This window comes from Giraffa tippelskirchi, chromosome 4, assembly GCF_054371585.1.
Source record: "Giraffa tippelskirchi isolate mGirTip1 chromosome 4, T2T-mGirTip1v1.2.pri, whole genome shotgun sequence".
Classification (NCBI taxonomy): Eukaryota; Metazoa; Chordata; class Mammalia; order Artiodactyla; family Giraffidae; genus Giraffa; species Giraffa tippelskirchi.
This window is the reverse complement of record NC_137278.1, coordinates 182,694,743-182,983,100: the sequence shown is the minus strand read 5'-3', so window position 1 is coordinate 182,983,100 and position 288,358 is coordinate 182,694,743. Positions and strand designations below refer to the sequence as shown.

Sequence of the window (288,358 nt, the reverse complement as noted above, 5' to 3'; positions counted from 1 at the left end):
CCTAGTAATTCTTTCAAATCTACTGACAGAAACAGAAGCAGTCCTATATCATGAGAAGGATAAAAAAAAAAAGCCTATTCCAGTGTCTCCCAAACTTCAATGCACATACAGTTCACCTGGGGGTCTTGTGCAGATTCAGATTTGTAAGGTTTGGAGTCAGGGCTTGCTATTCTGTGTGGTCGGCAATGATCCTTAACTTGTCAAAATCTAACTAACATGTGCCACAGGGAATATAAATATGTTTTTAATTAATGGCACCATGGTGTAATGGAACCAAAATAAAAAAAGAACCTACTTTCTGGTGATATCTTGCCACAGCTTAGACTGGCTTCAGTTTTTCTGCAAATGCCTCCTCCGAGCCTGAGCCTCCATTGTATCTTCTGGCACTGCCTTTTCAAGTATATCAGATTCTGTTGTAAGCAACATGCCAAGGCTCATGCCTTCCCCCGAGATGTTATCAAACCTGGCCCTCCATCAGATTAGAAATAAGGAAAGTCCATTCTCCTATTGCTTCATCATCTTTCCAGACCCAATGCCAAGGCTGTAGCTATCTCACTAGTTGTCATTTGCCAGCTTAACAGATCTTTTCTTTCACGATGGCACCCCCTATCTCCACTTGTCTTCATGTACAAAGTCCAACACCCCAAATCCACAAGTCCCTCTTAGTAGATTGTGGCCAGTATTGATTAAGGCACAACAGATGTTTCCTACCGTATATTTGTGGTTTGAGTGACATTCAGAAGTTGTGTTCATTGAGTCTATGAAACTCCTAGATACAGTTCATTTTGAGTAAACTGTAAAACTCCCCATAATTTTTCTTTTTGAAGTTCCAGGCATAAATTACCAATGATATATGATAATCATATCAAACCAGTATTCTCCCTCTGGAGGATCATCCTGATTCCATCAAGACAGGCTTGTAAAGCACTCTATCTGCATTCACATATGGTATTGTTGAAAGAGCAAAGTAGATCCTGATATCTAAGGCAGGCAGCAAATCATCTCCCATCATCTCCCATCATATCCAGTTGCTTCAGCGGGGTGTCATCTTGGTTCACAGCAAGCCATGGTATCAGTTATAGATGCTAAACCTGTGATACCTCCTCCAGTTGAAAGATAGGTTTCTTTAAAAACCACAAAAGATTCAATACAATAAACACAATCAATAGAATATTACCCAAATGGCACTTGCAACCTGTTCTCATTCAAGTGAATCATCATAAGATGCTGTTGATTAAGCTTTTCTCCAAGTTTCCCAAGTACATTCTTCAGATGAATCTTATAGTATGGCTTCAGTCCAGTTCTCCTTCTCAGGGGAAAACAAATCTGGGGGCTTTGCCTAGCCTTGGCCATGACTCAACAGTACATCTGAAACAGCTACAAGTATTGATTCTCTTGTTCTGAGATTGTTCTCCCAGGAAAAATGTGATGATGCCTATTTCTAGCATCATCACCCAGCTACCTAACTCCTTTCCATCCCCCACAGTTTCCATTTGCTTCCATTTATTACCTTTATTCAGCCTTCCTGGCTGAGAGTCCCTGCCTAGCCATAGAGCAGGCTGCAGGCACAGCCTTTCCAGAGTTTCCTCTTCTGTCCTTGCTGAGGACACAGGACTAAAATTAGAAAGAGTAAGGGTGATGAGCCTGTTTCCACCACTAGGCAGTGAGACAGCCTGGTTTAAGCACATTACGTGCCACCCAAACTCACTGTTCCCTTAAGAAACAGTTCAGTTCAGTCACTCAGTCGTGTCCGACTCTTTGCCACCCTATGAATTGCAGCACGCCAGGCCTCCCTGTCCATCACCAACTCCCGGAGTCTACCCAAACCCATGTCCATCGTGTCGGTGATGCCATCCAACCATCTCACCCTCTGTCATCCCCTTCTCCTCCTGCCCCCAATCCTACCCAGCATTAGGGTCTTTTCCAATGAGTCAACCCTTCGCATGAGGTGGCCAAAGTATTGGAGTTTCAGCTTCAACATCAGTCCTTCCAATGAACACCCAGGATTGATCTCCTTTAGGATGGATTGATTGGATCTCCTTGCAGTCCAAGGGACTCTCAAGAGTCTTCTCCAACACCACAATTCAAAAGCATCAATTCTGTGGCGCTCAGCTTTCTTCACCATCCAACTCTCACATCCATACATGACCACTGGAAAAACCATAGCCTTGACTAGAGGGACTTTTGTTGGCAAAGTAATGTCTCTGCTTTTAAATATGCCAGCTAGGTTGGCCATAACCTTCCTTCCAAGGAGTAAGCGTCTTTTAATTTCATGGTTGCCATCACCATCAGCAGTGATTTTGGAGCCCCAAAAAATAAAGTCTGACACTGTTTCTACTGTTTCCCCATCTATATGCCATGAAGTGATGGGACCAGATGCCATGATCTTAGTTTTCTGAACGTTGAGCTTTAAGCCAACTTTTTTACTCTCCTCTTTCACTTTCATCTAGAGGCTCTTTAGTTCTTCCTCACTTTCTGCCATAAGGGTGGTGTCATCTGCATATCTGAGGTTATTGATATTTCTCCCGGCAATCTTGATTCCAGCTTGTGTTTCTTCCAGCCCAGCGTTTCTCATGATGTACTCTGCATAGAAGTTAAATAAGCAGGGTGACAATATACAGCTTTGACGTACTCCTTTTCCTATTTGGAACCAGTCTGTTGTTCCATGTCCAGTTCTAACTGTTGCTTCCTGACCTGCATACAGGTTTCTCAAGAGACAGGTCAGATGGTCTGGTATTCCCATCTCTTTCAGAATTTTCCACAGTTTATGGTGATCCACACAGTCAAAGGCTTTGGCATAGTCAATAAAGCAGAAATAAATGTTTTTCTGGAACTCTCTTGCTTTTTCGATGATCCAGCGGATACTGGCAATTTGATCTCTGGTTCCTCTGCCTTTTCTAAAACCAGCTTGAACAGCTGGAAATTCACAGTTCACATATTGCTGAAGCCTGGCTTGGAGAATTTTGAGCATTACTTTACTAGCATGTGAGATGAGTGCAATTGTGTGGTAGTTTGAGCATTCTTTGGCATTGCCTTTCTTTGGGATTGGAACAAAAACGGACCTTTTCCAGTCCTGTGGCCACTGTTGAGTTTTCCAAATTTGCTGGCATATCGAGTGCAGCACTTTCACAGCATCACCTTTGAGGATTTGAAATAGCTCAACTGGAATTCCATCACCTCCACTAGCTTTGTTTGTAGTGATGCTTTCTAAGGCCCACTTGACTTCACATTCCAGGATGTCTGGCTCTAGGTGAGTGATAACACCATCGTGATTATCTGGGTCGTGAAGATCTTTTTTGTACAGTTCTTCTGTGTATTCTTGCCACCTCTTCTTAATATCTTCTGCTTCTGTTAGGTCCATACCATTTCTGTCCTTTATAGAGCCTATCTTTGCATGAAATGTTCCTGTGGTATCTCTAATTTTCTTGAAGAGATCTCTAGTTTTTCCCAATCTGTTGTTTTCCTCTATTTCTTTGCACTGATCGCTGAGGAAGGCTTTCTTATCTCTCCTTGCGATTCTTTGGAACTCTGCATTCAGATGGGAATATCTTTCCTTTTCTCCTTTGCTTTTCGCTTCTCTTCTCTTCCCAGCTATCTGTAAGGCCTCCTCAGACAGCCATTTTCCTTTTTTCATTTCTTTTCCATGGGGATTGTCTTGATCCCTGTCTGCTGTACAATGTCACGAACCTCTGTCCATAGTTCATCAGGCACTCTGTCTATCAGATCTAGTCCCTTAAATCTATTTGTCACTTCTACTGTATACTCATAAGGGATTTGATCTAGGTCATACCTGAATGGACTAGTGGTTTTCCCTACCTTCTTCAATTTAAGTCTGAATTTGGTAATAAGCAGTTCATGATCTGAGCCACAGTCTGCTCCCGGTCTTGTTTTTGCTGATTGTATAGAGCTTCTCCATCTTTGGCTGCAAAGAATATAATCAATCTGATTTCGGTGTTGACCATCTGGTGATGTCCACGTGTAGAGTCTTCTCTTGTGTTGTTGGAATAGGGTGTTTGCTATTACCAGTGCGTTCTCTCGGCAAAACTCTATTAGCCTTTGCCCTGCTTCATTCTGTACTCCAAGGCCAAATTTGCCTGTTACGCCAGGTGTTTCTTGACTTCCTACTTTTGCATTCCAGTCCCCTATAATGAAAAGGACATCTTTTTTGGGTGTTAGTTCTAGAAGGCCTTGTAGGTCTTCATAGAACCATTCAACTTCAGCTTCTTTGGCGTTACTGGTCGGGGCATAGTCTTGGATTATTGTGATATTGAATGGTTTGCCTTGGAAACGAACAGAGACCATTCTATCGTTTTTGAGATTGCATCCAAGTACTGCATTTCGGACTCTTCTGTTAACCATGATGGCTACTCCATTTCTTCTAAGGGATTCTTGCCCACAGTAGTAGATATAATGGTCATCTGAGTTAAATTCACCCGTTCCAGTCCATCTTAGTTCGCTGATTCCTAGAATGTCCCTTAAGAATACACCGAGTCAAATTGAAAGCAATTAAAACAGTGTTCTGGGACTTCCCTGGTGGTGCGGTGGTTACAAATCAGCATGCCAGGGCAGGAGGCACACGTTTGATCCCTGGTCCAGGAAGATCCCACATGTTGCGGGACAACAAACTGCATGTGCCACAACTACTGAGCCTGAGCTCCAGAGCCTGGGAGTCACAACTACTGAAGCCCACGTGCCTCAAGCCTGTGCTCTGCAGCAAGAGAAGCCACCGCAACAAGAAGCCCATGCACCACAACTAGAGAGTATCCCCCACTTGCTCCAACTAGAGAAAGTCCACACAGAGCAGTGAAGATCTAGTGCAGCCAATAGTAAATAGGTAAGCAATTTTTAAAAACATTTCTTTTTTAAAAAATGGTGTTCTGAATACTATTTTCCTTTTCCAGACCCACAAGAGCAGTCTCAGAACAAGTCCATTTGAATGAGGGAAAACAAGGAAAAAAATGTTGTGAGACAGGAAGAAAGCAGAATTGCTGTGAGTGCATCAAACTCTACTCCTTTCTTCCCAATCCGCATTCCAGAAACCTGTCCAAAGGTGTCTCCCCTTTACTACCCACATAGTCAGATGAAACGCATTCATCCATATGAGTCAGCCATCTTTTCTTGCCTTATCACCCCCAGGTTAGTTATTAGGTGCTTTAATTGCTCATTCTAGCTCTCAACCAAACTTCTACTCTGCATGTGGTCAGGGACATCTGTCCACGTGTTGTTACTTTCTTTAGTCCAGTTCTGTACATAACCAGCAACTAAATGCATACTTTGGTCCAATGGACTCTGGTCCGGGGGACCAGCTAATGCATAACTGGTATCCCATACCTTAAATGAGCTTCTCAGCCATTGCTGAGGTCACTGGGGAAGCACAGACCAAAGAAAATTACATTCTACTCCAGGGAGGACCCACTGGAAGCCAGCTAGGGCTACTCATGAGAGTCCTACTATCCACTTGTCAGCTAAATGCTGGCTCTTGAACTCGGAGACTCTTATGCAAAGCCATCTTCAGCCATCTTTTCTTCTTGACGTTTTCTACAATCTTTTATTTCATTAGCAGCTTCAGCAGGAGGCAAAGGAATTTGTCCTGTTTTCACAGACATTTCATGATTTGAGCATCTTCATGCAGCTCAGTTCATGTATCTGGGTAGCTATTTCCAGGGGCTGGACAACGACAGTCCTACATTCCAGTCCCCTTCTGAGGCACCCACTGGGCTTCCCTCACCGGCATCTACATAGGCCACTTCAATTCATCCTTGAAATTCCTATAGGAATTTTCATAATTACTTTCTCCACAAAGCATTGCCTGACTATGCATTAAGATCTTAGTAAGACCAAGATCTTGCTGTACCACAGATATATTGCCCTCAATTTCGACCACTGTTCAAACTCACCCTTGCTTTTGAAGCCCAGGTTTTCTGACCCACTGATCAAATGGGGCAAATTTCTATACTGCAAAGCTGTCTCCAGTTTGGGAACTTCTATCAGTAAATCAGGAAACTGACATTGCTTTAACAAGAAGAGAAACCGATGATTCAAACCACTTAGCACTAAGAGCTGCCAGTTTGGGAGGCTCCTGTGGTTGGCTCTAAGGGCAGGGTGGTGATATAATTATGGAATAAATATATTAATACTTCCCCAGGGCCATAGCCTGTGGGATATTCCTATATATATCATTTCCATTTTAACACTGAGCTCTTCTGAGTTGCTTCTTCCTGAACGGCATGATTCTGACATTGCCCAAGACATGAAGGTATTTCGGATCTCAGAATTATTTTAAATCCCTGAGTGGTGGGAATATCCATTAATGCCCAGTAAAAGGCCAATAATTATCTCTCAAGAGTCGTATCTCTTTTCAGCATCAGGGAACCTTGAATCCAACATTTCAGCAACTACCACTTGGGCAGGGAAGAGTAGTGTTAAAGACTTCTGCAAGAGACTAGTCTCTGTGTATTTAGATAGTAAAAACCTCCACAATAATTTGTGCATTAGGCTAACCCAAATGGTACTATTTGAGGCTACAGCCCTCCTCTGCAAGTTTCTCAAAGCCTGATTTTGCTTTGGATCTCATTCAGATTTCTTTCTTGTCATTTAATTTCTTTCTTGTCTTTCTTGTCACTAATATATTAGTGCTTGCAAGATGCTCAGGAACAGTCAGTGGTGTCCCCCCAAACCCAAAGTGCCCCACAAGTTCTGTATCTTATAAGCTCCTCTGTCCATGAGATTCTCCAGGCAAGAATACTGGAGTAGGTTGCTGTTTCCTCCTCCAGGAGATCTTCCCAACCCAGGGATTGAACCTGTGTCTTTTACGTCTAACCTGCAATGCGGGTGGGTTCTTTACCACTAGCGCCACCCGGGAAGACTATCTTATTAGCACGGCTTGGCAAATATATCAGTTTATTCCCTGCCTTGGGTGGCCTCTCATGGTCTCCAACCCAAGGAATTCCCAAGCATTTAGGTGATGAACTCAGCTCTGTGTCATTTAGCTGACGAGCTCAGCTCTGTGTCTTAGCCACACATATTAACCATCTTCAACTAGTCATATGTAACCAGTGCTGTTTTCAAATCCTGGGGTCTTCCTTCTCTGAGAGGGAAACCTTTACACGATCATTGATACACATATTCACTTAGCCTTTGACTGTGGTTGGGCTAAACCTCCTCAGGTTGTCAAAAGATGCTGGAAAATTCAACAACCCTTGGGAGAGGATGGTGAATGTATATCAGTGATTTCTATGAAAAAGGAGAACTTTGCGTGACTTGCTTCTAAGACTGGGACAGTAAAGAAAGTATTAGCCAAGACTATAACAGCATCCCAGTCAGCTTACTGCATTTTCTGAGCAGCTTTCCACATGTGTGACACAGCAGGAGTGATCAGTGGAAGTACTTGCTTTAACCACAATAAACAGCACTTCATCTCCATGAATCACCTATTTTTTTTTCTCACAGACCGGAGAGGATGGTTGCAGAGCAAGTATTTAAATTAAATTTTAAAACATTTAAAATTAAAACTGAAATTTCTTGCTATTTTCTTAGGTCTTGGTACTGTTTAGTATTTAGTAGGGAGGAGGGTGTAGGCAATTCTAAAAATCCATAATTAATATGACCAATTAAAATCAAGCAACAGATATTGCACACAATGGCAAAGCCCTTCATTCACAAGCATATTTATTCCAACTACACAAGCAGGTACATAGGTAATGCCACTATAGGTTTTTGCATTTAGGAGGTTTTGTTGTTGTTGTTGTTGTTTTTTATGGTTCTTTTTTTTCTCCCTTTCCAAATAATGGTTTTGCCATAATGCTAGTTCTTCACATTGTAAATCACCATATCCCTAAAGATTTGCTTTTGGCCTCCTGATTTTTCCTAGCTCTTTAGAATAAGTGTTGCAGTACATTGTTCACCAGTATGCTATAACCATATCACCCAAGGCTATTTAGTTTAGCCATATCATATAGCCTTGGACCCCTCCCATAGGACTCACGTCAATCATCTTTTCTTTCACCACTTAACAGGTGGAGCAAACTCAGCACCCTCCTTCTTCCACATCCTTCTTCCACTCCCCATCAGTACTACTGAATTTAAATTCATCCAAGCTGGAAAAAATAGAGTGAATTTGAAAAGACCCTTTAGGCAAGCTGGTTACCTGTATGGAAGGACTTTTTCTTTTCCCAGCTAGCAATAATGTGCAATCTGGTAATGTGCAGAATCAGTACATTTTCCTTTTGTTTCTAAAGAACTACTTTATGTTGCCTGACATTGTTTTTCTTTTCCCTTAGCCCTATCAGGGATTTAATTTTCATGAAAGCAGTTTGCTGTAACCAGAGGACTGTATTTCTAGCCACTTATTCCACATTTTGCCTCTCCTTCTCAATGCATTTTACCAATTCCTCAAAAGTAAAAATTTAGATTCCACATATAGATGATCTTTTTTGCAAAACAGACGTAGACCAAAAAAAGGTCAAAATTTTAGAGTCCAAATTCCATAGATAAGATTTGCCCCAGGTAGTTTGTCACAGATCTTTCACAACTTCAAACCTAGGGCAGGTTGACTAACACCTTAGCTTCAAAATGTGTTTAGATTTCCACTCTGGCCAGGATGGTGTCCATCTGCTGCTGCTGCTGCTGCTAACTCGCTTCAGTCATGTCCAACTCTGTGCGACCCCATGGACTGCAGCCCACCAGGCCCCTCCATCCATGGGATTTTCCAGGCGAGAGTACTGGAGTGGGTTGCCATTTCCTTCTCTGGTGTCCATCCACTATAGCCCAATTACAACTCTGGACAAGACACAAAGGCACTCACCTGAGAGCTTTGAAAATTAAAAAGTAGCAGGGAGATTGGGAAGCGGAATCAAAGAATTAGTATGATATTGAATTTTTAAATTTTTTCCTCCCCTTATCACCCTACTTTGACCCAAGGGCCCACTGCACAGCAAATAAGATAACAAAAACTCAAAGAGAAACCTTTTTCCTGCCAGAGGACCAAAAAATAGCAACCCACTTCAGTATTCTTGCCTGGAGAATTACCAGGACAGAGGAGTCTAGTAGCTACAGGGGTGGCAAAGAGTTGGACACAACTGAACGACTAACACACACACACAGACACACACACACACAATTATATATTATGATTTTACTGATTCTTAGGATGAGTGATTCTGATAGTATTCTGGACATTTTGAGTATTGTCATGAGACTCATTTAAACCTCTGATTTATTCTGGGTTTTAATGGGTTGCATTAGGATACTTAGTGTCTAAAAGATTTCTTTCTTGCTCATCTTCCACCTTCCTGGTCCTTTGGCTAGAGTCAGTTTTTCTTGAAACGTTTTTTGCTGTACACATTGGTGTTTCAGTGGCACTAGTGGTAAAGTAAGGGCTTCCCTGGTTGCTCAGATGATAAAGAATCTGCCTACAGTGCAGGAGACCCAAGTTCGATCCCTGGGTTGGGAAGATCCCCTGGAGAAGGGAATGGTTACCCACTCCAGTATTCCTGCCTGGATAATCCCGTGGACAGAGGAGCCTGGCAGGTTACAGTTCATGGAGTCACAAAGAGTCGGACATGATTGAGCAACTAATCATCATTACATTGGTGTTTCCACGTTTTCTTCTGTAGCACCTAGGCCAGGGGGTATTAATCAACAAGAGCAACAACAGTAACAGAAAGGAACTCTGCCAGTGACTCTGCCAAGTCCCTAGTCTTTCTTCTTTCTCTCTATCTTTCAAAGTCTTCTCTGTTTGCTTTAGATATGCTGTCCAGGACTTTTAGCTGTACTTATTGGGACGTCTAGGGAAAAGTCAATAATAGAAAGATATATGGTAAATTCCCTCCTAGAGTTGAAAATTAAAAAACTTGCTCCTAAATGCCATAAGGGTTAAACAAGTCGTGTAAAAGTTTAAAAGTCATTTAAACTGGATAAAAATGAACATGCAACATATCAAAATTTGTAGTGGGCTACTAAATCAGGAATTAGAAGGCTACATATTATACATATATATATGTATATATATATATATAAAATGTACTTAGACTATTTACATTTGATATAAATATAATTAATTAGAAGTTTGTACTAGAAACAATGTCTCAAATTAGTCATTTAAGATTTCACTTAAAGAAACTAAAAAAAGAAGACCAAATTGGATTCAAAACAAAGAAAATAACAGCAACAACAAAAAAAGCAGAAATCAATGGCTTAGAATTTTTAGGAGAAAATAAATAAAACTAAAAGCAAATTACTTGAATCAAATAATAAAAATGATAGGCCTCTCAGGAAAAAAACAGAGAAGATACACATCGCTAATGACAGGAAAGAAAGAAGAAATGTTACTACAAACCATGTAGACACTAAAAAGATAAAGAGAAAACACTACCAATTTCTCTATCTCCATAATATGAAATGTGGATAAAATAAAATAATCCCTTAAATGAAATTTTAAAGTTCTTTGAAGGACTACTAAAACTCACTTAAAAAGAAACAACTAAAACAAAAATTCCATATCCAGAGTGTTTGACTGTGAAATAATACCAGTTCTATATAATCTTCTCAAGAAAAAAGAAAAGGAAGAAATACATCTCCACTTACGTTACAACATCAGCACTACCTAATACCAAGACCACACATAGACATTTCAAGAAATAAAAACTAGACAAAATTACCCATCAAGAATAATTAAAAATAAATTAAAAAACGAATACAACCACAAAACTTTTCAACAAGATATTAGCAAATAGAATCCTACAATGTGTTAGAAGGATAATACATCATGACCAAGTGGCCATTTCCTAAGAATTCAAGGATAATGATCAATGTATTTCATAGTTTTAAAAGAAAAACTACAAAGTTATCTCAATAGATACAAAATGTGAGCAATTTACAAAATTCAACATCCATTCATGATATAAACCTTTAACACACTAGGAATACATACTTCATTAACCTAATAAAATACATCTACAAAAAACCTATATTCTGCCTCCCACTTAAACGATGAATGATTGAATGCTTTGCCCCTGATAATGAACATCAACAAAAATACTCAGAAAACCCTACATTCTGCATAACATTTATTGGTAAGACTAAAAATTTTGCTGCTAAGATCAATAATGAAGTAAGGATACCTACTTCCACCCTTCCTATTCAGTATTATACTGAAGTTCTAACCAGTGCAATACAACAGTAAAAGAATAAATAGCTTGCAGGTGAGAAAGGAACAAATAAAATTTTCTCTACTTTTAGATTACATGACTGTCTACACAGAAATGCCAAAGAAAGCTACAAAAAAAGCACCTAGAACTAATAAATGAGTAGCAATGTTGCAAGATACTAGATCAATATTAAAAAGTTAATTATATCTCTATATACTAGGAATAACTAGTAATCAAAATTAAGAGGAAAAAATACCATTGAAAAATAGCACCAAAAATAAATGAGATACATATAAATCTAATAAGATATGTGTAGGATCAGTATGCTGAAAAATATTAAATACTGAGGAAAGAAATTTTTAAAAAGACCTAATAAATAGAAAGATATACTTTATCCATAGATTATAAATTGAAATACTAACTCTCCCAAAATTTATCTATAGATTTAAAGCAATCCCAAACAAAATTCCACTAATATTTGATATAAATATAGACAAACTAACTCTAAAATTTATATGAAAAGGCAGAGGAACAAGAATAGTCAAACAGTTTTGAAAAAAACAAACTTGGAGATTCATACTACCTGATTTTAAGACCTAATGTAAAGTTACAGTCATTCAAAATTGTGTGGTATTTGTGAAAAGATAGATACGTATGTTGGGGGCTTCCCAGGTAGCTCATTGCTAAAGAATCCTACTAGTGCAGGGGAACTGGGTTCCTCCCTGGGACAGGAAGATCCCCTGGAGGAGGAAATGGCAACCCATTCCAGTATTCTTGTCTGAAAAATTCTATGGACAGAGGAACCTGGTGGGCTACAGTCACAGTGGCAGACAGAACTGAGCAATTGAGCACGCACATATACACACAGATGCATATATTAATGGAAGAAATAGGCAGTCCATAAACAGACCCACAAAACTATAGACAATTATTTTTTTTATACAGATACAGCAGAAATCTAATGGAGCAAAAGCAGTTGTTTTAACAAAAAATACTGGAACAATTGGACATCTATATGCAAAAAGATGAACCTCAACACATTTTATTCTTCATAAGAAATTAGGCTTAAATATGAAACATAAAAGTATGAAACTTTTAGAATAAAATAAAGAAAAAATTTTTGTGATCTTGAGTTAGGTTAAGATTTCATAGAAATGAAAAAAAAAAAGATTTCATAGAAATGAAATCAAAACTACAGCCATTTTTTTAAAAAGTTGATAAAGTGTATTTCATCGAATTTATAGTATTTCTATCTCTGACAGACACTATAAAGAGAATGAAATGAAAATCCACAGAATTTGAGAAAATATTTATAAGTCACATTACTGACAAAAACTGGTATCTAGAATAAAGAGCTCTCAAAACTTAGGAATAAGAAAACAAACATTTCAGTTTTTCAAAAAGGACAAAATATATCAATAGACACTTTAACAAAATAGATATACAAATGGAAAATCAACACATAGATGTTTGTCATCATTATTCATTATGAATAATGAATACTTATTTAAAACTATAGTATCGCCACACATCTATTAAATAGCTTAATTGATTAATTATATAAATTTAATTAAAAGCCATTACCAATACTAAATGCTGGTGAGTATGCAAAGCAATTAAAAGTTTTACATGTGATTGATGGGAATGCAAAATGGTACTGGCACTTGGGAAAAGAGTTTGCATTTTCTTATAATGCTAAGTAGACACTTCAGACTTCCTTGGTCCCTTCTGCAGTGCAGAAGACTTGGATTTGATCCCTGGGTCAGGAAGATCCCCTGGAGAAGGAAATGGCAACCCACTTCAGTATTCTTGCCTGGGAAATCCTATGGACAGAGGCACCTTGTGAGTTACAGTCCATTCGGCCTTAAGAGTTGGACACTTAGCCACTAAACCACCACCACCAGGTATACACTTACTGTGTGATTCAGCAATCCCATTCCTAGATATTTATCCAAGAAAAATACAAGCTTGTGTTCACTCGAAATCTGTACAAGGATGTGCATAATAGTTTAATTTATAACTGTCAAAAAATTGGAAACAACCCAAATGTCTTCTGGTGAGTGGTAAACTCTATTACATCCATAAAAAGGAATATTACTCGGCAATATTTTAAAAAGAGCTATTGATACCACAAAAACAAGAGTAAATCTCAATGTATCATGCTAGATTTAAAAAGCCATACTCAAGAGGCTGCATACTGTACAATTCCAAATATATAATATGTGGCAAAGGCAGAATCATAGCAGCAGAGGACAGATCAGTGGTTGTGGGTTTGCGTTCTGGATGGTACTTGGTTACAAAGAAGTAGCATGAGAAACCTTTTCTTAGGTGATGAAACTATTATGTTTCCTGATTGTGATGGCAGTGACTGTTTAGTCGCTAAGTCATGTCCAACTCTTTTGTGACTCTATGGACACACCAGGTTCACCAGGCTCCTCTGTCCATGGGATTTCTGAGGCAAGAATCCTTGAGTGGGTTGCCATTTCCTTTTTCAGGGGATCTTCCCGACCCAGGGATCGAACCCGTATTTTCTGCATTGGCAGGCGAGTTCGTTACCACTGACCCACCATGGAAGCCAGTGGTGGTGATTATATGACTTTATTCATCTTTCACAACACATAGAACTGTACACCAAAAAGTGCACATTTTACTGTATGTAAAGTCAACATATTACAATAAAGTATTAAGTAAAACCTTGTTAGATATCATCTCCATGTACATTTTATTGCACCTGGGCATTTATTTCTAGCAATAATTACTGCAAGGGGAGAACAGACTTCTGTGGACAATCTGTAGTGTCCACCGTAGAAAGTTTAATTCTGTAAATGATTATTCACTAGCGAAAAACCTTTTGGAAAGGCCCATAAAGATAAATGGTAAGAGGATTAAAAATCTGCAGTCAGTAGAATTAAATAATTATAGCAATTCTCATTCATATGTAAACTCGGTAAAGCCATTGCAGGCTGTTCAGTAGACTGTTAAGAGATGAAGAAACTAAGCCAAAGGGAAAAAACAGAAAGGAACAGAAATAATATTTAAAATGGATAACCAACAAGGACCTACTGTATAGCACAAGGGACTCCGTTCAGTGTTATATGGCGGCATGGATGGGAGGGGAGTTTGGGGGTGAATGTGTGCTAAGTTGCTTTAGTCGTGTCTGACTTTTTGCAACCCTAGGGATTGTAGCCTGCCAGGCTTCTCTATCCACAGGATTGTCCAGGCAAGAATGCTGGAGTGGGTTGCCATTCCTTTCTCCAGGAGATCTTCCTGGCGCAGGGATCAAACCCATGTCTCCTGCATTGCAGGCAGATCTTTACTGTCTGAGCCACCAGGAAAGCCCAAGAATACTGGAGTGGCTTGCCATGCCCTCCTCCAGGGACTCTTCCCACGACCTAGGGATAAAACCCACGTCTCCTGTGGCTCCTGCATTGTAGGTGGCTTAGAACAGAGCCACCAGGGAACTGATACATGTAGATGTACAGCTGGCTCACTCTGCTGTGCACCTGAAACTATCACTAAACATTGTTAATTGGCTATATGCCAATGTGAAATAAAAAGTTTTTTTAAAAAAGGAAAGAGATAGAAAGGAAAGGAAAAGTACAAATCAGGGAAAAAGGAGAATGCAGTGTAAAAAGGGGAGAAGAGGTAGAGTTGGAACGGGAAGACAAGATAAGTGGGGAAAATAAAGTTGAAGAAATAGGGTGTATGAGATCTTTCTTTCTTATGCAGAATACATTTCCCATAATATAGAATCAAAAGCAAAAACATCAGTTGGGTACAAAGTATTACTGCTTTTTGGATTTGAGTTAAGTTTCTCACACACTAAAGCAAATTGCTAAAAGTCTTCTTCTGTGCAAAAATATTCTCAATTATTTTGCCTTAGAGCTGGCATATAAAAGATTGCTGTGTTTCTCAGAAAATGAAATTGTCTAAGTGTTCTCCTATGAGTATCTTTGATGCCAGTTCTCATATTCTTTAAGCATGGGGAAACTGCTTTCTCCATAGATGTTAAGTTGAAAACAATGTTAAACTCAACTTATAACTCAACTGATAACCAAAGTTATCAATAAAATATGAAATGTTAACATTTACAGTAGTGCAGTATGGCATGGATATATTCATGGCATAAGAAAGTAACCTCTTCTGTTAAAATAAAACACCAAATCCTTTCAATCAAATTGTGTTAATTAAAATGCCAATGAAAATATATACAGAGAGGCTGCCATGAGCACTATAAATTAAAGCTAAGAGAAGATGATATATCAAATTCTGAGACGTTCTACTAAATGCATTGTCTATTGAGAAGAATTGTTAAGAACATTCTTGAACTGTGGACCAAAACACATCAGAACATTCTTCCTAGAATTTCCAATGAGCACATTTAGAATGGTCAACTTAGTTTTCCATCTTCCCTGTCTCTAATTCTTTTTCTTCAAGTCCTAGCATAAGGAAAGTCAAACATCCTTTAATGTCTGTCCATGTTAAGGCTTCCTTGGTGGCTCAGTGGTAAAGAATCTGCCTGCCAGTGCAGGAGACAGGAGTTCAATCCTTGACAAGGGAAGATCCCGCATGCTGTGGAGCAACAAAGCCCATGCACCACAACTACCAAGCCTGTGTTCTAGTACCCAGGGAACCACAACTACAGAACCAACTTGCCACAACTACTGAAGCCCAAGCGCCCTAGAGCCCGTGCTCTGCAAAAACAGAAACCACTGCAATGAGAAGCTTGTGCACCAAAATTGGAGAGTAGCCCCCACTCCCTGAAACCAAGAGAAAAGCCTAAAACTTAAAGAATCCATCACTAGCAGATGCACCTTACAAGAAGTATTAATTTTACTGAAGCTACAGTTGATCATTGAGTACAGGCTCATCACTTTTATATAAGTTTTTATTGAAGATTCTAGGGAAAAATTTTATTCCTAAAAGGAAAACATTTATTCATGAAAATAAAACATTCAGAAAGTACAAATTTTTTAAGGTGTACTTTCCTGTTTATACCACAAAATATAGAGAGTAAGATTTTACATAACTATAAGGGAAAGTTAATACTTGCACAATCAGAACGGAAAATTTTTAACACCTCTTCCTTCGGTAGATTAGAATTCAGATCAAAAAAAAAAAAAGCTATAAAATGTTTGAATAGCACACCCTACAAACCTGACCTGATGAACAGCAGTGCTTGTGGAACATATGCACAAACTCTACAAATCACATTCTTTCAAATACACAGGAATCATTTACAAAAAGATTTGAAGTCACATAAATGATATACTATGACCTTAATTCAACCTAGAAGTCAGTAACAAAAATATAATGGAAAAAAACTTCCAAGTTTGGAAATAAAGAAATATGTTTTGACTGAGTCATGGTCCAGTTAATGAATTATAATGGAAGCAGATGACAAGGAAAGTAAAACAGTCTTCTGAAAATGAAATGGACTATATAGTAACATAATAAAAGAGGAAGAAAAGAAGGGAATGATGGCTTGAAAATATAAAAAGGAGTTAGGAAACAAGATAGTAGGTGGGGGAAACCACTAATATCTTTAGAAACAATAGAAGCAAACAAAATAATAGGAACAGAATTTTCAGAAAGTAAGGTGGAATGGACAGAATTTACATCTAATCTTGACATGTAAAATTCAATAAAATAGGAGCATCTGAATATGTCCTGTACACATTCACCACACACACATTTCAACCACCTAGTCTGACTGACTTACTATCAGGACAGAAACAGCAGAAGAATAAAATCAAAAGAAAGGAAAAAAAGTTGATTACACAGAAGGAAAAAAAGATATTTTCTTAGGAAGTGGGATTGAGGGCCTACTAGAGAAACATGAAAGGAAAATGAGGTTTTAGAGACTAGCAAAAATACACCTAAAATGGAGAAAAAGATCTATCCAGCTATTGGAAAAGAGAGATGTACAAGTTGTATAACAGAAAGGGCGACTGGAGCCCCAACAAATCTGACAAAGGAAGAGAGGTAAGGTCTCAGACAGTCATCAGGAAGGGCCAGCCTTTGACCCCCAACAGGAGACAGGATCAAAGGTGCAGAGAGACCACAGCACAATTAACTGGGAGAATTACCCTTGAAGATTGGGAAAGGTATGCAAAACTGCTAAATAAAATTTGGACAGATTTGATGGGGGAAACCAAGAATAGAGTAAATTATTCAAAGAATTATTGGATGAGTTTCAAAGCAACACAAAGTTTACTCTAAGTAGACAATGCAAGCATTAGCCAGGCCCTGTAGAGACATGCCAAGAAATGTATGGAATTTGGGACTCTTAAGGAAAGACCCAACCAAGATGAGCCAAGATAAAAGGGAGCCAGGTAGGACAACAATAGATCAAAAATAGGCCTGCGGTAGATGTTCACAGAATACAAAAATACCTCCTCTGTCAGATTAGCCAGTTCAAAAAGGTGAAGATGAATGAGGTTTGTTTCCACAGTTGATGCTTTTAGTAGATCCATAATTTAAATGACTCATCTATCTTACTATGGGAGACACCACAAAGCATACTCTAATTGAACAAATGAGAAAATAAACATATGGGCTGGGAAGAAAGAATTAAAAACAAAAATACATTCAATTTGGGGTTTTTCTACCGTAGAGAAATAAAGGGTACAATTTTAAAAGCAGCTTAAATGCAAGGATCTCAGCCAAACCTTTCTGAAAGGGGTCAAGAAAGAGCAGAGGGGAAACAAAATATTTATGATATACCCTGCAATTGACAAAATAAAGATATAGGAGTAAGAAGTGCTACTTAAGACATGAAACAAAGGCTGACAGAACTTGTCTTGAGGAGCAGGTGGCAGAAGCACCAATCCACCTTATGCCCCTGGTGGCACACTTTTGAGACCCTCAGTTCAGGAACTGGCTGAGGCAGATTCTGTAGTTGAAACCTAAGGGAGACTAGGTAAAAATATTCCAGAAGAAGTAGATTTCACACAGACTTCATCAATGAGAGGAAGTCAAAGTAGCCCCTGTGTCATGAACTGAACTTGGCTCACAAAAGTATAACCATGCCCAAATTCAAAGGATCAATGGAAATAAAGAGATTTTGTACATTCTTGTTGAGGTAAAAATAGAGACCCACAAAAGACCTGAGAACTGGGATTGCCACCGTTGAAATGCCTCAATTCTTGAGAAAGACTATAAGGTACACAGGTTGGGACATTCCTCCTCTTCATGGATCACAGCCTTGTCATGGCGAAGAGGCTTGTGTAACTCAGTGAAGCTATGAGACTTGTCATGCAGAGCCACCCAAGGCAGGCAGGTCGTAGTGAAGAGTTCTGACAAAATGTGGTCCACTGGAGGAGGAAATGGCAGTCCACTCCACTATTCTTGCCTGGAGAACCCCATGGACAATAGGAAAAGGCAAAAGATATGACACCAGAAGATGAGCTCCCCCAGGTCGAAAGGGGTCCAATATGCCATTGGGGAAGTGGTGGTGGTTTAGTCACTAAGTCGTGTCCAACTCTTGTGAACCTATGGACTGTAGCCTGCTAGGCTCCTTTGCCCATGGGATTCTCCTGGCAAGAATACTGGAATGGGTTGCCATTTCCTTCTCCAGGGGATCTTCCTGACCTAGGAATCAAACCCAGGTCTCCTGCGTTGCAGGCAGATTCTTTATCGACTGAGCTATGCGGGAAGAGCAGAAGACAACTATTAATAGCTCCAGAAACAATGAAGCGATTGGGCCAAAGTGGAAACAATGCTCAGTTGTGGATGCATCTGGTGGTGAAAGTCAAGTCCAATGCTGTAAAGAATAATTATTATATAAGAACCTGGAATATTAGGTCCATGAATCAAAGTAAATTGGATGTGCTCAAGCAGGAGATGGCAAGATTGAACATTCACATCTGAGGAATCAGTGAAATAAAATGATGGAAGTGGGAGAATTTAATTCCGATGACCATTATATCTACTATTGTGGGCAATAATCCCTTAGAAGAAATGGAGTAGACCTCATAGTCAACAAAAGAGTCCAAAACACAGTACTTGTTGCAATCTTAAAAATGCTGATATGATCTCAGTTAATTCCTAAAACAAGCCATTCAATATCACAGTAATCAAAGTCTACACCCCAATCACTATATCAAAGAAACTGAAGTTCACCTGTTCTATGAAGAACTACAACACTTTCTAGAACTAACACCAAAAAAAAAAAAAAAAAAGATGTCCTTTTCATCATAGGGGACTGGAATGAAAGGGTAGAAAGTCAAGAGAGATGCAGAATAACAAGTAAGTTTTGTCTTAGAGTACAAAGTGAAGCAGGGCTAAAAGAGTTTTGTCAAGAGAACATAGTGGTCATAGCAAACATCCTTTTCCAACAACACAAGACATGACTCTACACATGGAAATCACCAAAATGGTCAATACCGAAATCAGATTAGTTATATTTTTTGTAGCCAAAGATGGAAAAGCTCTATACAGTCAGCAAAAACAAAGCCTGGAGCTAGCTGTGGTTCAGATCATCACCTCCTTATTGCAAAATTCAGGCTTAAATTGAAGAAAGTAGGGAAAACCACTAGGCCATTCAGGTATTACCTAAATCAAATCTATAATGATTATACAATGGAGGTGATGAATAGATTCAAGAGATTAGATCTAGTAGGGAGAGCGATTGAAGAACTATGGACAGGGGTTCATAACATTGTACAAGAGGCAGTGACCAAAACCACTCCAAAGAAAAAGAAATGCTAGAAGGCAAACTGGTTGTCTGAGGAGGCTGTACAAATAGCTGAGGAAAGAAAAGAAGTGAAAGGCAGGAGAGAAAGGGAAAGATGTATCCAACTGAACGCAGTGTTCCAGAAAACAGCAAGGAGAGATAAGAAGGCCTTCTTAAATGAACAATGCAAAGATATAGAGGAAAACAGTAGAATGGGAAAGACTAGAGATCTCTTCAAGAAAATTGGAGATATCAAGGGAACATTTCATGCAAGGATGGGCACAATAAAGGACAGAAGTGGTATGGATCTAACAGAAGCAGAAGAGTTTAAGAAGAAGTAGCAAGAACACACAGAAGAACTATATAAGAAAGGTTTTAATGACCCGAATAACCATGATGGTGTAGTCACTCATCTAGAGCTGGACATCTTGGATTGTGAAGTCAAGTGAGCCTTCAGAGGCATTACTGCAAACAAAGCTAGCTGACATGACAGAATTCCAGCTGAGCTATTTAAAGTCCTAAAAGATGATGGTGTTAAAGTGCTGCACTCAATATGTCAGCAAATTTGAAAACTCAGCAGTGGCCATAGGGGTAGAAAAACTGTTTTGATTCCAATCCCATAGAAAGACAATGCCAAAGAATGTTCAAATTACTGCCCAATTGCACTCATTTCACATGCTAGCAAGGTAATACTCAAAATCCTTCAAGTTAGGTTTCAGCAGTAAATGAATTAAGAACTTCAGGATGTACAAACAGGATTTAGAAAAGACAGAGGAACCAGAGATCAAATTGCCAACATAAGTTGGATTGTAGAAAAAGCAAGAGAATTCCAGAAAAATATCTACTTCTGCTTCATAGACTACATTAAAGCCTTTGACTGTGTGGATCACAACAAACTGTGGAAAATTCTGAAAGAGATGGGAGTACCAGATCACCTTACTTGTCTCTTAAGAAATCTCTATACAGGTCAAGAAGCAACAGTTAGAACTGGCATGGAACAAAGGATTGGTTCAAAATTGGGAAAGAAGTATGTCAAGGCTGTATATTGTTACCCTGCTTATTTAACTTATATGCAGAGTACATCATGTGAAATGTGGGACTGGATGAAGCACAAGCTGGAATCAAGATTGCTGAGAGAAACATCAACCACCTCAGATATGCAGATGACATGACTCTAATGGCAGAAAGTGAAGAGGAACTAAAGAGCCTCTTGATGAAAGTGAAAGAAGAGTGAAAAGATTGGCTTAAAACACAACATTCAAAAAACTAAGATGATGGCATCCAGTCCCATCACTTCATGGCAAATAGAAGGGAGAAGAGTGGAAACAGTGAAGATTTCATTTTTTTGGGCTCCAAAATAACTGTGGATGGTGACTACAGCCATGAAATTAAAAGACACTTGCTCCTTGAAAGAAAAGCTATGACTAATCTAGACAACTTATTAAAAAGCAGAGACATCACTTTGCCAACAAAGATCTGTATAGTCAAAGCTATATCCAGTAGTCATGTACAGATGTGAGAGTTGGACCATGAAGAAGGCTGAGAACTGAAGAATTGATGCTTTTGAACTGTGGTGCTAGAGAAGATACTTAAGAGTCCCTTGGACTTCAAGGAGATCAAACCAGTCAGTTGTAAAGGAAATCAACCCTGAACATTCATTGAAGGACTGATGCTAAAGCTAAAACCCTAATACTCTGGCCTTCCCTGGTGGCTTAGACAGTAAAGCATCTGCCTACAATGCAGGAGACCTGGGTTCGATCCCTGGGTGGAGAAGATCCTTTGGAGAAGGAAATGGCAACCCACTCCAGTACTCTTGCCTGGAAAATCCCATGGGAGGAGCCTGGTAGGCTACAGTCCATGGGGTCACAAAGAGTCGGACACAACTGAGTGACTTCACTTCACTTCACTTCACTTCACTTCACTTCACATGATGTGAAGAGCCAACTCATTGGAAAAGACCCTGATGCTGGGAAAGATTGAAGGGTGAAATGGTTAGACAGCATCACTGCCCAAATGGATATGAAACTGAGCAAACTCTGGGAGAGAGTGAAGGTCAGGGAAGCCTGGTGTGCTATAGTCCTTGGGGTCGCAAAGAGTTGGACATGACTGAGCAACTGAACAACAACCACAGGGACTTCCCTGGCTGTCCAGTGGCAAGACTTTGCCTTTCAATGCACAGGGTATGGTTTAAATCCTAGTGTGGGAGCTAGGATCCCATGAGTTTTGAGACCAAAAAATACCAAGACATAAAACAGAGGCAATACTGTAACAAATTCAATAAAGATTTTGGTCCCCATTTTTAAAAAAACTTTAGAAAACTATTTTAAAATATAGACAGGTGGATATTCTAACAAATGCACAGTAGTGTAATTGCCTCAGGAAACCCCATGGCTCAGATGGTAAAGAGTCTGCCTACAATACAAGTGACCTGGGTTCAATCCTTCAGTTGGGAAGATCCCTTGGAAAAGGAAATAGCACACAGCAGTATTCTTGCCTGGAGAATTCCATGGACAGAGGAGCCTGACAGTCTACAGTCCATGGGGTCTCAAAGAGTCAGACACAACTGAGCAACTACACACACACACACACACACACACACACACACACATATAATTACCTCTGGTGAATTAACGTTGACAAACCATGGAATCCAAACAATTCGCTTAGATGGACTGGCATCCTGGTGAACCTGAAATTATTCATGGTTCTCTCTTCTCCATCAGTCTCCTTCATTCACTTACAGAGTTCCCATCTTTGGAGTTTACCAAGTTCTAGGTTCTAAGAACATCGTTTTGCTTGGTATAGGTCTTCTCGCCGCGGAGGTATTATTTTTTTTTTTTAGTCTTGCGGTGGGGTAGGTGTGGGGCCCTGAAGCTGATTATCCTGTGTAGCCTGTCATTCAAAGATGAAAAGTGAAAGTGAAAGTTGCTCAGTCGTGTCTGACTCTTTGTGACCCCATGGACTATACAGTCCATGGAATTCTCCAGGCCAGAATACTCGAGTTGGTAGCCTTTCCCTTCTCCAGGGGATCTTCCCAACACAGGGGATCGAAACCAGGTCTCCCACATTGCAGGCAGATTCGTTACCAGCTGAGCCAAAAGAGAAGCCCAAGAATACTGGAGTGGGTAGCGTATCCCTTCTCCAGGCGATCTTCCCAACCCAGGAATCGAACCGGGGTCTTCTGCATCGCAGGCGGATTCTTCACCAACTCAGTAATGAGGGATTAAGATGAGTCATATTTAACTTTCTGAGATCCCCAAAGAACCACACCCACATCGGTTAAAGACAGTACCTGCTGAAGATTTTCAAACAGTGGTTCTCAGCCTTGACTGACATTAAAATCAACTCAGAGCTTTTAGAAAACTGCCAGTTCCACAGTGTGGTGAGTGTCGGGGTTTGGTCCCCAGACTGCTACCAGAACCACCAATAGCACCTGGGAACTGTTCAGAAATGCAAATCAGGGACTTCCCAGTAGTCCAGCAGATGGGACTCTGTGCTTCCACTGTAAGGGGGCACCTCTTGATCCCTGGTCGGAAAACTAAGATCCCACAGTCCACATGTTCAACCAAAAAGAAAAGAAAAAAAAAAGCACAAACCAGGGTATAGGGTCCAGCAACCTGTGTTTTATTAAGCCTTCCAGGGGATTCTAAGATACCTAAAAGTTTGAGAACTACTTCTCTAGTTCATCTCAAGCAAAGGAAATGAGAATTTCTGGAGGAGAAGCCTAAACATAAGGACCACTGTATTTCAAAAAAAAAAAAAGCAAACACTAAATCTATTCAAGCAGTTGGAATGAGATTCACCTGGCTGAGATTAAGCAGCAAAAAAGATTGGGAAATTGGGGTAGGGGGTTAATTTAAGAAAGTTAGATTATAATTTCTTTGGACTTTCAAAGATCAAGAAAATTTGATTAGGAGTTACATTTTTTGGATTTATAACTCACAAAACTAAAATAATTTGATTTCAGATTTTAAATCTTCTGTTTTTCAGTAGCTCAATCATGTCTGACTCTTTGCAACCTCACAGACTGCAGCACACTAGGCTTCCCTGTCCTTCACCATCTCCCAGAGACCACTCAAACTTTAAAAGAAAAATCTATTAAGATGAAAGTTGTCAAGCATACAGAAACGTACAATTTATAGTATAAGTGAACTGCATATTTCTCAGATTAAATTATTATTAATATTAACATTTTAAAAATACTCTTTTCAACTACTTTTTTCCCCTTTTTCTTTTCTTCATTTTTGTTTTGTTATGTTTTCTTTTCTAGGGGTATGTGTTGGAGGTTGGAGGGTGGAGCTGGTGCTATAGTATTTTCAGGAAAACTCTTGGTATTATCATATTTAAAATCACAAGGACTTTCATAGATGTCACTGAAATTAGGAGCATTATTCATGTAATAACAATCTTATTTTCTTTTGTAACAGAATTAACAATAATTCTTTGATATTATCTAATAACTTGTTTGTAATAGTATTTCCTCAATTGTATCAAAAATATCTTTTGCAGATTTCTCTGAAACAGAAAAAAAACAAAGTTCATACATGGCATGTGATGGTTATATTTCTTAGTTGTCTGCTAGTTTGGGCTTCCCAGGTGGTGCTAGTGGTAAAGAACCCTCCTGCCAATGCAGGTACACGTAAGAGATGTGGTTCAATCCCTGGGTTGGAAAGATCCCTTGGAGGAGGGCATGGCAACCCACTCCTTATTCTTGCCTGGAGAATCCCATGGACAGAAGAGCCTGGTGGGCTACAGTCCAGGGGGTCACCAAGAGTCCGACATGACTGAAGCCACTTGGCATGCACTGTTAGTTTAGAACAGTCACCCTCCCTTTTGTATTCATGTCATTGACTTATGGGTGAAATAAGATGGTTCTTCTGTAGAATATCCTCCTTCAGAATTTGTCTATTTGCTTCCCCCGGTGCTATTTAACTTTCCCCCTACCCCTCTTCTCTCATTAAACCAGAAGTTAAATTGATAATCTCACTTAGAGTCAAGTCCAAGATTTTTTGCAAGAAATATTAACATGTTTACATTTACTAACAAGTAAATTCAAGAGTGCCTGTCTGATCTTTCTATTATAGCCATGAACTTTCCTCTTGATGTTTTGACATCCATTAATGATTATTGCTTGAAACAATTATTACTGTAGAAGTCGTAAAATGGTACATTTATAACACTATCACCCTTCCTACATTTTCATCTGGAATTCTTCTATAAAACCAACTACTCTTATAACTGAATACAGGCTCATACTGCTCACCACACAACAGGCCAGTAAATTGAGTGATGAGTTGTTGGGACAAGAAACAGTGATTTTATTTGGAACTCCAGCAAACCGAGAAGATAATGGACTAGCATCCCCCAAAAAATCTTACCCGAGTTAGAATGCAGGCTTCTTTATACTAAAGGGGGAGGGGGTGCGGCTGTTTGTTGCAAACATATTGGCACCGGAATCCTTTGTTCTTGGGGCTGTCTGGAAGGTCAGGTCATATTGTTCCTGCAAACCTCCAACAAGATAATTGTTATTTTACAACAATTTTAAACTCTATTAAGGACTTTGAAAACAAACTCAATAAATGGAGAGATAATCATGTTCATGGTTGAAAAACCTGAGATTGTAGAGATATTTTTCCTTACACACAAACACATAAAGAAAAATAATCCTGAAATTCTTCATGGTCCCAATCAAAACACAGGTGGACTTTGAGAAAAGTATGACAAACAAATTCTCAAATTTAAAAGAAGGAATGAATGTTTAAGGATAATTGACACAACTTTGAAAAAAAGAAGGTTAAAGTGACTATAACTGATATTGTTTGCTGCCTACACAGCAACCATTTCCCCATTCTTTCTCATTAGCAGAGCTCCAATTGTGTTCACCTTCTTCTTTGCTGCAGAAGGAATGCCCCTTTCCCACTTCATTCCTAGGGCTCATCGTAGCTGGTCTCATCGTAACTGGTCTTAGACAATCATGTCTCATCCTCTTTGCTTCGATGTGGATGCTTGGTGATCTGCCCAAATGATGTGTAAGGGGGAAAGTTTTCTTCAATCTTAATTTTTTTAAATTGAAGTACAGTTAATTTCTTCACTCTTAAAGAGACAGGAAAAGACAGTCCCTTTTTCAAAACAATGCTTTGGCATATGTCAAATACACTTCCTGCTACTAAGACTGCCATTGTGTAACCAGGAAGAGAAAGCCAACTTGCTAGTGACAACTGAGGAAAGCCTTGGTGATTTCTTATCTCAGGACTTCTGGTTTATAGAACATAATTAATGACCCTCCTTATATAAAAATTGGGTGATATATATGCATTCAAAAAGATAAAACATATTTTAAGTAGAAAAATAATTCAAAATAGTATGTATAGTATGATTCCATTTATGCAAAACAAAATATATATGTATTATTTATGTCATACTCATAGAAAATTCATCCAAGGAAACCAAGCAACCTATTAACAATGTTTACTTCTTTTGCATAATATTAGGCTTTTACTTTATAATATTTAAAATTTTTTAAATTTTATTTTCTGTTTATTTTATTATTTTTGGCTGTGCTGGGTCTTCATTGATGCATGCAGGCTTTTTCTCTAGTTGCAGCAAGTAGGGGCTACTCTCTAGCTGCAGGCTTTTCATTGCGGTGGCTACTCTTGTTTCAGAGCACAAGTTCTAGAGCACATGCGCTTCACTAGTTGTGGCTCGTGGGCTCAGTAGCTGTGGTGCACAGGCTTAGCTGCCCAACAGCATGTAGAATCTTTCCCGATGAGAGGTTGAATTTATGTCCCCTGTGTTGGCAAGTGGATTATTAACCACTGAAACCACCAGGGATGTTCTATAATGCTTTTTAATATTTGAATGGTTTTATAATGATCATACATTATTTCTGGGAAAAAAATGAGATAGAATAAAATGGCAATTTGTCAGGTCAGGGATGAGATAAAGAATAGAGCACAGAGTAATGTACAGAGTTGTGAATAAAGAACAAGAAAACAAAGGTACTAGCAAATAATAAAGAAGTCTGATGTCAAAACCTCTGGATGATGATATAGGTTGGACTAGGCTGTCAGTGTAGTAAAGTGAAGCTTCAGTTTCAGTCATAGTCAAAATCTAGCTGCTGCCCCATGTTCTGGGATTCTGGAACAATGAATGAGGAAGGAGAATAAATTCCAGGTGGGCTCTTTGTATATCTGCTCCCAGCTGGCTGAGGAAACGTTTATGTTCAAAACCTTGGCCCATCTCATGGAATGCCCACCTGCATTGTCTGCCAAGCAATGAATTTTGGGCTACAAGAGGCAAGTTTCACAAGTCATTAATTATACCAGATGGTGGTGGAAGATTTAATAGACAACATAAATCTTCTGGGGGAAACAAACATCAACCAATCAGTTCAGAAAATAGCATCCATCCATATATCAGTATAGACAATCACTAGTCTTGGCACAGCAGGTATCCATCATGGAAGTTGGTGAGGTAGTTGTAAATTACATCACCCAGATACGAAACATAAAATCCCAGAATGATCAATTCTAGGAGAAAAAAATATATATTTTATGCTTCTCTGTTTGAACAGAAATATAACTCAATGTGATAGAGACACAGTACAGCCTGCATGGGACCCTGTGAAAATAGAAAATTGATTAAGAACACACATTTTACAGTGGCAGAGATCTTGAATCTGTGACAGGGTTGCTCTTTTGAGTAGAAAATGGTGCTAATGTATCAGCAACCAAGTCAAAGTTGTGTGTTCAGTTCCCGAGGTAGGCAAATTTTCTGTGTTCAGGCTACAAGGTGCAATTTGCCCTTAAATAGGGCAAAAAAAGGAGGGCATTGGGAATGTATGGATCTATCTCTATTACTGGAAAGCCATTCAAATAGCTTATTCTGCCAGTGACAGGTCAGCAGTTTCACCTTTAAAACAAGAGGGAACCAATCATTATGAACACAGTAGACACTTGTAATTCATATCAGTGGTGGAAACGTTAAATAATATTATTGGGTGCGTGCTAAGTTGCTTCAGTCATGTCTGTCTCTTTGCAACCCTTTAGACTGTCTCCCACAAGGCTCCTCTGTCCATGGGATGCTCCAGGCAAGAATACTGGAGTGGGTTGCCATGCCCTCTTCCAAATATTATTACTATTAGATGTCAAATATTATTTCCAGAAATATGACTTTTACTTTTGACATAAAGTAAAATGTGTCCCAGTTTTCTGGGACACCAAAAACTGTATCTTCCTTGCAATTTTCCTAGTTCAGCATTAAACATCAAAAGAACTCACCATAGTAACTCATGGAGAAGGAACATATTCTAATGATCTTGCCCCTGATATTGCAAAATGTCATTCTGTTAGTTCTTTTCCATGACACTTGTCATTACAATACTTTTAGCACTTCACTTTTCCTTTGTGAGTTAAAGAAATAGCTATTAAAAACTTAATAATAACACTAATCAGGCAAATACTATTACCACTAGTATATAAATACTAGTATAATAAAAGTAATAGTATTTATTTATTATGTTTAGAAATGACTCATTAGTTGGGACACCTTGAAAATCTTTGCCAATTTGTCCAAACTGCTACTAATCAAATATTTCAAGTGTAGATGTTTAAATAAAAAAAAATTAACACTGAATTTAATTAAACCGCAACCTTGATAATTGAATTCTAGTCATAATTTTTGAAGATAAAGTAACCTTAGAAAGAAATGGATAGCTTCTTTAGTCTACAAATATAGCCCCTGGCTGCTTATCAGCTGCAGATGAAGAAAATAAAATCTATGGAATGAGGCAGGAGAGGAAAAATTACTGCTAAATTTCTGGGATGAGCAAGGGAAGTTCTTTCTAGGTAAATCCATGTGTCAGGTAGGACTGGCAAATACTACAGCAACCCAGGAGCTCAATGGCTTAACCTTATAGAAGTTTGTTTCCTATCCAGTCCTGCCTGGACTCTGAGCATCGTTGCAAATATCAGTTAGACCTTTACCATTCTTTACCAGGACTGTTCTCAGGGTTATAGTTACTGTGTCAGCCTTGAAAGACGAGGTAATGTCTTCTCCACAGACAAGGGCAGGCTCGATTCTGCTCACAATAAAAGTGGTGAACTCCCCAAACTCAGTGTTCCTTTCCCATAAAGTAGCTCACTGCATGTGGAGACATCTCTCTCATGTCCTGTGTTGCCTGAATAGAACTTGGGAGACAAGAAAAAATAGATACAAACCAACATGAAGCTCTGGCTACCGATTTTGCCAGGAATAGTAAAGATTTTTGTTTCTGACTCAGGAGTTTTATGTCTTCTTCCAAGATCCACGAAACAGTAGCAGATACACCAGTTATCTTGTGAGTATTGTAAAATCCCAGATCCTTCATAATTCTTGACAGGTGGAGGTTGGGGCTCTGCTCCAAACACAATTGTTCAGGGTTCAAGGCATATATTAGCTTTTCCAACCAATGAGTCCTCACCTACATCTTCTGCAGACAAATGACAGGTGAGGGAAGTAACAACAGGGAATGTATAGGAGGTTCTAGGGGCCAGGTCTGTAAGCAAAATAAATCACTTCCATCCATTTACAATAGATAGGACATGGAAACAACCTAAATATCCATCAAGAGATGAATGGATAAAGAAGGTATGGTACATATATAAAATGGAATATTACTCAGCCTTAAAAAAGGAATAAAATTGGGTCATTCGTAGAGATGTGGATGAACCTAGAGTCATATGGAGTGAAGTATATCACAAAGAGAAAAACAAATATTGTATATTAACACATGTATGTGGAATCTAGAAAGATGGCACAGATGAACCTATTTCCAGGGCTGGGATAGAGATGCAGACATAGAGAGTGGACATATGGACAGAGAGGGAAAGGGAGGGTGGGATGAACTGAGAGATTGTTTGACATAAATACAAACAGCTAGTGGGAAGCTAGCTGTAAAACAGACAGCTAGTGGGAAGCTGTTATATAGAACAAGAAGCTCAGCTCGGTGCTCTGTGATGACTGAGATGGGTGATAAGAGGGGTGGAGTGGGAGGGAGATCCAAGATGGTAGGCATGTATGTATAATACATAGCTGATTCACTATGTCATACAGCAGGAGCTAGCACAACATTGTAAAGCAATTATATTTCAATAAAAAATAAATCACTTCCACATTCCATTGACTGGAATGTAGCCATATGATCCCAACTTATTAATGGGAAGCTGAGATATAATCTGTGTGGTCAGGAAGATCCCCTGGAGAAGGAAATGGCTATCCACTCCAGTATTCTTGCCTGGAGAACTCCATGTGCAGAGGAGCCTCCCTGATGGATTATAGTCCATAAGGTCACAGAGAGTCAGCCACAACTGAGCAACTAACACTTTCACTTTCAGGAGTAAAAAAGAAATAGGTCTTGAAAAGCATATAGGGATCTCCTTGCTACAGTCCAACAAGGTGGTTTGATCATGGAAAACATAAAATCAAGTTTGGAATTTTAGAATTTACTCAATAGATGTTAGTGCCTGGACCAAATAAAGTTAACCAGTACATCTATAGTTTTGTTTTCTGTGGAGGAATCAGCATTTCTACAATACTTTCAGATGAGGGAAAAAAAAGAAAAAAGGCATAGCATTCTCTGTTTTCCTAGAGAATGAAGAAAGCTTTCCCATCTTGACCTGTAAAGGTTTGAAGCAAAAAGTGAAATTAAATTTGCCAATTAAATATTACTTGGCCACCGTTATTGTTTAAAATTCTTCTTGGGTTTAAATTCTTTTATTTCAGGTGATTGCTCAGGTGTTCAGAGTGTTTCCTCTATCAGAGAACGTGTGGAGGCGGAGATGAGGAGGAAAGGATCCTGAGGTCTGGGGCTCTGACCCTATTTGACTTCTCTGAGGCTGTTTCTGATCTTCCTTGGACACTGGGCATTTTTCTCTTCATTTGTTGTTGTTGTTTAGGCGCTAAGTCATGTTCAACTCTTTGTGACCCCATGGATTGAAGCCCACCAGGCTCCTAGGTCTCAGCCCATCTGCTCCCTCTTCTTGCAATCCCTAGTGAAAGCTTAAGTTCAGACCACCTATCTTTAAGGATTTTGAAAATGTAGAAAGCCTTTCTCTCTCATCAAACCTTGCCTTCCAGGAGGCTACTTTTTGCAAGAGTCCTATAAATATCCAAGCAATTAAGTAGTGTGTCCTAGCCTTCTGCTGAGGGCCTTCCCAGATGGTGCTAGTGGTAAAGAACCTACCTGCCAGTGCTGGGGACATGAGAGACTTGGGTTCAGTCCCTAGATTGGGAAGATACCCTGGAGGAGGGCATAGCAACCCACTCTAGTATTCTTGCCTGGGAAATCCCATGGACAGAGGAACCTGGCAGGCTACAGAGTTGCACAGAGTTTGTCACAACTGAAGCAACTTAGCACAACATACATATCCTTCTTCTGAAGCACTGAAACCCACTGGTTCATTAAGTGGAAAGTCTCAGGACACCACATTTTAAAGGGAAGAAAAATATATCACTGTTTGAAGTAGGTATCTGTTACACTCTCACTCTTGAAGGAAAACAACTAAAAATATGGATAATGTTTTCTTCCCATACATATTCTTCCAGCACCACTTGTAACAAATATTACCTTGTGGTATTTGGGGCTATCATAACTTTGCCTTCCAGGACAAAACACATCTTGGATGACTTTCAAATCCAGTGTTACACAATCTACTTCCAGTTGTTACTTCTTTGGCTCTTTTTTCCACGTGAGTGTTGAGTAGTATCCATTGTCTTAGAACCACACTGGGAGCCAGAGTATGGCTATTTTATTTTTTAAAAGACCGCTCTTGTCTCATTTGAGTTTTCAGTGTTCATATCACTATTATAATTAAAAGGGAAAGTTTTCTTGTTTACCAGTACAGTTTTTCAATGTGATTTCGAAATAAGGCTGGTCTTTGTGCCAGAGGCCTGGCTCCTCAGGTCAGAAAAATTAAAAACTGTCTCAAGTATAAAATCAGGGAATAGACAGAACTTCCCTGGTGGTCCAGTGGCTAAGACTCCACACTCTTAATGCCTGGGTTCAATCCCTGGTCAGAGAACTAGATCCCATGTGCTGCAACTAAGACAGTGTGCATGCATGCTAAGTCGCTTCAGTCATATCTGACTCTTTGCAACCCTATGGACTGTACCTTCTCTGTCCATGGGATTCTCCAGGCAAGAATACTGCAGTGGGTTGCCATGCCCTTCTCCAGGAGATCTTCCCCATCCAGGGTTTGAATCTGCATCTCCTAAGGCTCCTGACTCAGCACAACCAAGTAAATAAATAACATTTCTAAGAAAATTAAATTAGGAAATAGAATTACAGAGGTTTGCTATTCTAAACATTCTACCAGAAGAATCACTCTAGGCCAGAACTCAGCAGAGTGGTGTCACAGAGTAAGTGACTATAGTTAAGCATGTCCCTAGACTCAGGTTCCAGTTTGGGGTGAGCATAGAGGATAAATACTAGTATTCGGGCAACCAAGGGGCTAAATATGGGGCCAGATACAGGTTGTGGGGAAAAGAAGTTGTAGAGTCCTGGTGGTTAAAGACCCCAAACAATATCCTCCATTTGCTTTTGTCAGATGGATGTTTTCTCAGCCACTGGTCATGAGGAATATTTTGTCCTTACACACCATGAAAACACACTCTGACAATTGCCAACTGTCAATATCAATGTTCTCATACTCCAAGTTGTATTTCTTAAAATAGAAAATCTGTCCTCTGAGTTGTTTGATTCTTATCACAGGAAGTATTTAAACAGAGGCTGTTGAGGCTTATTATTGAAATGTGAAAATAGATTCGCCTTTTCCAAGCTCTACAGTACAAAGAGCAAAAAGACAAAATAAGGATTTGGATTTGCAGAAGAAAAATCATGTCATTCAAAAAAAAAAGATTTTGTCTGTAAGAATGGGCATATGTTCAGTATTAGGAAGCGGTTCCTGTTGATTTACTTCTACAATTTTTCCACTTCTCTATTTTTATAACTTCAACAACATAAATATCAAAACATCTCATGCTCCACAAAGAGTATCGGCAAGACATGGCTTTTATGTGTAAGCCAGTAAAAGACCGACCGAAGATTCTTTTCCCACATTTGCCAAGCATTTGCAATAACTTCTATTTTAGGAGATTCCAGTGATCCAGAGTGGAATTAAAGCTGATGTGCACCATTTTTGTTTTGTTTTTTTTGTAAGAATTATAAATATCCTGTGACTTCCCTGGTGGCCCTGTGGTTAAGACTTCATCTTCCAATGCAGGTTCAGTCCCTGGCCAGGGAGCTCAAATCCCACATACCTCAGGGCCAAAAGATCAAAATGTAAGACAGAAGCGATATTGAAACAAATTCAATAAAGACTTTTTTTTAAATTAATTTTTAAAATTTTTTAAAATTTTAAAATTAAAATTTTAAAAGACTTTTTTAAAAAATTGGGCTTCCCTGATGACTCAGCTGTAAAGAATCTGCCTGCAATGCAGGAGACCTGGGCTTGATCCCGGGTTGGGAAGATCCCCTGGAGAAGGGAATGGCAACCCACTCTATTGTTCTGGCCTGGAGAATTCCATGGACTGGTTGCAAAGAGTCAGACACGACTGAGCAATTTTCACTAAAAATGGTCTATGTCAAAAAAATCTTTAAAAAATTTTTTAAATATCCAAAACACAAATGACTCAGGTGACTCAGGAGAAGCACTCAAAACCCTCTAACCCTCTCATATGTCCCTCCTCCAGCTCCCAGGCCAGCAACCACCCAATATTCTGGCACCTCCTTGATGTCCCTGGAATAACAACAGGAATTTCTTGTTCTTACTGTCTTTGGGGAGCATAAGAAATACCCCAGGGGAGAAACACTTGTTGTTCTAGAGTATCAGTTGCCCTTTTTGTTCATCTCTTGTGGCAGAAGAGGAAGCTATATAAAAAGATGTTAAAAATAGAAGCAACTGTGGTTACTCATGTTTGGGAAACAGATTCAGAGAGCTTTGTCTAGGTTTTATCGCAGTGTTGGACTCAGAGAGTTTAAATTGAAATGACAGTTTTGTCACTGCTATCTGTGTGACTTTGGGAAAAAGAGTTCATTACTCTGTGTTTCATGGAGCCGACAAAATAAAAAATGAGGAGAGTAAAATTCATCCCTCCCTGAATCGTTGCATGAAAGTTAAAAACTTAATAGATGTAAAGGTTTTGAAGCAGTAAGTATATATAAGAAGCACGATATAAATGTCAGCTGTTTCTGTGGTGGTTTGTTCAGGCGGGAATGAAGATCACAGATGGAGCCGGTGTCCTACCCTATCCTATGATTTCAGTGTATTTCCTTCTGTTTGGTCTTCAGGAAAACTACTGGCTCATCCTCTTTACCTCAAAGCATTCATATCATTCACATTTGCATGCTTAGTTGCTTCAGTCATGCCTTACTATTTGTGACCCTATGGATTGTAGCCCGCCAGGCTCCTCTGTCCATGGGATTCTCCAGGCAAGAATACTAGAGTGGGCAGCCATTTCCTCTTCCAGGGGATCTTCCCGACCCAGGGATCGAACCTGAGTCTCCTGTGTCTCCTGCATTGCAGGCTTTTTATCACTGAGTCACCAGGGAAGCCATCATTCACATTTACTCAGCCTTAAAAAAGAATGAAATTTTGCCATTTGCAGAAACATGAATGGAATTGGAGGGCATTATACTACATGAAATAAATCAGAGAAAGAAAGACAAATATTGTATGATATCACTTATATGCAGAATCTAGAAAAATAAAACAAACTAGTGAATATAACCAAAAAGAGGAAGCACATCCACAGATATGGAGAGCAAACTAGTAGTTTTGAGAGAAGGGAGGGAGCAATATAGGGGTTAGGAGGAAGAGGTACAAAACTATTAGATATAAAATAAGTTACAAGGATGTATTGTACAACAGAAAGAATATAGCCAATATTTTATAATAACAGTAAATGGAGTATAACCTTTAAAATTGTGAGTCACTATATTGCATCCCTGTAACTTGTATAATATTGTACAACTACACGTCAATTTAAAAAATAAAGATTGTTTTCATCCAACCTAGAAAATTACTTCCATTCATGGCAGAAGCATAAACAGAATCTGAAGCCACATGTTAATTATTCTTCCTACTGAGGGCACAGGGACCCAGGTTTTCAATCTCATTAAATGGCACCATGATGGATAGAACCATCATCCACACAAGAGAGGCTTAAAGCAAGACAGATTTTCCAATCAAAGGATGCGTGACTTTTTGCTCTGATTTGAGACTGCTGTCTGTGATTCACAAGGGAGAATCATAGACAACAGCCTAAAGGAGCCCCTAAATGCAGCAACTTTACCTTAGACAAATTGAATACCAGCTCTCTGAGTCACTTCATTCTGCATCTGTGCACTTTATGCTGCCTTGTTTCTGGGAAGACTGGGCTAAAATTCTCTCATCCAGTCTGCCTTCTCTAACAGGCCACTGACTTTTTCATGTATTTCCTAATGGAAAATAAACACACCTTTTCCCATCTATTTTTGTACTAATTTGTTTTTTCAAAGGCACCAACATGCCACATGTATTGACTCCTTTATTTTATCAATTACTTCTACTGACTGCTAACCTCTTAATAATCTAATATCAAGAATAGGTGAGTTTTTAGAAGACTGGTAGAAACTGATAGAAAGTTTCTGGAAACAAGATAGAGATCAAAGGGGGAAAAGTAAAGATAATTTGAAAAGTATAAAGCACTGCGATTTAAATAATTACACAGGGATCCCTGGTGGGCCAGTGGTTAAGAATCTGCCTTCCAGTGCAGGAGAAGTGGGTTTGACCCTTATTGGGGGAACTAAGATCTCACAAGCCACAGGGCTACTGAGCCCATGCACTCTAGAGTCCTTGTGCCACAACTGGAGAGATGCCTGTGCACTGCAACTAAGGTTCATTTCAGCCTAATAAAGAAATAATTTAAAAATAAAGAAATAATTACATATACATGTGCACCCAAATATACTATTTATATATATATGTATACATGTCTCTACCTTTTTTTGTAGACCTGTGTAAATATTAATGAAACAACGACTAGAAAAGGTCAGTTTTCATTCCAATCCCAAAGAAAGGCAATGCCAAAGAATGCTCAAACTACCGCACAATTGCACTCATCTCACACGCTAGTAAAGTAATGCTCAAAATTCTCCAAGCCAGGCTTCAGCAATACATGAACTGTGAACTTCCAGATGTTCAAGCTGGTTTTAGAAAAGGTAGAGGAACGAGAGATCAAATTGCCAACATCCGCCGGATCATTGTAAAACCAAGAGAGCTCCAGAAAAACATCTATTTCTGCTTTATTGACTATGCCAAAGCCTTTGACTGTGTGGATCACAATAAACTGTGGAAAATTCTGAAAGAGATGGGAATACCAGACCATCTTACCTATCTCTTGAGAAATCTGTATGCAGGTCAGGAAGCACCAGTTAGAACCGAACATGGAACAACAGACTGATTCCAAATCAGGAAAGGAGTATGTCAAGGCTGTATATTGTCACCCAGCTTATTTAACTTATATACAGAGTACATCATGAGAAATGCTGGGCTGGATGAAGCACAAGCTGGAATCAAGACTGCTGGGAGAAATATCAATAACCTCAGATATGCAGATGACATTACCTTTATGGCAGAAAGTGAAAAAGAACTAAAGAGCCTCTTGATGAAAGTGAAAGAGGAGAGTGAAAAAGTTGGCTTAAAGCTCAACATTCAGAAAACTAAGATCATGGCATCTGGTCCCATTACTTCATGGCAAATAGATGGGGAAACAGTGGCAGACTTTATTTTTCTGGGCTCCAAAATCACTGCAGATGGTGATTGCAGCCATGAAATTAAAAGACACTTACTCCTTAGACGGAAAGTTATGACCAACCTAAACAGCATATTAAAAATCAGAGACATAACTTTGCCAACAAAGGTCCATCTAGTCAAGGCTATGGTTTATCCAGTAGTCATGTATGGATGTGAGAGTTGGACTATAAAGAAAGCTGAGTGCCAAAGAATTGATGCTTTTGAACTGTGGCATTGGAGAAGACTCTTGAGAGTCCCTTGGACTGCAAGGAGATCCAACCAGTCCATCCTAAAGGACATCAGTCCTGAGTGTTCATTGGAAGGACTGATGTTGAAGCTGAAACTCCAATACTTTGGCCACCTCATGCGAAGAGCTGACTCATTTGAAAAGACCCTTGTGCTGGGAAAGATTGAGGGCAGGAGGAGAAGGGGACAACAGAGGATGAGATGGTTGGATGGCATCACCGACTCAATGGACATGAGTTTGGGTAAACTCTGGGGGTTGGTGATGGACAGGGAGGCCTGGCGTGCTGCAGTCCATGGGGTTGCAAGGAGTTGGACATGACTGAGCAACTGAACAACTATGTAAGGGATGCAGTGATGAACAAGAGACACCTTAAAGCAGAGGAAGCTGGGATGGCTGGGAGCTGCTGTCAGAGTGGGTGGCTGGGGACAATTCATATAGGATCTTGCAGGATTTTAATTGCATTCTAAACGAATGAGACTTAAAAGCAGGGTAAGGGGGTCATTGGGGGAGAGTTTGACTTGACAACTCTGTGTTCAGGTTCACTAATACAGTTACACCTGGTTTGTTGTTATTATTTAACTATTCTCTATATTTATTCTATATGTGATAATATTTGAGGCTTTCCCAGGGTTTTGAGAAGGCAATGACAACCCACTCCAGTACTCTTGCCTGGAAAATCCCATGGATGGAGGAGCCTGGTAGGCTGCAGTCCATGGGGTCTCGAAGAGTTGGACACGACTGAGCGACTTCACTTTCACTTTTCACTTTCATGCATTGGAGAAGGAAATGGCAACCCACTCCAATGTTCTTGCTTGGAGAATCCCAGGGTTGGGGGAGCCTGGTAGGCTGCCGTCTATGGGGTCGCACAGAGTCGGACACAACTGAAACAACTTAGCAGCAGCAGCAGCAGCAGCAGGGTTTTTGAACACTTACATGTGAGATGAGTTTTTAATTTGTTGCTCAGGTGCTCAGTAGTGTCTGACTCTTTGTGACCCCATGATCTGCAGCACGCCAGGTGTCCCTGTCATGCACCATATCACAGAGTTTGTTCAAACTCATGTCCATTGAGTCAGTGATGCCATCCAACCATCTCATCCTCTGTCCTCCTCTTCTCCTCCTGCCCTCAACCTTTCCCAATCTTTCCCAGCATTAAGGTCTTTTCCAATGAGTCAGCTCTTTGCATCAGGTGAAGGAGATCAGGGGAGAAGTCATACATACATATGTCTCACCCTCTCCTCCCTCGATTATCTTTGCTTCAGCTCCAGCATCAGTCCTTCCAGTGAATATTCAGGGTTGATATCCTTTAGGATTGACTGGTTTGATCTCCTTGCTGTCCAAGGGACTTGCTTTCGAAGAGTTTTCTCCAGCACCACAGTTCGAACACATCAGTTCTTCCTTGCTCAGCCTTTTTTTTTATTGTCCAGCTCTCACATCTGTACATGACTACTGGAAAAACCATAGCTTTGCCTATATGGAGCTTTGTAGGCAAAATAATGTCTCTGCATTTTAATATGTTTTTCAATATCCTTCACTTGATATCCTTCACTAAAAACTGTAGCAAAATATTTGAAAATGGATAAGCACCAAGGACCTACTGTATAGCACAGGGAACTCTGCTCAGCGTTATGTGACAGCCTGGATGGGAGGGGAGTTTGGGGGAGAAGGGATACATGTATATGTATGGCTGAGCCCCTTAGGTATTCACTTGAAACTATTGCAACATTATTAATTGGCTATATTCCAATACAAAATAAAAAGTAAAAAAAAAAAAAAACTGTAGCAAAGAATAAACTTAATGGACAGCAGATGGGTCTTGGTAAAACCAAATTTACCAGGCACATAATTCCATATACAATCATTGGGAAGCATCCAAGAAGGGGGAGAAAGTCACCTAGAAAAAGCATCCTATCTAATCTTCTCCAAGGTGTTAGCTGCAAATGGATAAGTGATGTTTTCCGCATCCTCAATTGGGAGATACCTCTTATCACCTCCATTTCAGACCTTAGCATCTGCACAGAACCATAAACAATAAAGGACATATTTATACAGTTGGCTCAGAACATGAATCTCTTACCCATCTTTCATTGTATTTGTTTATCATGCATCTAATAATGAATTCTGTCAATGTCTTTGCTAGTCAAATTTCCCTAACTTGTTATTTTTCTTTAAGCTTTACCAAAATATATACATATTTAGTGTCTTTATTATTAAAAAAATAAGAAAAAAGTTGACCAAGAGTGATTGTTCAAAATGCTAATAGTGTAAATTAGCATACATGTGGTTTGAAATGTGGCAGGTAATTAGTTTTCCATTATGTAGGATTCTTGAAAGCTAGTATATAATGAATAATGTATCTGAAAGAGCGTGGCCATTAGTCTGAACCTCTAGGGTTTTGCAGTTTCAAAGGAGAAAATATATTCTGTATATCATTACTTGGTATTTTCAGTGGCTGCAGAAGTACCAATAACTAAATACTTTTAATGGTAATATTAACAAAAAATTTGGCAGGATACTTAATAATTTTTAGTAAATGCAATACAACTGGTGGGATATTATAAGTATTCCTGAAGTTGTCTTTAAATATTGAAATGGGCTTCTTTCTAATCCTTCTTTGATTTTGACTTGAAAGTAGAATTTCAAATTATGCTGAGAAAGAAAGAGTCCCAAGGTAGTGGGGGGTGTTAGCACCATGCCAGATATAAGAAAGGGTCTGGGAGGCAAGTTTAAGACAACTTCTCTCTGCAGCACATAACAAAAATGAAATGTTTCCTGGGGCACCAAAACTACGATAAATTATCTGTTCCAGGATGGCATTAAAAACAGAAAGGAATGTGCCGATTTAGTTAATAATGTACTCCATTGTTCTTCCCCAGTTCTCTGGGGAGTATCTCATAACCTAAAAGAAACAGGCAGGAAGCAATTACTTACAATATTCAGATACTGTCAGTAATAGCAAAAACAAAGGAGAAACCAATCCAAGTTTTCCTTATTCTAGTTTCAATCATCTCACTGATATGCAGGAGGTCACTGTGTCTAAGATACGGCCTCCTGAAACATAGCGAGGTTTACAGCAATTTCAAGGCCATAGAGATTACTTGGTGTAGGTAGCCATTCTGGGTAGCACCTATAGACATATTTAGCTGGATGGTGTGCACACATACATGGGTTATCTGGTGGTTCATGGAGTTGCTCCCCAAATTTGTAGGCACTACCTTCAGGCTTATAAAGGAGCAATTCTGTATTCACAAAGTAGCCATTCAGCCATGTCTGGAGATATAAGACCCTGAGGGCTGTATACAGACAGAATCAAGACAAAATTGAACAGACAAGATACTTTAACTTCTGCCCATTGGGTCATCAGCAGTCAGGCCAGATAGTCCTTTTACAGTGTCTGGAACCTGAGTCTTGGTCAGGTCATCCCTTCTTTACATCCCGAGCCATATAGAGGTTAAGCATATATTTGTTCCTGTCTGGAAACCCGCTCAATGATGTTTTTCTCTCTCTGATGGCAGTGTTCTAGGCGCTGTACACTCACTATCTGCAACCGGGCAGCTAGGCAAAGGGGCCAGTTAAGTGTGGTGAGAATCCCCACCCTCCACATAACTTACATCTTTTGAGCTGAGCTCTTGCATTTTCTATCAATTTCCTGAAGAAATAGCTGGGTGGGATTCTTACTGTCTAACCTGGAATTTTGAATGCTTGAAGACCAGAATTGGCCAGAGGATTTTTTTTAATAGTTCACCTGAACTACACTGTCTTATATTTATACAACTCTAACCACTTACAAAGAACAGACAATTTTTCTTTTAGTAAAAAATGATCTTAGAGGGCTTCTAGTCTCACACCTTAATTTTCTATATTAGAAAACAAGATTCAAGGAATAAACTGGCTTGCCTAAGGACAGAGAGCTTCATTTCTTCAAGTATTCAAAATGCATTTATTTATTGAGTATCTACAACCCTTTTCATGCAATTCATGGATGTACAGTTTTTCATATTTTGACATCTCTGAAATCTGGGTGACTTTTAGAGTTGCTGTCTGCCAGGCACTGACTGTCCACAAGCATCAAAACTTGCAGAGCAAATGTTACTTTGGGGAAGAAAATCACAAAGACAATAATGGCTCAATCTTTTAAGAAACACTGCTTTGCTAATGCTCTTGATGACAAAGACAATAATATTGTGTGAAAAAGTGTGTTTACTGACAACTTTTCACTGAAAATTGATACTGGAGAGTTGGATTCTGAGTGAGAAGTTGTTTCAGGAACAGGTTAACCAATTTATTTTTGCTTATGTTCTTATCTTTCAAGTGTACGGTAAGATGTATGATAAATTTATGGTCTTTCTAAATAAATCTAAAAGAGCTCTTCAATATTTTGAGGTTAAAAACCTAAAGTGACAAAAAGACATTGTGCCATAGCTTAAATGGTGGCATTTTCTTCATACATATGTAAAATGATGGTGTATCTTATAATTGACATCATGCTAGGTTTGGTAAGATAGGTATACTCCTGCTTCTCTTCTAGATGCTGGATATTTAGCAAGAAAGAGACATAAAGTCTCTGAAGCTTAAATTCTGGGAGGATCACAGTCACAAGAAACATATAAGAAAAATATCAAGTAGTAAGTGATAAGGGCTACGTAGAGAATTAGTATTAGGTGATGTGTAAGAGAGAGATTGGGTGGCTTTAAAGATCAAGGAGTCAAGGAGGTGACTTTAAGGTGAAGAAGTAATAATACTAGGTAAGTGGAAGAGCCACCCACCTGAACACCAGTTCCTGAACACCAGTGCCTTTGCCAATATACCTACACAGGCTGAGAGTATAATTACTGTGCCAAAGCTTATCCATAGGTTTTTTTTTCCACTCTGGAGGCACAATTCTTATTTCAAAGCGAATGTGGATTTTAGAGCAAACTACTCTTTATCTCATAAGTTTAAATGAAAATGCCTTAGATGGCTAGTGTTTTGTGCATTAAAAAAACATTGACGTTTTGATGCATTGCGACGTTGGAAGAAATGAATCTCTAAAATTCTTGTGAAATGAAGAATGAAAGGAGGGAAGGAAAGAAGGGAGGAAGAATGAGGAAGATGGAAAGAGAAAGAAAAAAGAGAGGGAGGAAAGGAAGAGAGGGAGGGAGAAAAACAATTACTTAATATCAACTTTCCTGTGAAAACTTTGGCCAAAGGGTTAAATAATTAGACAAAACTGATTTTATTTTCTTGGGCTCCAAAATCACTGTGGATGGTGACTGCAGCCATGAAATTAAAAGACTCTTGCTCCTTGGAAGAAAAGCTATGACAAACCTAGGCAGCATATTAAAAAGCAGAGATATTACTTTGCCAACAAAGGTCCATCTAATCAAAGCTATGGTTTTTCCATTGGTCATGTATGAATGTAAGAGTTGAACCATAGAGACGGCTGAGTGCCAAAGAAGAAACAAAAACTTCTCATTCATTTTACCTGTAATAAATATTTACTCTGCCCTTACTATGTACCAGTCACTGCATTAGTGGTGGCAGAACTCTTCTTAATATACTAAGATCAGCTGAAGCAAAATAAAAGAACTGTAAATAGGTTATTAGTAGTTTAAGATCTAAAATCTGAGGGATAAAGTGGTACCTATGTCCATCCCAGTGAGCATCCAAGAAAAATGGTTTATAGTTTCCCAGCTAGAGACATTAAGTGGCAATCCCTTAGGGTCCATGACTCTGAAGTATGATAAGAATAAATACGAAAGGCCTATCTGGAAAATGCCCAAGGTTATGAATAGCAATCAATACACGCAACCCAGCTGCTCCCCACCTCCTTCCACTCATTATGAACTGATGTTTCATCTTTTATTTCCATCATTATAACCACTCTGGTAAATGAGGTATTTATGCCAATGTGTGGAGGAAAATCTTAGGGATCAATAAGTATTTTTTCTATCTATCCTGGGATCCAATAATGGCTGAGTACTTTATTTCAAAGTGGAGGATTAGGAGACTGATCAATGGAAATTTTGGGAAAAGGTCCATCAAACATAACTGAATGTGACCAAGCAAAAATAGAAATGATTATTCCTCAATTTCAGAGAGTGAGAAAGAGATGAGAACGTCTGTAAATAGATCCGTTTCTCTAAAAACACCTAGCAAACAGCACCTGAGGCAGGCAAGAACAATTCAGCTAGATGACTCTGCTATTAAAACATGTAGCTGTGCCTTTTTGTCTCATGGGTATGGAATAGTTACCTTCATTCTTATGCCATAAAGAATCCATCTTGTTCCCTCAACCTGAGGCCTAGTAAGATTTTCAAAGAAAATTTCAAAGATTTTCTTTGAAAATCTTACCTGTGAGGATAAAGTGCTATGTGTGACTGACTGCAATACAAAAGGAGAAAATGTTTTCTAACCATTACAGATGCTGGTTCATTATTGATTCTAAGCTTCATCTGTCATCTTCTCTACAGATCTCATCAATTCCCTTAAACAGTCTCAAATAAATAATTTCCTGTCAAGAAAACATTACTGCTAGGAATATCAAGGCTTCCAATTAACCTTTTACACATAAAGTTACTTCAAAAACCATCACAATGAAAACACCATACTGATATACTAGAGAAGAGCCTTCAGATACACAATATATTTTGCTGTGGCAATATGAAAGTGAAGCGAAAGTTGCTCAGTCATGTCCAACTCTTTGCGACCCCTCAGACTATACAGTGCATGGAATTCTCCAGGCCAGAATACTAGAGTAGGTAGCTTATCCCTTCGCCAGCAGATCTTCCCGACTCAAGAACTGAAACGGGGATCTCCTGCACTGCAGGTGGATTCTTTACCAACTGAACTATCAGGGAAGCCCCTTGCTGTGGCAATATACTTTTTACTAATTAATGTAATTAAATCTCACAGGTCAAAGTTATATTTGTGAAACATAATCATTTTCTTGCTTGGCAATAAAAAAAAAATCAACCTTGTCAAATACTCTGAATCATTTGAAAGAGACACTATCAAGCCCAGTAAGTGGACGTAGATTTAAATCAGCATTTTGGAAATGCTTTACAGTTCAGTTCAGTTCAGTTCAGTCGCTCAGTCGTGTCCAACTCTTTGTGACCCCATGGACTGCACCATCACCAACTCCGGAAGTTTACTCAAACTCATGTCCATTGAGTTGGTTGGATCTCCTTGCTGTCCAAGGGACTCTCAAGAATCTTCTCCAACACCACAGTTCAAAAGCATCAACTATTCGGCACTCAACTTTCTTTATAGTCCATCTCACATCCATACATGACTACTGGAAAAACCATAGCTTTGACTAGATGGATCTTTGTTGGCAAAGTGTGTCTGCTTTTTAATCTGCTGTCTAGGTTGGTCATAACTTTTCTTCCAAGGAGCAAGAGTCTTTTAATTTCATGGCTACAGTCACCATTTCTGAGTAATCAATTAATTACTATAAAAATAATTAATATCAATTATTTTATAACAATTAATTGATTACTCAGATATTGTAAAATTTTACAATTCACAAAGAATCTTCAGATCCATTATTTTCTTTTTACTTGGAAACTCACAAGACCATTGTGATTCAGGGCACAGATTAATATCCCCACTTTCAAGTGAGATTGTTACGATAACCCTATATGCGAGACAGAATAAGAGACACAGATGCATGGAACAATTTTATGGACTCTGAGGGAGAAGGTGAGGGTGGGACGTTCTCGGAGAACAGCATTGAAACATGTATATTATCATATGTGAAACAGAACACCATTCCATGTTTGATGCATGTGACAAGGGCTCAGGGCCGGAGCAATGGGATGATCCAGAAGGATGGGATGAGGAGGGAGGTGGGTGGGGGGTCCAGGAAGGGGAACATATGTAAACCCATGGCTGATTCATGTCAATGTATGGCAAAAACTATTACAATATTGTAAAGTAATTAGCCCCCAACTAAAATAAATAAATTTATTAAAAAAAAAAATACATTAAGAGAACATTAAAAAAAAAAAAAAAAAGAGATTGTTATGTTAAGTGGCTTTGCCTAAACCAAACTGAGATAAGGAGATCTGGCATTTAAGGCCAGTTCTTCTGAATCCTAGTCCTTATTATCACCCTAGTGATTATTTTCACTCTTCTGTTCTCTTAATATCTGTAAAGTTCATTCATTCATTCACCCCTAGGTATCTGGTGCTCTGCTAGAAAATATGGTACTCTTCGGAGGAAAAAATATTGTGAACCCAGAATTATAGAGTCAACTAAACTACATAGTGAAGGTGGAATAAAAAAATTTTAGATGCAAATTTTTAAATACGTACAGAACCTGAGTAAACTAAATTCTAATAAATATACTTGTGATGCAAGAATGAAAATAAACCCAGAAAAAAGGAATGGTACACAAAAGCAATGCTAAGTATATACCAGAAAAGTACATTGGTAATCTCCATAAATACATAAAACACAAAAACAACCACAATTTGTTTATGTTTTAAAGTGTGAGAATTAAAAATCATAGACAATAACATTAAATCTTTGCTTATTTGGGAGAAAGATAGGAACACTCAAAAGTTTTGACTTGTTAGAGAAATAACATACTAAGAATGGATACATGAGGACTTATCTCATGCTCCAGTGGTTAAGAATCTGCCTTGCAATTCAGGGGGCGCAAGTTTGATCCCTGCTTGGGGAACTAAGATCCCGCATGCCACATACCCTGTGCTGCAACTACTGAGCCCATGTGCCACAACTAGAGAGAAGACCTTGTACTGCAATGAAAGAACCTGCATGATGCACAGAAGATCCAGAGTGCCACAACTAAGACCTGATGCAGACAAATAAATAAGCAATTATTTTTAAGAAAAAAAACATATATGTGGTAGGCTGCATAACGGGCCCCAGAGACAGCTGTGCCCTAACTCCAGATCTGTGAATATTATTTTATATGCCAAAGGAGCTTTGCAGATGGGATTAAGGATCTTGAGATGGGGAGGTTATGCTGGCTTATCCAGGTGGGTCCTAAATGTAACCACAAGTGTCCATAAGTGTCCTTCGATGCTGCACGCAGGCTTTCTCTCACTGCAGCTCAGTTCCTTCTAATCTTTGGGATCAGCTTATCAGTAGAGAACACGCATTCTGCTCTGTTCTGTTTTGCTCCTCAGTAAGGAAGGAGTCCTGTGGTTACTCTACACTGTTAGAAACCAGGTGCTGCTGCTGCTAAGTCGCTTCAGTCGTGCCCGACTCTGTGCGACCCCATAGACGGCAGCCCACCAGGCTCCGCCGTCCCTGGGATTCTCCAGGCAAGAACACTGGAGTGGGTTGCCATTTCCTTCTCCAATGCACAAAAGTGAAAAGTGAAAGTGAAGTCTCTCAGTCGTGTCTGACTCGTAGCGATCCCATGGACTGCAGCCTACCAGGCTCCTCCATCCATGGGATTTTCCAGGCAAGAGTACTGGAGTGGGGTAATTCAAAGATAATAGACTTCAAGTCACATTCTCCAAAATGTCATAATTAGTAACAATTGACAGCTACATAATTACAATGGAAAAATTTTAAAATTATGTATCAGTTAGTTATTTCTTCATGAAAGTTACCCTCAAACTCTCTGGCTTAAAGCAATTGTCATTCATTATTATTTATGAATCTACCTTACAGTTAATTAATTCAAGTGTGGGATGGACTCAGCATGACTTATCTTTGCTTCACAAAGTTCCTCAACTTCTAGCAGACTAGCCAGGGCCTGTTTGCATGGCATGGTAGAGGTTCCAGAGAGAAAACAGAAACACACAGTACAGTACATCTGTGATCTAAGTGTAGTGCAAGCAAATCGACTTCTGCTTTATCCCACTGGCCTTTGCAAAGCAGGAGGCTAGTCTTTGTTTCCTCAAAATCTGGGGAAATAGATTCCACCTCTTGATGGTAGGAGCCACACAGTCATATGCTAAATGCCTGGTTACCTGGAGGCCATTTTTTAGGGTCATCAGTGTAATCAATGCACCACAGTCACCTCTCTCAGAAACTGACAGGTCAAGGGGACAAAAATAGTGGTAAGGATGTAGAAGATTTAATAACTTAATTAACAAGCTTGATTTAATAGAGCCCTGATGATAGATGATAGATAGATGATATAGAGATATATAACTTGCTTGCAACAAATGAATTTTCTTTTCAAGTGCATATGAAACAGTTACATAAACTGAACAGGAAAACAACCAGGGAATTTTCAACAATTTTCAAAGAACTTATTGAGATCACAATATTTTATTATAGTGCAACTTAATTAGAAAACACCAAAGTAAAAAACAACAATAACATGCTTTTGGAAACTAAGAATACACTTCTAAATAATTATAGACTAATGAAAACATCATAATGGTAATGATAAATATTCAGATAAAAATATACAGATACTGAATTAAACTTGTGGGATGATAAAAAAGCAATTGCAGGGGAATTTATAACTTTAGATACACTTATGAGAAACTAAGAGTAACAATAAACAAGCTAAATATTCACCCTAGCAAGCTGATAAAGTCCAAAGGAAGAAAAATGAAAAGTAAAATTGATTTCAATCATTCAAAGAATATTCTTGAACCGCAAAGTTATGCTACTATACTATTATTTGATGGTAGACTGTGAAAACTATAAAAACATGCATTGAAAAGTCTAGAGCAACCACCAAAGCTATTTTAAGAAGAGGCATAATTTATATATCAATTTTGAAGACAAAATGAAATCAGAAAATCTGACCTTGAGGATATTATGCTAAGTGACAGAAGTCAGACAGAGAAAGACACAAATACTGTAAGGTATGTGGAATCTTAAAAAGATAAAACTTGTTATAGTATAGTGATTATAGACAACATACTGTATTGCAAACATAACACTTGCTAAGAGACTAGATCTTAATTATTCCCATCACAAAAAAGAAATGATAATTACATAAGCAAATAGAGGTATTAGTTAACAGTATGGTGGCAATCATATTGCAATGTATAAATGTGTCAAACTAACATATTGTACACCCTAAACTTACACAAGGTTACATACCAATTATATCAATAAGCTAAATAAATAGTAAACATTCTAAAATAAAAAGTCAAACTCATAAAAACAGAGAACAGGATGGTGGTTATCAGAGCCCAGGATGGGGAACCAGTAGGGGCTTTGGGGAGATGCTCTTTAAGGGTATAAATTTGCAAACAATAGATAAGTAAGTCTTGGAGCTCCAACGCACAGCATAGTCATTACAGTCAACATCGTGTATTATAAACTTCAAAATCGCTGAAAGACTCTGGCTATCACCACAAAAAAATTACTGGAAAAATCCCTAAATATTTGGAAATTAAACAACGCTCTATTAAACAATCTGCTAGTCCAAGAGGAAGCTAAAAGGAAAATTGTGAACTATTTTGAATTTAAGAAAAATGAAAACAACATATCAAAATTTGGGGAGCCTCTTTAAGGAGTGTTTATAGAGAAATGTGTCACATTCAATTTTATATTAGAAAAGAGGCCTCAAGTCCATGATCTATGCTCCCGCCTTGAGAAACTAGAAAAATAATAGCAAATTAAACCAAAAGCAAGTATAAGGAAGGAAATATAAAGGTAAGAGCAGACACAAATAATAGAGTCTGAAAACAAGAGGAAAAAACAGTAGAGAAAAATCAATGAAACCAAAAGCTGCTTCTTTGAAAAGATGCTTCTTCTCTCCCTGAGATCTGGAACAAGGTTAGAATATCCACTCTTATCATTCTACATTATATTTAATAATTTAATAAGATAATTACTACTAAAGCCAATTAAGTAAGGACCAAGAAAAAGAAATATACAGTAGATTCAAAGGAATAAATAAAATTGTCCCCATGTACAGTCATAAAAATGATTGTCTACATAAAAACTCCAAAGAAATACAGAAAAAGCTAATAAAATCAATACATGAATGCAGGATGCAATATCAATGTAAAAAATCAATTATATTTGTATATACTAAAAATCAGTTCTCAACAAAGAGGCCATGTCAATCCAGTGTAGCAAAGCTAGTCAACACTGTCATTGCTGGAGCAATTCAACATTCATATGCAAGCAAAGGAATGAATGAATGAATAAATCCTTGACCCCTACCTTATACCATATACAAATGTAAACTGAAATGATCATGTACTTAAATGTTGAGGCAAAAACTGTGAAATTTCTAGAAAATGTTTTCGAGGCTCATTAGGCAAAAATTTCTTAGAACACTGCACAAATCACAAAAGAAAAAAAAAGTTACGAAATTTAACATTTCTATTCCTCAGAAGATAATGTTTAAAGAACGTAAAATAAGCCACAGACTGAAGGGAAATGTTTGCAAAATACATACTAAAAAAAAAAAAAAAAAAACCTGATATCTAGAATTTGTAACCCTCAGAACTCAATGAACAGTTGAGCACCATGAACTGAATCTTGGCAGGTTTCCTCAGATGGAGCAGGCATGAAGAAAATTACTTGCTAAAGAATCCTGGAAACATCTACGCGCATCTTGGTCTGTTTTGACATCCTCACTGCCGAAAAAGCAGCATCTTGGGCTCTACTGTGTGGGACCCGTTACAACAGTGACAGCATGTGGCAGTGAGAAGCAAATGCAACCAAAGAGGTTTTGGGAGCTGAGCGTTTTGGGAACTGAGGCCTAGAACTGAAGGCAACTTCAAAGACTGGAGATCATTCATTTCTGCTTAATCAATGAGTACTGAAAAATTAATTGGCAAACAAGAGATACAACTATACTCGTACCTTGAGTTAGTGAAGCATTTTGTATTAGATGTTATTACCTTGTGCTGTGCTTAGTCGCTCATAAAGAGCACTGTATTTGATATTTGAACTATATCTCTTCAGTTTAAACTTATGAGAACTTGTATTAGTTTACTATACCTATTTTAAAAAATGACTACAAACTTAGTGACTTATACAAGTTTCTTTTACAGTTCCACAGGTCATTAAGTCTGATGTGGGTCTCCCTAGGCTAAAACCAAGCCTTTGGCAGGGCTCTGTTCCTTTCTGCAGGCTCAAAGAATCCGTTTCCTCCTCCATTTGAGGTGAGGCAACATTCAGTCCCTCGCAGGTGTAGAACTGAGAACCCTGTTTCCTGGCTAGCTGTTAGCTGGTGGCCATTCCCAGCACTGAGATGCCACCCACATTCCTTGGTTTATAGCTTTTTTCTTTCTTCTTGAGTCAGCAATGGCAGGTTGAGTTCACCTCTCAAAGAATCTCTCTGACCTAGTCTCCTATCCCTCTGAGAGGTAAACTCAAACTGCCATTGCTGAATTTCAAGAAGATTAGGTTCTAGGACTCTCACAGATAATCTTAGATAATTCCCCCATCTCTAGGTCTTTAGCTTTGACCCTATCTGCGAAGTCTCTTTTGTCAGGTAAGGTAATATATTCACAGGACCTGGAGGTTAGCCTGTGCATGTCTTTGCTGGGAGGTGGGAGACTGGGGGTACATTATCCTGCCTACCATAAATATACATTTTTCAAATATTTAAACATCTAATCTTAAAAATGTCTTTTCTACTGGAGAAGAGCCAAACATTTTAGGATGGGACTTACCCAAATCTTCTTAATGTTTCCTTCAGCCTGGTTCCTTATTCCTCTCCATTTGCTGTGCTGTGCTAAGTTGCTTCAGTCATGTCTGACTCTGTGACCCCATGGACTGTAGCCCACCAGGCTTCTCTGTCCATGGGATTCTCCAGGCAAGAATACTAGGGTGGGTGGCCATGCCCTCCTCCAGGGGATCTTCCACATGCAGAGATGGAACCCACGCCCCTTATGTCTCCTGCATTGTTCTTTACCCCTAGCGCCACCTTGGGCCTGTACTAAATTTAACTTGAGCTCAACGATAGGGCTTCAACAATCAAGAAATAGTGTGCAAAATTTCACCTCTGTGCTTGTTTTTCTGGAAAAAAGTTCCAGACCTTAGTTCAGATTCTCAAAGTACTTTTTGAAAGACCCCATAGAACAGAAATACAACTTTCACAAGGAAGTGTGAACTTAAATAAAAGTTTTATTCATAATAGCCAAAAATGTTGTCCGAACAGGATGCATCTAGAAAACATCATACTAAGTGAAAGTTACCAAGCACAAGTTCCTATTTACATGGAGGGGGTGAGTTAACTGACTACAAATGGGCACAAGGCATTCTCCTGGGTGATGAAATGTTATCTTGGTTATACAATTCAATCTGTTTATCAAACTTTGACTTGTACACTGAAAATAGATAAATTTTCAGTTCAGTTCAGTCGCTCTGTCGTGTCTGACTCTTCGCGATCCCATGAATCACAGCACGTCAGGCCTCCCTGTCCATCACCAACTCCCGGAGTCTACCCAAACCCATGTCCATCGAGTTGGTGATGCCATCCAGCCATCTCATCCTCTGTCATCCCCTTCTCCTCCTGCCCACAATCCTTCCCAGCATTAGGGTCTTTTCAAATGAGTCAACTCTTCGCATGAGGTGGCCAAAGTATTGGAGTTTCAGCTTCAACATCAGTCCTTCCAATGAATATGCAGGACTGAACTACTTTAGGATGGACTGGTTGGATCTCCTTGCAGTCCAAGGGACTCTCAAGAGTCTTCTCCAACACCACAGTTCAAAAGCATCAATTCTTCGGCGCCCAGCTTTCTTGACAGTCCAACTCTCACATCCATACATGACCACTGGAAAAACCATAGCCTTGACTAGACGGACCTTTGTTGGCAAAGTAATGTCTCTGCTTTTAAATATGCTATCTAGGTTGGTCATAACCTTCCTTCCAAGGAGTACGTGTCTTTTAATTTCATGGCTGCAATCACCATCTGCAGTGATTTTGGAGCCCAAAAATATAAAGTCTGACACTGTTTCCACTGTTTCCATCTATTTCCCATGAAGTGATGGGACCAGATGCCATGATCTTAGTTTTCTGAACGTTGAGCTTTAAGCCAACTTTGTCACTCTCCTCTTTCACTTTCATCAAGAGGCTCTTTAGTTCTTCACTTTCTGCCATAAGGGTGGTGTCATCTGCATATCTAAGGTTATTGATATTTCTCCTGGCAATCTTGATTCCAGCTTGTGTTTCTTCCAGCCCAGCGTTTCTCATGATGTACTCTGCATAGAAGTTAAACAAGCAGGGTGACAACATACGGCCTTGACGTATTCCTTTTCCTATTTGGAACCAGTCTGCTGTTCCATGTCCAGTTCTAACTGTTGCTTCCTGACCTGCATACAGGTTTCTCAAGAGACAGGTCAGATGGTCTGGTATTCCCATCTCTTTCAGAATTGTCCACAGTTTATTGTGATCCACACAGTCAAAGGCTTTGGCATAGTCAATAAAGCAGAAATAGATGTTTTTCTGGAACTCCCTCACTTTTTCAATGATCCAGCGGATGTTGGCAATTTGATCTCTGGTTCCTTTGCCTTTTCTAAAACCAGCTTGAACATCTGGAATTTCACGGTTCACGAATTGCTGAAGCCTGGCTTGGAGAATTTTGAGCATTTCATTACTTTACTAGCGTGTGAGATGAGTGCAATTGTGCGGTTGTTTGAGCAATCTTTGGCATTGCCTTTCTTTGGGATTGGAATGAAAACGGACCTTTTCCAGTCCTGTGGCCACTGCTGAGTTTTCCAATTTTATTGAATGTAAATTATACTTCATTAGCATATTTTGATATGTAAGGATACATATGAGGTTATTAACATGGATTGGGAAGGATGAGATGGGAGAAGAGAAAACCAGGTGAAAAGGTAAAAAAAAACACCAATTAAAAATTAGGTACTTGATCCAATTTATGCATTTATGAAAAATTTTATGTGTATGCATGAAGCTTCTTAGCTACCCGATACTGCAGCCCAATACTTGCATCCCTGGCAAGTTCAAATTTAGAGATAGATCAGGTGATGGAAACCTGATGGTGATGGCTTATGGCAGAGCAGGGTTTCCCTGATGGCTCAGCAGGTGAAGAATCCTCCTACAATGCTGTAGACATAAGAGATGCAGGTTCGATTCCTGGGTCGGGAAGATCCCCTGGAGAAGAATATGGCAACCCACACCAGTATTCTTGCCTGGGAAATTCCATGGACGGCGGAGCCTGGTGGGGTACAGTCCATGGGGTCACAAAGAGTTGGAGATAACTGAGTGACTAAACACACACAGGTGAGGAAGTGGGACAGTGAGTTTAGCAAATCTAACAAAGGATTGGATAAACTATGTAGTTTAAGCTTTGGAGTAACAATCGAGAATGAGATACTACAAGGTGTGCTACAAGTCCTGTCACTCACTGGCCTCAATATTTCCGAAAGATTAAGTCCCAGTACGTTTGTCTAAAATGATGTTTCTGAGGGAATTTACACACAATGAACAGCAGCAACTCTTTCGGCATCAGGTAACATCAGCCTTTCTGGAAGGAGTCATTTCTGGCATGGGCTGACTGTACCTCACATGTGACCCACACTAAGCAAATAGCCTGTGTCAGCAGACAGAAAACCTGAGTAGTTATAGAAACTCTAGCTTTTCTAGAAATCAGTCTGTGCCTCTGTTAAGTATCAAATGTTGAGACCAAAATGGAAATACCTTTTAGTCTCAAAAGGTAAAACAAAAACAGCCAGCATTATGTTTTAAACATTAGTAATAAGGTATATGCACAAACCTAAAGGAAATCAACCCTGAATATTCACTGGAAGGACTGTTGCTGAAGCTCCAATACTTTGGCCACCTGACGGGAAGAGCTGACTCATTGGAAAAGACCCTGATGCTGGGGGAAATTGAAGACAAAAAGAGAAGGGGACAGCAGAGGATTAGACAGCTAGCAGATAGCATCACTGACTCAACTGACATGAATTTGAGCAAACTCCAGAATGTAGTGGAGGATAGGAGCCAGGCATGCTGCAGTCCATGGGGTTGCAGAGAGTTAAACATGATTTAGTGATTGAACAACAATAATATGCACAGGATATGACACAAAACAGGTACTCAACCAGTGAGTTACATTATTAATCCCCTGCCAAGAAAGAACTCAGAAACATACTCAGGAATCACAAAATAGCTGTTGGATAGATGGACAAGTCAGTCAATTCCAAGTACCTGTCTATTTTTCCAGAATGAGCTTAAGTATTATCCTCTTGGGGAAGCCACCTTCATCCCAAGCTACACACATTTTCTCACTTAATAGTGAAGGTTTCCTACCAACAACGATGAAAGTGGCACAATTACAAACGTATTTCCCCTCCAAATGAAGAACAGACATACAATAGATGATTGTTGACTAAAGAAATGAAGATGGTCATATGGAAAGTGATTTCTGACCACTGACAATACTACAAAGAGGCAAAAAAACAGATTTAGAATATTCCAGTTTATAAACCTTTTATTTAAAAAATAAAATTATAAACAAAATACAGAAAAATATTGACACCTGTGATAACAAGGAAATGACTCCTAATCTTTACGGCAGTTGTTATCCTGGAAGAGCAAAATCATGAGTTTTACAAAGAAATTTTATTGTCCAAAGGAGGAATGTACTTTTAAAGGTTCATTTGTAATATGTATTTGGCATTGACAAAAAAAAAGTATTTCTATCTATACATTCAACATTCTGCAGCATATTTACATTCAAGTTACATTTCCAAATTCTATGCCAAATACAGTCTACCTCACCACCCAAAACCCCTAATAAGATAGTACTAAAATTCTGCTTATTTGGTAGGAGTTCAGTATGACTTTACTAGAAAATAATTTTATGTTCCAACTAGAACAATCATATTTTAACTACTTCAACAAAACTCATTGGCCTGTTCTTCCCAGTTGAAGCCAAGCCCCCTTCAGAAAAATTAAACACAAACTGAAACTTGGGTAAAAATGAAGTTATATAGTAATTTTCTTCCTCCTTTCTTAGAGATATTAAGCTTCCAATGAAAGGACACTGGCTCTGATAAACAGATTTTACTTTTGCAGCAATTAAGATACAAGTCACAGAAGTTTAACTTCTTCTTCAAAGATGGCTAAAGCACTTTTCCCTTTCAGCTGTTACCAAATTCCTTATCAAAATAACACATTAATAAACTCAGTTTTCTGAAAACTTTTCTCCATTTTCCCCATACATTCCTCAAATCAGATTACTTATTAACAATTTGTTAATTTCTTGCTTAATTTTTATAAATTACACCAGGATAGCTAGTCTAATTTCCTGATAATTTAAATTATGATTTTATTAAAATCAACATAAATTATAAATAGCTTGCATCTTTGCTACAGTTCTCAGAGAAATTTATCTGAACTTCCTGGGGAGTCAAGCCTCCATGATGCCTGCCTGTCTAGCCTTGGTAAAAAAAACATCAAGATTTGAAAATTCTCATGCCTCCAAGTGATCCCATTCAAATCAAACATTCTCATATGGGATCAATTCTTTCTTAATCCTCTCATATTAAGTTCATTTTTTACGTCTAGTATGATAAATGAATGACAAAGGAGATTGATGAATGTCATTTAGTTGCACCCTTTCTTTCTAATTGACTTCAGGTTGTGACTTCTCCTCCAGTACATGAGGGCTGGCAATTGGCAGCAGGCTGCTGAGTAGACACCACTTCTAATTCAGATTCACGAACAAAAACCACAGCATCACCACTGACGTTTATAAGACACTGTGCCTAAAAGAATAACAGGACATTTCAGTAACACACTCATACTCTCTCGTTACCCTGGGGGCAGTGCTGTAGAGCAGAAACAAGCATACAGTCCAAGAAAAAAATGAGCAAAGGATAAGAAGGCAATGCATAGGAAAGGAAACAAAAAAACTCATTAATATAGTTATTTAATTTTTTAAAGGACTATCTTTAACAGTTGTAAGTGAATTATCATGTTAACAAAGCTGATAAGAGAAATCTATTCTAAAATTTAACCTAAGCAACACTCCCCTATCCCCATTAACAGAATTATATTACTTATTAGAATTAACAGTGTGGCCCCATCAGGATGTACTCTTCACCAGCAGGGCAGTCAGAAGTGGACAGCATCACAGCTCAAACCAGAGGGCATCTTTAACTGTCCTCCATTAGCCATTACTGGATCCCAAAGACTCCCCCCAAGAAGGTGGCGGGAAAAGTAATTTAGGAGCAAAACTTTCAGAGGTATTTCAGACTAATAACTAGTCACTGGGGATGTGAAAACAGCACCTGAGCTATGTATGACCACAGTTACCAACATATTTACTAAAACATGTTTTAAGCCTTTGGAATTGAAGAGCTCTGAGGAGCAATTCTCTTTTTTGGAGGAGGGTGGGAGGTGAAAAAGCCATGGAAGCAATTCGTAGGGTCTCCCCATCAGAGGTTTTTAACTCCATCTCACCTGGTTTTTGTTTGGGTTCTCCATGAAGACACACTGCTTCATGATGTAGGAGACAACAGCGTTCCCTCCCAGCGCAGCCACGTGTGCTCGCACCATTGCAAACACTTCAGCAATAAAAGCATGGAGAAAACCACTGACTCCACCTTCCTAAAGGATAATGCACAAGAAAACCAAACTATATACCTGTGTAAATGAACGTACATAAAACATCAAAGAACATATATTAAAATAATTTAAGTGATCTTACTATAATGGATGGTCATTTTAATTTCCTTCACCATGCGGATTTGTTGCATGAATGAAAAACCTTTACCTAACACATGTCTACAACAGGGAATATTGTTGGTGTTCAGTCACTAAGTTGTGTCATATTCCCAACAGGGACTACTACCTTCATTTTAGAGATGATGAAACTGAAGCTCAAAGGACGTGCCCGTGAAGGTGGAACACAGAGCTAGTGGACAGATGGCAGAGCAAGAGTTATAACTGTTCCTCCATTGTCAACACCTCCCTCTATGAAACTGTTCCTGTCATCATTCAAATAAATTGGTGGTAAATATAAACAATGAGACTTCCTTGCTATTCATATCTCCCACTTTGAAAATGAATCATGTTCCAAGTCCCACTCATCTTTTTCAGTTTCTTCAAGGTTTGACACCTTTTCCAGCCTCAGGGTCATTGTACATGAAGGGTCCACACCCAATTCTCCACCAGGGTAACTCGTACTCAATTCTTCAGGTCCTGGTTTACATGTGACTTCTTCAGAGAAATCTACCCTATCAGACCTAAATTACGTTCTCCTGTTAATATTCTCTGAGAGCCCTTGTTGTATTTCTTTATATGACTTACTGTTACTAAGAGCTATCTATTTACTACATGATGACTATTTCAGTTCAGTTCAGTTGCTCAGTCATGTCCAACTCTTTGTGACCCCATGAATCGCAGCACGCCAGGCCTCCCTGTCCATCACCAACTCCCAGAGTTTACCCAAACCCATGTCCATTGAGTCGGTGATGCCATCCAACCATCTCATCCTCTGTCATCCCCTTCTCCTCCTGCCCCCAGTCCTTCCCAGCATTAGAGTCTTTTTCAATGAGTCAACTCTTTGCATGAGGTGGCCAAAGTATTGGAGTTTCAGCTTCAATATCAGTCCTTCCAATGAACACCCAGGACTGATCTCCTTTAGGATGGACTGGTTGGATCTCCTTGCAGTCCAAGGGACTCTCAAGAGTCTTCTCCAACACCACCAGTTCAAAAGCATCAATTCTTCGGTGCCCAGCTTTCTTGACAGTCCAACTCTCACATCCATACATGACCACTGGAAAAACCATAGCCTTGACTAGATGGACCTGTGTTGGCAAAGTAATGTCTCTGCTTTTAAATATGCTATCTAGGTTGGTCATAACCTTCCTTCCAAGGAGTACGCGTCTTTTAATTTCATGGCTGCAGTCACCATCTGCAGTGATTTTGGAACCCAAAAAAATAAAGTCTGACACTGTTTCCACTGTTTCCCCATCTACTTCCCATGAAGTGATGGGACCAGATGACTATTTACTGTCCACTAAATTCCATCATGCCAGGGACTGCATCTGCCATGCTCACAACTATATACACTAACACCTACTTCAATAGGTGCATGTGCCCAGTGATCTATACATTTGTCATGGAAAGAAATCCAACAGTTTGGGGAACTTTTGCAGTGTTCAAAACCAAACAAGACAGAAACCAAATGCTAGCTGATAGCTTAAAATGCTTTGCAATCTAAATTTTCCACAAATTTTACTGAAGGTTTTTTACAGTCTAGGAAGAAATTTCCAACTTTAAATTGGAAGGTAAGGGCAAAATTTAATACACTGTTAGAAAAAGCATTTGTCTAGGTCACATTTTTCAGAAAAGCTACAGGATCCTACATAAAGTTTGTCACTAAGGAATTAAAGGAGTTGCTTCAGCCTGCCTCTGACTCAATCACAGCCCAGGATAGTCTTTTCTTCTACTTTTATCACTTTTCCTCTTACATATCAAATCAAAAAATGCTTAGAGTAACAGACACTACAGAGGGGTAAGTTGTAATATTACATGAAGTGAAGTCGCTTAGTTGTGTCCGATTCTTTGCGACCCCATGGATGGTAGCCTACCAGGCTCCTCCATCCATGGGATTTTCCAGGCAAGAATACTGGAGTGGCTTGCCATTTCCTTCTCCAGGAGATCTTCCCGACCCAGGGATCGAACCCTGGTCTCCCACATTGTAGGCAGACGCTTTACCGTCTGAGCCACCAGGGAAGTCCATCCATAATTGAAAGCCAATAACTCAACAAGGAATGAACAGATTTCAGATATTATACTATATACAGGATTCTCAGGTGGCGCTAGTGGTCAAGAACTGCCTGCCAAGGCAGGAGACATAAGAGACGTGGGTTCAATCCCTGGGTCAGGAAGATCCCCTGTAGAGTATGGCAACCCACTCCAGTATTCTTTCCTTGAGAATCTCATGTTCAGAGGAGTCTGGTGGGCTACAGTCCACAGGGTTGCAAACAGCCAGACACAAGTGAAGCAACTTAGCCCACAGGCATGCATACACTACATATTATACTATTAACTATATTATAGCTGGTATTATAAATCTCTGTTGAAGGGAAATCTGTGAAGCAACATTTCGGAGTATGGTTGTTTCAGCAGTTGAAAAGATACTTTGGAAAGAAAATTTTATGGATTCGACAGTATAATATCCATGTGTAACTGGAAAAGGTTAATTCACCAATCTATGCCAGCTTCTCAAACCCAAATTTCTTTGTCAAAGTGAAATGGATTTTAAAGTGTTGCCTATTTTAATTCTACATTAAAAGGTTTTTGAGAATATCTTGAGATAGTTTCTTTTCCATCTCAACACAGTTAGAATATGGTTGTAAAAATAATTTTTCTTAAAAGAAACATCTATCTAATTAATTAATCTGTCAGAAGTCACTCCCTCATTTACACAAAAATGGCTTGTGGTTACTCTGTACTAGGCACCATGCTAGGTGCAGGAGGGTGAGCCTGAGGTTAGTAAGCAGGCTGCTATTTCCAAGAAGGCATAGAAACACTGCTGGTGAAACAATGGGGGGAAAAACACAATTAAGTTGTGTTTATAATTAACACACTTTAAAAAATACAAACTTCTTCTAAAGTAAATTTTGAAGAGTTTATTGGGTTTCACACTTAAATAATTAAAAATTTTCCATACTCACTATATTAATTTGCTTAGCAGCCCATAGGACAAATAGAAATATAATCTTTTCCTGAGTTTAAATTCCTCTGTAATGCAAGATATAATAGGCTGACTCTGATTCTTAATTCTGACCTCATCAAGCAAGAGATTATTACTGCTGTTACTTAAAAAACAAATTAAAGTTTAATGATACCCAGAGTGAGGTAAGAACTTGAACAAACAACATTTTCATGCACTGATGGCTGGAGGAGAAGAAAACGAGCAGCCTCCTTCTTTGTCAGGAGAAAACGAAAGAACTAAAAGATATTAAAAAAATCTCCAAAGACATCTATTCAGGATATAGTCCACTACTATTTCTTAATGTGAACTCTTAAAAATTGCCATTTAAATCCATCTCAGGCAAATACCTACTGAGAAGCTAAGCTATTCTTTCAGGGCTGTTTTAAACCTCTATCAAACATGGATACATTTATTTTTTTTTAATTTACCATCTGATAAGGATCCGTAACTTCTAATAACAAATGAGTTTAAACCCAACACACTCTTGTGATAATACTGAAAGTGAAAGTGAAGTCGCTTAGTCGTGTCCAGGCTCCTTCGTCCATGGAATTTTCTAGGCAAGAATACTGGAGTGGCTTGCCATTTCCTTCTCCAGGGCATCTTCCTGACCCAGGAATCGAACCTGGGTCTCCCACATTGCTGGAAGACACTTTTACCATCTGAGCCTAATCTACAGCCAATCCAGACAGGTTATGGAAAAAAGGGTGTGTTTGTGTGTTACTTTTGGCAAAAAAAAAAACAATTTGAAACATGTTTGGTTTTGATACTAATACTTTCAACCACAGCAAATTCACAAACACAATGAAATAACAACTATAAAATTACCTCACGTAGAGAAGTGGTTTCCCGAATAAAAAACATGTTAATTATCCCAAGATATTTTGTTATTTTTGCTCCAGGAATGAAAGAAAGAGGTGTCATCTTAACAACCCCAACGGTAGAATTTGCACAAGGTGGAGCCGAACGATTCCGGAAGTTTCCTTCACCCACTGGACTTGCTTTTTCAACTGTCACAGCTAAAGTTGGAAAAAGAAGAGAAAGCATCAAGATCACATGTTGGTGACTCAATGATGCCCTAGTGTTTCCAAATAAGTGGTGATAACATTCAGCTGTCTGTGAGGCTAAGCCATGTCACGAAAGAAAAGAAATTATCATGCACTGCATGCAATTATAAATAGAGAGAGAAAGAAAAACGTAAGAGGAGATGCTGGAATGGAATCTTTGGGAAGAAAAATGGCATTCCTGCAAAAGAAAATGTTGATGCGGTGTAGCTACACACACAATGATCGTTATAAAGTGAAGACAAAGAAACAGCGGTAGAGCATTAAAAATTATCTGCTGTAGGAACAAATTATTACGAGGAGAGTGTGAAAGTTGTTATATTTCCCAGGGCAGTTTTTTTCCATCTTTTTTTCAGATGACTTCATCATTGTTAACTTGTAGATAAACCTTATCTTAACTAGTTGTAGCAGGTTTCTTTTCCAAACCTTCTCGATTAAAGTTGTAATTCAAAAAATTTAACAAATGACCTTGGCTGCCTAGAAGTTAATTGTTCATAAAATAACAAATACCTACTGCTTATCAAATAACTACCATGAACCAGACACACACACACACACGTGTGTGTGTATAATTTTCACAACAACCCAGCGACATAGGTGTTATCCCCATTTAACATATAAGGAAACTGAGGCTCACAAAACTTAAGTAACTTGCCAAGGTCACACAGCTATTAAAACGGCACTCCTAGGATTCAAAATCAGACCTGGTTGGTTCCATAACCTGTGAGCTTCCGCCTAAACACAGTTCCTTCCCCTTAATGTGAACTCTTTCACTCAAATACATTTACCTCAAAGTCTACCAAAACACATGAAGTATAAATAATAAAAAAAAAAAGTCTAAGTCCTGATGCTGGGTCTAGCAGTGAGATAAGAGTTGGCCACTTTCTCTCTGGAGATACCTTCTATTCTCACTCTAGACATCACTCTTAGTATTCTGACAGATGCCATATACTACGGTGTACCTTGGGCCCTGAAAGAGTGTCTCTTCAATAAAAGCTCGTTAATTTCCTTTCATTTTGTGACATGATATCTATTTATATACTTCTAAGAATACCTTCACCAAAATAAAATACTAAAAACACAACCCTGCAGCTATAATTTAAACATCTAAAGGCCCTTCAAAAGCTTTTGCTAAATGACCATTAGCATCTGCAGCTTTCACACTCCAACGCATGATTGATTGGCAATGTTATTACTGAGTAGTCAGGGCCAGCCTTCACCACTGGGAAATCAGGGATATGCTTCTCAAATCACAACGTGATAGAAACATCCGCCTACTTGTCTTAATTGATCCGCGCCTTATGGTCTGAGCTTTCAGTTTAATGAGCTCTATCCAGCTGCTGCATCTGTCTGCAAAGGAACTGTAATCAACTGACGTTGCTGAAAACACAGACAGAAAACAAAAGAAAAAACAAAGAAAAAATATGGATGACGTCTCTTACTCGTCACAACACTCCTCTCGATGATGTAATTTAACTGTAACTTAGGGGCAAAGGTGGTCCTTTTCAAGTCAGGTGAGAGAGATAGTAAAGAGTCAAGCTTTAAGACACTGATTTGTCCAAAACAAAGTTGTCGCTTGGCTGAGCATCTCTGGTGATGTCAGAGCTGTGTGGTCTCTTAGGGGGAACAGAAGCTGGTCTACCAAGATCAAGGAAAGGGTCACATGCTGCGTTTTAACTAACTTTCTTTCCCTTCTTTTTATTTCACACTGTTTTTAGCTGTTTATACTCAGGACTTTAATTTACAATCAGAACTTTGTGAATAATTCCTTGCCCTACTTTTGCCCTGAAATTAAAAAAAAAAAATGAAAATCAAATGTTAAAGAATACATGAAAAAAATCACTAGTTAACTTATTTTTTGCAAAATATCTTCTTTCTACCAGTAGTAACAAGAAAGCCAAAGGGTCATTTTTATCAATATTCTATTTCCACATCTGATTTTGGCAACAAAGCTTCTATCAACATGGAGTGAGGGTCAAGTGTGAGCCCAACAAGTTCTCCTTTTCAAAAGAATATCTTGTACTACTGCTGAGCTAAAAAATAATATTAAAAAGCTAGTCTTATCTTTACAAACTGGGACACTATTAAAATGCTAGATAGCATAAATATTACTTGAATTACACAATCTAACTACAATAAAGCCACATTTTGGTGTCTATTCCATTGTCCAGTGCATTTCTTCAATGTCTGTATGCTTATGCACCACCACACTAGAATTTCACACCTTTGGTGACTATTTGCTTAATTAGACAAACTCACCTCTCTGTGCAGCTGGTATACCTGAGTTAGCACTTGCACTCTCCAGGTGTTCTAGTAAGACAACATGAACAACATTAGCTTGGATGCTAAGTACAAGCCAGTATCTCTTTGCTCTTGGTTAATACTCTCTAAAAGCCAGATGAATAGGAGAAAATTTTTATGGCCTCATTATAAAAGCAAACCAAACAGAAGTACTTAGCTTTAAAATGGCAGTTTCTATTGATACATGAAAACTAGCTCAGTTAATAAACACCATGCCAAGAAAGATTACTTGTTATTATAACACAAAGAAAGTTCCAGAAACTCTACATGTTAGAAAATATCAACACAGTAACAAATGTTAGTGGGAGGGAAGCAGGATGTGGGAAACCTGAACAGAGAAAAGGGTCAATGTACTGGGAAGAAAATCTGAAATGAAACAGGGAAGGTCAATGTTTGGGGGGGGGGGCGCCAGTAAGATTAAGAGCTGCAGACAAAGCAATGACCTGTGTCTCATAAACACACACCATACATTAGCCCTGCCCCACCCACCTTACCACCAATCCCCTCATTCAAAGCTTTCACTTTCAACAGCTTCCTCTGAAACTATCAAGACTTTATGGAACTAAAAGGTGACTACTTTTCATAGAAATAACTAGGAATCCCAAACTATAACCTCCTTTCTAGTAAGCTCACAAAAGCAACATCTTGAATTCTTCCTGAAAGTTTATATTTTTATCATAGATATTTAAGGAACTGTAAAATTCAAACAGCACTACATTAAAAAAAAAAAAAAAAAAACTTCATCATCTATTTCTAATTTTCAGGCTCTAGCCACACTAGCATATTTGAATTTTTGTTTCTAAGAATTTCATAACTGAGGATATAGTGTTGCCAAGATAGAAATAACTCATAAAACCACTAAGAATAACTTGGGTCAGCCAGTTTTTTTTAAATTATAAACTAAGTAAATAAGTAAATATGTAATATTTTTGTCTCTGCGTCATATGTCGATTTGGGGGGTAATATTCTTAAATTTGTGAAAGTTTGTACTTTTCAAAAATCAGATTTATACAGAATGTTTCTGCCAACTGGGGGGGCAATGACATATCTCCCGTCCCCACTGCACCTCTTTTTTCCTAAGGCTAGTGACCACGAGCTAATACTGGAGAGAATAAGTGGTCAACATTCCTCTTAGGATACAGAGCTGTCCAATAAAAGGGATCATGAGGAGAAGTTCACAAAATGACTTGTGAGGCGATCACACTGGGTGTGCCCTGACCATCATGACGTTCTCGAGGGAGTGTCCTCCTGGTTCGGGATCCTCAGGGGTACTGGAAGCCCAGGAGGGGACAGGACCTACAGGAGGAAGACTAAACAGAACTGACACTCAATTTCTAGCAACAGCTGATTCAGTGCAGAAGCTGGGAAAGTAAATGGCCCACCCCAGGCTCACATATCCCAGGAGAGTTCCAGGACTCTCAGAGGTCCTGAGCAGTACAGCCTCACTGAGTACAGACACAGAAAATACAGTCAGCATTAAAGACCCTAGTTTTATCGTGTGGGGATGGGAAGAAGGGAGAGGAAGCTAAAAGAAAACATGAAAATGACTAAAATTATCCTCTATACCTTCATATCTTGGCAATATGGAATTCCCTGGTAGCAACTGTACATGAAATGTCCACAAAAACAGCTTACACATGTAGAATCTATCTGCTCACATCTTCAAATATGTCAAGTTTTAAAAAGTAAAAGTATACAATGATCTGTAGACTATCTATGTTTTATTTTTTTTAAAAAAGGATAAACAGAACATCTATGCAAAGAGAGACAATATAGCTGTTAAGAGCACTTGCCTCTTGGGAAGGAAAATGAAGGGAGAAGGGAGCTTTATTTTGGACACTGTGGTCTTTTTGTAGGATTTGAATTTTTTGTTATGTACACTTATTACACTTGCTACTTTCCCCAAAAAATTTTACAAAAGGTGGAGAAGAAGAGAAACAAGAGAAGAAAAATATTTATCCCCAGCCCTCAAATGTGAATGTGTCTGAATTAAAATCTGAAAAGAACACAGTTTTTAAATTGGAGAAGTAGAGGGAAAGAATGAGTCAGGAGACTTCTGACCTCACTGAAGGAGAGCAGGTTCACCTTCTGCCATGTTTGCCAGGAGGCTCATTTTTTCTATCAGATAAAAGGCCCAAGAGAAGCTAGTCCTGGCAGCAACTGGACTTCAGCACTTTGGACTGGTCTCAACACCTCAAACATCTAATGACCTCAGGCTCTCTGCCCCTTCTGATTACAGTTTGGCTTCCCAGGTAACAGCCTTTTCAAAAGAGAAGGTAGTGTAGACATTAGCTGTCTGGCTCACTGACAAAGCAGAAATTCTGGTTGTGTGTGTGTTAGTCGCTCAGTAGTGTCTGACTCTTTGTGACCCCATGGACTGTAGCCCACCAGGCTCCTCTGTCCATGGGATTCTCTAAGGCAAGAAAACTGCAGTAAGTTGCGATTTCCTCCTCAGGGGATGTTCCTGACCCAAGGGTCGAACCCGCATCTCCTGTTTCCTGCACTGCAGGCAGATTTTTTACTGCTGAGCCATCGGGGAAGCCCCAGGCAATCTCTAAGCCAGTACTAAAAAAAAAAGACAACAGATTTCATACTCAGAAGTAGAAATCTTTTTAAATGTCCTTGAGGCTTTGCTGGGGAGCCAATGCTCAGTTCTGGCATTTGTACATCTCTGTGGAAGACTTGGAAACAAATGCTTCGTATGTCAGGTCCCCCCTGAAGCTGCAAAGAGAGTCTAAATCAAGCCACACAACAACCCAGTTCTCTTACCATTTCCTTGCCCACTGAATACAATTTTGCTATTCAAAAAATCTACTAAGTGATAGTGATAATCCCTCAAAAAAAACAAAGCTGGAAAGTTAACGAGGCAAACAGAACATATAGATATACTATCTGTTTAGTATACTCTAATGACCTTTAACAGGCCTTAGCAGAGTGGGGAGATTAACCTAGATTAAAGCGGTTTAGTGGAAATGAGCATACAGATGAAAAACAGAAAGAAAATCTAGCAAGAATTCTTCCTCCTTCAATTATACACCCGCCAGTGCTTCTGAAGTTTGAGACGCCTCCATTCTCCTAAACAATCTGTCATACCAATGACAAAGGGATGTACTAGCCATGATAAAATCTTACACTGACTACTCTTTTGACAACTTACTTTCTATCATTAAAATTTACAGATCATCTTTGCTCTGAATAATTAAAAAAGTCTTTGAGACATTCTTTTCCTGTCACCCTAAGAAAATTACTAAAACTGAAAAAATTCCTGCAAACTCTGAAAAGATTCTCTGGCAGATTAAAATATATGCAATCTGGAGTCTCTAAACTATATTGCTTTATTTTCCTATTTAAACATGCTCAGTTTTAAACTATGATGATCAAAATTTGGTTTTATGTTCCTTTAGGCATTTCCATCAGTCTATGATGCACTGATCAGTATCTGACTTAATGACAGAGTGAGACAAATGATGTAAGTAAACATTCAGTATACATCTGGACCCTAATGGTCTTCAAATATTGGTGGTCTGATAATGAAATTGACATATTACAGTTAAAAATTATTAAGGCATGAAGAAAAATATAAGTTGTTTTGATCTGGATATTTCACTAGGGGAAAAAAATTCAACTATAATAAACAGGTAATACATACAATAGATGACAAAAGACAATTAGTTGCCTTATTTGAATCATTAAAACTTCCAATTAAAGGTGTACAATATCCTAACCCATTTGCTTTTCTTCTTCAGTCCCCATCATTCACTCCTCTCATTACCATCCTTTGTTATCTTTTTTCCCCAAATAATCCTGGTTTTTGGTCAGTAGCCCAATTCAACTTTCTTTGCTTTTCACTCCCTCGTTCCTTGACTCACTTTTACTGCCCTCGAGCTGCCTTGAAGAAGCTAAGATTCCTTATCTCTAATTCTTCATCAACTCTTTGCTTCCTTCACATTTCTTAGGTGCAGTTTTCACCTTTTCCACTCTTTATAGAGTTTCTGTTCATTCTCTTTCTCCTATTTTTCTCCTTTCACGATCCCCTATTGATTGCTGTGGCCACCAATAACAAAGAAAATTTAGCATTTTTAATAGTTGCTACCATTTGGTTGCTACCATTTTTAATAGTTGCTACCATTCAGATGAGAAAGATATTCTCATCTGAATGCAGAGTGCCAAAGAATAGTAAGGAGAGATAAGAAAGCCTTCCTCAGCGATCAGTGCAAACAAACAGAGGAAAACAACAGATTGGGAAAGACTAGAGACCTCTTCAAGAAAATTAGAGATACCAAAGGAACATTTCATGCAAAGATAGGCTCGATAAAGGACAGAAATGGTATGGACCTAACAGAAGCAGAAGATATTAAGAAGAGGTGGCAAAAATACACAGAAGAACTGTACAAAAAAGATCTTCACCACCCAGATAATCACGATGGTGTGATCATTCACCTAGAGCGAGACATCCTGGAATGTGAAGTCAAGTGGGCCTTAGAAAGCATCACTATGAACAAAGCTAGTGGAGGTGATGGAATTCCAGTTGAGCTATTTCAAATCCTCAAAGGTGATGCTGTGAAAGTGCGGCACTCAATATGCCAGCAAGTTTGGAAAACTCAGCAGTGGCCACAGGACTGGAAAAGGTCCGTTTTCGTTCCAATCCCAAAGAAAGGCAATGCCAAAGAATGCTCAAACTGCCGCACAATTGCACTCATCTCACATGCTAGTAAAGTAATGCTCAAAATTCTCCAAGCCAGGCTTCAGCAATTCGTGAACCGTGAACTTCCAGATGTTCAAGCTGGTTTTAGAAAAGGCAGAGGAACCAGAGATCAAATTGCCAATATCCGCTGGATCATCGAAAAAGCAAGAGAGTTCCAGAAAAACATCTATTTCTGCTTTATTGACTATGCCAAAGCCTTTGACTGTGTGGATCACAATAAACTGTGGACAATTCTGAAAGAGATGGGAATACCAGACCATCTGACCTGTCTCTTGAGAAACCTGTATGCAGGTCAGGAAGCAACAGTTAGAACTGGACATGGAACAACAGACTGGTTCCAAATAGGAAAAGGAGTACGTCAAGGCTGTATATTGTCACCCTGCTTATTTAACTTATATGCAGAGTACATCATGAGAAATGCTGGGCTGGAAGAAACACAAGCTGGAATCAAGATTGCCGGGAGAAATATCAATAACCTCAGATATGCGATGACACCACCCTTATGGCAGAAAGTGAAGAAGAACTAAAGAGCCTCTTGATGAAGGTGAAGGAGGAGACTGAAAAAGTTGGCTTAAAGCTCAACGTTCAGAAAACTAAGATCATGGCATCTGGTCCCATCACTCCATGGGAAATAGATGGGGAAACAGTGGAAACAGTGTCAGACTTTACTTTTTTGGGCTCCAGAATCACTGCTGATGGTGACTGCAGCCATGAAATTAAAAGACGCTTACTCCTTGGAAGGAAGGTTATGGCCAACCTAGATAGCATATTTAAAAGCAGAGACATTACTTTGCCAACAAAAGTCTGTCTAGTCAAGGCTATTGTTTTTCCAGTGGTCATGTATGGATGTGAGAGTTGGACGGTGAAGAAAGCTGAGCGCCGCAGAATTGATGCTTTTGAACTGTGGTGTTGGAGAAGACTCTTGAGAGTCCCTTGGACTGCAAGGAGATCCAATCAATCCATCCTAAAAGAGATCAATCCTGGGTGTTCATTGGAAGGTCTGATGTTGAAGCTGAAGCTCCAATACTTTGGGCACCTCATGCGAAGGGTTGACTCATTGGAAAAGACCCTAATGCTGGGTAGGATTGGGGGCGGGAGGAGAAGGGGACGACAGAGGATGAGATGGTTGGATGGCATCACTGACTCGATGAACCTGGGTTTGGGTTGACTCTGGGAGTTGGTGATGGACAGAGAGGCCTGGCATGCTGCAACTCATGGGGTCGCAGAGAGTCGGACACGACTGAGCGACTGAACTGAACTGAACCATTTGGTCACGTGTGCTGAGTCTCCCAGTCATGTCCAACTCTGTAGCCTGCTGGGCACTTCTGTCCACAAGGATTCTCCAGGCAAGAATTCTGGAGTGGGTTGCCATGCCCTCCTCCAGGGGATCTTCCCGACCCAGGGATCAAACCCAGGTTTCCCGCATGGCAGGCAGATTCTTTACCAGCTGAGCCACCAGGGAAGCCCAAGAATACTGGAGTGGGTAGCCTATCCCTTCTCCAGGGTATCTTCCTGACCCAGGAATCGACCTGGGGTCTCCCGCATTGCAGGTCGATTCTTTACTAGCTGAGCCACCAGGGAAGCCCACCATTTAGTCACAGTGACAAAATATATCTTAAAAAATAGAGAGAAAAAACAGACATGCAATAAACTGTTAATATAAAAAATTTTTAGTTAATATCAAGAATTATATATACTTGTAAGAATTCAGAACCATTAGTTGGCAGAAAAAATTAAAAGCTAATTTCTGTAATTCTTATAGATTTATATTTCTAATAACCAGTTTAAAATAATTTAAAGCAAGTCATTTAAGTTTAAAAAATTAAACTATATTTTAAAATCAAATTTGGTTTAACAAAAAAGTAAACTCTAATAGCCTACTGTAAAAATAAAGGAAAAAGGTTCCAATGTGGATACCTAATTATGGAATACAATGCATTGAGGGGTGTAAGTTTTCTTTTTTACTGAAATCCAGAATGTGACCTATGTTTGTCACATTAGTCAGCAACTGCTAAGCGAAAAGAGAACTCTTCCCAGCCTCTACTTAATGCCACTGAACATGAGGATACCACCCCAGTATAAAGCCAAGTGACAGCAGAAACAAGCGCGGGGGGTGGGGAGTAATAAAAACATGTTTCCTCTATACAGTTTCATCCAACAGTATACAAACACTAAAAGTGACTTAATTAAACCCTTTTATTGCCTTAAATTCTCAGAATTTTAATGAAAACCATTATCCTATTATAGATTAGATTTATAAAGTATTTGATGTATATAGCGGTATATGATTCACACACATTTGTCTAACATAAGTTCTTAAATTCCCACAATATGGTATCTAATATCTCAAGATTCAGGCCTTTAAATGTATATCTACTAAAGCAATATGCTAATCTTTTATAAAAAAAATTATACACATAAAATTGTTGAGATTACTGTTCATGAGAAATATCTTACTGATTTTTAAACATCTTTTACCCAGATTATATTTACTCAGATTCTCTATTTTTACTATATTTGCTCAATCTTTTTTCACTTTCACGTCATAAAATATATATGATTTTTAAATTCTCTTAAGAATCATTTCAGAGTGAAGTGACATATTAAAAAATCTGACATATAGATATTAATGAAGAGGAAAAATATTATGAAAGTGCCATAAAAATTTTGCTATTGTTATCTTTTTTTCTTATAACACAGCTTCATATGAAAAAAATAATTTATGGTGATGCCACATCATTTCTGTTCCTCACAGTATTCAAAGAATTTTGATGACCTTCATTTGATAATGTTCTTTAAGAAATTACTTAGGCTCAGCATTTTTTGATATTTCAAATCAGAAAAATCAAGATAATTAGCAAGGTAACACCAAATCAACCATAATTTGAGACATACATCAAAACTGTTTTGTTTACCTTGAGAAACAAAACCAAGTATAACAAAAGATGGAAGGGAAAAAAAAAAACTGAACATGGATGGACAACTCGGGCCCGGGCTTACTCTACACAGTCAATTAGAATACATGTAACTGAAACATCTTCTCTTCAAAGAGTCACTCATTTTCAGTAACACAAAAAGATAAGGAAAGGTTTATCTACAAGTGAAAAGATGGAAGTATTAATAAACATACTGTGCACAGCTCTTGACACTACTCTGTCAACTAAAAAGAAACAAAAATTTTCATAAATCATTTGTGATAAGAACATGGAAAATAAATTAGTATTCAAAGTTTTCAGAATTAAAAAAGATAAATCTCAGTCAGCTTAGCTAACTGACCTAACTATAAAAATTATATATTTATTTACTTATCATATCAGTTATCAATTTTTAAGCCTCTGGTTGCAGAAAGAAAGTCAAGTTCTTTTTAACATTTATTCCCCACCTTCGCCTTTCTATCTCCCACCTATTTCCTCTAAACCACTAAGCTTAACTGTTCCAGATATTTCTATTCTCTATTCAAAGTCTGCCTTCATGTTAAAATATTCAGCTACTACATTCATGATATAACACTCTATTATTACATGTTTCAGACCTTTCAAAAGCCAGTCTACCTTCATATTTTCTACAATACTTTGAAATAACTTTTTCTAATGTATATAGCATATAGCACACATTCTCCTGGAGAGACATCAGGAAGCAAAGACAATAAATAAGCATGCAACATAAACCACAATATACATGACTTTAAAAAAAAATGCACAGATAAACTTTTTAGTGTTCACTGATGATTTTAAAATATAACATTCAAAGAAAGGCACATAGGTTTTACAGTTAAATACTTAGTATTAAAAGTTTTATTTATATATATAAGTATTAGATGTGATGATATTATTATGAAGCTGACAATGGTGACAACGATGATGATAAAGGCAGCAGGATCTGATTCAGTCATTTTCAAACTTTTTGAAACTCTTTCTTCTAACAAAATCACATAGAAAGCCAACACAGAAAGCACAGTGAATCAAAGCTGCTCTAGTTCAGAGGTAGGGGATCCAGCACTACGCCCGACACCTTCCCTCTTGGAAGGCCACAAGCCACCTCTGAAGAAATTCTATGGTTTGGAGGGACAGAGTTTAAAAATCATTGGTTTAACTGATTTGAAGCTATTTGGAAAATGAACTCAAAGAAACTCAGTGTGACCTCAGGCATAATTTAGCTTTTATGTTTTTAGTAATAACTGAAGAACCAAATTCCATAGAAACTCAAAAATATCTGAGAATTTTAAAGGCTGGAGAGAATCTTCATCTTTTCACATTTTACAAATGAGGAACTGAGACTTCAGTGGCCTAACTGCAGATTAACTGGCCCAAATTCTGACATTTAATATCATCAGGAGAAGAATTAAGAAAAAAAGCCAGGTCTCTTGCTTTATTAGTCTACTTTATGGCCCTTTCCCATGCTCCTTAACATAAACTGCAAATATTTTAGGTATTGTTTAGATATAACTTATTCTACTCAAATTCTTTGTTTTTCAGTTCACAGAGTTTATCATTTGTGCAAAATATACTAATTACTACAAAAAGCATTAGTTTTAATTACCTTTGAAAACATTTTGAAAGCTATTATGGAAACTGTAAGTTATCAATATAGACATGGCTAATTTACAGAGTTTAAATTTAATCTTATGCAGAATTCAGTTGCTATTAACAATATGGTAAAATAGAGCTGACAGGGACCTCAACTCCACAAATAAATATTTTTATAGATTAGCAACTGATCAAACCTTGCTGCTGATTGGGTTATTGGTTTTAGTTGCCCCCTCCTCACCACTGCTGGGTAAGGATAAACAAAGTGAAAACTAAAAGTAGTTTGAAACTAACCCTGTGTTAAATGTAAGTTTCTATAGAAAGCAGGTGTTTAAAAAAAAAAACTTATCTAGTCAGTTCAAGGAAGATTCTAGACTGTTCTGTTTTTTGTTCTAAAAGCTATATTTAAGTTATAAATCTGAACTCAGATTATCTTTGGATTTATCCCCTTTTTTTTTTTAAAGAAATTCTCTATGGAGTTCTAAATGAGAATTTTACTTTGGACAAAAAGGAAAAAGAACCACATGGTAACCATGTTAGAAAGTTCCAAATCTGAAAGTAGCTTAACCTTTTCAGCTCCAAAATATGAGTCAAGATCTATTTATCTTCATAGACTCTGAAGTGATTTAGTAAAGACTCTACTGATATATACACAATGTGAATTTAAAGCTATTCTGTATTATAACTAACTTGGTATCAGATATAAAGTAACTGACAAGTAGAAACCACATGTTACTCGCATTATAAAATGAAAACATTAGACAGGCCATTTGATTTTAAATAATGAATGCATCATTTCTCAAAATAAAAAATTTAGGAAAAAACACAAATATTTATTGTGTATAAACTGCTCTAAGATAAGGTACAGTAATTCTGAAATTTTTATAAGAATTACATTGAAATCACAAGAGAAATGGAAAAAACTACCTCCCACTTTTCTCCAAATATTGTACAGATGTAAGTAGACCTACTGCTATTGAATTAAGGGATAATCATTTTGCATTTGAAAAAATGTTCCTCAAATATAAGACACCTGAAAGACAGAAAGCTCATCCCTTTCTCACTTGTACTAATCCTTGCCCGAAACCTCTCTCCACATAGCTTCTGAAGAAAATAAGCATTTTGTTGTCTAAGAAAATCTAAAAATTTCTGCAAAAGGTTAGAATGTTGCTGGAAAAAATTCATCAGATAAAAATATCAAAAATACCATATGTGAACAGTTAATTTTGGGAAATCCAAATCTCTGAAAATAAAACTTTAATATATTTGAGGTATTAGAACAGAATATCATATGAAAAATTACCTTACTAATTTATGATGAGATTACTAAAGAAATTAAAATGAAAGCAACAGTACTCTCTCTCCTTTATGAACATGAAGAAACATACAATGAGGGACTGAAGAACAAATCTCCATTTCAAAATTAAGTTAAGATCACCTACAATCAAGAAGCAAGTGAAAGTATCTAGAAACTAGTATTTGTGCTTGCATTTCTCTTGCTTAACCAACCTTTAGCTGGTGGAAAAGGATGAGAAGGAAGTGAATCTGAACAGAGTTCCAGGGGAAACTGCAGAAGTTCTTCATTATCTGTAGAGGCTTGGGAAGCAAGAAAAATATAAATTACTACATAATGATCTCTTATTAATTTTTTAAAAATTAAAAATCTGGGATAATATATGTATTTTCCCCCAACTCAATTTATTCTGGTTATTTTCTCCTTGCTTTCTACCTTCACCTGCAGACACTGAGAGTGGTTGCTATCTTTCCAGGAGGGACTGCTGTGAGATTTAGAAAGGATGATACATATAAACCTCTTAGCAGTGCCTTGCAAAGAATAAGCACTCACTAATAATTATTACTATCCTACTTCTGTATTGATACTATACTAGTTCTGTGATACTTGAACCAGTCATTGTCTATTTTCTTTGATAAATATCTGAACACATCATCATTTAACACATCTCTCAATCTGACATTAAATCAATACTATACAGGTGTAATATATTCAACTTAAAATATTTTAGATATTTATTTAGCCAGCAAGTCATTAAACTTCAGAAAGTTTCTTTTTTTTCAGAGCCTCTAAATTGCCGCAGAATTAATGATACGATCTAAGTTTTAAAAAACAGCTACATTTCCTGTGTAAACAGCAGTAAACCACCTATTTCATGTGTGAAAAATAAAGCAGCCAGTCATCTGCTTATTCATACATTTATCCTGATAAAGAAAACAGGAAAAGTATGTTTTCTTGTCAAAAAACATACCATTTAGTTAGTCACCCATCCTCTATGTTTTTTCACTGAACTATAAAATAGACAAATATATTTTTTCACTGCACCGTGCTCCCATCTACCACAGGTTTACCTCTTTGCAATAACTTCTCAGCATGTGTTTTTGTAGTCTGTAAAGCCTGATTTTTGTCAAAAGTTATTGCAACTGCTGTGACTGTAACCTAGAATCACAGAAACAATATGATTAGCGAAGAAATCATTCCCAAAATAATCTTCTCACAAATCTTTCTCATTACCATGGAACAACTTATACAAATTAGCTAATTTGCTTTTACTTTTACTGGTTAAGATTCTTAACCAGAACTGCACATAAACTCAGATATTCAGACTACAACTAAGCCCAACATGTACACCTAAACCTAGATATTCCAGAAAAAGCTCAAGAACCTTCTCTAAAAGATGGAGACTGCAGAAGTCACACTGAGGCAGAATGCCCAGTGGGTATTACACTGGAACACACATGTAATTCCACCTTTAGATAACTAGAGTTCACAAAAGTAAAATGGACAGACAAGGTCTGACTCATACTAACATGTTTAAAAATATTTTGAAATAAAGCAGCTTATATTTCTCAATTATGGCAAATGTATAATATTAAAACAGATCAAAGAAATCTTTTTTAATAATAGACTAAACTTTAATTACCTGAATTAATTCATCTTCAGGGAGAGAGACTGTAAAATTGACATGGCAAAGGCAGCAGGGGATCATAGATCGTAGTTTAAAATACAGGCTCTACACAAAAGAAAATATTAGTAATATCACTTCTTTTAATTTAAAAATCTATAAAAAGTGATTTCTTAATGCATATTTTACTGTGGCAAATAAAATTCAAAAGAGTAAAACATTTCTGTTTTGTCTATTCTTTCATTAAGAATACAGTTTGGGGGGCACCCATGTATACCCATGGCTGATTCATGTTGCTATAAAGCAAAAACCATCACGATGTTGTAAAGTAATTATCTTCCAATTAAAATAAACTAATTAAAAAATAAAAATAAAAAATTGAGATTTGAAAACATTAAAAAATGAATACAGTTTTAATATCTAAGCAGACAGTAAGATTTAGTCAGATTTCTAAGTCATAAAAACATAAGAAAGAGGGGTCTTTAATATTTACAAATACAGATTTTTATGTAGTTTAAAGCTATGAAATAACTCAAAATATATACCTTTTATACTGTGGCAAATTAGGATGGAGAGGTCAACTTTGGCATTTTACTTGGTGGCAGGTTAAGATTGACAAATAAATAAAAATAATTCCCTCTACCACTGTGCAAGGTATTCCAGACAATATAAGCACTTTTCTTTTTAAATCTCATGATCCTTAGGCGTTTTAACTAAAGTATAGTTAGTCAGAAGGTTCCTACCTTAAGCAAGTTTTCACAGAGATCATTAAAGTTCTTATTAAGGGCTTGATTAGTCAGGTTAAGGCTGCTTAATCGGATTACTCTTACTGATGTAAACATCTAAATATGGGAAGATATAATGGCATGTCATTTCATTATTTTTAACTATATACTGTAACAGAAAATAAAATAAACAATAACTACCATATTACTACTATAATAATTATTCTCTAAAAAGATAAGATTTAATTGCAATAAGGAGGCAAAAAGAAGACACATGTTAAGAAAAAACTTGCCAAAATCACACATGCTATATTTGTTTAAAATTAAGAGGAAAAGGTCTACCTGTATTTCAGATGTCCAATTATTTATACCAGGCATAATTTCTGTATTACAACTATAAAAGCCTGTCAAAATAAATTACAGTTAAAACTTATGATACTATTTCATTTATTCTTATTGTTAAAGGATAACATATTTCAATTATTACATGAAGTCCTAACTATAAAATCTACTCATTCTTTTTTTCTAAAACTCTATACCTCTGGGAAACTTTAGACCCCGTTAATAAATTAGCACGGTTTTGGGGGGTAATGATAAAACATAAAAGGATTAAAAATCAGTTCACCTAAGTTCTAATGTAAATATTTTTAAACACTCTGTTTTCAATCTTGGGGCAGCAAAGAACATGACAGAATGTAACACTGATAAAGCCTTTAAAGTTAGTGCTATAATAATTAAGGACTGAAATACTGATATGCAAAACTAGTCTCCTCTCAGGTAATTCTTCTCTATTTACCTGAAGGAGGTGGGACATCAGTGAGGAGAGAATGTACATCTTCCATAGCATCTGTGTCATCAATCTGAAAATGAAAAGATTAAACCTATCACATAAATAATAAATATATAGTTATTTCAAATTTTTAAGATTATTTTTATTATTTATTAAATAGAGTCAAGGAAAAGTAGAGCTATTTTCCCCTAAGCTAAAGCATAAAATCTGAAAAAACTTTTCTAGAATCTATAAACTTTACTGCAATAATAATTATAAATACTTCTAAATGAAATATCTTACATTACAAAGTACACTGGTTTAAAAAAAAAAATCAAGCCTTTTCTCAAGTCTTTTTGAGGGCATGTTTCAAAGATTTACAAAGATAACATAAACAATCATTACCTCTGTTTAAACTAATAAAGTGTAACTTTAAAAAATCTTTTGGCTAAATATGGAACTGCTTTAAAACAATTACACTACAATATTGTAAAGTAATTAGCCCCCAACTAAAATAAATACATTTATTTAAAAAAAAACAAAACCAGTTCCATAGGGATAAATTTAAAGGTATGACTTAAAAGAATAAGTACAAATTCCGTTTTTATTATGTCTCAACATTCTGTTGTGAATTATAAATAGTGAACATATCCAACTGGAGATATATCAACATTCATCTGTACATTGGGGGTCTAAGTCCTATCTCATACCCCTGAGATGTCAAGAACCACTTTCACTGACACTTTGCTTCAGTAACCCACAGTCACGGCCATACCTCAGCTGTGGTATTCCCCAAAACATTTCACACCAAGATCTCAAGCACTCTCCAAACATAACCCCCGTGTCTCTCTGTTGCTTCTTTTACTGAATCTACACCTTGCCCTCTTGTCCACACTTGAAGCACTTCCATTCTCCAATCAGCTAGGATCCCAGGATCAGAAGTATCAAAAATGCTCTGGATCAAGGTTTAAGTAATGCTAAGAATCATCTGGAGGGTTTGTGAAACAGATTCCTGGGCCCCACCTTGAAATATTCATGTATGAGGTCTGAAGTAGGGGCCCCAGGGTCTGAATTTCTTACAAACTCCCAACTGATGCCAATGCCACATCACAGGACACTGAGTAGCACTGCTCTAAACAGAACCATGGAGCTTGTTACTCCTCAATCTTTTATTGACCTCCACTTTTTTTTTTTTTCCATTCTCAGACTGTAGAAATTATGAGAAAAATGTACAAGGTCATATAGTTTGAGTTTTCTACAAGGTAACACTCTCATCTCAGTTAAGCCTTGAGCATCTTCTACAGCTGACATCCTGATCATTCACAGGCGCTGTTCTAGATTCTCCAAGCCTCCAATCCCAACCCAGTTCAATTCTACTATCACCTTCCTGCTTTACTGAGATTCAGACATCAGATTTTTTCTCTCAACTGTCACCTTACCAGGAAACATTTCTCAGTATCCTCATTTATTTTCCTTTCCTTCAGGATCAAAGAAAGACCATCAACCCTTTTAAAGCTAAGCATTCTACAGGGGAGTGCCTGGGAAGCAGATCTGTGAAAGCAGAGGTTCCATAAACCTTTCATGTCACATTTATTCTCCAGGAAAGTCAGTTCTGAATGTATTTTTACAATGAAAGTTTGACTACATATTCTGAACTTAGCAAGAAAACACTACAGTGCTTATATTATTATGCTACAAGTAAAAATGTTATAGTAACATTATAACCTATAAAGTAGGTAAGAACTATAGTAAGTGAAGGAATAGAACCTTATTCAAATTAATTCAAATTTACAAAAATAGCTCCAAAAGTTTAATATTTTTATTTCAATCCCAACATTAATTCTTCTCAAACCATCTACATTATTTTATCAGTCATCTGGTGTTAAACAAAAGATATATTACCAAGTCCTGATATCTTCAAATTTGTTGTAATTTCTGTAAGAAAACATTCTTCTGACATATATAACAGCTGTAATGATTTAAAAAAATCCCACCGATTTAGGATCTGATTGTAAAAATACATATCTTATCGTCCAAAAACTTTTAGAAATTATTTCAATGCAATAATACCTCCAAAACAAAGGCATCTTTTTTCCCATGTGAAAGATCCAATTCTGTAACTTCATCAGAGCTTTCTGACTGAGATCTCAAAAGTCTTGAGCGTTGTCTAGGTTCTGGAATGGGGGATCCTATTATCTCTTCAGATATCTCCTAAAAGAAATATAATTGCTTTATATCATATCTTCTTCTGTTTAAGGGAGCTTCAGTTGACATGTAACACAGCAGTTTCAGGTGTTCAATACAATGATTTGATATTTGTATGCTTCAGTCTGGTTTTAAATTTGCATATTAATAGAAAACTACGGGGGGGGATCTGTAAAATGTATTCATAGTCTATATTTAATTATAATCTTTAGGAATAATTAAACTTTTATAGACTACATGGCTATCTCTTTTAGTCCGACACAACTTAGGAACTAAACCACCACCACCTCGATACAATGATCCAGAAACTATCACAGACACAGCAAGGCAACACTGACATCTAGTGTACAAAGAGGACACTGCAACTGGTAGGGAACTGGCCGTTTTTCCAGCTCCGTGTTTTCTACTCGACATTTGAAAAGTCCTAAATAACGCATAAAGAATTAAAGATTATGTACCCAAATAACATTCTAATCTTTTATATCTTATGCAGTGGTAATTTTTCAAAGTCCCAAATAGTAAAATGTGGTATATGACATACGTATCTATGTTTGTGTTTGTACACATAATACATATATTATACATGTATTTGCTTTGCAACTTATTAAGCTAAATAAATTTTGACAGTTACAATGATCTTTTTAAGCTAAACGTATAGGTGCAATCTTATATGGGTTCGTTAAGTTTTTACCTCTTTTATAGCCAAAGATCGCAACTAACTAGATGTTCTAAATAGCTGCTGGCCATAAGGATATCAACAGAAAGTGGGTATGTGAACACAAATGTAAAAGACAAAGCCTGCTGTTAGTATAACAGAGGCATCTCTAAAAAAAAAAAAAAAAAGGAAAGTATTTTTTTTTTTTTTTAATATTTATTTATTTATTTAGCTGTACTGGGTCTTCATTGCTGCACCTTCGCTTTCTCTAGTTGCAGTGAGCGGGGGCTACTCTCTATTCGTGGTGCATGGGCTTCTCACTGTGGTGATTTCTTCTATTGTGGGGCATGGACTCCAGGGAGCATGGGCTCAGCAGTTGAGACACAGGGGGCTTAGTTGCCTTGCAGCATGTGGGATCTTCCAAGTCCAGGGTTCGAACTGGTGTCCCCTGCATTACAAGGCGGATTCTTAACCATTGAACCACCAGGGAAGCCCAGGAAAGTATTTTTAAAAAGGTTTTTCCAAACTGTTTTCAACGTTCTCTGCTAGTGCACACCTTACATAAGACTGCCACTGCACAGTTTCTTAACTCAGCTACTCTGCAGCACCTTCATATCCATTACCTTACTTGCTTTCCACATTTATCTGCCCTACATAAATCTGACTGGGTACCTGTTACAGTGACTACAAAATGAGAAAGAAAAGACCCTGCATTTTTTAGTATTTTTGCCATAGATAAGCAATCTTTCTCTATACTAAATAAAGAAAATTTTAAGCCATTTATTTGGTTACTCAACAAGGACTTATCTATCAGGAGGCTACTACTAGGAGGAACTGGTCGAGCCATTAGGAATACAGCCCTGATGCAGCTTCATTCTACCGAGAGCATCAAGGCAAGTAAGTGAAAGTTACTCAGTCATGTCCGACTCTGTGACCCCATGGACTATACAGTCCATGGAATTCTCTAGGCCAGAATACTGGAGTGAGTAGCCTTTCCCTTCTCCAGGGATCCTCCCAACCCAGGGCTTGAACCCAGGTCTCCCACATTGCAGATGGATTCTTTACCAGCTGAGCCACAAGGGAAGCCCAAGAGTACTGGAGTAGATAGCTTAGCCCTTCTGCAGTAGATCTTCCTGAACCAAGAATAAAACTGGGCTCTCCTGCATTGCAGGCAGATTCTTTGCCAACTGAGCTATCAGGGAAGACCGGGAGCATCAAGCAATACACAAAAACAAACTTCACACATAAAGACACACAGAAATAATAGAAATGGAAAACAACAAAACACTGAAGGGAGATAGGAGGTACCAAAAATTGATGGGAGAGTTACCATTTTTTAAATAGGGTGTTTGGAGTTGCCTTCCCTAAAAAATAAGACATTTGAGCATGGATATAAAGGAAGGAGAAAGAATGAGTAATAGGGACAGAAATTTTGACAGTGTAGAAAAAAATCCTTAAAAGAACCTAGAAATACACTAACATGTAAACAATAACATGTATTCACAATGGAGATTTATTTCACTTACCGGAGGATTGATTTCATACAGCTCTTTATTCTTGGCGATCGTGTCATTTATCTTCTTCTGCATATGAGATATATGCTGCTCGTATGAGCCATCATTAGGAGTCTTCCCAGCGATCTGAATACCACCAGGCGTTGGTAAAGCTGCTAAATACACACCGGTGGCCGACTGGTAAAAATAATGGGGGAATAATGAGAAAAAAAAATCTAAATCATAACAGTCCTTCAGTATTCATATTCAGAAATATGGTCCTTGTCCTGTAGGAAAAAGATAATTAGCACCCGTGTTTGCATAGGACATATGTAAAAGGACATAGAAAAACAGAACTCGTAGCACAGGGGGTTGGTTACTTCCAGTGAGAACCCTGGGTAGGTCAGACACAGTAGTGAAAGGACAATTTCCTTGGCTCTGCATACCCAACTGGACTTTAAAGTTTTTACTCATGACTGTAAAAAATAATGTGCACAGAAAAAAAACAGCTCAGGAAAATATGATTGAAAATTGTAATAAAGTAAGTATTTCATGAATGAGTAGTTTATCTTTAAAGTGGCAAAAGTAAAAAGGAAACTTATGCAAAGCAAGTAAAGAAACTGAAGTTCAGAAAGGATAGGAAACTTACTCAAGATCACACTATCAATAAATGTGGAGAAGAGATGTGAATGTGTTTCAGATTCTTAAAACCAAGAACTTTCCACTATATCATCCTAACTTCATAATCACCAAGAAAGAAAACCTGATACAGATTTATTTTAAATATTTAATTAAATACTAAATTCTGACTTTGTAACAGTACTGCATGTCATTAGTACCGAAAACCTATTAGGGGAAATATAAAACAAGATAAAACACACACACACATATGTGCTTTATGTTTACATATGTTTCTGTAAGGAAAGAAAGCAAAAAAATGTATAAAAGTACACACAGCAAATTGTTAACATCAAAGGAGTAGAATGGAGAAAAGAGAAGATAATTCTTTTAACTCTGGATAGTTGCATAAATTTTAAGAGTTGTTGTTACTAAAATTTTTAAACGACTGCCAATTTTGTTAAATTCCATCCTGGAAAGCATATGGTGCTCTATGAAGTCTGGTCCCCCAGAAGCTCTTTCTCCTTGTTTGTTCACATGTCCATGACTGGACCCACAACCCAGTCTCTGATGCTCAAGCTTAGAATGCCCTCTGCACCATATGAAGCCTTAGTGCACCATCTCTTAACACTTTCTTAACTGCATTCACTAATAAGGCAACAACCCAGAATTGCTGAGAACACAACTCTGGAACTAGACAGGCCTGCATTTGAAACTGAGTTCTGGTATGTGCAACCATATCACTTAGGACAAGTCTCAATCTATTATGGCATCTGTCTTCTCTTATCAAGTTAAGATAATGTCACATTCCTTCCAGAGCAGTGCAGTGCCAGATACCCAAGAGACACTCATCCGAGATTACCTATTGTGAAAAAGCTACTCTTGAGACCTTGAGATTCAGGTGTACAGACTAAAAGAGTCTCCAACAGTTACAATGAGTGTCCCTAGTGATCAAGAAGAAAAGATCAGTAAGAATCAGAAAAGGCAGTATTTGAGGCAGGAATGAAGAATTACATCTGGGTCACAAACTAGTTTCCTGGGGCTCAACCATCAGAAGTATTTTCTGCAATTGGCACACTGTTCTTTAAACTTGAGAATCTGACCAAGCTCTTAGTCCCCAACACACCCACCAATCACTGCAGTTCTACATTCAGCCCAACTACACTTCTATGTTATGTCCTCAGTAAGCATGAGTTTTTAGATGGGTCATTGAAATATCAAATATTTTAATATGAATCCAACTGCTTTTATTATCACTAAGAATTTTGCTTGTTTTAAAAAAGAGATTTCCTAATTAATCATTGTCACACAAGTATCACCTACATATAGAAATTTGCATATTTGCTCTTATAGGAAGAACAGATGAAGCAGGAAATAATTTAGCATTTTAATCTACAAATGCATTCAGAGAAAAAGAATCCAAGCTTCATAAATTTCTTAAAATTAAATGTCTACGCATGTCTCTAAAATGATAAAGAATTCCAGTTTGAAAAGTACTGGTGACGCAGACAAAAATTCTGGCTGGCAAAGTGTCGAGAATATGAGAGAACTTCCATAAATATTTTGCAGACATCTAGTTCTCTGGATCTCAGGCTACTTATCAAAGCAGTTCTCACTTTCCCCACTGATAACGTTTTGTGTGTGTGTGTGTGTGTGTGTGTCAGTAGCTCAGTCATATTCGACTCTGCAACACCACGGACGATAGTCCACCAGGCTCTTCTGTCCAGGGATTCTCCAGGCAAGAATACTGGAGTGGGTAGCCATCCCCATCTCTAGGGGATCTTCCCAACCCAGGGGTCAACCTGGGTTTCCTGCACTGCAAGCAGATTATTTACCACTGAGTCACCAGGGAAGTCCCTGTTAGAACTTACTTTCTAATGCATCAAGATTCACATGAAGCTAAGATAAAGAGATTTTCACTGCCTCACAATTTACTGGCACCTCAGAAACACACTGTTTTACAGCATACTCTACTGCTGACCACCGGTACATGTGTCTCACATGTATTGATTTTCTCCATTAAAAAAAGAGATTCTTTTAGCAGAGTGGTCCTCTCTGCTAAGGAGTGGTTCTGCCCCCTAAAGGACACCTGGTGATGACTGGGGACTGTTTGGGTTGTCAGTTGTCACACTGTATGGGAGGCTATTAGCATCTAGTGGACAAAAGCCAGGGATGCTGCCAAACATCCCACAATGAATAAGACAGCCCCATATAACAGAGTTATACAGCCCCAAATGTTAACAATGCTGAGAAGGAAAAACCATGTGTTAGCAACGTATAAACAATAATAAAGTCCAGACAATGGTGGCCAACTTACAAAATAAGGTCTACAAGGTAATTCTTAGAAATGTGACTATAAGAATTATAATCTGAATACAAAAATAGAATAACATAAATGTAAATTTATGTAATAGTTTATTAATTTAATTTCAAATAATAATTTCATAAAGAAATATAAAAGTATCTGAAAGTCTATCACTGGATTTCTTTTCTTCTTATAATGTCCCCAGCCCTTAGAAGTCTTCGGAGAAGGCAATGGCAACCCACTCCAGTACTCTTGCCTAGAAAATCCCATGGATGGAGGAACCTGGTAGGCTGCAGTCCATGGGGTTGCTAAGAGTCAGACACGACTGAGCGACTTCACTTTCACTTTTCACTTTCATGCATTGGAGAAGGAAATGGCAACCCACTCCAGTGTTCTTGCCTGGAGAATCCCGGGGACGGGGGAGCCTGGTGGGCTGCTATCTATGGTGTCGCAACGAGATGGACACGACTGAAGCAGCAGCAGCCCTTAGAAGTCTTAATGCCAATTTTTTAGCTGAATCTTCTTAAAAGACTCTTTGAATCACATAAAACAGAATCTACAACTACATGAATCACAAAACAAAAACAAAACATCTTGAAACTTACCGCTAAGCCCATCAACATATTTTCGCCCACTGTGATCTGAATTCTCAGTCCAAATAAAGCATTCATTGCTTTGAGTTTTAGTTTATTCATTAGCTGAGTATGCACTTCATATTCCATAAATGGCAAGAGATTACTGATGGCTGTGGCATTTGCTTCTGCCTGTGCCTTCTTTTTTAAGCGACACAACCTATTAAGGAAAATAATGTAGTCAGTGGACAGTGTTCCTGATACCATCTTAGGCAATATCCAATTTTTAAAACTTTCTAAAATTGTGCTTGATGAAAAATATTTACTTGTTTCAGATGGGCTTATTACATTTTATCAATAATCCTTTCTGCCATTTTTTCACTGTATACACTTTTGCTAAAAGTCCCATTTCGACAAACAAACTGAAAAAAAAATCTCAAAATCTCTAGAAATGAAGCAAATAGTAATCAAAATCATCAGAGAATATAATTTTAAATCTTAGGTTTCATAACTCCACATGATCATATAATGGGTGGATAACAGAGAAAAAAAGTTAATTTACTCATTAAAAGAATATAAAACTTGAATATCTACCATGTGTCAGGCACTGTTCTAGGTGGTGAGCAATGATCAAGGAATAAAACACAGAGACCCTGCTCATGACTGTATTCCAGGGGAGGAGTAATAAAAAAAGACAAAGAAACAAAGCAACTGCAGACAATGCTTAAGAATCAGGTGTGTGCAGAAAATAAACCAGGTGAACAAAGAATAATTGGACAGAAGGCCTCAGAGCAGAGATAACACCTGAGCCAGGATCTTAAAGACAAGATGGAATTGCGACTGCTGGAGAAAGACAATGATGGAATGAAGCTGGCATATTAAAAGAACCAAAAGGAGACCATTGTAGCTCAAGTGAAGTGAGTAAGGGTGAGGGCAGCACAGAGGAGGATGCAGTTAAGCATGGACATGAATATGTTAGGATTGGTCATGGTGAGGAGTTTGATTGTATTCTACCAGCAATGGGAACCCCAGATAGATTTTAAGAAGTAACATGATCTAATGTATATTTCAGGACATCATTTATACTGCTACACAGAGAATGGTGCAAAGAGAACCGATGTGGGGATGGTGAACAAGAGCTACTTAGGTGACAGACAACAAAAGTTTGGACTAAAAAGTTGACTGAAAAGATGAAGAGAAGATCCCTAAACTGGTAAGCCAGGCTGCTCAGGCCAGTAGTTTTCAAATGCAGGCTTGCATCAGAACCACCTGGAGGGCTTGTTAAAAAACAATTGCTGGGCTCCATCCCTAGGGTTTCTGAGTTAACACTTCTGGCACAGAGCCTCAATTTGCATTTCTATACATTCCCCCAGGATGGTGATGCTATTGGTCTAAAGGCCACACTCTGAGAATTGTTGAAGACTACCTAAAACAAGGAAAAAAAAAACTGGATAAACTATGTACTTTTAAAACTCTTCCTAAAAGCATCATAGGACCAGGGCAAGGGGCAATACAGGGTATAAATATAAGTGGGTAGCATAAGGAAGTTCTTTTGTGGTGGTGAACACCTGTGTATCTTGACTGTGATGGTGGTTTACACAATCTATTTGTTGGGATAAAACTGCATAGACATATATATATACACACACACACAAATACATAAATGAATGCAAGTATTAATAATGTAAAAGTGATTCAGGTCTGGAGCATAGTTAAAACCATTATAACAGTGTCAATATCCTAGCTGATACCCTACTACAGCTGTGTAAGATGTCACCAATTGGGGAAGCTAGGTGAAGGGCACACAGGACTTTGTACAATATTTGCCAAAGCAAATAAAACACAATGAACAATAACCAGCAGAAACAACAGAAAAAAATTTTTTTAGATATTAAAATCATCAGTTACAGAATCAAACACAGACTATAGTATGTGGTATCAGATTTGAAAAAGAATAAAGTACAACTTCTGGAAATAAAAAATCAAAAATTTTAAACCCAATTATTAGGCATAACAGCATATTTAAGACAGCTGAAGACAAAACTAAAGAACTGAAAGATAAGAAAATATCCAAAATATAACATAAAGAAATAAAAAGATTAAAAATATAGATAAGAAAGTAACAGACATAGAGGAGGCAGTCAGAAAGTCTAACATACTTTAATTGGAATATCAAGACAAGAGAACAGATGAATCACAGAACTAACCTAAAATTTTTTAAAACACATGAAAGACACCAATCTATAAATTCAAGAGGCCCAAGGTATAACAATCAGGATAAAGAGAACTCCATACCTAACACTCTACAGGGAAACTGAAGAAAACTGAAGACAAATAAAATAGCTTGCACACAGTCTGAGGGAAAACTTCAACAGAAGAACAGTTAGTCTAATAGGTTATTTCTCAACAGTTGCAATGACGGCCAGAAGGCAGTGGAAGAGTATCTTCAATGTGCTTAAAGAAAATAACAGCTAGCCAAAGATACTGTTTAAAGATAAAATGGGCTCATTTTCAGACACGTAAAAATAGTTCACCATCAACAGATCCATCAAAAAAATACTCAAGGAGATAACTCAGGTGAAAGAAAAACAATTCTAAATGGAAGGTCTAAGATGCAAGAGGGAATGAAAGCAAAAAGGAAATAGATTAGAAATATATTTTAGAAGAAAATGTAACATGCCTTTGAAATAACTCTGATGTGGGGAGGTTAGGAAAGAGAACAATGTCTAAGAATACCATATTTACAATGAAGAACTGAATAGAGAAAGTATCACTTGTGAAAACAGGAAAGACCAATATGAAAGAAATGGATAAAATCAGCAGTTCAATATGGAACAAGTATGAGATGCTTATGAAAGTGGGGTGTAAAGTAGACAGCAAAGTATATGGGTCTGAAGCTCAGAAGAAAGTTCTGAACTAGAACTATAAATTTGGGAGTCCTAGAGTTACAGACAGAATACAGATATATAGGAGTTGATGACTTCAACTAGGGAGAGAGCTTTGAGAAGAGGGTCTGAACTCATGGCTCTCAAGGAACAAGAAATGAGGAGGAATGAAGACTACATATAAAGGTTGGAAAAAAGAAGAAGTGTGGCATTGTGAAGTCATGAATTTCAAAGAGAAAACGATCAGCTGTGTGATTATTGCTGAGACCTTAAGTAAAATGAGGACAGAAATGCTCCATGGATTTGGCAGCCTGGCAGTTGTTAGTGACCTAGATAGCTGCAGCTGTTTCCTGTGTGCCTTCCAATTTCCTATTTCAGCACACTTTAAAGAGAACTCTTAACAGCTAACTGAAATTGTTAAAAAAAAAAAAACAACAAAAAAACAAAACAAAAACCCACATAGCATCATTCTTAAAAAGAACAAAAAGTCAATTTCCAAAATGTATCAGATATTTAATGTCATTAAAGCATACTGAGTCACATCCCTCACCTGTGACAGGTTAATTATCTTCATAATAATAAACATTGTACCTAATTTCAATGTTTAAGACTGCTTTTGCATACAAGTTTATCTGAGTCTCATAAAGAGGATTATTTTTCCTTCCAATTTTCCATACAGTAAAATCATATGGATCAAATATGTCTATTGGACTTCATACCCTATATTCCTTCAAGGACCCCAAGTACGGTCTTCACAAACATACCTTGCTTGAATGAGACAACCTTTTCCAATAACTGTTGCATCCACTGGGAGGTCTATGGTTGTAAAGAGAACATCAGGAACTTTTTGTTTCCTGCAGTTATTGCAATATGTGAGATGAGCTGGAAATGGCATATTCAGTTCATCATATGGTATATGGCAAAATCCACAGCCTGCAGGCAAATTTTCTTCTAGCCTATATGGATACATTACAGGGAAAAAAGGTATTCTTGAAAATTCTATGCATTTTTCCAAAAACAAATATTACCTACTTGTGTATAAACTATATCATAACTTTGACCATTATGGTACCACTATGATTAATAAGAAATAAACAGGAAATCAGAACCACAAACTCTGTTTGAAAGAAGAGGCTTATACAAGTTGAGAGGCATTTTCTATCAATTATGTCTTTTTTATTTATTTTTTAATTGAAGGATAATTGCATTACAGAATTTTGTTGTTTTCTGTCAAACCTTAACATGAATCAGCCATTGGCATACATATATCCCCTCCCTCAATTCTTATGTTTGATGACCTGACAAAAACCACTATTATTCCAATGGTTTCTCCTTTAGAATACAGCATAAAAATGAATGGTTGATGTATGACAGAAATCAAACCAATATTGCAAACCAATCATCAATCAATTAAAAATTAAATATTTTTTTAAATGGCTAGATAATAAGAGTGATATGCTTTTATTATCTGAAAAGATAATACACATAAAATCAGAAAATAATTACTAAGGGAAAAAAATTAACCAATTTGAAAAAAATCTACAGTTGAAAACAAATGTATTTAACAGGAAAAAAAGTTAAGTCAAAGCTAGGCACACTCTAAAGTTTCTAATTTCTAATGGCTGTTGTAGCCTTTCAGAGAAACCAAAACACCTGTGTTTCGGAAATGAACATCCATCATACATGAAGCACAAATGAACGACCCACAACCTTCCCATTCACTGTAAAATGTCTACTGTAATAGGCTGTTTATGAAATCATTTTAGAATGATTAAGTCTTTTTTCAGTCATTAAACCTGAAGAAATCAGGAGAATAGGAAGGGAAGAGGGAAACTCCACAGAGAACAGCAGGATTTCACACAGTCACATGGCTCTGAAAAGATGTGGGTGCTCAATTCTGTTTCATCTAAAAGTTTACAAGTTACTATACCTCCCAGGAATCAGGCTTTGCACAGATTCTTTGCATACATTATTTCACAGAATTTTCTCAGTAAGCCTCTAAATTAAATTAAGTTTCTCCCAGATATTATTCTTTTACTGTTGGGATGGCATTCGGGCCTATTAGAAGTAACAGGGGAAACAGATACGAGCAGAGCTGTGAGCCTGAGCAAGTCATTTAACGTCTGAGAGTCTCCTCTATAAAACTGGAACAACAGTATCTACCCAGAAAGCTTTTTTTTATTTAAAGATTAAGTAAGAAAACTATAGCTAAATGCACACCGCCTTCAATATAACGCCAAGCACAGGGAAACAAAACCTATTTTCACTTGGCCTGAAACCAAGGATACTAAGTAATTTGCTCAGTCACAAAAAGTACTAAGTAGCAGACCTCAGATTTTAACGCCAGTTTGTTTGAATCCAAAGCCCATGTGGTACAAGGGGGACACAGAAAGATGAAAATTGGGATAATTCTTAACCAAATAACTTCCAGAAATTTGAACACAGGTGGTGTGACATCATAAAGCATAAAGAATAAAAGTGCCAAAATGTATGACGTTTAGTTCAGGCTCAATCATGTCCAACTCTTTGTGACCCCATGGACTGCATGCCATGAGGCTTCCCAGTCCATCACCAACTCCCCAGAGCTTGCTCAAACTCCTGTCCATCGAGTTGGTAATGCCATACAACCATCTCATCCTCTGTCATTCCCTTCTCCTCCTGCCTTCAGTCTTTCCCAGCATCAGGGTCTTTTCCAATGAGTCAGTTATTGGAGCTTCAGTTTCAGCATCAGTCCTTCCAGTAAACATTTAGGTTTGATCTCCTTGCTGTACAAGGAAATATCAAGAGTATTCTCCAACATCACAGCTTAACAGCATCAATTCTTTGGCTCTCAGCTTCCTTTATGGTCCACCTCTCACATCCATACATGACTACTGGAAAAACCATGCCTTTGACTAGATGGACTTTAGTCAGCAAAGTAATGTCTCTGCTTTTTACTATGCTCTCTAGGTTGGTCGTAGCTTTTATTCCAAGGAGCCTTCTAATTTCATGGCTGCAGTCACCATCTGCAGGGATTTTGGAACCCAAGAAAATAAACTCTGTCACTGTTTCCATTGTTTTCCCATCTATTTGCCATGAAGTGATGGGACCAGATGCCATGATCTTAGTTTTCTGAATGCTGAGATTTAAGCCAATTTTTTCACTCTCCTCTTTCACTTCATCAAGAGGCTCTTTAGATCCTCTTTACTTTCTGCCATAAGTGTGCTGTCATCTGCATATCTGAGGTTACTGACATTTCTAGCAGCAATCTTGGTTCCAGCTTGTGCTTCACGCAGTCTGGCATTTTGCATGATGGACTCTGCATATAAGTTAAATAAGCAAGGTGACAATATACAGCCTTGACGTACTCCTTTCCCTATTTAGAACCAGTCTGTTGCTGGTTCCATGTCTGGTTCTAACTGTTGCTTCCTGACGTGCATACAGATTTCTCAGGAGGCAGGTAAGGTTGTCTGGTATTTCCATCTCTTTCAAGAATTTTCCACAGTTTGTTGTGATCCACACAGTCAAAGGCTTTGGCGCAGTCAATGAAACAGATTTTTTTCTGGGATTCCCTTGCTTTTTGTATGATCGAATGGATGTTGGCAATTTGGTCTCTGGTTTCCCTGCCTTTTCTAAATCCAGCTTGAACATCTGGAAGTTCATGGTTCACGTAATGTTGAAACCTAGCTTGGAGAAATGCTTGGAGCATTTCTTTGCTACCATGTGAGATGAATGCAATTGTATGGTAGTTTGAACATTCTTTGGCATTGCCTTTCTTTGGGATTGGAATGAAAACTGACCTTTTCCAGTCCTGTGGCCACGGCTGAGTTTTCCAAATGTGCTGGCATAATGAGTGCAGCACTTTTACAGCATCATCTTTTAGGATTTGAAATAGCTCAACTGGAATTCCATCACCTCCACTAGCTTTGTTCATAGTGATGCTTCCTAAGGCCCACCTGACTTCACATTCCAGGATGTCTGGCTCTAGGTGAGTGATCACACCATTGTGGTTATCTGGGTCATTAAGATCTTTTCTGTATAGATCTTTTTTTGAATACATAGAAATGTATTCTTGCCACCTCTTCTTAATATCTTCTGCTTCTGTTAGGTCCATACTGTGTCTGTCCTTTATTGTGCCCATCTTTGCATGAAATGCTCCCTTGGTGTCTCTAATTTTCTTAAAGAGATCTCTAGTCTTTCCCATTCTATTGTTTTCCTCTATTTCTTTGCACTGATCAGTTAGGAAGGCTTTCTTATCTCTCCTTGCTATTTTTTGGAACTCTGCATTCAAATGTATATATCTTTCCTTTTCTCCTTTGCCTTTCACGTCTCTTCTTTGCTCAGCTATTTGTAAAGCTTCCTCAGACAACCATGTTGTCTTTTTGCATTTTGTGACTGGTGATGGACATAAAGTCCAATGCTGTAAAGTACAATATTGCATAGAAACCTGGAATGTTAGGTCCATGAATCAAGGTTAATTGGAAGTGTTCAAACAGGAGATGGCAAGAGTGAACTTTGACATTTCAGGAATCAGTGAACTAAAATGGACTGGAATGGGTGAATTTAATTCAGATGACCATTATATCTACTATTATATCTACTATATCTACATTATACCTATTATATCTACTAGTGGGCAAGAATCCCTTAGAAGAAACGGAGTAGCCCTCATAGTCAACAAGAGAATCCAAAATACAGTACTTGGGTGCAATATCAAAAATGATAGGATGATCTCTGTTTATTTCCAAGGCAAACCATTCAATATCACAGTAATCCAAATCTGTGCCCCAATCACTTATGCTAAAGAAGCTGAATGGTTCTGTGAAGACCTACAAGACCTTCTAGAACTAACACCAAAAAAAGATGTCCTTTTCATCATAGGAGACTGGAATGCGAAAGTAGGAAGTCATGAGATACCTGTAGTAACAGGCAAGTTTGGCCTTAAGAGTACAAAATGAAGCAGGGCAAAGGCTAACAGAGTTTTGACAAGCGAATGCATTAGTCATAGCAAACACCCTCTTCCAACAACACAAAAGACTACTCTACATGTGGACACCACCAGATGGTCAACACCAAAATCAGATTTTTGCAGCTGAAGGTGGAAAAGCTCTATATAGTCAGCAAAAACAAGACCAGGAGCTGACTGCAGCTCCGATCATGAACTTCTTATTGCAAAATTCAGAATTAAATTGAAGAAAGTAGGGAAAACCACTAGACCACTCAGGTATGATTAAATCAAATCCCTTATGATTATGCAGTGGAAGTGACAAAAAGAGTTAAGGAATTAGATCTGATAGGGTGCCTGAAGAACTATGGACGGAGGTTCATAATACTGTACAGGAGGCGGTGATCAAAAACATCCCAAAGAAGAAATGCAAAAAAAGTATGAAAACATTTGAAATATGAAATGTACAAAACGGATAATCTCTAAATACCAACATCCGAGGGAAATTTTTTCTTCCTTCTACTCTCCTACATTTTTTCAAATTTTCCTTAGTAAGCGCTAATAATTTCATGTGTCCATCCAAGCCATAACAGTAAATAACCGAACTGCATGAGAAAGGCTGTTCATTAAATTAGGCTTCTACCTACTAAAGAATGGAAGCTACCGACATAAGCAAGAACTATATGGCAGCACTGGGACAACTCACTGGCAAAGTCAGTTTTCTCAACAGAATATTCCAATTGTTTAGTATACTTCAAAATGTCCAACCTTCACTTTCCTATTATTTACCACGACTTTTAATGGTCTGAAACATATTATGGTCAATAATCCACTTTTAATACTGACAAAAGAAGAAACCGACCAAGGTCTTCATAACGTATCTTTCTTGGCTACACAGAGACTTGCAAATTTATACTAAATTTGATAATGTATAGATTTTTTTTTTTTGGCTTTCTTCCTTAATATATACTAATACATTAATACTGGGGAAAAATATGCATAGTGTTCAGTTCAGTTCAGTCGCTCAGTCGTGTCCGACTCTTTGCGACCCCATGAATTGCAGCATGCCAGGCCTTTCTGTCCATCACCAACTCCCGGAGTCTACCCAAACCCATGTCCATCGAGTCGGTGATGCCATCCAACCATCTCATCCTCTGTCGTCCCCTTCTCCTCCTGCCCCCAATCCTACCAAACATTAGGGTCTTTTCCAATGAGTCAACTCTTTGCATGAGGTGGCCAAAGTATTGGAGATTCAGCTTCAACATCAGTCCTTCCAATGAACACCCAGGATTGATCTCTTTTAGGATGGATTGCTTGGATCTCCATGCTGTCCAAGGGACTCTCAAGAGTCTTCTCCAACACCACAGTTCAAAAGCATCAATTCTGCGGCACTCAAATTTCTTCACCGTCCAACTCTCACATCCATACATAACCACTGGAAAAACCATAGCCTTGACTAGACAGACTTTTGTTGGCAAAGTAATGCCTCTGCTTTTAAATATGCTATCTAGGTTGGCCATAACCTTCCTTCCAAGGAGTAAGCGTCTTTTAATTTCATGGCTGCAGTCACCATCAGCAGTGATTTTGGAGCCCCCAAAAATAAAGTCTGACACTGTTTCCACTGTCTCCCCATCTATTTCCCATGAAGTGATGGGACCAGATGCCATGATCTTAGTTTTCTGAACGTTGAGCTTTAAGCCAACTTTTTTACTCTCCTCTTTCACTTTCATCAAGAGGCTCTTTAGTTCTTCTTCACTTTCTGCCATAAGGGTGGTGTCATCCACATATCTGAGGTTATTGATATTTCTCCCGGCAATCTTGATTCCAGCTTGTGTTTCTTCCAGCCCAGCGTTTCTCATGATGTACTCTGCATATAAGTTAAATAAGCAGGGTGACAATACACAGCCTTGACGGACTCCTTTTCCTATTTGGAACCAGTCTGTTGTTCCATGTCCAGTTCTAACTGTTGCTTCCTGACCTGCATACAGGTTTCTCAAGAGACAGGTCAGATGGTCTGGTATTCCCATCTCTTTCAGAATTGTCCACAGTTTATTGTGATCCACACAGTCAAAGGCTTTGGCATAGTCAATAAAGCAGAAATAGATGTTTTTCTGGAACTCTCTTGCTTTTTTGATGATCCAGTGGATATTGGCAATTTGATCTCTGGTTCCTCTGCCTTTTCTAAAACCAGCTTGAACATCTGGAAGTTCATGGTTCACGTATTGCTGAAGCCTGGCTTGGAGAATTTTGAGCATTACTTTACTAGCATGTGAGATGAGTGCAATTGTGCGGTAGTTTGAGCATTCTTTGGCATTGCCTTTCTTTGGGATTGGAATGAAAACGGACCTTTTCCATTCCTGTGGCCACTGCTGAGTTTTCCAAATTTGCTGGCATATCGAGTGCAGCACTTTCACAGCATCACCTTTCAGGATTTGAAATAGCTCAACTGGAATTCCATCACCTCCACTAGCTTTGTTCGTAGTGATGCTTTCTAAGGCCCCCCTGACTTCACATTCCAGGATATCTGGCTCTAGGTGAGTGAGTACACCATCGTGATTATCTGGGTGGTGAAGATCTTTTTTGTACAGTTCTTCTGTGTATTCTTGCCACCTCTTCTTAATATCTTCTGCTTCTGTTAGGTCCATACCATTTCTGTCCTTTATCGAGCCTATCTTTGCATGAAATGTTCCTGTGGTATCTCTAATTTTCTTGAAGAGATCTCTAGTCTTTCCCAATCTGTTGTTTTCCTCTATTTCTTTGCACTGATGGCTGAGGAAGGCTTTCTTATCTCTCCTTGCGATTCTTTGGAACTCTGCATTCAGATGGGAATATCTTTCCTTTTCTCCTTTGCTTTTCACTTCTCTTCTCTTCCCAGCTATCTGTAAGGCCTCCTCAGACAGCCATTTTGCTTTTTTGCATTTCTTTTCCATGGGGATTGTCTTGATCCCTGTCTCCTGTATAATGTCATGAACCTCTGTCCATAGTTCATCAGGCACTGTCTATCAGATCTAGTCCCTTAAATCTATTTGTCACTTCTACTGTATACTCATAAGGGATTTGATCTAGGTCATACCTGAATGGACTAGTGGTTTTCCCTACTTTCTTCAATTTTAGTCTGAATTTGGCAATAAGCAGTTCATGATCTGAGCCACAGTCTGCTCCTGGTCTTGTTTTTGCTGACTGTATAGAGCTTCTCCATCTTTGGCTGCAAAGAATATAATCAATCTGATTTCGGTGTTGATCATCTGGTGATGTCCACGTGTAGAGTCTTCTCTTGTGTTGTTGGAATAGGGTGTTTGCTATGACCAGTGCATTCTCTTGGCAAAACTCTATTAGCATAGTGTTAGGTAAAAAGTACTTAAGATTTATATTATTCAGGCAAGCTCTGGTATCAAGCTTACAGCTTTCTGTATATATAGTTGATAACCTCATCTTTTTATTTATGGACACTTACTTACACAGTAAAGGAACCAACAATCAAATAAACCAAAAAGTAGTCTCGCTTTACCTAATGCTTTCACTTTTACTTTCTCTTTCACATGTTAAAGTCATATTTCACAAGGTTTTTATACATAACTGAAGTTTTTATACATAATTTTCGTACAACATTGTGTCTGTTTTGTAAATTAGGAATTTTCTTTATAGAAATTGTTTCATAACCTTTTCCTATTTTGGAGGTAAGAGAAAGGAAAAGCAAGGAAGAGAAAACTCAAAAGAAATTATTTCTACATTGTAGCAAACACAAAAATGTATACCTGAAATTCTTCAATTGTGCCATTTACTGAGATATTAGAATTACAATGTGCATCATGCAGTGCAGAACCCAATACTTCTTTGTTGCTATGGTGTTGCTATGGATTAGGTAAAAATCAGTCAAGTGCCTGGTCCTGATTTCTACACCACACCCCTGTAACCCGCCCTCATAGAGAAGGAGTATCCCAGCTCTGAGAAGAAGAAAGTCAAACTCTCCCTTCTCTACCCTTAAGGAAAATAAGCCATGCTATCATGACAACCTCTGTTCCAAACAGCCCTCCACGGTGCCATCCTGCAAAAATCTAGGGTTCAGTACAGCTGCTGTGCCGGATGCAGATAAAATACAGACCTCTTCACTACAAAAGAAAAAAAAAACATAACCAAGTTAATATTTTCAGGCAGTCTAACTTTGGGAAATGTTAAATAGCAAAGTCATTACCAAGGTGACAATTTAAATTCAAGACAGACTTTACTAAATATTATTATCACAGGATTACCTCCTAAATCTAGGATAGAAAATAGAAGTAATGTTGTTAAAATGAAGAGGAAGAGTATTCTTTATCACTTAAAAATTGTAAAAGATATAGTATTAGTGACAATTCCTTTAAAATATGGCAAAGCTTATAAAGACTGGAATGTTTCAAAATAACAGTGGTAACAAACTATATTGCTGAATCCAGCAATAGCCCACTAAACTGTAATAAAACACTCTTTATATGAATATTGAAAAAATTATTCTAAAAGCACAACTATGTAAATATTTACATTGCTTTAGCTTAATTTCAACTTAATAATAAAAAGACAACAGACACAAACATCCAAAGTATACTAGACAGAGTTTAAGCTACATCATATTATATATATGATAAAAACCGATTTTCCAAAGAATTCTCTGAAACTCTTTATTACATATTACCCAATTTGAAAGCCAAAAAACAATCAACATAATTGTTGAATTATGAATGAGATCACCCAAAGCTAATGGGAAAAGTAGCAACCTAGGGACAATACACTTGAAACAAAGTAAATGGACAAGAAGCAAGGCCATACAAGAAATGATCTGAAAGAGGCCAGGCTTCTAATGGTTAAATGCACACTGAGAATATAAAAAAAACACAAAGCCACAGAAGGTGCTGAATCAAAGGGCTACTAGACAGAGTAGGTGTGCATTTCAAGGTGTGCACTGCAGGGAACTGAATCCAGTAATAGTAAGTAGGACGGGTTAGAACAGAAAAAACTAGTAAAGACAGGATTTAAATACAAAGATTTTCTGAGGTCTCCAGGGAAAACAGAAGCTTACATCAGGTAAATGCAAACTTCTAAGTGAATGAATTGGACTCCTTTCTGTAGACTCCTGCATCTGTGACTTATCTCCAGCAACTGAATCCACACCTCTGGCCTTCTCCACATGCTACTCTTTTCACCCTGAAAACCCTCCCTATGCCTTTTCTCTTCATTGATATAACTCATCTCTCAAGATACAGTTCAAGCTTCAGTTACTTCATCAAAACTTTCTTCCAATCCTTCTAACCTATAGCCCTCTAGGATCCTAAGATATCCTGGGATATTTCTACCACAAAATGTATTACACTTGTCATAATTCTCCAGGAGAATATGAATCTGATGGTAAGAACTATGTCTTCTAAAACTATATCCCTAAGACCTGAAAGTATATAAAATAAATTCACAAATAGAGCAAGACTATCTACTGGGAAGAAAGGCAGGATAAGTCTAACAAGGTTAGTAGTTTAACAAAAGTAGAACAGCTACTATGAGAATAGAGCAGTTCAAGAGTATAATACATACAAAGGAGTACTGCTCCACAACGAAAAGGAATGGGTTCTTGCTAACTGTAACAGTGATGACACTCAATTTAATTTCAACTTAAACATGCTGAGTGAAATTAATTAAATAAAAAGGAGTGTATAATGTTAAGATTCTATTTACATAAAATTTTGTAAAAGTGAAAACTTATTCTAGTGATAGAAAGCAGATCAGCAGTATATCCTGTGACAGGGGTGGGATGAGAAGGGACTGAAGGGAGAGAATACAAAGGAATATAGAGAAGCTTTGGGGTGACATATATGTTGACTGCCTCAGTGATGCTAATGCTTTCATGGTTTCATGACTGATGCTAATGGTTTCTTGATAATAATGGTTTCATGATTTTTATGGTTTCACATAAAAGTTATGTGTAAACTTTTCAAAGTAATGCACTTTAAACATGTGAGATTATATATCAATAAAGCTGTTTTTTAAAAAGAGTATAATATATGGTCTGCAAAGAAAAAAAAAGGATGCTTAGAGAATGAAACAGCATGGCTCTGTAACATCCTCATTTATTACAGTCTAATCATTTTTTCTCCAACAAAAATGATCAGCACCACCACAAGAAAGTTATCCATGTAATAGCTGGCAGTTAAGAATTACCCAACAGAAGGTGGAAAAATAAGACAGCATAAGCTCAAACAGACCTTATGATGTCTAGATGATATCTATTACCAACCTCTGAAGGAGGGAAAGTAGGGTTCAAGGTGGCAGACAGCAAGTAAAGTCAGAACCTAAGTAAGGAACTGGGAAAACTCTTGGTTAAGAGAAGGGCCAAAACAAACCGGAAATAAATAAGAAAAATGGGATGGGTAGGAAATTATCAGGTTGTGATCCAAGAGTGAAATTTTATGGTTTCAAATTTTTAAAGAGGAACAGTTTCATGTGATAATGAAGTCAAAATAAGGTTGAAAGTCAACTGAGGATAGAGGACTTGAAAATGAAAAAGTACAATGCCAGGCTGTTAGAAGGGAGATAATTGTGTTTAACTGGGGGAGTTGGGCAGGGTAGTTAATTAAGAAGAGCAGAAAAAAGTTTTGGCAGACGCTTTACCGCCTGAGCCACCAGGGAAGTCAATGGGGAAGAGGTTGTCCAAATGAAAGATAGGAGAAAAAGAAATTGAGAACTGAGAGTATGGAAGTCCCTTCCTAACTGGGTAGCGTTAGGGAGATTTGTTGGTAGGAAAAAGTTAAGTTATTGTTCATTAACGAAGGCAGAAAGAGTTTACAAATGAACTTGAAAGACATATGGCAGTTCATTTACAATAGATTAAGGGTTTCAAAATCCCAGAGGAAGGAGCTGGTGGAGTCACAAACTGGAGTAAAGCAGGCCAGGAGTTAATACTTGCTGTGTGCCAGTACTATATTCTCATTTAATGCCTCAGTAACCTTAACTGATAGGTAGTTATTGTCTCCAATGTATAAACTGAGGCTCAGAGGAGTACAGCAATTTTCCTGAAGTTTCACATTAATTAAGCAGTAAAGATAGCATATGAACCTTCTTCTGATGTATTCTAAAAAAGCCCATCCTAACTGGATCAATCCACTTTTCTTCTTTTCTCCATATCTGCATAAAGCTTTTCCCCTTTCAGATGACAATCTGTAAACTACAGCATCTAGAAAATCAAGTTGTTATTATCATTTACCAGATGCTAGTTGATTCACTGTAGCCCACTACAGCATGACAGCCTAATGCTTTGGCATGGGATTTTATTTCTTGTCTGATTTCTGCCCACCATGCATCTCGAGTTTCTGGTTCATCTGAAAAATAAATTTTAAATCAGTTCACTACTCAATAGCACACTGTCTATTTGAACAAGAAATATTTTAAGTACGCATACTCTGGAAGGCAAAGAACTACTATTCTACAACAGGTTTTCAAACTTCACATCTTTAAAACACTACTTCTCAAAAAGCTTATTAACATTTTCATTTAATGCTACTTTTCAAGAAGTTAAACATTTTAAACTCAGGTGCTAGAAAATAAATCACCTAGTTCTATTTGCTTTATTGCTTTAGGGCTATCTATAGGGATCTGTTTTATGATATACAATTTGAAAGGTAGACCCAGAGTTTTCAGACTCTAATCTTAAACTAAAAGGACTTCCTATGTCTCACCTCACTGAGTGAGCACCTTGAGTCATATCCATAAATTTATTTTAAATTCTGATTTCATTTCCTGGTACTTAATTTTTAATAATATAATACATTCTGGGTTCTCTGCAAGGCATAGATTTATCAACATTAGAAAGCAGAAAGCCATCTGTAGCCATCCTTCTAAAGGGATGTGGGTCCTGAAGCAAAGTGACAAGAAATAAAGGGACTGGCCAATTCAAAATAAAGAAAGCAAATACAATGAAAACATTAACACAAAGAATCTAGTTAATGTACATAAGGACAAATTTCAGAAAGAACACTGTAACTCCATATATGGCTCTGTCATTAAGAAAATGCTTCCGAATCACAGAATCGCATTTTATTACCACAGAGTAGCCCAACATTGCTTGCAATGGAGCATTATAGATGGAACATCTGTCACATATACTTCCTAATTACTCGCATTTAGCTGCAAACTACTGATGAACAGCAGCTGCATATATAGTTAACTTTTCATGTGCAAAGATGTTAAAAACAGAAACAGTCTATAATCAGCATATCCTAAATTGTTTCTTTTTTTGTGGCCAATTCCATTTGGGAACAATTTGGAAAAGAAAAAACCTGATCAACTCTAAATAAAATGCTAAGCTCTTACTGTAAATCTTTCACATTAAAAAGGCACTATTACAACCGAAAAATCCAACAATCCAAAAGCCTTCTGAGTTTCTGTACATATGCAGTTTTCAAATACGTTTTTCAAAATAAGTAGAATAAGTAGAATCATACTCACTAGTGAAATACTGAAGACAGCAAAGTAAAGAAAGGTTAAAAGGCTTGTTATAGCTCACATTCCTATGGTGGAATTTTGTTTCCCCCACAGGGAGATCAGCAAAAAGAAGTGAGGAGATAAAAACCAGAACTACAAATGATGCCAGCCAGTTCCTGCGTTAAAGTCTTAGATCCAAGACCGTGCTACCCTAAAACTTTCTTTCAGAAGAAAAGAAAGAAACACAAAACTCCAGGAAACTTGAGGAAAAGATCAAAGTACAAGATAAAGAAGGAAAAGAAATAGAAAATACTACAATATGGTGTTAGCAATCAATATTACGAATTCAGAAATGTGTGAGACAATTAGGTGGCCCTATTTTGCACATATGCTACTTCGTTAAAGAATTTCTTCATATTCCTAGCTGAAATGTAGACATTAAGAGCACAAAAACACTTTCATATCCATCCTCTCTTTTTAGGACATACGTGTTTCCATATCAATTTGGACACCTATTAACATCATCTTTTCCTAATAGGGAAATTTTACATCATAAGACAAACTATTATTCAACTAGTTGCTCCATCTATCAAAATACTTATGATTTTCTAAAAAGATAGCAAAAATAAGAGAACAATTTAGAAAAAAATTATTTTCCTGAAACACTATGTAAAATGAAAAGTCAACTTTCTAACATATAATAGTAAAACCTGCAATTCATTTTTCAAATCATTCTGGAAGTTTACAATAATATTTGTTAAACCAAATAATCATATACTATGTGTTTATAAAAATAGATTTTTCTCACATTAGGTTTGCCTACATCTTGCTACATGGTAATACATGGTAGTTTTTCTACTTTAAAAATTTTATAGGATGTAATCAACAGTATTATATTTTTTAAATTAATGAAAAATTTGGAAGAAGCTACTTATTTTAAGTTCAAGATCTATTTTATTTAGAAAGGCCAGCATGCCTAAATGGAAAAGTATGTAATAATAATTACTATGAGATACATGTAACCACATAGAATACAAAGTTTATCTACATCAAACTTACCTTGGTATAACACATAAAATAATCAGATAATTAAACCAAACACTATGAAAGAATAAGTGGCTGATTTAAAAAAACAAACAAAAAACCAACAAAAAGCTGAATGCAGCACAAGTAGAGCATTCATAGTCTTCTGACAAGTTCACAAGCAGCCTTTATTTTGACACATGAGCCACACAATTGCACATGAGGATGCCACTGTTGTAGTTAATCAAGTATTTACAAGTTTAATAAAAGCTCAAGAGTTACATAACAGGAGGGCTAAGGAAGCAAATGGTGTTAAGTCCACACTCCAAAGAATTTCTTAAATTTGGTTTTTGGCTAAAGCAAAAGCTCAAAGAACGAAGGGTTTTGCAAAGCAGATTCAGCAGACAGGAGCCAGAAACAGTGGAAACTTTGGCGCATGCTTGCATCAGGTGACAGTACAGACTGAAAACTATGGCAGCTCACTGAAATGGTTACAGAAAGTAATGGCCCTAGATTCTAGGTGAAAGCAAGGCAAGCATACAGTAGGGAGCACTTCATCACAAACTAGTAATTGGATTAAAATAATTACCTACAACTGTGAGCAAGAAGTCAAAGGATGAATTTTTTGGCTATTAAATTTAGGGGTTAATTAAGATAAAATTAAGAAAAATCAATTTATTTACTATTACAGAAAAATTAAACTTCTCTTCAAAGCCTATCTTATACTTAATGCCAGAGATGAGCCACAGAATATTCAAGTAGCAATCATGATTCAGTCTAACTTACTAGTACTGAAAATTCAGAAACATCACAATATTTAATCCCTACTAATGGAAATCTTAAAAGCTTAAAAACTGCTAATTATACTTCTTATAGGAAATACATTAGTGAATCTGAACTGTTTTATTCACCCTACAAAAGTAAAAACTGAGTATTTACCATACTTATATAAAAGGCAAAACAAAGAACCTGGCTTAAAAATTTACTGGCAACTATACACGCCTTATATGAAACTGGATACAATTTGGATACTTGAAGGATAGACAGCTGAGATGTGAGGGTTGCAAATTAAGGTTTCAGAGATGTGAAGAAAAAATATCTTCACTTAAAATACCATGCTCCTCCCAAGAATCTATAGAATTATTGATAATCATAAAAAGATTATCATTTTAGGAGATATTAAAAGTTATTTATTATATAAATTGTATTTCATACTATTTTGTATTTTTCTTCTAAGGGTCAGAACTATACATAGATAATTATCACAAATCTTTTACTATATCCTTTTAATTGCAAGCATGAACTGAGTTTTAGATCAATGCCTCACTGATGCCTCTTACAAGGGTAATGTCCTCACACTTACGTTGACACCACAGTTAATTCGTTTTTCTATTACTTGTCTAGAGCATGGCCATAGCTTGATATCTTGCCATCTTTTTAGTATTTTATCTTGTTTCTAAAGTACAGGTGACACTGGTAAAGATTCCTAAAATGACAGTAACAGCTTACATCTCAAAAAGTAAGGAAGTGAACAACTCAACATAATATGCCTTTATAAAAGTCAATTCCTTGGAGATTTTAGGCAATTACACATTTGCAACTAAGAAATGCTGACTACCTGAAGAGTTAAATGTAGTTTATTTTTATATAGGTCTAGAAGAGAATAATTCTGTCCCTGGGAACCTTTTAATCAAGTTGAAAGAAAAAAAAAAAGGAAATGGACAGTTATTCAATCTAATTTTTAAATAAACAAGAGAAGATAAAGTGTTAGGTAGGATTTTCAGAAAAAGGATAATGTATCTTGTTAATGGACAGCACAAAAAGCTACCTTCTCAAATATCTGAGAGTAATAGTCCAACCCAAAACAACCTTTTGAAGAAGATAAATTTCCACTAATAGAATAGAAATTAGAAGAGTCCAGGTTCAAGGAAGTATAGAACCTCAAACTGGTTGGGGATTCAGTACAGACTAAAAAGAAGAATCTCATTATAGAAAAAGTAATGTGCAAACTGAGAGTGAACTTCAAGATGTGGTAATTTGGAATACTAGGATGGTGGCTCAGATACAATCCATGCTGGACCAAACTGCAGTCGTTATTATTTGTTTTTTTTTAAAAAAAAAAGTCAACTACGTAATTTACTCCTTGACTGTGACATTTCATTCTTTATATATATAATGTAACTGGTGACCAGTTACATTATTTTATGCAGGGAATGATATATTACGTTTGCATGTTACATTATAATAATGTAACGGAATATCCAGTTACATTTTATATATTTCATATATATGAAGAGTGAAATTTCACACTTAAGGAGATGACCCATCTGACTTTTTTTTTTACAGACAGTAGAAAAGTAATGAATATCCAGTTACATTATATATAGACAGAAAATTAAATATTACATTTATGTCACATTATAAAGGAAAGCTCCCAAGTCATGCATGCTATATTTATGCCTTCTTGAACTCTATGTAACTACTTTCTGAAAACCTTATTAAAATACTGAAAACCAAATGCTGCTTAACTACTTTAGGCTTACTTTGCACATCTGCTCATGAATGTCCCTCAGATGTAGAAAAATAATAACTGCTGAGATCATCAGTAGAATTCAAATTCCAAGAAAGTCTATCTCCATTTAACTCTCTCTCTCTCTCTCACACACACACACAGCAAAGTAGTATAAGAAACAGACTAGACTGGTATGTAAACAGGAGGTTTGCCTGGGTGAACCCTGGTTATTTCCAATCCCCAGAATTGTGCTTAAGACGTGGTAGGCACTTGACAAACATCTACTGGAGAAAAATCTGAATGATCAGAGTGATAAGTATATTCTATATAAATATTTCCTTATATTTCCTTATATAAATATTTCCTCAGCTGACTCATATTTTGTTAAATATTTTTAAAGTAGTAACTACACTTTTAGATATTAACTATTAATTTTGCCTCCAAAATAAAGTCAAATTTCTAACTATATTTCTGAAAACAAAAAAGAGAAAAAGAGTAACATTTTCCAAATTTAAACCACTAAATCTATCATTAGCTTGAAGTTCATTCATTGTAAGATTGAGAAAATTTTCAGTCTAATAAGTCTTAAAACCTACAATCCGTCTAAAACAGTAAAAAAAGAAAAAATATTTTTAGAATATTCTCAATTTCAAACATCTTGCTTTACTAACTCAGGGCTTAAAAACACTCTTAAAAATATTGTCTAAGTTCATAAGCTATTTCAAACTAGTATTTTTCAAATGACATTATATAACTACTTTAAATTTCCTCTTGTCACTTCTAAAAAAGTTATCTAAATTGACATGCATCCTACACAGGAAAGAATAACAAATTTTCCTCAACTCACTGAGACTGTTACTAAGTAAGAAACTATGTGTGATCTATTCAGAAATACTTCTAGTGGTAAACTCAGAAGAAAAAAAGATTACAGCCATTGAGGAGCAATGAGCTAGGGCTATTAGAATTTACTCTTAAAATATTATTTACAACTGAACTTTCAAACAGACTTGAGTTTCTAAAAGACAGGAATCATTTGCCCCCTGGGATGTTAAGACTTGCACACATGTGGGACAATCATTACCCTTCTCTCTCTCTCAGCTGAAAGTTGTACAGAGCCTATTTTCACTCACCACACCCTCCTGTAATTACCAAGTCCCCTAGGCTTCACATTCTAAACAGTTTGTAAATTTGTGGTTAAGAGTGTAAGCCCTGAAGCCAAAATTGTAAGGTTCAAACTGGGGCTCAGTCACTTCCTATCTGACCTTGGACAAATGGCTATGTTTCATACTGCTCATGTACAAAATGAAAAGAATGCCTATGTGAGGGCTGTGCTTGAGGATTAAATGACCTACTACCATAAAATCTTAGAAGAGTACATAGTAAGTGCACCACAAAACTTTAGCTCTCCTGTCACCATCAGATCCCAGGTCACTATCTGGCTAGGACTCCTGTACTGCACTAACTGGGTTCTCTCTAGTCTTGCTGCTTGTAAATTCATTCTGAACCTGTAGGCAGCGATTTAATGCAAATCTGACTACTCTGTCTTCCGACATGTCACACACAAGATCTGCAAATGTTACATTCTCCTTCCTAGTAGCAAGGTTCATTTTGTCTTTCTCAAAGTCTGTTAACAGGCCAAAGAAATAAGAAACAAGGTAATAAAAGGTAAGAGTTTTGAATAAATTCTCAAATATTGAGTTCCTTTCTTCCTGCTCTATAAAAATATCTTCTATCACTGTAGTTAACACAAACTAACACGACAAAGCGGAAGAAAAGGGGGTGGGGAAAAAGGTAAACTAAGACATTTTGTATTAATAGCAAACAAAACAAGTATGAAGTAGCTATGTAATAAACTTCATCGAATGAGTAATGGCTAGGATATTGTTTTGCAAATGCTTGAAGTTTCAAAACTACACTCAAAGAATATATTAACATGGTTCCAAATACACTGTCTGAAATATAAATCTAAGTGAATCTTCATATACTATCCAAAACTGAGCCCAAGATTACTACCTCTATAAGGCACCCTGCCACAGAGTTAATCCTAGCTTCCTCTTTAACTCTGAATCTTGTATCACACCATACTACACAGTAAGCCGTTTACATATTCTTCTATCCTCCCAGAATATAAAAATAGGGGGACAGGCACCTTTGCACATCTCTTATCTAGCAAATTGCATAGCACAAAATAAATTCTAATAACTGTCCACATGGTCTATTGTTTTGCATGAAACACTATTGTGTGATATAAAATGTTTTCCTATACCGTTCCACATTTCCTCTAAATATCCCCAATCAAAAGCACAAAACTATTAGCACATTAAACTGAAAGCATCATTTTTTATGTTCTTTTAATATGCTGTAACATATCCATCTTTTCCTTTCTACACTTACTACTGGATTTTATTTTAAATGATGGCAAGATATACTGCTTCCTCAACCATGTTCCTCCTCACCAAATTCTGTAATTCTGTTTACAGGGAACAAAGTCTTTACAGTGTCATTAAGATTTAACTTTTTTTTTGCCTTTTCCACTTTCCAAAACAGTTCTATCATCTATTACATCTCTCATCTTAAACATCTTTGCCCTCACAAACTTTCAGCTCCTTAAATTATTAATGATGATGCCTCAATGTCCTGTTCTTACGTAACTAGCTTTTCTCTGCCCACCACTATAATCTGTCCATGTTTTTCTAAAATACATTCTTATTTTATTAAATGAATCCAGCAGGATATTTTTAATTTCTCATTAAAAAAAACAATATAAAGCATGACATTACAAATGATTACTTTAACTCTAACCAATGTGATACATGCTGGCAAAAACTTGCATAGGAAATAGAGGTAATTTCCTCAAAGATTTACCAATTGATGTCAGTCCAAATCTGCAAAGGTTGGACCAGATCGGATTGTTTACTAGACTGACTTTAGGTTAAATCCACATGATGAACATGAGATACTTCATAGTCAAACATGCACTACTTACATCAGAACTTACATCCTGGACTCCTAAAGACAAAAAAAGTTTATAATACTGAAAAGATTATGGGATATTATCTCAAATGTTGAGCCTCTTGGTGCTTCTGCTTTTGTTTTTCTGTAAATAGATGTACTTTCTGACACAACTAAAAAAGTTCTTTAGGAAAATGCCAGTTTCTGATACTGAATCAAAATAGCCCTATTATTTAATTCTAAAATAGAGATAATATAAATATCTACATTTTTATGTTAGGAGAACATGCTTTTAATCAAAAAGAAAAATTAATTGGCTTTGACTCTAAACCACATCCTCAGCTGTAAAGCTATCTTAGTTTCTTTAAAAGCTATAAACTATATTCATATGTAAAATTACTTAAAAAGAAAAAATATATTCTATTTGGAAAGGGAGGGAGGAAAGCTTATGAAAGCTGTTAATCCCCCCAAAATCTGCTCCTACTTACCAAATTTTGGAACACTTCTAGAATTATAAAGAAAAATACAGCAAAAACCACCACAATATTGTAAAGTAATTAGCCTCCGATTAAAATAAATTTTAAAAAATTAAAAAATAAAAAATAATAAAAATACAGTTATACTTTTATAATATTTATAGAACACTAAATATATTCAAATCTAAATTGAAGTTTAAATATACTTTAAGATGATCAAACTAGCCATTTAATACTTATATATTTAACAATTACTATTGCCCTAATGATAAAGCTAATGCTAGTATCATTTATCTGATATGAAAAAAACTGTATAAAAATGTAATAAATATCATTTAAAATTATCATTCTGAAAGTTCATCAACTAACAGAAGTCATTCATAATTTATGGTATTTCTATGGTTTTGATTAATTCATTTTAGTAAAAACATTTTTATGTTTGTATTTCCATGGAAATTACAAAAGTTATCACATGTGTATTCCAAAACGTATCTGTATTAACTGAATTGACATTAAGCCTATTTAATTGAGAACATTTCTAAAAACTTCACTGAGCTGCCATAATTTTTGTCAGCATATGTAGTACTCAATGACCATTAAAATACCTGAATTGAAACTATTCCAGTCTAGCAGTTTGTAAGATCTTGTGTTACCCATAATTCCGACAAAGGCTGAGTTCAAAACAGCAAATTAGTAGATCAGTTTTAGGTGCAGAATAGTAGGAGAAAAAACAAAAAATACTACAAATAAGAACACAATTGACAACACCACTTGACAGGAACTAGAAAGACACAGACAGCAGAGTTAATAAGAAGTAGAAATAGAGAAGAAGGAACATGCTATAGTAATCTAACATTAACTGAAGTCTAATTATTATTTCAGATAATTACCTTTTAAAACCATCCCATTCTCTCTCTTATTGTATGACCTGTTTGTTTAACACTGAAGAAGAGGAAGTTCTAAAGAAGTAACTCCAAAATAATAATCAATAGTTAGCAGGTGGTAGTCGTTTTAAAATAAGGCTTTTCCTTTTATACTTAGTGTGAAATGAAAATTTCCCATATTCACTAGTCAAAAAATAGCTGCAAGATTCATCTGAGAGTGCAAATATAGGACTTTTAACATTAGCACATGTATCTCATCTGCCATAATTTTCTTTTGGCAGAGTAACTCAGAATCATAAAATTAATATATCTTTATTATGGTAGATGTTGAGTTTTGTTCTGACATTCAGCTTCTGTCAACAAATTAAAATTTTTTCATAAATAATTATTTACGGGGCCTGAAGATTAACAAAATGTTAAACAAATGTTCCTTTTTCAGGCACAATACATATATAAAAAACAATCCAAATAATGTGATAATTATATCAAAATAATGTAATATTGGAGCCATTAGAATATGATTTGTATTTAACTGAAAATAAAAACAAAACTGAAATACAACATTTATAACATTACAAGTATTTATATGTATTATACATGCCCGTAATCTTCTGTAAAATAAACCATTAGTAACTGATAATTTCTCCACGTAAACTGAAAAACTATTCTGATACGGAAGGAGAGAAAGAAAATGGATGTGCTATGGTTACAATATACAAATCATATTTTATAAGAAGGAAGAACTTGTGTTTTCTTCCCTGGACTTTTATATTTCTTACACAGCTAAAAATAAACTGGCAAGTATGGAAAACGCTCCAAAGCAGGTTTTGGGGGTTTAAGTAATGCAATTTAAAATTTGGCTCTCTACTTAAACTTAGTTTAAATAACCTTCGTTTCTTCTCCTAGACTCTACAGCTTACTCAGAGTACATAGAAGCAATGATGAAATCTAAATGTTTCCATCACAAACAACTGAATATATTCCTAGAACCATTTTTGGAGCTATTATATCGATGGGTAGGTGCCAACTATCAAAATACTTGAGTCAAGGGTACATAGACACACAGGTAACTGGCCTTGCCTTGGGTCACCCAGTTAGAGTCAGGTATCTTAACTATTTCCTTACACTTCTCAAATAATTCAAGTTTCTAAATGCACAGATATGAAACTTGGCATAGTCTTCAAGATCTCAATCTATTAAAACTGGCATCAGTCTAAATTTGCCTTTAATTACTACAGAATGCATAAAATACTACACAAAGAAAAGATTTTAAATTGACCCCAAAAATAAGATACAGGGGAAAAAAAATAATAAACCAGAGAAGAAAAAGAGAAGACTAGTACTTAAAATATGTATTTGCTCAATGTTAGGATTTAACTAATCCCAAATAGTATTGCTTTTCTGCAATTCCATTCAGGGTCTAGAAAAATTCCATTCTGTTTTAATTCAAATGACATCAAACTATGGGGCCCAGATTAAATTTTTAAAAAATCTAAAAGAATGGTAATGCTTTGTATCCTCAAATTCACTATTTGAGTTTTGCATACAATAATTTCAAAGCATTTTTCTTTTTTCATAGCTGTCAGTACAAGCCCCAGGAAGAAGTTACTGGAAGTGACAATTTCAATTTTCAAAAATACATTTGTATACATGCCAGGTAAGAATACTAATATAACTTCAAGTTTAAGGTACGTCATCAAAATAATAAGTGACTCGAGCAAGTTACTGGGCATCTAGTCAATGAGAGATGCAAGAACAGGTTCCATAGGGAAAGTTCCTACTATACTTCTCATGCTTATTTTAGATTTAGAAAAATCAGCAAAGCATTTTTAATCCAAGGATCTGAAATTACCAGGACTTGCATGCTTTTTTTCTCTTTTAGAATCAAGGTTCATGTTTTAAAGAAGTGAGCTGCTATTTTCTCCTGTTTCCTTAAATGGAATAAATAGCTACTGAAAGAAACCAAGGACCTAAAGACAATAATTACTTTTTTTTAACTTAGGTTCTCTACACAATGTATACATTTCAAAAGAAGACTTCTTTTACGAATAAGGAAATTACTTGAATAACCCATAAAGAATTATTCCAGGGAAAAGAATTAACCTAACCTCTTAAGCTAATGGCCACAATGATCAAATTGTAAATTTAGTTATCTGCCTGAGTCAAAGAAAACAGCTGACTCAAAAGTGACTTAAGGATTGCCTCAGAGTGATACAGCTTAGCCAAAAATGAATTAAGATTTGCTTTGTGTTAAAAAAAAGTAACTGAAATATACACTTCTACTTAGTTTACTTTTAGTTAAGATTACTGCAAATATTTGAAAGCAATGTGTGCTAGTTTATACTTTCTTCGTCATTTTTCTTTTTGGATAAATTCAGCTTAAAAAATTATAAAAATCAGTGTTAATGATAATCACAGTGTAAGTAAATGAAACACGGAAAACAAATGTTTAGAGAACATACCAGGATTGTGGATACGATCCAAAAGCTTCACAGAGCGTGCACTAACAACACCCCCAACATGCACGAGGAATCCAGGAGGAAATGCCGTCAGGGTGAAAAATGGAAATTCCTAGTAGAAAGAATGGGGGAAAAATATGCCTGACCATGTGTGAAGTACAAATGCATGACTGTTAAAAAGCTTGTCATAAAGAAATGAATTCTACCCCTTAACAAAAGGCTACCAATTATACATTACAGACGCTTTGTAATGAAAAGCTTCCTTGGATGTTGAGTTCCCAATCCATTTTCCCACATGTATTACGTTATACAGAATCTGAACACCTTTTTTATCACTTCTAAATGAGAAAAAAAAAAAACATTCTCAGAGTTTCAATTTGAGATATTTGAACACACTCTTCCTTCCTCTAAATCGTCTATTGTGATCCAACTTGGCAATGAGATGGGGAATCTACCTGAACAACAATCCACGTCTACTTCTCGACGGGGCAGACTCTTCCTTAGACACCTACCCTGTTCCAGGCTACTGGTAGACTCTGAAGTCCTGGGGCAGGAGGTCTAAAACAAGGTGGGACTGAGGGAGGAGGGAGAGGATGAGCAGAGCAGGTTAACAGCTACATAGAAAGGTGAAGAGAAGAGCCAACGTCAAGTTCAGGTAGGCAGAGAATTACTGTGTGGGCTTATTCCCTCTGTCAACAAGGGGGCAGCAGGAAAAAAAAATCTAAATATAAAAATGCACATTAAGAAAGGGGAGAGGTGTGTAGATGACAGCAAGGGAGGCAATCAAATTCTACAAGTTCTTCCAGGATTTATTCTCCTCTCTCTCACTCTCTCTGTCTCTCTCAAGGACATCAAATTTGTCAACTCAGAAATGAAGAGATGCAGGCAACAGAGAAATGGTAAAGCAGAGAAAGAAAATTTATTGAAACAGCACCCAAAAGAAAGGAGAGTTCCTGAGGCCGCTCATATAATAAAAACTGGACGCAAGAAAGGAAAAAAATATCCAACCTGTCTGGCTGCAAGATTAACGTAGCTCACTTAACCACAAGTCACTTACCAGCAGCCTCAGCTATTCAGAACATAACTGAGAACTGGAAATTAAGCAAAACAGGGCTCTCAACGGTCAAAACAACTGTTACAGTTGCAAGGACTAAACTTCCTATATTTCATTCCTAAGAGACCCCCACAGACTATATTCATACAATGATATATGGTAATTACAAGTGCATAACATTACAAATATATTCTAAAATCTACTGGTATCTTTTTTTCTGGACCATAGCAGATTAAATGCAGCAAATAAAAGTTGGGAGATAAAGAGATACAGAATACTACAAGAAGCAGGCACATTACCCACAGCAAGATTACTGACTGGCTGCTTAAAGCATGGAGATATGAACTGACCAAAGCATAATTCACACAGCAAAGCAACTTGGAGTCATTTAGCACAGAGGCAAACAGTCCTGCACACCCCAATAACCCATGAGGTATAGTATTAAAATATATATACATGTGTGGGTGTGTGTTTGCACACACACACATATTCAGAAATAAATTCATTACAATTTAAAAGTAATCTTTAACAAGGGCCAGAAAAATCTGTGCTATGTAAAAAGGGAGTAAACAAACAGTGGAAGTGGACAGGTTTGATCCAGTTGATAGGTAGAGGAAAAGGAAGAAAAGGCAGATGAAGGGAGGGGAATTTTACTTAAAAGTATTATAAAATGGTGAGTCGAAACAGCCCCTTATTTCCATCTAAATTTTTTACATATAAATTTTAAATAAGAAATGTACAGATAAGCTCATACTATTGGAAACATGAGTCTTTTGTTCAGTCTCTAAGATGTGTCCTTAAGATCCTTCACATTTGTTTTCAATTTTAAGAATACAGAAGTTTTAAAATTTCCTCAAACTACTGTGGTAAAGTCCAAAAAGCATGTTACACTTTATCTTTATACTTAACATTTTAAATATTTTGGATAACAGATAGTGAAAATGCAAATTTTGGAAGCTAAATGGAACTTAGTACTCCCACCTAAACTTGAGAAATAAGTAAATTCCATGCTGGAAATCTGCATATAAGATTTTAGATAAGATAGAAAAAGAAAATAAACCTAAATGATTTCTCTATTAGGGAGTCTCTTGACTCCCCAAACTTCAGAAAATGGGAGAACAGGATTGGGGGAAGCATCACTCCAGAGCTGGTCAGAGCAGAAGTAGTAGCGGACCAGCTGACCTAAGAGGTGGAGGATGCCCTGCCAACTTAGACTCTGTCCTAACTGTCCCCAGTTCATCCAGGCAGCACACTCCCCCAGTTTAACATAAAACTTAACCTATAGGGACTTCCCTGGAAGTTCAGTGCTTAGGACTCGCATTTTCACTGCAGGGGGCATAAGTTCCACCCTGTGGTTAGGGCTAGGATCCCGCATGCCACAGGGCATGGCCAAAAACAAACCAACAAACTTAACCTGGAATTAAAATGGCATTGTTATTCAACCCAAACTGTAATTGGTAAACAACACTTTCAGAAGAGCTATTTAACTGAGAGTTAAATAGCTGTCCTCCCACCAGCATCGCTAGTAACTATTACGGAGCATTTCCAATGTGCCAGTCCTGTGCACAGTACCTTAAAACTAGGCTTCACAGATGTTACCATACCCTGAGATGGATGTCCTATCAAATCCATGGTTCAGGTGAAACACTGAAACAAAGAGGGCTTACACTCTCTGAGCCACAAACTTTGTCACCTGGATTCTTACCATTTCTGGTTAAAACACTGAGTAAAAGAATTGATTTTAACCTCTAGTCTATTACTACACCTGATGAATCTACAGGTTCTCCTCCACTGAAAAGGACAGCTTTGTTAAGATACGCCCAAGCACACCCTGCCTTCAGTGTCCAGATGGGAATGCCAGGGACCCCATTTTCCTGGAAAGCCCTTATTTTGCCCTGTGGAGCCTAGATAAGACTTCATACATTGATGCTTTGACATAAGCCAAGTGCATGCAGCATAAATCATTTAATAGCATGTGCTCAGAGGCAGGCTAGTTGAAAATTCTGAGAACAAATGGAATTTTTTTAAAGATTTAAATAGGATTTTTCTCAGAAGATATTTTAATCAATTTTGTTTTTTGAAATCAGAGATTTTTTTTATTATCCCAAGACACGATAGTAAACTTTCTAGATACAAAACTCCCTGCCAGGTTCCTACAATAATTTATCATATAATTTTATCGCTACTTCAAAAAAGATCATAATTTATCAAAAGAATCTGCTTTAAATCTAAGTTTCCCAAAGTGGGTTCCTAACAGGCATTTTAAATGGAAAGACTTCATAGTAAAATACATTTGGGAAATACTAAGCTAAACTAAGTCAATTAGGATTCTTTATTGAAGAAAAATATACATTTCAGAATCTAAAAAGTAACTTCATTTTTCTGGCAAGTTAAAAAAGAATCATATTGGAAAAATAAATCTGTTTGCTTCACAGCAAATACTTCACAGGCAGAACCTTAATATAAAATTTTACCTCCCAATAATCTGATACCAATTACCAAGATCTTGTCAACTTATTTTTTAATGCTTTTGTGAAAGAGGAAGAAAAAAGCACTTGTATTTTTGATAACTGCTACTTGAGTAACTCAAAATAAAAAGATGATGGACAAATAAAGTTCCTCTTTTCCACAAGAAACAAAAAGCCATATAATTTATTAAGGGTAGCAAGGGGCAGAAGTGAATATTTTAAAAATGAATATATAAAATGATAAATAGATCATATGTTCAACTTGATCTAGTGTTCAACTTGGCAGGATTAAAGCATAAGTGACCACATACAGCAAGAATTCTTCATTATTTCTGTACAAATTTTTCCCATACTGATGGCAGCCACAGGTAAATGGGGAAGCCAAGCATGACAATGCTTTTTCTACCTATTATGTACACAGGGTAGAGAAGGAGGCTCACAAATACAACTCATTGCCACTGCAAGGTTTGATAATGTAAATATATTGCCAACTGAGGTTTACAGAGTGGTAAATGAAAACTATAGTCCTCCACATCTCTGCTGTTAATGCCTCGAGGATTATCTAGTAATGTATGTCCAATGTGTTAATGTGCCCAAAAGTTTAAGAATGTTTGAAGGCATATTTGAAAATATAAATTTTATCCAAACTAAATCCAAAACATTTTCATTGATTAGTATTTCTTTTGTCTTTTAAAACTAGGTGCTTTTTAAAGCTCTTAGTACAGACAGGAGTGTCATGGACTCAACACACAGGCAAAGTCTCATTATATCAAATGTCAAGGCAAGTCAAGTTTTTCTGTTCATGTGAATTCTAGAATGGTAATTAGATTACAGAAAATATTCCTAGCGTAAGAGACTCCAGAAAAAGTAAAACTGGGAGAGGGTAGGCGGTAAGAGTTCTCTGGCCTAAAAACTGTAAGTGACACGCACACTTTTACTCTGATCCTCTTCCCCATGTTGTTAGTCTTTTTTTATATTTTGTTTCAATGTATAGTTTGAATGTTTAGGTGAGCTATTTGATGCCAGTCGTTGGCATGATATGCCTGCTGATGTGAGAGTAGCTGCAAGGCAAAGAACTAGGTACCACCCAAGTCCTACCAAAGTCCAAGTTTAGTTCAGCTCTGTTCTCTCCAGCCTTTTATAACAGGCAAACTGCATACACAGATACTTTCAGCACAATGAAAGAAAGTCTAAAAAAATTACTCGTTGTATTGTTTATAATAATAGGATCTGAAAAACACTCTTATCGAAAGCCAACTTCAAGCAAACAAATACCTTTGTTTTATAAAATGCATCCTTTTACAGGCATTTACTATGTTTCATCTTTTTTTTTTTTTACTGCTAGTATAAAACAGAACAAGTAAAGGATAATTCTGTAAATGCTTGTAACTTCCAAATCAGACATAATGAAAACTATGGAACTGTGCCTTAAAATAACTGACATGACATATAAAACCATGCATTGTATTAGTTAGGGGAAAAAAAAAAAACCATGAGCCTCATAGTGCCATTAAATTAAAACAAAAAACAAACAACTTTGCATTATGAAAAGAAAAAAAGCTGGCAACATTTGTTAAAAGCTTAAATAAAACATAAATGATCAAGATTAAAACTAGAAAAGCTACCAATACATGAAATAGGCTCTCACACATGTTCAGAAACATACCCGCCTTCTACAGAACCTATGAGGCGATCCTCCCTTAGCAATGAAGTTTATACAAAAAAATAAAGAGAGAAAATCATCCAAACACTTTAGCTCTTCATACAACATATTTAATTAAATAAATTTACAGTACTTAAAAGAGATGTATTCACATACTGAACAACCATATTATCTATATTAATCTGTAAAAATACGGAATCTGCATTTCTTAATCCCAAAGAGACTGGCCACTGATAAAAATCATCTCAGCAAATATATGTTAATATACTAAAGAATTACTTTTAATACAATACCAATAAACTTCTTTCTAGAAAATTATCCACTATTTCCTTTTACATATTAAACTCTAATGTAAAATTAGAAATGATTTCATTATTCAATGGATATTTCCAAACAGACTATTTCTAATATAACTTTGGGAGATAAGATAAAAACAGTTATAGAATTATTCCAAATTAAAAGTAATCATTTATAAGCAAATTACTATGATACCTTTTGGATTGAAATTACAATATTAATCAAAGCTAGTATATGGAAACAAGTTGTGAGTACATAGAAACATGAGAATAAAATCATATTAACACTGTAAGAAGAAAGAATATTGAGTGAACCTTACCCTCTGTTCCAATGCTGATTGAGTCTGTTGTCTTAAAAGAGCTTTAAAGGGCCCCCCTTCTTTTCCAGCACTACCACTTCCCATTCCTACAGAACATCAGTATGTAAATAACGACCAAAAACAACTAGAGACATAGAAAGTTTAATTGCATTTATCTTCATAAATATCATGAACAAAATCTGTTAAAAACAAAAATCTAAACATTTGAAGTATTTGTGATGGCAACTAAGCATATACTCTTTTTTATTCACAAGGTTTTCTTTAGAAGCAAGATGTCAAAATTCTGATCACAGTGAGTATGGACTTAATTTATTTTAAAAATCATTTTTAAAATTACATTAAGGTGATGAACTTTTTTATGTAATATTCAATTTTAAAAGTTGACTCTTCTAATAAAAAATCAGTGTAATATCAATTACTTATACGCTGCTAACAAGTGAAGAGTACTAAAAGAAGTAAGAGAAACGTTAAATGTTTGTTTCAAAGTAAATATATATATATAGAAAGCACTAATTGAGCTTAAAATATTCCAAAATTCTCTAAAGGGCATGAATTTTAGGCAATTTTGAAATGCAGTCACATCTATTTTCTGATAATTTTGCAGTCATAAACATAATATTCATTACTAAATAGCCTTAATATTCATATCATACAACTCATTTGCAAAAATTGATGTTTTTAAAAACTAAAAATTTCAGACATATAACAGACATATCACAAATGTACATGGTTATGGATGAAAGAATTACATTTCCCAAGCTCTTAGATATATTTATTTTTAAGGCATAAGTTTAAATGTCTTTCCTTATTTTGTTCTTTTGATAATACTAATAGGCCAACTATGGTCAAAGAATTACAGAAAGCAGGGGGCAGGTGAGAAGCCAGTGTTCTACAAACTAAAATTAATAATTTAGTCCCACCTTTTAAATCTGAAGATACATGCAAGCATATTTACTACAATGACTTAAGAAAGGAACTAATTTACTTTTATATTTTTAGCTGTTCTTGGATAAGGAAACAAAATTAGCATGTGTATAGTCCCATTTTGTTCTTTAAAAATTAAAAAGAAATGTATTTTTCTTGTAACAACCTAAACATAATTTTTAGAGACTATACAATACTAAACACAGAAACAAAACTAAGATCTTCATATGAAGCATATGAAAGCCATAAAATAAAATGTAATTTGGTAGGGATAATGAAATATCAGAAAATAGAGCAGAATAACTTGAAAATTAATGCCATGGACAGGAAAAAAAATGGATAATGAAAGAATATCACCAAAATGAGACTTAAACTGATTCAAACAGAATAATTTACTAATGTAACCATATGGTTTAGCAACATGATGGCATAGGTCCAACATGAATGGAGTTGGTGTGAAGGGAAAGAAAAGTAAAAGCATCTAAAACAGAAATTCTAATAATGAGAACCTATTTATTATTGGAAATATGCAGCTGTAAGCACTTAGACATACAATTTTTAATACATAAGATTATTTAGCAGAATATTCATAATTATCCATCAAGTAATCTCAATCATGTTCTCATGGTAATTTTAACCATTTAACTCTGTCTGCCAATAAGAAAACTAAGAAATACATCCTGTGTCAAATACTCAATACTTCTGTATAGTATGAAATAATTAATTTTTTTCAAAGGTGATTTCGAATAAAGGGATTAAAAAGCTGACATAATATGATCCTACCAGAAGCAGCCAGGAACAGCTCTTCACTGAAAGAAACACTTTTCCTCAGAACTGGGCTGACAAGGCTAGAAGGATGAGGGGGAAGGCTAGATTCCGAGAGGAGGAGACAGGACTTTTTAAGATGAAGGGACCCACAAGGGAGAGAGGGGGAGCTGGGACACAGGTAAATCCTAGGCCCCTGTGGGTAAGGTGCTGTGGAGGAAAGTAGCAGAGAAAAGATGCAGATTCAGAAGATGACCAGAAAATGCAGGATAAGGAAAGCAATGGTGAAGCAAAACGTAACAGTAAAAATGAACTGTAAAATGTGTACACAAATTACAGTAAGCATATGAAGTCATTAGCAAGATCATCTGTTCAACATAATATAAACAAAAAGCATAGTCTAAAACTTAACAAAACCTTTACAAACTCTGCACTCATTAAACATTTTTAAATCAGTTAACAGGATTTTATGCCATTCTGATTACTTTTAGCTGATTCCTTAAAAACATTTAAATTACCTGCCATTTTTTTGCTTAAGACTGTGTCAGGTTAAAATGTATCACATTTTTTAAAGCCAGAAATTTGTTGTCTCAAATACAAACACTTTTTTAAAGAGGTAAGAGTATAGTTCTTCCAATGTTACTAACTAAAACACATGACTTATGAGTATTTTAATTAAATTTTAAAAAATCAAACACCTGCTACCACATTAAGCAGACAGCCACCATTAAGTTTAAATAAATAAAATATTAATTTCTGTCCTGCTTCAGGATGTATGTTAATGCTTTTCTTTTTCCTCTAAAATTTTAAATACTCAAATCTGATCATAGCACTGTTTGCATTTACAAAGATTTGAGTACCTGAGAGTCAAAGGAATATGCTCTGAATCACAAAAAACATACATGGCAAAAAGCCTGATCAAACAAAAAGTAAAAATTAGCTTGAGTCAGATGTCACATCAGTATCTTAACACTACCATTCTAAAGTTCCACTCCTCCTAGTTGAATACTTGAAAAAAAAAATGAAAATAAAATCTGGTAGAATGCCAAAAAATAAAAATCTACAGAAATAAATGTGAAATTTTTTTTAAAACAAGACTCATCTGAAAGTGGATGACAGCTTTAACTACAAACAGAAAAACAACTTTCTCAGTCAAAGTTCTATTAACTTTATTCTATTCTGTTTTTGTTTCCCAATGTACATATAATTAATCAATCATGAGCAACCAATCAATCATGAAATACATGATGACCTACAGCTCTAGAAATTTTAGAACATTCATAATTTTGGCACTTTCAATCTCCATGAAAAATAGGAATACTCCCTACTGGCTCAGACGATAAGGAATCTGCCTGCAATGCAGGAGATCTGGGTTCAATCCCTGGGTCAGGAAGATCCCCTGGAGAAGGGAATGGCAACCCACTCCAGTATTCTTGCCTGGAGAATTCCATGAACAGAGGAGCCTAGCAGGCTATAGCTCAAGCGGTCGCAAAGAGGCAGACAGGACTGAGCAACCAACACTTTCACTTTCACTTTTTCAGAAGTATTAAGGACCCATGATAAGGACAAGCACCTAAAAACTGTTAATATCCTATAAAAATGCAACTGAGGTAATGAATAATTACAGGCAAAACAAAAAATTTACTTAGGGACAGCTTATATAGAAATACATGAGAACAATACTTTTGGAAATGAATTTTTAAAAACTAAAAGTTTGGAGCTAGAAAATACAAAAAAGTTTTCATTGATAATACAATCGATTGCCTATTAGAAAGCTAAGGGAACAGAAGTCTGGTTTGGTTAATTCATTACTTGACAATCTTCATTAGGTTTGGTTTTCTTTATGAATTAAAAAGAAACAAAAAGAAAAAGGAAAATACTTTAAAAAATGTGTCTGTAGCATGGCAAAAAAAAAGATAAGGAATACTGAAAAGTGGCTTGGAATACAAAAATGAACAAGCAGTGGACAGTCTCAAAAAAATTAAGAAAACTTACTCATCAAATGTTATGCTACGTCCTTACGGTTTTGATATTATGAATTTCAAAGCCAGAATCTTTTTCTTTACTTAAAAACAAAATTAAAAAAAAAAACAAAAAACAAAACACCCCCACTTCCCTACAGTTTCAATGATTCAGTTTTTATGACACCAATATGGTCAAGATGCCACATTCCATGGCATCCATTACTATCAAATATCACATTATTCTGTTGTTGTTCATAGTTACACATGTAAAAATAAAGTAATGCTTTTCAAAGAATTTGGTATTAATAATTACCTTCTTTACATTTTGTGACTACATTTATAAAAAATAATATTGTGTCTGATGGTGGTAGTTTAGTCACTAAACTGTGTCCAACTCTTGTGACCCTATGGACCCTAGTCTGTCAGGTGCCTCCACCCATGGTATTTCCCAGGCAAGAATACTAGAGTGTGTTGTTATTTCCTTCTCCAGATTTTATGACTACAGGCTTTTTAAAAACACCCTATCTTTACTTTGAAAGCAGTACTGGTTCTAGAATTAGATTTCTTCTCATTATTTTCATAAAATCTGGGGTCATGTTCTAAATTTCTTGTCTAACATAAAAATAAAGTTATTAAAGATTACAAATTAAAAATAACACATGAACTAGGCAAAATGTTTTCCTCAATCTGTCAAGGAAACTCCCAAACATGCTATTTGCAAAAACTGCAAACTATTAACTTTTAAATGTTTCATTTATCATTTTTCTTAAGAATATTAATTTGATGATTTAAATAAGCTAATTTTATTTTAAGGCATAAGAAACTAATTTGATTTATTAATCAATTTTTATCATAAAACATATTCACAAAACTGAGAGATCAGCAAAATACAAATAGGAGAGGGAAAAATTATAAATTTCATACACTGAGAAATATACAAGAATAAGTAAAGCGTAAATGCTATTTTCTAACCTAGAGAATACTAATAGCAAAACCAAACATTTTAAATAATAAGCTAATAAATATATATACTCCAGTATAACAATATCAGCTATGCTTAAGAATTTTTTCATGATAAAATCTTAGAATTTCAAAATAGAAACAATGAATTCAAAAATGTTTATACTGCATGAGGAACTGGATGGCAAGCTACTAGTGTTACTTTCTATTCAAATGTTTTGATATGTTATTCCTCTTAATTTGAGCATGAAATGAAAGATGTCTACATGCAAAAATAAATCCTGGACTTCATATCTAAACTATAATTAAAATAAACAAAACGTCATGCTCTAAACAAAATAACTTCTGAACTATACAAAGTTTTCACATTTTAATTGTAATCACTGAAAATGATCAGTATTTCCATTATCTTTTACCTTAAATGCCAAAAACAGGAAGAAAGGCTTGGATGGAAAGCTAATAAGGAACAAAAACAAATTTGGAAAAGAAAAGAAGAAAAGAAAAGGTGAGTGGAAGTGCCTTACCAGTTTTGGGTGTCAAACTCAAATCTGTGTCAGAAGAAGAGGATTGTCGACTGTAGGACTTGGAAGGTGAAAAGGAATAAGTTTGGTTTTTCAGAGGGGTTGAGGGTCCTGATGAGTGAGTATTGGGATTGGGATCTTCATTGAAGGGAATCCTGCCAGAAGAAGGTGGAAAAATATTAAGCAATCATGTGCCAAAGGATCTGACAGAGGCAGCATGATCCAAACACCAGGGAAGGACTGGGGCAGGGCCAGTAGTCATTTCTTAAGTGTGGAGCTGGGTCTGAGGCCAAAGGCATCCAACTGTTGTTTAACCATTCACCATTCTCCAGATAAGTAATTATCTGCATTGAAACAGTTAATAAGCCAAGGGAAAAAGCAAAAAAGCATGAAATGGCAGACTCAAGGGGTAAAAAAATATTAAAAGAAGAAATAAACAAAAAGGATCAATACATGATTAAAAATATTTTCAAACAAACAATGCTTTTTTAAGTTACAAAATAAAAAATGGTGACTGCAAATGGTGTGTGTAAATACTCATAATAGTTTTTATATTTGCACACACGGATATCTTGGAAAAAAAACATGTTTCCTTATCCTATAGCATCAAGAGTGCCACAGCTAAAAACACAGCAGAGTGGAAAATGAATACAGCTACACAGAGACATCGCATTTTATGCACAAGAGTCGCTTACCTGTTTTCCAATAGCTCTCTTCCACAGAATGAAACAGACCCTACTGTAACAAGCTTTGTACATAAAGAAAATAAGCAAATTGGAAGCTTTGGCAGCTATTTCATTTTTTACATTCCAATTATCTATTTTATTTCTAATGCAGAAATAACGGCAAAAATACATACTGGAGGATTCTCCCAAAACTCACAGTGTATATATATGTATGTGTGTGTATACACACACACACACACACACACACACAAGATAGGGTTCTGAGAGGATCTATGGAAGAGACTTTGGAAGTTGGAAGAACACTTTCACTTCCATGTAGGTAGAGCCTCTGCGGCGGCTAAATACAGGATTCTTCACTGCGGCTGGACTAGGAGTGAGAAAAGGAGGAAGCAAAGAGTAATGGGGCCTGCCTACACTACCTGCCTGCCTGCCCTCTGCAGCCACTCTGCCCGTGGCCTGCTTCCCCAGCTCTGGAGTCTGAGCAGTCTCGTACCAGTATAGATGAGAGTGGGAACAGACACAGAGAAGTTCTGAGTAAGTCGTGAGCCAGTAGCAGTGTGAATTGGGCTGTTGTGAGTCGAGCGGCACCCATGGCTTGGAGGATGAACCAGCGGAGACCTGAGGGAGTTTGTGGTCAAAGTGGAAGAAAAGAAAACAATACATACAACAGATAGCAAAGTTACGTTAAAATAGTATCAAACGAGCTTTAGTCAGGGGAGAGGAATTATTTTTGTAATCCCTAGCATGCACAAAACAAGTTGAGGTAAAAAAGAAGAGCTAGATATTAATTTGTTAGCAATCAGATTAATAAATTATGACTGTGAATAAGAAAAACAGCAAGCAGAACTGTCAGTGGAATTAAATAAGAAAAAGACTACGATTTGGATTTTCAGTTACTTTAAAATGTCTGTTACTATTTTGATCACCACTGAGCTTACTGAACAGTATTTCAGGAAGAAAATACCCAAAAAATGAAAAGTCAAATATGAAGTTCTTACATGGCCTTTGAAACTGAGATATGAATAATTGCTAATATAATTAATTATATTTTTCTATAAAGAAAGTTTAACAACAGAACTGTTTCTGTCTAGAATATCAAGACTGGGGTACATAAGAATATGAAAAATGACAACATAAGGATGAATGAGTGAATTGAATGTATATATATGTATATCCAATCATCCATATTTCTGCACACCAAATATCTACCTTAAAACCAGGTTACAATGGGAACAAAACAAAGCAAAGAAACACTGCTTTAAAAAAAACAAACATTAATTAAACAATATAAATGACTCTTCTGTAACTTTCAAACAGAAAATATTATTTAAACTTAAACAGAATTTATTTCAACTACATTCTGAATTGAAACTTTGTAGGATATCAACAAATATCTTGCAATAGATCACATCTATGTACATGTAAAGATACATATTTAGACCAGATACACAGATATACATTCATCTATGACATTTAAAATTTTCACAAAGAAATTTAGCTGAAAGAGCAGTTTCAATGGATGGCCAAAAAAAAAAGGCATATTATATAATTAAGAATCCTGGACTTCATGTAATCAATTATTTCACTGTGCAATTCCTTCCCTTATGTACAATAGGGAGAAACGAATAAGTGACTATACTCTGAAAAGCTCTCATGCTCCTATTTTTTTAGAATTCAAATTAAAAGTAGTTCAAAAGCCCAACTTTTCCTGGCCTTTCTTCCTTTTCCATTGCCCAGTGAACATTCCCAACAGTCACAATTTGTCAAGATTCAAACATGAATTCTCATTAATTGGCAACAGTGGTCCTTTACAGACCATCTACTTTATGAAAATATCACTGCTTTCACTGTAGGACAAATGTTTCTGCTTTTGTTGCTAACTTAAATTTTTAAGTGTTTAATGGATAAAAATCAAATATCTCATGGGTGACCAATTTCTATACAAGCAACTGAGTAAGGTTTTATTTTTGTTTTTTCTTTCTCTGTTCAAGAGGCTAATGGAGTTAAAAAGTCTAAGAATCAGCGCCATACATCACCAACTCCCGGAGCTGGAGTAGAACACACGGTCAATAACAGCAAAATAAAATGAACATTGTTAAATGTTCAAATTATGACATCGAATTAAAATCCAAGCACAGTGGAGGGAGCATCACCATGATGTATTCTTGGAGCCCTAATTCTTATTGGTCTTATATGAAAATTGACTTACAAGAATACGCTAGTGGTATTTCTTAACATTAAATCCATTCATACAAGAACATAATCCAAACTACCCTTATCAAATTCCTGTCTAGAATCAACAAAGTTAAATAGCAAAGTAATACAATCAGAGGACTCATAAAACAATTTTAAACTAGCACCCAAACTAATTCTTTATCAAAAATATAAAGAAGCCGGTTGAAAGTGTTTTTTTTTTAAATAACATGACTTAAGTAATAATATGCCATCAGAAAATCTTAATGAAGCCACTTAAATTCTTCATGGTGTGAATATCTGAAAATTTAAGGCAAATGGCTGCAACAAAATTAGAAAAAGAGAAAACTTAAGACAATCTCAGGTTAACTATTAATGGAACTCTCCCCAAATGCAGGCAAAATGTATTTCCCTACTATCCATATATCATTTTAAGACAACAAGAAGTACTGCAGCTTTCTTTCCACTAAGTAATTTAGTGAAAAGAGGAAACCTTCAGATATCACAGTTGCAAAGGCCAGGCCCCTTCAAACAGTACAGATAAAGCAGGAGGATAGTGGAAGGAGGAGGGACCCAGGTGTTCAAGTAAATTTGCTATGGAAAGAGAAAAAAATCTCAATTCCCCAAAAGGTTATACCTGCCATCTGACTTTATCTATACCATAAGGTAGTTCACACCTTTTTTAAGACATATTTTAAATGGAATATAAAGCAAATTCACTCAATTTATTTAAAACAATTACACTTATCAATACTTCTAAATAAAATTAGGTAGCATACATAACACTGTGCTCCCTCTTGTGACTAAAATTTAATTCAAATAACTAAAGGTCAGCAGAAAGAAATAATTAAACAAAAAGAGTAAGCTGAGACAAAGGGAAAAATCTCATCTTTATAAAGTCTGTTTGAAAAAACATTGTGATTGGTTTCTGGGCAACCTCTCTTTACTGCTGAACTAGGAAACATTTTGGGTTTTTTGACTACAGAACTCTGACTCCCTGATGATGAAAGTCAGAGGTCAGCACACTACACAGTACAGACCAAATCCATCTTGCCATCCGTTTTTCAAAAATAAGTAAGTTTCATTGGAACAAAGGACACACCCATTCATTTGCAAACTATTGTTGGCTGCTTTCAGGCAACAACAGCAAAGTTGAGTCCTTGCTATTTCCATTTTGGTCATTAACCAAAAAAAGTTTTTTGACCTGTGATCTACAAGAATCTCTAGAGCAATGGTTCTCAGTGGAAATATATCGGCATTTTTAGTACAGAACAAGTCTTTGATGTTGTATAGAGTTGTCTCTTGCTCTGCAAACAGGCAGCATTTCTGGTCCCCAACAGAATCACCCACCTTACCCCAAACATTACAATAGAAAATTTTCATTTCAAGTATTCCTTCTTGATAGCACCACCACCATGTTGAGAATCTCTGCCTTAAGCACAAATGATGACACATAAGCCAATTCAAGCCAACAGAAATGTTTTGTTGGATCAGATGGAGTTTTTTTTTAAATGTGAGACTCTAACTTCCTTTAGGTCAAAATCGGCAAATTCCTTTTTTTTTTTTTGGTAAACAAAGATAAAAACTATATGTCCAGTGTATGAAATATTTACTATCTGGTCTTTTACAGAGAAAGTCTGCCAACATCTGCTCTATGAAGTCCCCAGTATTCACCATTTCTTTATACCCAATTATTTTATTTATATAAATTGCTTGACCTCTGTAGACACTGAAGTTTGAGACCCCTGAACAGGTCAGTCTTCCCTGCTTTCTATACTATGTTGCTAATAATATGCATAATTAGATTATGAGGTATGGGATATTAAGCATTTCCCAAACAAGTAAAATTCTCCACAATGCATAAATGTTCATTTTATGCTTTAGGTACACAGTGCCTAAAGATGTAGAACAAGTTTAATTATACATTACTTAATATGAATTTCACAAGACAGTATAAAAAATACTAGGAAGATCTAAGTTTCAAATTTTGATAGTCATCTCTGATAAGTAAAATTGCCACAGGAAAAAATGTATTTTGAACAACTCTACTAAAATGTTTCAAATCAAATGAAAATATGTAGGCAAAAGATAAAAAGCTCCATAAGAACAATTCATCAATTCATACTTACTCCTTCATTTCTTTGGACGGGGAATTACATGCAGGAAGGAATGCTGCTGGGCTACTTAATTTATCCAGCGTACACGCTGTTCCTATGGCTCGTACCACTAACCCAGATTCGCCTTCCAGATCAAAACACTGTAAGTACCCAACAACCGCATTTCCTCTCATTTCAAGTACTTTTAAGCCAATCTTCCTCTGCAGTTCGCCTACAAAAAAGGGAAGAAAATTCAGTCTGCTTCTATCTGTATGTTTCAAAATACAAAGCTGGGTATGGTGGTGATTCGAAAGAGCCCAGAAAAATCACAGATTTTGAGAACTTGAAGGGAACCTAGAAGATTACCTGGTACATACTCCTATAATCAAGGAGGTAAGATATTATTAGCTACATTTTACAGATATGCTAAGTAAGGTTCACTCATTCGTGCATTCATTTACTAAATAATTTCTCGTTGTATACCGTGTGCCTGGCATTCTTCTTTTCTTCTGTGCTCGAGATACAGAGGGGAACAAGAAAGATAAAGCCCTAAAACTAGTGGCATTTACATACTGGGGGGAGAAACAGATAAAAAACAAGTAAACAAGTATTACATATAATATATGTGATTTCTTATCATATGATACACATATGTAGACTAAATACAATAAAACATATAATTATATTAACAGTAACATATTAAATATAACATGCATATGCATTCAAACATTAAATATTTATAAATATTTAAATTGTTATCAACTCGCTCAGTCGTGTCCGACTCTTTGTGACCCCATGGACTGTAGCCCGCCAGGCTCCTCCATCCATGGAATTTTCCAGTCAAGAGTACTGGAGTGGGTTGCCATTTCCTTCTCTAGGGGATCTTCCCAACCCAGGGATCAAACCCGGGTTTCCCACATTGTAGGCAAACACTTTTACCATCTGAGCCACCAGGGAAGTCTGTTATCAACTATAACATAAATATTAAAAATTTATAAATATTAAGTACATGTTAATATACTTAATAATATATTAATAAGCATAAATATATCTATACTTCTATTTAAATATGCAAATTTATTATAAACACATTTGTATTTGTTAAATACAAATATAAGAAATGTGTTATCTGATATATATGAGAGAATGAATGTATGTGCATGTGTGTGTGCATATACACTCACACACATACCTATAAATACAAACTTTAGATGGAAATAAGTTCTTCAAAGGAAAATAATGGGGTAAGAGTGGCAAGGGAGTAGGGGATAAAAGGAGGTATAAATTGTCAGAGAAGGACTATGAAAAGACAACATTTAAACAAAAAGCCTAGGGGCTTCCCTGGTGGCTCAGCAGTAAAGAATCTGCCCACAATACAGGAAAAATTATTTATTATGCAGGAGACATGGGTTCAATCCCTGGGTTGGAAGATTCCCTGGAGGAGGGCATGGCAACCCACTCCAGTATTCTTGCCAGGATAATGCCATGGACAGAGGAGCCTGGTGGGCTGCAGTCCATGGGCTTGCAAAGAGTCAGACACCACTGAAGTAACTGAGCACGCACGCAAACAAAAAGCCTAGATAAAAAGGAACCATAACCTTCTGATTCAGATTTCTTCTTGTTATAAGACAACAATGCACATATGTTTAGCAGGATGGGGCCAAGAATAGGGAACAGTCAGTTAAAATTCACAGTCTTCATTGTAAAGTTTTAGTAACATGTCAAAAGGAAGTGAAGAATTTTGGAGGATTAAGTCAATCAGCCATGAAGTTATTATTTTTCAAATACCTGACATTAAAGAAATGAGCCTCTGTCTGGCCTCATTTGACGCCCTTGGCGTGCGAATTCGATCAATCCATTGATACTCTGGGTCTTCATTGACCACAAGTTCTTCTACAAATCCATGAATTATTACAGCTCTATAGCACTTTGGAATAGATGTTGCTGTTAAAGAAAATTATTTATTATGCTCTGTTTATCACAAAGTTAAATTCAACTCTTTAAAAACATACAACTAGTTCTTACCTTGTGGATACATACTACAAGAACATCTTTTACTGTGATAACCTCAGTGTAATCATAATAATACTTCCAATCAAACAGTATTCTATTGATTCTAATGATTATTCTTAGAAGCAATCATTTTCTTTCATGAGGCTTCTCACCTTTCTCATATAAGCATAGTAGATACAAACTGTATTTTTATAATATAGAAAACAGCTACACACCATCTGAAATAGTATTCAATATAAAATGTAAAAAAAGTCAAAATTAAACTGAGCTAAGCAGGTATTATACAAAAAATCAGAAAGCAGATAATGAACACCAAAAACCTTTAATTACTGGAAGCCCTTTTAAAAAGTTCTGAACACCACATAATGTAGCCTTCAAAATCAAACCACTATCTTTCTGACTTAATCTGAGAAGTCCTACAGGATTGTAGTTCCTAATAATCCACTGGTTCAGTAGTCACTACACTACTTAACAGATTCATTCAATACTGAGAACAAAGCTCGATGGATTTATCAAAAAGAGGAGAATTCGAGAATTCACACTTTCTCAACCAATAAAAAAAATTCCATTAATATCAACATCTGGGAAACAAATTTGATGAGGCTACATGTGTGGCATATTTACACTTAATTCATACGGGCTGTTCAAAATCAGACAATACTGACATGGAGCCATTTGTGGTGGAGTCATTAGTTTCAAGCCATTCATGCACCTTGAAACTAACTCAACTATTTAGGAGTTTTCAACCCTGTTCGTTCAGGCTGGCTATGAATTGCCCAGAACTGCTTAATTGCGACCCCATATTTCATGGCATTTGCAGGGCTCCATACCTGTAGATGCTTATGTCGTTCTGGACAGTACCATGGTACTCCGCTCCTATCTTTCAGCATCCTATACCAGCATAAAATGCCACTGGATTTTTCTTTTTTGTGACAGTTATCCAAAGCTTAATTATATTCAGATCTTTTACACATTTGACAAAAATAACTTGTTCTAATTTAAGAAAAAAATGTAATAGTCAATAAAATATTAATTTTTATAAAATAAGACAAATATGTGAAAATTATTTTAAGATTTTGTTGTCTACTGGTACAAGAGTAAAACTTAAACTAGATGAGTAGCTTGCAATTTTCTCTATAAGTTAGCATCCAGTAATTATACTTTTTAAATAATTCTGCTTTTTAAAGCCATGTGAAACTTCTGCAAGATATACATGTCCATCCATCACAAATGGTTCCACGTCTATACTGTCTGGTTTTGAACAACCCATTTGAATTAGGTCTGAATATTCCACACGTGTAGCTTCATCAAATATGTTTCCCAAATGTAGATATTAATGGGATTTGTCTTCACTAATTGAGAAAGCGCAACACGTTCTCTCCCCTTGTGTTGTCTGACCATTGACTACCTGCTGACATCAAGGTAGCGCAGGCTACTGTTCAAACAGTGTATCAGCTGTTTTATATCACAATGTTTTATATTACACATGGGCTCACACCTAGTTTAACAACGCACTGATTTTCTTTCAACATGTAGCCTAGATGAACTGTGGGCTCATTCTCTATATATCAGTTTGGGTTTATTCCCTTAATTATTGAGTTTTGAGCTAAGACTGTACCAAATGCTAGCACACTTTGTATTCCCATATTTAATTTCTCTAAGGCTGAATTAATTTGTTGGATTGCAGGAAAAAACATTTCACCATTATCTTCAATCTTGTTTCCAGTCATTCTTAGATACTTCTTATGTAGTGCTTTACCAATCAATTCTCCACCTCAAACCCAATATCACTAAACATAAGGTTTAAGTAAATATTCTCTCATTAACATATGGATTCTTCTTTAAAAATTCTGAAAGACTCAAAAATCTTCACCTGTTACTCTTTCTAATGGTGTTAAGTGACTGTAACCAGCAGTGATTAAAGTGATTCCTTCTAAGCACGCTCTGTGGGCCTGGGCGGAGGCTGGCATAGAGACTAGAGAAGTCAAGGAAGGGGGAAAAAGCCAAAGGCAGCCTCCCTGTGGGCCACAGTGACATCATCATGACAACCACATGCACAGACATGCCCCACTGGATTTTTCTAGAAAAAACTTTCTATGAACTTGTGAAAAATTGGCTATCATCTACTTTAAAATCAGGTAAGTTTCCAGAGCTACAGCAATTAGTTCTGAAAAATTAGCAATTTTCTCTTTGACATTAAGACCAAAATATAATAGGTTTTCTGTTAGCCTTCTGAAATATTAATTTGATTTCTCATATTTAACATATTAATAAAATTTTCATATTTATTAATATAAATATGTATAAATTAACAAAATTTCTCAGTTATTAATAAATTTATTAAATTTCCTGCCAAATGAGTAATAAAATATATTTACTTACTGCAAAAGAATTTGACTCCACATGATGACTGCCTGAATCGATTTAAATCATTGAAGAGGTCTACTTTGACAACTACATTGATTTCCCCACGGATACCTGTAATTTCAAAAGGAAAATCAAGTTTCTACATTTATAAAATAAAATATAATTAAATAATCAGCAAATAAATGCCAATTAATGATTTTAAAATAATGTATCAATCCTAATAGCAATGCTAACCTTGTTTCCTAATTATTTTTATTCTACATATGCTCTATTTAAGTAAATACTGTTCCCAACTTATTTTACCATTTTAAACATCAGTAAAAATACAGAATATGAATAATGCCACAATACACACAAATCTCATCAAATATCTCACCTTCCGATAATAAACTACTATCAATGGAACTGCCAGGTCAAAAACGTAAAACAGGCAGAAAAGTGCAAGACTGTAGGCAGAAGCATCTGTCAGTTTCTTATGAGTCCATCTGCCCTTTTAAAGAGATGACATTATTTTTAGGTTAGTGGTTCTCCACTTTTTGATCACTGGGCCCCTCTACTCTCAAAAATTATTGAGGATCTCAAAGAGTCTTTGTCTATCTTCAATATTTACCATGTCTATCTTCAATATTTACCACTATAAATTTAAACTGAGCATTCAGAAAAATATTTACTTATTACTTCATTTAAACTAACAAGAAATCCATTTATGTCAAAATAAACATTTTTATAAAAATAACTATATTTTGAAAAACAAAAAAAATGTTTAATGATTAGAGTGACATTACATTTTTTCGAACCTCTATAGTGTGTAACTTAATGAAATATTTAGATTCTCATTTCTGCCCTACATTCAGTGTGTGGTAACATGATACTATCATAAGACCTCTAGAAAGCTCCATTGTACCCTCGTAAGAAAATGAGGCTAAAAATGGCAAATGACATACATATAAGTATCATGCCGAAAACAGTTCTCATCTCACTTCTCAGGGCCTGTGAAAGTATCTCAGGGACACACAGATGTCCACAGACCATACTTTGAGAACTTTACTTTAGGTAACAAAAAGCCTTTGAATACTTTTCTTCCTTTCAAGAATTTTTAAGCAGAAAAGTTTCAAAATTATTCATTTTAAAGTATGTTTTAGAAACACAGTACTAATATTAGATGATTTTCAAATGATGTATTTGCTTACTGTACTGCACAAATTCAGTAAGCATTATTCCAAATTATGGTCAGAAAAGTTACAATTCTACCAACAATACATACTACCACATGTCTATTAAAACAAAAGCCATATTTTTAAAAAAACCAAGTTTAGCACAAAAGTCTTTAAGATAAATTAAAAGATTGTGAGGACTTCCCTGGTGGTCCAGTGATTAAGTATAGGCCTGCCAATGCAGGGGACACGGGTTCAAATCTCTGGTCCAGGAAGATCCCATATGACACCCAGGGCAAGTCCATGCACCACAACTGCTGAGCCTGAGCTCTGGAACCCGTGAGCCACAACTACTGAAGCCCAGGCACCTAGGGCCCATGCTCCACAACAATAGAGTAGGCCTCGCTTACCTCAACTAGAGAAAAGCCCACGCAGCAACAACGACCCAGCATGACCAAAAATAATTTTGAGGAATTAATTCTTTTAAAAAGGTTGTGACTTATTTTCTTAAAATGTACTGCTTACCGTGAATGGTATCATAAATTGGAAACCATCCTGAGATGACAGTTGCAGCCTCACTGTAGAGTAAAGGATCAATGTCAATGTACACTTTACCAATGGCATCATTTGCACTATACGTATCATGGTCAAGAACTGTGATCTGGAGAGGTTCATCTTGTAAATCTTCATCATCCACCTAAAAAAGGATACTTTAAAAGTTAAATCTTAAAAATAAAAATATAATAAAAATCTTACAATAAAAATCTTCATTACCATAAATGTATGCATAATGTAGAAGATTACTTATTTCTGGGGAAAAAAAAAATCTTACAGTAAAGGTAGAGAGACTAGTCATCACAGAAACACAAAAGAAAACCAATGAGATACCACCTCACATTTACATTCTTTGTATTAAAATGGCCATCAAGTTTGGTGAAGTCTACCTCCAAAATCTAAATACCTTCCTCTGGTGGTTAAAATATCAGACAGTTCAAAGTAAAAGAATGCAAATGAGCCTTAGCCATAAGAAATCAAACTCAACTCATTCATAATAAAAATGCACATTAAAATTATATTGTAAAAACCACTTCAGACCTACTAGGATGACTTACATTTTTAAAATAAATAAATATTGACAAGAATATGGAAAAACTGAAACTCTCAAGACTTGCTGGTGGGAATGCAAAATGGTGCAACCACTGTGGAAAAGTCTGGCAGTTCCTTAAAAAGCTAAACACAGAAATTACCATATGACTCAGCCACTCCACTTCTAGGTATATACCTAAAAGAACTGAAAACAAAGACTGAAACAGATCCTTGTATACCAGTGTTCACTGGTGTGCCATTAGTCACAACAGCCGAAAGGCAGAAACAAATCCAAGTGTCCAACAACAGATAAAGAGAATAAATAAAATGCAGTATGTTCATAAGATGGAATATTATTCAGCCATAAAAAGAAATGAAATTTGGATACACACTGCACAACACAGATGAACCCTGAAAACATCATGTTAAGTGGAAGAAGCCACACACGAGGACAAATACTTATGATTCCACTTATATGAAATACTTACATAGGCAAATTCAGAGACAGAAAGTAGATGAGAGGGAGAGGAGAGGAGGGGAGAGGAGGGCATAGGGAGTTGGTGCTGAAAGAGCAGTTTCTCTGAGGTGACCAAAAAGTTTCGGAAATAGTGGTGATGCTTGCATATCACTGTATGCAGGTAAATGCAATTAATGCTGTTGTATTGTACACTTAAAAATGGTTAAAATGGTAATATTTATGATATATTTTTACACAATTCAAAAACTTTTTTAATCTGTACACAGCTCTTCAGCGATTTTTGGTATATGCTAAAATCAAGATGAAAATTATTACATAATAATATAATACCTTTTTAATCTGGTATTCTCCTATTCATACACCATTTTTCTAAACTATAACATAATTTTTTTGAAAATTCAATATTCCTAGGGCTTCCCAGCTGGTGCTAGTGGTAAAGAATATGCCTGCCAATGCGGAGATGCAGGTTTGATCCCTGGGTCGAGAAGATGCCCTGGAAGATGCAACCCATTCCAGTATTCTTGCCTGGAGAATCCCATGGGCAGAGGCCAACGGCGCCAAAAAGAGACACAGTTGAGTGACTGAGCACACACATAGGAAATATTTTCCTGGTGTAGAAAAACTACAGTACTTGAAATAAAAGGTAGTCCAATCATTCCTGGGGAGGGGGGAAAAAAGGGTCATCTCAAAAATACACACATACAAAATGTTGACATTTAAAAACTTACCTCAAATTTAAACCACTCTGAGTTCCACTGAGGGTTGAGGGACTTGAGATACACATCTGTTTTAAAGGTGGTATTACCAAATTTTACCTAAAAACAAATGAGAAACAATTCATATATAAAGATCAAAAATGTGAATAAAAATAAAATTTAATGTCAACTAAGCAATGGGAAGATTAACATGCAGGGGGAAAAATACAACTATCCCTGAGATGAAAGGGGAGAAAATAGGATAGGTCCAGGTAAGTTGATAGATTACACCTGGGAACAAGGGAGCAAGGGCTCGCCCACTGTTCTGTTTGACTAGCTCTACCTACCCCCAGGTCAGGAAGATCCCCTGGAGGAGGGCATGGCAACCCACTCCAGTATTCTTGCCTGGAGAATCCCCAAGGACAGAGGAGCCTGGCGGGCTACAGTCCATGGGGTCACAAAGAGTCGGACACAACTGAGCGACGAAGCACAGCACGGCACGGCGAAATTAAAATCAGACCGTTATGTCAGTGTGAGGGCTTCCCTGGTGGCTCAGTCTGTAAAGAATCCACCTGCAATGCAGGAGACCCAAGTTCAATCCTGAGTGGATCAGATCCCATGGAGAAGGAAATGACAACCCATTCTACTATTCTTGCCTGGAAAATCCCAGGGGCAGAGGAGCCTGGTGGGCTATATAGTCCATGAGGTCACAAGTGTGGGACATGACTTAGTGGCTAATCCACCACCAAGTCCGCATGGAGGAAGTACTCAACAAGGCCTTCACTAAACAGGAGCTTAAACAAAAGAGAAAAGTCTTAAGGGTGGAGGACCAGCAAAACAAAATCAGAAGGTAAAAAGGACAACTGTCTTACCAGCTCATCAAGGGAATCCAGAACTACAGCCTATTATTACAAGAACTTAGTAACATATACTCACTCCTCTATTTTCTCACTTTCTCATATTTGTTATTCTTTAAAATCTTTACTTGTGTATACACAGTGATCAGCAATAAACTATGGTCATTAAGGGTTTCATGTTCCTACGTTCGGGGACAATAAAAGGGGTTGGATGGGGAGTCTATCTGGTTTCACAGTCAGTCTTGGCGGGCACTAAATCAAAAAGAAAAAGTAAGAAGGAAATGAAGAAGATGGAAATCAGGCTAAATCCCTGGGACGCTTCTAACCAAGAATGGAGATTATGAAACCTCAGACTGGACCTGAGAAGTGGTCAGGAAGCATAAGAGCAAAACAGATAAGAAACTACTTCCTAGATTGTCTCATCTTTCCTAAATTTGATCTTGCCAAGCTCTTTCTCAATTCTATCAGTTTTCACCAGTACGTATCTCCCACCCTCAAAATTCACTAAAGGTTTATCTCAATACCCAGTAAAGAATTGCGCACATTGTAGATACTTAGGAAATGCTGGTTCAGTCAGATCACCCATGAAATCTCCTTTCCTTCCTGACTTACAATCCTACTTTTAGTATTATAATACTGGCTGATATTAATGTTAATCGGTCCAGAAAATATTCTAAAAGCAAAATACCCAAAACTATAGTCATTATCTTCTGTACATTTTATCACACAATTTGAATTATACCCACCATTTTATACCCAGGCAGTTGCATCAGAGGGTAGAAAAAGTTTAAGAAATTACACAAAAATAGTAAGTTCTTGCATGGTGTGTGTGTTTAGTTGCTCAGTCGTGTCTCACTCTTTGCGATCTCATGAACTGTAGGCAGCCAGGCTCTGCTGTTCATGGAATTTTCCAGGCAAGAATACTGAAGTGGGTTGCCATTTCCTACTCCATCAGGCATGGTAAGGACTATGATAAATAAGAAACTGAGAAAAAGGATTTGCCAAATATGTCACAAACAGCCAATTTCCTTGATTTCTAACAAGTTCCTACAAAGCGGTAAGAAAAAGATTAATAAACCAACTGAAAATAGGAAATTCAAAGAAATGGAAATGTAGATGTCTTTTTAATATATCAAAAGATGAAAATAAACTAAACCAACATGTTGACTACTTAGGTTGGCAGAGGTCAAAAAGTCTGAAAAAACAGTGTGTTTCATACTCATACTCTGTTTCTGTGAGTGCAACTTTGAACAGTCTTCACAAAGTGCAGTCTGACAACATTTATCATAATGTTAAATGCCCATACCCTTCAAATTCATACAGAGATGTGCAATGACATATACAAGCAGCATTATAGTGGCAAATGATTGGAAGTAACCTAGATGTCCATCAGTTGGAAACTGGCTAAATCAAGCATGGGAAAGCTGCACAATGCAGTGCTAAACAGAAAAACGAAGCCGTTCTCCAAACACTAGTACAGAACAATGTCTAAGGGCCCAGGTTTGATCCCTGGTCGGGGAACTAAAATCCCACATACCACAACTAAGACCGTGTGCTGCAAGCAGAGAAGTCTGTGTGCTGAATCAAAGAGCCCAGTGCAGCCAAAATAAATTGAATTTAAAAAATTTTTTAAAAAGGAACCATGTCTAAGATACATCTCTACTGCAGAGCAGTGTGTACGGCATTCTTCGTGGAGGAAAAAAATGACAAAATGTCATAAGGCATATGACATATGCCTATATGTGCACAGATTATTTCTGGAAGGATATACAACAAATGTTAACAGGGCCACTGCACACAACAAAACAGATCAGTTGAAGGAGAGGCAATGAGAGGCTGACTCATTTTGTACCTGTTGAATTTTGACATGCATGTATATTACCTATTTTTTAAATGGGCTATTTTAAAAGTCAAAAACATCAAAAATTAAAATAAATTCAAATGGCAAAAACTTTTAGATTCAAATTATAGAACTCTGGATTCACTTCCAGGAATTTATCCTAAAGAAGTACTTTCACATGTGGCCCCTCCTCCAAAACATATACAAAAACCTAGTGACAACAAGAAAGTGACTAAATCACACACTCTCTAGTAAAGAATGGAGTTGGCTATATATGCTGTGAGGGCAATACGTCCATGGCATAATAACTGGAAAAAACAAGAAACATATGATATGTAAAACTTGCTTTTTTTAGAGGCAGGAGTAGATAAATACATGCCAAAAAAGGGACAGCAATGATCTCTGAAGAAGGAACTGATAAGGGAGCAGATAATACAGTACAGTGTTGTAAGAAGTAAGGGGCTTTCAAGTTTACTTCAGAGTATTTGAATCTTTTGTAACAGGAGTTATTCATACTCAGCTGTCTCTCAGTACCCAGGTATTGGTTCCAGGACTCCTCCCTACCCCTCGCCCAACCCACAGATATCCAAATCTGTGGATGCTCAAGTCCCTTTTATAAAATGGTACAGTATTTGCACATAAATTCCTGTACAGGAAATATGCACAATTTCCTGTACACTTTAAATCATCTCTAGGTTACCTTTAGTACCTAATACAATGTAAATGCTATATGCTGCTAAGTCACGTCAGTCGTGTCCGACTCTGTGCGACCCCATAGACGGCAGCCCACCAGGCTCCCGTCCCTGGGATTCTCCAGGCAAGAATACTGGAGTGGGTTGCCATTTCCTTCTCCAGTGCATGAAAGAGAAAAGTGAAAGGGAAGTCGTTCAGTCGTGTCCGAATCTTCGCGACCCCACGGATTGTAGCCTACCAGGCTCCTCCATCCATGGGATTTTCCAGGCAAGAGTACTGGAGTGGGTTGCCATTGCCTTCTCCAAAATGCTATATGCGTGCGTGCTAAGTCACTTCAGCCGTAACCAACTCTTTGCAACCCTATGGACTGTGGCCCACCAGGCTCCTCTGTCCAAGGAATTCTCCAGGCAAGAATACTGGAGTGGGTTGCCACTTTCTTCTCCAAAATGCTATGTCAGTTCAGTTCAGTTCAGTCGCTGTCGTGTCCGACTCTTTGCGACCCCATGAATCACAGCACATCAGGCCTCCCTGTCCACCACCAACTCCCAGAGTCTACCCAAACCCATGTCCATCGAGTTGGTGATGCCATCCAGCCATCTCATCCTCTGTCATCCCCTTCTCCTCCTGCCCCCAATCCTTCCCAGCATCAGGGTCTTTTCCAATGAGTCAACTCTTTGCATGAGGTGGCCAAAGTACTGGAGTTTCAGCTTCAACATCAGTCCTTCCAATGAACACTCAGGACTGATCTCCTTTAGGATGGACTAGTTGGATCTCCTTGCAGTCCAAGGGACTCTCAAGAGTCTTCTCAAACACCACAGTTCAAAAGCATCAATTCATCAGCACTCAGCTTTCTTCACCGTTCAACTCTCACATCCACACGTGACTACTGGAAAAACCATAGCTTTGACTAAACGGACCTTTGTTGGCAAAGTAATGTCTCTGCTTTTAAATATGCTATCTAGGTTGGTCATGACTTTCCTTCCAAGGAGTAAGCGTCTTTTAATTTCATGGCTGCAATCACCATCTGCAGTGATTTTGGAGCCCCCCAAAATAAAATGCTATGTAAATAGTTGTAAATACAACATGTGTGTGTGTGCTAAGTCACTTCAGTGCTGTCTCTTTGTGACCCTATGGACTGTAGCCTGCCAGGCTCCTCTGTCTATGGGATTCTCAAGGCAAGACTACTGGGTTACCATTCCCTTCTCCAGTGGATCTTCCCAACCCAGGGATTCAACCCTACCCTTGTCTCATGTCTCCTGCACTGGCAGGTAGGTTCTTTACCGCTAATGCCACCTGGGAAGCCCATACTATGTAAATAGCTGCCACACACAAAAAATTCAAGTGTTGCTTTTTGGAACTTTCTGGAATTTTTTTTTCCAAATATTTTCTACCTGCAGTTGGTTGAATCCATGGAAGCGGACCCCAGGGGTGTAATGGGCCAACTGTATTACTGTGTAACTATCTTTTTACTTTTAAATCACAAATGTAAAAGAAATGAAATGAGGAAAAAGACCCCTCAGAAGAAACCTGCTCACTACTTCTCTGATGTTTATTACATTTCAATATTCAAAACACCAAAGAAATATTTTTTTTTAATTTACCTAAAAACTACTTTATTTGAAGTAAAATATCATTAGGATTCATAATACCATTCAACACCATTCAAAAGCCAAATGTACTCAAGGGTTTTGGCTCAATTGCCAAAAACCAGGATATCACTCCCTAAGTTATGATTCTGCCGCCCTCTTAAGTTCTGTCCCACTACAGTGCAGTGCTATAATGTGCTTTTTTGGGGGGAGAAGGAGGGCAGTCAACTGCCAATTCCATCTACAGTAAAAATCTAACAGTCCCCAACAAAAGATTTTAGAAGAAGAAAAAGGCGAGAGCGGGTACTCTGCCAACACTGCAGTGATTCCCCACCTACTAAAGAAGAATCAGAGTTCATTTGGTCTTACTTAATTCAAAGGAGATTTTATTACTCAGCAATTAAATGAATGCCTCACCATTTACCTAAAGAACATAAGGGATTTTAATGAGATTCCCTGGTAAGGTAAAGGCATTCTCTTTCCCCACTCATTAGCTAAATTACCTTGAGAAAGTTATTTAACCTGTTATTTAAAGCTGCTTCCTCCTCTGAAAAGAGGAGCTGCTGTAAGTATTAATCAGGATAATGCATGTAGAGACCTAGCAAAATGTCTGGTAGAAGATGCTCATTAAATATTAATTTCTTTTCCTCTCCCAGTTCCTTCAAAGGCTCCTGAGTAAATACAAAATGATAATGTAGTTTAGCAGAACAGTTTGTAACATGCAAATTAATACTGGGATATATTTTGATTAATACTTCCCTTGTACAGAATCCCATCCCATTCATCCTAGAGAGTCCCATTTAATAATCATCTTTAAGTACTACTTGGTCTTCATTGGCTTCCTGAAAGCCTTCCATCATATACAGCAGAAATTCCCTCAATCAATACAACCAGGACCAATATCTGAGTAGTCAGTCAAATAATTTGGTTAGATCAGATAATCATCAAGAAATGATACAAGCAGTAAACATTTTCAAATAAAACAGGCAAATAAATATTCATTTCTCTATCTTTTATAAGACTAAAGGCCTCATCTTTGAGTAAGGATCCACTGCTGATTGGCACCCCACTCCAGTACTCTTGCCTGGAAAATCCCATGGATGGAGGAGCCTGGTAGGCTACAGCCCATGGGGTCGCTAAGAGTAGGACACGACTGAGCAACTTCACTTTCACTTTTCCCTTTCATGCACTGGAGAAGGAAATGGCAACCCACTCCAGTATTCTTGCCTGGAGAATCCCAGGGGTGGCGGAGCCTGGTGGGCTGCCATCTATGGGGTTGCACAAGAGTCGGACACGACTGAAGCGACTTAGCAGCAGCAGCTGATAGTTCTATGGCATCTTTTTTGTATAAACAACACCCAAAATCTCTGTTTGCCAGTTTGGGTTTCCTTACAATGTGGTAGAGAGACTTCCCTGGTAGTCCAGTGGCTAAGACTGCACTCCCAATGCAGGGGGCCCAGGTCTGATCCCTGGTCAGGCAACTAGATCCCACATGCCACAGCTAAGACCTGGTGCAGCCATATAAACAAATAAATTATTTTTTTTTCATGTGGTAGACTTAAAATTGCTGGTAAAAAACGATGGATAGAGAATACTCGTTTTAAAATCTTCATCTAATTCATGAGTATTTTTTAGCAACTGTATCCATAAGTCTTTACATAGCATTATCAATTTTATTATCCCACTTAAATCACTGATTCGTATGAGGTTTAAACATATAACAATAACAATCAGAGTTGGCATAAATAGGGTAGGGAATAAACACAACTGTCTCTTAGCAATATATCAGAACTAATGGGAGAAACACACACACTGGAGCAGAATCTAATGCTACGAGGTATTCAAAAATGTGTTTATGGCAGAAACGCAGAGCACTGGAGACCGTAATGAGTCAGTTGCTAGAAACTGGTTAAGAGAGCATCCACCATACAGACTTCTCGCCCTCCTTTGCAGACCACTTGGTAATCTGTATCCATCTGAGTCACCAGGGGAGCACATATCCCCTTTACCCAGCCAAATTTTATTTCTTACTTCTTTTCAACAAGAACCCTCTCTTCAATTACATGTGCTCTACCCGCTCCTTTCGCTTTTATCAAGTCTGTCCTATTCATCCAAAAAGTGCTCCCTTTTCCTCTCTGCCTGTGGAGAGGTTACCATCCTTCCAGTCCAGCACAAAGGTTTCTTATCACCAGCTCAGACTTCATTATGCCCCTTTCCTATGTATTCATACAGTAATTAGTCTACCCCATACAATGTATCCCTTTATTATACTGTAATCCTTCATTATCCCCTTTTTCCTGCCTTAATCTTTCCCTTTCTGCTGGATTATTCCTACTAGCACACAAACATGTTCTAGTATCTTCTCATTTATTTTTTAAGTACTAAAAGCTGCATATTCCCCCCCCGCATATCACACTATTTCTCCTCTCCCCTCACAGTCGTATTTCTTGAAACGCTGGCCTATTCATGCCACCCTTATTTCCTTACTCCCGTGTTCAGTGCACGTGTGTTAAGTCGCTTCAGTTGTGTCCAATTCTCTGCGATTCTATGGACTGTAGCTCTCCAGGCTCCTCTGTCCATGGGGTTCTCCCATGGAGTAGGTTGCCATGCCCTCCTCCAGGGGATCTGCCCAACCCAGGGATCGAACTTGCGTCTCTTACCATGTCTGCTGTCTTGGCAGGTGGGTTCTTTGCCACTAGCGCCACCTGGGAAGCCCTCCTGTGTACTTACTTTACTACAATATGGGTTTCCGGCCTTGTCACTCCTTCTGAGTGTCAATGCCTTCTAAGATATTACTTTCCTGATTCTCTCCTAAAATCACTGGCTGACAATATGTTTCCTTCCCACAATTCTCAACTTCTAATAAATTCTTAATGTCAAATTCGTTCAAGGATCCATCCCCTCTTCTTGCTCCCTCTTCTCTCCCCCTAAGTCAGTGGTTTGCAAAAGGGACAGAATCAACTTCTAAGGAAACTTTAAAATTTGCCAGCGGGTATTCTGGGGACAAACAGTAGTAGTATTAAGTGAAGAAGGCCAGAGATCCTAGGTGTCCTGCAATTCAAGAGACAGTCCCCAACAATGAAGACTTGTCCCATGTCATGACTATCAAATGTCCCCACCAGATAGCCAGATGGGTCGAAAACCTATCTAGAACCTAACTCAGTTTTACAAATATAAGTATGGTAATGGGGTTTAAATATACACTCACTTTAATATACATAACTGTCAAGAAATATGACCACTGTGAAAATTCGTGGACAACTTTTCTCCCATGAGCTGACTATTTTGGAAAATCAGATAACCTATGGCAGTGAAGGCCCATCTGAGATGCCAACACTACACAACTGTCTCACTCTGTGAGAGGAGCAGCCATGTTCAGGAGACTGTACATGGAGGTGAGGTATTTGCTATCCTAAATCCCTGCTTTATTTTCTCCACAGGGGGCACTTCTCACCACCTTGCACAGTTTCTCTCTTAACAATTTTCCTGATTAACTCTCTCCTCCCACTAAAACCTAAGTTCCATGACTACAGAAATTGTTTTGCTCACTGCTCTATCCTTGCATGCTGTACTATAGCCAGTACAGTATCTGATATATATAAAGCCTCAATAAATATCATGGACTCAATCTGACTGCTTCAGGTCTTCTACTATGGTCATTAACAAGTATGTCCATAGTAAAATACATATTATAAAATACTTTTATTTCTGTATCATATTACAATGAGAGCATTATATTGATTCTTTAGAATTGTAAGCATGTAAAGATAGTAAAGGGAAGATTCCAAAATACCTGCTATATAAACATGAGACTGGGTCTCACAGAGTTGAGAAGTACTGGACTGTGGGAGCTTATTTTCAACTCATACCTCTCTTCAAAACACCATACTCACAACAACAATCTTCTTTCCTCAACAACTCCAATTAAAGGACCCAAAGACACTTCCAACTGAACATGCCCAAATGGAAGCTGATGCTCAACCCACTCAGTCAATCTCTCTGAACCCCACGGAGACTGAGAAAATTACTCCAGTGACACCAGAAAGCTAGGAATCATCTTTACATCTCCCTTTCCCTGGCCCCTACTCCAACCTACCAAGTCCTCTACTGTCTATTTTCAAAGTATATCTGGAATACATCCACTTCTATTACCAAAACCATCACCTTGACCCTCACAATCTCTTTTTTGAACTATTATGAAATCTCCTAACTAGTTGCCTGCTTCTGCTCTTTCCCCTCTGCAGTCCATTCTCCAGACAGTAACAGAAATACTCCTCTTACGAAGTGCTTCCCACCGAACTGAGAATCAAATCCAAACTTCAGTCATGGCCTCTAGGATCCTGCACAATTGGCTCCCTGATTAACTGTCCAGTGTTCTCACAGCACTTGCTCCTTCCCTTACTACTTGCCAGCACACATCTCTTCCCTCCCTTCCTGAAATAAAGCAAATCCTCAAGATCTTCCCTCTGCTGAGGCTTTCTTCTCCTCTAGCCTCTCGGCTACACACATACACACACACCACCACCACCAACAATCAGCTATTCTTCCTCATTCAGCAGGTCTGTGCCTAGCTGGCACTTCCTTGGGGGCCTCCCTTGATAATCCAACCTAAAGTTCCAGAGATTCTTCTTCTTTTTTAATAGTTACTGACAATTAGAAAAGTCTATCTGCATATATTTACTTTTTTACTCCAGGACAGTGACTATGCAAAATTCAACTTTTAATAGTCTACTACTTCTAAAAGGGTACAAGTACATGGTATTTAATTTTTTTTAAACCTTCTATTTTGGATTGGCGTATAGCTGATTAACAATGTCATGATAATTTCAGGTGAACAGTGAAGGTAAACTTCCTGAGATTCTCTATCACTTTTCTTTCATGACTCTCACCACTATTTCTAATTGCAAATTTAATTTTCCTTTACTTTTTAACGTCTGATTCTCCCACCAAAATATACAGTTCATAAAAACAGGAACCAAGAATATTTTATTCACTATCACATACGCATCAGCCAGATTGGTGACTACCACAAGTCTTGGCAAACAGCAGACACTCAATAACTATTTGTTGAAAGAAGGAACGAATGAGTCACCGTTAAATCCAACTCCTCCCTCTCCAGCAAACACCATTTGTTACCAAGCTCTGAGAATGTTACCTCAGAAACGTCCCTCAAATCTTTCGCCTTTAATTCATTCCCACTATCATTCTAAATATGCACACGTTGTCTGGATAATTTTACCACCTTCTCAACTGATCTCCTTGCCTCATCTCTCATCTATCCAGTCTATCAATAACATCACCATTCAAGTCATCCTAGAAAGAAACAACCTAATACAAAAATGATCTTATTTCATTTCTGCTTGAAAAACTTCCCCAGTCTACCCTACACTCACAAAATAAAGGAAAATGCCTTTAATACAGAAAATGAGGTTGGCACAAACCAACCTCTCCAGCTTTAACCCCCCAAAGCTCCACTACCCACATATCCCCTCTGACACCAAGCAAATCACAAACTAATTTGGTCTCCTCACACACCATGTATCCCACTCTGCGCCTTTGATGTTCTGTCTGAAAAATTCTGGGTATTCTACAAAGCCCAGCTCCAATGTCTCTTTCTTAGGAAGCCCCCCTCAACCTTCAGAGACAGAATTAAAGTTTCCAGAGTCTACAGAAACACCCATCATCTTGTCTGGAAAGGCAGTATGAGCACAGTGGATTAACAGACCACAAGGCTATGGAGAATTACAAGGTTAAGTTACCTCTGGCAAATTATTTACTGTTCCTAGGCTTTTTTCAAGTTGTAAAGCATTTTTAATTGTGAAAACAGTCAATACAGGTTGACAACGCAAATGTTATCTCAGAATATTTTCCCCTGGCTCCTGAACTTGCCAGGTTCCTTTGTACCAGCAAGTCTTCATAGCATTTCTCAAGTATCATGATTCTTTTCAGATATGTTTTAATTGATTATATGTACATCATATATGTACATCATATCGCTGGAAACAAAAGTCCATATGATATTAAAACAAACAAATACGTTGTGTCCTTCTGGTACTTCCACTGTAAATGGGAAAATAACAATACAATAGTAGGACTGATATAAAGGCTAGGTTGTGTGTTAGTCTTGCACTCGTGTCCAACTCTGCAATCCCATGGACTGTAGCCCTCCAGGCTTCTCTGTCCATGGAATTCTCCAGGCAAGTATACTGGAGTGGGTAGCCATTCCCTTCTCCAGGGGATCTTCCCAAAGCAAGGATTGAACCCGGGTCTCCTGCACTTCATGTAGCTTCTTTACAGCCTGAGCGAGCAGGGAAGTCCGATATAAAGACTAAGATGTAAGACTAAAATTTAAGATATAAAGACTAAGAATTGAAAAATACTTAGCACAGATCTGGCAATAACAAGACTCAATACATGTCAGCTACTATTTATTAACCTAAACTGTGCAGGTCAGTCTCTGATATACCTGAAAGCAAGGGCTATGCTTTTGCAGTCTGTGCAACCCCATGACTTATCATCTGGCCCAAGAATATACTCAATAACTGTTTCTCAAATAAAAATGAAGTTGAGACTAAGAATGTCAATGTTTGTCTAGGTTAGAGAATCTTTAGGGACCGTGAACAGCATTTTATATTGAGATGGAATCAGGCTGTATATTATCATGTATCTATCAACTCCAAGCATTAATAGCCCAAACAATTACTGTTCTAATGCTCTGGCTCATCCTGACAATTTTTTATTACAGTATTACTAGGCTTCTTTCAGACTCTGGATTATTACTTTCCGGGCCCCAGGCCTGTGCTAATTTGCATGAGTTTTAAACTAATCATTAGATTTAAAAAGCAATTTTGCAATTTAAACCCATGGCACTTAATTGGCTTCCTACCTCAAGGCACTAAATTACCCTGAAACAGCTCATCAGACCTACCAGTCTATACAAGAGCAGAAAAGTGTTACACTTGGGTTTCAGAATTTGCACTGATGATTCAGAAATCACTGTTAAAAAGGAGATCGCCTTGCAGCTCTCCCGTGTCCATAACAGACTGTATCTACATTCTTAAACAACATCTCCATCACTCTAGCATCAAAAACCAGGTGCCCTCCCCCCAAAGAAGTATGGATGTGGGTGTGTGTGTGTGTTTCAGTGGCCGCCTGGCCACGCCTTGGGATCTCCTGACTGGCGGGTGGCCTGTTAGGAGTCCTGACAACAGGGTCACCCCTGCAGACACAGCAGTAACAGCCTTCCCTCGCGGCTGAGCGTGCTGCGGACGCCTGCGAGCCGTGCACCCATTACATGGGCTGCAGTCTCGGCAGTCAGCTCTCCAGGGAGGGCTGGCCAAGCACCGCACCGGGCGGGGAACGGGCTGAGGGACTGCAGGCGAGGTGGCTAGGATCCTTCACAGGGCTTGGCGCTCCCTGTGTATGGAGGGGCAGGACCTTGCACCAACCTCCACGAAGGCATCAGTCAGGTCACTAGCTCGGTCCATCACTGGTAAATGGCGCCCGGCCACGATTTTCACCTTCAGCTTCCCAGGCATCGTCTCGGCTCCGGCCTCTTCTGGGGCTCCTGCAGAAACAAACAAGCGAGTCTGCGCCGAGCTCCCAGCCTGGGAGGGGGAGGGGCGGGAGCGCGCGGGGAACGGCACGCGGACGCGGGGACGCGCCGGGTAACTGACCGAGGACGGCGCGCGGGGGCGCGCTGCGCCGCCTGGTGTTACTTACTCTTGGAGGAGAAAGAGGGCCTTCCGGTGCGGGAACTTAGGCCTCATTCCGGAGAGGCAGGCGGAGGAGTGGCCCCGATGGAGTCTTCTGCCCGAGCTCCACAGCGCTGGCAAGAGAAGCAGAAGCCAGTCGACATCCCGTTGAGCCGCTGCCGCCCTTACTAGTGTTTCTCCTCCCCCCAAAATGGCGGCTCCCGGGGCCGGGGAGAAGGCATCGATTGCTCGGCGCTCGGCCCACCTCGCGGAGGAGATGCGAAATTGGCTGAGAGCAGATGAGAGGCGGGAAGGACTTCGAGGAAGCGGAGGGTAGGGAAACTGGTGGAGTTCCGCATCATCCACCGAGTGCGGGCTGTAGGTTGGAGCCCAGCTGCTTCCGGAGAGGAAGCCGGTATACCCGCCAACGGCGGACCGCAGATGCGGCTCGTAATTTCTCCGTGGGCCGTTACCTTCCCGGCTGCCAGCGCCGCGTTTCCAAAGGGCCAGGAGAGACCGGGCAGTAGCAGAGACGGATAGAGGAGCGGTTTCAGTCTGCCTTTAACGACCCTTTAGTAGTTCGTGAAATCAGCTTAACTGGTTTCTACCTGGAGGGCTACAGTTTTTGTTTTATATGAAATAGAGTGAGAAATTTCAGGAACCTCTCGGATAGTCGAGTAAGTATTGGAGTAATATAGTCGAATAGTCTATAGTAATATTCTTTATTCAGTCATATACACGTGTACTGGGTTACAGATGTTAAGGTAGATTTTGGACGGAAAAATTTTGAAATCCAAAGGCACTTCTTGAAGGAATTTGCCCCGTACTCTTAGGTCATCTCAGGCTGGTTATGCTGGCCCTAAATCGGGCCAATAAATCAGGAGACGAGTTGTTGGAACAAGAAATAACGATTTTAATTGGAAAGTTAGCACACTGAGAAGATGGCCGACTAAGGCCTCAAAAAGCTACCTCTGCTTAATCTCAATTCAGGCTCCTTTTATACAGAAATGGGAGAGGGGCCCACTCTGTTAGTCGTTCAGTCGTGTCTGACTCTTTGCGACCCCATGGACTGTAGCGGGCCAAGTTCCTCTGTCCATGGGATTCTCCAGGGAGGAATACTGGAGTGGGTAGCCATTCCCTTCTCCACAATATCTTCCTGAACCTGGGATGGAACCTGGGTCTCCCATATTGCAGGCAGATTCTTGACGGGTCTGAGCCACCAGGGAAGTCCAGTCGCTGAGCAGAACCAGTAACAGCTGCGGGTTGACGGTTGCTCCCTGTCAATTGCTTGGGGGAGGAGCCCATTGTGGTGCTAACCAATGGCTATAGAGCTCAGCTGCTGTAGCTTGCCCCTGCCCTGACACTATTATAACTTCTTGAAGGAATTTGCCCTCCACTCTTAGTTCGTTTCAGTGTGGTTATTAAGCATCTACAAACCTAAAAATCTATAATTCTGCCAGAATTTCAGGACCTCCTACCATAGGAAATTGGGCTTCTCTGGTGGCTCAGATGGTAAAGAATCTGCTTACAATGCAGAAGACCTGGGTTCTATCCCTGGGTTGGAAAGATCCCCTGGAGAAGGAAATGGCAACCCACTCCAGTAGTCTTGCCTAGAGAACTCCATGGACAGAGGAGCCAGGTGGTCTATGCTGCTGCTAAGTCGCTTCAGTCATGTCCGACTCTGTGCGACCCCATAGACGGCAGCCCACCAGGCTCCGCCATCCCTGGGATTCTCCAGGCAAGAATACTGGAGTGGGTTGCCATTTCCTTCTCCAATACATGAAAGGGAAAAGTGAAAGTGAAGTCGCTCAGTTGTGTCCGACTCTTAGCGACCCCATGGACTGTAGCCTACCAGGCTCCGCCATCCCTGGGATTTTCTAGGCAAGAGTACTGGAGTGGGGTGCCATTGCCTTCTCCGTGGTGGTCTATAGTCAGGGGACTAAAAGAGTCAGACACGACTGAACAACTAATACAGACACCATAGGAAATTATGTTCAGCTAATTGGACGTGCTTGATTAAATAGTTTGAAGACTCAACCCAATTGCGTATATACATAAACTTGCTAAAATGAAGCCTAATTTATAAGCTCAGACTATCAGAAAAAGATTAGAGAAATTGAAACACACACACATGAGGTAACACAAATCACTCCATGAAAGTATCAAAAGCAACGTTAACAATGCATGCCATGTTAAATGCCAGAATGAGCGTTAGCAATATCAATAGAAAGATTATACCACTGGGATTCATCAGGAGTGGAAAATTCCAAATGAAGATATCAAGATGATATTTTTAACTTTGAAAATACTCAACAAGATAGGCATCCAAATTGGAAGGCAAGAAGTAATACTCACTATTTACAGATGATGTAATACTGTATAAAGAAAGGAGAAGGCAATGGCACCCCACTCCAATACTCGTGCCTGGAAAATCCCATGGATGGAGGAGCCTGGTAGGCTACAGTCCATGGGGTTGCTAAGAGTCAGACACGACTGAGCGACTTCACTTTCACTTTTCCCTTTCATGCATTGGAGAAGGAAATGGCAACCCACTCCAGTGTTCTTGCCTGAAGAATCCCAGGGACGACAGAGCCTGCTGGGCTGCCGTCTATGGGGTCGCACAGAGTCAGACACGACTGAGGTAACTTAGCAGTAGCAGTAGTATAAAGAAAGACTCCGTGGAAAAAACTGTTAAAACTAACAAATGAATTCTCTATAGTTGCAGGATACAAAATCAATATATAGAAACCTATTGCTTTCTTTAAAACTAATAACCAACTATCAGAGAAATTAAAATTCCATTTACAACTATCAAAAAATAAAATATCTAGAAATAAATTTAACCAAAGAGATGACAGACTTGTGTACTGAAAACTGTTAAGGCATTGATGAAAGAAGACACAAAATATTGAAGAATATTCCATGCTCATACATTGGAAGAATTACTGTTGTTAAGATGTCCATATTACCAAAAGCATTCTATAGATTCAGTGCAATCCCTATCAAAATTACAAAGCCATGTTCCACGGGACTAGAAGAAACAATTCTAAAACTTTTTTGGAATCAAAAACAAAACCACCACAAATAGCCAAAGCAACCTTGAGAAAGAGGTATCACACTCCCTGATTTCAAACTATACTGCAAAGTTATAGAGTGTGATGTTTCATAAACATAGGCACACAGATTAGTAGAACAGAATAGAAAGCAATAAATAGACCCACGAGTATATGGTCAATTACAATAAAGGAGCCAAGAATATACAGTGGAAAATTTTATAACTACATGCAACATAGGAAACTAGGCCACTATCTTACACCACACACAACAATTAATTTAAAATGGATTAAAGCCTTAAATATAAGACCAGAAACCATAAAACCTCTAGAAGAAAACATAGGCAGTGAGGTCTTGGCATTAAAGTTTTAGACTGAATCCAAAAGCAAAGCCTTTTAGGGCTTTCCCGATGGCTCAGCGGGTAAAGGAATCCACCTGCAATTCAGGAGATGGCAGTTTCGATCCCTGGGTCGGGAAGATCCCCAGAGGAGGAATGGTAACCCAGTCCAGTATTCTTGCCTGGAAAACCCCATGGACAGAGGAGCCTAGCAGGCTACAGTCAAAGTGTTGCAAAGAGTCAGACACAACTGCACACTGCACACAAAAGTAAAGGCAACAAAAGCAAAAATAAATGAGCTTACATCAAACTAGAAAGCTGCACAATAAAGGAAATCACCCACAAAATGAAAAGGCAACCTACTGAATAGAAATGCAAATCATATATCTGATAAGGGGTTGGTATCCAAAATGTCTAAAGAATTCAAACAACTCAATAGTAAATAAGATAATCTGATTTTAAAATGGGCAAAGGATCTAAATAGACATTTTTCTAGAGAAGCCATGTAGATGGTAAACCGGCACATGAAAAGGTGTTCAACACCACTATCATGGAATGCAAATCAAACTACCTTGAGATGTCAACACACACCCATTAGGATGACTACTCTCAAAATGACAAAAGTTAACAAGTGTTGAAGAGGATGTGGAGAAAGGGAGTCCATGCGCATTGCTGGTGGGAGTGTAAATTGGTACAGTCACTATGGAAAACATTATGGAGATTCCTCAAAAAATTAAAAATTGAACTATGATATGGTCAAGCTTATGGATATTTGTCTTCTGAACACAAAAACACTAATTTGAAAAGATGCATCCATTTTAATTGCAGAATTATTTACAAAATAGCCAACATACGAAAGCAACCTATGTCCTGTGATACATGAATGGACAAAGAAGATGCAGTGTATGTATGTACAATGAAACACTAGTCAGTCATAAACAAGGTAATTTTGCCATTTGTGACAACATGAATGGACCTTGAGGGTATCATCCTAAGTGAAATAAGTCAGAGAAAGACAAGTACCGTATGATTTCACTTACATGCGGAATCTAAAAAAGAAATGAACAGAGAACAGACAAAGCAAAACCAAACTCATAGATTAAACAGAGAAAACTGATGATTAGAGGACAAGAGGGATGAGAGTGAGCAAAATGGTGAAAGTGGTCAGTTGTATAGTGATGGATGGTAACTAGACTTACTGTGTTGACCACTTCATAGTGTATACAAATAGCAAATAGTCATGTTGTGTACCTGAAATTAATATAGTGTTATATGTTAGTTTCACCTCAATAAAAAAAAAATACTCAACAGGTTAAATTAAGTATACTAGATAGTGGTGACCCAGAATTATCTTTTCAAAGCAAAAATTTCTTTACAGAAGGAATGCTGTTCATGTAAGTGAGAAGTTGAACCCCCCTCCCAAAAAGAGAAAGACCACCTCAAAATTAAAATCTAAAAGATGGAACTATAGAAACCTTTATCCATCCAAACTATGACAAATGAATAGAGGCAACAGTTTCAATGCAAATTTCCTTAAATCTACCTGCAGTTTTTGTGGAGTGTAACTCTACACTTAAAATGCCCTTACAGTACTCTCAAGGTCAACTACAGTAAGTACATGATCAGCTAATGTTGGTTTGTTTTATTTTGTTTCAATGGTAGAGGTGAAATAGCTTTTTTACTGAAATCAAAATGTAGCTATACTATCATTTTTTAATACCAAAAAATATATATAAAGAGGAGAATTAGATAAATGAAGTTTAGTGACAATCTTAATGGAAAAATAATGCATTATGTTACAGGATGTTGTAATAAAAAAATTTGTAAATTGCACAATTAGAGATTAGCCATTCAGCCTCCTAATTAGTAGCCTGAGAGGTACTTCTACATAGCTGTTGCCTTAGGCTTATCAACAGGAGATTATAATTAAGATGCTTCCTGAAGATTTTTTTTTAGCAGAATTAAATCTGACTTCAGTTTCTCTTCTAATAATTACACTGGTTTCTTTTAATTAGTTCTGGGAACAATACTGACTTTCCTGACAAATCCATCATGATCTGCTTCCTGATTACCCCTTTAGCTTCATACCCTCTCACACTTTCTACATTTTAGATCCTACCGTAATAACCAGAGTTAATGTATGTTGAATATTTGATGTGCAACAGTCAGCACATCTCAACTTCTAAGCCTCCCTAAAAACCTGAGATAGTAATTATCAGTTTTCATTTTATAGATGAGGAAACTGAGGCTTGGCAAACACACGGTGATTACCCAAAGTCATAGAGCTGGTAACTTAGAGGCAGGATTTATATCTAGACAATGCCATTCCAAGAACCCTTGTTCTTTAAAGGCTACATGTAGTTTTCCAATAAATGATGCTTTTCTCTCTGCTTGAAATGCCTTTCTGAGATGGTCATCATAGAAAACATTTAAGAATTCATGTGTGTGCTGTGCTTAGTCGCTCAATCATGTCCGACTCTTTGTGGCCCCATGGACAGAGGAGCCTAGCAGGCTACAGTCCATGGGGATTCTCCAGGCAAGAATATTGGAGTGGGTTGCCATACCATCCTCCAGGGGATGTTCTCAACCCAGGGATCAAACCCAGGTCTCCTGCGTTACAGGCAGATTCTTTACTGTCTGAGCCACCAGGGAAGCCCAAGAATACTGGAGTGGGTAGCCTATCCCTTCTCCAGCTGATCTTCCCGACCCAGGAATCGAATCAGGGTCTCTTGCATTGCAGGCGGATTCTTTACCAACTGAGCTACCAGGGACAACCTAAAGAATTCATGACTCAGTTTAAATGTGACTTAGATGTCTTCCCGGTTCTCCTTCGTAATAAACATACTATGCTACCACTGCATCTAATACATGTAATATTGCGCTGTCCATATACATAATTATTGGCTTGTCTCTCTCCATTCAACTTTGAGCAACTTGAGGACTGCTTTCTGCTCACTCATCTCTCAGTTCTCAGTTCCCTGCCCTTCATGTGATCAAGAAAATACTTGTGGAATTAAATTTAAGTAACAGTATTACTACATTGCTCTCTCTTTCCTGACTTCCTAAAATCCTTTCATCTCTCTCCATCACCTCAAAGTTAAGCTTCTCAAGGGTTGTCTACATGTGGTGTCCTCTCCTCACCTCCCAGGCACTCCGGAAAATTTTTCTATCTGGCTTTTGCTACCACTACCAAAACAGCTTTCACTGAGGCCACCAATAAACTTTTCTCACTAAATCCAGTGGACAGTTCACGTTTTACATGACTCTCAAGAGCATTTGACAGTCAATCAAGCTTGAAATAGTCCTCCAAGCTTCTCTTACCTATTCTGCTATATACATCTGTCTTCTCAGCTTACTCTCAGTCCATAACAAATGATGTGTTCTTCTCAGTGTGCCATTCTTGCTCCTCTTCTAACTTCTCTCCCTAGGTGATCTCACTCAAGCTCATAATTTCCATTTCCATTTGTTTAGCTAAGGAATCTCACATTTTTTATCTGTAGTTCACAACTTTCTCCTGGGCACTGGACTGATAGATACAACTGCCTAATTCCTATTTCCATTTGGAATATCAAAGTGACCTTAAAGTCAACATATCTAAAATGGAACTTATTTTCCTTATCTCTCCTGGAACTACAGCAATAGCAATTACAACAACAACAACAAAATAAAAGACCCAGTTCTCTTCCGCTATAGTCCCCCAACTCTAACAATAGCATCACCTGATGCCTAGTCAAGCGCTCAAGCCAGAGGCTCACTGGTTTAAGATTGAGGGGGGATACAAATGATAACTTGAACTCGGTTCGGTTACTTTTGCGCTGATTTACTTCTAAAGCAGTAAATCAAACTTAGTGTAGCATAAAAATGAGCCAAATAGGCAGCTAAGTAGGATCATCTTCCCATTGGTTCCTTTGAATCTCATAAAGTCATGATGGTGGGCATCCTCACCACATTGAGTGAGATGTTCTCCAGATTGTTCGATTATTGAAGTGGAACACATTGCTTGGTGTTAGTAACCAACGATGCACTCAATGAGCCATGTCACCCAGGTGTAATGGGCAGGTTAAAGGCCTTGACTTTCTTATTTTGACAAGCTTGTTATTTCTTACTGTGACAAGCTCCCTTTATTAGTGCCTGTACTGCAAAGCCTAGAGGTTTTCCATTTATGTCCATTTAAGATCTTTCTGGAAAACTCTAGCCACAATTGATAATTACCTTGGACTCGTCCTCTTACCCTTGACACTCAAAGAATTACCAAGTCCTGTGGCTTTTAACTTCTAAGCATCTCTCAAATCCATCTACTTCCTTCACTATTTATCACCTGGATGTCTGGTAACCCCACTTCCACTCTTGTTTTAATCTATGAAGCCACCAAAGAGATGTTTTTAAATAGCAAATATATTTATTTGCATCACTCTATTTTAGGGGAATTTTTTGCCAAAGATTAGGTGACATCCCTTTTTTCTTGTCAGAGACTTTTCTTTATAAGAAAGTAAAAATGTTCAGAACTTAGGGAGATCAGAAGTGGGTTTTTAGTTTAATATTTGCCTTGATGGGTTTGTTTAAAGCCAAACCATGACTTTCCACCTGTGTTACCCTATCACCTAATGCTAGATTGTTCCATTTCAAGGGGATTGTTGCTCAAATGAATTGTTTTGTTTCAGTATCTACAGACTGAAATAGATCCCAGTTCACCACAATTCATTACAAGTTATACAAGTTAGATTGCCTCCTGTGTATGCGTGCTCAGTTTTGTCTGACTCTATGCCACCCCTTGGACTGTAGCCCACCAGGCTCCTCTATCCATGGTTTTCTCCAGGGAAGAATACCGGAGTGGGTAGCCATTCCTTTTTCCAGGGGATCTTCCCGACCCAGGGATTGAACTCACGTCTCCTGCATTGGCAGGCTGAGTCTTTACCACTGAGCCACCTGGGAAGTCATATACAAGTTAGATACTGACCCTTAAAAGTTTTAACTCAGCCGCTGTATTTCCTCTGATGCAGATTATTTTTCCTTTGCCAGTTAGGTGACATTAATAGAGTTTTTCTGATCCTATAGGCCATTATCTTCACAGAGACATTGAATGTGACATTAATTGAATTACATGGTATAAATTTCTCAACCCCTTTGTTAATGTCCAGTATTTTCCTATTGTTAGAGGAGATGTCCAATAATGTTCCAATGTATCTTGAAAAGTAAAGCTAGAGATATATATTTACTAAAATCTGTCATGAGCAAGATTCAGCTTCTAGGCTGAACTCATGTGGGCTATTTAAAGGAGGAATGCTAACAAGTAAGGCAGTTACTAATTACTGCAATTGATGGGAAGTACAGAAGTGAACCTAATCTATGGCTAGTACCCCTGTACAGCTCTCTGTGATAAGAGACGCATGCAGTCTGTTCCAAACAGTTGCATAAAGGATTTCTAGACCTGCTATCGGTCGAGTTGCTTCCCACAGGATAAAGTAGCTTCATACATTACAGGCAACATACATGCAGACAGCTACTGCAATTCAGATGCAACCAGTTGAAATTTTAGCAATACCTATGGGGACCATGTTGGAACAACAAAACTCAGCTGGTGTAGGGATCTGAATAAATATTCCAAGAATAAATTCAACTACGTACCTTGGGACCTTCAGTTCAGTTCAGTTCAGTCGCTCAGTCGTGTCCGACTCTTTGCGACCCCATAAATTGCAGCACGACAGGCCTCTCTGTCCATCACCAACTCCCAGAGTCCACCCAAACCCATGTCCATCGAGTCGGTGATGCCATCCAACCATCTCATCCTCTGTCGTCCCCTTCTCCGCCTGCCCCCAATCCTACCCAGCATTAGAGTCTTTTCCAATGAGTCAGCTCTTCGCATGAGGTGGCCAAAGTATTGGAGTTTCAGCTTCAACATCAGTCCTTCCAATGAACACCCAGGATTGATCTCCTTTAGGATGGATTGATTGGATCTCCTTGCAGTCCAAGGGACTCTCAAGAGTCTTCTCCAACATCACAGTTCAAAAGCATCAATTCTGCGGTGCTCAGCTTTCTTCACCGTCCAACCCTAACATCCATACATGACCACTGGAAAAACCATAGCCTTGATTAGATGGACTTTTGTTGGCAAAGTAATATCTCTGCTTTTAAATATGCTATCTAGGTTGGCCATAACCTTCCTTCCAAGGAGTAAGCGTCTTTTAATTTCATGGCTGCAATCACCATCAGCAGTGATTTTGGAGCCCCCAAAAATAAAGTCTGACACTGTTTCCACTGTTTCCCCATCTATTTCCCATGAAATGATGGGACCAGATGCCATGATCTTAGTTTTCTGAACGTTGAGCTTTAAGCCAACTTTTTCACTCTCCTCTTTCACTTTCATCAAGAGGCTCTTTAGTTCTTCTTCACTTTCTGCCATAAGGGTGATGTCACCCACATATCTGAGGTTATTGATATTTCTCCCAGCAATCTTGATTCCAGCTTGTGTTTGGGACCTTAGTTCCTACTTAACTCCTGTGGCTTGTCTTCACTCCCACTTGGGTAAAGAAACTGACCCACCACCACCACACCTAGCCAAAGGAAGTTTGCTCAAACATCCCCTGATATATATTACTATTGAATGTCTGTCTACTGCTACAAAGAAAAAAACCAAAATTTCTAAACTATACTGTAAGATTTTATGTGATTTGGCCCTACCAACTTTAAGTAAGTAAGTGTTAGTCACTCAGTCAGGCCCGACTGTTTGCAACCCCATGGATTGAAGCCCACCAGGCTCCTCTGTCTATGAGATTTTCCAGGCAAGGATACTGGAGTGGGTTGCCATTTCCTTCACCAGGGGGTCTTCCCAACCCAGGGATCGAACCCCGGTCTCCTGCACTGCAGGCAAATTCTTTACTGACTGAGCTACAAGGGAAGCCCAACTTTACCAGCTTAATTGTCATGACCCTCCCTCCCACTGGCCTATTCCAACTGCATTGGTCTCCTTTAAACAATACCATTTTCCATTTCTTAATAATTAATGTTGAGATAACTGAATAGTTGTATGGAAAAGGAAAAATTGAACATGTTCCTCACATCATAGTAGTTGGAACGTATATCACAGAAAAAGGATTAATAGCTCTGGGGTATAAAGAGCTTCGAAAAGAGGTTTTTCTTAATGACTAAGAAATATAAACAGATGGTTCATGTCCATCCTGTGCATGCATGCTCAGTCACGTCTAACTCTTTGTGATCCATGGGCCTTTGCCTGCCAGGCTCCTCTGTCTGTGGGATTTCCCGGGCAAGAATGCTGGAGTGGGTTGCCATTTCCTACTACAAGGAATCTTCCTGACCCAGGGATCAAACCCACATCTCTCTCTTACATCTCCTGCATTGGCAGGCAGATTCTGTACCCTGCACCACCTGAAAAGAGAAAATCAGGGAATTCTCTGGCAGTCCAGTGATTAGGATTTTCACTGACAAGGGCACAGGTTCAATCCCTGGTCTGGGAACTAGAATCCCAAAAGCTGTGCAGTGCAGGGGCAAACAAAAAAAAAAGAAAATCAAATGGTCCTTGAGCATATAAAAAGATGCTCATAATTTTAAAAGATGCAAATCATACCATAATGAATTGTCATTTCTTATATATGTGGTAGGAAAAAACCCAAAAGCTTGACAAACACTCTGTTGGCAAAGCTGTGGGGAAACAGATATATCATACATTTCTGGTGGGAATGCCAAAACATAATCCACGTGGAGAAGAATGTGGGGATATTTAGCACAATTAAAAATGAATTTTTGTTTGATGCAAAAATCTCACTTCTAGAAACATATTCCAAAGAAACACTAACAAAAACACAGAAGATTGTGTGCAAAAGGCTATTAATGATAGCACTCTTTGTAACAGCAAAAGACTAAGAACACATATGCCTATCATGAAAAAGACTGAAAATCATGAGAGGCTGAATAAAGTATTATGTCATTTGCATATTTAAATATGAATAGTATGCAACTGTAAAATGAGTAACGACTATATCTATATATTACTGAGGAACAATTACCAGGATATACAGGCTAAGCATGAAAAAACAAAGCATGTTTTGAAAACAATCAAGTTGAGGGGAAAAAAAAAACAACCACCAAGTATCTTTTCTCCAAGGAAGGGGAGGAATAATAATAAAGAGAAAAGTATTCACATATGTTATTTTGAAGCAAAGAATAAATGAAAACTAATAAAAATGGTTACCTGTGAGGAGAGAGAGAAGATAGGAAAGAAGCTAGCCTTTTTAGAAAAGTACTTTATTCTGTGGCACAGACTTTGGAAACAAAGCAAAGTACAAAAAAAATTTTTAATTGAAATCAAAATAAGGCAAATCTAATTATATAGAAGGTGCTTGCCTCGTAGCTCAGATGGTAAAGAATCTGCTTGCAATGCAGGAGACCTGGCTTCAATCTCTGGGTCGGGAAGATCACCCTGGAGACACAAATGGCTACCCACTCAGTATTCTTGCCAGGGAAATACCACGGACAGAGGAGCCTGGCAGGCTACAGTCTGTGGGTCTCAAAGAGAAAAACGGTAAATTAACCACACACAAAAAAGATGATTCAAAATGTCTTTACAACCAGAAGTTCATCTATATATCTCTACTGCGAAGTATCCTAGGGAGAAAAATAACAGCAAAGAAATCTTAATCTGTTTTATATGATCAAATCTTTGGTAATAATATACATATTGAATATATGTGTGCATATATATATATTATTGGGGCCACATCAAATTTAATAGCATGTATATTTTATTGGAACACATCAGATGTGTAAAAATCCAGTGTTCATAATGATATTTACAGCAACAGAATAAAAAGCCTCATTGTTCCCTTTGGAGAATGCTAGGAAACAAACACATTATTCTGAGAACAGAAACTAAATAAAGAGAATGAATAAAGTATTATCTTGCTTTTCCTAGAAGAATTTCACCTCAAGATAACCTAAGGGAATAATTTATAAGGGAAAGTTTTTCTTTATAGATATATTCCAGTTCATAAATAAAAGAATAGTAAAATTAAGATATTACTGGTCTGCACTGTATAGCACAGGGAACTATATTCAATGCTTTATAATAAACTGTAAAGGAAAATATATGTATCTAGCTGAATCATTTTGCTGTACACTAGAAACTAAAACAACGTTGCGTGCTGAGCCATTTCAGTTGTGTCTGACTCAAGTCAACTATACATCAATTAAGAAAAAACACAATAAGATATCAGCAATGTCAGAATGGCTATCATCAAATAGAACACAAATAACATGGTGAGGCTGTGAAGAAAAGGGGACGCTTTTTACACTTGGTGGGAATATAAATTGGTGCAGCCACTGTGGAAAACAGTGTGGAGTTTCTCAAACTAAATATGGAACTATCCATATGACCCAGCAATCCCACTCCTGGGTGTATACCAGAAGAAAACAAAAACTTTAATTTGAAAAGATACATGCACCCCAATGTTCATAGCAGTATTATTTACAATCGCCAAGATATGAAATGAATCTAAGTGTCCAACAGATGAACAGATAAAGAATACATGGCATATACCTACAATGAAAAACTACTCAGCCATAAAAAAGACTGAAATTTTTGCTGCTTGCAGCAACAAAGATGGACTTGGAGGGTATGACGCTAAGTGATCTAAGTCAGAGAAAGACAAATATTGTATGATACTGCTTATATGTGGAATCTTAAAAAGTACAACAAACTAGTAAATATAACCAATAAGAAGCAGACTCACAGATATAGAGAACAAACTATTGGTTACCAGTGGGGAGACGAAAGGGAGGAAGAACAACTTAAGGGTAGGGATTTAGAGGTACAAACTACTAGGTATAAAGCAAGCTACTACATTTATATATTGCACAACATGGGAAATATGGCCAATATTTTATAATAATTGTACACATGTAACCTAAAATATTATACATCAGCATACTTTAATTTTAAAAAGTTAAAAAAAAATTATTACCAGACTACAAACACTAATGAAATCCTGGATTTATGCAATGGTGATCAGTGGATGCAGACATCAAAAAGGAGAAACAATTAGGCTTATATGTCTCCCAACTTGATACCATAGGATGTGTATGACACCTGTGAAGTATTCCTGCCAAAAGAAATTGAACCTGAATCTGATCAAATCTCTATACGTAATTACCAGTTTTACAGAAAATACAGGTGACAAAGGGGATGCAATCAGGAAAATCTAAAATAAGGACAATTCTATAGAACAAGTGACTCAAATTCTCCAACAAAATTATTGTAAATAAAGTCAGCAAAATGTTATATATTTTAAAGGATTTAAGACACAATTCTACCAAACATAGTGTATGCATCCTAATTAGACCCTTACATTAACAAATCACCTCTGAGAACATTTCTGAAACAGCTAAAGTTTAATTTACAGGAAATTTGATAATATTATCAAGTATTTAATCACAGTGTCATAGCTATTTTAACTCTTTGTATTTTAGAGTGAAGAGGAGCAGAATACATCACCCCAAAAGGTATCTCTTTGGCATATGTGGATTATTCTAAGCTGAAAGCAATCAAGACCCAGCAGATTTAAGGAAAACTTTTTTTCTTAACTGTCTGAAAGATTGTAAATAGGGAGCCTGGCCCAGACAGAGAGTTATTACCAGAGATGACTTCTCTACCTGAAAGACTTGTGTGTGGCAAGCCAAACTTTTCTCATCTTCCGGTAACTTGTCTTCCTCCCTTTGAAGTCCCAGGCCCCTACCTGTGTCTCCTTAGCTAAAGAGGACACAGCCTTATATTAGCCTCAATTTTCTGACCGATTTTGAATGTCATTGTCTCTGAGGGGCTCCTGTACATATGCATTTAAATGTGTCTTTCTCCTGTTATTCTGTCTTATTTAATTATTAGACCAGCCCAAGAACCTAGAAATATTTTCACTTCTACAAGAAATAATATAGAATTAATAAAATGTTTTCTTTTAAAATTAAGTCTACCATGAATTATTTTACTCATTCTGTGTCTAGGGTGCTCAAGACATTGAAGTTGAAAGATGAGTAGGAATTAATTTCAACACAATTGGCATTTTCTCAAAGAAACCTTCCCTGCATTCCCAGATTAGTTCAGCATTGTGTAGTGCTTTAAGTTACCCCTTCTGATGTTAAAATAATTGTAACTAAATAATTAATTAGGGGAGTAGTTGTTTAAAGCCCTCTGGTAATAAGCCCTGTGAAATCAAGCACTGTCCATTTCTGCCTCATCATTCCATCGCTGGCACATTACACACAGTAGGCAATACAGTGTATTTTTATTAAATGAATAAAATGTCATGTCCCTGTGTAAGAAGAACTTTTGTTGTATTCTCAAGTTTGATGAACTGCTAAGGACTTGCAAGGAGACAATAGCCCTGGATTTAAATCTTTAACTCCTCATTTACTGTTTGAGACTGAGTAAATTACTTATGCTGTAAAAACTAAGGATTTCTATAAAATTAAGAATTATTGGGAGCATTTCAATAATGCATTTAAACTTTCTGGAGGGACTTCCCTGGTGGCTCAGTGGTAAAGAATCTGCCTGCTAATACAGAAGACACGGGTTCTATCCCTGGTCCAGGAAGATCCCACATGCCATGGAGCAACTAAGCGTATGGGCCACAACTACTAAGCCTGTGCTCTAGAGCCTGGGAGCCGCAACTACTGAAGCCCCCTTGCCCTAAAGCCCGTACTTTGCAACAAGAGAAGCCACTGCAATGAGAAGCCCTTGTACCACAAGAGAGTAGCCCCCTCTGCAACTAGAGAAAAGCAGGAGCAGCCACTAAGACCCAGCACAGCCATAAGTAAATAGTTCTTTCAAAAAAAAGTTTCTGGAACACAAAAGTATCCAACAACCATTAACTATTGTTTAGCTATTCATTTATTCAGCAAACATTTTTACGTGGCAGAAACTGTTCAGGGAACCAAAGATTTTGTGGTGAAGGAGAAACATTATCACTGCCCTCATGGGATATATTTCAGTAGAGGAGAAATTAAGAGGTAGGTAAACAAATACTGTAATCTCATGCAAGTATATTCACAACAAAGAATAATAAGAATTATTTTAAATAGAATAACTTGAAAATAGCTCTTTTAGAAGATAATATCAGGAAAAAAGGAGGGGAATACACAATGCAATGATGTAGGGGGAGAAGGGATGGTAAAGAAATTAGCTTCTCTGTAATAAACTATTATGATTGTGGATTAATTTATTTTCCATTACAGTTCTATCAATTTTTTTTTTGCTTTATGTATATTGAGGCTGTTATTCAGAGGACACAGAAATAAAATTGTGATCTCTTCCTGTTGATCATGTCAACATTACAAAGTGAACTGCTCACAATATTTTTTTCATGAAAGCATTAATATTGCCCAACCAGCTTTCGATTGGTCAATATTCTCACAGCATATTGTCTGTCCTTGGAATTTTCCAGGCAAGAATACTGGAGTGGGTTGCCATTTGCTTCTCCAGGACATCTTCCCAACCCAGGAATCGAAACCATGTCTCCTGTGTTTCCTAGCATTGGCAGGCAGATTCTTTACCACTGTGCTGCCTGGGTGGTATATTTCTGCCTGTGAAAATGTTAGTTGCTCTTTGCGTCCAACTCTTTGTGACTGCGTGGATAGTAGCCCACCAGGCTCCTCTATCCATGGAATTCTCCTGACAAGAATACTGGAATGGGCTGCCATTCCCTTCTCCAGAGGATCTTCCTGACCCAGGAACTTAGGTCTCTTCTACATTGCAGGCAGATTTTTTACCAGCTGAGCCACCTCATAAGACTTCTCTGTATATAAATTTTTCATATGTTTTATTGTGAGGCATGTTTCCCCTAGCACAGTGTTTTTCTCATAGTTGGCACTCAGAGAATAAAGAGCTATTTGTTGCATAACATAACATTGTTATGTCAGCAAAGGAAGCCATCTAAGGGTTTTTTGGAGGAAAGAGGCATTAACATAAAGAGCTATTTTCAAGTTATTCTATTTAAAATAATTCTTATTATTCTTTGTTGTGAATATACTTGCATGAGATTACAGTATTTGTTTACCTACTCAATGAATTTGCTGAATGGTGACACCACTACATATCGATTGTTAGAGAATTTAAGGGCTCATGTAAATAGTGGTTCCTGAGTGTTTTATTGGACGAACTGCATGACACTTTAAAATTTATGCAAACACCACCCCTTTTAAAGAGCTCTTTAGAACTTTTGACTACAGGGCCCTCTCTTCCGCCACCCTGATCATTTAGGGAGGCATTTCCTCACGCTAAGCCACAAGACAACTCTGGGGAAGAAAGGCTGGTGGGGAGTGGTGGGGCAGGTATAAATAGATCTTGTCATTTTATATGTTAAGGAACTGGGGTTCGGTGGTAATTTGCCTACGGTTAGTGAACACTCCGCCTCTTTCCTTCCTGTAACACACCCTTTGCAAACAACAAAGTAATTTTAAAATTCTGTTTTGGTGATCATATTTTCCACAACAAGTGTTCAAGTCCTGAGGCAAAAATGAGCCCCAATGTGCCTTGGAGAAAAGTAAGCAAGTGAAAGAAGGATAGTTGAGCACTGCTTTTATCATTGCTGTTGTTAGGGAATTAAATTGACCCTTTCTTTGATATCATCTTTCTAGTCTCTGGAACAAGAAGTGCATATTTTCTTGTCTCTCTTGTTCCTCTAGAATGCCCTTTCTCTCCCCACTTGTGCAAATCTTACTGCTTCCTTCAGCATCAGTTACTATTTACTGACGATGCTTTATCCTTATACAAGGTGTAAGGTATGGACCTTGATCTCCAGAAGTTTGTAGTTCAGGTGTGTGGATGAAACATTTATTACACATGAAAAATATTAACTATAATAAATGACTACATGTTGTTGGTTAGTCACTAAGTCATGTCCGACTCTTTGTGACCCTGTAAATTGTAGCCCGCCAGGCTCCTCTGTTCATGGTATTTCCCAGGCAAGAATACTGGACTGCTGTGCCATTTCCTTCTCCAGAGGATCTTCCCAACCCAGGGATTGAACCCACGTCTGCTGCATAGCAAGCAGTCTCTTGCATTGCAGGCAGATTATTTACCACTGAGCCACCTTTTGGGTGTTAACTTAATGACTTGGACAAAATATTAAAGGTGTTAAGGAATCTGAGAAAAGTCAGGGAAGAAGCCTCACATTAAAGATAGATTTGAGCTGGCAATTTGAGGATTAGCAAGGTCTAGACAGTGGGGATTCCTTTGAGAAAAAAATCAAGAACAAAACTATTGGAGAAAGAATGCTTATGAAATAGTCTAGCAATAATGACTAGAGTTATGGCTGGATTTGGGGATTTTGGAGAAATGTGATAACTTGGAAGAAGGATATGTTATACCCAGGGCAACAAATGGCAACCAGAATTGGGAGGGAGGTGATCTGATCAATAAAGCGAAGGAGCAAGAACATTGTTATGTCAGCAAAGGAAGCCATCTAAGGGTTTTTTGGAGGAAAGAGGCATAACTAGAGCAATATTTTACTAAATGAAAATTCCATGAGGATTCAGGATAAATTGAACTGCTGAAGGCCAAAGAATCATTGCTGTGCTTTAGCTATTAAATTAGCATAAACATGGTAACTGTCAATGGAAAGGAGAGACGGAAATTATTAAGGAAGAATTGATGAGACGTAGCTCTGCACATTAGAGGGAAATAAAATGAAAGAAAAAGCCTGCCTCAAGTTTCGAAACATGAGGAAACAGAAATGAAGGCACTATTACTAGAAAAGGGGGAAAATGAAAATCAAGAAAAATGAGTTTAGTTTTGTAATATTTTTAAGGAACAAAAATTCAGCCGAGTCAATGTAAGCATCGAATTGGCTTTATTAACAATCCATGAATCAGGCAGCATCCATCTAGTAAACAGATAGGAGCTCCCTTGAGTTATGGAAAAGGAAAGGTTTTTAAAGACAGAAAGGGGGTAGAAACAGAAAATTATTAACAAACAATGAAGTTTCAGACAGGATCACCTTTCTAAGGGGAGAGAAAGTACCTATTGGCCAAATTGCTTCCATTAGTGCTGACAGGTAATTCCAGGCTGACTGGTTAAAGGTCACATTCCAAGGGAGTTGAGACAGCATTTAGGTTAGGTATTAAGTCTTGATTTGGTGACCTGGACTTAGCGTAAATGACTCTATTTTGGGACTGTTGTTTCTTTTTTAAAACATTGAGTTTCATGAAGTCTTCCTCAACTGTCCCAATCTGCTTTGAGCACCCCAAATCCCAGTGACTTTACAGCAAGGAATTCTTATGCCAATTCTATGAGTTGGTTGGATGGCTCCTCTGTCAATTTTGCTGAACCACTCATGCAGCTGCATATTTGCAAGAATGGCTTTTCTTGCAAGAACGCTGGAATTTGCAAGACTGGGGGTTTGACACTGGCTGTTAACTACGGGGTCTCAAGTCTCCTGAGAATGTGCGCCATCCTATGGTGGGGTAGATTGGCTCTATTATGGTAGACATAGCCAGCATTCCAGCAGGGCGGAAACAGTCTGTCACTGAAATTTCTTGCCTTAATTGTTTCCAAAGTTTCCAAAGTCCACCTAACAGTCAGGAACCACTATCATGACCCAGTATCCTCTTTCATTGCAAATTGAACTTGATACTTAAAATGATACCATTTAAAAAGTTTATTTTTTTATACTTAGGGCCTTGAAAGGTGAGCTTCTTTCAATTGAAGTGTTACATGTATTGGGGTTCAGACTATATCACTCCAAAATGTACCTCAATAGCATATTGATTATTTTGAATTAAAGTTGCTAAAGAAATGGCCAATGCAAGAGGGCCACTCTGACTCTCTTCTCTGTCTCCCTGAAAGCAGGGAATAAATGTCTCATGTGAAAGATGCCCTCCTTTCACCTGGAGGCAGAAGGACATTCTTATCTCCTGAGGTAGGAAATTGGGGCTGAGAAGCCTGTGTAAATAAACCTGGCGACTTGTAAAATTTACTACCCAAAACCCAAATTCAGTTCAGATTCTTCACTAATTGGGTGCCCCAAACCTAAGTTTCTTTGTCCAGTCAATTCCTCACAAATTTATTGTTTCTTTGTATAAAAAGTATAAAAGTTGCCTGTTTTTGCCACTTCTTAGGTGTCATTTCTATGGGACCACAATGTGCATGAATTAAAATATGTTCCTTTTTCTCCTATGAATCAGTCTTGTCTCAATTTTATTATTACTCCAGCTACAAGAACACAAGAAAGGGAGAAGTAGAAATTTTCCCCTCCCCAACACATGCATTCAGCCATGTGAACTTCCACATATTCAAGCTGGTTTTAGAAAAGGCAGAGGAACCAGAGATCAAATTGCCAACATCCGTGGATCATCAAAAAAGCAAGAGAGTTCCAGAAAAACATCTATTTCTACTTCATCGACTATGCCAAAGGCTTTGACAGTGTGGATCACAATGAACTGTGGAAAATTCTTCAATAGATGGGAATACCAGACCACCTGACCTGCCTCTTGAGAAACCCGAATGCAGGTCAGGAAGCAACAATTAGAACTGGACATGGAACAACAGACTGGTTCCAAATAGGAAAAGGAGTACGTCAAGGCTGTATATTGTCACCCTGCTTATATGCAGAGTACATCATGAGAAACGCTGGGCTGGATGAAGCACAAGCTAGAATCAAGACTGCTGGGAGAAATATCAATAACCTCAGATATGCAGATGACATCACTATTATGGCAGAAAGTGAAGAAGAACTAAAGAGCCTCTTGATGAAAGTGAAAGAGGAGAGTGAAAAAGTTGGCTTAAAACTCAACATTCAGAAAACTAAGATTATGGCACCTGGTCCCATCACTTCTTGGCAAATAGATGGGGAAACAGTGGCTGACTTTATTTTTCTGGGCTCCAAAATCACTGCAGATGGTGACTGCAGCCATGAAATTAAAAGACACTTACTCCTTGGAAGGAAAGTTATGACCAACATAGACAGCATATTAAAAAGCAGAGACATTACTTTGTCAACAAAGGTCCATCTAGTTAAGGCTATGGTTTTTCCAGTAGTCATGTATGGATGTGAGAGCTGAACTGTGAAGAAAGCTGAGCACTGCAGAATTGATGCTTTTGAACTGTGGTGTTGGAGAAGACTCTTGAGAGTCCCCTGGACTGCAAGAAGATCCAACTAGTCCATCCTAAAGGAGATCAGTCCTGAGTGTTCATTGGAAGGACTGATGTTGAAGCTGAAACTCCAGTACTTTGGCCACCTCATGCAAAGAGTTGACTCATTGGAAAAGACCCTGATGCTGGGAAGGATTGGGAGCAGGAGAAGAAGGGGATGATAGAGGATGAGATGGTTGAATGGCATCGCTGACTCAATGGACATGGGTTTGGGTAAACTCCGGGAGTTGGTGATGGACAGGGAGGCCTGGCGTCCTGCGGTTCATGGGGTTTGCCAAGAGTCGGACACGACTGAGCAACTGAACTGAACTGAACATATGCATGCAAAAATTTTCATGATGTAGAGAAACATATAAAGACAAAAGCATCCTTCATACTCTTTCCTTAGACCATACAGCTTTGAGGTGCCTTGAATTTTAATGACAGTGTATCAGATCTGTCTATAAAAGAGAGTTGGTCACATGGCCCATGTTAAAGTCTAATCTTCCAAGAGTCCTTGTCATCCATAACTTTCTCCACTTTCTGTTTTTCTGACTCAGAAAGAGAAATGATGGTTTGAGATGTTCCCTGAAGATTAGCAATTTTGTGAAAAATAAGCAGAGATTAGCAGAGTGCGGACATCTTAGTTAATGACTTCAATTATTACAGGCTTGGAGTGATGGTGCATCTTTAACGAAGATGTGAGGAGAAAATAGCTGGTGAATGGCATCTGGAACTTAACTGAAAAATTTTTTGCTTGGGGTCAAATAGAGAAATAAGTAAGAGATTGATATCATTCGTAGCATAGGATACTTTTGTTTTGAAGCTTCATTATATAACAAGCTAAAACATAATAGTTCTTTCAAATACTTTTATGGTAAAAATCATAATGAACAGAATCAAAGACTCATTTCAGCTCTTTTCTCTTCTCACCTAGGATTTAGTCTATCCACAGAGAAGAATATATTTATGGGTGCATCGCATGGTGATGGTAACTGAAATCACAGAAACAGTGTCTAGGAGAAAATACATTCCTTGCTCTTTGGGTGCTTCACACCTTTTTTCTTTTTTTTTAATCATTCTCTTTTATGTGGTTATAAAAGTCACAATATTTTTGCTTAATACATCTGATCCTCTGCATAATATAATGGAAACTTAGGGAAACCTTTGGATTTCCAATATTCTAAACAACGCACAAACTCCAAAGCATGAATAGATAATTTACTCACTCTGTAAAATTTAGAAGCTGATCTAGAAACTCAGCTGACTTAAGCTGGGAAGAGCCTATCTAGAGCTTTTGATCAGATTCCTCACTTAGGATATTCCAAACATCCTTTCTAATTCTATCTTGCTCCCCTTTCATGTATCTTTTTCTTCTGGAAAAAGCAAAATCAATGCCCCAATATTCCAGATAGCTGGCACCTGAATTTAATGTGCCACAAAAAAAAAAAAAGGATAGTTTTTTTAAATTAAACTTTGAGTTTTAAGATGAAATTTGTAGGTTCACATGCAGTTGTAAGAGTAACAAAGAGATCCCATGCACCTTTTACCCACTTTCCCCCAATAGAAAGTTGTTTTTTAGTCACTAAGTCATCTCCAAGTCTTTACAATCCCATGGACTGCAGTACATCAGGCTCCCCTGTTCTTCACCATCTCCAGGAGTTTGCTAGATTCATGCCCATTGAGTCAGTGATGCTATCCAATCATCTCATCCTCTGTCACCCCCTTTTCCTCCTGCCCTCAATCTTTCCCAGCATAAGGGTCTTTTCCAACAGTAGGTAGCATCTTACAAAACTCTAGTGCAATAATACAGACATCGCTGGATATTGTTAGAGCTCCAAAAAAATATTTTATTGTTATTTAATGGTTTATCTAAATTAGCCCAAAATGAACTCACTGGCCAGCAAGGATAACCCACACATGCTAATCACTTGCCACCATCATTGTCTAACCAATGGAAATTCAGAGCCGTGCTGGAAGAATTGGATTTAGTCATATAAATCACAATGAATGAAACTAATTATGTAATTGTGAATAATTCAAGTTTAATTCCATTAAAGAAAGGGTTGAGAATGTGGGGGAAAGTACTAAGAAAAACCTTAGATGTTCTTTGTTTTGGGGTTCTTTTCAAAATATACTCCCCATTCTGATAAACTTTCATGGGTAGTGGTATGGTCAACAAAATTCTCAGATGGTCCCCAAATATCCCACCAACAGGCTGTGCATTCCCTGGTAATCCCCGGGACTGTGAATCTGATGAACTTTCTGCTTGTGATTATGTTGTTACAAGGAAGAGGTGACCTTAAGGTAGGGAGATTATCTGGATGGACGTGACCTAATTATATGGAATCTTTAACAGTAGAGCATTGTGGGGCTTCCCTGGTGATCTAGTGTGTTAAGAATCCACCTTGCAATGCAGGGGACACTGGTTCCACCCCTGGTCTGGGAATATCCCACATGCTTCGGGGCAACTAAGCCCATGCACCAAAACTACTGAGCCCATGTGCAGCAACTACTGAAGCCAGGGTGCCTTAGAGCCCACCTCTGCAACAAGAGAAGCCACCACAATAAAAAGAGCAAGCACCACAACTAGGGAGTAGCTCCTGCTTGCCACAGCTAGAGGAAAGACCACATGCAGCAACGAAGATACAGGGCAGCCAATAATAAATAAATAAATAAGTAAATATAAATGTGGTAGTTTAGTCACTAAGTCGTGACCAACTCTTGCGACCCCATGAACTGTAGCCCACCAGGCTCCTCTGTCCATGGGATTTTCCAGGCAAGAATATTGGAGTGGGTTGCCATTTCCTTCTCCAGGGGATCTTCCCAACCCAGGGATTGCAGGCAGATTTATTTATATTTAAATATAAATAAATATTTTTTAAAAGTAGAGCATTTTCTCTGGTGAGTTGAAGAAGGGGACATTTGAAAACTGTCTGGCTTTCCACGTTGCGAACTGGTAATGGTGGCCATGCAGAAGGGGGCTAAGGGCAGCCTCTAGTTACTGGGAATAGCTCCTGGCTAACAGCCAGCAAGCAAAGTGGACCTCAGTCTTAGAAGAACCGCAAAGAACTGAATGTGGCCAACTACACCAATGAACTTGGAAGATAATTTTCCCCTAGAGCCTCCAGGCAAAAATCTCAGTCCATATGACGCCTTGGTTTCAGGTTCATAATGTCCTGAACAGAGAGCTTGGCCACACCATGCTGGACTTCTGGTGAGACAGAAGATGGAAAAGAAACTTGGATGACTCTGTAATAATCCATCACAATTTGGTAATGACCACCCCCTTTGAGAATCTGCATACTAACATTACATCATGAAGCCAGAGGATAACAAAGATTTATGACGAAAGGAAAATAGAAATAAATAAATTGCCATGTGGCCCTGACTCATGTTGGAATCATATTCAGAGGTAGCAAGCCCCGCCCAGCCACATTCAATTCATTATTGTCATAAATAAAAACATCCGGTCTTGGTCACATAGGTTACATCTAAGCAGGTGTCTTACTATGTAAGAAACTTAGAAACCCCTGTTAAACCTCAGATTACTTAATAATTTCACTTCCTCTTGCTTTCTTGCTTCATTTGTTTCCCTGTGGAAAGCAAATTTCTCGTAATTGTCAAGGCAACCACTGCCTCCATCTATACTCATGGGGTATTTAGGAAAAAGCCCACTTCTTCCCTGTTTAATTTTTATCTTTTTTTCTGGCTAGGAAGACAAATTTAGCTGAATTTTAAACTTAATAACCAAGACACATTATTTTAGTATGAACATAAGAAAACATTATTGCCTGGCATTCCAGTTTCACAAGGATCAAGCCGTTAGTCACTGAAGTCCCCCAATGACAGGGAACCCTGAGGAGAATTCAGGATGAAGAAACGCAGAAGTATTCCATGCGTTGGATATACTGGACTCCTAAATAGTTAAGAAACTATCTAAGGAAGAATTTCAATGACTGTGTGGATCACAACAAACCGTGGAAAATTCTGAAAGAGATGTGAATACCAGACCACCTGACCTGCCTCTTGAGAAATCTGTATGCAGAGCAGCAAGCAACAGTTAGAACTGGATATGGAACAACAGACTGGTTCCAAATAGGGAAAGGAGTACGTCAAGGCTGTATATTGTCACCCTGCTTATTTAACTTATATGCAGAGTACATCATGAGAAACGCTGGGCTGGAAGAAACACAAGCTGGAATCAAGACTGCCGGGAGAGATATCAATAACCTCAGATATGCAGATGACACCACCCTTATGGCAGAAAGTGAAGAAGAACTAAAGAGCCTCTTGATGAAAGTGAAAGAGGACAGTGAAAATGTTGGCTTCAAACTCAACATTCAGAAAACTAAGATCATGGCATCTGGTCCCATCACTTCATGGGAAATAGATGGGGAAACAATGCAAACAGTGACAAACTTTATTTTAGGGGGCACCAAAATCACTGCAGATGGTGACTGCAGCCAAGAAATTAAAAGATGCTTACTCCTTGGAAGAAAAGTAATGACAAACCTAGACAGCATATTAAAAAACAAAGACATTACTTTCCCAACAAAGGTCCATCTAGTCAAAGGCATGGTTTTTCCAGTAGTCATGTATGGATGTGAGAGTTGGACTGTGAAGAAAGCTGAGTGCCAAAGAATTGATGCTTTTGAATTGTGGTGTTGGAGAAAACTCTTAAGAGTCCCTTGGACTGCAAGGAGATCCAACGTGTCCATCCTAAAGGAAATCAGTCCTGAATATTCATTGGAAGGACTGTTGCTGAAGCTAAAACTCCAACACTTTGGTCACCTGATGTGAAGAACTGTCTCACTGGAAAAGACCCTGATGCTGGGAAAGATTGAAGGTGGGAGGAGAAGGGGACAACAGAGGATGAGATGGTTGGATGGCAATACCGACTCAATGGACATGAGTTTGAGTAAACTTCAGGAGCTGGTGATGGACGGGCATGCTGCAGTCCATGGGGTTGCAAAGAGTCGGAAACGACTGAGTGACTGAACTGAACTGAAGATCGTTAACTCTAGGTGTCTGTTCTTTGCGATTAGCAGTAATATTTTTATGCTCTAATACATGCTTTTCTTAGCAAAGAAAAAAATCATATATATCTTAGCTCCTCCCTTTACCTCTAAAGAGCAGTTCTTCAGAGCTCTCTGACAGGCTGTCTCCCAGGCTATAGTCTTCAGTAGGTTCCCTAAATAAAGCTTAACTCACAATTTTACATTTACCTTGTTTTATTTTATTGAATACAGTTGATTCACAATATCGTGTTTATTTTATTGAAGTATAGCTGATTTGGCTTCCCAGGTGGCTCAGTGGTAAAGAATCCATGTGGCAATACAGGAGATACAGGTTCCATCCCTGGATCAGGAAGATCTCCTAGAGGAGGAAATGGCAATCCACTCCAGCATTCTTGCCTGGAAAATCCCACAGGCAGGGAAGGCTGGTGGGCAATAATCCATAGGGTTGCAAAGAGCTGGACACAATTGAGCACACATACACACATAGTTGATTTACAATGTTGTGTTACTTTCTGCTGTACAGCAATGACTCAATCATACATATGTGTTCTTTTTCATATTTCTTTTCCATTATGTTTTACCATAGGATACTGAATATAGTTCCCTGTGCTATACAGTATGACCTTCCTATTTATCCAGTTTTGTGCATTTTTATTTCAGTGAAACATAAATCAGCCCTCTTTGAGAAGTCACATTCATTCATTCACTCAACAAATACCTCTTGAGCTGCAGTCTTGTGTATCTTTAAGTTAGGTTCTGGGTATACAAAGGACTGACATGATCTCTTTTTGATGGAATTTACAGTCTAGAGGTAGGGAATATCCCCTTTAGGGGAGGAAGAAGTTTTCCTCTACCATTCTAGGTTTTTCTAGCTGGTCCAAGAATTATATTGACATGAGGTAAATGTGGCTCTGAACATGAACACCTTATGGCAAAATTCAGACTTAAATTGAAGAAAGTAGGGAAAACCACTAGATCATTCAGATATGACCTAAATCAAATCCCTTATGATTATACAGTGGAAGTGACAAATAGATTCCCAGGGATTAGATCTGATAGACAGAGTGCCTGAAGAAATATGGATGGAGGTTAATGACATTGTACAGGAGGCAGTGATCAAGACCATCCCCCCAAAAAAGAAATTCAAACAAGGCAGAATGGTTGTCTGAGGAGGCCTTAGAATAGCTGAGAAAAGATGAGAAGCTAAAAGCAAAGAAGAAAAGGAAAGATTATATTCATTTGAATGCAGAGTTCCAAAGAATAGAAAGGAGAGATAAGAGAGCCTTCCTCAGTGATTAATGCAAAGAAATAAGAGGAAAACAATAGTATGGGAAAGACTAGAAATCTCTCAAGAAAATGAGATACCAAGGGAACATTTCATGCAAAGATGGGCACAGTAAAGGACAGAAAGGGTACAGACCTAACAAAAGCAGAAGATAAGAAGAGGTGACAAGAATACATGGAAGAACTATACAAAAAAGATCTTAATGACCCAGATAACAACAGTAGTGTGATCACTAACCTAGAGCCAGACATCCTGGAGTGCCAAGTCAAGTAGGCCTTAGGAAACATCACTACGAACAAAGCTAGTGGAGGTGATGGAATTCTAGTTGAACTGTTTCAAATCCTAAAAGATGATGCTGTTAAAATGCTGCACTCAGTATGCCAGCAAATTTGGAAAACTCAGCAGTGGCCACTGGAAAAGGACTGGAAAAGGTCAGTTTTCATTCCAATCTCAAAGAAAGGCAATGCCAAAGAATGCTCAAACTATCGCACAATTGCACTCATCTCACAAAGTAATGCTCAAAATTCTCCAAGCGAGGCTTCAACAGTACGTGAACCGAGAACTTCCAGATGTTCAAGCTGGTTTTAGAAAAGGTAGCGGAACCAAAGATCAAATTGCCAACATCCAATGGATCATTGAAAAAGCAAGAGAGTTCCAGAAAAACATCTACTTCTGCTTTACTGACTATGCCGAATCCTTTGACAGTGTGGATCACAACAAACTGTGGAAAATACTTAAAGAGATGGGAATACCAGACCACCTTATCTGCCTCTTGAGAAACCTGTATGCAGGTCAGGAAGCAACAGTTAGAACTGGATATGGAACAACACACTGGTTCCAAATAGGAAAAGGAGTACGTCAAGGCTGTATCCTGTCACCCTGCTTATTTAACTTATATGCAGAGTACATCATGAGAAACACTGGGCTGGAGGAAGCACAAGCTGGAGTCAAGATTGCCTGGAAAAATATCAATAACCTCAGATATGCAGGTGACACCAGCTTATGGCACAAAGCGAAGAGGAACTAAGAGCCTCTTGATGAAAGTGAAAGAGGAGAGCAAAAAAGCTGCCTTAAAACTCAACACTCAGAAAACTAAGATCATGGCATCTGGTCCCCTCACTTCATGGCAAATAGTTGGGGAAACAATAGAAACAGTGTTAGGCTTTATTTTTTTGGGCTCCAAAATCACTGCAGATGGTGACTGCAGCCATGAAATTAAAAGATACTCGTTCCTTGGAAGCTTTCTCTGTCCCTTTTCACTTTAATAAAACTCTGCTATACAAAACTCTTGAGTGATTAAGCCTGGTGTCTGGTCCCAAAGCTAAATCTTCGTCTTCAGAGATCATGAATCTGACACCTTTCACCGTAAGCTATCATCTTGGGGGCTCATTCAGGATCTTCAGGACAAGGTAAAAACACTCAAGAGCTCTAGCCTTTCTATTTTCTCAGTATAAACGTTTTTTGCTCTACTTCCCTTCACCATTCCTATTGTATCAGTTCCTTGGATTCATCAAGACTTAATGGCCCTTGACCCACTTGTCTGGGTGTCTATCAGCCCCTTTCTACCTCCACTTCCATTCCTATGCAGCTTACACTGCAGTGGCTCATAACTTCAGCCAGTTTTCTGCCAATATCCTCAATTCCTGTGCTTTTCTTTCTGTTGTCATATCGTGTGATAGACTTTAATTCTGTGAGGACCCTCATATACATAGGTGCTTGTTGTGTACTACACAAGTGCACCCTACAGATGGAAGGCAACCCCGGCTCTACTCAGAGTCCTGGAGTAGTTCTTCAAGGGTGCAACTTTTTTCTGATCTGTCACATTGTCTAGTGTAGAGGCTCACAAGTTTCGGTCCCCACAGACCAAAGCCACTTGTTGCCTGTTTCTGTATGGCCCACAAGTTAATATTTATTTGTAGAATTTAAAGCAGCTGAAAAAAAATCAAACGAAGTGTAATAGTTTGTGATATATATAAATAAATATAAGTAAATACATATAAACAGAAAAACTATATTAAATTCAAATTTCAATGCCCATAAATGAAGTCCTATTGGAATACAGTGATTCTTATTCATTTTTATATTGTCTATGACAGATTTCACACTACAAAGACAGAGTTGAATAACTGTGATGGAAACCTTATGACCCAAACCTTCCTAAAATAGGTACTATCATGCTGTTTGTGGAAAAAGTTTACCTATCGCTGGTCCAGCAGTTCTGTTGTCTGTCTTCTCTGTCTCAACAGCTGGGATGTTAAATATTTGTTAGAGAAAAAAATCCTTCAGTTACATCAACTGGTAAATTGGATGATATATTCGTCATCTCTAACCCCACCTGGAAACATTACCTGCTTAGCCATCTCATTTCTCTAGCCAGCTCTCTCTCCTCGCCTTTCACTTTTTCTACTCTTCTAAGCCTCCAAACATGTCACATCCTTATCCTAACAGATGCCTCACTTCCAACTACTAGGTGAAAACAGAAGCCATCAGATTGGCACCCCCTCAGTTTCCTGTTCCTGTACCTACAAATTTGCCTATAGGTGCCCTCATGCTTCATTTACTGCCTCTTGTTTCAGGTTTAAGTGGGAACTTGTCACCCATTTATGGCAAGTTCTTCAACCATTGCTCCAGAGGTCATCACCTTCTTCTTCAGGGTTCTAACACAAATTATTAGCCCTCCTCTCCCCTGAAGCTCCATGTCTATTGGGCCCTTATCATTAGCAATTTGACAATTCTGTATTAGTTGGCACATTTAACCTGACCCTCCTTCTTGAAACAATTTCTTCATTTGGCCTCCAGGACATCACATTTCTGGTTTTCCTCTTTCTTCATGAGCTGGTCCTCTTCTGTCTCATTTTCTGATTCTGTCCCATATCCCCAGCTTCTAAACCAGTAGTTTAGTCAAACATTTTGGACTCCCTTTATACTCTTAGAAATTATTGAGAATCTCAAAGAGCTTTGGTTGTGTGGCTTATATCTATTGACATTTACTCCACTAAAAATTTAGCTTCCCTGGTGGCTCAGATGGTAAAGAATCGCCTGCAATGCCAAGAGACCCAGGTTTCATCCCTAGATCAGGAAAATCCCCTGGAAAAGGGAATTGCTATCCACTCCAGTATTCTTGCTTGGAGAATTCCATGGATAGAGGAGCCTGGCAGGCTACAGTCCTTAGTATCACAAAGAGTCAGACATGACTGAGTGACTAACACATGTAAAAACTCTACCCACTCATTTAAAAATAATAATTATATGCTCATTACATGTTGACATAAATAAAATTGTTTTCATTAAAATTTTTATTGATGTATAATTGACATAAAACATGCATTAGTTTCAAATGTACAATGTAATGATTTAATATTTGTATATATTATAAAATGAGCACCACAGTAGGACTAGTTACTAGGTATATAACCTCATATACTTTACAAAACTTCTTTTCTTGTGAAGAGAACTTTTAATACTGTCTTAGCAACTTTGAAATATGCAATACCATTATTATTAACTATAGTTGCCATGCTGTACATTACATCCCCATGACATTTATTTTATGACTCATTTCACCAACTTCCATCCCCTGCCTCTGGCAACCACCAATCTATTCTCTGTATCTATGACTCATTGTTTTTTTTTAATTCCATGTACATGTGAGATTAAATGCTATCTTTCTTTGTATGACTTATTTCACTTAACATAATGCTCTCAAGGGCAATTCATGCTGGTGAGATCGCCTTCTTTCTTATGGTTGAATCATATTTCATTACACATCTTCACATCTTGATGATTCATTCATCCATCAGTGGACACTTAGATAGTTTTCATGTCTTGGCTATTATAAATAATGTGGCAGTGTACATGGTGATAATATGGCCTTCACGCTAGTGTTTACATTTTCTTCAGATAAATACCTGGAAGTGGTATTGCTAGATCACATCATACTGTTTTGCATAGTGACTTCACCAGTTTATAATCCCATCAACAGTGGATAGGCTTCCCTGATAGCTCTGTTGGTAAAGAATCCACCTGCAATGCAGGAGATTCCGGTTCGATTCCTGGATCAGGAAGATCCCCTGGAGAAGGGATAGGCTACCCACACCAGTATTCTTGGGCTTCCCATGTGGCTCAGCTGGTAAAGAATCTGCCTGCAATTCGGGAGACCTAGGTTTGATCCCTGGGTTAGGAAGATCCCCTGGAGAAGGGAAAAGCTACCCACTCCAGTATTCTGGCCTGGAGAATTCCATGGACTGTATAGGGTTAGGGTTAGGGTTAGGGTTAGTCCATGGACTTGCAAAGGTTTGGACACGACTGACTGACTTTCAACAGTGGAGGAGGGTAGTTTTTAGGAGAAAAAAAACCAAAAACTGTATTCTTCAAAACAAATTAGTGAGAAAACTGACATTGTTTTACACTTTTGAAAATCTCTTTACTATGCAGTTTAGAGGCCCAGAAGTCCACAAATTACGGCCTATAGATCAAATTCAGCCCACTGCCTATTTTTGTAAGTACAAATTTATTGGAACATAGCCATGCTTATTCACTTTCATACTGTTTATGGCAGTTTTTCCACTACAGTGAAAAGTTGTATTTTTGTGATAGAGACCGTATGGCCTGCAAATCCTAAAATATCAACTATCTGGACTTTTATAGAAAAAGTTTGCCTATTTGTGGTCAAATTGGTCTCATTTAATAGAAACCAGCTGGATTTTGATTTCTGCTTCTTACTCAATCTATTGGAATTACGTTGTTTTGGTTGAAGAGTTACCAAGTCTAATTTCATACTGTTCGCTGCACAACAGGCCAATGAATTGAGAGACTAATTGTCGGGTCAAAGAATAGCGACTTTATGCAGAAAGCCAGCAAACCGAGGAGATGGTGAACTAGTGTTCCAAAGAACCATCTTACCTGAGTTAGAATTCAAGCTTCTTTTATACCAAAAAAGGAGGGGATGTAACTGGTTGTTGCAAACTTCTTGGTGCCAGAATCTTTTGTCTTTGCAGTTGTCCTCGTAAGGCTGATCACAATGTTCTTACAAACCTCCAGCAAGACAAATATTATTCTTTGTTCTGTGTCTTTTCATCTCTATATGTGTGGAAAAGTCTTATACCTTTAAAGGTCAGAACCTTGACAATGGACTATCCTGTATATTTCAGTCTATAAGCAACATTTTTTACAAAAGATGTAGAGTCAGCATGACCATGCTAAGTCACTTCCCTTGTGTCCAACTCTGTATGACTCTATGGCCTGTAGGCCTCCAGGCTCCTCTGTCCATGGGATTCTCCAGGCCAGAATACTGGATTGTGTTGCCATGTTCTTCTCCAGGAGATCTTCCCCACCCAGTGATCGTACCCATGTCTCTTATATTTCCTGCATTAGCAGGTAGATTCTTTACCACTAGCACCGCCTGGGAAGCCCCAGCGTGACTAAGCACAGGCAACAAAGCACAAAGTTTAGAGCTCAAACAATAGGTTTAATATGGAGTCGGGTTTGTTCTTCTCTGTTACATCATGACTTTATAAATCATTTAAATGCTCACAACTACTAAATTTACATCTGCAGCCTGAATCATTCTCCTACAGATTGGCTGTGCATTGGTATTTCAAACTTAACATTCTCAAATAGAATTCCTGATCTTACTAGTAAGTCTTCCCCTAAATTACTATCTGCATTCTTCCCTATCTCATTAATTGTTCTCATCATATCAACTGTCTGAAGCAAAATACCTTTGAGCCATCCTTGACTCCCTCTTTTCTTTATTTTTGCCATACCATGCAGCAGATGGGATCTTAGTACCCCAACAAAGGGTCTTAGTTCCCCAAGCAGGGATCGAACCTGTGCCCCTTGGACTGGAAGGGCAGAGTCTTAACCTCTGGCCCATCAGGGAGGTCCTCCTTCCTCTTTCTTTTGTACCTCACATTTTTTAGCAAATTTTGTTTGCAGCTTCTGAAACCAGATTCTTATCATTTCTCACTATATGTTTAACTACTATCTAAGTGGTTCAAACCAGCATCACATCTCAGGTATATTATTTCAGCACCTTTCTAACTGGTCTTCCTGTTTCTTCCCTTAGCTACCTACGGTTGTCTAGGTTTTCTCAACACAGCAGCCAGAATAATTCCTATGAAGAATTAGATTATGTCACTCTTTGACTCAAAAGCTTCTACTGACTTCTTGTCTGTTTTAGCTTAGGCAATCTTAACAAAATATTATAGACTGGGTGGCTTAAACAACATAAATTTATTTTTTCACAGTTCAGAAGACTAGAAGTCCAAGATCGTGGTGCCAATATAACTGGGTTCTGGTGAGAGCTCGTTGGTGACAGCTACCTTTCATTGTGTCCCCACATGTTGGAGAGAGAGTATGCATGCTCTCTGGCACCTCTTCTAACAAGGATACTAATTCTATAGGATCAGAACCCCACCCTTTTTCTCTCGTTGATCTCAAGATTTTATAGCTCTGTAAAGTCCCTGTCTCCAATACAGTCACTAGAGGGATTAGGACTTAGCAATATATGAATGTTAAAGGGAAACACAGCACAATTTAATCCATAACATGCATGTTTAGTGAAAAATTAAGCACTGTGTTTCCATTTCTTAAGAATATTGATGATAGAAGTATTACTCGCACAATATATTTGCTACTATTTACATCCACCATGGGGATAACAGTAATGGCTACTAAATGACTGCTAAAATTCAAGAAAAGAAAAATTAGTTGAAGAGCAATATATACTTCAAAAGTAAGCACTTCTTTGAAAAAGACTATGCCCCCAAACCAAAAATTTAACATATGCAGTTGTAGAAAGCTTTAACATACCACATTGTGAAACATTGATCAAATGATGGTTTCAATTAATTTTACTCATTTTTTATTGAATTTTTTGTACTCTTATGAAAAGTGGAGCAAGGGTTGTTAATGTATTGGGTCCATTAGCAGAATAAGTGGTTTGTAAATAGTTAAATGGTGCCTGCTTTTATAACAGTGTTATCAGATTCTCAAGTAAAAAATCAGTTCATTTCATTTTTAATACAATTCATGGAATCAAAATTAAGTTTTTGAAAGGTCATTCTAAGGTAAAACATCTAACATTATTGTGAAGTTTACTGTAAATTTCATTTAAAGATATCAGCATTGAAACCTAATTTTTGCAAAGATTATTCAATACAAAATACTGATGAATCACAGTATTATGATACAAACAATGACCTAACAAATTAAGAAATCTGGAGCAAAAAATAGTTTTGATACAACAATATTCATCAGTTCAGTTTAATTACTCAGTCATGTCCAACTCTTTGTGACCCCATGGACTGCAGCACGCCAGGCTTCCCTATCCATCACCAACTCCTGGAGCTTGCTCAAACTCATGTCCATTAAGTCAGTGATGCCATCCAGTCATCTCATCCTCTGTTATCCCCTTCTTCTCCTGCCTTCAGTCTTTCCCAGCATCAGGGTCTTTTCCAGTGAGTCAGTTCTTCGCATCAGGTGGCCAAAGTATTGGAACTTTAATATTCATAATTGTATGCAAATGTATACTTCACAAGAAGACCTAGAGATGTCAGATAAGTACATAAAAAGAGGTTCAATATCACTAATCACTCAAGAAATGCAAATTAAAACCATATGCTGCTGCTGCTAAGTCACCTCAGTCATGTCCAACTCTGTGCGACCCCATAGATGGCAGCCCAACAGGCTCCGCCATCCCTGGGATTCTCCAGGCAAGAACACTGGAGTGGGTTGCCATTTCCTTCTCCAATGCATGAAAATGAAAAGTGAAAGTGAAGTCGCTCAGTCGTGTCCGACTCTTAGCGACCCCACGGACTGCAACCTACCAGGCTCCTCCATCCATGGGATTTTCCAGGCAAGGGTAAAACCATATGAGATTCCACTATATACTTGTAGTAGTCTGTGCTAGCTACCATAAGAGAATACCTCTGACTGGGTGACTTATCTGACAGAAATTAATCTTCTCACAGTTCTAGAGGCTGGAAGTCAGAGATCAAGGTGTTGGCAGGGTGAGTTTCTGGTGCAACCTCTTTTCCTGGCTTGTAGATTGCTGCCATATTGCTGTGTCCTCATTTGGCCTTTTCCCCATGCTTGTGTACCTCTGGTGTCTCTTCCTCTTCTTGTAAGGACACCAGTCCTATTGAATTAAACCTCCACTCTATAACTTCATTTAGCTTTAAAGACTATGTCTCCAAATACAGTTATACTCAGAGGTTAGCATTTCAACATAGAATTGGGGGAGGACACAATCCAATCCATAATATTAGAAAGGTTAATATTTTTAATGACAATACCAAATGCTGGCTAGGATGCAGAGCAATTGGGGCTATCATACATTGATGGTGGGAATTCAATTTGTGCAGCCATTGTAGAAACACTTTGACAGATTTTTATAAACTGAAACATGCATTTTTTGGGGGGACTGCCTCATACAATTTGCAAGATCTTAGTTCCCCGACCAGGGATTGAGCCTGTATCCTCTGCATTGGGAGCTCAGAGTCCTACCCATCAGACCACCAGGGAATTCCCAAAATATACCTTTAGCGTACAGTACAGCAATTCCACTCTTAGGCATTTACCTAGAAGAAATAAAAACTAAAGTCTATAGAAAGGCTTCTACATAAATATTTATAACCCTAAATTAGAAACAACCCATGTCCATCAGCTGGTGAACAAAAAAAAAAAATACAGCCCACCCATAAAATCCAATATTACTTAGTAATAAAAGGAGACGTTCTTGCTTATTCATTAACCACATTTGGATTGAATTCAGTTTCGTGCTATTATGCATAGAGTTGCTCATAATATTTAGGATCAAGTCCTTATGGAGACGTATATTTTCATTCTCTATGAATAAATACTGAAGAGTGGAATTGCTGGACTGTGTTTTAATTGTATGTTTAACTTTATAGGAAACTACAAACTGCTTTTCAATATGGCCGCACAATTTGGATTTCCCTCAGCAGTCTTTATGTACCAGTTGCTTCATATTCTCCAACACTTGACGTTGCCAGTCTTTTAAATTTTAACCACTCTAGTGAATAGGGAGTGGTGTCTTATTATGATTTTAATTTGTATTTCTGTCATTCCACATTGAACATTTTTTTAGTGCTCAGTTTTTTAAAATGTAATTTTTAAAAAAGCAGTTTTAGGCTCACAGCCTTTCCTGGACTCTCAGCCTCCTTTCCTGAATCTTTTACGTATTGAATCTCTAAGCCTCTGCTGTAGGCTGTCTTCTCTCTCAAATCTCTTCAGATCAAGCTCCTTTACTCTTAGGACTTATACCGTCCAGATGCTAATGATTTTTTGGTGTTTAATGGTAATGACTATGAATAAGCAGAATGTTTCATCTCTACTGCTACATTATGATACTCCTAGAAACAAGAAGAATGATCACCTTGGAGTCCCCACACAGCCTAGCAAAAAATACACAGACATCTGCTCAGGCTGTGAATACTGTTGAATACTATCCCCTTTCTACTTTCAATATGTGACATTACACTCCATTATAAAAATACAGTTGCAAATTTCCTGATGGTCCAGTGGTTAGGACTCTGTACTTTCACTGAGTGGCTTCAATCCCTGCTCAGGGGATTAAGACTCTGCAAGTCTCACACTTGGTCAAATTAAATAAAATACAGCTGGTCCAAGTAAACAACAAACATATGAGCCAAATAATTCTATGATCAGTAAATGCTTTAAGACTGAAGAAGGCTTCAGATGAGGTTGAACACTTCCATGAAAGCGCTAGGAGGTGATAGCTATTGAACATGGACTTAAAGGGACGTACCTGTTCACAACACAAAGAGAGGAAAGTTGTGTCTTCTAAGCTCCGGGAAGCTGTGTGCTCAGGAATATAGAGCAGTGGCTAAGTGCTGGGTGCTGTAGCGCCTCTTTTCTGAGTTTTCAAGATCCTTTCACATCCACTTAGCTAAAGAACAACATAACTTTATCACGTTGGCAGAGTAAGCTGTATGTTCTCTGCTTTACATATGACCTCAAGTGAAGTCACGTGGCAGAAAAAAGGCAGAGCCAAGACCAAAATTATTCATCACTTGGGAGCATTTGTAGACACCGAAGTTCATATGCTTAGATGTTTTTTTTCCAGCTCAAGATAGATCTTCTCTTGAAGATCTTGGATTTGCTACAAAGGCAAATTAGCTGCATAGATGAAAATGGGTCATACGGTGCAACAACACATAATTTACAGCAATATCCATTTTTATTCCTAAAATATTTTTCACATCTGTCTCAATTTACTCATAAGAATAAGTGTCTTTCTAAGCTTTCTTCCATTCCACTTGCATGTAATTGTGACTGCAAGGGTATGTCTTACACTTCCTTTGTAATTGAGCAGGATAAAATTTCTAATTACTTTCTTCCATTGCTATATGTGAAAGAGATGTAAAGTAATAGCACTGAATCAGCACACAAACAGCAGAACTTAAGAAGAGGGTCAAAGTGAATTCCGCAGTGTCACATGACATGGTTAAGGAATAAGGTTTATTGGGGAAACAAAACTGAAAGTTTAGCAAATGGAGACTATACATTTCAAGCTCCACAAATCCAAGATTCAACCCTTTCTGGAGCTCTTTCAATCCGTGAAAAATTGTAATCCTCCTGGTAGGTAGAAGGAGACACCAGCTGGTGGATAGCTGAGTTCAAGGGCAGCCCCTCCCCCTGGGAGACAGCTGCTTATTGTCTGGGAAACCTGCAGTAAGCTCTCTGGGCCATTTTTGAACAAAGCTGCTCCTTACAGAGCAGTACTCAAAAAAAAAGAAAAGAAATGTCTCTCTTAGCAGTTTACTATTTGAAATATTTAAACACTCAAACTAAGTTTTAGAAATGTAAATTTTAGCTGTTAAACGAATAGAGAAACAAAGCAGGAGAACACACACACGGTAGCATTTATTCCTTTTCAACAAAAGCTGCACCTAACAATGAGGAACCCTTAATCTACATTATTTAAATGAGAATATTTGGGTGTCCTTGACAATGACTTGGGAAAAGATTACTTGAGGTTATTATGTTTGATTTATTAAAGTTATAAGTTAAAAAGCTCATTTCTTCTTGAGCTTTTAATTCACTTATCAATCAAATTATTAATTTAAAATCTGAAAAAATGTAACAATTACCTTTAAGAGGCTTTCAATTAATATTTAGTCTTGTTTATGGTTTTAGTTAAATAATTCAACTGTCTGATCAGCAAAACTTCCCAAGTATTTGAATAACTCCTAAATCTAGAAAATTAAATATGTAAATGCATTTATGTTGCATCTCAAGCTATTTTAAAGGTTATAATATTATTTATAAAACCTAATAACACTGTCTTATGTCTTTCAACTTAAAATTGCGAACATAAATTGACAAAACTTTTTATATTGAAAACAGGATATCATGAGGAAATCTGTAAAATATTAAATATGTCAAAGTACTTAAAGCACCAAACTGTAAAACATTAAAATGGCAAACAGCTAATTCCCAAACCTACCATGAAATTATTAATACTGTAATTTTGGTTTCCTTCATCACTTTAATATGCATTTCTTAAACGGATTTCTTCTTTCTCAAGGTGGAAGGCCCACAATTTCTATATATATAAATGATATTCTAATAAACCTTAACACCTATCAGAATTGGCCTATGGCTTATCTTTATTGCAAGATACTATGGATATCAAGGCTGTTGGGAATGAGGGTAGAGGGGACTAGAGAAATAGCCCAGTCTATCTTTGCTAGAAGCTACCAATATATACAAAAATATTCTGAAAATTGTTAACTGGCTAAGTTAACCTAAGACATTTTGAAACATTTACATTGTCTTTCAACCCCTAGCAGAATGCCTGAGACATAATAGATTATTAGTAAATACTTGTTCATCCAATCAGTGCTTAAATTATTTTATAAATACATACTCCTGTTTTATTCTTCTTTTGTTGTTTAGTCTCTAAGTCATGTCCGACTATTTGGCAGCCCCATAGACTATAGCCTGCCAAGCTCCTCATTCCATAGGATTTTTCAGGCAGGGATACTGGAGCGGGTTGCCATTTCCTTCTCCTTACTCTTGTGCGTGCTTAGTCACTCAGTCGTGCCCTACTCTTTGTGACCCCATGGACTGTAGCCCACCAGTCCATGGGGGTTCTCCAGGCAAGAATAATGGAGTGGGTTGCCATGCCCTCCTCCAGGGGATCTTCCCAACCCAGGGATTGAACACAGATCTCCTGATTTTTCCAGTAGTCATGTATGGATGTGAGAGTTGGACTATAAAGAAAGCTGAGTGCCAAAGAATTGGTGTTCTTGAACTGTGCTGTTGGAGAAGACTCTTGAGAGTCTCTTCGACTGCAAGGAGATCCAACCAGTCCATCCTGAAGGAAATCAGTCCTGAATATTCATTGGAAGGACTGATGGTGAAGCTGAAACTCCAGTACTTTGGCCACCTGATGCGAAGAACTGACTCATTTGAAAAGACCCTGATGGTGGGAAAGATTGAAGGTGGGAGGAGAAGGGGATGACAGAGAATGAGATGGTTGGATGGCATCACTGACTCAATGGACATGGGCATGAGTAAACTTTGGGAGTTGGTGATGGACAGGGAGGCCTGGCGTGCTGCAGTCCATGGGGTAGCAAAGAGTCGGACACGACTGAGCGATTGAACTGAACTAAAATGAACTGAACTCCTGCATTATAGGTGGATTCTTTTCCATCTGAGCCACCAGATAGTATTCTTACTCTTCTTTAAGGTGTTATAAATTTGACAGCAAAACATTTCAATTTGCATTTCCCACTCTGATCTCAAATTCAACATATTTAAATCCATAATTATCTGTTTCCATAAATGTGTTCCACCATCCCCCCAAAATGGTCTCAAGCACCTTGTTTTAGTTATTTATTGTTGCATAACAAACCAGCCCAATAATTTAGTGGCTTTTAAAAACTGAGCAACTGAACTGAACTGAAAAAACAATCATTTATTTGTTCATGATTCTGCAGTTTGAGCAGGGGTCAGTGAAATGGCTTATCTCTGTCTGATATGGTGCTATCTGAAGTTGTTCACTCATCTAAGAGCTAATGCATGGAAATATCCAAGACGATTTCCTTCCTAAGTCTGAGGGCTTAGCAGGGAACACAGGAAGCCAGAGTTTTTCTTTGGAAGTATATGGTCTCTCCACTATTCAATAGTCTCCTGACCCAAGGATTGAACCTGGGTCTCCTGCATTGCAGGTAGATTCTTTACTAACTGAGTCATCAGGGAAGCCCTATTCAATAGTCTAGTCCAAATTTATTTATACTGTTGTTGGATCTCCAAAAGAAGAAGCCTCTTAAGGCCTGTGTTTGAATGTTCTAGTATAAAATTGAGGTACAAAAAACTGAATCACAATATTCTGTAGTTTCAGGTATACAGAAAAGTGATTATATATACATATATATTTTTTCAGGCTTCCCTTGTAGCTCAGCTGATAAAGAATCTGTATGCAATGCAGGAGACCCGGGTTTTATTTCTGGGAAGGGAAGATCCCCTGGAGAAGGGATAGGCTACCCACTCCAGTATTCTTGGGATTCCCTGGTGGCTCAGACAATAAAGAATCCACCTACAATGCAGGAGACCTGGGTTTGATCCCTGGGATGGGAAGATCCCCTGAAGGAGGGTATGGCAACCACTCCAGTATCCTTGCCTGGAGAAGCCCATGGACAGAGGAGCCTGGCAGGCTACAGTCCATGGAGTCACAAAGAGTTGGACGCGACTGAGCGACTAAGCACAACACAGCAACCTTGGTACCAAAATTAATTGTGTCCTATAAGAAAATAACATCATAGACATACTTCAATTGTGAATGTAGAGCCAAAGAGCATATATAAAATGTACTTCTAATCTAGTAAGTGAAAAAGTTATGACAAAATAAGGTTTATTCCATGAATATAAGCATGGTCCAAAGGCAGAAAATCTGTAATAATTTATCATATTAATATTTTTTTCATATTCAAATGTTTATACTAAAGAGATTCTCACATATGTCATCATGTAAAAGTTTTTCACAGTGACTTTTTTTGGTGTAATCTCCCCCTAAATTGGAGATTATAGTTGTAATGCTTTTCCATAAGAAAATATGTATGTAAACAAATCGTATGTTATTTACTCTGGAATCCTATGCAGCAATTAAAATGAATCCATTCCATGTATCTGCATGTAACAATCTTAAATACAAGAATCCCTCACTTGCCAAATGTTTGCTTTATGTCACTTCCCTTTCTACCAAAGACCTACACTAGCGTGTGTTTTTGCTAGCCAAATGAAGTCTGATGAGAACTTTTGCGTTTAGGAACATGGCAAAAAGTAAAATAGCCTTCAGCATTTATTTTTGCAGAATTCCCTGACAGCTCAGTGGTAAAGAATCACCTGGAGAAACAAGAGATGGTGGGTTCAATACCAGGTTGGGAAGATCCCATGGAGGAGGAAATGACAACCCACCCCAGTATCCTTGCTTGGAAATTTCCATGGACAGAGGCACCTGGTGGGCTAAAGTCGACAATGACCACATTTGTTTTGCAGCCCATGATTATAGAGGCCATGTGTGCCAGAGAGTGAGAGGGGTAACACCAAGCTCCTTTCCTGGGATTTACACTCAAGCCGCCATAGCTTTGAATTCCGAGCACCTGTGCTTTATCTCCGGAGAAGGCAATGGCACCCCACTCCAGTACTCTTGCTTGGAAAATCCCATGGACGGAGGAGCCTGGTAGGCTGCAGTCCATGAGGTCCCTAAGGGTCAGACACGACTGAGCGACTTCACTTTCCCTTTTCCTTTTCACGCACTGGAGAAGGAAATGGCAACCCACTCCAGTGTTCTTGCCTGGAGAATCCCAGGGACGGGGAACCGTCTATGGGGTCGCAGAGAGTCGGACACGACTGAAGCGACTTAGCAGCAGCAGTGCTTTATCTCGACTTATTTTGTGAATCCGTTTAGCAGGATGTACCGTAAAGGAAATGGGTTCTTTGCTCTCCACAACTTTGGCTTAAGAAAATACCACAGAAATGCTCCATGAACTTTTAGATTGCAGGGGAAACCTGTGAATAATTTTTAATGAAAAAGCAGTTTGCCATTTGCAGCAACATGCTGGGCCTAGAGATTGTCATGCTTAGTGAAGTAAGTCAGACAGAGAAGAACCAATATTGTATGATATCGCTTATACGTAGAATTGAAAAAAAATCATACTAATGAAACTATTTACAAAACAGAAATAGAATCACGGATGTAGAGAACAAACTTATGGTTACCAAGGGGTGTGGGGTGAGAGAAATTGGAAGATGGGATTGACATATACACACTACTACATATATGATAGATAAGTAATAAAAACCTATTGTATACCACAGGGAATTCTACCAATACTCTGTAGTGACTTATATGGGAATAGAATATGAAAAAGAGTGGATATATTGGGGCAGTCAGAAAGTTCATTTGGATTTTTCTTTATGATGTTAAGAAAAAAACCTGAAGGAACTTTTTTTTAGCCAATTCAATATGTATATGCATGACAGATTCACTTTATTCTATAGTAGAAAATAATGCAACGTTGTAAATCAACTATAGCCTAATAGAAATTAACTTTATAAAAGCAGTTTGCAAGGGGATGCGTGAGTGCTCAGTCCTGTTTGACTCTTTGTGACCCCAGGGACTGCAGCCCACCAGATTTCTCTGTCCTTGGAATTTTCCAGGCAAGGGGATCTTTCCGACTCAGTAATTGAACCCCCATCTCTTGCATTTCCTGCTTTGGCAGGCAGGTTCTTTGCTAGCTGAGCCACCAGGGAAGCCCACATAAAATATAACATTTGTGTAACATTTGTAAACATACAGAATAATACTACATAGTATATAATGAGTATAAACAATACATATGCTAAAAATATAAAAACATGTATGAGAATATACATATCAACTTTAGGATGGCTGTTCTGGGGAGGGTGAAAAGAAAACTAGCTAAGAGGTATTCAACTTAATAATTTTTCATTTCATAGGAAAGATGAATGCTAATATTCACTAAATCTCACTTATGTGAATATAGCTATCTGTAATATTGTTCTTACTACTCTTCTATATGTCCTCATTTCATTTTTAAAAAGTTAGACCTATTTGTTTGATGTGACTGAAATAAAATGCTTGATTATAGAAAGGGCAATAATGGCTCCTTCTGTGACCATAAAGCCACAGTTAATTATACAGTAATTCTAATATTGACATATGATTTCAGTTTGTATGGAACTGCATTCTGTTTTAGGACTCCCTCCTTTGTTTCACTCATTACCATATCAAAAGGGTCTGTCTTCAGAGTTTGTATCCTTGGGAACCCTCCTGGTTGCTAGGTAAACCAGTAACAGCCCCAAGATTCACATTCAATTGTCCACGACGGTTACCAAGCTGAAAGGAACCAAAGAGAGGTAAGGGAAAGACGCATGTGCTCTGACCAAAGCAGAGTTTTAGTTCAATGTTCAGCCTACAAATAAAACATCATATTCAGCCCCTTGAGATCCAGAGAGATCTAGAAAAGAGTCACTGCTCTTAAATGAGTTCCATTTTAGTTCATATACTTACATGTAACGATAGAGAAGAGCCCAAACATGAAGAGTAAATATGATTGGAATTCAGAAGCAGAAACACAGCTTTGCAAAGCCGGATGCTTGGTGAAATTTCAAGGCAAAAATGGGGCTTGCAGTGGGAAATCAATCCTGCCACATCCTCTAAAACTGACTCTAAGTTATTTTCCTTTAATTTTAAAATATAAAAAACACTATTTTATACAAAGTTGATCTTCCAAAGAAAGTAGAGGAATGTTGCTAAAAAAATAATTGAAAGCTTAATTTCCAGAAGTACAAGGGCAAGAAGAGGAGCAATGTGGTAGGTGACAGAGAGCTGATAAAGAATCTTGGAATGAAGAAACAATTGGATTTTCTACTTGTGACGAGAAATGCAAGTTGGTGTTACTTTTAATTTTAAATGTCTTAAATCTGATATTTATTGTTTACATATATTTCTGTCATCCTTGAATATTTAGAACACTTTTTAGATCAGCAATTTCTAATACTATTCTGCACAAATCAAGATGTAACCAAAAAATCTTCATTGGTGGAATATGAAACTTTATTCTTTAAAGCTAAGAGCTAGAAGTTGCCTTCAATGTAACTACTGATTTTAATCTAATTATGAAAAATTGCAAACACTCACAAAGGTGGAGAGAGCAGTAGTATAATGAACCCTAATACATGCAACTCAGAGATTTAAAAGCTTATTAGTATTAGCTATACTGGCTTCATCTACCCTCTTTTTCTTTCTTTTTATTACTAAAGTATTTTAAAGTAGATGGTGCAAGTGGTAAAGAATCCACCTGCCAATGCAGGAGACCTAAGAGACGTGGGTTCAATCCCTGAGTTGGGAAGATCCCCTGGAGGAGGGCATGGCAACCCACTCTAGTATTCTTGCTTGGAGAATCCCATGGACAGAGGAGCCTGGCGGGCTACAGTCCATGAGGAAACAGACCGGGACACAACTGAAGCGACTTAGCACAGCACAATCCATGCAGCTCAGAGGTTTAAAAGCTTATCGGTATTAGCCATACTGGCTGCATCTACTCTCCTTTTTTCCCTTATCACTAAAGTATTTTAAAGTAAATCCAAGACCTCATGAAACTTCATCCCATCTACTTATAAGTCTGCTGAGTTTTAATTGAATTATTGATTAAGTAGTTAACAGAAAACAGGATATTACAGGAAGTATCTACTGAGGTGTAAAGTACAGCAATTAATCTTTTCTCATTTAATCAAAGAGAGCAGCAGGGCTCTAGTAATATCAATTATGTTTAGAAATGGAAATTTTTAAAAAAAATCAAAAACAAGGAAGCAATTTAAAGTATTTTTAAGCCTTCACTTCTGTTTTACTTCCTCTTGACATATTCCCTGTTAACAACTGGCTATTTCTGAGGGCTCTGACCTCTCAGGGTAAACAAAGGTTATATGTAAATCATATTTATGTGGCTCAGCAAGGGGTTGGCAGGATCCTAGGACATAATTCCAATAAAAGTTTTTATTTTGTATCGGAAAACCCTTGCCTTTCTGACTGAGAGACCTTTCCAGTGCTTTATATTTTAGCTCTTCTGTTGATGTTACTATTGTTGTTACTGTGTATTTATCAGTATTTTAAAATAAATTTTCCTAGATTCACATGAAAAAACACACAAAGAAGTAAAATATCTAATGTTGATAAAGGTTTATTTGATGCATTTCTGGTGGGAGTATTTACAAGTTGTCACACTTAAAATTAAACCCAAAAAAAGCCAGTTTGATAATCATACTTGAATAGCAAGTTTAAATATTTGGAACTTGATAGCAAGTTTCAATATTTGGTATCTTAAATTCTGTTAGCCTCTTCATAACTGAGCAGGATAAAAAATTGTTAATGTGGAAATGACGCTCCCTCCACCAAAAGAGATAATGCTGACTTTCTGTTTTGTTTTATTCCAGCATCCTATCTTTTCCTCCAGAGAAAAAGTCCCTCTGCCAGGCTGGAGTGAGGGACTTTTGAGATGCACGGTTCCAAATTAGGAAGCGGTGGGAAGAAGAGAGCAATTAATAGACTGTAAAATCTATTAATTTAAAAATAAGTAATGAAGAAGGGTGGACAGAAAGGGAAAAGAGTTGAGAAAATATTGGAGTATGGCTTACAACAAAAGGCTCCTGCCAGGCTCCTCTGTGTATGAAATTTTCCACACAAGAGTACTGGAGTGGGTTACCATTTGCTACTCTAGGGGATCTTCTCCATCCAGGGATTGAACCCATATCTCTTGTGCCTCCTGCATTGGCAGGCAAATTCTTTACCACTGAGCTATCTGGGAAACCCCTTGTAACTAAGAGGCTCTAGAGTAATATGAGTTTACAGAAAATAGAAAAGGAGAGAAAAAGAGATGTAGGAAGTGTTGCCGGAGTGTTAAGAGCTTTAGAGGAGAGCCAAGTTCAATTAAGCTCAGTCACTCAGTCATGGCTGATTCTTTGGGACCCCTTGGACTGCAGCATGCCAGGGTTCCCTGTCCATCACCAACTCTCAGAGTTTGCTCAAACTCATGTCCATCAAGTTGGTAATGCCATCCAAACCATCTCATTCTCTGTTGTCCCCCTCTCCTCCTGCCTTCAATCTCTCCCAGCATCAAGGTCTTTTCTAATAAGTCAGTTCTTCACATCAGGTGGACAAAATATTGGAGCTTCAGCTTCAGCATCAATCTTTCCAATAAATATTCAGGATTGATTTCCTTTAGGATTGACTGGTTTGATTTCCTTGCAGACTACGGGAATCTAAAGAGTCTTCTCCAACACCACAGTCCAAATGAATCAATTCTTTGGTGTTCAGCTTTCATTATGGTCCATCTCTCACATCCATACATGACTACTGGAAAAACCATAACTTTGACTAGATGGACCTTTGTGGGCAAAGTAATGTCTCTGCTTTTTAACATGCTGTCTAGGTTGGTCATAGCTTTTCTTCCAAGGAGCAAGTGTCTTTTAATTTCATGGCTGCAGTCACCATCTGCAGTGATTTTGGAGGCCAAGAAAATAAAGTCTGTCACTGGTTCCACTGTTTCCCCATCTATTTGCCATGAAGTGATGGGACCAGGTGCCATGATCTTAGTTTTCTGAATGTTGAGTTTTAAGCCAACTTTTTCACTGTCCTCTTTCACTTTCATCAAGAGGCTATTTAGTTCTTCTTTGCTTTCTGCCATAACCGTGGTGTCATCTGCATATCTGAGGTTATTGATATTTCTCCCAGCCGTCTTGATTCCAGCTTGTGTTCATCTAGCCAGGTATTTCACATGATGTGCTATGCATATAAGTTAAATAAGCAGGGTGACAATATACAGCCTTGACATACTCCTTTCCCTATTTGGAACTAGTCTGTTGTCTCATGTCCAGTTCTAACTATTGCTTCTTGACCTGCATACAGATTTCTCAGGAGGAAGTCAGGTGGTCTGGTAGTCCCATCTCTTTAAGAATTTTCCACAGTTTGTTGTGATCTACACAGTTAAAGGCTTTAGCATAGTCACTAAAGAAGAAGTAGATGTTTTTCTCAAACTCTCTTGCTTTTTCGATGATCCAACAGATGTTGGCAATTTGATCTCTGATTTCTCTACCTTTTCTAAATCCAGCTTGAACATCTGGAAGTTCTCGGTTCAACTACTGTTGAAGCCTCACTTGGAGAATTTTGAGCATTACTTTGCTAGCATGTGAGATGAGTGCAATTGTTCAGTAGTTTGAACATTCTTTGGCATTGCCTTTCTTTGGAATTGAAATAAAAACTGACATTTTCCAGTCCTGTGGCCACTGCTGAGTTTTCCAAATTTGTTGGCATATTTAGTGCAGCACTTTAACAGCATCATCTTTTAGGATTTGAAATAGTTCAACTGGAATTCCATCATCTCCACTAGCTTTGTTCATAATGATGCTTCCTAAGGCCCACTTGACTTTGCACTCTAGGATGTCTGGCTCTAGGTGAGTGATCACACCATTGTGGTTATCTGGGTCATTAAGATCTTTTTTGTATAGTTCTCCCGTGTATTCTTGCCACTTCTTAATATCTTTTGCTTCTGTTAGGTCTGTACAGTTTCTGTCCTTTATTGTGCCCATCTTTGCATTAAATGTTCCCTTGGTATCTCATTTCCTTGAAGAGATCTCTAGTCTTTCCCTTTCTATTGTTTTCCTCCATTTCTTTGCATTGATCACTGAGGAAGACCTATCTCCCCTTGCTATTCTTTGGAGCTCTGCATTCAAATGGGTATATCTTTCCTTTTCTCCTTTGCCTTTAGCTTCTCTTCTTTTCTCGGCTATTTTAAGGCCTCCTCAGACAACCATTTTGCCTTTTTGCATTTCTTTTTCTTGGGGATGTTCTTGATCACTGCCTCCTGTACAATATCACAAACCTCTGTCCATAGTTCTTCAGGCACTCTGTCTATCAGATCCAATCCCTGGGAATCTATTTGTTACTTCCACTGTATATCACAAGGGATTTGATTCAGGTCATACCTGAATGGTCTAGTAGTTTTCCTTACTTTCTTCAATTTAAGTTTGAATTTTGCAATTAAGAGTTCAAGATCTGAGCTACAGTCAGCTACCAATCTTGTTTTTACTGACTGTTTAGGAGAGCCACGTAAACTATTAGAATTCCTTAAAGGGACTTGCCTGGTGGTCCAGTAGCTAAGACTCCACACTTCCAGTGCAAGGCCCCTGGATTCAATCCCTGGCCAGGGCTATAGATTCCACATGCCACAAAAAAATCCTGCCTGCTGTAATGAAGATTGATGATCTTGCTTGCCAAAACTAAGACCCAGTGCAGCCAAATAAATTTTTTAAGAAAGTACTCCTTAAAAAATATCTGAACAATATTTCTTTGAGAGTGTTTCCGTTTATCAAAAGTGTTCTCTTTTGTTGATAAATGGAATGTCTATACTAGTACACATTATTTGAAACAAATATTTGATGATAGCTTAAGGCTCTGTCCAGTGAAAATACTGTGGTTAATGTGTCATTCTTCTGTAATTGGATTTTTATTATTTCTATTTTTCTACCATTTAAAAACCACTGGGGTGAATATATTTGTACTCATTGCTTCGAGTCCCCCTAAAACAGCTCTCTTGCTAAGCTTATGCCTAACCTCTCTGTTGAAAACTTTATTCCCTTTCTTGTCCTGCATCTGTTCCTCTGAGAGCTCATGTCTCATCATGGTTCTCTCTCATAGTGTTTGTGAAAGTTAATGATATTCACAAAGTGTACAGACCCCTGGCTGGCATAGAGTAATGGTAAATGAATGTTAGTTCTATATTAGTGACCACCGTATTACATTAGCTCCCAGGAAGCACAGATATAATCAACCTAGATTTTCTGTTCATGTTTATCCATACTCATTAGAAGAGTATTATTTGTTTGGCAGAAACCAAGAAAATTCTTTAAAGCAGTTACCCTTCGATTAAAAAATAAAGAAATTTAAAATAAAAAAATAAATGAGCTAACATACAAGAAAGACTATTATTCTTTTGTCTTTATTTTAATGGCATTATGAATTAGCAACAATACTATAAAAGTTTGATTTGCACTCAGTTCAGTGGAACTAACACTTTCCTTGCTCAAGACACCCATCTTTGTGTGAAAAACAGTCATATACCAAAAAGAAAGAAAATACTTTAATTGCATCTAAGTTGGGCTTTCCTGGTAGCTCAGATGGTAAACAATTTGGCTGTAGTACTGGAGACCCAGGTTCAACCCTAGGGTTGGGAAGATCCTGTAGAAAAGGAAATGGCAACCCACTCCAGTATTCTTTCCTAGAGGATCCCATGGACAGAGGAGCCTGGTGGGCTACAGTCCATGGGGTGGCAGAGTCAGACATGACCTAGCTACTAACACCCAGACTTTAAGTACTCTTAAAATATAAAATAATAATTAGATTTCTGTAGGGGATTTTTTGCCAGGAAAACAAAAGATGAACAAGACAGGCATAAATGCCTTAATTGTTGCTTAGCTCAGTTTTCACTTAGTACTACTTCTGAAAATATTTCTCCTTTATTTTAGGAAATTTTATATTTCCATTAGACATGTTACTGAAGTCAACAGATGTGAAGATACCTGTAGCCAGACTTGTAAAACTGAGATAATAGCCACAGTAATACCAATGTCACTTTTAGTTAGAATCTAAAAGATATACAACTATGTATAAGAATCTGCACAAAACAATATTAAATTAGCTTTTAAAAAAAATAGGATGTTTTTTTCAAATCATCCCTGTGTCACCATGCATATTTCTTTGAAGAATTATCTCTCTGCACATATTTGAATATGTGCCAAGTTGGAATTTCCTTGTTATGGGAAATGAGTCACAAAACAAAGTTCAAAGGAAGTGTTTACAACCCTAACTGCACCATGTTTGAAGTTAGGATATTTACACATACAATAAAAAATTTGAGGGAATGTCTCAGTAAATGAAGGACAACTCACAAGCTGTATAGCCCTACAACACTGCAAAAATGTAAAGGATTTCCCATTTCCAGAAATGTTTATCAGTCTGCTTAGTTCTTTCCGAATCATCATGCCCTTCCTATTTGCAATTCAAATAGTTAATGAGTTACTTGAAGAAGTTAAACACTCGTGTAGAATTGCAAACCTTAGGTCATATTCCACCATCCAGCTCACTCTCATGTTACTGGGAAATTAAGATCTGTTAGAGCTGTTCATTGACTTATAAGTTCATCAGAGTCTGAAGTAAACAAAGTGATCTTTGAAAAGCCAACAAAACTTAGATGCTTTTCATAATTTTAAGAGCTGTGCAAGTGTTGGCAATTGGCTGATGATAAAGTCAATTATCAGCTCTGTTAGGTAAATCTCCTGTAATCTTAAGAAAAAAGGTCTTAATAACCTAGCACATTCAGCACTTCATGGTCATAAATATCTGTGACTTTTCCAAAATGTGCTAGTTATATAAAACTTACTTCAGGTTTTCAATTCTGAGAAATACATGTGAGTTAATTCAGTAATTACCTCAGTCTTTTCTTAAATGCCTACTATTTGAAGCACGACACTAGGTAGGGAATAAAAAGCAAATAAAATGTAGTGAGGAGTCAGACACGACTGAGCAACTGAACTGCACTGATCCTTAAGAACAGGCTTACCTGGTAGCTCAGCTGGTAAAGAATCAGCCTGCAATGCAGGAGACCCCTGTTCAGTTCCTGCGTTGGAAAGATCCCCCTGGAGAATGAATAAGCTACCCACTTCAGTATTCTTGGGCTTTCCTGGTAGCTCAGATCTATCACCTCACATAGTTACCATTTTTCCTTGTGTGGATGTAGGTTTCATGTTCAGCATCTGTATACAATATTGTATTCTTCACTATACTCACCAAGCTGTATATTAGATCCTCAGAATTTATTCATCTTATCAATATAACTGGAAGTTTGTACTCTTTGACTGTCTTCACTCATTCCTTTCTCTCATCAATCCCCATGACCAATCTGCTGTTTCTGTGAGGTTTTTTTTTAGATTCCACATTTAAGTGAGATTATACAATATGTCTTTGTCTTATTTCACATTTCATAATCTCCTCTAGGTCCATCTATGTTGTAGCAAATGGCATGATTTGTTTCTTTTTTATGATGTACGAGATATGTATAACAAATTTTCTTTATCCATGCATCCTATAGTAAGCAATGCTACAGTAAACATGAAGTGAAGTGAAAGTCACTCAGTCGTGTCTGACTCTTAGGGTCCATGGAATTCTCTGGGCCAGAATACTGGATTGGGTAGCCTTTCTCTTCTCCAGGGCATCTTCCTAACCCAGGGATTGAACCCAGGTCTCCCACATTGCAGGCAGATTCTTTATCAGCTGAGCCACAGGGGAAGCCCAAGAATACTGGAGTGGGTAGTCTATCCCTTCTCCAGCATCTTCCCTACCCAAGAATCGAACCGGAGTCTCCTGCATTGCAGACGGATTCTTTACCAACTCAGCTATCAGGGAAGCCACAATAAACATGGGGATGCATATATCTTTTCAACTTAGTGTTTTCATTTTTTTTCAGATAAATACACAGATGTGGCATTACTGGATCATATGGTAGTTTTATTTTTTAATTTTTGAGGACCCTCCATACTGTTTTCCATAGTAGCTGCACCAATTCACATTTCTGCCACCAATGCACAAATGTTCCCCTTTCTCCACACCTTCACTTGCATTTATTGTCACTTGTCTTTTTGATAATAGCCATTCTAAGAGGTGTGAGGTGATAGCTCAATGTGGCTTTGATTTGCATTTTTCTCATGATTAATGATGTTAACTACCTCTACTTATACCATTGATCATGTGTATGTCTTCTTTGGAAAAATATATATTTATGTCCTTTGCCTGTTTTAAAATCAGATATTTTCTTGTTTTACTTTTGTGTTGTATGAGTTCCTTACATAATTCGGATATTAATCATTTATAAGATATTGGTTTGCAAATATTTTCTCCCATTCTACAAGTTGCCTTTTCATTTTGTTAATCTATACTGGTCTTGAAATATAAGTAGAAGCTTTTTCAGGCACGGACTAGAAGGACATACTTCAGGTGTTCTACTATTGCTTTTTTCTCCCCCCAAATGGGCTATTTATTTGCTCTCAATAAATCTACTGATAGTGATTAAGAAATCAATGTGGCCTGAGGTGGGCAAATGGCTCTCAGGGAGGGAAAGCTATACTATTTTTATTATAAATCATTAATCACAATTCACAAGTGATATTTCTGCTGCTGCTGCTAAGTCGCTTCAGTCGTGTCCGACTCTGTGCGACCCCATAGATGGCAGCCCAACAAGCTCTGCCGTCCCTGGGATTCTCCAGGCAAGAATACTGCAGTGGGTTGCCATTTCCTTCTCCAATTCATGAAAGTGAAAAGTGAAAGTCAAGTCGCTCGGTCGTGTCTGACTCTTAGCGACCCCATGGACTGCAGCCTACCAGGCTCCTCCATCCATGGGATTTTCTAGTTAAGAGTACTGGAGTGGGCTGCCATTGCCTTCAACAATAAAATTAAGTGAAACAAAGAATGTTACAGTTTTGGTATACTACTTATTTGTTACTAATGCTAATATCAGATGATTCATATACATTATCAATTATTTCTTAAGTAGCTTATGGTTCTTAAACTCTAAAGGTTCAAAGTTTTTCAAGGCCCTTTTATCTAAAGAGCATGCATAACCACTTTTCAGCAGTCTCCCTTCAACATAGCATAAACATAAAGCTTAGAGTTTTCTAAATGACTTCAACTCTTCTATCAAATTCCCCTGACTCATCTCTTAAGGACAAGCCAGTCAGACCCCAGAGCTTTCCAATCATATTCAGTTATTTAAAATCCAGCCTTGTTTGACCAATTTCTGCTCACCTAAGTGCCCCTCTTCCCCTACATGGCTAGTCTGTCACCTGAGGGATTGAAACAGAAGGTAAAGCTCAGTTCTTTTATTCTTTATCAGATATCTTGCCAGACAAGTATGGGAGGATCTTCAGCACAACATTAATGAAATCTAGACTGCAGGCATATCTGTTTGTTTACAGGAAGTCAATAAACCCAGTAACACTTTTATTAACTACCATCTATAATATATCAACATTTCACAGTTTGAAGCATGTGGTTGCCTCTTTATAGCTTTACAACCCTGTTCTTTCAGGAAATATTTATTGATTACCCTCTCTGGGTCAAATACTGTTCTATAGGTCAGACAATAGCACAGACAGAGGAGCTGGCAGGCTACAGTCCATGGGGTCACAAGAGTCGGACATGATTTAGAGACTAAACCTATAGTTGCTTTACAGTGTTGTGCTAGTTTCTACTGTAGGGATATACTATATATTTTTTAAGATGTCTTCCTAGGTAGTCCAAATAGATATTTCCTTTTTAATTGATGTAAATTCTAAGTTGTTTCTAAGTATTTCAAGGTCCCCATCGTGACTGATAGTTCAGGTTGGTTTAAAGAGACCAACACATACTACAACAGCACACATATATTGAGTATATCGAGTAGGTATTATGTACCACTGTCTTAAGTGAGTTACATGTTTTATTTAATCTAGGTAGTAATCAGGTATATGACTAGTCAGTCATATTATTCTCATTCTACAATGAGAAAACTGAGTGCGAGTGATTATTAAACTAGCCTGATTTTACTGCTAAGTAAGCCTTGCACTCTGATTGAAAAGCCAGCTGAGCTGGTCCAGCTGTCTGACTGGATGGAGCCATGATATGAATTTAGGCTCCACCCCTTGTAAGTTATTTCACCTTTCTGTGTCTGTTTTCTCATCTGTAAAATGAAAATAACCACTATATCTTTATCATAAGTTTTGTAAGATAAATTAAGATAAAGCACTTAGTATAATCTGCCACAAAGTGTTGTTGTTTATCATTTAGTCACTAAGTGGTGTCTGACTCTTTTGCCACCCCATGAAATTTTGCCTGCCAAGCTCCGCTGTCCATGAGATTTCCCAGGCAAGAATACTGGAGTGGATTGCCATTCCCTTCTCCAGGGGATCTGTCCCACCCAGGGATCGAAATTTCCTTTCTTGCATTCAGTTCAGTTCAGTTCAGTCACTCAGTCGTGTCCGACTCTTTGCAACCCCATGAATTGCAGCACGCCAGGCCTCCCTGACCATCACTAACTCCCTGAGTCCACTCAAACCCATGTCCATCAAGTCGGTGATGCCATCCAGCCATCTCATCCTCTGTCATCCCCTTCTCCTCCTGCCCTCAATCTTTCCCAGCATCAGGGTCTTTTCCAATGAGTCAGCTCTTAGCATCAGGTGGCCAAAGTATTGGAGTTTCAGCTTCAACATCAGTCCTTCCAATGAACACCCAGGACTGATCTCCTTTAGGATGGATTGGTTGGTTCTCCTTGCAGTCCAAGGGACTCTCAAGAATCTTCTCCAACACCACAGTTCAAAAGCATCAATTCTTTGGATCTCACCTTTCTTCATAGTCCAACTCTCACATCCATACAGGACTACTGGAAAAACCATAGCCTTAACTAGATGGACCTTTGTTGGCAAAGTAATATCTCTGCTTTTTAATATGCTATCTAGGTTGGTCATAACTTTCCTTCCAAGGAGTAAGCGTCTTTTAATTTCATGGCTGCAGTCACCACCTGCAGTGATTTTGGAGCCCAGAAAAATAAAGTCAGCCACTGTTTCCACTGTTTCCCCATCTATCTGCCATGAAGTGATGGGACCGGATGCCATGATCTTAGTTTTCTGAATGTTGAGCTTTAAGCCAACTTTGTCACTCTTCTCTTTCACTTTCATCAAGAGGCTCTTTAGTTCTTCTTCACTTTCTGCCATAAGTGTGGTGTCATCTGCATATCTGAGGTTATTGATATTTCTCCCAGCAATCTTGTTTCCAGCTTGTGCTTCCTTGGATTATTTACCACTGAGCCACGAAGCATACAATATATACATACAAACCATAACTATTACTTTACCAGAAATTCATGAGGTTTGATACAATTTATAATTCAGAATCACTCAGATTTTAGAAAAGTAAATGATACCCTTTACCAAAATTTGTGTAACATTTTCAGCAGAGTCTGGATACCACCTCATAAGCAAAGAAATAAATATATCTGATTTAAATTTATTACTTCACATGGAGTGGAACAAATGGGAACTTTAAGTAGTTTGATTTCACTTCAAGTCTGAATTTGTTACCCAATTAGTTTAGGGCAAATGTAAAAACAATATTTTTGGTTTTCAGAACCTTTGGGATTTGAGAATTTTGGTAAAGGGCCTATTATTAGCAACTAAGTTATACAGCCTACCCCATAATAATCAGAATCATCTTTACTTTAGGTTCTAGAATTTCAAATGGGATTCAAAGGAATATTTTTCATGTAAATCCTCCCTTCCAGTTACTTGGCAGAATTTTTAACACTCAGTGATATTGTTTGACATAACAATTTCATTTCATCTGCTTCACAAAAAGTCTCTTGAGTTTCCATTTCAGAATTCCCAAAAGACATTTGAAATCTTTATAAAATTTCTGCTAGCTCTCCAACACAAAGCTTCTGATTCACATTTAGATTTTATCTTATGCCATTAAGTTTCAAAACCATGTTAAAGCTTCCCAAACTTTAATCATTTTGGTGCTGTAATCAGAAAACTTTGTAAATCATAAGCAATATTTAGGATATACTAGGTTTTATTGCAGCTAACATACAGTCCAGGTTTCCCTGGTAGCAAAATGGTAAATAATCTGCCTGCCAACGCAGGAGACACAGGTTCTATCCCCAGGTTGGGAAGATCCCCTGGAGTAGGAAATGGCAACGCACTCCAGTATTTCTGCCTGGAAAATCCCACGGAGCGAGTAGCCTGGCAGGTTACAGTCCATGGGGGTGCAAAAGAATTGGACATGACTTGGTGACTAAGCAACAACATACAGTTCCTCAAATCTCCATGGCTTAAACACTATAGGCAGATGAGCACGTACTTAGCTTATAGAAATGTAGTTTGAAAAAGACTTTTGGGAAAGCAATATGGCATAATTAATCAAACCTTAAATATAGTTATAGCCTTTGACACAGTCATCTTTTTTTAAAATCTATCATAAAAAGTAATCATAAATTAAAGAAAAGATACATGCAGAAAGATGCTGCTCAAAATGTTCATTACAACAAGGCATTTGGAAAAAAAAAACTACTGAAATAGAATGATTCAATAAATTATGACACACTGCTGAAACAAGTTAGACATAAATAAACCAAAATATATCCTGCCTTCATGAATTGGAAGAATGAATAGAGTTAAAATGTCCGTACTACCCAAAGCAAGCTACAGATTCAGTGCAGTCCTTATCAAAATGTCAGTGGCTATATCAAATCATCATGTTGTACCCTTATAAATAGCTTATACTTTTATTTTTCATTTATATTTCAATAGAAATTAATTAAAAAGTTTTTGCTACAGGTTTAGTGGTGTGAGAAAATGACACAAAATAGCATATGCTGTAATTATATTTTGTGTTTTTCATTTAGGGTGACCTAAAAAGTCCTTCCTTTCAGATTCAACAAATTTCAATTTATTTAGTAAAACTGAAAAGAATCTTGAAATTCACATCAACCATAAAGGACCCTAAATTGCCAAAAACAATCTTGGTAAAGAAGAACAAAGCTGGAGACCCCACATTTCTTCATTTCAAAACATATTATGAAGCTATTAATATTAATACAATAATCGAAATAGCATGGCACAAAGACAGGCATATAGACCAGTTGAATAGAATAGAGAACCTAGAAATAAACTCATGTGTTTACACTGAAATGAACTCTGACAGAAGTGCCAAGACATATTGTACATAATGGGGAAAAGATAGTCTATTCAAAAAATGATGACCAATCAAAAAATGGGCCAAAGAACTAAACAGACATTTCTCCAAAGAAGACATACAGATGGCTAACAAACACATGAAAAGATGCTCAACATCACTCATTATTAGAGAAATGCAAATCAAAACCTCAATGAGGTATCATTTCACACCAGTCAGAATGGCTGCTATCCAAAAGTCTACAAGCAATAAATGCTGGAGAGGGTGTGGAGAAAAGGGAACCCTCTTACACTGTTGGTGGGAATGCAAACTAGTACAGCCACTATGGAGAACAGTGTGGAGATTCCTTAAAAAACTGGGAATAGAACTGCCATATGACCCAGCAATCCCACTGCTGGGCATATACACCGAGGAAACCAGAATTGAAAGAGACACGTGTACCCCAATGTTCATCGCAGCACTGTTTACAATAGCCAGGACATGGAAGCAACCAAGATGTCCATCAGCAGACGAGTGGATAAGGAAGCTGTGGTACATATACACAATGGAATATTACTCAGCCATTAAAAAAAATACATTTGAATCGGTTCTACTGAGATGGATGAAACTGGAGCCCATTATACAGAGTGAAGTAAGCCAGAAAGAAAAACAACAATACAGTATACTAATGCATATATATGGAATTTGAAAGATGGTAACGATAACCCTATATGCGAGTCAGAATAAGAGACACAGATGCATGGAACAATTTTATGGACTCTGAGGGAGAAGGTGAGGGTGGGACGTTCTGGGAGAATAGCATTGAAACATGTATATTATCGTATGTGAAACAGAACACCATTCCATGTTCGATGCATGAGACAAGGGCTCAGGGCCGGGGCAATGGGATGACCCAGAGGGGTGGGATGGGGAGGGAGGTGGGTGGGGGGTCCAGGAAGGGGAACACATGTAAACCCATGGCTGATTCATGTCAATGTTTGGCAAAAACTATTACAATATTGTAAAGTAATTAGCCCCCAACTAAAATAAATAAATTTATTAAAAAAAAAAATGATGAGAAAACTGGATATGTACATGTAAAAAATTGAAACTGGACCCTTACCTTACACGCACAAAGATCAATACAAAATGGATTAAAGACTTAACATAAGACTTGAAACTAAACAAAATTCCTGGAAGAAAACTTAGGGGGGAAACTTTCTAACACTGGTCTTGGCAATGATTCCTTGGATATGTCACCAAAAGCACAGAAAACAAAAGCAAAAACAGACAAATGGGAGCACATCAAAATAGAAAGCTTTTGTGCCACAAACAAGCAACAGAGTGAAAAGTAACCTATTGCCTGAGAGAAAATATTTGCAAACCATATATCTGAAAAGGAAATGATATCCAAAATATAATAAAAACTCCTACAAGTCAATAGCAAACCCCAAATAATCCAACTTAAAAATGGGTTAAGGACTTAATAAATAGATATTTCTCCAGAGAATACATAAAAATGGTCTATGAGTAGATAAAAGTATGTTCAGCATCACTAATCTTCAAGGAAATGCCATCAAAACTACAATGAGATAATACCTTACACTTGTTAGTATGGCCGTTATAAAAAAAAAGTGTTGGTAAAGATGTGAGGAAATTGGAATATTTGTACACTGTTTGTGGGAATGTAAAATGGTGGAATCACTATGGAAAATGGCATGGATGTCCCTCAAAAAATTTTAAGTAGAACTACAATATGATTCAGAAATCTTATCTGGGGATTTATTCAAAAGAATTGAAAACAGGATCTCATAGAGATATTTGTGCCACTATGTTCATTGCAGTATTATTCACAAATAGTGAAGAAATAGAAAAAAACCTAAAAGTCCACAGATTAATGAATGGATAAAGAAAATGATGTATATCCAAACAATGGAATATCATTGTCTTAAAAAGAAGGAAATTCTGGATACTTCTCTGGTGTTCTGGTGGTTAAGACTTACCTTTCAATGCAGGGGATGTTTCAATCCCTGGTCAGGTTGCTAAGATTCCACATGCCAAAACATGAAAGCAATATTGTAACAAATTCAATAAAGACTTAAAAAAAAAAAAAAAGGAAATTCTGTCATACGCTACAACACGTGAATTTTGAGGACATCATGTTGAGTGAAACAAGCCAGTCACTAAAGGACAAATACTCTGATTCACTTATATAAAATATCTAAAGCAGTCAGATTCATAGAAGCAAAAAGTAGAATGACAGGAGTTGATGAGGGTAAGGGGACAATGAGAGGTTTCTGTTCAACAGAGTTTCAGTCATGAAAGATGAAAAAACTCTAGAGATACGCTGTACAGCAACGTACACACAGGTAACAGTGCAGCGCCATATGGTTAAACACTCATCCAGAGGCTCTGTATGTGTGCTCAGCCTCTCAGTTGTGTCAGACACTTTGTGACCCCATGGACTATAGCTGGCCATGCTCCTCCGTCCGCAGAATTCTCCAGGCAAGAATACTGGAGTGGGCTGCCATTTCCTTCTCCAGTGGATCTTCCAGACGCAGGGATCAAACCTGCGCCTCCCGCATTGGCAGGAGGATTCTTGACCACTGCACCACCTGGGAAGCCTGTTAAGGCTTCCTAATTCCTAATTTCTTTTCTGCTCCTGCAAAGGCACACACACATCCAATTCCTTACCTTGAAAACACATTATATACATTACATTTTGTCTTTCATTTCAAAATGTAAATTAAAAAAATTATTTTAATTAATTTATTTACTTGGCTGCGGTGAATCTTAGTTGTGGCATGTGGAATCTTCTTAGTTGCGGCATGTGAACACTTAGTTGTGTCATGTGGGATCTAGATCCTGATAACGGATTGACCCTGGGTCTCCTGCATTGCAAGTGTGGAGTCTTAGCCACTGGACCACCAAGGAAGTCCCTCAAAATGTAAAATTTTGAAACTACATTTTAATTTATGATTGCATAAATTTATGCTACACAGGCATATTCAAACCTAGTTTTGAATATTTAGGTTACTTTCAAACTTCGCTATTTTAAATAGCTCAGAGCAGTATAATTAACTGTAAATACTTAGGAAGAAAAGCAGAAGTAATCTGAAAAAATCCTGAAACAGACAAAACTTTTAAAAGATGTATGAAAAATTGTGAAAGAGGGCATCATGTGTGTGAAATTCAAAATTACTGGAAATATGTTCTGACCACTTTGTCATTTTGCTCAGTTTCTGTTTTATTTTCTTTGGTTTGGTTTTGTGACTTGTGGGATCTTAGCTCCCCAACCAGAGATTGAGCCTGGGTCTTTGGTAGTGAAAGTGTTTAGTCCCAAGTACTGGATCCCTGGAGAGTCCCTCAATTGCTGTGTTGATTAAATTACTTTTAACCAAAAATCTGGAGCTATTGTTATTAGAGTTAATGCTATCTGATTATGTTATTGATAATTACTGCAGATGTTTTACTCTTACTGGGGAAAAAAATGCTGGAGTTTTCTTTATACATGTTAATATTTTATAGTTTAAAAAAGCGAGTATGTATTATAGGAAAAGCTTTCTAAAACATCTTTATTCCTGGGTAATTTATTCTTTTGTCTGACTTGCCAATACAATTTAAGCATTTTGTTTCCTCCTAAACTAGTTATTGGATGTACCTAAGAATCCCATTTATATTTGCATATTCTATTACAGCTAAGATAGCCTTGGCTGAGCTGAAAGAGATGTTGATTTTATGGGGTGTGTGCCCACCCCTCACCTTCCCCTCCTTGGGGTATTTTTTAAATGAAAACTATAGTGCTTCTTTTTTCTTTTTTAATTTTGATGATAAAACACAAAATCATAAATTAACTTACAAGTCTGAGTTCTGATTAAGCAGAGGTCTATCTATCGTGCAACATTGTTTTCATATCAATTATTTCACAAATATTGTTACTGTATTTTTAAGTTCCTTTTTGACTTAGTTTTCATTTGGAAGAATATTCATTTGCCTCTTAATGTTGGGCCCTTCTTTTTAATCTCAGGCTAATAATTTTGATTTTGTATGATTTGGCATACGGCCTGTTTTAATGTTTATTATTTTGTAAACAACTCTAGATATAATTAATATTAAAAGCTAATTTGGGACTCTCCTGGTGGTACAGTGGATAGGAATCCACCTGCCAGTGCTGGGGACTGGGGTTCAATTCCTGGTCCTGGAAGATACACATACCTCAGAGCAACTAAGCTCGTGCACTGCAACTACTGAGACCACACTCTGCAACAAGAGAAGCCACTACAGCTAGAGCGTAGCCCCCACTGGCTCCAAATAGAGAAAGTCTGAACACAACAGTGAGGACCCAGTGCAGCCAAACAACAAATTAATAAATATTTTTGAAAACTTTTTTCTTTTTTTTATTTGTACCTAAAAAAATACATATTTCATATTTTCATTATGTCCAATTAGAGCACTTTACATTATTTAGACATTTTTTTAATACACTCTGCTCCTTCCTCTTTTCTCCCTAACCCAAATTTTTATTTCTTCCATATAAATGTCTGTGTATTAGCCACCTCTAATATATTTGTACCTTATCGTAGTTGTTGTTTCAGTTGCTAATTTGCTACCTCATGGACAGTAGCCCTGCCAGGCTCCTTTGCCCATGGGATTTCTCATACTGGAGTGGGTTGCCATTTCCTTCTCCAGGCAATCTTCCCCACCCAGGGATCAACCCTGCGTCTCCTGCATTGGCAGACAGATTCTTTACCACTGAGCCATCAAGGAAGCCCCATTTGTACCTTGGTTTGGCTATTATTATCACTGAGCACTAACTCAAGGATATGGGAGTGGGTAGAAATTCCTACTGGTTTTCTACAATACTTGTCATATGTAAGCGTATTAAAAAAAACAAACAAAACTCTTGAAATGATCCTCAAGTAGCCCACCTGGCACATTTTGGCATCCATGGTACTTTTAACCACTTGGATAAGATTTTCAGTCAAATTTCTTTCTAATTTATAATACTGAATTCTAATTTATAGGACTGGATCTATATAATCCTAACGTGTTGATAAGAAGAAAGAACCACATCTTACCAAAGTCCAAATACGTGAAATTCAGTGTTTCCTCATTATGGCCTGACACCATCATGAAAGTTAATTAATTAGTACAGTAGGCTATGTTCTCTTTAAGCCATCAGAATTTTGCCTTTCCGTATTAAGGCTCTTCCAGATGCCTATTTTTGGATGGCTTAATAATCTGTTATTTAGTAGTTACCTAGGAATCCTGTTTTATCTCACCAGTGTACCATTAATAGGGTGACATTCTGCCCACCTTCCTTAAAAAGGCTCATATTTCATTTAACTCTTCAGCAGTCTTCAGAATTTTTGTTACCCATCGGTTCAGTTCAGTCGCTCACTTGTGTCCAGCTTCCTGTGAACCCATGAACCGCAGCATGCCAGGCCTCCCTGTCCATCACCAACTCCCAGAGTTTGCCCAAACTCATGTCCATTGAGTCGGTGATGCCATCTAACCATCTCATCCTCTGTCGTTACCCATCAGTCTTGCAAAATAATGGCCCCATCGCTCCACTCAGGTCTTAGGAGCATGGCAGACATTATCAGTGAGTTGCCAGTTACTGCATCACTCCTCATTCCCTGCTATTGTGCTCCCTTTCCGTGTCCTGTTACTCAGAGCAGCTTTAAAATATACAAAGAGAAGAAAAGGCGAGTAACCTGAGCAGACCTAGTGGATTACAAAGGGCCAGAGAAAGTAGGTCCTTGATACTCTCCTTACCCTTCCCCCAGAATATTCTCCTCTAGCGCCTGATACACCTCTCCCAAGGAAAGAAAAGAGGTTTCCTTAGTTTAGGCAGACCTCCAAACCATAACTTAGTTTCAGATTTTGAAATCCCTTTACTGAACTAAGGTTTAAGTATTGCGACAATGTTCCTGGACTAAGTTAAGAAGGCTGTTTACCTTTTATAGTCAAATAATAATAGCACCATCTCATTTAATAATAGTTAATTATTATGTTGTTGTTGCATAGTCGCTAAGTCGTGTGTGACTCTTTGCCATCCCATGGACTGCAGCATACCAGGTTTCCCTCCCCGAGTTTGCTCAACCTCATGTCCATTGAGTCTTCATTTAATCCAGATAAAAAACTTAAATAAGAGCTCAAAACATATTTGAGCCCTTACTGGGACCAGGCATTATCCTGAAGATTGGATAATCATCTATTTACATCTTCTTGGCATCTCTGTTATTATCACTGTTTTGCAGATGGGAAAACTGAGGTTAAAGGAGATTAAATAAATTGCTCAAATTCAGCAGCAGGATCATCTAGCTGCAAAGCTCAAATCTTTTCAGCCCCTTTGATATGTCTCCAGTATCTGTAGAATATGCTTTAAGAGCTAGAAAGCAAAGTTTCATCCTTTGGAACAAGATAGAGTAGAATCTGAACTTGGAGAGACTGGTTCTTACTTGCTGTATTTTTCAAATGCTGTAGGCCCACAAGCAGTAGACATTAGACCTTTGTAGTTTGTGTGCATACATGATTGCTCTGAAATCCTGATTTCCAACTATTAAAACACAGTTTCAAACACTTCTTATAAGGACTGAATAAGCATGAAAATAGAGATATTAAATGTTTAATTTGGGAACTGGTATTTAAACTCTTGGGTGCATTTGGGAGAAAGTTGGAATGGTACTAAAAACAATATAGAGTGATTCAATGTACCTTAGGGGTCTGAAAAAATTGTTTTAAACTATAATGCAGAACACATTTAGCCTGTCATTTTAATCATTTTATTATTCAAGAAATAATTAAGTGACTGTTAAATGACAATCAGCAAAGTCCTGGAAAAATGGATTAAAAAAAAACACAGGAGTTAATTAAGCTAAATGTTTTTCCTTTTTTTGGGGTCTCGTCACATGGCTTGTGGGAGCTTACAGTTCCCTGACTGGTCCAACAGCAGTGAAACTCTGGCCCCCCAGGGAATTCCCTGTTTCTTCATTTTTACAATGATGTTCTTGGGTGTGATTTATACAGAATTAAAGATGAAAGGGAAGCCTGGTGCGCTGCAGTCCATGGGGTCACAAAGAGTCGGACACTACTTGGTGACTGAACAACAACAACAAAAGATGAAATATTGATCAGTACTTATGAACTTTTAATTAATATCACTTAAATAACAATAATAGGGAATTCCCTGGCTGTCCAGTGGTTAGGGCTCCATGCTTTCACTGTCAAGGGCCCAGGTTCAAGGCCTGGTGGGGCAGCTAAAATTCTGCAAGCCACACTGAATGGCTAAGAAAAACCAAAAGGAAATAAATAAATAAAAATAATAAACACTGCTAAACCAGTTTGAACAAATTCTGTGAAAAATATGATCTCAATACATTATTTTTTAATTAATCTACCTTCTTCCACTGATTTAAACTATTAAAGTTTATTACATCTAAATATCCATTTACACATGGATTTTTCTTCTTGGGATCTGTTTATTTCAGTGCCAGCCTCACAACTTACAGCTTTAAAATATGATTCAATATTTGGTAAGATGCATTCCCTCTCATTACCCATAGATCTTTAACAACATTTTCCCCCCTTATATATTTTAGATTCTTATAATTAGGAATCATTTGAAATATTTCTCTGTTCTACTAAATCCACAAATTGTAATTTACAGTATGCAAGACACTCTTGGCACCATCGAGGCTATTAAGAGGAAAGTGATAGAATTCTTGCTATTAAGGAATTAACCTATTATATGAAATAGTTATAATCTGATTCTAGGAACAGGAGAAAGAAGCAAGCTAGAACAAGCACCAATAGACATGTTTTATAGAGTTAAATATTTATTAGCTCTTAAAACTGAGCACACATGTGATTGGTGCAGTGGTTTTATAGATGGTCAGCTCCCTTAGGCTATCTTAAAGTTGTAAAGTGAAGAACAGGGGCAGATTCATTTTTATGCAGCATCTCAAAATCTAAACACCTAGAGGGTCTTGTTTTTCTTTTATTTTTTTTTAGAGAGGGAGCAGGTGTGTGGAGCATGCACGTCCTTGAACATGAAGGAGGGATCACAGATGTTTTGGATTTCTGAATTTTCAGCTCAGTCTCTGATAGCATTAATGAATCCTGATTCTCTGGTAGGTGTACAAGAGTGATCTCTTCTTAAACACGTGTTGAATCTGGTGGATGATCTAGCTATTAGATATGCCCACATAATCTTGTTTCACAGAATATTTTCTTCTGTGAATTCTTTATGTTATTACTCTGTAACTAAGGTTAACTCCACTGTAATTAAAATATTTATGACAAGAGCCTCTGGATATATATTCAATGGTCCTTTTATTCCCTCATACAAAATGCTTATTATGTAGCAAGTTATAAATATTTTACTAGTCTTTTATGTGGAGAAGGAAATGACAACCCACTCCAGTATTCTTGCCTGGAGAATCCCAAGGACGGCAGAGGCTGGTGGGCTGCCATCTATGGGGTCGCACAGGGTCAGACACGACTGAAGCGACTTAGCAGCAGCAGCAGTTTTTTTATGTGTGGCATAATCTTTATGACTTAAATCTACAATATGGGTGGCACAAGGCAGAATTTTTTAAGTGTTCTAATAGATGTATAAAAGGGATAAAAGTAAAATTAGATTGGGAAAATGTAGCTAAACTCTGTGAAGATGGTTGCTGGAGGTTAAGCTCTGAAGAATGAATCCGATTTCAAGAAGCAGAGATAGAAGACAGATCTTCCCAAGTATTGGAGGGCCACAACGTAATGTTAAATACTGGAAGGGGACTAAAGTTTGCTGGAATGTTATATTGCTGTTATACCTTCACTTCTATTTTACAAACAAGATGCTGAACAATTTTAATGATGCCTTGAAGCTACGGAATTTTTCCAAAGCCAAAGATAACTTATGGAGTGGCCTAAGACCCAGGAAGAGGTCAGAGACAGGAAAGTCCAGAGTGATCAGTTCAGTTCAGTTGCTCTGTTGTGTCCGACTCTTTGCGACCCCATGGATTGCAGCACACCACACCGCCCTATCCATCACCAATGGCCGGAGTCTACCCAAACCCATGTCCATTGAGTCGGTGATGCCATCCAATCTCATCCTCTGTAGTCCCCTTCTCCTCCTGACCTCAATCTTTCCCAGCATCAGGGTCTTTTCAAATGAGTCAGTTCTTCGCATCAGGTGGCCAAAGTGTTGGAGTTTCAGCTTCAACATCAGTCCTTCCAATGAATATTCAGGACTGATCTCCTTTAGGATGGATTGGTTGGGTCTCCTTGCAGCCCAAGGGACTCTCAAGAGTCTTCTCCAACACCACCGTTTAAAAGCCTCAATTCTTTGGTGCTCAGCTTTCTTTGTGGTCCAACTCTCACATCCATACATGACTACTGGAAAAACCATAGCCTTGATGAGATGGACCTTTGTTGGCAAAGTAATGTCTCTGCTTTTTAATATGTTGTCTAGGTTGTTCATAACTTTTCTTCCAAGGAGTAAGCGTCTTTTAATTTCATGGCTGCAGTCACCATCTACAGAGATTTTGGAGCTCCCCAAAATAAAGTCTGCCACTGTTTCCATTGTTTCCCCATCTATTTGCCATGAAGTGATGGGACTGGATGCCATCTATCCATCTATTCACCTACTAAATCTATTCACCTATTCACTAATATCTTGGTTGTTTCCAAGTTTTGGCAATTAGGAGATCAGTCCTGGGTGTTCATTGGAAGGACTGATGTTGAAGCTGAAACTCCCAATACTTTGGCCACCTGATGCGAAGAGTTGACTCATTGGAAAAGACCCTAATGCTGGGAAGGATTGGGGGCAGGAGGAGAAGGGGATGACAGAGGATGAGATGGTTGGATGGCATCACCGACTCGATGGACATGGGTTTGGGTAAACTCCGGGAGTTGGTGATGGACAGGGAGGCCTGGTGTGCTGCGATTCATGGGGTCGCAAAGAGTCGGACATGACTGAGCGACTGAACTGAACTGAACTGAGTAAAAATTCTATAAATATTCATATGCAGGTTTTTTTGTGTGGATGTAAGTTTTCAACTCATTTGGGTAAAGATCAAGGAGCATGATTACTGATTTTATGGTAAGACAACGTTTATCTTTGTAAGAACCTCCTAAACTCTCTTCCAAAGTGACTATACCATTATCACTGTCAGTAGTAAGAGTTCCTGTTTCGCTACATCTTCAACAGCATTATTTGTATTTTGGATTTCAGCTATTCTAATAAGTGTGTAGTCATATCACATTGTTGTATTAAGTTGCAATTTCCTAATGATATGATGTTGAATGTTTTCATATGCTTGTTTGCTGTCTGTGTATGCAGTTGGGGTTAGGTCACTCTTCTGATCCTTTGCCCATTTTTAAATTGGATTGTTTGTTTTCCATTAGTAAGTTTTAAAAGTTATTTGCACATTTTGGATACAAATATTTTATCAGATATGTGTTGTGCAAATATTTTCTCCCAGTCCATGTCTTGGACTTGCATTATCTTAAATAGAGATGTTTTTCACAGAGCAGAAATTTTTAATTTTAATAAAGCCTGTAAGCAGATAGTATAGAGGGTCTCCAGATAAAGAAAACCGCATGGGTTTCTAGACGTAAGAGAAGCCATTTTTGGCCTAAGCCATTTTGTGATCTGAGCTTGGCTACAATGCTTGCCCTTGCACAGGTCTCAGTAATTAATGATCTCAAGGGAACAAATGAGTTTAGAAACAGAAGAAAAGTAGTCAAGAAACAACAGCTAAGCTATAAAATAGTCCTAGTTCTTTCTCAAGGTATACCTATCTATATAATTTGACACAAATCCTTGAACTGTTCTACAGATGGTAAGTCCCCTCACCCAGGTGGAAGACCCAGACTGGTCACAACCTAAGGAATGAAGACACTGATCTTTTCTGACCCTTATGACTTCCATCAACTAAAGCTTGGACTCTGTTGACCTATGCCCCAGTAACATGCTGAATTATCTTCAAGTTCCTTCATAAATATGCATATTCCTCCCAATTCGCTTCATGAATATGCATGCTCCTTTAGCTTAAAACTTCTCCAATGTTGCTGTTCTAGATGTTGCTTAGATGTTCCCTGGAATCTTTATTTGTTCTACTGGTTTGTTTGCCCACTCCTAAACTGTTATATAATAAATCTTGGTAGGAAGTGTTCTCCCAACTTATTCTCCAACCTCCCTCTCCCACAAAGAATCATAGCAGCTTTTGTTTGACCTTAAGTTTTGGTGTGAATTTTAATGTCATTTTAACAAGTTTTGTGAAAAACTCAGTTGAGATTTTAATTGTAATTGCACTATACTTATTGATTAGTTCAGTGAAAACTGAGATCTTTATAATAATACGTTTTCTTATTCATGGATGTGGTTCATTTCTCCATTAATATAATTTCACCCATAAAGTATTACACATATTTTGTTAGTTTTATTCTTAGGCACCTAATAGTTTTTTTTTTTGGGGGGGAGTCTAATTATTAACGGATGTTTCTTTAAAATTACAAACTTGTGTAATTCCAGAAATAATTTTTAAAATCATTTCACAATTCAGAACAGTTTCAAAATTCTTAAAATTCCAACTGTTTAATAAAAGTACAAATTATACAAAAATAAAATAGATTCTACCTGAAATGTGAAATTATTAGTATATTATTTCCACCCAAACTGGAAGAACATGTAATTTAGCGTTTCCTGCAATATACTATTTAAAAAAGACTAAGTTTGGAATATGCTGAATCAACTTTCTTGCTGTCTATAAAACTGTTTTCCTTGTTTTTAGTTTATGAAGTTTGGCACACACACACACACCCTTATTGACAGTAAGCTATTTTGTGATTTACAAAGGTAAGTAGGTTCTGAACAATCAAAATGTAAACTGTTGTTAATCAGATAATTAAACATTTTGACTGTTAAGCTGAGTTGTTAGTGATATAATTCACCACAAACAAGTATATTTACCAAGTGTTGCAGAGAAGACAGATAAAGAGGTCAAATCTAAACCCAACTTCCTCACATTATAAGGAAAATTAGGAAGTCCCAGTAAATTACTTGTGGATTTCCCAGTTTCCAGTATTCCTTTAGCAGTGGTATTAGCTGATATAAGACCATGAGACTAAAAAGCCCACCCAGTACCTCTATCGCTGAGCCTCAGAATTACTTCCCTTCCCTTTCATCTTCATCCTAGACTATAACCTGTTCCTCCTGAGTCTAAATAATTCTCAGTCCTGTCAAATAACCGACCTTTAAAAATACATCTTGAAGTGCAGTCTCCGTTTTACCCAATTATCTTAACTGTCCCAGTAAACCATGAGCTCAGTATACTGCTGATGGTAATTTAGTGGTCAACCCAACTATGTGGACCTCAGTACACCGCAGCTCCGAGATCAAGGCGACCCAGTTAATTCAGCTTGCCCAGACTCAGGCCAAACTCAGAGGCTGACCCTGGGGCTATTTCAGGACGCGTCCCTGGCATTCCTGAAAAAGTCAGCTCTACCTCAAACCCAGATCCCAAGACCCACCCCTTCCCCCAAAAAGGTGAGCTAAAGGTTCAGTGCCTTTCGTTCGGGGCTTGGCAGGGCTCAGCCTCATTCCAGAAGGCGAGCCCCGCGTTTTTCCGACTAACAGCACGCCAAGAAGAGTCTGATAAAGGCCGAGAAACCGAGCTCTGGGAACCAGGCCCATTGTGCCCCGGAGCTAGACACGCGGCCTTGAGCCTGACGCAGCCGAGGCCCCGCCCCGCGCGTGACGCCAGCGTCAGGCCAGTCCCGGCATGCTCCGCGCCCGCCGGCGGCCGAGCGCAGACGAGAGGATTTTTTTTCCCGTGAGCATTCCCCGCTCAGTTCAGCCGCTGTCCAGACCTGGGTCGGCGAGAGTGCCGCCTCTACCCGTTCTCCTACCTCTCGCCCGTCAGTCTGAACGCCCCCAGCCCTCCCGCGAGGGCGCCCCGGGACGGAAGGATCCAGCAGCCTGTCGGCGCCCGCCGTTCTCGTGGTCGCCGTTGCCGTTGTCGTTGTGGTAGTCTCTGCCGTCGCCTGGGCCATGGCCAATTACATCCACGTCCCGCCCGGCTCGCCGGAGGTCCCCAAGCTGGACGTCACGGTGCAAGATCAGGAGGAGCAGCGCTGCCGGGAGGGGGCCCTGAGCCTCCTGCAACACCTGCGGCCGCACTGGGACCCTCAGGAGGTGACCCTGCAGGTAACGCCCACACCTCAGCCCCGGGTCTCTCCCGACCTTGACGCGGCCCAGGGGGGAAGGGAGTGGGGGTTTTCACCTCACCATCCTTTATAGTCCCCGGGGACCCAGGAGGATCTCCGGGAACGTCTTCTTGCTCCATTCTTTGGGAAGTGACCCTGTGTTTCTTCCGTCACACCTAAGAAGGTCACTCCCCATTCTTTCATCGTTGCTTACTGAGGTTGTCCTGAGGGCAGATTTCCTCTTTCCCGAAGCGGCTACGTTAGTGACGCACCCCTTCAACCTCAGGAAGGTTCTTGTTGATAGTTGCCCCTCCTCCCCCTCCCCTATCCCATCTAACTGCTAATGAACTCTTTCCACTCCCCTTGCAAGGGGTCCTCGCCCGTCGGCCTAAGCCACTGTCGCCTCTCCTTTCACAAATAATGCAGTAATTAATTTTCTCTGATCCTTTCCTTTCCCTTCCCAACCCTCCCCCTGTCGGTGCAACCCATTGATGCTCACCCTGCGTTTTATCTTCTCAAATCCTGGGATTGGCGAGAGCCCTGTATCCCAAAGTAATGACCATGGTCATCATGCATTATCTGATTGGGTTCTTAGGTAGCCCTACACACGTTATTTTATTTGTATCGGGATTTCTGTGAAGGTTTTAGTAGTGTGAGTGAAACTAACAATAGCTGATGTTAGAACGATAGGTGGCTTGTGAATATTTCTTTTTCCGGAGCCACTGTATTCATAGACAGAAATGGGAAGAAAAATTCCTGGAGAACCTGTGCGTTTTTGAATAGCTTATTTTTAGTAAGTTATGATGCAGCATACAGGAAATGTATTTTGAGCACTTATTTCTTTCTAACTTTTGGAGTTTTAGGTACTATGTATGAAAATGAACCTCCTTTTCCCTTGCGAACACAAAGTAATTTTAAAGGCTGGCATATTTGAGATTTGTTTCAAATCTGAGCAATAATGTAAGAGTATTCAGTTGAAGTAGCCAGATCATCTGCCTTATTTTGTTGACTGTTTCAGCAAAGTTAACTGACTTGACAGTATCTCAGGTGCTTTGCTGAAGTAGTCGCCTATACAAAAATGAATAAAACATGAATAGTGCCCTAGGGCCCAGAAAAGTTCTTGACACTTCAGTTTCATAAATGTTGGCTTCAGTTCTTACTATCTGAAAGAGTTTTGAGCAGATTAAAAGGACCCATATGTTTTAGAAAAAAGTTATCAGCCAAAAATTTTGAAAATTTAAGGGAGTGTTTGTTAGCCAGATATGTAGGACATAGTGAATCAAAAGTGATTTTCATGTGTAATTAAAAAAAAATGATGAGCACCGGAGAATTGATGCTTTTGAATTGTGGTGTTGGAGAAGACTCCTGAGAGTCCCTTGGACTGAAAAGAGATCAAACCAGTCAATCCTAAAGGAAATCAGTCCTGAATATTCATTGGAAGGACTTATGCTTAAGTTCCAATACTTAGGCCACCTGATTTGAAAAACTGACTTGTTGGAAAGACCCTGATGCTGGGAAAGATTGATGGCAAAAGGAGAAGGAAGGAGTGGGGCTTGGAGGATGAGATGGTTAGATAGCATTACTGACTCAACGGACATGAATTTAAGCAAACTGGGAGATAGTGAAGAACAGGGAAGCCTGGCGTGCTGCAGTCCATGGGATTACAGAGTCCAACATGACTTAGTGACTGAACAATAACAGCATATTTTCTTTAAGGAAAATTAGTTTAATTGAAACTTCCAAGTTGAAACTCTACACTTCTTTATTATTTATTAACTTATTCTAGTTTATTATAGAAGTTTTTTACATTTATTAAAATAAGTTATATTCTGGCCGTCAATTATTAATTAAACAGATATTAATTAAAGACATTGCTGTTTTCTGGTAAACTCTGGTTCTGACAAGCTGTATTACTTCTTAAGCAGAGACTTAAGAGTTTGAAGCTTTTTTGACTGGAATTTCAGAGGTACATTAGGTGTTTTTTTTTAAATCATTTAATCCCTCAGACAACCATTTTAGATGGGTACTATAATTTTTGAGGTAGTTCAGTGAAGTAAAGCCAGGATATAGTTTGAAAAAAAGGATAAAATGTGTTAGCATTAAGACTGTTTCTGGTTGTTGACAAGTACTTGAGATTGAGTCTTACCTGATACCTGTGTATCAACTTTTGACTTTAAGACCTTTGTACTCATTATCCAAACTTCCAATGTGCTTATTTGTAAATGAAGGTAAATATTACCATTTGTTTTGCTCTTATGATGATTGTTATTTAGAAATCTAATCCCTCCATGTGCAAGCAAAGCTTTTGATCCAGAAGCTGGGACAACTGCTAAGCTGAGTTGATGGTTATTCATCTCTCAATTTAGTAGATCTGACTCCCACATTCTAGGTCATTATAAACTCTGCTTTTATGATGCTTCAGGATTTCTTTAGTAAATATGGACAGGAATATTTTCTTTTGAGATTTGCTTTTATTTCCTTTGAAGTATAAAGATAAAAGTCATACCGCACATATAGTCAAAAGACTAAAACAAGTATCAGTAATAATAGCACATATTTTTAAAAGATTTTTTTCTCAAATTTTTATGTGATATAAAATATTATTTAAACATACCTTAGAAGCTTACTCTAATAATACTTATTAACCTGGCAGTTACTCTTGCCAGCTAAACTTTGAGAGCACATTACAAAATCCAGAAGCAAACAAAAACAGACGTTGGTGCATTCAAAATGATAGAGGGTCCGGTCTTTGCTCACAACTTATGGACATAGGGGATAATATATCTCATTTTAGATAGAGCTTTAAAATGTTCAATTACTTTTTCCCTATCTCTGCCAAATTAAAAGAATACAATATAAAAGTAGTGATGAGCTTTGTGGAGTGTAGTATGTTAGAATAGGCAGAGTAGATTTAAAACAATACATTGGAGTGTTTTTTATTTAATAATATTTTACTGTTTATAAAGAAAGCACTTTGGCATACACTCTCCCAACAATCCTGTGAGATAGATGTAGACTGTTAATATGTATTTTATAGTTAAATGATACTGAACTTGAAGTTAGTAATGGCAGATCTGGGATGAGAACTCATAAATTATTGCTCTTTGGCTGATAAAAGTTTATGTTTGTTCAATTCAGTTCAGTCGCTCAGTCGTGTCCGACTCCTTGTGACCCCATGGACTGCAGTTTGTATATTATGACTAAGACAGGGAGGCCATTTCTCTGCAAAATTAGTAATTTGTTAAAAAATTAAATCTTTGGCTCATTGAAAGATTTTGCCTTAAGTTCTTTACAAATAAAATTTCATTACTTTTTCCACATGTGACATTATTTTGGAAAAGGGATTCACTTTTGCTTTCTTTTAAAATCATTACTATCTAATAGGAAAGTATTTGAGTGGGTGATAATACCTAAGAGTATTTTGACTATGACTAAGGGAGATGGGATGTTTAATAGGCTCCTGTGAAGGATGTGTAATGTTTGATAGGCTCCCATGTGTTTTGATAATGTGTGACGACAAAGTCGGGGGCCTAATGTGCTAGTTTACTTTCAGGTATTAATAGCTATGTGTCTTGGACTGAGCAACCATTTCACCACTCTTTGAGGCCTCAGCATAGTGTAGTGGAAAGAGGATGGTTTCAAATGCTGATGCCAGCCATTTGTCACCTTTGGCAAGTTTAAAAATCTCTGTAAAAAGAAATTACTATCTACTTTGGAAAATAGTAGCATAGTACAAAACAGTAGAATTTAACTACTATCAGTTCAGTTCAGTCGCTCAGTCGTGTTGCACCCCATGGACTGAAGCTTGCCAGGCCTCCCTGTTTATCACCAACTCCTGGAGTTTACTCAAACTCATGTCCTTTGAGTTGGTGACCTCCAACTCTGTCATCCCCTTCTCCTCCCACCTTCAATCTTTCCCGGCATCAGGGTCTTTTCAGATGAGTCAGCTCTTAGCAACAGGTGGCCCAAGTATTGGAGTTTCAGCTTCAGCAGCAGTCCTTCCAATGAACACCCAGGACTGATTTCCTTTGAGATGGACTGGTTGGATCTCCTTGCAGTCCAAGAGACTCTCAAGAGTCTTCTCCAACACCCCAGTTCAAAAGCATCAATCTTCGGCGCTCAGCTTTCTTTATAGTCCAACTGTCACATCCATACATGACTGCTGGAAAAACCATAGCTTTGACTAGACGGACCCTTGTTGGCAAAGTAATGTCTCTGCTTTTTAATATGCTGTCTAGGTTGGTCATAACTTTTCTTTCAAGGAGCAAGCGTCTTTTAATTTCATGGTTGCAGTCACCATCTGCAGTGATTTTGGAGCCCCCCAAAATAAAGTCTGTCACTGTTTCCCCATCTATTTGCCATGAAGTGATGGGACCAGATGCCTTGATCTTAGTTTTCTGAATGTTGAGTTTTAAGCCAACTTTTTCACTTTCCTCTTTCTCTTTTAACTACTACACTACTACAAATAGTAATTTTAATACTATTTGTTTTTTACTACTTTTACTACTTTACTACTAATAGTAGAGTATCAGGAGAATGAAATGAAATAGGTAAAAATTATGCACAGTATGTTTTATTACTTCACCCCACCCCCCATCCCCGGCTCACCCCCCAGCCTTTGTAAGTAGAAAGTTGTTCTAAAAGAATTGTAAGCTCCTAAAATTCAGTAATTTTGACATGTATTTTTTTGTACTGGCATAATGCTAATTTTCAGCAGGATTTCTTGGAGCAGAAGGTAGGCATGGGAGAATGGAGGAGGAAAGGCTTCACAGAAAGGCTTCAAGGGGTACCTTGAACTGAGCTTGGAAGGAAAGATAGGAGATGGAATGGGGAAGTATTTCTGGGCAAACAAAAACCACTTTCGTAGACTATGAGTGTTTTGTAGACTATGAGTGTTTTGTAGACTATGAGTGTCTTGGATAGAATGGTGTACGAAGTGATTTCCAAATAAGGAAGAGGTTAGATATGAAGTATTTATGCCTCATTAGGAGGTGGTATTTTATTATATAGGACGTAATGAGAAGTTGGTGAATGGTTTTAAGCGGATATGTTACATATTTTTTAGAGAAGTGGCAGATTACTATTTAGGCAGCATCCATTGAAGAAAATGTTTTGAATTGGGAAATGAGTGATAACTTAGAAAGGACATTATTTTTGAAACTCTTGGTTACTGCTTACTGCTGCTGCTGCTGCTAAGTCGCTTCAGTCGTGTCCAACTCTGTGTGATCCCATAGACGGCAGCCCACCAGGCTCCCCTGTCCCTGGGATTCTCCAGGCAAGAACACTGGAGTGGGTTGCCATTTCCTTCTCCAGTTCATGAAAGTGAAAAGTGAAAGTGAAGTCCCTCAGTTGTGTCTGACTCTTCAAGACCCCATGGACTGCAGCCTACTAGGCTCTTCCTTCCATGGGATTTTCCAGGCAAGAGTACTGGAGTGGGGTGCCATTGCCTTCTCCAATGCGTGAAAGTGAAAAGTGAAAGTGAAGTCACTCAGTCGTGACCGACTCTTAGCGACCTCATGGACTGCAGCCTACCAGGCTCCTCTCTTCGTGGGATTTTCTAAGCAAGAGTACTGGAGTGGGTTGCCATTGCCTTCTCCTTACTGCTTACTAAGAGGATGCTAAATTAGTATAGTGTATTAAAACCACTACAGTTTTAAAAGATGAGTTAATATGTGATAGGATAGATCAGAGAGCATTGCAAGTAATACGGTTAAGTATTTCTTGTGAAGCTTGTTTTAGTTTTACATGAAAGCATATATGTGTTGAATTAAACGATAAATACTTCTTTTTTTTCTGTGTATTGCGTTAAAAAATGTTTGTGAAAGACAACTGAGGAGAGACTGTTATGTTAGATAAGTGGTGCTGGGATCCAGATTAGGACACTGGCCTTGAAACTGGAAATAAGGGATAGATTTGTCATTTCAGAAAATAAATGTGCAGGACTTGTTAATTGCTTGCAGGTCAGGGAGGAAGTGGGAAACTTAAGGGCTTTGTTTTGTTTTGTGTTTCTTTTTGTGGCTGACAAAGATAGGGCAGTAATGAAAGGCCTTTATTTAAGCAATCAAGTTGTATTTTTCAGGATTCTGTCATTGTTTTTTTATATTTTGGCCTTGCCACATGACAGGTGGGATCTTAGTTCCCTGGCCAGGGATTGAACCTGAACCCTCTGCAGTGGAAGCACAGAATCTCACACTGGACCACCAGAGAAGTCCCCAGGATTTTTTTCTTAGAAGAAATTCTTTTACTCTGATATATCTTATGGGCTATAGGTAAATTTTGTCACCCTTTTAAAAATTGTGAGACACAATAAGCGTACAGAAAAAAATGAAAGATAAATTGTTATAGAACAAATACCTTTGTAGCCCTAGCTCAGGGAAAGAGAAAATATTAGCCAGCAACCCAGAATATCTTCCACTTCTTTCTTTCTGCTCCTAACTTTTCCTTCCCTCTAGTGGTAATCACAGTAACAGTTAAAAAAAAAGTTAACAGAACACTAGCTTTGAATTGAATTAGTCATTTTTTCTAGTACTCTGAGAAAATATACTGTGTGTGTAAATTTTTTAATAAAGAACTGTATGATTATGAAGTAATTTAGTTTTACTGAAAAGATGTAACACAATATTAAAACTTTGAGTAGGAAAAACCCCCCACCTCCTATTCATATTTGATTTAACAATCATTGGTTCTATTTTGTTTATTACCATCTTCTTCTCCCTTAAATATTTTACATAGTTGTTTTATTGAATCTTATGTACACTTTTGTATTCCTGTTCTTCACATCAGTTCAGTTCAATTGCTCGGTCGTGTCCGACTCTTTGTGACCCCACAGACTGCAGCATGCCAGGCTTCCTTGTCCATCACAAACTCCTGGAGCTTGCTCAAACTCATGTCCATTGTAAATATTTTCATGTTTTTATGGTATTGACCACAATTTTTGATAGCTAGAAACATAATATTTGATCATGTTAAAGATCACGTGACTTAATTACTTTTAAAGTGAGGTTTTAAAAAGAATCTAAAGAGTATAAAGAGGAAAATTAGAAAGGCTCAGCAGGTAAAGAATCCGCCTGGGTTGCAGGAGACATAGGAGACGGCTTGATCTCTTGGTTGGGAAGATCCCCTGGAGGAGGAAATGGCAACCCACGACAGTATTCTTGCCTGGAGAATTCCGTGGACAGAGGAGCCTGGCGAACCACAGTCCATAGGGTTGCAAAGAGTTGGACATGACTGAGTGACTACACATGCACATAGGCTTCTTCACATTCATAAAAGAATACTATCTAACCCTGCTGATGTTGTTTAATAAATACAAATGATTCATGCTCGTAATAAAATATTTAAAACATAAATAAGGCTATAAAATGGAAAGTAAAAAACCTAATACCTCAACACTAAGTCCTTCTCCTCAAAGATAATTTTGTGAACAATTTCTTTTGACTTATAAAAAATTGTCAGATTATTTACCAGCATAAATAATTTATGTATGAATTTACCAGCATACATTATCTACCTACATTTATAAGTATAGTAAGTATAATTAAATTATTCCATATCATGCTTTTAAAATAATATATCTTCGATATCTCCATGTCAGTGTATGTAATCTGCCCCATATTTTTTTAATTTTTTTATTTTTAGATATTAAAATCAGTATTGCAGTGAACTACTTTTATGCATATATTTTGGGTAACTTCTTTAAGTATATCCATAGAGTAAATTCTTAGTGAAGTTACATTTAAAGAAAAAAAAATACACACACATATACATGTATATATATATGATCTACTTCAAGGAACTGGCTAACACAGTTGTAGAGGTTGGTAAATCTGAAATTTGTAGGGCCTTGTCTGGTAAGCTGAAAACTCTTAAGGCAGGAATTGATGCTGTAGCCTTAAGGCAGAGTATCTTCAGGAAAACCTAAGTTTTGCTTTAACAGCTCTTCACCTGATCGAATGAGGCTCACTCATGGGGATTAATCTTTTACTTGAAGTTACCTGGTTAATAAGTCTGCGAATACCTACAGAGCTGCATCTAAATTAATGTTTGATTGAATAACTGGGCATTATAGACAATCCAAGTTGACATAAAATTGTCATGCTATTTCTCACTTTATGTAATTTTTTATTCCTCAAAACAGTATTGTAAAGAATCTTTTTCTCTATACCTTCTCCAATCTCTGATATTAAATTAAAAAAATTTGCCAGTTAGATACATGAAAATGGTATTTTGTTTTCTTTTTACATTGTTTTTAATTCTGTCATTTTGGAAGATGGTGGAAGAACAATAATTTCTTCCACAAAACAGTTAACTGACTCAAATTAATTCCATCTTTCTAAATTTCTGGTCTTGTCTAGGTGGCTCAGAGGTTAAAGCGTCTGCCTCCAATGCGGGAGACCCGGGTTCAATCCCTGGGTCGGGAAGATCCCCTGGAGAAGGAAATGGCATCCCACTCCAGTATTCTTGCCTGGAGAATCCCATGGATGGAGGAGCCTGGTGGACTACAGTCCATGGGGTCGCAAAGAGTCGGACACGACTAAGCGACTTCACTCACTAGTAGTTATTGTCTTAAAGAATAATTGAAACTTGTGTTTTCCATTATCTTGGCCTGTGGAAGCTTATTCATTTGAATTCAGTAGTTAATTGATCATTTTAAACCACAAATAAATATCGAAACTCTGCTTGGTTTCTTAATCATCTTAGGGACTAAAGAAATTTTGTGGTAGCTAAGATAGAGTTTAATACTTTTATCATCTTAGAGTTTGTCATTGCAAGATAGTGTCAGGTACTGAAAGGAGGCATTGGATTATGTTTTGGGGGTCTCAAAAGGTCTTCAGGTTCACTGATAGTCACTTTAACTTCTAAAGTGTCATTAAACTAATGTTTTTTTTTTTTTTGCCAACCAGGTTTTCTGTGTTACTTCAAATGGCAACCTGTACAGGTTTGGGCAGTGCAGCAGCGTAGTGTCTAGGGCTAATCTGTAACATAGATGTTGTCATAAATATTAACTTTTATGATCTCATCATAATCATTTTGCTGTCTTGTGTTGAAATTTAAATATGTAGTTATCTGCATACTTGATAAGAGCTTAGTTTGTGTCAGAAACTGTTGTATGTGCTTTTGTATATGTTAAGTCATTAACTCTTATGAGTGCAAGTGCTTCAGTCGGGTCCGACTCTTTGCGACCCCATGGACTATACAGTCCACGGAATTCTCCAGGCTAGAATACTGGAATGGATAGCCTTTTCCTTCTCCAGGGGATCTTCCCAACAGGGATTGAACCCAGGTCTCCTGTATTGCAGGAGGATTCTTTATCAGCTGAGCCACAAGGGAAGCTATTAATTCTCATAAAAACCTATTAAGTAAAAAAACAAAAACTAAAACTATAAAGTAGATTCTAATTGCTTATATTAAACATGAGATGAATAAAGCACATACAAGTTAAGTGACTTGCCCAAGGTTACTCAACTTATAGAGACTTAACACAGCTAGAATTTGCAGTCAGGCAGAGCAGTTTTGCTCTGAGCTCATTCTCTGAACTGGTACTGTCTTAAATACTTGACAAATAGTGTATGATAAACCCTGTGAAAAGGAGCTCCATGAGATTTCTTTTGTTTTTGTACCCTCTCCAATGAAGTGGAATTGTATATTTCTAGTATATATCTGATATAGTACTCATACCTAGTATATACCTAATATATTTTTGTCTGTTTTGGAAAGCTGAAGTACCTTGAATTAATTGTTGATTTATGCATGAGGTAGGAACCAGAGCGAAAAAGCATCATCCATACATCTTTAAAGTCAGAAATCTCCATCAACAGGTCATTTGAATAGCTGAACAAATTGGATTTTTTACTCTTTGCAGTTGAGGAAGACTTTTTCCATGGGTAATGGTGGGGCTCTCGGTAAGTGAGTATTAGAAAGGACTTAGTATAAAAATTTAGGAGAGGGTTCAAGGAAGCTTCCCTGATAGCTCAGCTGGTAAAGAATCCACCTGCAATGCAGGAGACCCTTGTTTGATTCCTGGGTCGGGAGGATCCCCTGGAGAAGGGATAGGCTACTCACTCCAGTATTCTTGGGCTTTCCTTGTGGCTTAGCTGGTAAAGAATCCACCTGCAATGCAGGAGACCTGAGTTCAATCCCTGGGTTGGGAAGATCCCCTGGAGAAGGGAAAGACTACCCACTCCAGTATTCTGGCCTGGAGAATTCCATGGACTGTATGGTCCATGGGGTCTCAAAGAGTTGGACATGACGAAGCGACTTTCACTTACAAGGAAGCAAGGCTTTTCTGTGTGGATTGGGTGCTGTCAGAAAGGAAGTGGGGCAAGTCTGTGACTGTGGGTAACTTACCTTACCTAGAGGACTGGAGGAATGAAGCGGGGCCAGAGCTGTGACTAGAAAAGGGACTGCAGTTCCTCATATTAGCCAGAGTAGGGGGATGTTTGGTCATTTTTGTGGTTTGGAAAAAATTTATAGTTTTGTCTGTGTTCACACATGATTACAGAGTGGCTTTGCTTTTGTCTTGATGCATTATGGTCACAGAGTGGTCTCATCTGATACTGATGTTCTGTGAAGTTACTTATGTTCAACTGAATCTCCAGGCCTTGCTGTGTGTGCTGGGTCTGTTCCTAGCTGTTGGGCTCCTTTTGTTTTTCTCACTAATTTAATTTTTTCACATTTAAACTGGATTGATTGCAGAAGAAAAAAAAAAGAAAACATGCATAAACCAAAAGAAAAAAGTTTAAAACAGGGAAACAGGAGACAGGATTTAAACTACCTAATATTTGTGTTGGATATTTTTGTAGACATTTCTAGCCTTATTTATACATAAATATATATTGATACTTTACATAAAATACTCTTATGAAGTGAAGTAAAAGTCGCTTAGTCGTGTCTGACTCTTTGCGACCCCATGGACTATACAGTTCATGGAATTCTCTAGGCCAGAATATTAGAGTGGGTAGCCGTTCCCTTCTCCAGGGAATCTTCCCAACCCAGGGATTGAGCCCAGGTCTCCCGCATTGCAGGTGGATTCTTTACCAGCTGAGCCATCAGGGAGGCAAAATATTCTTATAAATGAAGTAATATTTTTTTGCCCCAGAAATTTATTGTGACTATCATTTTATTGTAAATTTGTAGCTGTTTTGTATAGTAGAGTATATTAGGGTTAGTGTCATTGGAGTTGTGACTCAATGTCATCCTTATAAATATATGTATATTTATTGTTCAATAATCTTATCCAGTAATGTTTTCCACTTCTAGCCCTTTTAAGTGAATGCATCTTAAATGTGTGTTTCTGTGTGTACACATAAATGTACAATATAACATGCACAATTAAAGAAATTTATTATTGGCAAGAGTGAAAGAATGAATTTGTTCTAAGTTAGATCAAGAAGACAAGCTAGTATTTAAGTCCTTACTAAATATTTGTTGGGAGGATGTAGAAAACATAGATTTTACTCCTGGCTTTTGAGAAGTGTGGAGTGTTGTTCATAATAAGCAATTCAGAACTTTAGTTTCTCAAACTTTATTACAATAATTGAAATATTTTATTTCTACATGACATTTGGCAGAGTTACAGAGTAATATGTGTGAGTTGATATTTTAATAAGAAACAACAAAATTGCAGCATAGGTTTTAAGAAAATGATGATTGGAATTTAGTATAAGGGCATATGCTTCTTGTCATTGTCTCCCTACCTACCAGCTTTTTGAAACCTAGGTGGAAAGCAGAATTTGTATGTCTCTGCATACCCCCAAAACATAGATATTCAAAATAAATCTTTTCACATTAGCTCATTAAATTTACCTACATTAGGTGAATAAGGATAAGTAAATACTTCTTTCAAATTTCACCTGAAGATCTAAAGCCTTTTCAGGTATCATTTATCATTACAACAGTCTTATCAAAATAAAAATGATTACCCTCTTTCTGAGGCATTGGTTAAATGTGTATACATTTAAAACTTATCCTTTATCCATTATTTTTGTTCTTTCCCAGTTGTCTTGGGGAAAAATGTCCTTAACACTTGCTTTCACTTTTATTCCTTTATTCCACCCGAGAGCCTCCAAAAGCTCTGAGTTATAATTGGGTAAATAGAAAGTTTTAGTGTCAATTTTAGGAGAAGGGGATGACAGAGGATGAGATGGTTGGATGGCATCACTGACTCGATGGACATGAGTTTGAGCAAGCTGCAGGAGTTGGTGATGGACAGGGAAGCCTGGAGTGCTATAGTCCATGGGATGGCAAAGAGTCGGACACGACTGAGCAGCTGAATTGAACTGGGTGTCAAATTAATGTAGAGGAAGACAAAAATTACAGTTTTTGAATAGACTTTGAGAACTAATATTGCTATTCATCTAATATTGTACTCAAATCTAAAACGGGACTTTAAGTACTTAAGAATTCTGAGGGGACTTCCCTAGTGGTCTGTTGGTTAAGACTCTTCCCTTCCACTGCAGGGGGCTTGGGTTCAGTCCCTGGTTAGGGAACTAAGATCCCTCATGCCTCACGGTGCAGCAAAAAAAAAATCTTGAAAAGTCCCCAAACTCCCTTTTAGAAAATATCTGTGAAATCTTTAGTTACTTCTCTATCTTCGTCTAATTAAGATTGTGCTGCTGCTTTTTATTTAGCTGTAGCATTCAAGTTTAAATTATTATAACCTGAATACTTAGAAGAATTTCTAGTGCATATTATGTTAAGTAATCTTTGAAAATAACATTTAAAATTAACGTTTTTATAAATTGGAGATTTACCATAATATATATTATGATATATTTGTAAATTTAAACTTGTAAACATTATTAAAGACTTTTTTATATCATATATTATGCTAGCAAGAAAGCCACTTTCCCTATTTTCAGAGATTTTCCAATCTGTTAGACATAGGAGAGAGAAAGAATGTGTGTGTTGTACCACACAACATATTAAACAGCAGCATTCCATTTTGTTTACATCTAGAATTAAAGTTATAGACATGTTAGGCAAAATTATATTCAAAAATTAAGTAGATATTTTCTTTCAATTACTATTTAATGTTTTTCAAGTTATCTCCTAATATTTACTTAAAAGTGAATAATTGTTTTTTCTTTTCTTTTTTTCTTTTTTATGGGGACAGCTTTTCACTGATGGAATCACAAATAAACTTATTGGCTGTTATGTGGGTAATACAATGGAGGATGTCGTCCTGGTGCGAATTTATGGCAATAAGACTGAGTTGTTAGTCGACCGTGATGAGGAAGTGAAGAGTTTCCGAGTGTTGCAGGCTCATGGCTGCGCACCACAGCTCTACTGTACCTTCAATAATGGACTGTGCTATGAATTTATACAGGGAGAAGCGTTGGATCCAAAGCATGTCTGCAACCCTGCCATTTTCAGGTACTTTTCTTTTCCTAAGTAATTTATCCTTTTGAAAAGTTAAGTGCACTAAGGAAATGTTTTCTGAAACTGCCTTTTCTTTCTTTAAGCAACTATTTGGTTAATTTAGAAACTTTCTCTTATTCGGGTTTTGTTGTTTTTGCTAAAGAAAAAGCATTTCTTTTTATCTGAATTCTCATAGTTAACTCTGCAAAAGAAATAACAGTGAGAGGTTTTAGATTAGCTTGCTATAGAAGGTCAAGGTTTCTACTTAATTTTTTAAAGTAGTGCTTGAATCAAAGCATTACACATTTCTTATTATTAAGTTTTGTCACTCAGTTGCTCATAGTTTCAGAGTTATTGCTCACTAAGATCCTTTTAATACTGTTAACACTTCTTTGTTACTCTTTAAACTTCTGTTATTTAATTCAGTGTATTGTGTTTTTATAATGAAATGCTCTAAAAATTTTCTAAAATTGATAAAATTTTCTTTTCTGCTCTTGAAAACTGTAATAAATGGGCTTGATTTGAAAACTGCAAGTTCATTTATGGTTTAAATCTAAACTTCTCAAACAGTTTGGTCCCAAGACTCTTTTACAACTTTTAAAGTTTACTGAGGGACCTAAAGGGCTTTTGTTATTATGAATTATATTTATCAATATTTACTATGTTAGACCATTCAGATATGACCTAAATCAAATCCCTTATGACTATACAGTAGAAGTGAGAAATAGATTTAAGGGACTAGATCTGACAGAGTGCCTGATGAACTATGGACGGAAGTTCGTGACATTGTATAGGAGACAGGAATCAAGACCATCCCCAAGAAAAAGAAATGCAAAACGGCAAAATGGCTGTCGGAGGAGGCCTTACAAATAGCTGTGAAAAGAAGAGAAGCTAAAAGCAAAGGAGAAAAGGAAAATATGCCCATTTGAATGCAGAGGTCCAAAGAATAGCAAGGAGAGATGAGAAAGCCTTCCTCAGTGATCAATGAAAAGAAATAGAGGAAAACGATAGAATGGGAAAGACTAGAGATTTCTTCAAGAAAATGAGAGATACCAAGGGAACATTTCATGGAAAGATGGGCTCAATAAAGGACAGAAATGGTCGGGACCTAACAGAAGCAGAAGATATTAAGAAGAGGTGGCAAGAAACACAGAAGAGCTGTACCAAAAAGATCTTCACGACCCAGATAATAACGATGGTGTGATCACTCACACTCACCTAGAACCAGACATCCTGGAATGTGAAGTCAAGTGGGCCTTAGGAAGCAACACTACGAACAAAGCTGGCGGAGGTGATGGAATTCCAGTTGAGCTATTTAAAATCCTGAAAGATGATGCTGTGAAAGTGCTGCACTCAATGTGCTAGCAAATCTGGAAAACTCAGCAGTGGCCACAGGACTGGAAAAGGTCAGTTTTCATTCCAATCCCAAAGAAAGGCAATGCCAAAGAATGCTCAAACTACCGCACAATTGCACTCATCTCACATGCTAGTAAAGTAATGCTCAAAATTCTCCAAGCCAGGCTTCAGCAATATGTGAACTGTGAACTTCCAGATGTTCAAGCTGGTTTTAGAAAAGGCAGAGGAACCAGAGATCAAATTGCCCACATCCGCTGGATCATCGAAAAAGCAAGAGAGTTCCAGAAAATCATCTATTTCTGCTTTATTGACTATGCCAAATCCTTTGACTGTGTGGATCACAGCAAACTGTGGAAAATTCTTCAAGAGATGGGAATACCAGACCCCCTGACCTGCCTCTTGAGAAACCTGTATGTAGGTCAGGAAGCAACAGTTAGAACTGGACATGGAACAACAACTCCTTTTTCCAAATAGGAAAAGGAGTACGTCAAGACTGTATATCGTCACCCTGCTTATTTAACTTATATGCAGAGTACATCATGAGAAACACTGGGCTGGATGAAGCACAAGCTGGAATCAAGATTGCTGGGAGAAATATCAATAACCTCAGATATGCAGATGACACCACCCTTATGGCAGAGGGTGAAGGAGAACTAAAGAGCCTCTTGATGAAAGTGAAAAGGGAGAGTGAAAAAGTTGGCTTAAAGCTCAACATTCAGAAAACAGATCATGGCATCCGGTCCCATCACTTCATGGGAAATAGATGGGGAAACAGTGGAATCAGTGGCTGACTTTATTTTTTTGGGCTCCAAAATCCCTGCTGATGGTGATTGCAGCCATGAAATTAAAAGACACTTACTCCTTGGAAGGCAAGTTATGACCAACCTAGCCAGCATATTGAAAAGCAGAGACGTTACTTTGCCAACAAAGGTCCGTCTAGTCAAGCTATGGTTTTTACAATGGTCATGTATGGATGAGAGAGTTGGAATATAAAGCAAGCTGAGCTCCGAAGAATTGATACTTTTGAACTGTGGTGTTGGAGAAGACTCTTGAGAGTCCCTTGGACTGTAAGGAGATCCAACCAGTCCATCCTGAAGGAGATCAGTCCTGGGTGTTCATTGAAAGGACTGATGTTGAAGCTGAAACTCCAATACTTTGTCCACCTGATGCGAAGAGCTGACTCATTTGAAAAGACCCTGACACTCGGAAAGATTGAGGGCGGGAGGAGAAGGGGATGACAAAGGATGAGATGGTTGGTTGGCATCACTGACTCAGTGGACATGGGTTTGGGTGGATTCCAGGAGATGGTGATGGACGGGAATGCCTGGCGTGCTGCGGTTCATGGGGTCGCAAAAAGTCGGACATGACTGAACGACTGAACTGAACTATGTTAGAAATTAAAAGAAAGTTTTTAGAATGGAAGATTACCAAAGTGCGTATTCTTTTAGCTGTTAATCAACATGATGACAACATCACACCATTTCATGTAACTTCTCAAAATTGTGCTCTACACTCATTTAGAAAAGAAGAGTGAAAAAGGTAAATAACACTTTATGAAAATAGTTTTAATCTCACAAACCTCCTGGAAGGGTCTTGAGCCATCGATTAAAGTCCACAGTATGCTCTTGCTTTGACTTCTTCAGATGTCGCTACTCGCCTGTTTATGATTATAATAAAGAGGATCTACTTTGGACATACCAGGCATTGGAATATATTTATGTTTAATCTAATCTAGGGGAGGAAAAGTAATTCAAACAGCCAGCTGCTCTACTGGTAATTTACAGTCTGTGATACACAATAGCCTTGGGGGAAAAATAAGCTAAATAGTATACACAGAGGAGTAGAAAAGGTTTTAAAAAAAGTACAACTAATTTACTGTGGTATAGTTGGGAAATAAGCAGTGTTTAACTAAGATGATATTTGAATTGGACCTTAAAGGTGATGCAGTACATGGAGGAGTCTGAGGGAGATGACAGGTAAAGATGAATTACATCATGCTAATACTTAACTAGTAATTCAGCCTATGCAAGTTTATCATGACCTTTTTTATTTGAATTTCCCTACAGCAGTCAAATATTGCAGAAACCTTTAATTTTTTTTTTTAATTCAAAGGTGTTTAGAAATTTTCTTACCTGGTATTTCTCTAAAATTGCCTCTTGCTGGGAATACTGGCTGAAGTGTAATTAAAACCACTCAGCAACAGACATACAGGGAGAAGTGCAGTTTAAAATGAATTATTGCACATTTATCAAGAAACATAACTAAAAATACCAACTTCCAGTGCTGAGCATATTGTAGTGGAATTGGTAAACTATGGGTTGCAAATAGAATCAGTAATGTTCTCTTTTGGAAATCAGTAGGGCAATATATAGTAAGTCATAAAAGAAAGTCATATGGCTGGGTTGTGTGATAACAACTCATATTTGAATATAACAAAGGTACATTAGCACAAATAAATGTTATGTTACTATTGAATGTTGTCTAAAACATACAAAATGTCTGGTGCAGGACTAAGAAAAAATCAGCTTACTAGTTGAACTGTGGCTACAATCAGGCAGTAATTTGTTTATGTAAAAAACTAAAAGGAGTTTCTAAAAAATAAATTCTGTTGGGAAGGTAGGATTGGGGATTTTTTTTTTCAATTTCAAAAAATGCCTGTTATTGTTACAGTTTTTAAAAGCTTCCAAGAAAGGAGCAACTAGTGAGTATTAGTGGGTATTTGAAGAAATTCTCTGCAGCCTTGAGAGTTTCAAACATTTGGCTTTATTGAGTATGGAATTTAAAGAAGCATTTGCCTTGATGTTAGTGCAGTAAAACCTTATCTTATTGAGACTAGATAGAAGGACCATCTGTGACAGGGAAAATAAGAAATCTTAATTTTTTATTACCTAGTTGTTTTTCCTGTTGTATATAAAATTTGCTAATAGAAAATAATTGAATTGTTCTAATCAAGTCTTTTTAAGAACTGTATTATTTTTATGACCATTTATATTATTTAACATTTTTATTTTTGATTGTAATAAGATACATGTAACATAATTTGCCACCTTAATTTTTAAGTATGCAGTTGCATAGTGTTAAGTACATTCACATTGTTTTGCAAACAATCTCCACAGTTCTTTTTGTCTTGCAAAACTAAAATTTTATATACGAAAGCAACAACTGCCCATTCTCCCCTAACCCCAGCCTTGGCAGCCATACTACTTTTTGACTGTATGAATTTGACTGCTCTGGATACCTTATATTAGTGTTACTTCTGTCTTTTTGTGACTGGCTTATTTCACTTAGCTTAATGTCTTCATCCATGTTGTAGCATGTATCAGAGTTTCCTTCCCTTTTTTTTTTAAGGCTAAATAATATTCCATTGTATGTGTAGGCTATGTTTTGTTTACTCACTAATTCATGGATGAACATTTGGATTATTACTGCTTTTTTGCTGTTATGTATAATGTTCTTATGAACGTGGGTGAGCAAATGCTTTTTTAGACCCTGTTTTCAGTTCTTTAGGATATATAATCAGAAGTAGAATTGCTCGATCATACAGTCATTCTATTTTTAATTTTTTTTGAAACTGCCATACTGTTTTCCATATGCCAATATACAATATATATACCTATACCAATTTACATTCTCACCAGCAGTGCACAGGGGTCCAGTTTCTCCAAGTCCTTGCTGACACATTATTATTATTATTTTGATAGTAGCCATCCTAATTACAAGGAGATGGTATCTCATTGTGATTTTGATCTCTATTTCCCTAATAGTTAGTCACATTTAGCATCTTTTCTTATGCTTCTTGGCCATTTGTGTATCTTTTTGGGGGAAATGTCAATTCAGGTCCTCTTCCGATTTTCTAATTAGATTTTTTTTTGTTGTCAAGATGTAAGAGTACTTATATATATTCTGAATATTAACCCCATATCATATATGTGACTTACAAATACTTTATTTAATTCTATGGGTTGCCTTTTCACTATGTTAATTTTGCCCTTTGACGCACAGTTGTAAATTTTGATGTACGCGGATTGTTTTGTTGATCACTAACAACCTCTGCGATTGTTGGAAGAGGCCATCAAGAGGATGTGACCACCAGTTGACCCCCTGGGCTGGACTCACACAATAGGAGGTTCCTTACCCCCTCCCCTGCCCTTGGAATGTATACACTGCTCACTGTTCCCCCAGTGGAAGCTATTTTCGAGGATGGAGCCTTGAAAGAATGGGGTGTTGTTGAGACTATCTGGATGGCATACATTACTGAACCCCGTTAAGACTTCTATATAAACTTTAAAGATTCTGGCAGGCGGGTAGATCTATTTCTCCTGCAGCTACCTAAGACAAGCCTTATATGTAAGTTCTCTTGCTTATTTAACCTGCCACCTACCTGTTTGGGGAAAAAAAAATTGACGTATGTAGTCCAGTTTGTTTGTTTTTACTTTTGTCCTCTGTGCTATTAGTCTCATATCCAAGAAGTTGTTAGCAAGTCCAGCGTCATGTGGCTTTTCCCCTGTATTTTCTTCTAAAAGTTTTATAGTTTTAGCTCTTACATTTAGATTTTTGATCCACTTCAGGTTAATTTTTTATGTGTGATTTAAGGAAAGGATTAAGGAATTTCTGTCTTTTATATGTGGTTATCCTGTTTTTCCAGTACCAGCTGTTGAGAAGACTGTCCTTTGCCATTGAATAGTCTTGGCATCCTTATTGAAAATCATTTGCTCATAAACTGGGGGGGTTATTTTGGGGCTCTATTCCATTGGTCTGTGTGTCTAGTGATATGCCAGTACTACTCTGTTTTGATAACTGTAGCTTTGTAATAAGTTTTGAAATCAGGAAATGTGAGACCTCTAACTATTCTATTTTCTTTAACTTGTTTTTATCTGTCTGGGATTCCTTAAAATTACATTTGAATTTTAGGGTTTTTTTTTTCTGTTTAATGTAAAAAATGCTATTGGGATTTTGATAGGGATAGTATTGAATTTATAGATCACTTTGGGAACTATTGACATTTTAGCAATTTAAGTCTTCCAGTCCACAAACAGGGGATATCTTTCCATTTAATTCTGTATTTAATTTTTTTCAGTGACGTTTTATATAGAAATTTTTTCTCCTTCTTGGATAAATTTATTTTTAAGCATTTTATTCTTTTTGATGCTATTGTAAACAGATTTGTTTTGCTTAATCTCCTTTTTGAATTGTTCATTGATAATATAGAACTGCTGGAGAAGGCACTGGCAACCTACTCCATTACTCTTGCCTGGAAAATCCCATGGACAGAGGAACCTGGTGGGCTGCAGTCCATGGGGTTGCTAAGAGTTGGATGCGACTGAGCGACTTCACTTTCCCTTTTCCCTTTCATGCACTGGAGAAGGAAATGGCAACCTACTCCAGTGTTCTTGCCTGCAGAATCCCAGGGATGGGGGAGCCTGGTAGGCTGCCATCTATGGGGTCGCACAGAGTTGGATACGACTAAAGTGACTTAGCAGCAGCAGCAATGTAGAACTGCAACATATTTTATGTGTTGATTTTGTGTTCTGCAACTGTGTTGAATTCAGTTACAAGTGAAAACCATAAATTTTCCTAACAAAGCCATCCTTCACAAATTGCATATTTTTTTCCAAGATCAATTTATCAAAAATTTCAGATGAGTATGGAACTTATTTATAAATAGGACTTATAAATAGGACTTATTTAATTTTAAAAATCTCTTAGTAAAGCCTGGTTTTTAAGTATGTAGTTGCTGTGCTTGCAGTATAACTATATTTGTTATTTCCATGAGGATATTTGTATAATAGATTTTCTTCCTTTCCTTGTTAATTTTGCTACAGAGAAGATAGACCGGTAGTTCTAAGACCTGTAGAAATTGGCTTGAATTCTAAATTTTGAGGAAAAAGAGAAAAAGACTTATTACATAAGTTATGTCTTGTCAAAGAACAGGCAGTGTTTCAAATGGATGGTCACTTTGTCTTTCTGTAGCTCTGCATTAATTTTGGCACAGTAGGTATTATATGAGATTTAAAAAAAATCCAGGATGGATTTTAATCCATCTGAGAATAACTCTAATAGTGGTAGAATCCTGTGGTAAGTTTCTAAATGTACCCTGAATCTGTTACCAGGATGATGATTCTTATTCAGCAAGTATCTATTAAGTACCTCCTCTTAGTGCTGCATGCTGAGAGAGAAGAACAAGGCATGGTCTTTGCCTCTTGTAGGATAACCTAGTGATAGTATTGATCAGTAGTATTAATAAAGCAATCTCAACTACACTCTTATTATTTGCTGCTATTTTTTAAAAATTACATAGGAAAATGCTATAAAACATTTAAATAATATTCTGAATATATTTTAACCTGTTATATAAGCATGATGTTATCATTTAATATTAACATTGTCCCTTATATAATCAAATTCTATTTTGACAGTGTACCTTTTGAAAGGACAAATATATCTATAATTTAGTTTAGAAGATACTAATCATTAGCGCTTAAGTTTTGATATAGCTTTGTTTGAAAATACTAATTTTGCATCTTGTATGTTGGTAATTAATAGTTTGTTTCCATTTGAGTAGATATGTATCTCATTATGCAACAGTATTTTTAAAATTTCATATAAAATAATTTTTATAGTTTCACTTGTAATTTCAAAAATTTACTCAAAGGTGAAAATAGTTGCTGATTTTTGATAAAAATCAGTATCATTTGGAAAACTTTGCCTCTTTTAGTCCATAGTTCATGTATATTTAATATTTCTATTATGACTAGTAGGAAATTAGTATGAAATGGGAAGTTAGTGTATAGGAGCCTTGTATATGAATATGAATGTGAAATTCCTATTGTCATTATTGAACTTCAATCTCTAAACTGAGTGCATGTTTATGTAAATTGTTTTCTTTTATTCACAGACATCCCTTCTTAGATTTGAAGGGAGAGCTTTTAAGATTACATGACTAATTTGGCTTTGCTTGTAAGAACCCAGAGATTCAGAGAAATGCAGTGATTTGCTAATTCTGTGCAGTGTTACTGCGGTATACTGTGGTGGAAAGACCTTGGCCTTTGCATCACATAATCAGTTTAAACCCTGGCCCAGCTCCAATTAGCTACCTTTCTACCCAAAAAGTCAAGATTCTCACTATTAGTAGGTGCTTTTTCTCATAGCAGCTATTCATGTTCGACAGATTCTATTAACATGTAAGAGCCCCTTGGAGTTGTGGCCATTCTATTTACTATAGAATTGTCATTTCAGTCACTCGTAGCTGAATAACTTATATTTGGAGAACTTCTGAAACTACATTTTGTGGTTTTCAAATCAGAGTCTCATATAAACTCTTAGTTAAAGCAATGAAAAAATGATATTATTATTTATTTTTAAAACAGCAAATAAAAATTTGTTGGTATTAAGTATCTATTCTAATATGTGGCCCTTCTCTGGAATCATTGGTCTCATTTGTTGGGTTAACAGTTTTAGGTTATAATGTTCTGCTGATGTAGATTTCTCCTTGAGTTTTGTGTAACATGGATTACCTTTCTTCAGACCCCTTGTCCCAACTCCCCCGCTTAAAGTTTAAAACCAGTTTACGTATACATATACGTCTGTGCATGTGTATATAAATATATATGTGTGTTTATTTGCACTTTGCTTTGTTTAAATTATCACTTGGTTTTTTTTAATGAAGTTTCTTAATGCTTAAAGTGCTATATTGTTTATTTATAGCACTTTTATGGGCCTAGCTTTTTAATGCAAATACTGTATGAAAGATTGATAATAAAAATAGATTTTTTATTCTGTATTTTTATAGAATATGTGGTCTTAAGGTCATTCAAGTAATAATTATTTATAAAACATGATTATTTGGTAATTTGAGAGGTATGAACCAAAACACACATAACCTAAAAAGATCACGGATTTTAATATTTTGGTAATGCATTAGGATTCTTTTTTTTTTTTCATCAAAAATACAATTTATTCTTCACATGGCTGCATACTTAGTTTTATTCTCAAATCAGCAAAATTTTCCATTTTAGACAAGAATACAGTGCTTTAAAGGCGAAAGATATTCTCGGAAAAGATACTTTTTGCCTCTCCTTTTAAATAACTTCAGCATCCATAGAAGAATTGTAACTTAATGAAAATGAAGGCCAAAAGCAAATATTACTCAGTTACAGTGAAACCTCATCGTACTTATTTTTCAGAATAGAAAACAGTAGAAGGAGAAAAATTTTGAATGTCTCACACACAAGAAGAAAAATATTGAATGTGTCAGATACGACACTTGCAGCGTCTTTAAGCTGAGGAACTGGCTGGATGTGATCTACATGTAATGTTTAAGCTTCAGAGTAACAATATTAGGAGGTTTCTCTTTAAAAATTTAGGTAGGTTAAAGAACAGCATTACATATACTTTGTTGCTGCTGCTGCTGCTGCTAAGTCGCTTCAGTTGTGTCCGACTCTGTGCGACCTCATAGACGGCAGCCCACCAGGCTCCCCCGTCCCTGGGATTCTCCAGGCAAGAATACTGGAGTGGGTTGCCATTTCCGTGTTACTCATTTTTAATTCAATAGTAAAATCCAGTAGTACTCTGAAGACAAGAGAAACTGACCAATTTCTGTATCTGGGTACAGGGCAAAATCAATAGGGAAACAGTGAATTCAGTTACAGCATTGTGCATCAAAGACAGATCTGTGAGGGCTGTGTCCCATAGACCTCACTTTGTTGCTTCAAGTACTGTCAGACCAGTAACAATTTTCTGCTTCTTATAAGCATTGAGCATTACCCCCACTGTGAAATATTTTTCAGATCATCAAACATCAAAATAGATGTGGTCAGCTGAATTATAATCATCTAAATGGAAAGATGAGGAATATTAGTCAACCTGTTGGTTCTTCAATGCAACGTTCTTTCAAACAAAGCATGGAATATTTCTTGTAGTAGAACTGGAACTCACTTGCAGTAATGCCTAAACACTTCGGAGCTGCATCAGGACTCTTACTGAGGATAATTTGAAAATTCAGACTGGCTCAAAGAAGAAGGAATTGATTGGTGTCTATATCTGAGAATACTAAGTTCAAGCATGGGTGGAACCAGGGGCTCTGACAGTGTCTGTCATCAGGAGTGCCGCTGTCTGTTTCATTGTATGTTAGCTTTTTTCTGGCGGACCTCTCTGAAGAGTGACAGTTATAATCACTGCAGTTGCAGACATCAGTTTGCACAGTGTGCATGTGTGTGTGGGGGTGTGTTCCTCTTTTTCTGATGGCTTCACCCAAAGTCAGTAGCTTCAGTAAAAGTCTTGGGATCGCATCCTTTTAGCCTGGGCTTGGGTAATATACCCTGAACCAATAATTCTGGCCTGCAGGATGGAGTGCTCTGGGCAAGTCTGTGTCATCGCTTCACTCCTGAAGTTAGTGGTGCAGCTGGGATAGGGGGTTAGGATGGAGATCAGCTCTGAAGAAACCACATGAACTAAAAGTGAGAGGAATGGAAGTTTTTCCAAAGGAAAATCAGGAATCTTATTAAAAACTAAGTAGGTAAGAATATTCATTGTAGTTCAGTTCAGTTCAGTCACTCAGTTGTGTCCGACTCTTTGCGACCCCATGAATCGCAGCACACCAGGCCTCTCCGTCCATCACCAACTCCCGGAGTCTACCCAAACCCATGTCCATCCAGTCAGTGATGCCATCCAACCATCTCATCCTCTGTCGTCCCCTTCTCCTCCCGCCCCTAATCCTACCCAGCATTAGGGTCTTTTCCATTGAGTCAACTCTTCGCATGAGGTGGCCAAAGTATTGGAGTTTCAGCTTCAACATCAGTCCTTCCAATAAATACCCAGGATTGATCTCCTTTAGGATGGATTGATTGGATCTCCTTGCAGTCCAAGGGACTCTCAAGAGTCTTCTCCAACACCACAGTTCAAAAGCATCAATTCTGCGGCGCTCAGCTTTCTTCACCGTCCAACACTCACATCCATACATGACCACTGGAAAAACCATAGCCTTGACTAGACAGCCTTTTGTTGGCAAAGTAATGTCTCTGCTTTTAAATATGCTATCTAGGTTGGCCATAACCTTCCTTCCAAGGAGTAAGCGTCTTTTAATTTCATGCCTGCAATCACCATCAGCAGTGATTCTGGCGCCCAAAAAAATAAAGTCTGACACTGTTTCCACTGTTTCTCCATCTATTTCCCATGGAGTGATGGGACCAGATGCCATGATCTTAGTTTTCTGAACGTTGAGCTTTAAGCCAACTTTTTCACTCTCCTCTTTCACCTTCATCAAGAGGCTCTTTAGTTCTTCTTCACTTTCTGCCATAAGGGTGGTGTGATCTGCATATCTGAGGTTATTGATATTTCTCCCGGCAATCTTGATTCCAGCTTGTGTTTCTTCCAGCCCAGCGTGTCTCATGATGTACTCTGCATATAAGTTAAATAAGCAAGGTGACAATATACAGCCTTGATGTACTCCTTTTCCTATTTGGAACCAGTCTGTTGTTCCATGTCCAGTTCTAACTGTTGCTTCCTGACCTACATACAGGTTTCTCAAGAGACAGGTCAGATGGTCTGGTATTCCCATCTCTTTCAGAATTGTCCACAGTTTATTGTGATCTACACAGTCAAAGGCTTTGGCATAGTCAATAAAGCAGAAATAGGTGTTTTTCTGGAACTCTCTTGCTTTTTCGATGATCCAGCGGATATTGGCAATTTGATCTCTGGTTCCTCTGCCTTTTCTAAAACCAGCTTGAACATCTGGAAGTTCACGGTTCACATATTGCTGAAGCCTGGCTTGGAGAATTTTGAGCATTACTTTACTAGCATGTGAGATGAGTGCAATTGTGCGGTAGTTTGAGCATTCTTTGGCATTGCCTTTCTTTGGGATTGGAACAAAAACTGACCTTTTCCAGTCCTGTGGCCACTGCTGAGTTTTCCAAATTTGCTGGCATATCTAGTGCAGCACTTTCACAGCATCACCTTTGAGGATTTGAAATACATTACCACTGGAGAAACCATAGCATTGACTAGATGGACTTTTGTTGGCAAAGTAATGTCTCTACTTTTAAATATGCTGTCTAGGTTGGCCAAAACCTTCCTTCCAAGGAGTAAGCATCTTTTAATTTCATGGCTGCAGTCACCATCTGCAGTGATTTTGGAGCCCAAAAAAATAAAGTCTGACAGTGTTTCCACTGTTTCCCCATCTATTTCCCATGAAGTGATGGGACCAGATGCCATGATCTTAGTTTTCTGAACGTTGAGCTTTAAGCCAACTTTTTCACTCTCCTCTTTCACTTTCATCAAGAGGCTCTTTAGTTCTTCACTTTCTGCCATAAGGGTGGTGTGATCTGCATATCTGAGGTTATTGATATTTCTCCCGGCAATCTTGATTCCAGCTTGTGTTTCTTCCAGCCCAGCGTGTCTCATGATGTACTCTGCATATACGTTAAATAAGCAGGGTGACAATATACAGCCTTGATGTACTCCTTTTCCTATTTGGAACCAGTCTGTTGTTCCATGTCCAATTCTAACTGTTGCTTCCTGACCTGCATACAGGTTTCTCAAGAGACAGGTCAGATGGTCTGGTATTCCTATCTCTTTCAGAATTTTCCACAGTTTATTGTGATCCACACAGTCAAAGGCTTTGGCATAGTCAATAAAGCAGAAATAGATGTTTTTCTGGAACTCTCTTGCTTTTTCGATGATCCAGCAGATATTGGCAATTTGATCTCTGGTTCCTCTGCCTTTTCTAAAACCAGCTTGAATATCTGGAAGTTCACAGTTCACGTATTGCTGAAGCCTGGCTTGGAGAATTTTGAGCATTACTTTACTAGCATGTGAGAAGAGTACAATTGTGCGGTAGTTTGAGCATTCTTTGGCATTAGTATGAAAACATAATAAAACTGTTATTTTATCACAGATTGGTAAATGATAACTACAATACTAGATTCCCTGTCTGTTTAAAGTGATTTTTGTGTATTCAAGTCATCTGAGAAGCTTTTAAAATACCTTGATGCCGTGGCTGCACCCCAAACCATTTAATTTCTGGGAATACCCAGGCCTTTTTTTTTCTTTTTTTTTTTAAGTTTCCAAAGATTGATTTTAGTACATAGGCCAGCTAATGTTTGTTAACATAAGATATAGAAGATAAGGCATAGAACCTGTTTATCTGCCCACTTACCTTTTTACCTTAGTCTCTTTTGCCCTTTAACCTCAGTGACTTCAAAAGCAGAATTGGAATGTTAAGTCAGTACTTCTCAAATTACACAGTGAATTGGAGTCACCTGGAAATCTTATTTAAAATTCAGAGTGGTAGGGCCTACTCATAGAGTTTGTGATTCAGTAGATGCAGGGTAGAACTTCAGAAATTCCTTGGTGGTGCTGTAGTGTAAGTCCTAGGACTTGACTTTGAGGGATGTTACTTTAGATTGTAATGTTGAAGATTTGCCAGTTTTGAGTTCTTTTTTTGTAGATTATTGTTAAGTCACTTTTCTACCTACTATTCTATGGACTGGATGTTAATTTAGTTCTTATTTCTATGTAGTATGCTTATTCCTCTGTTAGCATTTTCTGTACTAGGTTCTCAGATAAAAAGATAGTGTGGACACAAATACACAGATGACACCACCCTTATGGCAGAAAGTGAAGAAGAACTAAAGAGCCTCTTGATGAAAGTGAAAGAGAGTGAAAAAGTTGGCTTAAATATCAACATTCAGAAAACTAAGATCATGGCATCCGGTCCCATCACTTCATGGCAGATAGATGGGGAAACAGTGGCTGACTTTATTTTTCTGGGCTCCAAAATCACTGCAGATGGTGATTGCAGCCATGAAATTAAAAGACTCTTGCTGCTTGGAAGGAAGGTTATGACCAACCTAGATAGCATATTTAAAAGCAGAGACATTACTTTGCCAACAAAGGTCCATCTAGTCAAGGCTATGGTTTTCCCAGTAGTCATGTATGGATGTGAGAGTTGGACAGTGAAGAAAGCTGAGCACCGCAGAATTGATGCTTTTGAACTGTGGTGTTGGAGAAGACTCTTGAGAGTCCCTTTGACTGCAAGGAGATCCTACCAGTCCATCCTAAAGGAGATTAATCCTGGGTGTTCATTGGAAGGACTGATGTTGAAGCTGAAACTCCAATACTTAGGCCACCTGATGCAAAGAGTTGACTCATTGGAAAAGACCCTGATGCTGGGAAGGATTGGGGGCGGGAGGAGAAGGGGTCGACAGAGGATGAGATGGTTGGATGGCATCTCCGACTAGATGGACATGGGTTTGGGTAAACTCCGGGAGTTGGTGATGGACAGGGAGGCCTGGCGTGCTGCGATTCATGGGGTCGCAAGGAGTTGGACACGACTGAGCGACTGAACTGAACTGAACTGAATTTAAATGCATCGGTAATTAATATCTAACATGTGCCTTTAAATCACTTATAGTTGTGTATTCTGCTGGTTGTAGACATTGTATAATCAAAATAGGCTGCCACTCAATCCCTTTTGGACTATAATTGCTATATTAATTTTAGGTATTTCTTCCTACTTATGTTTTAAATGTTTACCTTTTCTAGTGAGAGTTGACTTGCCGTATTATTTTGAATCTTATGTAAGGTAAAAAGAAACCATGTTATAAGATAAAAGCACCCTAATTATTTTAGTTTACCATTGACTAAATATGAACTGTATGGTGCATAACACTTTGCTTTTTGTGCTGTTTTGTTTTTAAACAGGTTAATAGCTCGTCAGCTTGCTAAAATCCATGCTATTCATGCACACAATGGCTGGATTCCCAAATCTAACCTATGGCTAAAGATGGGAAAATATTTCTCTCTCATTCCCACAGGATTTGCAGATGAAGACATTAATAAAAGGTAGAATTACTTTTTTCATTTGAAATTATGTTTTACATTGTTTTGCTATATATATAGGGTTTCAAAGATAACTGTAAGGTGTGTAAAATCTGATTTTGTTTATCTCTTTGCATTTAAGTAAAATAAGCGTTAATTCATTTGTTCTCAGAAGGCACTACAGAAGTCTGCTTGTCTTCCCCAGTCGGCTCAAAAAAAAAAAATTAGTCCCTGTAAAAGTGGGAAAGTGGGGAGCCAAGAAACAAATATAGAACGTTTATTTGGCAGTAAACATAATATAAAGGTTACTGTTATTGGGTATATTTTTCATAGTGTGACTTGAACATAGAGACCTTTTTAAAGCAATCCTTTCTGTCCAATGGAAAGGTGCTTTGAATGGGCCTAGAGATCTACATTGGGGCAGTGTAGTCATATTGAAGTGTGAAAAGGTTTGGGTTGTTTTAGTGTTTAGTGACTTTTAAAGTCTCATATAATGAGATTGAAAATTCTTTTACTGGAGTCTGAGATTTTGTAGGACTTCAGGTTCAGAGTAACTAAGATATTTCATTTCCTATATTGAAAAATGTGTAAATCAGAATTTAGAATCTAAATTATATAAACAAGTTTTTTTTCTTCCAGTTTTATTGAGGTATAATTGACACACAGCACTGAAAAAGTTTAAGATATACAGCATAATGATTTGACTCATACGTTATGAAATTATTACTGCAATAAGTTTAGTGAACATCTGTCATCTCATAATAAACAAAGACATAGAAAAAAATTTTTTTCCTCGTGATGAGAACTCTTAGGATTTACTTGCTCAACAACTTTGGTGTATAATGTACAGTAGTGTTAAGGGGGCCAGTACTGGCTCTCTGGTGGGCAGAATTGGGTCTGGGGTCAGTGGTTGTGGGGCCACAGATCCTCAGTCTAGTGTGGGCCTGCTGGTGAACAGGGCCCAGGTCCTGGAGCTTCCTGGGCCTAGAGCTGGTCTGCTGTTGGGTGGAGCCAGGTCCTAGGGGCTTTGGCTGCAGGGCCCTGATTCCTCAGAGTAGGTATCAGACCTCCAGTGGGCAGGGTTGGTTCAAGCACAGCTGGCTTTGGGGTCCAGGGTGTCTTGGAAGCTGGTATCACCTTGCTGGTGGGTGGGGCAAGATCCCTGGATGGTTGCCTTAGGGGCCCAAGTTGTCCTAAAACTTTGTCAGCTAGATTGGGGCTGGGTCCTGGTGCCAGTGAGCTAGAGGGAGGATTCCACAGTGGTGCTTGCCAGGACCAGTGTCCTCCTGGTAGAATAAGCTCCAAGACTAGCTGCTGCCAGTGCCTGTGAGCCCAGGGTGAGCTTCATTTGCCTCTTGCCTCTCCAGGAGGCTGTTGGGATCAGCAGGCGGGTGTGACCCAGAGTCCTTTCAGATTACTGCTTCTGCCCTGGATCCCAGAGTATGTGGAATATTGTATATGCACTTTAAGAGTGGAGTCTGTTTCCCACAGCCCTCTGGTTCTCCTGAAAGTGTGCCCTTAAAAAGCCAAATGTTCTAGGAGCCAGCCTTCCCAATGTAGGATTCCTGGGCTAGGGAGCCAGATATGGGGCTTGTCTTCTCTGCATGTGGAGAACTTCTGCAATTGTAATTATCCTCCCATTTGTGGGTCGCCCACCCAGGGGTGTGGGTCTTCACTATACTGCATCTCTGCCCCTTCTACTTGTCTTACTGTGGCTTCTCCATTCTACCTTTAAAAAATCTTTTGTGCTAGTCTTCTGGTCTTTCTCATCATTAGTACCTCTGTTGGTAGTTGTAATTTTGATGTGCCCACTGGAGCAGGTGAGCTCAGTCTTCCTACTTACCATCTTGACTGCTCCTAACAAAGAGAGCACAGTCCTTCTGGGACTCTCTGAAATACTCTGTGACATATGCCTCAGAAACTACACCGAGCATGTTTTTACATAATGTTATTAATACTAGTACAGAAATTGCAAATCTTACTTTGTCTTTACATCTAAAATGTACATGAAGACTTCCACTTTTGTATTCAGGAAGTCTTTAAAAACGACAGAGGTAAGCAGGACCTGTGGATTTTTTTTTCTTGTTTTGTTTTATTTTTATAATTCATTAGGAAAAAATAACTGTATTGTATTAAAGTTGATTATTTTGAAAGATTGACTCACTCTGTGTGTGCTTTGTTTGCACACAGTTTGTCAAACTCTGAATGGACAGGGATATTATACCCTGTAAACTGGGATAGACAGACATCTGAAAGTGTGTCCACGGTGCTGGATATTCAGAAAGTGATCACATAAAAACAAAAAAAATCCACCTGTGAAATAACGATTTTATTGAAAGATTTCAGGAAAGAAATCACTTTAATGAAGATGGCAGTGGTGCAGTGTTGAGAGGCAGTATGATATCGTATGGATTAAGAGTGCAAGACTCTGGAGCCAGACTGCCTGGGATCAAATCTCAGTTGTGCTGTGTAACCTTGGACAAGTTACCTGTTTCCTTTTCTGTAAGATGGAAATAACAAGGGTAGGATGTTTACGTTTTAGGGGTTTTGTGAGGATTGAGTCAGTATATACACATATCTTAGAACATTGCTTGTGCATGTAAGTGCTAAATAAACGTTAGCTGCTATTTTAAAAATTATTATTCAGAGGTTACTTTAAATGCTTGAGGTTAGTGATAAATCTGGAGATGCCCTGTGGTAGATAATGAAGGATCCTTGCCCCAATAGAAAATACACAACTAAAGTATTAAAAATAATTAATATTAAAAATATTTTTCATGTTTCCTTTCATTCCTTTTTGTCTGTACATGATTGTGACTATGTTAATAATCCTTTGAGTCCTATTATTTCCATTCAACTCGGTACTTTTAAAATAAATTCTTGAATAATTACACCATTTTAAAAAGCACATATATGGATCTCTATTGGAAGCTATGTGTAGAAGAGAATGCAGCAATTGGGAGAATAGTGAATAGGCGGATTCATTAAAGTAAACTCTGATACAGACTGTTTATTGTATTGTAAAATGAAAGGGGTAATCTGAGAGACTGTATAGAGAAAGAATGAAGAGAACTTGTCTTGAAGTTTTAGGGAAGAAGAGAAGGCTGCTGCTGCTGCTGCTGCTGCTTAGTCGCGTCAGTCGTGTCTGACTCTGTGCGACCCCATAGACGGCAGCCCACCAGGCTCCCCCGTCCCTGGGATTCTCCGGGCAAGAATACTGGAGTGGGTTGCCATTTCCTCCTCCAGTGCATGACAGTGAAAAGTGAAAGTGAAGTCGCTCAGTCGTGTCCGACTCTCCGCGACCCCATGGGCTGCAGCCTACCAGGCTCCTCCGTCCATGGGGTTTCCCAGGCAAGAGTACTGGAGTGGGGTGCCATTGCCTTCTCCGGAAGAGAAGGCAGAACAGCAGTTTTGTAAGCCTGATGGTTCTATTGAGGAATTAGTAGCAGCACACTATTTTTGTTCCATTGTATTTTTATTATTACAAATATGGCACAATAAATAGTACAGAAAAGAGTACAGGATAAAAAGCCATAATCACCAATCCTTCTTGCCAAACTAACTCTCACCCTTCCCAGTCGAACTACTGAGGCAGTTCTCTGTAAAAATGAATATTCTATGATATGGTTATCATATGATAGTATCATAATGTTTATATGATTGATGATTATCATATAATGATGAGTTGATTTGTCAGCAGTAGATAATATCTGCATGCATGCGTGCGTGCAGAGTCTCTTTAGTCCTGTCTCTCTTTGCGACCCCGTAGCCTGTAGCCCCCCAGGCTTCTCTATCCATGGGATTCTCCAGGCAAGAATACTGGAGTGGGTTGCCATTTCTTCCTCCAGGAGATCTTCTCAAGTCTCCTGCAGCTCTTGCACTGCAAGTGGATTCTTTACTGCTGAGCCACCTGGAAGCCCAAATAATATCTGTTGACTTTCAAATGTGACTTTAGCTAATTTACACTACATTCACCCTTCCAAGCTTGAGATAGACGTTTTAGTTCTTTAATAGACTTATCTTTGTGACTTTAAATACTTAAACTTCTTTTTATTAAACTATGTGTCTTGGTTTCCCCCATCTATAAAATGGAGATAAATAAAACATTGAGAAGAATAGTGTTAGTAAATGTCAGCTGTTAGACATGTATATTCTTCCCTCGCTCTGTTTTGTACTGATACACTTAAGCCCTGCATTTTAGGTGTCTTGTTCAGCTTCTTTTTATTCATACTAAAGTTGTTTATAATGGATTTTCTTTATTTTAATCTTAGAATAATTGGCCTGTTTTAATTCGGAAGTCTGCATTTAAATGGAAAGAACTTATTAAAAATTGACTTTTTGGTATGTGTCAAAATACCAAATTACTATGTCATACACCAGGAAGTAACAGTATTGTAGGTCATTTATATTTCAAAAACAAACTAACTCAGAGAAAAAGAGATCAGGTCTGTGGTTACCAAAGGTGGGATGTGGGGAAGGGGGAATTAGATGAAAGTAGGCAAAAGGTTCATACTTCCAGATATAAAATAAATAAGCACTAGGGATGTAATATACAACATGGTAAAGTAACATTGCTATGTTATATATGAAAGTTGTTAAGAGTAAAACATGTGTTCTCATTACAAGAGAAAAATATTTCTTTTTATTTTGTATCTGTATGAGATGATGCATACTTACTAACCTTATTGTAGTAATCATTTCTTTATGTATGTAAGTCAAATTTTATTTTGTACACCTTGTGTGTGTCAAGTATATCTTAAAACTAGAAGGAAAATATTTAAGTTGTGTATGACCAAAAAGGAAGAAAAAGGTTTTATTCCTTAGGGAAACTTAAAAAAACATGTTGTCATTAATATAAATAAGATATGACTTTTTTTTTTTTTTAAACTGAAAGGTTCTTAAGTGATATCCCAAGCTCTCAGATTCTTCAGGAAGAAATGACTTGGATGAAGAAGATTCTTTCTAACCTGGGCTCACCTGTTGTGCTTTGCCATAATGACCTGTTGTGTAAGAATATAATCTACAATGAGAAACAAGGTAGGTATCTGACTTTAGCAGTAAGTAAAGTTTTTTTTCTTTGTGTTTATAACAGTCCTTTGATCTTTGTATCAATAAATAAATTTAATACAAATGTAAGGGTTAAAAACATATGAAGACTGAAGTGTTTTCTTTTGGTTACAAAATCATGGTAACTCTGCTATATTAGGAATATATATTTTCTGCATAGTTGTATAAAATATGTTTCTTAGAATTGGTTTATTAGAAATAGTTTTTGGTTTCTGTTAGAGTTTTAAGTGAAAAATGATGACATGACTGTTTATAAATTTAATTGTAAATATTTGATAATTCATGGTTTGAAAATGCACCTGCTTGTAATGAAGGTTATTGAAAAACCAACTGACATTGCACTGTTTTATAAATATAGTAATGTTCTGAGTGTTGGGAGGAGACAGCAGTATTAAAAACAAATGTGTCCAGGTTTCCTATTACCTGTTTATTTTACTGACTTGTTAGATATTTTGATGCTAAGGAAATAAGCCGCAGATGGAGGAAATTTTATTTGTAGTTGCTGAAATTTTATCTACTGAAGTAATAATCAAGACACTTTAGTAAATTGTCTTAACATTTTTTGAGGAGGACAGTGATACATTTTGGTGAAATGTTTTTGGGGATTGTTTTTATCTTGCTGTATTCAAATTCTCTTATGTTTTCATATTTAAGAAACACATGATTGTATAATATTATTGGATAAAGTGGTTTGAGGTTTGGTTGCTAAAATGGTAGCTGCCCTTCAGTATACTACACTGAAATTTAAAAGACACAATTTTGGTTGAAAGATTAGTGTTAATTCAAAAAGTCTGTTTGAAACTTTGAAGCTATTGCATTTTGTAGGAAACCAGTTTTGAAGATAAGAATTACAGTTGGAAGATTATTTTGAATTACAAGTGTGCTATTTGAAGATACTGAAGCCAAAGAATTCTGATTAAGTGGTCATATTATGTCAAATTACTATTTATGACCATTCTTATCAAATTATAAGTTGAGACTGTTCTAATGCAAAAGCTTATAATATTTATAACTGACTTCAACTTGAAGAAAAACAAAGAACACTGTCAAGGATGGTAGACTGAAGCACATATTTTGAAAAACATGCTTAAGTCCCTTTTATATTTGATGTTTTAATCTGGATTAGAGAGTCTATTTAAAAAAAATTTTTGAACTAACATCTCTATTTTGAATGTCTTGAAGTCTGTGGAATAATTTTTTTAAAAACTTCCAGTGTACCCTAAAACATTAAGTACTTGACAGTGTCCTTTAATTTATTGTTATCCATTTATTACCTATAATTGTTATAGTATATATGTACTACATTGTATAATAGTAACCAAATCTCAATGCCATTTGTAAAACAAGAATATTAGTTATTCATTAAAGCAATGTATTATCTTTTAAGTTCAGTGCAAGATCTAGTAACACATTATATTATATAATAGAATTTCAAGTAAGGGCCTTCATCTTACATTTGAAGTGGACACTCAGCTTTATTTTTAACTGCAAGTTAATTAAGAGAATCTGTTATTTCCTTTAGAATATAATTTTAACTTTTCACATTTTTATTTTATAAGTTTCTTTTGCATATTCATTTCACCAAACAAACTTAATTTATATCTAAAATAAAAGGGACCAAAAAAATCAGATTACTATGTCTTAGGTATAAAACATGAATTTTTACTTTTTTATTTAACTAGTTGGCTATCTAAACTACTGATTAGTGATAAGAAAAGTTCTCCTATTTTCAAATAAAATATTTATGCTTCATCCTGGCTTTAAAAGTTCAAACTTCTTGTCATTTTTTGTTTTACCAGGAGTTACCTAAATTATACTTTGGTGTGTAATTTTTCTTCCCTACATTGAAGAATAAAACTCACAGTTTAACAAGTATAAATATGTTGATACAGTTTTTAGAGTTTGCCCTTTGTCATAAGAGTCTGTTATGTACCATTTGTTTCTTCTTGTCTTTGTGGTTATGTTTGTGTGTTAGTTATGAAGATATTCTGTTATTTGCTTACAATGTTTTTTTTTTTTCTTCTTACGGATGGTTTTATACTGTTCATTAGGAAGGCTACTTTGGACTTTGCAGCATCCATTAAAAAAATCAATTTCTATGTGATTAGTTGATACATAAGCATTAAGAAAACATGGTTGGAATGTTATTCAGGTAAAATCTGAAACTCATGAAAATGTGGCAAGAAGCTTGTTTTAATTTTTTATCATCTTATTCTGCTATTATCTTACTTGTTTCAAATTAGGAGCTAATGGTTTTGAAGTAATGTGATTATGACATATTGTCTTTAGTTATAAGGAGAAGTAACTTGCCTCATACTTTTAAAAAAGGTAAATTATATAAATTTAGTGAATTTAATAAGCAAAGAATATATGTATTTGAGCTGTAGCATAGCATTAGTACTTACAATTGTACTATCAGGAGGCTCATTGAAATTAGAAACATGGACTGCAGAGTTCTTTAACTTGTTGCCTTGTAGCATCTGAAATCCCAAGTTTTAAGTCTTTCAGAATTAAAATGGTTTCTACATAGAGTAAATGATTAAGCTACATGTTATGTTCACAAATGCGTTTGATTTGTTACCACTTGTTAAGTTGTTCATGTGATTAGAGCTCAGGGCTTCACCATTTTGTACCCACCTATTGATATATAAAGCAATAAAATATAGTGTATTTCAGACCCTTAATTTCTTGAAAGTACAAATTTTAAACTTCATGAATGTATATTGGGTCATCTTGGCCTCTGCATGTACTTTTCAGCTATAATAACTTAGATTTTTGTATAGTATAACTAGATTAAAAATCTCTTAAGTAACTCTTATCAGCAGATATATTACTCTTAAAAGAGTAATCAGACTCTTAAGTAACTTTAAAGAGAAGTCAAAAGGAATATAGATTTTGGAACCAAGCACTCTTGTGTGCAGATCCCTGCTCAACCACATATGGAAGTGGTATTAAAGAAGTCATTTTTATCTCTTCATTAAGTGTTTATATTTAATCCTTTACTGTCTGCACCAGAATCACCTAGGATACTTGGGGAAAATGTAGGTATCTGGCCTCCATCCAAGACCATCTGAACAAAAATTTTTATGGTTGGGCTTAAGACTGTAGGAGTGCTGCTTATACTGTTGATAGTCTAGAATTTTGATTTGCTCTGTTTGAGACTAGAGATAATAGCTATCCAGATGGTTCCTGACAAGATTTTAGATGAGGCATATAACACATATTGCACCAGACTAGGTACTTAACAGCTCTCAGTTGCAACTATTATACTGTGATAAGAGTTGGCAAACTGTAAGGAGCTTTCTGTAAGGAGCTATGTAGTACATACTTCAGACTTTTCATCCCATATTATAGTCTCTGTTTCCACTATTAAGCTCTGTGTTGTGGCACAAACACAGCCATATATTGTTAGGCACTGGGTTGAATTTGGCTTGAGAACACATTGTTTGCCAACCCCTGTATTATGTTCATAGGAGATGTATTATACAAAGTGTATGTGATTCTGAAAAAGTAAGAATGCTAACTATAAGCCAGAAGGATTTATGGCTTAGTGGTATGAGATGACAGTTCAGATTGTCTTTAAATGCAATTTACAGATTTTATCTTGACTATAATTTGAGTGACTAATTTAAAGTTAAAAATGTATATATATGTGTATGTGTGTTGTACTTATTCATACGCACACAGACACAAACAGACTATGAGCACTCTGCAGTTTGTAGGCATTTTCACCTGCGAATGTTACAGGAACTGGTAGGTATCACAGAAGAAATCCTGCTTCTACTTGTTTTCATCATGTCAGTTGACAGGACTCAGGAATATGGGAGAAGAGTAAGCTTCCTTTCTGAAGTTGATGGTAGCTGTCAAGATTTTTGAAATGTTAGTCAGTGCCAGGAATTAGGTGGTTGGTAAGACAGCATCCCATTCCTTGGCTTCAGTGAAATGACATCTTAAAAAGGTAAGAAAAGTATACTTAATGGTATGATGATAGAATTTGTTATATAATGATAAAACCAAAAGCAGTGACTCTTGCTCCATAACTGTAAGATAAGACTTATCAGTCTTAAGTTAATCAGCAATTAATTAAAAAGAATTTATACTAAGTGGAATTTCAATATTGGTTATTAATTGATTTCAAATCTTGTATTTTAATTTCAACTAATCCTTTAACTGCTGACAGAAGTAATCGCTAAAGCTTTTGAGTTTGTCCTCTCATGTCTTGATCCTCTGTCAGAATGTTTACTAGTAGCTGTTTTGTTTCTTCTTTTCCCCCATTCATAAAGCGAAATTCGCTCAGTCGTGTTCTACTCTTTGCGACCCCATGGACTGTAGAGTCCATGGAATTCTCCAGGCAAGAATACTGGAGTGAGTAGCCTTCCCTTTATCCAGGGCATCTTCCCAAACCAGGGATCAAACCCAGGTCTCCTGTATTGCAGGCGGATTCTTTACTAGCTGAGCCACCAGGGAAACCCCCCATTCATAAGAACTTCATAAAAAGCTTAAGACCTAATATGTAACTTTAAATGGCTGCCATTGACTATTTTTTTTCTGTCAGCAAATGCAGGAAGCTAATGTATAACTATTTAAGGAAACAAAGCTTTTTGGGGGAATTACAGAGTAAGCTAGGTTTTTCTTCAGAGTTTTAAACAATATAAATAGAAAATGGGTGAGTCACCATTCATAGTCATTTGATTGGCTCTAAATCTTACTCGCTTTATTATTATTCATGAAAAAGCATTGTTGTGGTTATTTTATTGATTTTTAACAAGAGGTTTTTTTTGTTAGTTTTATTTTTAAATTAAAATTTGTTATTGTATTTGTTAGCAAATATTTTCCAGGGTAGAATTATTATGAAGGATAGTCTTAACCTTGTTTTACCTTGTAGTCTAAATCACTATTTAGCATAAAATAAAATATCCCTAAATCACATAATGAAAAACTTAAATGGACTGTTAAAACTTGAACTATTAATATTAAGGAAGAGCTACCTAAAATAGTTACTAGTTTAGAATTTTTTCTTTACTCATACATTAACTTCTACTGTATGTTCAACCATATGCTTGAATAAGAATGTCAGAAATGCCATACTTTGTTCCTTAGTGTTTCATACTTATCTCCCCTGCCCCCATTTAAACATGTGTTATCACTGTGTCTGAGCATTCTCTGCACAACCTCCATTTATTAATATTTCACTAGGATTTGACTACTTCCTGTGTGCTAGGGTTTGCTCTGTGGATTGCACGAAGAAAGGTGGAAGGGACCTGCTGCCCCTCCTACTGCCCCTCCAGGAAATGATGGAGGAGTCAGATAAGAAAACGGATGTTTACATTCAGAACCATGAGTGCTGTGGTGAAGATGTACATGTCCAGGGTAAAGTTACTGGACGTCAGAGAAAGAGATGAAGGGAAACTTTCCCAGAATAGAATACTTCCTTTTTCTGCCTAAGAGAGAAAACATTTTGCCAACTTGAGTGTAATTGTGGTTACTTTTTCTCTCTTCTCTTCCTCCCTTACATAACACTGTAGAGCAAGTAGGGTGAATTGGAAACATTTTCAGATTCTCATATTGGTTAGTTTGCTTTTAATCCTTTTTTCCTTAACAACAACAAGTAAAGGAGTCCAAATGAATGCATCATGTGAATTATATAGCCTTAGTTAATTAACTTTTTTTGGTTTTAAAGTACTTTAAATATTGTTTAAACTGTACTGAGATTTGAACCATTTATTTAACTCAGTAAGAGTGGACTTCATTACTGTGAAAATAAACATAGTAATAAAAAGAAAAAGTAGCTTTTGAAAAAACAAGATAGTTGTGCCATATGAGCTATTAGTTATTAATAGTGATGTGGATGTTTCTCTAAATAAATTGGAAATTTTAGAATTCAGAAGTTAAATTTGTAGAAGAAAAAGGTTCAGGGTATTTGTTTTTTTTTTCTTGTAGGAAAGCATTTTCCAGTAATTTGATTTTTCTGGCACCCAAAATAAGGAAAGCAGGCCTCTTTAATTCTACTTTGTTGCAGAAGATTAAATTTAAGGTTGAGTTCCACTTTGTTTGCAGTAGTTTGAAAAGAATAGTTAATGCAGATTAAAAAAAAATTTTTTTTCCTTTTAAGCTTTGTGTCTTGTAAAATGTGAGTTTGCCAAATTTTCTTCATCTGCTACAGATTAGGTATGCCATTGTTGCTGCCATGTGGCGGCGCACCCGTGCTTCTTAAACGCACTGACTGGAGGTTTATCGCATCACTTGTTCACATGCACGGAGCCTGGTAACAGCCTCATCTGTATCTTGTTAGCTTCATTTTCTTATTTTTAAAATTTCATTATTTATAAACTCAACATAGCATTTAAAAATAAAGGCTAGTTTTAATGAATTAATGCTACTACAAAAAGTCATTGCTAAAATTTTCATACTGAAACAGATTTTAACTTTTGTTAAAATGATCTATGCTTTTTATTTAAATTGTGTATATACTCTATAAGCAGGCATATTTTACCTGCTGTTTTATTTATATTTGCCAAATTCTAAATATGATTTTGAAAATTGAAATTGAAGCTTTTGTTTATGTGGCTAAAGTAAGCTTCAGGACTGGGCTGTGTATTTTTATTGGCATGTAACAGTTTGTATGAGCTCTACAAGAATTTGTGTCTAAAGAGCTAAAACAATCAACAGCTGTAATTTGAAAAATTGTTTATTAAAATTGTTTGGTTGACTCAGTAAGACAACTTGGTAAATCCTCTGGAATCCTCATATTTTGAAGTCTGGGTGGGTAGATAGGTATTTCCCAAATCATTATGTTTGTCTCTTTCATCCTAATCTTTTTAAACTGTCATTTTTTTTCTCTTTAAAGTAATGTTTATTGTAAAGAATAAAGGAAAAAAGGTCACTTGTCTACCGTCTGAAATGAAACCAGTAAAAATATTTTGTTTTGGTTTATTTCCACCATCTTTTTTCCCCTATGTATTATGTTTCTTTTTTTTTTTCCTTCTCTCCTCAAGCATATTTTAATAATTTGGATCACTGTGTTTACTATTTTGTATCTTTTGTCATATAACATTTGTAACTCTCCTGGCCATTAAATAATTTTTGAAATGAAATTTTTATCATGGCTGCAAAGTATTTTGTCATAATGGTGGTCTTTACCCTGTCATTCCTAAGGGTACCTAGAAGAAAATTTTTAAATATATTCTGACTTTTCATTTTGCAACATATTATTGGTGAAGTAATTTGGGTAAAGCTTGTTGTGTCCTCCCAATCTGCAGGTTAGTAAAGTGATTTGGTTAACTTTAAGACTTTCTGTGGGATAGTTTTTGTTTCTTCAAGAATATAAATTGGTTGAGTTGCAATGGTTTATGTAGTCACCAGCTCTTAGAAACCTTATTTTGTCAATATGCATATAGATTTTGGTAACTGGACTTTAATACTTTGATGATCTCACTTCTTTTACTCTAGACTTGACTATTATTTATGAAAGTTTTGAATTATATATTAAATGCAATTATATATATATATTTTTGCTTTTGTGTAAAATACTCCACTTGCTATTACATTTTTTTGGTCATACAATACTCTTTTTCTGAGTTGGAATATGATCAACATACAGTCCAAGATTAAACATATAAATTTATAGCAACACGTGGTAGTTAAAAGGCTCTTTCATCTGGGAAAAGCCAGTGTATTTAAACCAGAAGTTTAATTTATTACCTCAGCTTGATGTTTTAAAAGATAGTGTAACTAGACATATGCTCTGTATTTTCTCAATATCAGCAGCTTAGAAACTATTCTTATAGCCACCTGTGTTCATGTATCCATTTTAACTGTTGAGCCTTTTGAGTTTGTGATCCCCTGGTGTAGACAGTGACCCATTTTGATTTTTTTTTCTTAATGTTTCTCTCGCTCTCTCTCCCTCCCTCCCTCCCTCTCTCTCTCTCTGTCTCTCTCTCCCTCCCTCTCTTTTCCTCATCTGTCTTTTAAAAAATAGGACCTATATCTGTGTTGAGCCAAATCATCTAACTAATACTCAATATTCAAAGATGAAGTTTCCTAAGCAGGAGTTTGTCCCTTGGGTGAATGGAACAGGATAGTTTGAAGAATTATAATAAAATTTGCATATATATCTATATAAAGCACTAATTTAGAATAGGAATCTTTTTAGTTTCTGTAAAAATTTCTCAAAAAGAAAAAATAGCTCACCTTTGTTCCTTTTAAATGATAAAATGACCACCTTAATGCTGCTCAAGAAGGCTATTGGAAATCTTAATTATGTAGCATTTCAAGAATATTTAAGAGTTTGATAGCAACTGTCAACTTAGGGGGGTCTGTTAATCAGCAAGTTTATAACTTAAGTGCAAGACTCACAGAATTCAAACCTTTGAAAGTCTATGTATTTTTTCCATCTGTAAACTCACTGTTGGAATATATATTAATTTTTTGAGAAAATTGCATAAATGATTGTTTCCAAAGGTAGTTTTCATTTCTAACTAAACTTGAATTTTTAAGTAACTGATGCCCCCATGTGGTTAAAGACATATTTGCTTTTGTTTGAATGTGGAGAATGACTGTATTTTTTGACTTTTATTTAGTATAGTGGACATTGATGTCCACAAAGAAGCTGTTGACCTATGTATGTAATTTGAATTTTGTAAAGCTCATTGCCATAAAATTCACAGCCTTACCCTGTATTGTCTCAGAAGTGCATGTAACCAAGCACGTACAATGAGACAAAATATTGGAAGCTATTTAATTATAAATAGCATAGGGATTTTCTTATCCTATATGTGATTTCTTATGTCTTTGTTTTTGTGTCTCACATAGGTGATGTACAGTTCATTGATTATGAATATTCTGGATACAACTACCTGGCATATGATATTGGAAATCATTTCAATGAATTTGCAGGTAAAATCCAGCAGAGAACATGTTCCTCTAGTGGGGTAGCATATATGACTTTGAAAGGATGCTTTTAGAATTTTTTTTTTTTCCTTCTTTACAGAAGATCAACTTGGGGGTAGGAGCAACAATTTTTATTTTCTTCATGACCATTTTGGTTTTTCTTTATTATTGGAGGAAAGAAATGATGACCTCTTCCTTAATTTCTTAAGGAAAATAAGAGAAAAATAATGATTGTGGCTTCTGTTAAGAATTGACATAATTGCTTCATAAATCTCATCTAATTTCTTCTACACACAATCCATATTCTCATTTTACAAATGAGTAAAGTAATTCACCAAGGTCATGGTAAAATGCAGAGAACTAAGATTTGAAACCAACTTTTTTTTATCATTTAAAGGCCTTTGCTGTTTCCATTGTATGTGAGTGAAAGTCGCTTAGTGGTGTTCAACTCTTTGCAACTCCGTGGACTATACAGTCCATGGACTATACAGTCCATGGAATTCTCCAGGCCAGAATACTGGAGTGGGTAGCTGTTCCCTTCTCCAGAGGATCTTCCCAACCCAGCGATCAAACCCAGGTCTCCTGCAATGCAGGTGGATTCTTTACCAGCTGAACCACCAGGGAAGCCCTAATGGAGAATTCCATGGTCAGAGGAGCCTGGCAGGCTACAGTCCATGGGGTCATAAACAGTTAGACACAGCTGAGTGACTTTGACTTTCCATTGTATACCTGGGCATTTCGAATGTCATCTAACTAAAAAGCTCAAGAATTTATTTCTTTGTCTATAGGAAAGGAGAGTAGTTATGCATAAAAAGAGTTATCACCATGTTAGTATTGCTGAGGATACAAAAGAGGAAGCTTCAGTGATCTTAATATGATTTTGTATAGAAAAAAATTGAAAAAGATAGAATTTGGATATGCAAATAGAAAGGAGGGCACTGCAGGAAGAAGGAAGAAATCTTCAAGGTGAATATACCTATTCCCGTAGGATATAAAATCTGTGAAGGAGAATAGAGGATTATAAGACCGGAGAAGTAAGTTTGGGTCAGCTTAGGATCAACGTGAATGCTAGGCAAAATACTAGGAACTAGATCAGTATTTTTCAAACTGCACATCATGAGATCAGATGTGTAGGGGAATTAATTAAAGCAAATAATGCAAAAGAAATAGAAAATATCAGAATTGGAAGGTGTAGTTAGGGTAAATATTGTTTCATGAAATTTAGTATCAGGTGCATGTGTAAGGCTTCAGTATAAAAATGTATTTGTGGTTTTCACTGGTGGTCCAGTAGTTAGGACTCCGTGCTTCCAGTGTAGGGGGTGCAGGTTCAATGCCTGGTTGGGGAACTAAGAGCCCACATGCTGCGTGGCCGAAAAACAAAAAATATAAAGTCTATCCACTTAAAAAAATATATTTGTTACTTTGGGAATAATGGTTAAAGAAGCTTTAGAGCCACAGTTCTAGAAAATGCTCTAGATGCTAGTGTGCATAAGAATCATAATAATCTCCTGAGGTACTGAGGTAAATGAAGATTTGTGACACCTGATGGTAGGTGGTTTAGGCTTCACATTTTGAGGAAAAATTGAGGCAGTGAAAATTGATTATGGTGATCAACTGTATTGTGTATTAGAATTTAGGAATATGATTGGTTTATTATTTTAATAAATGCTATTTACTTAATAATATCTAGTGTTTCAGTGAAAAATGGAGACATTTAATAATTTTTTTCTGAAAAAGAATAGGTAGATGGTGCACATTATTAAAGTAGACAGAAGATATGTCATGTGCTTTAAAAAATCTCAGTGTACTTTTCTATTTTAGGTGTGAGTGATGTAGACTATAGTCTTTATCCAGATAGAGAACTACAGGGCCAGTGGCTGCGTTCTTACCTTGAAGCATACAAAGAATATAAGGGTTTTGGGACTGAAGTTACTGAAAAGGAAGTAGAAATACTCTTCATTCAAGTCAATCAGTTTGCTTTGGTAAGTTTAAATTTAATTAATTAATGAAAGGTTCTTGATACAGTGTTAATAGCTTAAAAAAAGTTTTCCATCATTTTTCAAGCAGTTCCCATTTTGAGTTTTGTGAATTTGTTAATTGTTTAAAATAATGACAAAACAGGAGTGTTTAAAATTCCCCCACTGTAATGCTTTTGAGGACAAAGATTTGATTTCATTCACTACTGTATCCCCAGCCCCTAGAACAGTAATGCCCAACTACAGGTTAAGTGCTCAATCAAATTATTTGTTCAATGAATGGATTTGAGTTAGAGTTAGGATTAAAGTGTGAAGCACTTTTTTAAAATACCGAATTCTCTTTCTTTATGTTATAAAAAACATAATCAAGAATAGATTTATGAGAAATGAGATTATTTCCAGAATACATGTAATCATCACATGAACTTATCATGTTAACATGATTAAAAGTAGATCGGAAGAACCAGTAGAATTGTGTTCATAACTGCACAGTATTTTGTCTTCATGACCTTCTTTTGATAAGCAGTTATTTCCCACATCTTTGGTGTTTTAATGCTCTATTATTTTCAAGACCCACCTCTCTTTCCTCTAAATGCATCTACTTTTTTAAAATTTAATTCATTTAAATTATCTTCTGAGAATGACATAATGCCATTAGAATGAGCTTTCAGCTAAGGTGTTGAGACAAATTGAATATTGGGTTGCAGTTCTTTTAGCTACTATGTCTTTTTAGGTTTAATACAATTCTCTACAATTGACATGGGAATTATTTGCTATGTAGTCTTTACAAATAGACCCTAATGGTGGCTCATGGGTGTACTGTTTCCATAGTATTAAAAGTAACATTTCTCCAGAGCCATTCAAAATACATCTTGAGAGGTTGCTCTGAAATGTGACTTCTTTACCTACTGTTCTGATGACATTATAACATGCTCTAATTCTAATGTTCTGATACCTGCTGCTGCTGCTGCTAAGTCGCTTCAGTCGTGTCCAACTCTGTGCAACCCCATAGACGGCAGCCCACCAGGCTCCGCCGTCCCTGGGATTCTCCAGGCAAGAACACTGGAGTGGGTTGCCACTTCCTTCTCCAGTGCGTGAAAATGAAAAGTGAAAGTGAAGTTGCTCAGTTGTGTCCGACTCTTCACAACCCCATGGACTGCAGCCTACCAGGCTCCTCTGTCCATGGGATTTTCCAGGCAAGAGTACTGGAGTGGCTTGCCATTGCCTTCTCCGGTTCTGATAACATTAGGACATTAATGACATGCTTTCCAGTTGGCCCTAGGATGCCTACTGTTTCTATTTATTCTTTTTTAAGCATAATCTTAAAGTAGAAAATATAGGATTTTCTTAACAATAATGGCATAATTGCTAAATCCAGTTAAAACTCTTAAGTCTTTATCTTACTTGATCTGTCCATAGCATTTGACAGTATATTTTCCCATTGATTCCAGTTTTTTATTTGTTAATTTTTGTGGTACCATTTTTCCTTGGTTTTTCTCTTTTGTGCTCTCCTGCTTGTCTGCTTCTCTGGCTCTTCTTTCTTCTTACTCTTCCTTTAATTCTCTTGCATTATGGTGTTTCCTAGTGTTAGAATTTTGGGCTCTGCCCCATTTTCTTTTTTTTTTGGCAGTGTCACACAGCTTGTGGGATTTTAGTTCCCTGACCAGGGATTGAACCTGGGGCCTTAGCAGTGAGAGTGCCTAGTCCTAGTCACTGGACTACCAGGGAATTCCCTACTTTATATACTCTTATTGAGTGATCTAGTTCCCTGGCTTTTACTGCCCTTTCTCTTAATGATCCCAAGTTGAGTTTTCTACCACTGTCAAGCTCCAGATCTGGACTGTGTGTCTCCAGGGTCCTATTAGTGTTTAACCACAATGTGTCCAAACTTGAATTTTATTTTCGGCATCCTGTCCTGTTTCTCGTTATTTATTCTTTACTGTACTGTCTTGAGTTAATTAAAATGATGTGCATTCTGTTGCTGTATTCTGAAACCAAGAGAAAAGGAATTATCTTTCAAGTGTTCCTCTTTTCACACATTGTCTATTTTCAGGTTCTTCTTTTTTTTTATTCCTGAGATTCTGTCAGTTCCAACCCTTTTCTCCTTAATTGCATGACCTATGATTAAGGACTTAATCTCTCACCTATGTTAGTCTTTACTTGTCTCTTCACCTCTAGGTTTTTTCTGTCTGTAATTCATACTGTACATTTTAAAAGTGATCTTTCTAATAACTAGAATCTAATTTATGAATCTGATTGTGTCACTTTTCTACTTTATGGCTCCCCATGACTTACAGAGTGAAATCCAAATGATAGCATCTACAGATTTTCTTATTTCCCACTGTATTTCTCACATCTCACTTCCTCCTCTAGCAGAGTCATCATGTTTTCTAAACACTCCAAGGTGTTTTAAGCCTCTATGCTTTTGTATAGATTATTTCTTTCTACCTAGGATGCCCTTTTCCCTGCATTTTCTGGCAAGTTCCTCTTATTCCTTATGGTTGTGTCTTAAAAACTCTTTCCTCCTCCTTCCTTGATCACTTGTCATGAAGAAGACAGCACTGACATACATTATAAGGCTTTTTGATAAGGGAGGAAAAGAGGTTTGAGTTATAAGATCGAGGTGTAGATGTTTTAAATAAATAAATGGTTATGTGAAAGTCACTCAGTCATGTCTGACTCTTTGCAACCCTGTGGACTATACAGTCCATGGAATTCTCCAGGCCAGAATACTAGAGTGGGTAGCCTTTCCCTTCTCTAGGGCATCTTCCCAACCCAGGGATCAAACCCAGGTTTCCTGCATTGCAGGCAGATTCTTGACCAGCTAAGCCACCAGGGAAGCCCCAAAATAAATGGTTGGTAAATGTTTATTCCTCAGGGCATGGTCAGACTTTTAAATATTAAAAGACTTCACTTGTTATTGATTGTTTACTATAATTAATTAATGTTGAGATGATGACAAACAAAAGTAGGTATTTGCATTATAAAACCAAATAGATAATACATGGGTTTTTTTAAAGCTCTGATGAGTTTTTAGACACATAGTTGGCAGACCAGATTCTTTCTAAGTAAAGTTATATTGTATAATTATATATTTATAAACATATAGATATGTATTATTTATATATAATATATTAAAGTTATATGAGGTTTTCAGAAAAGAGTTTGAGAATTTAAGTTATTTGTTCACTATATAAAGCTTCTAATTTTTCTTGGCAACAGATGTGGGTAGCCTAGGAATTAAAATGCCCTTTGATAGACTTACATATCTGTAACTTCCAAATCTGAGAGAAATAGTAAATCATAAAATCAAAGATTATTATATTAGTTGTACTTCAGTATTCCAACTATTCCATTTTTGAGAATGTAAATAATAAACAGACTGTTTCCTCACTTTCCTTTTTATTCATGTAAGAGTCTAATATAAATATAATGTTTTCATTTTTCAGCTTGTAGAAGGTGTTAACCTACCAAAATAAGTGAGGTTCTATGTATAATGCTTCTCTGGTATAGGATCATTTAGTTATTTTACATTACTGTATGAATAAAAATTGAGAAATACAGTTGATAACAGTGCTTGAAACATTGGGGAGAGCTGTTTTGATGTTATTTTTAGGTGTAGAATTTCCCGATTTTAGTTTTTCCTGCTACAGAACCAGACTAATAGAAAGAGATGATACTATTTGCAGATGATTTTTTATATTATTAGGGTTCTCAAACTTTTTGGTCTCATTACCCTCTTTTATACTTTAAAAATTTTTTGAAGACCTCTATGAGATCTTGTTTATATGGTTTAGTTATGAATATTTACCATCTTGGAAATTAAAACAAACTTAAAATAGTTACTAAATATATATATTTTTAAAAAGCTCATATTAACATAAACAACATTTTAAAAATTAAAAATAACTGTTTTCCAAAGCAAAAAACACTTCAGTAAGAAGAATGACTTAATTTTATACTTTGCAGATTTCTCTGATGTCTAGCTTAACAAAAGCTAGACTCTCATATTTGCCTCTGCATTTTATCTCATATAATATGTTGTTTTCTCTGAAGTGTGTGAAGATAGTCCTGTTTCACACACATATGTTGTTGGGAAAGAGAAGTATTTTGCCTTTTCAGAGAATTGTGGATACTCTTTTTTTGATGCTTCACCAAAATTCAATAAGTAATAGTTTCTTAAAAGTTAGTAGTAATGTTTAATCTGACCATATCAGTTAACTTTTGTCCTCTTATTACATTAAACTCTGTTAGTTTATCCTACACATTGAATGGCTCTTATACCAGTGTGTGATTTTGTAATTTTAATGTCATTCATCAGTTATTTGGAAAATATGGATTTATTAAGTTGAGAACCCCATGAACAGTATGAAAAGGCAAAAAAGATAGGACACTGAAAGATGAACTCCCCTGGTCAGTAAGTGCCCAGTATGCTACTGGAGATCAGTGGAGAAATAACTCCAGAGAATGATGGGATGGAGCCAAAGCAAAAACAATACCCAGCTGTGGATGTGACTGGTGATAGAAGCAAAGTCCGATGCTGTCAAGAGCAATATTGCATAGGAACCTGGAATGTTAGGTCCATGAATCAAGGCAAATTGGAAGTGGTCAAACAAGAGATGGCAAGAGTGAACATCGACATTCTAGGAATCAGCGAACTAAGATGGACTGGAATGGATGAATTTAACTCAGATGACCATTATATCTACTACTGTGGGCAAGAATCCCTTAGAAGAAATGGAGTAGCCATCATAGTCAACAAGAGAGTCCGAAAGGCAGTACTTGGATGCAGTCTCAAAAACAAAAGAATGATCTCTGTTCGTTTCCAAGGCAAACCATTCAATATCACAGTAATCCAAGTCTATGCCCCTACCAATAACGCCGAAGAAGCTGAAGTTGAACGGTTTTATGAAGACCTACAAGACCTTCTAGAACTAACACCCAAAAAAGATGTCCTTTTCATTATAGGGGACTGGAATGCAAAAGTAGGAAGTCAAGAAACACCTGGCGTAACAATCAAGCCCCTCTTCCCTCCCCTGAGGTGTGGAGGCAATGGGGTTGAAAGTTCCAACCCTCTAATCACCTGGTTGGTTCCCCCTGGCAACCAACCCTCAAGTTAACATCTTTCCAAAAGACACCTCAGTAACGTGGTTGAAAGGGACTTATTAAGAATAACCAGATATTATTTTCACTTTTATGGCTCTGAAACTATTTTAGGAACCAACGACAAAAGACCAGATATTATATAAAAAATGCTCCCAGTTGCTTTATACTTAGGAAAGTCCAAGAAGCCATGAGTCAGAAACAGTGACTGTAGATCAGATGTTTATTTCTTATTATAAATGATCACACCTATATTTTACAGATGAGGAAACAAAGATCCAGAGGGGGTAATTAAGTTGCTTACAGCCACACAGCTAGTAATTTTTTTCTAGTTATAGTATTTCTGGTTACAGTAGAATATTTCTTGGGAAGTGAAGTCTTAGTTTTATCAGAATCTTAAATTATCATGTCTAAATGAAAATAGATTTTAATAAAGCATACATACAAAATTATTGTGCAGCTCCTAAGTATACAGTCATCTACTTACTCTTGAAGTCCTAAGACTCATTTTTCTCTGACATAAGTTATGTAACTTTGTATCATGGTTGGTTTAACAGAATTGTTGGGTCAATAAAAATTGCTTTCAGAAATTTGTCACCCTTTCAAATATATTTAAGTTTTCACATTTAAATAATGCTTTTTGTTTTGAGATTCGGATTTTCCTTTTTCAAGAAGCAGAGTCCTCTGATAATGTATTTGATAGAAAATTCTGTTAGCAATTATAACCCGTCGAAAACATTTCACATGCATCAGTGCTGATGTCGAACTCTCCTCACACTAAGGAGGCTGCAGGGCTGGGCCCGATCTGCTCTGTCATGTTTCAGTGATAATAATGCATTATAACCTCTTCCGGTGTGGACAGAAATGTTTGGCAGCCATCCAGATAATTGTGCACTTCAGTATTACCTGTGTTGTAGACACTTTGTGTTAAAAAGGCATCATGAAAATATTATGCATGGAGTTGATGAAAAAGGAAAAACTTACAATTTGATATTTATTTTAAAAAGAAATCCATTATCATAATTCTTGAATTTTCTTTTCCTTCTTTTAGGCTTCTCATTTCTTTTGGGGATTGTGGGCTTTGATTCAAGCCAAATACTCCACTATTGATTTTGATTTCCTTGGGTAAGTTTAATTTTATTGTATGCATTACATTTGTCTCTACTCTTTTTGGATTCATTTTAGAATCCATAAAGGACATGTAGTTATTATTTTTAGTCAGATGTTACAAAAGTTGCATGCATTTAATAGTTGGTTTGCAAGGAAATCTGGTATAATCTGTTAAATGTTCTTAGTATTAGAAAAGTATCCAGTAGGTGGTGCAATAAACTAAAAATATGTCCTTTTAAATTTTAAAACTTAAAACAAGTGAAAATAAAGGAAGGATTAAGGTTTTTAGCTCTAATTCTGTTGTTACTCTCTTTTCTCAATAGGTATGCAGTTGTTCGTTTTAACCAGTATTTTAAAATGAAGCCTGAGGTTACTGCATTAAAAGTGCCTGAGTAAAGAAAACATTTAATTATTAAGTAGCTGAACAATGCTTGTGAATCTTTAAGAAATTCCAAAAAAGTCAATATTTGTTAAAATTCTTTTAATTTGGTTTTCTTGCTTTACAAATTATGCCTCTTAACAACCAATTTATTTTTTAAATAGCCTGAATGATGTCAAGAAATATACCTACTGCTTTCAGTATGTGGTGGGTTAGAAGTTTGTTAAATCAGCAAAAAGATATAAAGATGTCAGTTTAATCCTTTCATAATTTAATCTGTTATATGTGAATTATTTATTATAAATTTAACATGAATTTTGTGACTGCTTTCATCTGTTTCATCTGTTTGTTGAGTGTAAGCAATGAAAAATTTCCATAGAAAATTTTTTTTTTGTGAAGTTTTACTTTAATAAGATTAATTTCAGTAAACATTTTTGGTGTTTAGTGTAACCTTTCTGACACACTGTAAGTAAAATGAATCATTTACTCGTGAAATGCCAGACACTGGTTTAGATAACTTAGAATGTTCATAGAAAAATATCTGTTTAGGAGAATGAAATGCATTCACTGTCTGTGCTAGTGGTACATCCTTCTGAAGTATTGGACAGCATTTTGGAGGGGGGAACATCTTAGAATTTAAATTTCCCTCTTCTTACATAGTCTGGCAGAATAAATATTAATATTTACCATATAATCCTGGAATAGATAATATGGTGGTTTTGTTACCAAAATCTGCATTAAATAATGTTTTCATGTACTATGTATGGTCATTTAAGGTACAGTTTGTTTTTAAAATTTTACTGTATCAATTTGTTTCTAACCAAAAATTTTGTTTCACTTATTGGTATGTTCTGTATTTTGTTTGTTATTAAATAGTAGCTAGTACAGCAGTTACTAATTTTTGAAACAAAGGTAGAATGCTTGTAATACTTGGGAACAAGAAAATGTCATTTAGATGAATTCTTTTCTACTTCTCCAGATTCATTCCTTACACTGTGGCTTTATGTTTTAGTTTGGCTTCTGTGTCTTTAGACTGATAGCAAATGATTGCTTGATAATGTGTAGTTTCAGAGAAGTAAGTTGAGGTGGTTAAAAGAATTAAATAAGGAACATTTAGAACATCAATCCTGTACACTTAAAATCTGATGTAACAGTGAGAATTAAGCAAAAATACTCATAGTAGGAGGGCTTCTGTTTGTTTTGATTTCTTTTGATTTTGTTTGTTTTTGTCTGTGAGAGGATGACAGTTATTATTTGGAAGGAACTTGTGTCTTTGGGATAGATAAACAAACTTCAAGTTTTGAAGACTGCTGTGTGGAGTTGAGCAGTCATGGTTAAGTTTGCTTAGAAAATTGTCTGAGAAGCTTTGCACACTTTGGTCACATAAGTGCCCATGTACAAGGTTGGCTTAATGGATCTGCATATTCAGAATATGCAACTGCAAATTTATCCTCTGAGAAATCTTCTGGAGAGTCTGATGTATTATTCCAAATGACTTATACTCTCAGATAAGTGCTTTAAAATACTTGGATTAGCTCAAGATGTTTAAAGCTAATAAAGTAAGTAGAAACAGGTATTTAAAGTGGTAAATTCTAGTTACATGAGTAGAATCTTAAAATCTGTTTGAATCTGTAACAGTGTTAGCCACGATTTGTTTCCTACCTCCCCAATGTTAAAAATGTTTGTTTCTGTTTTTATAAACCATATTACCATTGGACCAGTACAATTTTACCTAATTAACTAAAGGAAAGGAACCAATTAAACAGTTAATAGCTTTTTATAGAATGTTAAGAGTGAACTTGAGAAATTGTTTTTGGTGAAATTTTCATCTGTGGCTGGAACATTTTCTTAGAACAATGAAAAATATGTAGGACTCAAGTTTGTTTTTGCTTTCTGACTTCTTCAAAGTGCAACAGTATATATCTTGGAGAACAGTGGGAGGAGAGGAGATCAGTTTTCTATCTTCCTCCATATTCTTCAGACTATTTTGAATAGCGATTCACTGAGCCATTGCTGGTAGATTGTGCATAGCTGCTTGCTGTGATACCATTGTAAGTGGTTCAGAGAGATTCAGGAAGTGAATGTAAAGGGGAATAAAGACTCTCACTTTAGCCCTAGGCAGTGGATCTTGGGAACAAAAGAAGATGCTTAAGATCTTTTCTCCCACTCTTTGGAGTATCATGATGTTCCCACTTCCTTTGCAGGTTTTGGGGATCATACTTCAGCCTAATAATAGAGTTCAAAATTACTTCCCTTTGAATTGACCATTTAAGGGATTCTCAAGGGAAAACATCCCTCTAAACTTTGTCCTGTGGCTTGGTGAGATGTCTTTTGCCTTTTTATGTTAAGTTAAGGAACTTGAATGCCTTACCTAATAACTGATAGTAAGCTCATTTTGTAAATATGAAAATGGTTGTTAGAGAAGTGGCATTCATGTATACTCATTGTTAATCAGTAGACCATAGTGGCCTGGATGCTTAAACAAGCAGAATTCCACAATTGTTTTCCCCTTTGTTCCTTACCTACTTGTGTGACCTTACGTGACCAGTAATACTTGACTTTTTTCCCTCCAGACACCATGCTACCACCACTTTCTGGGAATTAAAGAGATGTGGTAGTAAATCATACTGTTCACGTGAATTTGAGATCAATATGAGCACAAAACTCATCAACTAGGTCTGCCTGGAATGTATATAAGACAGTGTAAATAAAAGTTTGTAAATTAGTGTGAATTGTATCTTGCATATGAGATTGTGTATTGTTTTTGCATTCTTTTCCCTTTTGTAGACATTTTTCTGTAAGGGAATGATCCAGCCCTTTGGTTTTAGACTGGAAATAACCAACAGGTGGGGCGGTACAGTGGGATAACAAGAGGAACTGGAAATAGGGTTATCCATTTTTGTTAATGTCAGTACTTACTTGTTTAGCCTCTCAGTGCCTAATATGACTTTTTTTCATTCTTTATTTTGCCATTAGTTTTTGGAGGTTAGATTCTTGCAAGCAGTAAATTAATAGCCTGTAAGAATTCCATTCTTTGAGTCATGATTCTCATCTAAAGCAAATTAAAAATGCAGTTTTATGATTGCAAACTGAAGTATTACCCTTTTCTATTTTCAAGACTGTTAACTTTTTTCTACCAAAAAGCACTTTCAATTTTTATATATCTCAAATATAACTCTTAAGTCCCATATGTACAAGGGAGATGATAAATAATAGCTTCTAGTTCAACTTAAGCCTATCTCAGTTGGCTTCTCTAAGTATGAAATTCTTCGTTAGGGGATTGTAAAATACAGAAAAAGATAGAAGTGTTCTTTTAATGACTGCTAATTCCATTTTTGTGGAACTAAGACTATTTAGTTTAACTTCATAAACATATTATGAAAGCTTCCAGATTTAAAGGAAAAATTCCCCCTAAACATTCTGAATTAAAAGTTAAAAACCTCCACTTTTAAAGTTATATAGGTATTTATTTCTTACATTACATTTTCTGTACCATTTTCAAAATCCTTCATAATGTAAATGAGAAAACTATCATTTTGATTTTCTGCTTTACATTGCTTTTTATAAGCATTTTTTACTGCGTTCCAAAGTGATATAGACAAGCTTTTAATATTAGTCAGTCGTTCAATTAATAGAGTTAACAATGCTTTATGCTAGGAGGAAAGTTTTGTTATTGACATCACTGAACACAAAAGGCATTTGCATCACTGAACACAAAAGGCATTTGCATCACTCAACACAAAAGGCAAACGCTAGTAACTATTATGTACCAAGGAAAGTGAATTATAAGGATGTCCTAAAGCAACTTCAATCTTTATTTCAAAATTGATTTGCTCTGAATTTTCTAATATAGTTTGTTAGATTTTAGAATGTGTTTGACTGGAAACTTAGTTACATATTAAGGCAGTTTGTTTTTGTTTCTTTTTTTAACAAAAGACATTAGTTACAGGGAACCGCCTTTTTTTTTCTGTTACATACCTCTTGTGTGATTACAGTGTTTTGTCTTGGGTTTGGTGTCTTCAGACAGGAAAGTGTAGTGATTATTTTAAATGAATTTTCCCCCATCTTTGAAGTTTAGTGTGTAAATGTATTGCTCTAAAAGAAAATGCTTGAGTTTGCATTACTTGAGTGCTTGAAAAACTGAAATTAATAATATTACATGATGAATTGGATTTTTCTGAACAGGTTTTACACTAAAATTTTCCTTTCTGGATTATAATTTGAAATGGACAAATTTCAACCATTTGAATAGAAAAAATAATGGTAGTGCTTGTAGAAAATACTTTCCTGACTTTGAGACATTCAGAAGTCAAGTTTTTAGTAGGGTTCTATCCTGAAATCTGCTTTCTCTTCTTTCCTATACTTAATGCACTTACTATGCTACTGATGTTATTAAACAGCCAGTTAAAATCTGTTCATTATGCATCCTATGGCTTTTCTAGTTATGAAAAAAGTTTCTCTGTAAAATACTCTTAATCCCTAAATGTAGACATATATTTGTTTACATCTTGCCCATTAATGGTATTAATACCATTAATCATTTTGACAAAACACAAGGTGTTTATAAAAACTGAAAACATGTGTTATATTTGAACTAGTTAGTGAAGAGTAAGAAAAAGCTGGTTGATTTGAATTGTTCCATTAGTTAAATTTCAAAACTCTTAAGGAAGGGACTATAAGAGAGAGACCAAGATCTGATGATATCCGTGAATACTAGATCCTATGAACTGGAAAAGGACCACCCCCCAAAAAAAAGCAGTGGCAGAAATAAGAGCACTTGCATGGTTGTGGTGTGCTGCTACCTAATTTATGTAGTGACACACTGACATTTTTATTGTTCAGTAATCTGAGGAAGTTTCCTGTTATTTCCATGTACTAAAGTAATTGTAAATTGGTAGAGAGGAGAGTTTAAACTCTATTCTATTTAGGAGCCTTTGTATAGCTGGGTGAAGTTTCCATGATTTGAAGTATTTGGATTTTAAAATATACTATTATTTTAAGAAAGAAGACCTGGCATTATTCTATGTTCTTAAATGATAATGTCCTTATCGGTTTCAGAAGAAAAAAACAAAATTAATAACTGTCATTGCATTAGCTGTATGTTGAATTGGGAAATTGTGGGATAAAGGTTAAATTTGTGTTTATCAAATGTGAAACATAGTAGTATAATGCTGCTCTGTAAATACTGTAAGTGCTACAAATAGTCTCAGCACTGAAAATGTATTGATACCTCTCAAATGAATGCAACGTTTGAGGTAGGTGTATTTGATATGCCTCAGAAAGTATCTGAGTGTCTGAGAACTTGTAATCTGTTTGGTAATGAAGATACTTCCTGTTTTTTGTTGCTTATTTTCATGTTTCAAATTTAATTTTTACATTTTTACTGCTGTTAATTTAAGTAAAATTTGTTCTGTGGTTAAAATGGGGTTGCCAGTGAATAAAATTAAAAACAGCCTCATTCATGTAACTGCTTAAATAAAAATGCATTTTTGCTATATGTTCACAAACTTAATGAATCTGTATTTCTGTTTAAATATAAGTGATGTTTAGGCTTTATTTCTGTTTAATAAGGCCTTTTACCATTGATTAAATGAAGGAATGTATCTTTTTGAAGAGATTTATATTCTGTAAATAAAAATTGGTTGTAACAATAAAGTTGAGTTCTAACTGCTTGTATCCATAAATCTTGTGACTTCAACTTATTTTTGTAGTTTTCCTTTTTTAGAAACACTTTTCAGTGTTCATGTATAACTGTTTGTATATTTGAGGTTGCTCATTTGTGTCTGACTCTTTGTAACCCCGTGGACTGCAGCACTCCAGTCCCTGCTGTCCTTCACTGTTTCCTGAAAGAGTTTTCTCAAACTCAGGTCCATTGAATCAATGATGCTCTCCAGCCGTCTCATCCTCTGTTGCCCCATTCTCCTGCCCTCAATCTTCCCCAGCATCAGAATCTTTTCCAATGAGTTGGCTCTTCACATCAGGTGGCCAAAATATTGGAGCTTCTACTTCAGCATCAGTCCTTCCAATGAATATTCAGGATTGATATCCTTTAGGATTGAGTCCATACTGACACCTCTAATACCTGATTCAACTTTCTAGAGTTCTTCCTTGCCTCTCCAAACAAATATTTCATATTTGTTTTTCTTATTTCCTTGCTCTGAAAATATAGATATGTATTTTTGTCAAGAACACCATAGAAATACACCCTTTTCAGTGTATCATATGAGATTGTTGTTGTTATAGTCACTAAGTCATATCTGACTCTTTTGCCACCGCATGGTCTGTAGCCTGCCAGGCTCCTCTGCCCATGGGATTTCCCAGGCAAGAATATTGGAAAGGGTTGCCATTTCCTTCTCCAGGGAATCTTCCCAATCCTGGGTTTGAACCCGGGTCTCTTGCTTTGGCAGACCGATTCTTTACCACTGAGCCTCCTGGGAAGTTATGTGAGGTATAATATATTGATATGTGTGTTACTAGTGGTTTTAGTCTTAGTTACTTGATTAAAATGTCTCCCAGGTGTTTGAAGCTGTGCAGGACTTTTTTTTTTTTTGCTATTAATTTTAGCATCCATTGGCAGGTTTTGCCCTGAAACAGTGTTGTGATGTTTGCATGATGTTGCTTTTCTGTTTCCTTCTTTCCTTCTACATTCATAAATTAGAATTTTACTCTTAAGGAAAAGCTGTACCTTTGTTTATTTACTTTTATTTATCCAACCAGTAAGGACGCAAGGATGTTCTGTGAGCTGTAATTTTTTTTCCAGTCATTCCAGTGCTCAATTAGTTTCAGCGTGGTGATTGAGAGCTCCTTCACTGTATGTGCTGCTGTATTCTTTCAACATTGTCCACATCATTTCTAGAGCACTTCCTTTTCTGGCAATATAAGGTGTTCCAGGCTAGATTTGTACTTTCCCTGCCCCAACCCTCAGTTCAAATACTTAAGGAGCCTAAACATTTTTTTAATTTTTAGGGAGTATTTAGAAATTAAGGCCTTAACCATTTTGGGGCATTGCTGCTTCTAAATTCCATCAGTGGACAGAATTAGGAAATACTTGCAAAGTCACAGTTCTTTCCCTGGTGGCTCAGATGGTAAAGAAACTGCTTGCGGCACAGGAGACCTGGGTTCAATATCTGGGTTGGGAAGATCCCCTGGAAAAGGGAATGACAACCCACTCCAGTATTCTTCCCTGGAGATTTCCATGGACAGAGGAGCCTGGCAGGCTACAGTCCATGGTGTCACAAAGAGTTGGACACGACTGAGCAACACTTAACTTTTTTCAGAAAAGTCACAAGGATTGTTTAGTGCACTCTCATATATCCTTTCCAGAGTTCCCCTATTAACATTTTACTTCCTTTGCTGTACCCTTTTCTATGATATTTCTTTTTGTGAATTAGTTGAGCAATTTGCACACATAAATCTTTGCGTGTGTGTGTGTGTGTGTGTGTGTTCAATTGCTCATTCGTGTCTGACTTTTTGCAACTCCATGGACTGTAGCCCTCCAGGCTCCATTCTCCATGGGATTCTCCAGGCAAGAATACTGGAGTGAATTGCCTTGCCTTCCTCCAGAGTATCTTCCCAACCCAGGGACTGAACCCATGTCTCATGTCTCCTGCATTGGCAGGCGGGTTATTTACTACTAGTGCCACCTGAGAAGTCCCATAAATCTTTACCCCTCAGTGTTTCAATATTTGTATTTCCTAAGAACACTCATTTTACCTCTAATGAGTTAGTGATCATTGAAATGAATGTTCCTCTGTAGTATGTTTCTTTTTTGTTTTTTGGCTGCTTTCAAGACCTCTTTTTAATTGGTTTTCAGCAATTTGGTTGTAATGCATTTTGATGTGATTTCCTTTCTATTTATCATCCTGCTTGGGTTTTGACTGTTTTGAATCTGTAAATTTATGTCTTTTACCAAATTTGGGGAAGTTTCAGCCATTATTTCTTTGAGTATAAGTTCAGACCTGTTCTATCGTCTCTTTATGGGTCCCTGATTACACATGATTAGACTGTTTGAAGTTGTTCAATAGAATACTGGAGTGGGTTGCCATTCACTTCTCTAGGGGATCTTCCTGATCCAGGGGTTGAATCGAGGTCTCCTGCATTGCAGGTAGATTCTTTATCGTCTGAGCCACCAAGGGAGAAACGTTCTTGAAGAAGGTATTAATATATTCTCTGTTGTCAGTGTGTGGTGTTACACAGAGTTATATATATTTATGTGTATATATGTGTGTGTGTGTGTGTGTGTGTGTGTGTACATACAATTTATCCTCATTATTCCTGGATTCCATATTGGCAGATTTGCCTACTTGTTAAAATTTGTTTATATGCCCAAAGTCAATTCTTGGGCTGCTTTTGTTGTCTTCTGTGGACATATGCAGAGTAATGAAAAGTTTGAGTTCCCCTGACACATGAATTCCCAGCTGAGGTAGAATAAGCTGATATTGTCCCTTTTGTTTCAGCTCTCATACTGTTAACGTTGTTTTCGTCATGTGGTTAGTGCCAAATTTTTCACATTTTTGTGCATTTCGTTAACAATTTCACTGTTTAAAATGGCTCTCCAAACAGTGCTGAAGACTTCCTTGGTTTGGTCTCAGCTCTTCAGCTTCAGGTTTCGTCTCACATCTTGCCTTATACCTTTAGAGCAGCACCCATCTGCTCATAGTTCTGGGACATATCAGTCTTGTTAAAAAAAAAACCCTGATTTTTTCCCCGTGCTTCTTGTCCACTTACCAGGTTAATGCTTGGCTTTGTTAAAGCTTTTAAGAACTCTGTGCAGACTACTTTGGAAGTATCGCTTCCAGAAAGCCATCCCCATGCTTCTGCAATCATCCCTTCTAGCCCTTTTGCCCACCTCACTGCAGTGCCCAGGAATACCTCTTATCAGCGAATGTATCCGTAATTGTCTGGTTATGTGTTTGCCTTCCTGAGTATATTTAATGAGCCTTCACAACATAAGCCTTATTTATCTTTATGGTATAACCTTACATTGTGCTAGATACTTAATGGGACTCATTCTTCTTGTTCAGTCACTAAGTTGTATCCAACTTGTGACCATATAGACTGCAGCACACCCAAGTTCCCTGTCCTTCACTGTCTCCCAGAATTTACTCAAACTGATGTCCGTTGAGTTGATGATGCCATCTAACCATCTCATCCTTTCACTCCCTTTTTCTGCCCTCAGTCTTACCCAGCATCAGAGTCTTTTCAAGTGAGTTGGCTCTTTGCATCAAGTGGCCAAATTATTGAAGCTTTAGCTACAGCATCAGTCCTTCCAGTGAATATTCAGGGTTGATTTCCTTTAGGGTTGACTGGTTTGATTTCCTTGCTGTCCAAGGGACTCCAGGAGTCTTCCACAGCACCACAATTCAAAAGCATCAATTCTTTGGCACTCAGCCTTCATGGTCTGACTTTCATGTCTGTACATGGCTACTGGAAAAACCATAGCTTTGACTATATGGACCTTTCAATTTATATTTGTTGAATGAATGAATCAAAGTATTGAATAATTAGGAAATATTTCTAAGCAAAAAATACTAAGTGAAATAAAAAGGCAGTATTTGATTTTGGAGAGAGGTTAGCCTTGGAAATGGTTCTCCAGAATAGCTTTTCCTCAGTTGATGTGATACCGGAAAAGCAATTTCATTAGGGAAGCTGTGCTTCACTACTTTGGAAGTTAGAAATCCTTTTTTATTTTTTAACGTATACTTCTTCAGGGCTTGGTTTTAATTTTTTATTTAGTTGAGCCCCAGTTTGGAGAAATATTTTGTTAACGATTGTGATTTTCCTACAGATGACCAGAATTCAGTGTTCTTAGAATCTAGCATTCCACCAGCTTTTCAAGCGCGCTCACCCAGTGTGTATTTTTTAAAATACGTGTCCAATAACATTAAAACAAGCAGTGAAAGATTTTTTCCTTCTCTAAATGTGTTTCAATCAGAATCTGTATTATGTTTCTCATAAAATCACATAAATGTCAGTAAAACATTGACTTACACCAGAACCTTATTTTTTTAAAGCAGCCATCATTCATAATTTGTTATGTGGGGAACCATCTACTTTTTTCTGAAGATTTGGCAGTTGCATTGGATTGTCTCCTCTGCCTTCTTAGCACAACCAGAATATCACAAAAGAGGAATGAACCTAAAACTACACTGATTCATCAGGTATCTTTACTGTATTACTTGACTTCACAATCATGAATCATACATCCTAATTTCTACTACAGTTTCTCTCATTGGTCTTTCTCAGCTCTTTATATTGTGAATCTCTATAGTAACTGAAAATTACTTAGTCTTTTATATAAACTATATATATTTGGTATAGAGTTAATAAGAATTGCCTTTTTAATCTTCTCACAACATTTCAAGAATCTAACTCAAACTGTTGTCTTTTTCCCTCTTTGTAACACTTTGAAAAGAACTTAAAATTTTATTGTGCTTCTTGCAGTTTTTTTTTTTTCTCACATAGAAGCAGAAGGCTGTGTAGGTGCCTTGTAAAAGGCTGTCTTGTGACATCCCTAACAACTTAAAGCAATCCTGCTAAAAAAGATTTCTGAGTTCCAGCTTTGAAATAGTCTCAAAAGAAAAAATCAACAAGAAAGAAAACAACCACTTGGCTACATTAGCCAGTGAATTTCCGTCTTGATTAGAGGAACTGAGTTGTTTTGTTTTTTCTTTGTCTTCATGTTACCTGAGATTGTATGGGCCACAACAGCTCATTTATCTTTTGCCATTAGAAAACTCAGTGGGTGTTGCTTAGTGGGTGTTGCTAATAGTGCCAGTCTTTGGATAGGTTGAGTGGAGTTTAGTTATTGTTCTTTTTCTTTGTCAACTCAGAGTATCTTTTTTTTGGAGACAACCAGAATCTAGAGGGCGTGTATTTCATGGTGGAAAGATCCTGTTCGGGTGGCAGAAATTCTCAGTAATGACCAGGAGTTTTATGGGCTTCATTTTCTCATTTTTCTCGGATTAAATAATATCTCTAGAGTCTCTTTTAGTCCTAAAATACTAGAATACAATAACCAAAATACTTTTGTAAAGATTTTGTTGTTCAGTTGCTCAGTCGTGTCCAATTCTTTGTGACCCCCTGGACTACAGCATTCCAGATTTCCCTGTCCTTCACTAGCTCCCGGAGTTTCTCAAAAACTCTTGTCCACTGAGTTGATGATGCCATCCAACCTTCTCATCTTCTGTCACCCACTTCTGCCTTCAATCTTTCCCAGCAATAGGGTCTTTTCTAATGAGTCAGCTCTTCACATCAGGTGGCAGAAGTATTGGAGCTTCAGCCTCAACATCAGTCCTTCCAATGAATATTCAGGGTTGATTGGCTTCAAGATTGATGGTTTGAAAAGCTTATATAGAAGAATTAGAACTTTCCAGTATTCTGCACCCTGGCACATCCCTGCTCTTCCTGTGCTGTGCTCCCTGCTTGAACTGCAGCTGGTATAGGGGCTCATTCTCTCTGCAGCTTCATCTTAGCTAAACACTGGCTCCTGCAAGGAGTACCTTGTCTTTGGAGGTCTCAGGCTTTGAGTGTCACTTCTTCGAGTCTTTTCTTTCTGAAATATTATAAAGATTCTTGCCAAATAAGCCATTTTCGCCTTGTGTTTGAATGGTTTTACGGACTGAATGCCTTTCCCCAAATTCACATTTTGAAATCCTAACCCCCCTCATGGAAATGGAGCCACAAAAGAAGTAGTTAAAGGTAAATGAATTCACAGGGCTGGGGCCCCAATCCAAGAAGATTAGCTTCCATATAAGAAGAGACACTAGAGAACTTGCTTACTCTCTCCATGCATTGAGGAAAGGGTTTGTGAGCACACGGCATTTACTATCCAGGAGGAGACCTCTCATTAGAAACCTAATCAACTGGCACCTTGATCATGGTCTAGCTGCTGCTGCTAAGTTGCTTCAGTCGTGTCCAACTCTGTGCAACCCCATCGACGGCAGCCCACCAGGCTCCCCTGTCCCTGGGATTATCCAGGCAAGAATACTGGAGTGGGTTGCCATTTCCTTCTCCAATGCATGAAAGTGAAAAGTGAAAGTGTCTGACTCATAGCGACCCCATGGACTGCAGCCTACCAGGCTCCTCTGTCCATGGGATTTTCCAGGCACGAGTACTGGAGTGGGGTGCCATTGCGTTCTGTGGATCATGGTCTAGAGTTGTGAGAAAATAAACGTTGTTTAAGCCACTTGAATATATCCAAGTTCAGCATTTTGTCATGGTAGCCTGAGCTAATTAGTACAGATGGTAGGAATTTAGAATATCTTAGGGCTTTAAAGTTGTCAGTAGGTAAGGCAAGTAGGTATTAACTTAATGGGTGTGGGTATGTTGGGGTGGGGTTTAGAAAAAGTATATAAAAACGTTCACTGTGGCACAAGGTATCTGAGGATACCACTTAGAGTCCCCACAGCAAAGGTTGCTCATTCTTCCATGAATCCATGTGGCTAGGGCTCTGAGCCTTCCACTACTGTTTCTTTCCAGCAAACACTTGCCTTATGTGAAGTTCATAAACTATGCCATACTCACCTTCTCCTTCTTACTGTCATTTTCTATTCTTCTGGCCACACCCTCATGTTCATGAAGGGGCTTCAAGATCTCAGTCACAGTCTTTTCTCTCATCTCCACTGCTGTCATCACCCGAGACAACTTAGCTGTACCTGAGAATGTCATCCCAGCAAGCCAGGCTGAAAGTTCTTTACCCTTTTCAAATTTTAACATTTCCATTTCATATCAGCATCCTATCTGGATGGTCATGGGCTGTGCCTAATTTGTCATTTGAAAATGCACTTTCTTATTTATCTAGCTTTTTTAATTTCCTTTTTTTCCACCTTACTGTTTCTCTTCCTTCATTAAAACCTCCAGAACTTGGACCTCTTCCTTTTGTGTCCAAATGTCCTTCTTCTGGCCTGTTACTGTTATCTAGCTTAGACTCTGGCATGTCACCTCAGGCCCTCCAACCAGCATCCTCACCTACTGGCCACCTCTGTTTTTCTCCCACCATCATCCAGCCAATCCTTAGGCTTCAATATATCCAATCATATGTCTCATCCACTCCCACCTCTGGGGCTGGCCCTGTTGGGGGATACAATTTTTCTAGTTAATGCTCCTACAGTCTCATAGTCTCCAATGTAGCTTGGCCTTTAGGAGGAGTTTAACAACTAGCTATCTCACGAGAAAGCCCTGAAGTGTTTGCCGACTCCCATGGTATAAATATGCTCTCCATGGTCAATTTTAGGTTACTAACATGAGGTCACTAAGTGTAGAGGTGGGAAGAGAGGCTAACAGTTGACTCTCTGGTATCAGTCAGCTGCAGCACACCAATGGATCATTCAAGACCACTGCCTGAATAGAACTGACATTCTGGTTTTGAAATGACTCTTATTCGTGTATGACCAGAATGAGTTTAGGGTTCTGGGTTACCAGTGGTCTACTACTGACTCCTGGGATTGAGCATGTGGAATTATGCATTGATTTGCTATATGTTTTGACCATGGTACTGGCTCTGGTCTACAGTACCCCAGGGCAGTGAGCATGTTTTTAAACATCCTTTACTCTGCATACCCTTCTTCCACTGGTACCCAGAGTGGTTACTCCATTTCTTAGGCTCAGGCAGTTCTCCTAGGCTGACTGCACTGTACCTCTTTTCTTTGAAGGCTTTCCAGACCATTGCTCTGTGATGCAAATAAGTACTTCCAGTTGAAGTCCCCTTTTGCCTCTGATTGACATGAATCACATTAAGTCATGTCAGATGAAGGACAGACATCTCTCATGCAGATAAGAAAAAAAAGGCAATTTTCCTTACTCCACCCATTTTTGTTGTTGTTTAGTCGATAAGTCCTGTCCAACTCTTTGTGACCCCATGGGCTGTAGCCCACCAGGCTCCTCTGTCTATGAGATTTGCCAGGCAAGAATACCAGAGTGAGTTGGTATTTCCTTCTTCACCCATGGGTCTCTCATCTATTCTCCCAGTTGGTGGTAGGGTGTGAAAGGCAGTAGTGTGGTCAACATTAAAAGAAACCATATTCTTGGAATTCAGCCTAAAGAATTCAAGAGAAGACATGGTTGAAGATATGTTATTTTACATTTTGGCTATAAAACTCCAAATGATAAATTTAACTTTAAAAAATGATATTTTCCTGTATACAGTGTGCAAGACTTGCATTTGTGGTTATCATCAAAAAGCACAGGAGGGACTTCCCTGGTGGTCCAGTGCCTAATATTCCACGCTCCCATTGCAGGGGTCTGGAGTTCAATCCCTGGTCGGGGAACTAGATCGCACATGCTGCAACTACGAGTTTACATGCCACAGCTAAAAGACCCAGCCAGATAAATGAATTAATCAGTAATTAAAAAAAAAAGCACAGGAACAACTTTGAGAGAGTCACTGGAAGCCACTGTTTATGGAAACTAAAAAGAATGATGCAAGATCATCCTCAGTATGTATGTACCATAAATAGTATTTAACGTAATATCATTAAAAAATGGTCTAAAGGAACTGCAGGCAGAGGCAAGAAGATCTTTTTGGTTCCCAAGCACTCTGAAGAGCTACATTTTTCTTGTGGTGGGAGATATGAAATTAGCCAGTAGTGGTGCATTTGACAATAAGGAACATTAAGAGGTGGTTCCTGGACCTAAAGGCAAGGAGGATGTTTACGGACACCACAAAGAATCATTACATGTGCTGATTGGACAGAAAAATAATATGTAATTGCCTCTTCTCTACCCATTATTCTAAATTTTCGTTAATATCACTGTACTTCACGTGGGCCCTTGAATTTTGTAATACCCTTTGAACCAAGCTTCCCCAGTGGCTCAGTGGTAAAGAATCTGCCACTGCGGGAGACGCAGGAGATGTAGGTTTGATCCCTGAGTTGGGAAGATCCCCTGGAGTAGGAAATGGCAACCTATTCCAGAATTATTGCCTGGGAAATCCCATGGACAGAGAAGCCTGGCGGGCTACTGTCTGTGGGGTCGCAAAAGAGTCAGACACGACTTAGTGACTAAACAACAACAACAACTATTTATATAGACAGGGGTCCTCAAAAGAGATTTGCTCAGAGCCCTGAACATATAAGGGATTGGTCCTGGTGGAGATGGTTAATAGAAAACAGCATCCTTCAGGGCAAAAGAGATTAGCAAGCTATATGTAAATAAAAGCAAAATCGGATGGCAGAAGGGTGATGGCAGTCAGGATAATAAAACTCCTGCCCAATTTTTTGTCAGCCACTTTTCAAATCTGGATTCTGTTTACAAAAGAATTGGTCAAGGCCTCAGGGAAAAGGTCACTGCAACACCATAGTAAGTAGATGATTAATACCGATGATTCTCCAATCCTTATTCAAAGGGAATGACAGCCCTTGTGACTGTATTCAGGAGGAATAGGAATACCTGGAATGTCTGTTGCACATAGGTCCATCTTGGCACTGATAGCTGGAGACAAGCATTATTTTGAGCCCCCTGATAGAGTGGGACCTTGGGTTTGGGAGTAAAATCTTGCCCTGTGCAGCAGAGAATTAATTGCCTTTTGATAATAGCTGTTAGTGAGCTACTGGTCCTCAGTAGAGATGGAATAATTGAACATGGGACCCCAAGGAAACATGCCTCTCAAAACAGCCATCATGATCTGGATCCTGTTGGTCGTACTAGGTTATAAAGTCAGGTGGACCCAGTGGTACTCCATTGTAGGTTGGAAATAATATGTCTGAACCAAACATGAACAGTACCAAAAAGATTAAAGCAGAATGAATGAGCTGATAACCTACCCCCTACATTACCCATCATGTTTGCACCATTGCCCCTCCTCCAGGGGACACCCGTGGTCATGTGGGAGGACCTGTAGAACAGCTGGAGGAAAGGGGAAAAGCCTCAGCTTGGTTGATAGACTGGTTGGCTTGGTTTGTAGAGGTGCGCTGGATGTGGGCAGCAGCTGAGTTACTGCTCCACTCAAGGTGGCCTTGAAAAACTATGGTGAGGGAAACCCAGTGGGTGGTACATTAGGCTATCCACTTTGTGTGGAAGGAAGTTACACTATCAGGACTAATGGCAGTAACAAGCTGGGCAGAGATGGAAAGAAAAAAGTTGGGAGACTGGTGACAAGATCTAAGAGTCATATGGATGGATAAATGGGAGTGGACATGACATGTAAAGATCTTTCTTACATTAGCCATGCCCCAGATAGAATTCACCATGTGAGAAACACTAAACAACAAAGCAGTCAAAATGGCTTGACCATTTGATGTTAGCCATTCTTCATCAGTGGCCTTCCTAAGGGTAGCACGATTGGCACATAGATTTTGTGGCCACATTAGCAGTGATGAAGGCTGTGATGTGCGGCTTACTAGCATGAATTACTACCTACCAAGTTGCATCTGCTTCCTCTGAATGTGCAACAGTACAGAAAACCCTGAGCCACTGGTATGAAACCCTTCCTCTTTAACTGGTGTCTTTCCGACGATCCTTGGGACAGATCCCAACTCTGTCCCAGTGTCTGCTTCCCAAAGAAGACACCACCTTTGATGTCATATCTTGTCCTAGAAGACATATCCAAAAATATATCATGCTTCTAAAACCGCTGTTCCACCCCTGTGCACCCCTTTCCCTCTAGCAGTTGATCCTTTCCTTTAATTTTACAGAGTCAAATAAAAAGTCCCACTACATTCTATCTTCAAAACTACAAGTATTACCCATTCTCGTAAGTTACTTTTCTGCAGCCTCACAAGTAGACATGTTCTGATGCTCTCTATCTCATTTGATACCAGTGCCTCTCCCTGTGTCCTCTCCTTTGTGTTCAATATTTCCTCTCTAATAGCCTTCCTCATAATACATGTGAATATGAGTCTCTTTTTGCCTTAAAACAAACAATAACAATGTCTATTCCCCTTTACTCTCATCCTTCTCTTTCGACTTCACAGCCAAAGTTCATTAAAATTAGTGTATTCTTGCTATCTCTACATGTTTTAAGGATAATTAGCCAGTGTTAGCAAGAATTGTAACTTCAGGTAGGAAGTAAAGATTTGTTCCAGTATTATATAGAAGCTGTTTAGTGGCTAAGTCATGCCCAACTCTCTGTAACCCCATGGGCTGCAGACTACCAGGCTCCTCTGTCCATTGGATTTCCCAGGCAAGAATACTGCCATTTCCTTCTCCAGAGGATCTTCCTGACCCAGGGATTGAACCCGTCTCTCTTGAGTTTCCTGTGTTGGTAGGTGGATTTCTTTACCACTTTAGCCACTTGGGAAACTCATTATAGAAGTAAGTACAAAAAAATATGTTTAACATGGACATATCATTAAACCCAGAATTCCACATGTAGGAACGGAAATTGACAATATGCACAAAAATCTCAACAGAAGAATGTTTGTGACAGCAGAATTGCTATAGTCTAAAAGTATCTGGGAACCCAAAATGGCCAGCATAAGAAGTTAACAAAGCAAATTGTGGGATAACCATATGATGGAATTCTAGGCAGTCGTTAAAAAATATTTAACATGAAATTTAAAACTATTCTCTTGAAAAGCAAAATACTTGTTATGAAATGACTGTGGTCAGAGTTCTCCAGAGAAACAGAACCGATGGCTGAGAAGTCCTGTGGTCTGCTGTCCGCAAGCTGGACACCCAGGAAAGCTGACAGTGTAGGTCAAAGGCCTGAGAGGGACAGTCAGTGATGAAGTTTCCATCTAGGGTCTGGAGGTCTGAGAACCAGGACAGCTGACAGCAGAAAGAGATCAGCGCTTTAGCTGAAACGGTCAAGCTGAGAACACAACTTCCCTTCCTTTGCTTCCCTCAACAAATCAGGTGGGGCCCATCCACATAGGGCCCATCCACATGCTGTACTCGGCCTACCCATTCAAATGCTAATCTCCTCTGGAAACACTCTCATAGACACACCTGGAAATAATGTTTAACCAGCTATCTGGGCGCACATGCGCGGGCGGCTGCGACGGCGCACAAGCGCGGCCGAGAGGAGCTCATAGTGGTGGCTTCTCTTGTTGCAGAGCTACCCCACGCCGAGGTCAGGGGCGGAGGCCGGGAGGAACTACCCCACGTCCAAGGTAAGCAGCAGCGTCTGCGTGTTGCTGGAGCAGCCATGAAGAGATACCCCACATCCACGGTAAAAGAAAACCAAGTAAGATGGTAGGCACTGCGAGAGGGCATCAGAGGGCTGCTGCTGCTACTGCTGCTAAGTCGCTTCAGTCGTGTCCGACTCTGTGCGACCCCACAGACGGCAGCCCACCAGGCTCCGCCGTCCCTGGGATTCTCCAGGCAAGAATATTGGAGTGGGTTGCCATTTCCTTCTCCAATGCATGAAAGTGAAAAGTGAAAGTGAAGTTGCTTAGTTGTGTCCGACTCTCAGCAACCCCATGGACTGTAGCCTACCAGGCTCCTCCGTCCATGGGATTTTCCAGGCAAGAGTACTGCATCAGAGGGCAGACAGACTGAAACCACAATCACAGACAACTAGCCAATCTGATCACATGGACCAGAGCCTTGTCTAACTCAATGAAACTAAGCCATGCCGTGTGAGGCCACCCAAGACGGATGGGTCATGGTGGAGAGGTCTGATAGAATGTAGTCCACTGGAGAAGGGAATGGCAAACCACTTCAGTATTCTTGCCTTGAGAACCCCATGAACAGTATGAAAAGGCAAAAAGATAGGACACTGAAAGATGAACTCCCCAGGTCGGTAGACGCCCACTATGCTACTGAAGATCTGTGGAGAAATAACTCCAGAAAGAATGAAGGGATGGAGCCAAAGCAAAAACAACACCCAGTTGTGGATGGGACTGGTGATAGAAGCAAGGTTCAATGCTGTAAAGAGCAATATTGCATAGGAACCTGGAATGTTAGGTCCATGAATCAAGGCAAATTGGAAGTGGTCAAACAGGAGATGACAAGAGTGAACATCAACATTCTAGGAATCAGCGAACTAAGATGGACTGGAATGGGTGAATTTAACTCAGATGACCATTATATCTACTACTGTGGGCAGGAATCCCTGAGAAGAAATGGAGTAGCCATCATAGTCAACAAAAGAGTCCAAAATGCAGTACTTGGATGCAATCTCAAAAACGACAGAATGATCTCTGTTCATTTCCAAGGCAAACTATTCAATATCATGGTAATTCAAGTCTATGCCCTGACCAGTAACACTGAAGAAGCTGAAGTTGAACAGTTCTATGAGAACCTACAAGACCTTCTAGAACTAACACCCCCAAAAGATGTCCTTTTCATTATAGGCGACTACAATGCAGAAGTAGGAAGTCAAGAAACACCTGGAATAACAGGCAAATTTAGCCTTGGAGTACCGAATGAAGGAGGGCAAAGGCTAATAGAGTTTTGCCAAGAGAACGCATTGGTCATAGCAAACACCTTTTTCCAGCAACACAAGGGAAGTTTCTACACATGGACATCACCAGATGGTCAACACTGAAATCAGATTCATTATATTCTTTGCAGCCAAAGATGGAGAAGCTGTATACAGTCAGCAAAAATAAGACTGGAAGCTGACTGTGGCTCAGATCATGAACTCTTTATTGCCAAATTCAGACTGAAATTGAAGAAAGTGGGGAAAGACCATTCAGGTATGACCTAAATCAAATCCCTTATGACTATACAGTAGAAGTGAGAAATAGATTTAAGGGACTAGATCTGATAGACAGAGTGCCTGATGAACTATGGATGGAGGTTTGTGACATTGTACAGGAGACAAGAATGAAGACCATCCCCAAGAAAAAGAAATGCAAAAAAGCAAAATGGCTGTCTGAGGTGGCCTTACAAATAGCTGTGAAAAGAAGGGAAGTGAAAAGCAAAGGAGAATAGGAAAAATATACCCATTTGAATGCAGAGTTCCAAAGAATAGCAAGGAAAGATAAGAAAGCCTTCCTCAGCAATCAATGCAAAGAAATAGAGGAAAACAATAGAATGGGAAAGACTAGAGATCTCTTCAAGAAAATGAGAGATACCAAGGAAACATTTCATGCAAAGATGGGCTCAATAAAGGACAGAAATGGTATGGACCTAACAGAAGCAGAAGATATTAAGAAGAGGTGGCAAGAATACACGGAATAACTGTACAAAAAAGATATTCATGACACAGGTAATCACGATGGTATGATCACTCACCTAGAGCCAGACATTCTGGAATGGGAAGTCAGGTGGGCCTTAGGAAGCATCGCTATGAATAAAGCTAGTGGAGG

At 37.5% G+C, this 288,358-nt stretch overlaps 2 protein-coding genes and 4 long non-coding RNA genes across 35 annotated transcripts; 3 read left to right on the top strand and 3 right to left on the bottom strand.

Annotated features, from left to right (window-relative positions):
* Positions 1–54,209: 54,209 nt before the first annotated feature.
* C2CD5 (C2 calcium dependent domain containing 5) lies at positions 54,210–147,464 on the bottom strand. Of its 28 annotated transcripts, none has more exons than XM_081595964.1 (29): positions 147,280–147,464; positions 147,002–147,124; positions 134,615–134,701; positions 132,848–133,019; positions 131,184–131,279; positions 128,577–128,732; positions 126,822–127,020; positions 121,817–121,968; positions 118,387–118,578; positions 116,680–116,765; positions 116,067–116,099; positions 110,882–110,990; positions 99,356–99,470; positions 96,144–96,239; positions 87,971–88,162; positions 84,355–84,541; positions 80,860–81,024; positions 78,544–78,684; positions 76,501–76,564; positions 76,047–76,108; positions 75,723–75,821; positions 74,998–75,087; positions 74,426–74,513; positions 73,571–73,657; positions 62,789–62,839; positions 61,808–61,909; positions 60,294–60,484; positions 56,204–56,350; positions 54,210–55,506 (listed from the first exon to the last, which is right to left on the bottom strand). In XM_081595964.1, exons 2-29 carry the CDS (start codon positions 147,017–147,019, stop codon positions 55,375–55,377), a joined length of 3,309 nt encoding a protein of 1,102 aa, XP_081452090.1. In that variant the 5' UTR covers positions 147,020–147,124; positions 147,280–147,464; the 3' UTR covers positions 54,210–55,374. The 28 variants fall into 28 exon arrangements, with proteins under 28 accessions (XP_081452090.1, XP_081452089.1, XP_081452088.1 ...); XM_081595963.1 differs by having other exon boundaries at positions 147,006–147,124; XM_081595962.1 differs by lacking the exon at positions 116,067–116,099 and adding an exon at positions 108,141–108,206 and having other exon boundaries at positions 147,006–147,124.
* LOC145547161 (uncharacterized) lies at positions 141,872–146,592 on the bottom strand. The gene is made up of 2 exons (XR_014083597.1): positions 146,069–146,592; positions 141,872–145,714 (listed from the first exon to the last, which is right to left on the bottom strand). It is a non-coding gene; the product is annotated as an uncharacterized LOC145547161 (long non-coding RNA).
* Positions 147,231–169,226, top strand: LOC145547159 (uncharacterized). 2 transcript variants are annotated; one of them, XR_014083593.1, is made up of 3 exons: positions 147,231–147,928; positions 161,122–161,154; positions 166,856–169,226. It is a non-coding gene; the product is annotated as an uncharacterized LOC145547159 (long non-coding RNA). The 2 variants fall into 2 exon arrangements; XR_014083594.1 differs by lacking the exon at positions 166,856–169,226 and adding an exon at positions 161,247–161,609.
* Positions 148,144–151,943, bottom strand: LOC145547160 (uncharacterized). Its single transcript, XR_014083595.1, has 2 exons — positions 149,874–151,943; positions 148,144–148,914 (listed from the first exon to the last, which is right to left on the bottom strand). It is a non-coding gene; the product is annotated as an uncharacterized LOC145547160 (long non-coding RNA).
* Positions 169,227–190,470: 21,244 nt separating the features above from the next.
* Positions 190,471–195,482, top strand: LOC145547158 (uncharacterized). Its single transcript, XR_014083592.1, has 3 exons — positions 190,471–190,513; positions 190,929–191,046; positions 192,590–195,482. It is a non-coding gene; the product is annotated as an uncharacterized LOC145547158 (long non-coding RNA).
* Positions 195,483–216,712: 21,230 nt separating this feature from the next.
* On the top strand, positions 216,713–273,847 carry ETNK1 (ethanolamine kinase 1). Of its 2 annotated transcripts, none has more exons than XM_081595990.1 (8): positions 216,713–217,110; positions 230,224–230,483; positions 245,523–245,663; positions 250,534–250,676; positions 259,518–259,601; positions 261,417–261,577; positions 267,726–267,799; positions 270,737–273,847. In XM_081595990.1, the coding sequence occupies exons 1-8, from the start codon at positions 216,955–216,957 to the stop codon at positions 270,837–270,839; spliced, it is 1,122 nt and encodes a 373-aa protein (XP_081452116.1). In that variant the 5' UTR covers positions 216,713–216,954; the 3' UTR covers positions 270,840–273,847. The 2 variants fall into 2 exon arrangements, with proteins under 2 accessions (XP_081452116.1, XP_081452117.1); XM_081595991.1 differs by having other exon boundaries at positions 268,108–273,847.
* Positions 273,848–288,358: the final 14,511 nt, after the last annotated feature.

What these genes read in the sequence shown, in the direction of transcription:
- C2CD5 (XM_081595962.1), bottom strand. Translation starts at nt 147,095, where the DNA reads ATGCCTGGGAAGCTGAAGGTGAAAATCGTGGCCGGGCGCCATTTACCA. An exon ending in GAGGGCTGTTTGGAACAGAG is followed by an intron (nt 88,163 to 96,143) that starts GTTGTCATGATA and finishes GTATCCATATAG; the next exon opens with GCTAGAAGAAAATTTGCCTG. An exon ending in CTGAAGATGAATTAATTCAG is followed by an intron (nt 74,514 to 74,997) that starts GTAATTAAAGTT and finishes CTGTGATTCTAG; the next exon opens with GTTACAGTCACAGCAGTTGC.
- ETNK1 (XM_081595990.1), top strand. Translation starts at nt 216,955, where the DNA reads ATGGCCAATTACATCCACGTCCCGCCCGGCTCGCCGGAGGTCCCCAAG. An exon ending in GATGAAGACATTAATAAAAG is followed by an intron (nt 245,664 to 250,533) that starts GTAGAATTACTT and finishes TTAAACTGAAAG; the next exon opens with GTTCTTAAGTGATATCCCAA. An exon ending in ATTGATTTTGATTTCCTTGG is followed by an intron (nt 267,800 to 270,736) that starts GTAAGTTTAATT and finishes TTTTCCCTCCAG; the next exon opens with ACACCATGCTACCACCACTT.